Below are 288,358 nucleotides of genomic sequence, written 5' to 3' on the forward strand. Positions count from 1 at the left end.
TGGTACTTCAGGAAGCCAGTCAGCCTCAGCTTCATCACCCACAGAGCTTGAGGATGGATGTTGCCTGACTTCTTTACCTATCGGCTTGTCTATGGAGGCGAGAACAGCAGCCAAGGGATCTGGGGAGGCAGTGGATGTGGCCCCCACTCGGGGTGCAGAAAGCACTGCCTCCCTCCACTGGGGGTTGCATCCAGGGTCTTGAGGATGTTACGCAAGTGCTCGACCACTTAGCTACACCCCAGCCCTTCCTGCCCCTTAAAGAAGAAGCACTCTGAGCATCTTCGTGACTCAGATCCACTTGCTCCCTTTCCTGTGGTTGGAGACATGCTTCCAACTCCATTTTTTCTGCCCAGTTCTGCTAAGGAGTCTCTACTCTTTCCTTTTGCTCTTTGGTGGTCAGAGGCAGGAGATTCCAAGACATCTATCCAGGAGCAGACTCACAGTAGAGCATGTAGACTCCTCTGCCCCCAACACACACATACAGGTGTGCAAACACACCCATGCAGACGCACTCACAAGACATACACACGAACACACAATACAAACACACACTAATTGAGTTCAAACACACTAATTGAGTTTTTCCTTAAAGGGCTTCAAGGAGACCGGGGGGAGTGGGGGTGTTGGTATTTGGTTGTTCTTAAATGTCTCCATGAGCATTAGCCAGCAGCAACCAGCCCTGCCCTCCTGCTACTACAACCTTTCAACCACAGAAACTTTTCTTTTGCGCTGAATTGTGTTTTGCTGTTTCATATAGAATTTTGTTTGAAAAAATAGAAAGGGTTCTGCTATTTCAAAAACAGCAACAAGAATAAGGTTGAGAGTCAGCTCTGTCATCAGTGGAGCTGGGGACCTCAACGTGGTTACAGTTACCCATCTACTGAGTTCAATTCCTGTGGTGAGGAGGCTCCTGCTCTGGGTACGGAGGCTGCCGGTGGGCAATGGACAGACTAAATTTGGACTCCACAGTCAAGGTCCCTCATGCAAAGAGATCCAGCTGGCTAGCTTGTTTGGGTTAACAACATGGTTTGCAGATTCCCTTCTTTTGCCCCTGAACAGACTCCTTGCCTAAACTGAAGTCTAAGGATGGAACGTTCCAGAAAAGTTGCTCCCAAAGAAGAACTTTGACCTTGCCTTGAGAAACACTGAGCTAAACATCATCAGAACTGCATTCCGTTCTGTTCTTAGCCACCTTCAATTGTGTGGCTTTGGGCAAACTCCCAAACTCTTCCGAGCCCTCATACGCCATCCACAAGGTGGGAAGGCTCTCTGCCTTATCCTTTTTATGCGTCCTTGATGAGGCTTACATGATATCACTTGTGCTTTCCTTTTGAAAGCTAGGAAACACCATCCAGATGTGTGAACAACTGGGTGAGCGCTCGCCTCCTTTGTTCGTCCTTGGGTGAGTCTTGTTCTAGCTGCTGGATGGAATATCAGGACAGGTAGGAGGAACATTTGTGTTGCACTATTTTTCTACTAATAGCTCTCTGATTTTGCAGTCTGCTTCCATTAGGCCAAAGTCAAGCAAGGGACTGAATACACACACACACACACACACACACATACAGATCCTCTGGCTCATAAAACTTACCCCCTTTTCTTATATACAGCTATGTAAATGTTTAATCACCAGGTCTCTGAAAAAAATTCATGTTTATACATACATTACAAATTTTATTGTCATAAAGTATGTACAGCATACGACTTGCAAATAGTTATAAAATAAGCAACACTTTATTGTTTATTCCCGGATAGCTAATGATTCTCACAAAATCATTTTGCTGATTCTTATTTTGCAGTAGAAAAAAAGTATAGTTCCAATGTGAAAGCTGATATTTTCATTTTTGTTAGGAAATAAAGAAAATGAAGATGTTGAAACTTCACTCCTTAGCCAATGAAATTGCCTAATTTCTCCTCTCAATCAGGGCATAACCTGTTTTATGTTTATTAACTGGTTTTTCTTTATTGTGCTACTCACATTATAAAAACCCTAGATATGAAATACTGGTGCTTAATCTGCAGGGCTATTTTATTCATCCCAAGTGTAGATGATTATAAAACCATAAATCAAACCATGATGTGCCACATAGCTTTTCTCTGGTTTCAAGGTGTTCCCAGCAATGCACGTTTTAAGCTAAAATGTGACAACCTTGAACTCAGAGTGGGAAAGAGATATAAAGTAGCTACCATTGCAAGGTATAGAAGCTCTATAGATGTAGATAACCTCAAGAGCATAATAGTAAAACACTACAAAGTCAAGACAGTGGTGAGCTTATTATCTTTTCTTCAACATAATTTATTTAATTGCAAGTTTGCAGACTTTAACTTTTGATAGTGGCTGTGTTTTAACAATTGGCTTGCAAACCTCTGGTAAATTTCCCAGCCAGCTCCTGTGAGTGGGTAGAGCCTTCTCCAGCACACCCCTGCCTGTCCTAAACTCTTCCTTAGGATCTGGACTGTTTCAACATTCAATGAGAGTTTTCAAGTATTTATATGTGCTAGATGCTAAGGATTCAGTGGGCTCATCCCTGCCTCATAGAGCTTACAGCCTTCTCAAACAACACATAAGGTACGCAGTGACTTGGTGGCTTTCTAGTATTTTCTATTTGTGGGGTGGCAGAAGTCCTGTTGGGCAATAAAGTGCACATGTGTCCTGTTCTGGTTTCCCAGCCACCTTCGAGGCCTGGCTCCTGGTTTCCTGAGTGAGAGTTCTCCCCTTCATGAAGAGCTTTGGCTTAGGACCATAGGCTGAAGATGACACAAGGTGTCGTCATGAAGTTTGCTTTTGAAGTCTGAGTGTGTTAATGGACATGGCACCTGCTTCATGTAGGAGAGCTGTTCCCAGACACCTTCCACGTTGTGGAGGTTCCAGTAACCTCCTCTTCTTTACCATCAGAACTTACTCTGAGACTTACATGGGCACATGCCAATTCTCAATCCCAGGCAAAAAACAAAAAACAAAAAAAAAAAAAAACAAAAACCAAAAAACAAACAAACAAAAAACCAAAAAAAAAAACCAAAACAAAACAAAAAAACCAAAACAACAACAACAAGAAAAACGAACAAAAAACACAGAGAGAGAATACAAATAAAATTTAGACGTGCTCTTCTTTGTAAATAAATAGAGTTCATATGGAGAGAGCTTCCTCATTTTGTAGGTTCCCACCACATCCAAGCCATGATTTCACCTCTGCTTAAGTCCCAAGTGCCAGCACTCTGAGATGATGGATCATTTTATCTAGAAGTGGATGCATGTGTGTGCAGGGGCGCAAACTGGGCACACGGGCACCCATGCGCAAAGAGAAGTCTCTCTACACGTGGTCGCAGAGATTGCTCATCAGAAGGGCTAAGCAATAGGTTCCCTGTCATCGTGTGTAATATCTCCTGAAATGACTTGGAAAACTTTAATTACATTTCTGCCTTATTTTCAACTCCTGTTATCTTTTGAACTCCGGGAGGATGGGGGGAGGGGTCACCTGAAGCCCGAGCTTTTTCTAAAGAGCCTTTGTCTTTCTGCCCAGGTATTAAGTTGGTGGCGCAACAATCATAGGTACATTTGGTTCACTTTTCTCCACCCCCCCGCCTCCCCCAGCGCCATCCTGGGTCTGAATGTGAGCCTGTGTTCTCCTGGTCCACCATCCTGCACGGGGGACCCAGAAAGAATGGGCCACAGGAATGCTCACAGAACAGAGCCAAATTGTTCAAGCTGCGTGAAGAAGAAAGGAAAAGCGGGCGGGGGGCGGGGAGGGAGAAGAAGAAAAGCTTCCCTTGTTGGGTCAATTTCTCCGGAGATATTTGGAGGATAACAGAGTAATTTTTTAGGAGGGGGAGCACAAAACGCCAGAGTCGAGCCTTATCCACACAGTGGCCCATACAGAAAGGTGACATTTGAGAGAACAATTGCTAGGTTGTTTGGCCTCATTTGTGGCTATGAATGAGGCTTAAGAAAAGGTGTCTTTGGATTGCTACTAATAGTCATCTTCATCATTCCGACTCTCTCTCTCTCTCTTTCTCGGTTCCCTTATGAAATAAGGGCACCCAGGTAATAAACAAAGCACTATAAAAGATCCGATTGAGGTGTTCCGCGCGCTCATTCAATGTCGGAGCAGACATTCCGCGCTCCACGGCTGCCGCTTTCGGCCTCGAAAGCTGCTTCAAGACTGAGGGACTAGTGGTGGGATTAGACTAGACCCCCTCCTCCCTTTCTGCGACCTTGCTGAATTGAAAAGGATCCCACCTCTGTTCAGCCAAACCATCCCCGACAGCGAAGGGACAGAGGCAAGGAGGGCAGGATAGAGACCCTTGGATTTGTTCACGTGGATTGTGGATCTTTACCTGACTTTCTGGGTCAAGCCTCATGCCAGATCCAGGTGAGTAGCGGCCTGGGTTCAGAGGCTGCCTGTCAGCTCAGAGGCTGACTTTCCTCCGCTCTGACAGGGGATTCTTTGGTGATCCTCACTTCTCTTCTTGGCTCAGGCACTGGAGGCTCCGTGCAATCTCCCAGCAGAGAACCTTCCAATCAGCTGCCTGACGCTCCAGAGAGGCAGGCGGATCTCTGCAAAGGATCTGTGTTAATGCATAGGAATTGGGGGAACAGGGGAGGGCTGGGGGCTCATTTGAGATTGGAGAATGGAGGGAAGTCTGAATAATTCTTCTCCCAAAAGGCAACTTTCTTGCCACGAGTGTTCTTGTTCCTGGCCAGACCTGGGAAGGGTGCTTACACCCTCCTCTGTAATTCTTCTTCGCTTTCAGTCTGCATGATTCCCCAGAAGCAAACAAGGCAGCTATTGGAGAGTGCGAAGTGCCCTGACTGGTTGCAAAGACAGGAAAGGCAAGCGAGGAAGCAGCAGGCACCTGCTGTGGATCTGGTTTCCTACCCTGGGTTGGCAGCCAGGGCCCTTATCTGGAGAGTTCATCCATGTGCAGGGGACTGATGCACTGGGCTGCCATAGGCTGGCCTCTGAAGATGAAAAGGGGGACCCTAGGGTTTGGGGCTCTTCATCAGAGCCTGGCTATTCTCTGCTCTGCTGTTCTCCTTCTCCTGCATCACATCCACCGCTCCTGGAAATATAATCTAGGAACAGGCCTGGATGAAATAACCCTCATTTGCAGAGAGGACTTGAGGGTTTCAGTGGGATTGTCCCTGTACTTGTATTAGGAGGGGGATGTCCAGCTGAATGTCATGTACATACTTCAAACTTTGCTCGGGAAAAATTGTCCTAGCAGTTAGGTACTGGCGTCTGTCTTTCCACCAGTGAATAAGACTAGCGAGTTCCTCAATATATACATTCTGCGAGACTAAATTCTCTTACCTTTGCACAATACATTTAGCCTCAGGGATTTTTAGTACTTTCCAAATGACCTGTTTATGAACCTCCGTTTTGTGAGTAGAGAAACAGTCATCAGGGGCTTTGTATATCTTCCAGTTGTTACAAAAAAGCTTTTCTGGGGTTTAACTAAAACCTTGGACTTCCCAGATGTGAAACAGACATGTATATGTGTGTGTGTGTGTGTGTGTGTGTGTATTCATTAGAATATACACAATGGTGTGCACACCTGTGGGTGTATCGCTTGCTCTGTTCAGGTGTGTGTTTGAGGGTAAAATACTAATTCTGGAGAAGATTGAAGCATTGTAATTTGGTGACTTAGACTCAGGTACTGAGTCTTTCAACAGAGACATTTCCAACGCCCAGCGGTGAAAGGTGTCTGAACGCCGGGAAGACGCTGTGCTAATTCGTAGGAACGGGGTTGTGTGTGATACTTCCTCAGTGAACTTCATAGACACACGTGCAAAATTGAACGTATCCAGATCTTCTTAGTAAAGAGAAAAAGATGCTTGAAAGGCTCTCAATTTGTCATCAAATAGGAGATTACCTCTTTATTTGTTCAACTTTGAGGATTTTTTTTCTCTACCTATAAGAAGCACTGATTATTAATTTCTGTAGGAATAGCAGGGCTTTTCGTATGGCTAAGAGAAACCTATCAAATATCTGGTTTTGCCTGCACCAGGAAGATAGTAGGGATTCAGCAATTGCTTGAATATTGAACAGACGATTAGCAGTCCCTGAACTTTCGGCACTGATTTACATAGTGTGTTCCTTTACAGTTATTTACACACATCTGTTCCATGAGTAGCAAATTCAGTTTTTTTCAACTCAACTGATAAATTCTTTTCTTATTGACACATTTAATTTATCGGTGACTTACATTTGGTCAGTCAATTGATTGGTTTGGTATTATGTAAATATTTCAAAACCTTGGTGTCCCTCAACTCTTTGTGTGACCCTCACCCAATCATCATCTGCAGTTGATCAATATACAGTGAGTAGTCTGATTAATATGAGACTATTTCTCTGACATTGAGGTTTGAAATATGCACACAGTATCAGAACCCATGTGCCAAATCCTGGAACAGAATTCAATTTCTTTTCCCTTATCTCACCACTGGAGGCTTAGAATAGCCAGCAGAATTAGTGGTAGCCTTGAGGTCAAAAGATGATTATTTTTGTAAGGTGACAGGGGCAGAAAGCAGATCCTCACCCGAGAGTTTCACAATGAACACTAACCACAAGTCACGAGCTACGGCTGTGTCCTAGTGAGCTGTTTGCCCAAACAATGCTGGATGAAGCAGTTGCCCAGGATGACTGACCTCGAACATCTCCCTTTTATAGACTTAGTGGGGTATAGGGACCCCATTCTCAGCCACACACACCATTCATTTCTTCTTTCTCTGCTTATTAGCCTTGTGGGTAAGGGTGGTATTAACCACTGGCCCAGCAACCTTCGAGAGAGAACAACATGGCAAAATTCAGAACACACAGTCTTGTGTTTGGGGCTTTAAGAGACTCAGGCGCATTGGTGCTCGGGAGGATTTGAGAGCAGATTGGCTTATAGCCATCACTGTTGGCTAATAATTGCACTAATCTTTTTGAGGGAGGTTTTGTGTGTGCATGTTCCCCCTTCCCTCAATCCCTATGTCAGAGAACAATCGGGCATTGTGTTTCTGCACTATTCCCTGAGATAGGTCAGGGATGGTGACCGGGAGGATAGGGTCTTTGGTGGAGGAGCCAGCAGCCCCAACCCATCCTTTAGGAACCCGAGACCTCAGCATTACAGCATCGTCCAAAAGACAGGAAAAGCCACACTAGCTGGGCCATTTGAAGAGCAGCTTCCTGGGTTATCAGAGGCAGTGACTTTGGGGGACCTCAGAAGCAGGTGTGATGCGTGCTGGAAGAGAATGGAGTGTGTGCGTGAGAGCGTGCACACCTGTACCCGTGAGCTCTGCATTCTGTGCGTTTTCCTCGTATCTACAATCCACCCAGGGAAACCTTTCTGCTTTTGGTAAAGGAAGGATGCGAAACTAATGTCTGGGTTAGAAATGCCCCATGGAGATGTCCCTGCAGAGTAAGCCACAGCCACGTGTGTGTGTGTGAAAACATATTTCCCTTTAATATTGAAGTCAAGTTGTCAGCTGTGCTCTAAGGAGTTAACATTATCTGTGAGGTTACTCTATGATGAGGGTACACTTGTATCCATAGGTTCATCATCTGATCATTCAGTGAACCCTGGATCAAAAACATTTTAAAAAATAATTGCATCTGAAATGGACAAGGGCAGACTTCTTTCTTGTCATTTTTCCTTAAACAATAAAGTTAGAACAGCTATTTACATAGCCTTTGCATTATAGGAGGTCTTATAAGTAAACTAGAGATGATTTAAAATATGGGGGAGGAGGCCCTGAGTAGCTTATATGCAACTCCGATGCCATTTTATATAAGGGACTTGAGTGTCTGAGATTTTAGTATTTACTGTGGGTCCTGGAACCAATCTCCCTCAGACACTGAGAGACACCTGTTCCCTCTGATGCACAAAGTGTTACTTGTTTATTTGGCAGTGCTGGGGATTAAAGTCAGGATCTCATGTACCAAGTGCTATTTAGATGTTAATGAGAACGTACCGGACAATTTAGAAAGTAAACGATCGTAAATACTTACGCCCCGGTTATACCAAGAAGCTCAGGGTCCTAAGCTCTCAGGGCAGGTCAGCTGCACAGTAGGTCTGTCATAGTTATTGGTGCTAATTTCTATGCCTCCCCTGGGGCACACGATCGTTTTAAACACCCCGAGCCTACCACTTCTTTTTAGTGAATTTCCATGGGCTGGTTGCTCAAATGTTAGTCATTGAAACAGCCGGGTGGATGCCAACACCGGGGTAGTGCACAGTGTTGCCATTCCCCTCCGCCTCTCTGCCGCAGGTTTCCCTTGTGCCCCGAGTTCTAGGTCTTTTTCTATCTGCTCCCTGCTAAGTGTCTGCTGGGTTCAGCAGTGAGGAGGCTGGTGTGGACGGAGCACACTAGTAGTATAATTTGGCAGGAGCTTGCACGCTGGCATGGAGACTCGGGAGTGGGGTGAGGATATTTCTGTGGGTGTGGGTGGAGAAACACCGAGGGTGGGCAATCAGGCCCCGGGTGACTGAAGCCCTTGGGGAACTGCTGATCTGAGTTAGACTGGAGATCCTGGCAAAGACCTGGTTTCTCTCTCTCTCAGACCCCAGGGCTCCTCCAGCCTGCATTTTCCAACTCCTCATGAACATTTCCAAATTTGAAAAAAATAAAATAAAAATACGTGTGGAAAAATACAGTAGAGGCGACAGCACCTTCCCAGTTTCCGACAGTTCTGTTTTGACTTCACCATCAGCCAAACTGGAGCCCTGAGTAGCTGGCTTCATCTGTCACCTTGAGTTATTAACTGTTTCCCTGCCTGTCTCGGTGGGTGTCCTCCTGGCTCCAGGCCCTCTGCTGGCTCGGTGACCTATTAACCCTGTGTCCTTCTCTGGGTCTTAGGGCTTCGTCTGAAGGCCCCGTTTCCCTCCGGGAGACAAATCTGAGCTTACTTCACAGTCACCTCCCAGGCTGGCTTTTGCCAAGGAGTGGCTGAGGCCGAGGGTGGCGGGTAGGGGCAGGAAGGCCGACTCCCTCGCCAGTTCTCGCAGGGTGCAGGGTGTCCTTTAGAAGTCCAACAGTGTAGTCTGTTTCTCTTGGTTAAGGGCCAAAAAGCAAAGGGAGGTTCATTCTAGAAACGTGATGAGATAGAAGACAGTATCGAGAAGCAGAAGGAGCGCTAATCCCAGTATATATGACACCAGCAAAGTTAGTCTTTGTGGCATGGAGTCACCCCCTTTTGGGAATTTGATCTCTCCTTTTCCCATCATCCCTCAGGTACCATGCACCTGAACTTTGTGTTTGGGTGTCTGGGTCTTCTTGGGCAACCCCACATATTCAGAATCCTCTTTCCCCTCAAACCCACACATTCCGGATACCATTCTCCTTGGAACCTGGTGCTTTTAGATCATCCAACTTATTCATATGAGTAAATAATCCAAGTTAATGTATTCTCTGGGGGAGGCACTGCATCCATGTGTTACCCAAGAAGAGTGCCTTTCTAAACGAGGTATCTTTTAGAAACAAACTTATCTGGGATTAAATTTTTTTGTCTTATATCTGTTACATGCAGATTGTCATGTTGAAAGAGGTATATATTTGCATGGTTTGTTGTACAAAAATATAAAAGTACGCTGAGCAAAAATTTCTCCTCCAGCAATTTAATCTGTCTGGAGGCAATGGAAATGACTAGGTTATTTCTCTTCTTCCGGAGACATTTGATGCATGTTTCAGCAATCAGATAGTCTCAACCTCTTTCTAATTTTTAGTGTATTTATTTTAAAATACAGTAGTTTTACATTTGAAGAAAATTTGCCAAGATAGTACAGAGTCCCTATAAACCCCATCAACCAGATTTTCCTTATGTTAGCATCTTACATTTTTAGGGTAATTTGTCACATTTAGGGAACCAATTAATGTTAGTTGTTTCATTACAACAAACACCTATAATGACAATTGATCATATGTTACAACTAGTCGAATTTCACAGTTTTGTAGATTTCGCTAGTTTTACCCTTCTGTCCCTTCTCTGTCCTAGGATTCCGCCCAGCTAAAGTATGTTGTCACGTATCCTTAGCTGCTTCTCTGCAATGGTTTCTCTGACTTTGATGACCTGGGTAACTGAGGAGAGCTGGTCAAGTATTTTGTACCAGGTTCCCCAATTTGAGTCTGACCAACTTTCTTCTCGTGTCTAGACAGGGGTTATGAGTTCTTGAGAGGGTGACCTCAGAGATGAAGTGCTCGTCTCATTATGACATCAAGATAACATGACTTGTCACTCATGGTGCGGACTGTGAGCACCTGACCCAGGCATGTTCTTCAGGCCCCTTCCTGCAATGTGACTTCTCCCTTCCATATTGTAATCTGTGGAGGAAGGTCATTAAATTCATTTATATTCAACCAGTCAGATTATGTTCTGTCTCCTCAAGGCCTTTTTACTTTCTCGCGGTTTTGCCTTTTTCTAAACAACATATTTTAGAGATCGTTCCATGTCAGTAATTCAAGATCTTTCACATTCTTTATTAATTTGCATTTATTTTATGACTATATTAATATCATAACAGAACTTACTAGTCTCTTTGTGATGGTCACTTAGCTTGCTTCAATGTTTCAGTTTTGTCCACGATATTTATTTCAATGCTGAAATAACCTGGTACATGTTCAAGTATATCTACAGGATAAATTCCTGCAGGTCGACTGCTTACTTAAAGAGAAAGTGACTTGTAATTTCATGAGCTGTTGCCACGGTGCTTTCCTTAGACAGTGAGCCAATTTATGCTTCCCCAGTAATGTATAATGAGAACGGATCTGTGAATGGAATTTCAGGTTGGTGGAGGAAATGTTTTAAACTGGTGGACCAGTCAATACTTTTGCAAATCTCCTTAAATCACAGTACAATAGGAACAACTGTAGAAAACCCAATTATTCAGGTGTACCCTGGCCTGTGAATTCACTTAATGAAGTCTAGAGCCCAGCTTACTATTTAAAACCTCTCTTTTTCCCACCTGGTTCCTTAACTGGGCTCCTGCCTACATCTTTCCTAGCATGCTCTGGAAACCTTCCTATTTTTGCGTGGAACATATGTTATTAAGACTCTCATCTTCCACCCCAACTACCCACATACCTGTTGACTGTTCACTCTTGGTCAGGCCTACATGGCTCATTCTTTCTCATTTTAGAACAAATCCTTCCTACTTACCTGGTATTGATTCATACCTGTACATGGCTACACTCAGCATCTGAAGTCATTGCTTTATTGAAGAAGGAATGTCTGCCGTGCCTTTTGTGAATATACCAGGTTAAGGGATAACTCCTCTTTACTGCATCACCCCGAAGTCTCCTGAGCCCCTGGAAGTACACATTGTTATAAGAGCTCCCTCTACTTCTCTCCTCCCTTCCCTCTGTCACCTGCTATGGTGGGAGGAAGCATATCTGCTAACCCCTGGCTTCTTGGTGCCCACGTTCTTTCCACAGAATAACACGCTAGGAACGAATGTTTTCTTTGTGGCTGTGTGATACTTTCTTAGGGGGCAGTGAGAAATAGCTATAAAGATCACTACAGAGATTTGAACTCAGCTGGAACCATTGCAAATCACAGCAGCATAACCGGGTCACAAAAGATGTGGATGGTGGGGACCGTGGCTTCTCTGATTTTATTTACTGCATTTGAGTTGACTGCCAATGGGAAAGCTCTCCTGCGACATTCTAGTATTGCACTAGGTTTTATGGTCTGTTTGGGCTGTTGTAACAAAATACCATAAACTAGGTGGCTTACAAACAATAGGAATCAATTGCCTGAGGTTCAAGAGACTGGGAGTCCAAGGCCAAGTCACTGGTAAGCTTGGTGTCTGGCAAAGGCCTGTTTTCTGGTTTATAGATGACGTCTTGTTTCTGTGTCCTCACATGGTGGGTGGAAGGAGTCCCTCATGAGCTTCCACTGTGAGGCCATGAGTCCTGCTGGTCGGGAATTCAGCTCCAGGGACTGACCACAGAAACTCCACCTCCTAACACCATAGCCTCCATGGTTAGAATTTCAGCCTAATGGGTTTAGGGAGGACAGACATTTAGGCATTGCACCTTTTAGAGCAAATCCAAGTTGAGGCAGAAATAACTCTTTCTGCTGCAGAATAGCAGACTTTTGTCCAAAACTCTAAAACCTAGCCTTCCCCAGCTCAGGGCACTGAGAAGTTCAGGCCAGGTATCTTGCAAGTGGGGGCAGCTTTTTATCCTTCATCCAGAGAGACATCCCCTGTTGCATGTTTCCTTTCTAATCCTCTCAGCCATGGCAGGTTTCTATTGATTGGCATGTTTTATTCCACTTGGTGCTTACCCATTCCATCTATTTAAATTATGGGACATTAGGATGGGAGGGAATCTTGGATCCCCAAAGAAAAGTCTCTCTGTGGGTCCCAAAGCTGGCTGAAGAAGCCCAGCATGGATTCAGACAAGTGTTTCAATACTCAAGAGTTAGTTTCCCTCTTTTACTCCCCTTATTGATCAAGTAAATAATAAGAGCAATGGGAATGAATAATACTAGCTAACCTTATTTGAGTACTTCCCAGGAGCCTACCATACAGTAAATGACTTATATGTATCTGTTTCCTTAAAGTAATTCTCTAGGCTGGGCAACTGTTATACTCCATTTAGTAGATGAGACTGTCTAGGAATCAATGGTTGAATTACCTGCTCAAGAGCACACAGCTAAGAACAGGTGAAGCCCAGATAGTCAGACTGCAGAACCAGCTCACTCACAATGGCAATTACTTCTCTCTAAGCTACATTACGATGCAAAGTGGCCCGAGACGTGCAGAGGAGACAGGGGGAACCAGTCTCAGCTTTTGAGTCTTCATTCTAGAGAACGGGGCAAGCTATGGGGCTAGGGTTGCCAATAAAATGCAGAACACCCAGTTACATTTAGTGATAAACATAGAATAAATTGTTTTAGGAGGTCTCAAATATTACATGAGAAGAACTCACGCTAAAACTCCTTTCTTTTTTGTGTATCCCAAACTTAAATTCAACCGAATGTTAGATTTCTGATTAAATAAACACTTTTTTTTTTTAAGTGTAAATATGTCCAAATATTGCATGGAACTTGTTTACCCTAAAAAGCCATTACACTGCCTGGGACAGACTTATCCTAAAAAATGTATTTTGGTGTTGATCTGAAATTCAGATTTTTCTGGGGATCTTATATGTTTGTTTGCTAAGCCAGGCAACTTGCGTGGGGAATATTTTTAGAGTACGCTGCAAAACGTCTATACAGTGTGTTCTTGCTTTACCTCACCCCGGCCAGTCTATGCCTTCTCCTTCCCCTCTCCTGCCTCTTTCACCACTGCCTCACTGCATCCAGGATGAACTGCCTATAACACAGACGTAGAAGCTTCTAGAGCTGCACCCCAGGCTGCCCAGAAGTTGGCACCGGCACATCTCCCTTTCTGTCGGTGCTCAGCGCGGGGCACCTGTTCCTCCTGTGGCCTCCGCTGTACTCCTGGCTCTCTCCGTTTGCTCTGCCCGTCCCTACCCCGAACCCCAAGACACTGATGTCTGTGTCTCCACCCACCCTGTGGTGGCGCTTGCTGGTGGTCACTGGGTGTTCACTAGAATTCACCTAAGTCACAGGGTGAAGGCAGCAGGACCGTAGAGAACCTGGCTCCCTGTTTGTCCCCTCTCTGGGTTGGGCTTTCATGGGCTGGGGGTGACCGTTGGGGTGGGGTGGGCAGGGCGCTGGACACCCTGCCTGTGGCTGCAGCCTGTGTACTCCCCTGGCTATTTTAAGGCCAGACTGGTGAACGTTGGGTTCCCCTTTGTTTACCTAGGCTTTCCGATATTTTCCCTGGCACACGCCAAGGTGGTCACAGAAGGTGGGAAACCAGGCAAGGGAAAAAGCTCATGCTCTCTGGTGACGCCCCTGGTAGCTGCTGTAAGTTCCATGGAAAAGACGGGGGCTTGCTATCTGTGCCTGCGGTGGCTCCCAGAGCTCTTAGCCGTATTGGCACTTGCTCAGCAGCAGAGACGGTGGAAAAAGAAAACTGTCTGCAAACTCAGGCCTCCAGCCTGCCCGGAAGGCCCGGCTCCACCCATTCCCGCCGAGTGGCTTTGCGCACCGTGAATGCCCCTTTATCTATCCTCGGTGAGCGATACTGGCTTTTCAAAAATACTGTGGAGGCCTTGTGTCCCACATGCCTGTGGCATGAAGGCTCTGCTTCCCTCTCAAGGGTGTTGCCTTAAAAACTTACCCAGAAACCTAGGGAAAATATCTTGGCAGCTCCCAACCTGGCAGCTTGGGCAGCTAACTCCAATGGTCTTCTGTTCCTCAGCCCACTGGCCACAAGTTACCTAGAGGGCGGCATCAGGAGGGAAGGAGGTGACTTCAAAACTGGAACCGTGTGGCAGGTAAATCCACAGGGAATGTTCCCACGTCACTTAGACCGGCCTGGTGAAGTCGTAATTCGTCACCTTGCACGATCGATTGGCATTGCAGGAGAGGACACCCTCTGGGTTAGCACTATTTCGTTAGCAGCTTCAGTGGTACCAGGCCTTATGTGGGCTGGAATTGGGTGTGACTGGTGCTCTTCCCCATGCTTCAGGCGTTGGCTAAATGCTTGCTGTGTACCAGGCGCTTGGACAATCACTGTGCATGCACCTTCACACCAGGACCATGTGATAGGGGTCCCTCCACCTGCCCTCCAGATACCAGGCTAGGAGCCTCACTGTGTACCAGACGAGTTCAGCCTGGAAGAACTCCTGTACTGTGTCTTCCTTTACACCAAGTCTCCAGAACAGAACTCTGCCCTTGAGAATTTTTTACCCATGAAATTGTAGCTTCATTTATTCTGGAAAAATAAGTCAGAGTCAGAGTCGAGAGATCCGCCATTTAACACACATTTATACCCAAGTTCTGTTCAGATACAGGTGATGTGTTCTCACGACTCTTCAGCCACATCTAGTGACAGTGTTCTCCAATTCCATCCACGTGGTCACAAATGACGAAACTTTCTTTTTAAGGGTGAAGAGCAATCCTGTTCAGTGTAGGTATACCGCAGGTTCTTTATCCGTTCATCTGTTGATAGACCCTTAGGTTGATTCTGTAGTTTGGCGATAAAAAATGAAGAGGTGATGGTCTAAATGTACACAGCTTCAATTAATTTTTAGACAGCTTTGAGATGCACTGCCCAGTCTGGTGAATATAGTAAATAATAATGCATGTTTCAAAGTTGCTAAGAAAATAAATTTCGAATGTGCTTGTCACAAAAATATGAAAAGGACTTGAAGTTCTGAAATATGTTAATTAGTTTGATTTTGTTCATTTTGACACAGTCATGCGAGCAGGGGATATAATTTGCTCCACTTCGGTCTGCACTACGCCCCTTTCCCTCCCTCCCTCCCTCCGCCCATTCCCTTTCCTCTACCCTTCAGCCATCCTTCTTTGTGTTCACAGGGTTTTGAAATGACTGCTCTGTAGATACACACAAAGGTGAGGTTCACTGTGGGATGTTCACATGTGCACCTAGGGTAGTGGGGTCAGTTCATTCCACCTCACCTCCCTTTCCCCAGCTCTTCTCCCTGCCCTCTCCCCCTTCCTCCCCCTCCCCCTTCCTCCCCTCTCCCCCTTCCTCCCCTCTCCCCCTTCCTCCCCTCTCCCCCTTCCTCCCCTCTCCCCCTTCCTCCCCTCCAGGGATCTTTCTTCTATTGCCATGGGAGAGGTGAGTTTTAATGAGCTTTAACACACAGGGCGTGAAGACAGGGGAGGAGAGGGCAGGAGAGAGCATCAGAAGTTTTTTGGGGATAAATTATGGGTTTGCAAATTTGCATTTAATGGAAGGAGAGCTGTTAGCACCAGCGGCTCTTCTTTGCTTTAAAGATTTTTACATTTGTTCTAATTAGTTGCACATGACAGTAGAATGCATTTGTGCATTTTGATAAATCATATATAAATGGAGTATAATTTCTCATTTTTTATGATCGTACTTATTGTAGGATCATATTGGTCATGCAGTCACTTATGTACATGAGGTAATAGTGTCTGTTTCACTCTACTATCATTCCTTCCCCCACATCCCTTTCCCTCCCTTCACTTCTCTCTATCTAAAGTAACTCTATTCTTCCCCATCCCCTGGCCCCTTTATTGTGAATTAACATCGGCATATCAGAGAAAACATTTGGCTTTTGACTTTTTGGGTTTGACTTTTTTACCTAGCATGATATTCTCTAACCCCATCCATTTACCAGCAAATGCCAGAATTTCACTCTTCTTTAAAGCTGAGTAATACTCCATTGTGTATATATACCTCATTTTCGTTATCCATTCATTTGTTGAAGGACATCCAGGTTTGTTCCACAATTGAGCTGTGGTGAGTTGAGCTGCTATAAACATTGATATGGCTGCGTCCCTGTAGTGTGCTGGTGATTTCCATGTAGGTGAAGCCTTCGTAGGATACGCAGATCAGAGACTATAAGGGATATTGTGAAAAGTCAGTCCCCTCTCCGGCCTGGGTTCTAGTCCTGTTTCCTACTGTACAGGCACCAGCAGACAATGCTGCTGAATATCTTTCCAGAGTGCATCATTTACAATCTAGAGGGAAATGTAGAGAGAGGAAGGGATGGCTAGAGAGATGACTGTATATGCTCTTAAGTACTTGGATAGTTTTTACTCAAAATATACGTTGGGGTGCTTTTATATCAATATGCACAGTACTTATACATCAATCCAAGGTCCCTTTCGTACCAAGTTGCAGAGAGTTATCATTCTTCAGCTTCTTCATATTCTGTCATGGAACCAATCTGTGAAGTTCTTCTCCCAAGGGGGACACTTAGGGTTTTCTTTTCCCCACCATCTTCCCCTATTGAAAACCAACGCTGGCACATAAAGATTTCTGTATATCTGGAAATATACTTGCAAGACAGATTCCCAGAAGTGGAATTGTGTCAAGGAGGGTGTGCATTCGAATTCTGAGAGACACTCAGGCTGATATTAAATTAGCCACCATCAATATCGTTCAGATACTGGTCTCTGCTCCAGAAGTCTGGGACTGTGTTCCAACTTGGGAGGCAACAGATGCAGATGGCTCAACTCCAGCCTTCCCGACCTGCATAGTTGTAGGACATACCTGGGGGCTTGTAACTCCCCATTAACTCCCCTGCCCCTTGCTTCACACCACCAGATGGGCATCTTCAGAAGAGGCCTGAGAAACACCTCAAACACCCTTGAGAAACTGGAGGCATGAAGAGGCCACATCCCAGATTTTGGTACAGGTTCAGCGTAGACGTGATTCAGAGTTGGGACAGCCATAGGAAATCCTTCCAAGATAGGTGCTTGAAAGGCCTAATGAGCTGGGGTGGATTCTGCTTTGGAAATATTTCCCAAGACCTGGCTGCTTCCTTCTGGCATGGTGGACAGAGGGTGGGGAGGTGGGGATAGATGAACGCATTTCAGTTTTATTTCCCATTCATGAAATATACGACCCTAAACACTTTGCCTCAAAAGAACTCCTCCTTATAGAAATCCCATGACCTGCCGATCGTGCTTCTGCTGATCCCTATGCTCGCTGCTCTGCTGTAGTCTACGCAGATGACCTTTACTTCTCACACAAGTGCCCTCTGGCCAATCATTTTCTATTTCCTCATTTCAGATGTGCAAACTGAGGCTTCCTGTGACATACTCAAGTTCACCCTTCCCAGGGGGGGTAAAGCCAGGACTGGAATTCAGGTTCATTATACTCTAAGATCAAGATCTCTGTCAATGCACTGTACATACATTACAAAGGAGTGTAGGAAACGCCCCAAGGATAAACAGGGCCCAATGTGGACAGACCACCTACACTTTCTTACCTTGGAACAAATGAAACATCACTTTAGCATGGAGAGTAAAATTTGCCCTAATTCTAAAGATAAAAATAGGAGCTCTAAAGACAAGTCTTACTGTCAGCAGATGATTCCTAAACTGCCTGAAATCTCATGTCTCTTCTCTTAAGAGAGCATTTTCTTGGTTAAAAACTTTGAGGAATACTGCATTCTATTCAGTCACCGACATTCACCTCTCGGTTTGTACACCTAACGCAAGACATGCCACTGAAAACATTGGTACCTTCAAAACAGCATGGTATCAAAACACCGAAAGCAAACACTGTTAGAATATGCAAGGATAGTTTGGGCAAAAAACACACTTGTAAACCCAAATAAGCACAAAACCACAAATGCAGCCGAGGGAGTAACTTCTGTTGAGAATGGCTCCTTCCCGAATCTCTCTTTCCTTCCTTCCTTCCTCAGGTCTGTGTGGTGGAGCCCCTGGAGAAATCTCCAAGAGTGCTCTCCAGAGAGCACCATACCAGAGATCCCCACAGCTGGAGAATTTACACCAATGGAAAGAGGTGCTGCATCTCACAGACTGAGGCCCAGAGTGCGTTTGGTTTCTGTGGTAGAACAAAATGCAGGTTCTTTTTCCTTCCACGAAAGGAGACTTCACTGAGCAGTAGGTGTGCTATTAGATTGTTAGCAAATCAATGGTCTTGACTCTTCTGACTTTCAAAAAGGATGTATAAACACAGCAACTATTTTAAGGACTTTGTGAGACAGAGAAGCTGACCCCATAGCAGACTGGTAATAATTGTGGTAATAATTGTCACCTCTGACACGTCTGAGACAGTTACTATATGCACAGAACTGTTGTTCTCAACCAGGGCTGATTTTTGCCCTTCACCGCCACCTGGCCAAGGGCACTAATAGAAATTTCTGCGGGATGCTGTTTTTCATGACAATGAAGAGGGTGATGGTTGGTAGGTGAGGGGCTGGTACAATCTAGTGGGTCAAAGCCAGGGCTGCTGCTGAATACCCCATGGTACATAGGACAGAGCCACGGCCCACCCCCAACAAAGAGATTATCCCTCCACTAAAATGTCAATAGTATTGATGTTCAGAAAACTTGCAATAGACCAAGGCTTCTGCACATAATTAAGTTTTAAAAGAACCATATGAGATACATATTCTTATTGTCCCCACTTTATAGATGAGAATATTTAAAGCTCAAAATAACTAGCTCCAATCGTTTGGACCTTTGAACACACCCAGATTTCTTTCTTGAGATGTCTTTGGTCCAATGGATCATGGAAGAAAATTTTGATTTGTGCGGTGACAGGGAATTGTTTCCCTGAAATGTCAGCATGTTAAGTTCTTCAGCTTGAGCTGACTCAACCCTCGTTCCATTCTGGGATGATTCTGGTTAACATCTGGTGGCTGGAGCAGGGGACAGAAGATATTATATAATGTCTACGAAAGCAGTGAAACATTGACTAAACTGCTAAGATAAGCAACCGGTAAGATAGAGAGCGAGGACACACAGTGATTTAAAAATATGTTGTCTGAGCACAGTACCTCAACTGTGTTCCCACATCCTCTGTTCTTTACTCCTAACCTCTGATAGTGGCATGGCATGTGCTGCGGCGGAAACAGGGGTCCCCGAAGCCACGAGAAGCAGACAGGGGAGGCAATCTCTGCACTGCACCCTTCTACAGAATTAGGTCATTGAATTCCAAGAGTGTTGGGTCTTTGGAAGACAACTTTTGTTTTTCTTTTTCCCTTTTTGATAAATGCCAAGCTCCTTGTCAAAATATTTATGACCAGAGACAGGAAAGTCAGACTTTGTCTTTTGAATCATTCCTCCGTGTCTGGTTTGGATGTTCGATTTCTTTTCTTTCCTCAACTATTTTTTCTATGCCACCCTCCCCCTTCTCCCTATTTACATCTTTTCTTATATTTTACACTTTACAGTGTAAAATGTGGATGAAGGGAAACGAGGAGAATTGTCTAAAATAATTAGGTTGGTCACCCGCTGGGCCAGTCCCTGCAGTTGGGCCTATGAGGGTAAAGACCTTTCTCCTGTAATCAGGAGGCACTGGCTTTGAAGTCTTCTGGAAATGAATGGAAACCCCCTGAAAGTCTTTGAAACACAATCTGGGTACCATGGGGTACAAAACCAGATTTTTTTTTCCCTCATAATTTTCAAAATCATTCTGCCCTAACCAGTCAACCTCTTTGTCCTGCTATCATGTACAATAACCACATCACTGAAACACAAAGCAGAGGTTAATTTAAGGGGTATTTGTTAGTCAGGGATTATGGCCATGGGAGGCATCAGGATGAGTATATTTTCTCCTCTGCCTGGATGAACTTAATATTTTGGTGGGGAAAGGAGTTCAATAGACATCCAGTTGTCATTATAGGGAGATGTGTTAGTTATCCATTGCTGTGTAACAAATGACCCCCAAGCTTAGTGACTTAAGATATCACGTATTTATCATCTTATGGTTTCTGTAAGTCAAGAATTCAGCCGTGGCTTTTCTAGGTCCTCTGCCTCATGGTTTTTCACGAGTGTGAAGGCAAGGGGTTGGTCCTGGGTCTATTGTTCCACCTGCAGTCTCCACCAAGGAAAGAATCTCTTCTGAGCTCACCCATGGAGTTGCCAACAGGATTTGATTCTCAGATGGATGTAGCTCTGTAGGTTCTGGTCCCTCACTGGCTGTTGACTGGAGCCCACCCTTGGTTCCTTGCCACATGGGCCTCTTTGGCCTGAAACTTTCCTCATTGAGCATGTGCACTGAGGAGGTAATTGGGAGAGACTGTGAACAGAGTTTGCAACTTCGTATAACCTGATTTTGCCCACTACTGGTGTGTCCTCAATTGCTTAGAAGCCCATGACCAAGAACAGTTCATTGCCCTAAGTTGTGGGCACCATAAGAGGAGATTATGGGGAGCTGGAGCTTGGGTTGCCTATCATATAAGGTTTAGGGGGTGACTGTGTATGCTCAAAGAAGCTGTAACGCTCTGTACACAGGGTGTAGTAAAGAAATCTCATCTTTGAAAGGAGGTACTCCCTGACTGGACTGAGCCTGGATTAGCTCTAGAAGGTTTGGCACCTACCCAGTGATTAATGGAATAACTGTAGTCTTACAGAATTTGTGACTGTGACCTTGGTAGTTAGAACTTTAGGTATTATGTCCCTAATCACAATGAAAGATGGGGTCTCCCTGGTGCCCCCCAAGTCATGTTAATGGTGGTTCTATTCCCTCTCTGTCTCAAGACATTTTTGTAGACAAAAGGTCATTAAGTTGTTTGTGTATTCACTCATGTTTTGGGTAGTGTTAGGTAGTGAACCTCAAAAACAAATACCTTTGAGAAACTGGAAGATGAAACTTGGTGATGGATAGGATTTGTCGTTGGGGGCGTCTCCTCAGTCTCGACCAGGAGTAGAAGTGACCGGGAGAGTGGGCCAGGGTGGCTAACTCTGCCCCTACCCACCTGTTTTTGTGTAGCTTGACAGACAAGAATGGTTTTTACATTTTTCTTAATGTTTCAAAAACAAAGAAGAGCTGTATTTTGTGATCCATGAAAACAAGGTGTGTGTAGAACATTTTTGCCAGGTAGCTACACCCATTTGTTTACATATTTTCTGCTGCAAATTGAATATTTGTGTTCTTCTGGAATTCAGATGTTGAAACCTAATCCTCATCATGGCATTTGGGGTTGGGGCCTTTGGGAGGTGACTGGGTTATATGGGTGGGGTCCTCATGAGTGTTAGTAGTGCCCTCATAAAAAGACTCGAATGCGTTTCCTTCTGCCACATAAGCACAGAGTGAGAAGGTGCTACCTACAAACCAGAAAGTGGGCCTTCATCAGAAATGGAATCTGTTGGTTTCTTGCTCCTGGACCTCCCAGACGTGAGAAGTGTGAGAAATAAACTTCTGTGGTTTATAAGCCACCCTGACTATAGTATTCTCTTACAGCATCCCAGATTCACTATGCCATTGTCTATAACTACCCTTGCTAAAATAGCAGAGTTGAGTAATTGCTACTCACACAGAGCCTGAAATATTTACTCTCTGGACCTTTCAGAGAAAGTTTGGGTACCTTTGGTCTAAAGGAAGATAGACAAGCAAATAAGTAGTCACTGCACTGCAGGCGATATACTAGACTTACAGCCAAGGGGCGTCAGGGGCACATGGTGGGAGTTTGCAGGCTTTATGGTTGTCTTCTTGAGGATCAGCAGAAGTTTTCTTGAAATGGGAGGAGAAATGAGAGAAAGGACAGTGTGTGTCAAGGGCCTTTGAATTAGAGAGTGAAGTGCTCCCTGAAATGGAGGCAAAAGCCTGTGTTCATGTGTATCTGTGTGTGTTCTCCACCAGCGAGAGAGAGACAGAGAGAGAGAGAGAGAGAGAGAGAGAGAGAGAGAGAGAGAGAGAGAGAGACCACCTTTTCAACATATTTTCCAACAGTTTAAGAACCTCAGTTGTGGGACATGGCAGTCCCTGTAAAGTCGCAGAGGTGTGATAGAGATAACACTTGGGAGAGTCAATGGTGACATCAGTGAGAACACAGAATAGATTGCTGTGGGGTCTGGAGGGAAATGAGGCTGAACATGAGTGGGATAACCCGAATGGGGCACAGTTCTGGGACTAACTCAGTACAGACTAAAGCACTAACTGGCACAAGGATACCGAACAAAACCAAGCGAAACAGATTTGATCTTTGCTTTCAAGTGGCTCCTCATCGAAGGAAGCTGACAGATAGGCAGGAACTCAGCAGCCTGCAGAGAGGTGGTGGACTGGCAGCTCTTGTGTTAAAGCTGGAAGGGGTGGCCAGATGAGCAACTGTGCAATCCCATCTCACCCCTCTCCCAACTAAAACAGCATTGGCTGAATCCGCCTTTGCCCTAAGCAAGTCTGAGCAGTGAGCAATCAGCACAAGACCCAGCTCCCAGTTCCCAAGTTGAGTCTTTATGCTTGATGGTGCGGTGGTCACACAGACCAACACGGAACTCCCTGGGACTGGGAGGGAGAGCGCCCGGGACCAGGAAGAGGAAGCTCTGGACATGAGGTGTGCGGGGAGGTGGGCTGGAGGTAACGGTTTTCACCGGATTCCTTTTTATATTTTATTTAGATTAAGTTCTGCTCAGCAGGGTGATTTCTTAATTAGAGCCGCCCAGTCAGGCAGACCAGTCTGGACCCCTGTGCTGCCTTCTAAGGTTTCATGAGAGACTTGTCCTGCCTTATTTCCTGAGTTCTAATATTTGAATAGTATGCAGTGGATTTCAATGGGAGGAAAAGACATGTAATTTAATCATCTTTATTAGATTTTGCCTGTGGATGGGGAGAGAAGGAGGAAGGAGGAGGGACGTGGGTCCTCTCTTTGCTAATTTTATTTTTCTTTTTCTCTACCTTTCTTCCAGTGGTCAAGGAAGAAGGAGAATCAGTGTCCTTTTATCCCCCCTCTTCTTTTTCTAAACAAAGAAGCGAAATGAGAACATTAAGCCCGAAGGAGAATTGTGTTCGTGACAGGACTTTTGGAGGTCTGGTGGAGCCACCCTCCTTGGGTGACCTGGATCCTGAGAGCGAGGGTGGTGGCCCTACAGCTTTGTGTCCTCTCCATCACTACAGAAGCGGCAGATGGTGCTCAGCAAGCCTGCACGTAATGGAGGACTATGAAGTCAGGAAAGGTCCACGTGCGTTCTCCTGTCCCTTCCCGAAGTGTTCGGGCAACCAGCCGGGGCAGAAAACCCAGCCTGCAGGAGCAGAGATAGATTGAGAGTCAGCTCGGAGCTCGAAGGGAAGTCTGTCCCATTGCCATCTGGGCAAGGTCCCTGATGGGATGGGACAAATAACAGCTAGCAGTCAAAGGGGCGTTTTAGAGGAAATAAATCCACTGGAGTTTTTCAAGAAAGTAAGGCAGAATTCAGCACAGCTTATCAAAAAGGTGAAGAACCGTGTTCAGAAGTCTCCTGTTGTCCTGCCAGATGCAAACACGCATGCGTCTGCACACTTGACCCCTCCGAACCCCCTCCACCTTGGGCCCCTATCCTCTTGATCTTTCCTCACTTAAAACTCATCTGGCAAAGGGGTTATTCGTTTAGGAGGATCCCAGCATTGTCTTGATGTTCACTTCCAAGGAAATGGGACCCAGGCTTTTCAAACCGTCTGTTTTCACAGATAAAATGCAAAGGCAGAACTTCATTTTGGGGGACATTGTCTTTGTCCCCTCCTGCCTTCTCCTTCTAAGCAATGGCAAGCTTGTTTGGAATGTCCCTTGCCAGAACATTTCTCACGGCATCGATTTCAGAAGGACTTTTTAGTTACGAATCATAAAGTCTGTCTGTAATGAGATGAGGATTCTGCTAAAGTCAGAGAAGATGCTTACACTAGGACATCCTTACGACGGATCCGAGGCCTCTCACTGTTAGAAACGCTTAGTCTGAGAGTCTTATTTAAGTGCCAGATATCTTTATTAAATCATTATATTAACAGAAAAAAATTCCAATTACTATGAGTGGTCCACAGTCCTGCTGATGGCCTGTGTATTTTGAAATTTAAAGAGGTGAAATTCCAGGGAAGTCTAACATCTGGCCAAGTTTTTTCAAAACTAATTGCACTATGGCTGGAGGGGTGGTTATGTCCTAGCCAGGAATAGGTCCACATCTTTTCAAGGCAGTTGTCTCTAGACCGAAAGAAATGAAAAATAGGCCTCCCCTCCACCCATGGAAATTTAATTCTCGGCAGCATTCTAACATGATTTCACCTGTGGAAACCCAAAGGGTCTGTGATGTCCCCTTTGATTTGAAAACCCAAGTGGCAAATTAACGAGCTGTAACTGTACCAGTGAATCCAGGGCTGCAGGGTGTGTAACAGCAAAGTTAGGAGAAGCAGAGGTCTGTGTGTTTGTACGCTGGATGTTGAAATGAACTACACGATTAATCCGTGTCTGTCATAGAGAGGACCCGCCCGGCACGCACTCATAACCCTACTACTGGGAAAGCACATTGGCTGTGAACTCTGGGCTTGGTTTCTCCCTTTTCATGGAAGAGAGCTCTAAGGTCTGAGTTAGGAAATAGGGTAGAAGTCAGGGGCCTGAGGGACATGAGGAGAATTTAAAAAGAGAAGAGACATAATTCATTGGGTCCAAGAGCTGAATTAAGGGAGAAATGAGGCCTGGTGTATCCAAAGCACAATCAGCAGAGGGGTCTGCGTGCCACCTCAGCGGCAGAGGTCCCTGCAGGAGGGGAACCTTGAGCAGCTTCAGTCTGTCTCAGGGACGAAGGGTGGACGTGGCCACGTCAGGCAGAGAAAGTGGAACATGCAGAGGACTGAGCCCCCCCAGATAAGGCCCCAATCCTTCAGTTTTTCAAAGACTATTAATCCGAATTGCCTTTCTTGCTCATTCCAGGTGGCTCGTTATCTGACTCGATCATGAAGTACCTGCCATGCTAAAAATACACTTCCGGGAACCCGGGTGCCTTTTCTCTTTTCTCTTTCATTGTGATGGCCATGTACTCCCGGCCTGACATGACTTGAGGTCTGGCTTAGATTAGCCCCTGGCTGAGAGACCCAGGCTAATTTAGTGACCGCAATTATGCCTGCCTCTGATGCCATTCTCTCCTTTGAGTTGTTTTTGTCCAGTAGAAGCCACGGTTGTGCTGGGCCACCGATACCTTCTTGCCCCAGGCCTCTTATGACACACATGGATGAGACAACTGGCCAGGATTAGGGTTATGATCTGTGACCCTGAAACAGGGTGAAATTAATTGGCAATGAGGGGGCTGAGCCCATGAAAAGCTTAAGGGCCCTAAGTCCTCTAAGATCTGACCCCAGCTGCCTCAGACCCGCACCTGCCGCCCAGCCATGAAGACTGTCCATAAAAGAATCAAAAAGGAAAACAAACTTTTTCTAAGTGCCATTGCTTTTGCTTGGGGTCTTTTCCAGGTAGTCTTTGGACTGGGGATGTACCTGTCAAGTCAGCACTGAGATGATCTTTGATCTCAGCCTGCAGAGTCTGGTAGAGGGGGAAATAAACTGCATAACTTCATGCCAGCAAAATAAATCACTGTGCAATTATAAGTGAGAGTGGGTGGGTGGGTGCATGGGTGAGTGGGTGGGTTTCCCCCTTGTCTGGATAAAACAGCACAAGTAACAAGTTTAGGGTTTCCCTTGCAGTTTGATCCCAGAGGAAGACAGAAGAGACTGTACATTCGAAATCAATCAATTCTAAACTCCTTTTAAAGTGTGCATGAAAAGTGCTTCCCTTCTAGCACACCTGAATATTATTTATTAACAGAAAGACGCAGATGCCGCATTCCATCTTGGAAACCACCCCCACGTTTCTAGATTCACAAAGGATACCAGGAAGGCTTGCGCATGCGCACTTGGGGGCGGGTTGGGGAGGGTAGAGGAAAGGCCAACTGCTCTCCAAGCCATTACCCAGCTCAGTTTCATTCTTCCTGGGGAGGAGGGCTTGGCTGAGAAGCCACAGGAGGCTGGAGAGGCTTAGAGGCTGAGGGCAGGAAGGGGAGGAAGTGAGCTAGGGGCTGGTGCCCGGGAGGCCTCCGGCAGAGTAACCAATTCCTTCACTGGGGGCAGGTGGGAGTCTCCAGGGTCATTCTGGGGCAACCTGTGAAGGGAGGAGAGGAAAGAGGTTTCCGGAAGTCTCCTGCTCTCCCTCCCGTCTGCCTCCCTCCTTCCCCTAGCGGCTGGTTGCAAGGAGCAGCGGAAGGAAGGATGTATCAAACTGAAAGAAGAAAGAACCCCTGCCAGCCAGCCCGTGACCCTGGACTCCCAACAGCAGCAGCGTGGGGCAGCACGGGCTGCAGATCAGCAGCAGCCAGCCTGGGAGGCCAATCCCACTCTGCAAAAGCTGTTTTCTTTAGCAGAAAAGAAGGGAGGCGCAGGTTTCATATCAAAGGAAAGGGGAGCTAGTCTGTGGCAATATGACATCAGGGCCCGGGCTGTGGGGACGATGTCAGTCAAACACCAGCTGCGTTTCTCCACCTCATTTCTGTGCTCCGTCTAGAAAATATGCAGGTAAAAATCCGGTCAGGCTCCATCTCCTGCAGTTAGTGCAGGAGAGGGTTGAGTAAGTGCGAGGACCAGTGGTTATCTAGTGGGCCTGGCGCTTAACTTCTGTTTTGCATGGAACCTCCCTATGGGGAGAGGGGACACATTTATTTTTCTTTATTAGTGCATTATAGTTGTACATCATATTGGGCATTTTGTACATAATATTGTCATTTTGACACAGTCATTCGAGCAGGGATATAATTTGCTCCACTTCCGTCTGCACTACGCCCCTTTCCCTCCCTCCCTCCCTCCGCCCATTCCCTTTCCTCTACCCTTCAGCCATCCTTCTTTGTGTGCACAGGGTTTTGAAATGACTGCTCTGTAGATACACACAAAGGTGAGGTTCACTGTGGGATGTTCACATGTGCACCTAGGGTAGTGGGGTCAGTTCATTCCACCTCACCTCCCTTTCCCCAGCTCTTCTCCCTGCCCTCTCCCCCTTCCTCCCCTCTCCCCCTTCCTCCCCTCCAGGGATCTTTCTTCTATTGCCATGGGAGAGGTGAGTTTTAATGAGCTTTAACACACAGGGTGTGAAGACAGGGGAGGAAAGGGCAGGAGAGAGCATCAGAAGCTTTTTGGGGATAAATGATGGGTTTGCAAATTTGTATTTAATGGAAGGAGAGCTGTTAGCACCAGCGGCTCTTCTTTGCTTTAAAGATTTTTACATTTGTTCTAATTAGTTGCACATGACAGTAGAATGCATTTGTGCATTTTGATAAATCATATATAAATGGAGTATAATTTCTCATTTTTTATGATTGTACATATTGTAGGATCACGATGGTCATGCAGTCATACATGTACATTTTAAAGTGTGCACTATCATTCCTTCCCCCATACCCCTTCTCTTCCCTTCACTCCCCTCTACCTAATCTTAAGTAACTCTTTTCTTCCCTAGTGTCCTACCCCCTTATTGTGAATTAGCATCTGCATATCAGAGAAAACAATTAGCTTTGGGTTTTTTTGGTTTGGCTTAATTTGCCTAGCATAGTATTCTCCAACTCCATCCATTTACCAGCAAATGCCATAATTTCATTCTTCTTTAAAGCTGAGTAATATTCCATCATATATATAAATATGATATGAGATATATATATATATATCTATATATATCTGTATATATATATCTCTCACGTTTTCTTTATCCATTCATCTGTTGAAGGGCACCTAGGTTGGTTCCATAGTTTAGCTATTTTGAGTTGAGCTGCTATAAACATTGATGTGACTGAGTCACTGTAGTAGGCTAATTTTAAGTTCTTTGAGTATAAACCAAGGAATGAGATAGCTGGGTCAAATGGTGGTTCCATTCCAAGTTTTCTGGGGAATTTCCATACAGCTTTCCATAGTGGTTGCACCAATTTGCAGTCCCACCAGCAATGTATGAGAGTACCTTTTCCCCACATCCTCACCAACATTTATTGTTGCTTGTATTCTTGATAATTGTCATTCTGATTGGAGCGAGATGAAATCTTAGAGTAGTTTTGATTGGCATTTCTCTAATTGCTAGAGATGTTAAACATTTTTTCATATATTTGTTGATTGATTGTATATCTTCTTCTGTGAAGTGTCTGTTCAGTTCCTTAGCCCATTTATTGATTTTTTTTTTTTTTTTTTTTTTTTTTTTGGTGTTAAGTTTTTTCATCCACCTGATCAAAACTTAGAGGACAGACGATCCTCTTCCTCCTGAATTACCAGGTAGAAGCTGGCTGGGGTTGGGGAAACAATGCTCTTGATTACACAGGATGAAAAGAAACCAATTTGTGGTAGTAATGCCTATTTCTGCATGTTCTCCAGGTTCGCCTAGGAGAGGCCTGGCAAAATGTGTCAGAATTGGTCCTTGTTGATGTCCATCCTATTCCCTGATTGTCAGTGTTTTCTCCAATCCCCAGAGCTCACCGGGAGGAAATAAGATTTGTTATTTGTTACTGGACATCCGAGCACTCCTGTATTCTTCTCGGTGATTCTGTGTCTGCCATCTCCCATGAAGCTGATGCTACTTTGGTTGTTTCCCCTCTTAAAGCAAAGAAGCCTTTAGTTTGCTTTCTTTGGAATGCATCATTGCCAGATGGTTTCTCTTCTGTCCTTCAAAACCCTAATAATCTTTTTTGTTTTGTGGGGGAGGGGTTGGAATTGGAGGGACGGCTGCTGAAATGGAGGGAATTTGACCCCATGTTGGTGCTGCAGTTTAGATCTTGAATGTTCCTGCAGAGGCCCATGTGTGGAAGTCTTGGTTGCATGTCCATGGCATTCCTGGGAAGTGGTGGACCCTTGAAGAGGTGGGGTCTAGTGGAAGGAGCTAGGTCCTAAGGGGACCCTTGAGGAGATCCTGGTAGCCCCCTCCTTCTTGTCTCTGTCTTTGCCCCACCCAGTATCCTACACCGTGAGGTTTTGTCTCACCACAGGCTTAAAGATAATGGAAGCAAGACTATGGATTGAAACATCTGCAACTGTGAACCGAACTAAGTCTTCCTCCTTTGTTGATTCATCTCAGGTATTTTGTCACAGTGATGGAAATCTAACATGGGTGCTGACCTGGTATGGTGGTGTGCACCTGTAAACCCAGCCCCTCCACAGGCTGAGACAGGAAGAATTGTTAAGTTCAAGGCCAACTTGGGCAACTTAGTGAGACCCTGTCTCAAAATAAAAAAAATAAAATAAAAAGTCTGGGCATGTGGCTCAGTGGTAGAGCACTCTTGGGTTCTATCCCCAGTAACTGAAAAAAAAAAAAAAAAAGACAGAATAATGATATGATGATTTAGCCATCAAACCTGGTGTCAGGAGTTTTGGTTGTCTCTGTTTCTCTGGGTGTTTTCTTGGACCCAGAATCAGCATTCAAAACAAAACAAAAACATTCTCCTGGTTTCCAATTCCTGCCCCTTGTGTCATTTATCATCAGAAGTCATGGATTCGTAATTATAGGACTCAGAACGGAGTTAATCTTTGAGGGACAAATTGTGGCACATTCTATTTTCGAGGGCCATTTCACATCTAAATATCTTTGTCAGTGATTTATGATCTTCTGTGATTGTTTATTTAGTTTCATTTGTCTTTAAAAAAAAAAAAAAAAAAGATGGCCTTTAGTGTCAGCCTTTAGTGAGCAGCAGCAGGACATCTCTAGGGCCTCAGCTGAGACCCAAGCATAATGACCAGGAATGTGACACATCCCCAGCCAGCTGGTCACAGTCTGGAAATACTACCCTCTAGGACAGCTAGCATTCCAGGGGCGGTGGGGGGGTGTAGGGGATGGGCACACTGGGCTGATCCAGATGGATTCCTCCTCCACATTCAAGCGTTTTGGGGTTTGAGAAAACCCCAACCACTTTGAGCCTTGGGCACTTTTTCCATTAATTTTTAAAAACTGATGTGCATGTCCAGGGAAATTTGATACATAGGTTTGTGATTCATTTACACTTAACTCATCAAAATATTGTTCTGTAAGTAGAGATTTGTGTCCAAGAAATCTTAAGAGCCTTTTTATAAGCTTTTAAACTTCTTTGAAACGTTAAGAAACAGAAGTAGCAGTCTCCCCAATGTAAACAGGAGTGAATCCCTGGTTGGGGGGAGGGAGGACACAAGGAGAAGGAGCCAAGACACACTGTCCTTGGTCCCCAGGGACAGAACGTGAAGCTCAGTTCTTTCCAGTGCCCCCTAGTTATGCATGTCTCCCCCACAGTCTAGGGCCCACTGCTGGTTGCCTCTTTGTGATTCTGAAGACCAAGGTAAGGATTTTGGGGGGTCCTGGGTTGGCAGAGAAAACTCCCAAGTGTTCTGTAGAGAAGAATGATAGAGACTCCAAAATTTTACTTTCAGGCAAAACCTACCTCCTCTTTTTTTTTTTTTCCCCCTTCAAAGCAAGTGTTCATAATGTGTCTTTTCATTTATAATTTTATGAAGGTCTCAATTGAACATGTAAAGAAAGTGGAAAAATTCTAAGTTGCTATGGATATTTGGCATTCTCCCCACTAGACTAAAATCTACTTTCTCTCCCCAAGCAAAATGGTTACAGAGATTCCAATAAAAGGGGGTGGAGGCCCGCAGTCTGGGATCAGAGTCTTGGTGAAATTTATTTATATTTTAATCCTTCGAATATGATCTACTTAGGTGCTCACTGTTGCCTTTGGCTTCCGACGTTGGAGGAGAATTCCTTTGCATTTCATAATGCTTGAAACTTCTGTAGATGAGCACTCACATGTTCTATCTTGTTATACCCGTGGATCTGCAAGATGGTGCCTATCACAGAAACCAGCATCTCTTTTCTAGGTTGGTTGGTTTGTCCTGAGTTGTTCTTATGTTTCCCATTTTCCAAAAAGAGGGAAAGTGTGAGAATAAAAGAAATCATCAATGATAAAAATTTTCTTCAGTGCTTGGATTTTTTAAAAAAATCCTTATCATTTGCATTAAACATTTGTGTTCAAAAAAAGAGCAAAGGGAAAATGTGAGACAACATTTCAGATTTATCAAACATAATGTTTGTTGAGCGGAGGTTTCTTTTTTCCTGAGTTAATTTTTAAGTTATTGGCATTAGCAAGATCTGCTTTTCTCCCTGCTTTTAAATAGATTCATGTTCCTCCAGTGGCTGATGTTTTACTCAGCTTGAGATACATTCTTTGCTACTCTCTTACATAATTTTGGGTGCATGGAGCAAGACCTTTTATACACTGGAAAATTTGAATGTATTAAAGTCACGTAAGATTCAGAGGCAAAGTCGGGCGATCCCCTGGTGAATTCTGTAGGGCCAACATTTTTTGCATGCAACACTTCCTGTGAGCCCAAGGACAATGCAGGACCTGTATGTGCATCCTTTGCGAGGACCTTTCCAACTGGACACTCCTGAGGCTCATGTTCTGGAACCCTGGGCAAGCACATGCTGCTGTCCCGCCAGCCTCTGGGGTAAGGAATGCCTGATGCCTCTAGGTCACCAGACTCAGAGGTGGAGACTTTGGAAAAAGTTGGATGTAGAAATTCTTCCAGGAGTTCTGAAAGAAATATAAAAAACATCCTTGTGAAAAACAGAGCGGGCTTCTGGGTACTTTAAGATCCTCATCCACAACTCTTCTTAAATTGTTTCTTCTTTTAAGTTAGACTTCAGAGTATCGGTCTTATATTCTCTCCGAACTATGCTATTGTTTATTTCACTATAAAATCTTTGTATTCTTTTATTTTTCTCTCAAGAAATAGCTGATATAACATGTGTTTTTAAAAATGCCATCACTTTTGGTTTTAAAATTTTTTCAAATGACTTAAGTTTACCACCTCCCCAAAACCTTAGGTATGGAGTATGTTTCTTATACTCTCATAAAATATCAGACCAGTCTCCAAGGCTGCGTTGGGGCTACTTGAAATGATTATTTGGCAAAGGAAAGTCTTGCCGATAGAGAATGAGGGGGTGCATATTTTCATAAGTGTTTTCGACTTTTTTCTCTTAAGTCAAATTTCCTATAAAAAGAAAAGCAACTGATGTTAAAATGACTGACTTATCAAATAAGTTACTGTTGGCTACCTTTCTGGTTGTTCCACTTAATTTTCATAATCATAATTTCATAGTCAAGAAAACTGTGCAGATATTGATTAGATCATGGCACTGCTCCTGTGGTGCCTTAGTACTTAAGGATGTCAGCTGGAAAGTGCTTTGTTACGTACCATGCTCATGTTAATTCAGCATTAGAACCAGTCCTTCTGGGCTGAAAAACAGCTGTTTATGTTTCATTGACATATCTTTTTTATAAAGCTCATAGTGGCATATTTGCTCATTATATTTCTATATGTATATTGGTGGTTATTTGTATATGGATTCACTTCTTTAATGAATGCTGATCCTGGCTGGATGAAGCTAGGTTGGTTGGTTTGTCCTGCGTTGTTCTTATGTTTCCCATTTTCCAAAAAGAGGGAAAGTGTGAGAATAAAAGAAATCATCAATGATAAAAATTTTCTTCAGTGCTTGGATTTAAAAAAAATGTCCATCCTACAAGGTATATGGCTGCGAGTACATAATCTACTAGGAAAAATTGTAAAGAAATGTCACAAAATCATGTAAGAAGGGCAAATACATGTATTTTTCGAAGCACTTAACGTTATCAGGTAACTGTCAAATTGGATGCGATCGATTTTCTCTTTAGCAATTCATTGCCCTGTTTTACTAAGAATGCAAGAAGCTAAGCACCTTCAGAATATGTGCAAGCACCTCAAAGTCCTCTTTATTTCAGCCCCATCAGCTTCAGCTCTGGTGAGTTTTTGGTTTTGCCACAAAACATCAGATCAGCTCATTTGGGACAGTGATTCCTAATTGTGATGAATCTGCAAATGATGCCAAAAAAAAAAAAATAATAAATAAAAATGACTTTGTTTTCACTTCCCTTGTGGCTGCTAGGTACCAGAACAGGGGAGAGTCAATTTCCAATTCATTAGACCTATAATCCTACATTTCAACAGACAGCAGGGGGAGAAACCCCTTCCTCCAGTAACGTTCTTTTCTATGGACTGTGAAACCAGCAAAAAAAGCACTCATTAACTGATCCTGAACTTGAGGATGAACGCGTGTGCTCAGATTTACATGTTGCCTTTTATGTTCAAACAACTGCTTAGGCATCAGATAATGAACCTGCAAGTGAAGAACACTCACAGCATTACTCTATAATTAGACAATCTCAGGAGGCAACAGGATTGACAAGCAGGAGTCGGGTGGGTTTGTAGGCTTCTACGTCATTGATTTTTTTTTTCTCTCTTTTTGAGTCCCATTGCCAACCCATTACTCTTATTTACAAACAAATTTCCTTTTTTAAAAAGACCAGAGTTGTCTAACAGATGAGGAGATGGAAATAAAAACAAATGAATAACCAAGAGTATTGCCTTTCCTCTCAGCCTTTTGGGTCATCTTTTAATTTCCCATAAACAGCAAACTTAAGCTGTTCTTGACATACAGTAGGTGGCTCTTTCTTCCTCTCTCTCTCTTTTTTACCAATACAGTCTTGTCTATAAGTCATGGCTGTCTGTGTGTGGGGGAGGATAGAGAATTAATACTTCTTTCAGGCTGTGGTTTGATGGGTGGTATGGATTTGAGATGGGACAGATTCTACTAAATAAGAAGTGAAAAACAAAAAATAGAAATATTTTTTGGGAGGCAAATGTGTGTGATCACATAAGTTATCCACTCATTCATTGATTCATTGAATAATGGGGATCCCTAATGGATACAATAAATAGAATGTATCTTTATAAATTCATGGCAAAGTTATAGAGCAGCAGGAACTGAGAGTATTAATAGAAGACCCTTCTTGCACTCAGCCATCTCTCCTGGATCCATTTGTTGATGGCCGTGTGATAGTAAAGGGTCCTAAATGAAATAGTAGTTTATTAAACTTTCCCTGAATCATAATCAGTCTTCTCGACTTCAAGAAATGGAGGGATGCAGCAATAAGTTAATTCAATTTGAGTTTCTGTTTAGGGTTAGTTTCCAATGAGCTTTTGTCAAATGGTAAACTTTCTCTAATTCAGAAACTAGCTTGTATGTGAAAATTAAGTGTTTGCAGGGAAACTGCCCCCCATATCCATTTGGTTGAAAATCCACAGCTCAGCACTGATTTGTATTAACTTTCCTTTCTCCCTTCACTTAATCATGGTAAATTAAAGTGATTACCTGTTTTTAAATTAGGATTTGGTAAGTGGGTGTCTTTGAGAGTAGTAACTTAATTTTCTCACTGTGAGTATGCAGTTTCTAACCTGTCAAGACAAGTATAGATTTACCACACCACACAGGCATTGTGATAGGAAATTTGGAAAGTTGGGACTGTTAGGAGAGCTAGAAAACACAGATTGCACTCAGTTGGACACAGATAAACAGAAAACATACTTTTTCATGAAATCAGAGATTAAATGAGTTGATGGAATCAAGCCTAGACATCCGCAAAAGCCAGAGTGGAAAATTATAGACTAAAATACATCTGATATTGACGAGCACGGTTCTCTCCAAGAGCCCTCTCTTTTTATTTGAATCAAGGATTCTTTATAAGCTCAGCAAACTGTATAGGACTTAAAAAAAAAAAAAGAAAACAAAAATCTTCAAAACAGCATGGCTTTCATTCAAAGCTTTTGTGATTTTTTTTTTTTTTCAAAAGAACGGATTTAAACTTTTAATCATCTCACACCTAGGGATTTTTTTGGTTTTAATTTGTGAGGCAGGCCCACAAACAAAACAACTCACAAGATCCAGAATCAGCCTCATCTCCAGTTGGCCCTATTCCTCTACCAAATTGAGAGAGTCCATTTTGCCTTGGGATTTTAGAGTGTCCCCAAGAAACCCATAAACGGACTCAGTGTTCTTCTTATTGTATTCATTGGTTCCTTCTGCAGTACGCTTAAATGTTTGTTTAAGTAAATCCATTTGCAGACAATTATTTGAGAGATTGGAGGATCTTTTCCCACAGGGAGCTACTCTTCCAGGGCCTCCTTCCAAGGAGACCTGGGCTCTTCAGTTCCCGGCTCCACATACCTGACACCCTGAGTCTGTTCTGCAGAGTCAGTTAGTAGGGACACATAGCTGTGAACTGTATTTGGAAAGTATACAGGAACTAAGAAAATGCCCTTTCAGGAGTTACCGGTGCTTTTGAAATTATAATTCATAGAAAGTCTCTGCTCACTAAGATTTCTTTCTAGAAGGAAACAGAAAAGCCATACCCAGGTTGAGTTATCTAAGATGCTTAGGGCCAGAAATGTTTCAGATTTAGGAGTTTCTCAGATTTTGAAATATTTGCATAGACCCTACTGGTTGAGTGCCAAATACACTCACAAAGTTTTGGATTTTCAAACTAGGAATGTTCCACTTATAGCTGAATTTAAGAAATTATGTCTCGGTTCTCTCCTGGGTTGCTAATGCTAACAGCATTGTTCCTTTTCCCCCAAAGACAGAGTGGCACTGCTTAGAAAACAAGTTGGTTAATTAGCCTTTCAGAATATGCCTCAGATCCCTGGGAGAATAAGACAATAGAACAGAAACAAACAGACAAAAAACAAGCCAACAGTCAACCAACCAACCAACCAAAAAACCTAGCATCCACACAGAGTAAGCCCGTTCAGATGAGTATTAAATGCAATAAAAGAAGAAACGACTAATTTCACTCATTAGCCAATGTCAGTAACTTTCTCCCGTAGGGAGAACCTCTGCATTGCCAGTTAGCATTATATGAAGGATTGAAAGCATAGGTATTAGAATGTCCAGCTAGTGGGGCCAGCTGTGTGACCTTGATTCCTGGGGCTTTGGTTCCTTTATCTGTGGATGGGTAAAAGGTGACCAGCTCGCCCAGTGACCAGGACTCTCCTGGTTTCAGCACTGAAAGCTTGGGGATCCAGGTGACTCCCTCAATCCTGAGACCACTGCTCCAGTTAGTTGGTCACCCTGTTTACGAGAAACACGTGGGAAGTGTGTGACACACACATGACATGGTGCTCGACACCAGAGGAAAACTGCTCTTATGTTAGCCATTATTAAATAGATTGGAAGTGATCAACTCCATCTTTTTTTCTCTCTCACTCTTTTATTCCCCTTCCCACTTTTTTGGATGTGTCTTTGAAAAACAAGATGGAAATCCAACCTTCCGGGGCCAGCTGTAATATTGGGTCTCGACCTTTCTGATGACCCTGGGGGCTCAGAGCACGGTGTCTTCCGTCTCTGTGAGAACATTCCAGGGCAGCCAGCGTGGAGTGTAGATGGGATGGGAATTGAATCCCAGGAGTGCGGGTATTGGGTGGCTCTCGCAGTCTCTCTGGTGTGCTGATGAATTTCATCTCAGCTCAATTCTTTATCCCATGGGAAGTTCATGGGCCCCAAATCTTCCATTCTCTACTTTTCCTCATAATTGTGACAGGTGACACCTACCTTGTGACAGGTGTCTCAGATGACCTTCTGGCACTCTCACATGTCTGCACACGTGAGCTCATGCGGCCCGGTGGCAACCATCATGTGGCCACCATCATTCTGCCTACTTTACAGATGAGGAAACTGAGCCACAGAAAGGGAGAGACTTGCCCCGGGATGAAGCCTTAGTTGGCAGTGTTGGGAGGCAAATGAAGGTGGGCTGACCTCTTTTGGTCTTCCTTTCTTCACCTGTAAAATGGGCCAATGGTATATGTCCACCTCATTCATAGAGTTACCGCAAGAATCAGAGGATATGGTGTATGTGAAAATTCGTCGTTTGTTCTCAGGTATCAGGCAAACGTACCACCTTTACCCTTTCACCGCAGTTTCATCGGGTCACTCTTGCCAATTGGTTGGAAACTACAAACATTTCAAGAGATGACTGACTTCCCAGAGTAAGTAGGTTCCCTCTGTAATCAAGGACACAAAGACTAGGAGTGCCCCCCACACCCACCAAGGATAAAATTTAGAGCAGAGAATTGTCCCAAACTTCTCAGGTCAGTGATGACCCCACCTTTTCCTCCCTTTCAGATGAGGTCCCCAAACATCATTACTGTGCACTGGGAAAGTGAACACAGCCGTTTTGAAGACAGGACACGAGAGAGAGGTCAGGCTAGAATTGAGGTAGCGTTATGCAGTTTCAAGCTGCAAACTAATTGCAATTCAGGCCTGTTTCCCAGATGCCAAGCAAACAATGAGGTCCTCAGAACACAAAATAAAATAAGCTGAGCATCTGAGCTTGGGTGTGCTTTGGCTTAGAGAGCCCAGCAGAGGCGGAGTGTGCCCTTGGTGAAAATTTCTCACTACTCTCGATTTGCACCACACTCACTCTGACTAATGGAGACTGTGTGTGCACATTGACACCGGCATGGGAGAGCCAGCGCCTTAGGAATTTCGCCAGGTGTGGCGAGTTTATTTTCAGGTGTGGACAGTATGGTCATTCAAAACGGACTCTGATTTGGTCTCCTACCTAAACTCAACACCTCCCCTTCCCCGCCCCTGGCAGCAGACCCTGCCTTTTTCCTTGTTGGGCATGAAAACCTTTCACTCATCAGAGGCCCAGAGTAGTTTGGAAGGCTCCGATGTGTCAGTATCAGTAAGCTAATGGAAGCCATGTGTTCCCAGAATGGAAAAAACCTGGCCTCTTAAGGATCCAGACATGTCTTGTCTTAAATGAGTCTAAAGCGCAGACTCTTGTTTGGAGTCCTTTCCTCTTCTTAGTTGGTCCTTTGCCATGCTGATGATTAACTATTGATAATGTTATTCCACTCCTAAATGTGAAGGGCTCGTTCTCTAAGGGTAAGGTAAGTAGCTAAGTTTTATTGAAGGTATATTAGGTGTTATGCAATTTAACAGTATAATGATGATCAAAATGATCGCATCAACTTCTACGGACTTAGTGAGATATCTGCTAAGAATCCTGGGTTGACTGGTTTATTTAACCCTAGTTGGGAGGTAGCTATCGTCATTCCCAATTTATGTAAAGAAACCCTGAAGGGTTGAGAAATAGGAATGATAGTGGACAGACGTGGGGTGGGGAATCACTCTATATTTTTTCCCCACGGCACAATAACTTGGAAAGAGGAGTTACGATGCTAACTTTATAGCTAACTTTATAGAGATGTAGAGAGTTTGAGTAAATTTTCCAAGGACATGAGGCTGTTAAATGACAGCAGAGGGGTATTAATAGAGTATTTAAAAGTCCATGTAGGCTGCTGTGTTTTACCACAGGGTGGAGTTTCTAGGGTGAGCGGGATTAGATTTCCCAACAGACTGTCAAGCTCTGTCCTTAATGGACCACATACAACATCAGCAGAGAGAGAGAGAGAGGGAGAACTGAAAGAATTTTTTTTTTTTCATGGAAATGCCAAATGATCAAAGTAGTCATTAAGGAAACAACAGAAACCTTTTGGACTCCTTTGTTGTTTCGTATTTTTGTATCTTCAGTTAAAAGAACCCAACATCAATGTCTCAGTGACTGGAAATTACAAGGGTGCATTATTTGTACTATACATTCATGGTGGGGCGGTGAGCAGGACGGGGCAAGGATGCTGGGTGGGGTGGGAAGGAAAACTCTGCACCAGTTTGACCTGGTGAGGGCAAGGAAGATGGCGGACTTCCTGCCAGCAAGAGCATTCCTGGCTTGCGTGGATGGAACTCTGGCAGCCTGGGCTCTTAAGAGCGGCCTGGAACTGTCTCATTTCTTGCATGTTCATATTGCATTGGCTACAGCAAATCTAATAGCATCAAAAGGGTAGGGCCTGGCCTTACCACCAGGTGAATGGAAGGAGAGAAACTGGTACATTGGGAACAGGTTGGCAATTGCCATTTTGCAAACAGACAGACCGGTGTGGGTGCAAGGACAGTAAACCTTTCAGTGTTCAAGACCCTCAGATGTCTTCATATTTCCCAGCGTGGGGGAGGAAAGGCTGTCAACTGCTCCTCAGACCTGTATAAATGCAGGCGATGATCTGATGCCACCATCTCGTGGTCCCTGTGCCTCCCCTTCCGCCTCCCTCCTCTAACTCATCAGGATCTGTTTGCCCATTGCTCCGGAAGCTGGGCCCGGGGCCTCTTTTGACCCATAGGCTCGGCGCTACTTTCTCTGGGAATTTTGTCAGCAGCCTTGCTATGTGAAAGGTCTTCATTTCAGAGCAGAGCTGAGGGGCCTCTCTGCCTCTGCCAGAGGCTGGCCCGAGCTCTTAGTGTCCCTTTTTGTCACCACTTCTTAGGTTTTTACTGTGGAGCATCTCTCTCCATGTTAGCATCTGAATCCTGGGTTTTAAATAGAGGGAGGGTGTCTACCTCGGGGGCCGGGAGCTCCAGAGGCCCCCAGTGAAAAGATCAAGTGAAATGGAGGCATCTGTGGGCCTTGTCCTTTTTTCACGAATCTGGGGGACAACCCCCTTCCCTTCAAATGCCCAGCTATAAAAACAAACTGCTTTCCTGAGGAGCAGTTTGCTCTCAGGCCTGTCCCAGTTGCCCACAGGGCAGGCTGGCATGGGTTCCCGGGTCCCTCCCCAGCCCTGTAGCACAGGCTTTTACCAGCTTCCTCCTTGGAGATGAAAGGCTGAGTCTGAAAGGCCAGCTTGGAAGATTCTAGGCCCTTTAATTAAAGTCACCTGAATTGCTCATGTCTTTATTGCAGTCATCTCAAAGACTGGTTTGGCTCTAACCTGACTCCCAAAGGGAAAAAGTTGGCATTTCTTCAAAAATTGACTGCAAACTGAGCTGTTTTCAAAAGTAAAGACTGATTTAAAAATTAAAAAAAAAAAAGAGTACTTCCTTCTTTTCCTTTTGTGGTTCATTATCATCTTCTAAAAAAATTTTTTTTTTTTCTCTTTTCTTTTTCTCTTTCTACTGAAACTAGAAGTATTTCTCCCTGGCTTGCCAAATGATTTTTATCTCAATAGAAAAAGAACTTGCTATTTCCTGAAAATCTACTGCTTCTCCCACTGCCCCCTCTCTAAAATACATTTTGTGCTGGGAATCAAAGTCAGGTAACTTGATAAGGAGCTAATGAAAACAAATTAATTCTGTCTGCATTTATAAAAGGGACAGCTTGGCCTCACAGCTATCTCCTTGGCTTCCCTGGAGGGCACCTTCTTGGGGCAACAGAATTGGAAAGTCAGGTATTTGGAGGAAATAAACAGAGGCATGCTGTTTTCCCTCTGGAGTAAGGTGATTATGTACGTTTAAATTACTCAGGTAATTTTGGGAGGCTGGGGCGGGGGAGAGATTTCATTCCAACATATGTGGCTAATTGCATGTGAATTGTCATTTTGAGGCACTGTAATGTAGGACAATCTGCATTCATCCTGGGATTGGGGGTGGGAATTTTAAGTAGCATTTGTGTAACAGCTGCGCAAACAGTATTTTCATCATCCTGAGTCTCTCCTTCTGGAAGGGCCTGGGACAGCAGGAGGAGACAAAACTTGACCTTCACTCCTGCCTGCCCTAAACCTCTGTGCTTCCAAGGACAGAACCTGCAACCTGCATCATCTAGCTTGATTTGGAGGAAGACGTCCCTGTTTGAAGGAATCTGTGTCTTTCTCAGCTGATAGTTGTCTATGTTCTTACAGAACCACCGACTAACTTGCTGCAGAGGTGACATAAGAAGCAGTATGGGGGACAAGAGACTGCCCTTTTGTGTCCAGTCCTGCCAGCTCGTGTGGCTTTGTGTCTCCGGGACAGGAAGAATCCCAGCAGTGCTCTGCAGATGGAATGGTGTGTGGTGGGGAGCTAGGGTTGAAGGTCTAGGCTACCATGTCTTTGCTGGGGGTTTGTTCCCAATATTGGTTTCCAAAGAATATCAAATGGCAACCTAGCCAGACCCTGAGGTTAATAAGTGGGTATTATCCCAGGAGGCTCTTGGGACTTTGGCCAAAAATAACTAAATGAATAAGATATTCTTCTTTTCTAGTTCATCCTTAGCAGCTCTTTCTAAATGATAGAGAAAGAATGATGTTTTGGGGATTGGAAGGTGCAGGGAGAAGTTGGAGATGTGTCTGAAGCCACTCCGTCTCTTTGACCAGGAACTTTCTCTCTTCCTTGTGTATCCTCCTTGGAAGAGTCTAGGCCTTTTCATCTTCAGCTGTGGGGCTCACGTCTCTTCTTACCTACTTGCCAGGTTCGTGCTTCTTTCCCATCTGCTATTCATGAAAGGACACTTCTCAAGCAAGGGGAGCATCTTGCCAATTTTCCAGAGGGGACATGGAAAAGCATCATTTTGTCCACGAAAAAAAAAAAAATCAAGGTTTGAGGAAGTTGAGTGACTTTCTTCTGGGGCAAATGAAAAATGCTCTCAGAATCAAGGCCAGGTCTTGAGTCTCCTAATATGTTTCTATAGGAGTCAACCACGTTTTATGGTACGGCATCTGCCTGCGTGTAAGATCGGTTCACTCCAGGAGACTTACCCCCAGAGATCACTTTAGGACTTTAGGAAAGAGTCACAGAAATCAACCAGGCAGAGATCAGGAAAGAGAGAACACAAGACCAATTCTCAGGACTGAAGGCCAGAGTTTAGCTGTCCTCAGGAGGTGCTGAAACCAAGTCCTATGGTTGGAACTGTGCCCCCATGCACTGGTGGCCCCTCTTCTATTGATGCAGCCCTGCTCCTTGGGGCTCAGCCTTGAGATAAGCACAGATTAAATACTCAAGAAACGATGCTAGATTTGGTTCCAAGGTTCGCATTATACATTTTAGTTTTATCTTACGCTCCTTTTAAAATTTCAACAGTAAACCCAAAGGGATGGTGAAGTTTCTTTTTATAAATATTCTCTTCCCCAAAGGTGAATGGTTTATCAGTTTTTTCTTCCATCTTGCATTCTTTCTGATCTTTGACTTTTTAAAACTTGTGATAATTAACTTCAACTATTTCTACTCATTTGTTTTATTAGTGGTTGGGAAATGGATCCACGTCTGTGTGTGTAGGGGTCGCTATTCTCCTTCAAGGATTTATCTTAAGTTCGGTTACAGATGTAAGGCACTTAGAGACTGATATGCAATTCTTTTTTATCCAAAGCCTAAATACGAACAGAAATTCTTAAAGTGGGCATTTTGCGTCCAGTGCATTTTGAGGATGTCTTCCAGATCATTTGGCTTCTTTATGGATTTGATTCCAGAAAGCAGAGGAAGTGCATTCCATTTCTTTTATAATCTCAGCCAAGAGGTCGTATAAATATCCCAGCTCTTTTTTCAGGTTCTCGTCCCAGCTGTCTGTAAGCTGCTCCAGTAACAACTGCCTGAGTCTTCTCCAGCTCTGGATGCTCCGACGAGGTGACTTGGAGAAGGGAAGGCTCTGCCCTCTGGTCCTGCAACCCAGCAGACTGCAACAGTGATTGGTCTCAGGATTCTGGGGTTTGAGTTGTTTGGCTCTTGGTTGAGAATGACAGAGAGGGGGAAACTCAGAAGACCAAGGCGAGGATGCTGGCAATGCCCATGGAATTCAGCGGGGTGGGGAGCGGGGAGGACTCTGACATCCTTCAAGTAACTGGATATGGCCTGTCTTGAGTTCCTGGATTCCATTCTCAACCTGTGTGCTGAGTCACTCCGATTTCTTCCTAGGGCTTTTCAATTTGCCTTTCAGGATTCTGAATTGATTTTATCTGCTGAGGCGGACTCAGGCTTGTTGGTACCAGGGTTCCTGAATGTTGACAAGTGGCCACGAGATGCAATGAGAATTACTGAAGCTTCTATTTAGGTAATCTAAACCAAACTCCTCCTTGGCCCACGGATCTGGATATCTCTGGTGATGTCTGCTCTCTCTGAGTCGTCAATGAGTCAGAGTACCAACGTTGCCTGTCGATGACATGACTTGGTCTATGCGTGATCCAGGTAAATGTCGGTATTCGTTTTACATTCTCTTTGAGTTCTAGGAAGTTGTTTGTGATGTGGGGATGATAGGCAGGGGGATGGAGAGGGGAGGATAAGACGTTAGCGGACTTGCACTCAGGTTTCTGTTTTACTGCTCATCAACTATATGACCTTCACAAAGCTGTCCAACTCCTCTGAAGGTCAGAGATGTTCCATGGGGGTCTGACTAAGCTGTCGTGACTGAACATGTAGGAAAACCAATGGGAGGTGCCTCCAGTTTCTGCAACTTCTTCATCATCCTTGCATAGTTCTTCTTTTCAAGAACATTAATTATAAAAGCGTTAACTACATGTTAACCATGATGTGAAAGCAAGGAGACATATATATATATATATATATATATATATATATTTTTTTTTTTTTTTTTTTTTGTGGTTCTAGGGCTTGAACCCAGGGACATTTAACGACTGAGCCACATTCCCAGTCCATTTTATTTTTTATTATGAGACCAGGTCTCACTGAGTTGTCTAGGGCCTCGCTAAATTGTTGAAGTTGGCTTTGAACTTGTGATCCTCCTGCCTCAGCCTCCCCTCTTCAAGTCACTGGGATTACAGACATGCACCACCACACCCAGCTCAGGAGCTGTAAGTTCTTGCAGGCAATGGTAAATGCAAGCAGACTGGAGACGGGATTTAAGGAGTCCCATCACAGCTATCTGGCTCTCTGCCTGCACTCATTCCTTCCCTGGGTATCTGGGTGTCCCTTGAGATGTATCCATTTGGATTAATAAAGCTTTTTCCTCGGGAACTTTTGTTGCCTGTGTTAGTTTTCTGATGCTGCTGTGGTGATTGCCACGCACCTAATAGTTTGGAAAAACACACATTATTTTTTTATAGTTGTCTTTAGGTTAAAAGTTCAACTTTTTACCTAGGTCTCCCTGGGCTAAGACCAAGGTGCTTTTTACTGGAAGCTCTGGGGAAGAATCAGTTTTCAAGTTCCTCTGGGTTATTGTCAGATTCAGTTCCTTGTGGCTGTAGGATGGGGCCCTGCTCCTATGCTAGCCCCTAGCCAGGTCGCTGTCCTTCCTTGGTTCCTGACTCCTTTCCCCCTTCTTCAAGGCTGGCAAGGACAGATATACCTCCCATTTCCACCTGACCTTTGGTTTCCTCTCTCTTCTTACTTCTTCCTCTTCCTTGAAGGGTTGACATGATTGTGTGGGTTTCCTCCAGATGACCCAGTCAAGTTTCCCTCTTTTAAGGTCAGCTGATTAGTAACCTTAATCACATCTGTAAAGTCTCTTCGCAGCAGTACCTAGGTTAGTGTTTGATAGAATAACAACAAAGGGATAGAAGACTTGAGGGTAGGGGAAAAACTCTGTACAGTATTTTGTACTGCCTGATCCTCAAGAGTACCATGTTAGGTTATCATGAGTCATGAATGCCTTTGTGGAATTGGCCTAACGGGTGGATTTCTGGCATCACTGACCATGGAAGGGTGTAGGATGACTTTCTATTTTAATGCACTTAGAACATTACATGGGAAATTATTGTCATGTTTAGGATTAGGGATTAGGACTTTGGGCAGAGAGTGTGTGAGGGCTATGGGAATCTAGGTGAGGTGGTACAGAGGAAGAACAAGTCCCTATTGAAAAAGAAAAGAAGAGAAAAGAAAACCACATGAGAAAGTTTTCCCAAGGGGGAAAACATCACTTAATTACATTAACACTACCCTGATATGTTTGAGGTTGAGAAGGGCCTCCTGGTGTTTAATAATATAATGCCTCGGAAATACAGATTGTCCTAATTTCAAATATAGCTCTCAAAAGGAAGGAAAATAATTTAAATATTTGAAAAAGCATTTGAAGAGATTTGAATGAACTGAGTATGGAAGCAATCTTTCCCTTCCCTTTTCCCCCTCCTTAGTTTTAAAAATTGAGTCCTATTGCCACTTACACCTAGCAAGGTGAAATGAAGTCATTGCAGCACTAGGAAAGTAGTTCCGTAGATATAGATATTTAATGTTTATGTATAATATAAGCTTTTTCAAAATATCTTCAGGGAATGCATCTACTGACTTCTATGGTGACTTCATACATACATATTATATATTTGTATACATAGATGTATAAGTACATGTATTTCTACTTGTCTCTCTCTCTCTCATGTATATATATATATACACACATCTGAGTGAAAACAAGAGAACTTTCTTTTCTTATGCAATACTAAAATGGCATAAGAAATACTTTGGTCCAAGAATACAAATTCTTGTGTTTATGCCAATATATAGCAAAGATGATGTTAAGGATACATTTGACCTGGTCTAACTACCTACATCTTTATCATCTATATCTACATCATCTGTAATCATCTACACAGTTGGCCCATCATATCCATGTGTTCCACATCCATAGATTCAATCAACTGAGGATCAAAAATATTCAGGAAAAAATTGCATTTTTACTGAACATGTACAGATTTTTCCTATCAATATTCCTTAATCATCTGTGGATGATGATATCTTTGGGGGGATTCTGGAACCAGTCCCTCATGGATACTGAGGAATAACTACATCTCTCTCTCTCTCTCTCTCTCTCTCTCTCTCCCTCTATATATATATATATATATATATATATATATATATATATATGCATATGTATACATGTATGTATATATATGACGGGCCAGCTGTGTAGATGATTATAGATGATGTAGATATAGATGATAAAGATGTAGGTAGTTAGACCAGGTCAAATGTAGTCCTTAACATCATCTTTGCTATATATTGGCATAAACACAAGAATTTGTATTCTTGGACCAAAGTATTTCTTATGCCATTTTGGTATTGCATAAGAAAAGAAAGTTCTCTTGTTTTCACCCAGATTCTATTACTACAGGATTCTTCTTTTTCTCCTTCTCCTTCCTTTTTTTTTTTTTTTGAATCCCTCTTGGGTTGGACATCCTCCCTTCCAAATATTCATGTGGAATCACTTCCTATTTGTGAGTCCTCTCCAGGGCAATGGGAAACATATTCTTCGCCTGTTCATTTTGTGGTCATCAAGGTTTCCGGTGCACGGTCTTTCTGTGAGTTCCCTTGGGGCTTAATTTGGCCTGCGTTTGCCGGAATGAGTGGGAGACAGCTTGACTCTTGATAATGTCCTATCATTTCATCGGGTCCAAATGTGTTATGGAGTCCCAGCCACCCTCTGTACCTGGGGCCTTTCAAATCACACAATGGTCTGTGTCAAGTTGACCATTGTCTGATGTTTGGGACCTTGACTGGAAGGAACAAGGCTCAGGGAGAAAAGAAATCATATCCTGTCAATAAGCGCTGAAAATATTTAGTGTGGCAAGCTCTGTGTTTTCTTTCTTATGAAAAGCTGATTAATATTCAGTGGTTGAAGGTTAATACCCCATTCATTTTATTCACTTTACATCCTGCACACAGCGGTGACTGTTCCAATTTCAACTCCTAATTCATACAAACCTGGTTCCAATCAGGAGATTAGTAACTTACTGCCTAAGCAGAAACAAATCGCACAATTGCTAAGCTTATCTTCCCACCCATGCTCAGACACGAACCCATGCTTGAAGCGGACTCATTCGTGGACAGATGTGGATGCAAACAGACCGGCAAACATTCATCCATGTGGGTATATCTAGGAAATTTCCTTTGTTGATGCAGGTCTGTGAGAGGAATGGACAGATGAAACTGACGTGAAGACAGTGGCCTAGACCTATTCAGATGTGCCGGGTCTTCAGCCTTCACTCAGGAGTCAGGTCTCAGCAAAGCTTTCTACATTACCAGTATTCTTCTGCTGAGTTGAATTTTGAACATAGTACAATGGGTCATGATGAAGAGATGCCTGGGCTTTGTCTTTCTGCAGAGCATATAATGTTATTTTGCAAGTGGACCATCACCTCTCCATCTATTTGACTACAGATTTGTTCTTACATTCTAGGGGTGCTCAACCAAAGGACACACCACTTGTTTTTCAATGGAGGTGAAATTATAACAGGATGAACTTGACATGAAGGATAATGAAAGATTTTCTAATCATGTATGTGAAGCTCGAAAACAAGTCACTAAAGTAGGGAAGGAATTCTCTCCTCTTCCTCCTCCTCCTCCTTTCCTTCCTTCCTTCCTTCCTTCCTTCCTTCCTTCCTTCCTTCCCTCCTTCCTTCCTTCCTCCCTCCCTCCCTCCCTCCCTCCCTCTCCCCCCCCCCCTCTCTTTCTTTCTTTCTTGGTACTGGGGATTGAACCCAGGGACACTTAATCACTGAGTCACATCCCCAGTCCTTTTTAATATTTTATTAGAGACAGGGTCTTGCTGAGTTGCTTAGGATCTGGCTAAGCTGCTGCAAGGCTGGCTTTGAACTTGTGATCCTCCTGCCTCAGCCTCCTGAGCCACTGGGATTATGAGCATGCACCACCACACCCCACTGGATTCTTACTTCTTGAAGATCTTTTGAAATTGTATTTCACCTCTCTGGAAAGGTTTAAGAAGAGATCGGCAGGCCGCCCTGCTTAGTTGATCTGTGGTTTAGGGATATCTGTCTGCGGTGATGCTGGCAAAGATAAGCTCAGGTATGCATCTGCAAAGATAGGAGGGAGGCATGTCCAGAAGTTTGCATTTGCCCGTAATGGCATACAAAAGCATTTCTCATCGTGGTGACTGGTCATCAGATGGTGAGAATAATTGGTGCCAGGTATTTTATTGTGTGTTTTTAAATTGTGTTTGTTTCTATTCACCATGCACGTTACGCTGCTAAAAAACAGACACAATGGGACTAAGAGGAAAATCTTAGTATTTAACACCATGAATGTTTTACTGGGGGACTTGATTTTGAGTTGGAACTGAATGAAATATAACTCCAGTTTACGGGACCTAAAACCAACCTATGGCCTAGATACCTCTAAGATCTCATCCTTCTTTCCTCTTTGACTTTTGTATTATAGGAAAAGGCAAAGAATGGGATTTACAGAGCTACAACAAAACACAATAACAACAAAACAAAAACCAACCATCGCGAACAAAGAGCCCTGCCTTAGAATCACATCTCCTCCACTTATTGGCTAAATGGCCTCCGTTTCTCTAAGCCTCTCGGTCTCAGTTGAAGATGCAGTAATGCAGTGAATAATGCGCTCATGGTTGACACAGCCTGGGCCCCCGGGGTGGTGATGCATCAGGTGGGTCATGAAGACTTACATGTATAAAAAGGCTTAGAAATCTGCATGCTTCACTAAACAGGTCACACTGGCTGTTGCTTTCTCATGAGGTTTCTGGCTGTCTGTCCACCTACTCCCCAACCGATTTCTAGCACTAACACCGGCTGTATTCTCTTTGAATCGAGGAAACACAAGTGCTTTCGCTTTTCAGCTGAGGCTTAAACATCTTCTAGCCTGCCACTAACGGCCTGGATCCGCCAAAGCCTGAGGAACTGGGGAAATTTCTATCAGCAAGAATCACGCTTCTAATAAAATTCATAATAGCCCTGTTGAAACATGCTTGGGAGTCTGTGGGCCTCAACCTCGGTTTCCTACCCCTGGAAGCTGCGATTCATTTGGAGATGCTGATCATACTCACGTGGGTATGGGCAGGGAGCCTTGACTGGGAATTTCCTAACCACTGAAGGGCCTGCATCATCCTCTGTATTTTTTTTTTTCTTTTTTAAATCGTGGTAAAATTAACATATCGCGAATTTACCATCCTGATTGTTTCCAAGTGTCGGGTCCAGTGGCGCTAAGCACATTCATGCTGTTGCTCAACCATCACCTGCCCGCTGTCTCCAGAACCCTTTCCATTTTGCAAAACTGAAACTCTGTCCCCATTCAACACCCTGCTCCAAGCCCCTGGCCCCCACCATCCTACTTTTTGCCATATGAATCTGTCTTCTCCAGGGACCTCACCTAAGGGGGATGCACATATTTCCTAGTGGCTGCCTTGTGTCACTTAATATCACATCCCCAAGGTTCATCCCTGGGGTTTGCGCGGTCCTCTGCGTGTGAGGAGGGCGCAGTGGCTATGCTTCCCAGAGGCACTGTGGTAGGCTGTTGAGGAACGAACCTGCCTGGAGTCTCTCCGTAGAGTCACGGGGTACTGACACCAATCCAAGGTGTGACAGCGACTTGTAACTGGTAATGAGAAACCACAACCAGAAGCTGCAGACTTTCTGGGGCTTCTGAAAAGGATTCTAGGGGTCCAGGACGCCCTCAGCCCCTTCCCTCAGCTCAGCTGGCAGGAGGAGCCCATCCCTTCGTGGCTTCGCGGTGATGGGATTTCTCACTGCAGAGCCAGGCGGACCATTGGGCGCTCTCTTTTTTCATTTCATGGGGACCAACAGGAGGGATGCTTGGGCTTGTGGAAATGCTATTTTCTCTTCCTGCCTTTGGAGAGAAAAAAAAAAGAGAGAAAGAAAGAAATCCTGAGCCGCTGCCGTGCAGCTCCACACAGGGTGTCTAGCCAAAATGCAAAGTTCCACCGCAGCGCACAAGCGGACTCTGTTTTTCAAGAGTGCCGGGCCTTTCACCACCTTTTTCGGCACTTCTTTAAAAAATGATTTAAATTGGAGGCAATGGGACCGAATGCTGAACATCTGACCCTCAGACAAGACTTAATGAATCATACGCCCCGGCAACATTGCTCTTCCCTAGCCACTGCTCTTGGCATCCCTGGTGGGTTTTTTTTCCCTCCAAAAAAACATTTGTCCCGCAGACCCTTTGCTTGTTAGCAGTGTCCAGGCAACTCTTCACGTTCATGGCAGGGACAACCTGCCCAGGGAAGCCTGAAGACCTGGGATCCTTTTTGCCTTGTCTCTCTCCGGGTCTTAATTTCTGAGGGAAAGGATGACAGTGCTCCTTAGAGACCAGAATGACACCATCTTGGGTCCTTCCCCAACCCAAGCTTTTGCAGAATATTTGAACGAGACAAGCAAATGTTGTTCCTGAGCCAAAGCCATCCAGCATTGCACGACTGATCTGAGTCAAAAGCGCAAAAAAAAAAAAAAAAAAAAAAAAAAGTGAATGATTTTTGTGGGTAGGCAAATACTAGTGCGGGGAAAAAACACCAATTCTTCGTGTTGAGTTGGAGGTAATGGCTGTCCCTGGTGTCATAAATTAGAGCTCTGTGGGTGAGACATGGCAGGATGGATCACAGCCTGCCTGGCATTGCTAAGGGCATGGACAGAGTGGACCGTGCGTCAAGGTCTTACCCACCTTGCTGGGGTGTCGCTGTCTGATAGTATTCTGCTGGAGCCCAGTGCCAAGGGCAGGGAGAGTGGCAGAGCTGTTTCCTCTGTGGCTGCGACGTATGCAAACAATTTAATCTTCCAGTCCAGTTCTTAGTGTAAATGTTTAATATGAACCTGATGTTAACATGATGTACATGCATTTACTGGTAGGCCAAGCTGGGATTTACATTATGCTGGAAATCAGATGTTTTTTACAGCCCCTGCTTTAAAGATGACAAGGTTTTCCTTCCCCGTGGCAGGTGCATCCTGGAGAGCATGTGCCAGGCCATCAGAGGGAACAGCACTCACAGACGCTAATCCTGGTCTGCCCGTCAAAGACCCGTGGTTAGCAGTTACCAGTTAGCGGATGTCAAAAGAGTAAGGGACAGAAAGTGTCCAGTCTCAGCTGTGATGGGACACTCCACTGCAGACTGCTCCAGGAAAGACAAGTTCAGCTCCAGATCACCAGCAGGCAAACCAAGGTTTGGGGGCCAATTCAGGCCTCTTGCCTGCTTTCATATGACCACTAACTCAGAATAGCTTTTTACATTTTTAAGAGATTGGGGAGGAAAGACGATTGGAAGTCATGTGAAAATGACACGAACTTCAGATTTCAGTCTCCAAGAACAAAGTTTCATTGGAACGTAGCTACGTTAGAGCATTTTATGCACTATTTGTAGCTCTAGTGGCCAGACAGAGCTGGGCAGGGTACACTGTGACCACAGGCCCAGAAGGACTCAAATACCGACTCTTCCCTTTTTTACAGAAAAGTTTGCCAACCTCTGATCTAGAGAGCCTGTAATCCATGATGGTACCGGAGATGAAGATGTTCATTGCAGAAGCCACGGAATGATGATTGCTTTTTTTTTTGATATCAGGTGTATGTCTATCAACTCTCCACCTGTGGGTGGCATGTGATGTGTTAATTTTTACTTTATAAAAATGAAGTTATGTGCTCATTGTTGATGGTATTGTCACTCACATTTTCTGCTTTAGGTTATCTAGCCAGAAACTTTTAAAATTCCTTACCTCATTCCCAAATGTCTGATGCCTGATAAATTAGGTAAGTATTTCACAAAGCCAGCCAATCATCAGTATTACCAAGGGCAGTGAAGTGGCCTAAGAACTCAATGAAGCAGAGTCTGAAAATGGAGTCCAGAGCTTTAAGTCTTTAAAGTTCCACTAACGAGGCTAAGAATCCACCTGATTTGGGAACAACGAACCAAGATAACTATTCTATTTTACACTTTTCAGAGAAATGTGCCCTGTGTTGTAGATGCCACCTGACTTAGAACTCCAGAGTGAAGCTGATTTCCTTCATTTTTTTAAATCTTAATTTCTAACCTTCCCAACCCCTCAAACTCCCCACTGCCTTGAGCAGGGCAGCGAGACAGCACTTTGTACATAGAAGTTGTCCAAACCTAGTTAACTGACCAACTAGATAGTGTGGTTCTGGAAGCTTGTGCTGACTTCCTTATGAAGAATGTCCCTAGCAGAATAAAACTGCATCCACAGCACATCGAATTCTTAACTGAAAATATTTAGAGCAGTCTAAGACTGACAGTAGTCCTTAGGTTTCCCTTTCCCACCACATTTTTACAAAAGAGTGAGATGATGCCAATAGAGAATGAAAATTCCTACTTGGCCTTCCTGTAAACTCCCTGGAAAGCAAGGAGACGTTATCAGCAGATTCAATGTCTGTACTTTAATGATGGGATGCTCCTAGCTTCCCTCCACGCTTTAATTTCCCCTTGTTTACAGACTGTACGACATGTCCGAGGTCCCTTTGGCCCCACTGGATGAAACAGCTGCACACGAGGTCCAACACTCTTCTACACTGTGGCCCTCTTTAGTTTTCAATCTCAGTTTAATTTCCAGGAGAAGTAGTTCAGGGTTTCCTGAGACGTAGTGATCCAATCTGACCACTGCAGGGGTCACATATTGAGACTTCTTCCACCCACTCTCACCACCTCCCCCCATCGGATCTCTGTAAGATGCAATTCTGTGGCCTCTGCATTGGCCAATCGGACCAGGCAGAAATTGTTTCCTAAAAATGCTTCTGTCGGTTTTCTTCCTAATAGCTTGTGGGTTTTGATTTTGCAACCAGTAGCTTCTGAGATAAATTTTCTTAAGCCTATGCCTGGGAAATTGAAGTGACCCCAGAATCAAGGATCTGAACTGTTAATCCAGAATACCATGCTAAGTTGTGCCATTTATTGATTTAATGATAACCCAGCAAATGTTAATCTGTCCCCATTGCAATGTGTTTAAGGGTCTCATCCCTCCAAACCTGAAGCACATAGTTAGTTATTTTGGGGTTTCAACCTTCCCAGATCTTCCCAGGCCACTCTGAGATCCATTTTCCTTATCACACCAATTTAAGTAGTAGATCTTAAAGAAGATGAAACCGAAGATAACGCTCTGTTATTGGGAGGGGTATCAGATTTTAAAGGCAACCTTGGCAAATTCAGATACTATTCTTTTAGTAAATATAGCACTATGGAAAGGAATATCCTATATACTTTACTACTCTGGCATAAGTTCTTGTAGTGTATGTGTGTGTGTGTGTGTGTGTGTGTGTGTGTATGTATGTGTGGGTGGTTAAGTAGCTTATTCTTCCTCTGGACTTACCTAAGAAAGCAAATAGAGTGGAAATGCTGAGATGGCGGAAGCCACGAGAAAGAAATAGTGCTCAAAGAAGATGGGACATAAAGAGGTCTACTCTAAAAAAAGCATGGATTTTAGTGTCAGAGAGTGATAAGTCAACTCTGTTGCCTATTAGACAAGGGTCTCACCTGGGTGAATCTCACTTCTCTCATGGCTATATTTTTTTCTGTTTTTTCTTGAGAAATAATGAGTTAATGGGTGTGCCAATTCAGCACATTCTGGGTACTCCGTAAACATTAGTTTCATATCAAGAGTCAGTTCAGTATTTCAAAATGCAGTTGATTTTATTTTATTTTTTTTTAGTTTCTCCTCCTATCCTTCCCTGGATATATCAATATCAACATTTTATCTATTTGTTTTTGCTTCTGCTGTGTGGCATTACTTGGATCACATCACCTACTTGAGATTATTCTCTTACCCAAGTCAGTGTCCACTATTGGTAGTCATCAATTCATTTGCAACCTAGTTCTGAACCTAAATCCTCCAAAAAGTTTTCCCTGACCAATCACATTTTCTGACCCATCTCTCTTCTCTTTTCACACTTCTGTACCTAGTGTGAGCGAAAAATAATGCACCTGCTTTCTTTCCAGCTGTAATTATTTGACCCACATTGATTATCTTTTCTCTTCCAGAAAATAATTTGAAAGGCAGGGATTATGGCCTAATGCCACATCAGTGAAAGAAATGATAGATAGGGCCTAGAATCACACTCACCACATAATAGGCCACTTCATAATACTGTTGCAGCGAATTTCCTTGGTTTTCTATTAAAGATGTTTACAAAGTGACTTAATGGTCTCACTGTTTTGTTGCTTGGTGCACGACTAAATTCATTGCTTTCTTTAGACTGTGAGAATACAGAAATCTTGATTACAAGTTGCTGTTATATACGAGAGCCAACAAAGCAATTAATTCTCAAATATCAGGTGTATTTTTGAAGTGGAATTTGGCTTCTTGAAACTAAAAAAGATGAAAGTAGAATCTGGTCCCCTTTCTAGCTCTAAGCTCCCAGTCCACTCTCCTGCAATGAAGTGGCTCTAGGGAAACACTCCTGGTCCCGATTCTTGCCTAGTGGCCCATGACATGTCTTGTGAATCAGGGGATGCTACTTGGTGGATTCTCCCCAAGAGAACAAAATATTTCGTTTGGCCCTGTTGACTCACCTATTTTTCTTTCCACATATCTCCCCATTGAAGCTCTTCATCTTTGCTCCTCTGCCATCCTAAATCAGAGTAATCACCCTCGAAATGTCCCCAAAGATAGACTTGTATCAGGAGCCCCTAGGCTCAGGAAACAGAAAATCATGACACAAGTGTCTGGATAAGGAAGATTTATTCAGTCATATCATAAAATGTCCTGAGATAGGGAATGCAGGTTTGATCATTTCCCAACCCCCAGAGATGGTGTTCAAAGAGTTGGGTTCCTTCCGACCACTTTGCTGTTCTTATCATCCGATCTTTGCCTTTATCTACTAATCTTAGCATGGCAAGAGGATGGCTGCAGTTTTGAGGGTCTCAGACACATCACCATGTGACTTAAAGGGACTTTCACTTTCTGGCTCTTTTTAGTAAAGAAAACATTTGCCTGAAACTCTTCTCCCTCAGATTTCCCTTACCTCTCATTGTTAAGAATGAGGTACCTGTCCTTTTAAAATTTCAATCTCTTGCAAGGTGACTGCCATGATTCAGCTAAACCAATCCCCGTTATCCTTCACCCTTGGGTCACGTGTGAGAGTGCATGAACAAGAGAAGAACAGCACAGTCAGGTTGGGGAGGGTGGTTGATGTGGTCAATGAAAGACAGTACCTGCTATGCAGGACAGGGTGCCATGGAAGGGCATTATGGGATGTTGTCACCGAGATGAGGTATAAAACCATTCTGCTGGAAGACCACAAAACTCACCAATCAAAAGTCAGCTCAGAAACTTTTCCCAAAATGCCCAGGACTGTGTGTTCATATAAGTGGATTCCAAATTCCATATCGTTTGATTGCAACCTTCTCTCCTTCTAAGACTGTGATGCTGGCTCCCTAGGTAGCATTACAGGAAGTGATACTGAATTGTTGGAATGTAGTCATGGCCAAGGTCGGAGCATTGTGAGTCGGTGCTCTTTCAAGTTTCTGTAGGAGACCACTCTCTAACAAGAGCAGTCGAAACAACACTGTCAGATCTGTATCAGTACTCGAATTTGGTTTAATGCCAGATCCTCAAAAAGAGAAAAAAATAGAATTGAGGAAATGGAGATATTCAGAAGTTTAGACCTCATTTTGAGTTGTTTTTATTGGATGGAATAATAGATGGATTATTTTCCTCTTCAGGGAATAAAACATAATTCCACATTTCTTTACAATTAAATTAAGACTAAAGAATGACAAAAACATTATCGTTCATGTGATGCATTTGAAAGATATCGTTTGTGCTCTACTGTAAAGAGTAAAGAATGCCTTGATTTGGTTGCTTTATGAAATGCCAAGTTTTCAGGGCAAATCCTATTAAGGGGTCTTAGTTCCTGTCTGATAGTTGCTTTCTTCTCTGCTAACTGGCACTGCATGGAGACGTCTCAGGATTGTTTAGGCTGAGGTTGAACTGAATTTAGAAACTACTGAGTTGGGGATATTTGTCCATTCATTATCTTGCTCATCAATTTGGCTGTTGAATATCTCTTATATCTATAATAATTTTACTAAACTTACCTGCTCCTTTGTTATGTCTCTCCGCTAGTCTATAAACTTCCAGCGAAACTTGTTCCCAGTTATAACTTCAATGCCTGACCTATTTCCTGAGTAATGAGCACTAAGTATATATTTATTTAGTGTTTGAGCCCTCAGTGAGCCTTTAGTTCAGGAAGAAGATCAGGCACATAAACAACAACAAAATGCTTGATGAAGGGAGGGCTTTTATAAAAGATGAACACAGATTTATTAGAATTTTAAAGGAAGGAAGAGATCACACATAACATACTTGTTCATTCTTTGAAAAAAATTTATTATCTATCTGTCTATCATACTAAGACATCAGCGTGTAGTTCCCCATTTATAATCCATAAATAAACCAAACAAATCAATTGTTAAATAAATGTACATGGAGTATGAATGTTGAATGTATCATCATTGTTAACTTGCCCTGTTTTTATTTAAGATATAGTCTATCTAGGTGAGTTTCTTGTAGACAGATTATTGTCTGTTGCTACTCCATCCAATCCAATGACCTTTCCAATGACAAGATTTAGTCCACTTACATTTAATGTCATTCTTGATTTGGTTTTGTGTAAGTCAACCATTTTGCTGTTTGTCTCCTATTTGTCCCATATGTTTCTTTCTGGGTCTTCTAATGGTAATTAGTTGAATATTTGTATTCATCAGTTTTACTTCATCTGTTGGCTTTTTAGTGAGACCTCTCCCTTATTCTGCTTTAGCGGTTATTCAGAAATTACAGTATTCCTCCTTTACTCTATGATGGTCTACTTAGAAGTAATACATATTATACCTTCATTTCTCACACATCACAAAAATATGAACCATAAAACAGAATAATTTCATTTACTCATATCCTTATCACATAATTACTTGCACATATATTATAAACTTGAGATTGGATATAAATTTGCTTTGAATAGCTATTTGTCCTTTGATGAAATGAAGGGAAGATTAAAAACTCAATATTTGGTTATATACCCCTACATTTCCCACTTTGGTGTAGATGTCTGTTTCCATTTTCATTATTTCTTTTTAGGATGAAAATATTTGTTAGTCTTTCTTCTAATGTTGTTGTCTCAATCACATCTTAATTTAACCCTCTTTTTTTTGTTTTGCTTTTTTGTTTTTTGTTTTCTTCACATATTTTGGTGCATTATAGTTCTACATAATGGTGGAATTCATTATTACATATGTGTACATGCCCACAATATAACAATATAATTCTGCCAATGTTGTTCCCCATTATTTTCCCTTTCCTCTTCTTCTCCCTTCCCAGGTCCCTTTCCTTTAATCTACTGATCTTCTTTCAATTTTCATGAGACCCTAATCCTTCTTTCTTTCCATTTTTCTCTAGATTCCACATTTGAGAGAATATCTATGGCCTTTGACTTTCTGAGTTTGGCTTATTTTGCTTAACATAAGTGTTCTCAAGTTCCATAATTTTCCTGCAAATGACAGGAAACTTCACTCTTTATGACTAAATAAAACTGCAAAGAAACAATATTGGCCAAATAATACTGTTATATTGTGGATATGTACAAATATGTAACAATGAATTCCACCATTATGTATAACTATAATGTACCAATAAAAATATGTAAAGAAAAGAAAAGAAAGCACACATACACACACACACACACACACACACACAGACACACACACATACATATCATATCACATTTTCGTTATCCATTATCTGTTGAGGGACTCCAGGCTGGTTCCATAGTTTGACTATGGTGAATTGTGCTGCTATAAACATGGCTCTGCATGTTCAGTGTAGTATGGTGACTTTAATTCTTTAGAATAAATACGGAGGAGTAGTATAACTGATCATATGGTGGTTCCATGTCTAGTCCTCTAGGGAAACTCCCTACTGATTTCCATAGTGTTAACCCTCATTTTTAAAGAATATTTGCACATGGAAAGAATTATGGGATTTAAAAAAAATTTTTTTTTTCATCACATTAAAGATGTCATTCTTCTGACCTCCACTGTTTTGTTGAAAAATTAGCAAACTTCTGTGCCATTAGTGTCCTCTCTGTGGTCTGCCATTTTTCTCTGGTTGCTCTCAGGATTTGTCTTTATTTTTTAGCAGTTTACTGATAATACGCCTGATGTGATTTTCTTTTTATTTATCTTGCATGAGGTTTTCTCAGTTTCCTCAATATGAAGATTGATGGATGCTTTTCCACATTGAGGAAATATTTGAATCTTTCTTCTTCATTTTCTCCCTACTGCATCTACTCTGCTTTTCTGAAGTGCCACTTACACGTGTGTTAGTCTCCCCATCCTCCCATGAGTCCCTGAGTCTCTGCTGACTTTCCTTAATCTTTCTGTTTTCCTGTCTGTTCCTTTAGTTTGGATCATTATTTTTCTTCACGTTCACTTGCTCTTGCTTCTCCTAATGTCTCTCCATGATTTTTTTCACTTCTAGAATTCTAATTGATTCTTTTCTTTGTGACTTTCATCTTTCTGCCTATACTCATTAAACCATAGTTTCCTTAAAGTTCTTGAAAATATATTAATATCTCCTTTAAAGTTTTTGTCTGCAATTTCTAACATGCAGGATAGTTGAAATCTGTTTATCCTGTGATTCTCCCCTTATTATGGGTCACATTTCCCTGCTTGGTATGTCTGATATTTTTAATCATCTGATAAATGATGTGAACAACGCATTGTAAGGGATCCAGAGTAAGGGATCTTCCCTTAGTAGATGTTATATTCTTCTAGGCAAAGAATATACCAGACGTTCTCCTTGGTTTCAAGTTTGGTAATGACCAGGTACAGTAGTCCTCACCTGAGTTCAGAGGGCAGAAAACTGTCCTTAAAGGGCTTGATGGTGAATATTTTAGGCACGTGGGTGTATGTATTGCCTCTGTCGCAACCTTTCAACTCTACCATCATAACATGAAACCAGCCATAAAAATATGTAAGCAAATAGGCATGCCTGTGTTCCAATAAAATTTTATTTACAAAAACAGATGGTTAGATTAGGGGCCACAGGCTGGGTGTGGTGATTCTGTCCTATAATCCCAGGTATTTGGGAGGTTGAGGCAAAAGAGTGGCAAATTCAAAGCCAGACTCAGCACCTTAGTGAGACCCTGTCTCAAAATAAAAATATAAAAGCATTGAGGGTGTAGCTCAGTGGTTAAATCCCATGTACCACAAACAGAAACAAATAATGATTAAGGGCCACAGTTAGTTGATCCCTGTCCCAGCTCAGGGATCTTATTCTTCTGGAAAGGCCTCCCTGGTGTTCAGTCACAGGCCTGGGATGTTAACACTGCCTCTTGATTGTGGATGAAAGAGAGATTCAGTTTCTACTAGTACTGTGTGGCCACTGTGATCTCCAGTCCACTGTCATCCCTAGAGCGGTATCTCCTCCACAAGGCCACAGGGTACTTGACTGCACATTTACATCCCAGTCCTTGGCTGAGGTCTTACAGAACCCTTCACTGACCTGTTTAACCACCCCTCACTTCCCTCAACCCCTGCACTCTGTCCTACCCTGAAATATCCATTAAGCTTTTGTTCCTGCTCCCAAGACTCCAGGGCTCTTTAAAATCGACTGCCCTCTGCCCTAGTTGAAGTCTCTCCAGCGAGAGCCCTGTGAACATGGGGTTTACCTCATGTATTTATTTCCCTTATCTCAAAATCTCAGTCCAGGTCTTCCTAGGATGCTTGAGAGCATGATACGTTTTGTCCAATTCTACCATCTTTTACAGAGGAGAGCAACTTCAATACCAGTTATCCATCAGGGCTTGAAGGAGAAATCTCTCATTGTTGAAAAGTGAAAAGCAACTGGCTATGCAGCTTTGAGAAGGCTAAGCACAGTGAAAGGGTATTTTAAATGGTTCAAGTGAGGAGGGCTCCAAGCCAGCTGGGCTTGGGTGTGGCCCCCTCTATCACATTCTGCAGTGATTACTGGGGCCCTTCACACTTGCCCAGCCTAAAACAGATGCTCTTATGGGAGTTGTAATCTTTTTGGCATTTGAATGACAAGCTCCCAGTCAGAAGCTGATGTGTCAACAAGAAATTCCAGGGGATTATACTTGATTAAAATTCACCACAAAGATTATCTGTCCTGTATTTAGTGATATATCTCTACTTATTAATTAGATAGGAACAAAAATTTCAAAGCACCTTCTAGGTGATAGCTCCTATGCGAGATGCTGAAAGAAGAGGGTAAGGGAGACACAGTCCTCTCAAGACCTCATAGTCTAAGAGGACAAAACAGACATGCCCAATAAGAACTGTGATAATGTGAAAAAGTTCTCTAATGGAGGTGAGATTGAATGAGGGGCAACTAGATGCACATAAAGAAGTCGGAAAACACTTAGGCCAAGCTCCCACCAGCTAGTAGCAATTTATTGCCCAGCAGGTCCATGCAGGTGGGATGGACACTTGAGGTGGAATAAAACACCTGAGCAGAGCTAACTGAGTAGTGGAGGGAGAAGATGTGCTGTGTGCCGGGAAAGAAGCTGGACTGGTTAATAGGACTGAGCTAGGGAAAGACCTTTCAGGATATAACAGGGAATTCACATGTGATCCATAGACAGCGAGAAGCCTTTGAAGGATTGTTGAGAGGGGCAGTGATATGATCAGATTTTGGTTTTAGAAAGATCTGGATGGTAAACTGGAAAGATTCCATTAGAGATGTGTGCATGGGTGGGGGGTGGCTTAAATCAGGGAGGGTATTGTGGCATGCAAAGAGAGATCCTTCACTAGGGCCATGACCCAACACAGTGAGAGAAAGGGTTAGACTCAAGAAATTTTTCAGAAGGTGATTTGGGGGGGGTAAGTTTATGTGGGTTCAAGTAAAAGAAAAGTAAGTAGGATGAACCCCAGCATTTTAGGGGTGAGTAATGGAGTCAATAGCAGTGACAACTGCCAAGGAAGAGAACAGATGGGAAGGTTGGTTCTGTGAGGGATGGTGATGGATGAATCCATTCAGCCATTCATTTAGTCATTCATTTATTCAGAAAACATTTAGTGAATGCCTACTACGTGCCAAACGTTTCTCCAGGAAGGTAGAGATTAAGACAGGCAAAGTTGATGCTCTTACAGAGGGAGAAAATGTTTTTAAGTAAATAAGAATTTTAGATGTGGAAGATGACAGAGCAAGATACAGTGAGTGACAGAGAATGATAGTGAGGCAAGGAGGAGCCCTTCAGGACAGGAAAATCCTCTTGGAAGAACGTATATCTGAGCCAAGACAAGTGTGATCTCCAGAATCTGGATATGCAAAGGATTATAGAAGCATCTAGAAAAAGGGAACTGCCAGCACCACCCATGTGACTGGAACCAGCTGGCTTTATTAGAATAATGACAGTCCCAGGGAAGAATGAGCATGAGGGAGGGTGGGGGAGGTGGGGTGGATTCTGTAGGGTTCAATTGGAGAGCATATGGGTTGGAGAGGTACTTCAGCTGCAGACTCTTCCCCAGGAGGTCAAAGGGCTCCCACCCTCTGTTTTATGAAGCAGTCCTCATTTTGGCTTTGGAGATAATGTAGTATGAGATGCTCGTCAGGAACCTGAGTGGAGATGCTTACCAGAGGGTCAGATGCAATTCAGGAGTTCTGCAGAGAAACAAGGACCGAAAAGAAGAGACTCCAGGGCCATCAACCAACAGAATCCAGCTGAGGCTGCTGAGTGGAGGGTGTGGGTGCATTTTCCTAGCATGAGTTACAGAAGCAGAGTGTCAAACTAGCTGTCTCATGTTCATGTGATAGCGGGTTGTCTTTACAGAACACAAGATGGCATGTCATCCTTAGTTGAAAACCTAAGAAGCCAGACACCTCCTGGCTTGTTCTAGGCATTAAAAAAGTCTATATCCTCTGCAGGAATCTGAGTTTGGTGATACATAAGGAAGAGAAGCAGATCAAGAATGGAATCTTGGAGGACCCATTTCAGACTGGCCTTGCTATGCCTGATCATCAGAGGTTAAAAGTAGTAGTTCAGGGGCTGGGGTGGAGCTCAGTGGTAGAAGCTTGCTTAACATGCACAAGGCTCTGGGTTCAATTCTCAGCTCCACAGAGAAAAAAAGGTAAGTAGTTCATGTATTCTAAATTCTATTTTACCTTATTATTTCCTTAAGATACTGGACATTTTACTCTTCTTCCTCTGCCTTACCTTGTCAAATGTAGCATCAGATGGTAAGAAAGAAGCTGTTTCATGTGTGCTATAAGCTTGCACAGGGTATATGCTTCAGAAGAGGCGTTTTCCTTTATTCTTCATTAATGAAAGTTTAGAGTTTGATTCTAAGCATCTCTCTTGTCTTAAAACTTGAGCCAAGTTGGTAAGTTTATTAAAGTCTTCTAATTTATCCTTGGTGTCTCATCTCTTTGGAGTACAAATGAGCTGCTTGTATCAGTTCAGCTCTTCTTCCATGCACAAATTATCAAAATCCTCTCAAATTGGATAATTTGCATTTTGACATTACAAAAATAATTGTAAATAATTAAAGGAAAAGCTCTCTTTAGAGTTACTTTGTCCATATTCCTGCTGATGTAGTGGGAAGTTCCTGTAAGATAAACAAGGAAGCCACATTGTGGTTCCACTAACTTGGAAAGACCTGGAAGGCAATCTGGTTTCTCCATCCATTCTCTGATTGATTTCTTTCTGCAACTCATTCAAACTAAGGAACAAGCATCTCATCCATTAAGTTGATGTAACACAGCAATTAAAGCAAACTTTCCTGTCTGCAGCTTGCCTAGATGTTGGTGATGGTAATATTTTGGGTTCCCATGGACCTTCCTGAATACTGAACACTAAACAAAAGCAAATGACCAAAGTAAGATATCAAAAAATAAGCACCTTTAACAAAGGAGGATATACATTAAAAGCAACTACTTCAAAGAGTGTTATGGGCTAGAAGGGTGGATTTTCCCATCATGAAAATAAAAATCTAATATAAGCACATTGCCATTGGGGGTGAGAGATTCTAACTGGTGGAGGTGGAACATTTCCCTTGATTGACATGCTCAGCTCCTTTTCAAGAAGCACATGGTATAGCAGGTTGTGGGGAGTGTGGGGCACTCTTGAGTTTTCTACTGGAACTCTCTTATTGATTCTGGCATTTAGACAAATTCCAGCGGCATTGCAGGTCTCCCAGTTTGAGAACAGGATTCCTGCAGGAACTCTTAACTGCCTGTGGCCATGACACACCCTTTGGCAGATGCTCTCCACAGTTGTCAATTTCAGTTTCAGTTGTGGAAACAAGTGATTTATTGTACCTTGAAATTCATCCTGTGGAAAGACCAAATTGGATCCGTGGAGGTTGGTTGGGATTTTTAAAGGAGGTCTATGAATTATAGAAATCAATGTCAGGAAGTTAGCCCTAGATAAATACTACCACTAAGGAGGGATGAAGATCTTTTTACTTTGAGCCATACCATTGGAAGGTCAGTGGGAAATGCCACATGACTAATTGCTAGTTGTGGACTAGTGCAGATAATATAAATATCATTCAAATCTAAGGCATGGAATTTTAGTACTTGAAGATGAATTATAGTCCAATCATTACTATCATATTGCTTCTTGCAAGCATGATGGGAAAAACTAGAAATTGAAGATTGTGAGGAGAAGCAGAAGTAGTAGTAGATACTCTTTAAGCCACTTCTCCACATGTCTCCGGATTTTCTTGTGAGGTTGATGGTGCAGAGTTCCAAGAATAGAAGCCAGGTTTAGCTACATCTTATTAGACATCCCTCAATTAATGTGACATTAATTTATCTTCTTCAAGTGGAGGAAAAATATAACTAAGAAACTGAAGGAGCATCAGTAACACACAAGACAAGTAAGTCTTCCTCTTTTTCTTCTTGAGCTCCTCAGTCTACTGTCCTGTTGGAACTGGGCTTGTGAGCTGGGGAGTTCCTTGTCTGGAAGCTTACTGGTCTTATCTGATGAGCTTTCCGAACTCGGGGGAAAAAAAAAATCACCATTTTCTCTTGACAAAGGAGATGGAAGTGAATGGACAGAGATCTACAAGAACCAAAATGTAGATGTAGGGTCGGAGAGGGGACAAGGCCTTTGTGTTATCTTCCAACATGAATATTTATAGAATTAGGATGAAGGTACCACTTGTTCTATTTTTGCAGAGGGTCCAAAATGTTGCACTCTTTAAATAAGATTGAAAATGATTCTACCTGATGTCCAACCATTCCAGTTTTGACTCTACCATTTTGAGAGACCCATGAGAACAGAACTTGTGCTCTCTCTCTCTCTCTCTCTTGCTCTCTCTAATTGACTTGATCCTTCAGGAGGGACTTTCATGGATATTGATTCAGAGTGGATTGTTGGTAACCCAACTTGGATCTGTGAAAATGACAGATTTCAATGTTTTTCTGGGGAAATAGATGCTTGTCTGGGAAAGTTGTTTTTCTGCAATATTATCCACACCAGAACAGGACCTTGGGTTCTGAGATTGAGTATACCTCACTAGCTTCAGAGGACTTCCTGGGACATTGGTGACTCCACTGTGTGTGATTGTACTTAGAATAAATCTGAACAGCAATATAGAAAAGTCAGTTCTCTTGGTGTGATGGGGTCCCTATAGCCCCAGGGCTCGGCCTTCCCTAGTCTTGTATGGGGCTGTTATCTTGTGGCCCTTTGCCACCACATTTGGACTGTGGTGGTATTCAAAGTCACTTAAGAAGCTCACCTGGGCTGGTGGGGGCAGAGATACTTGAATAGGAGACTTTCAAGGAACTGTTTAGAGAAAGCTGGTTTTATTAAGATCAGATTGTTCTTTGCAGACACACCCAACACTCTATTAGGAGGGCAATGGAGGACATTAAATATATACTCTGAGTCCTGCTGCCCTACACTCCTCTTCATGAGAGCTTGGGTCACGTGAGGCTTGGCTAGAAGACACCTCATGGGTGGGGTGATACTTACCTAACCACAGCTGTGGTATGCTGAGACACCCCAAGGAGAATGTGTGTGTGGAGATGGCTGGCAGAGCCACACCCTGAGCCTGCTTCCCTCCCTGCTGTGAGAAAATGAGGAAGCGCTTCCAGCCATCAGTCTTGCTTTCCCAGAGTCTGCCGTCACCATCTTGAGACATAGGAGGGAAGGAAGGGTTGTGAGGGAATGTCGTCTTGGGAGTTGGAACCCAGGTTCTCTTCAGATATTTATCTGAAAACAACATCTACTGACTGGAGTACTTCAAACCTCCTGGGACCTTAAAAATGTTGGCCTAGGTGACTTGGGCTGTAGAGCGTTGGTTGTTTGAATGAGGATCCAGTTAATTGCTCTGTACCCAAGATATGCTTCCAAAGCACTTCCCGTCTCCTCTTTCCTTCATCAATTCCTTTTCTCCTCCTCCTCTTTTTCTCCCTTCGCCTTTCTCTCCCTCTTGCTCTCATCTTTTTGAACTTAAGTTGAGATCATTTGGCAGAGAGACTCTCATTTTGCTTTCTCTCTCCTGAATCACCCAGTATGAGTCAGTTAGTAAAAGATTGCATTTGTAAGAATACGCTAGGTTATGCCGTGGAGATTGGAACCTCCAATAACCCGCAAAGTCTATGACTTAAAGCAACAAAAGTACCTTTCCTTTTGTTTACCCGGGAATGTGGCCCTCCGGAGAGTGCAGCAGAGTCGCTCCCACTTGGAGTTACATTCTCAAATGACAATTTTCACTTCTGTTCCCAGCTTATTGGTCCCAACTGGCCACCTAATGGCAAGCTGGGGAACTGGGACTCCTCTCTCTGTGTCTTAACAAAGAGGTGAGCCCAAATGGCTGGCTAGCAGAAGTCACTGCATGACAGGCAGGCCTTGATCTCATCACCACGGCGACACCCCCTTCAGAAGAGTGCTGGAAAGCCGGTTAAGAGATCCCAAAGGGCTGAGTGGAGTTTCATGATTTACTGTCCCCATCCATCTTAATGCTACCACACCTTAATGCTGCCACCCTCTGGAACCAAAGAGGCTCTCAGGGGCCATTTTGGCCTCTCCCTACTGCCTGTGGATTCAAGACCAACACTCAGTGCCCTGGTGGCCCACGTCTAACCTTTGAGATTCTTGCGATCAGCACCCACACAGCTGGGAATCACTGAGTCACAGGCTGAGTTGCTGCTTGCATCTTTCGTGGCTGGAAATGAGATTTGTAGGGCAGAGTGTCTCTGCCTCCCACACTTCTGGCAGGTTCCCGGGACTCCGGGCCCTCCTGCGGCAGATCCTTAGGCAGCAGACGTTTCCCATCTCAGAGAAGCCGTTGCATCTCAAACATCACCATGCACAGAGGACAGGATCTGGCAGTCTTAGAACTGGAAGCCTCAGGTAGGAATCGACCCCTTGCAGGATCTCCATCATGCTCCTGGAGAAGGGGATTGGGGACTGTGTTCTTTAATCTGCCCATTTACTTTTTTCAATTTCCCCTCCAGGTAAGATGCATAAGTGAACAGCAAGAGAAGGAAGCAGAATCCAAATGCAGGAACTGTTTGCAAATGCTGCTTTGGGTTGATCTCTCTTAAAGAAAGAAAGAAGAGAGGAAAAAAAACAACTTGATGCCTGCAGGAAAAAAAAAAATCTGAAAAATATCTTGAAAAATAAAAGCATGCCCCTGAAAATCATTTCCTAGAGGAAGTAGCATGATTAAACACAAACAAAAGCAACTCTTTTTTCTTCTGTCTTCGTATTTTAGCTTGCTCTCTCTGTTTGATTTTTCTCTTTGTTTCATATAATCCAAGTCATTCCTGTATCCTGAGATGGGAGGGAGAGAGAACATCTGCAAAGGAAAAGCACGTATCATAGGAGAGATAACCTCTATGGTGGGGATGCTAAAGGAAGGTCAGAGAACATAAGGGAAGATCACGCATTTGCTTTGACACTCTCAATTTAAATAGGAAATTAAATTTTTAAAAATTTTATTTATTTTATTTTTGATACTGGGTATTGAATCCAGGAGTGCTTTACCACTGGGTTACATCCCATCCCTTTTTATTTTTATATTTTGAAACAGGTCTCGTTAGGTTGCTTAGGGCCTCAATAAGTTACTGGGACTGGCCTCTAAGTTGTAATTTTCCTGCCTCAGACTCCCTGGTCACTGGGATTACAGGTGCACCCCACCACACCCAGCTAAAAATGTTTTTGAGACCAATTACGATATAGGACATTTTGTAGATTATATGATATGCGATATTTTTTTCACAAAAAATATGAAGCCAGATGTACATATATACTTATGGGTCTGAAAATCAGATATTATAAAGATACACATTCTTTCTCTACTATGTTACTATCTAAATACTTCAAATAAAAATTCTATTAATACAGGCTAAAGGGACCCTTGAAGATGTGAAACTAACATTTGTTGGGAGGCAAAAGTGGTTAAAAGTAGCCAGGAAATATTTTAGGAACTCTAATGATGGATCTGAATCAAAACGACGTGGTGGTAGTAAGAAAACTGATAGGCAACACACAGAGAAGATGTCCCGGCATTATTTAATGACTCTTTCTCCTCTAATTTTGAATGCCAAATTTAATCATAAACTCATTCTTCTGTATATACTAAAGTTTATTTTTGGAAGGCGCGGTTAACTATTTGAAATAAAGTTGGCATCTTGTCTCAAAGCATCCACCACAATATAAAGACCAAAAAGACCGAATCGTCCAATACACAAAGAGAAACCAAAATAACACAGGAGGATAGGGCTCCGATTTCAAATTTGATTAGTTTGCCGATGTATAATGAGGTGGGGAAAATTTTATTCCTCATTCCACTTTCACTTGTGAATGGAACTCATCTGTTAGAGAAAGTTCCTGAAGCAGAACGGGAGGGAAGAGAGGGAGCCAAGTGGTAATCACGTCCCAGCTGGAGAGAAAGAGATGAAGTGGCCTGGTAAGTTCTACAAGGATGGGAGAGAGAAGACAGCAAGAGAAGCAGAAGGAAGTCGAGCAGAGGAATTTGAAGAGGTTTTGAAGAGTGTTGGGGAAAAGGAAGCCAGATCCCCAGCACAGCACCGAACCTTCACCATTGGACTTTGGCTGGATTTCACCAGACTCTGTAGGGCCCAAGGTGCTCACCAAATGTCTGTGTTATTAAACCAGTGGAGACAAATCTTAAAGAGGAGCCATTAATGGATTTCCAAACAGAAAGACTGGAAATATTTTACATCGAGGTCTGCAAATGACAAATGGGCCAAATCCGGGTGCCCATTAGCTTACGTACGAAGTGTACCTACTTCCAGACTCTAATGGCAGTGCCGGGAGTTGCAATAGAGAACATACAGGCCACAAAGTCAGAAATATTTACTATCTGGCTCTTTATACCCAAACATTGTTAACCCCAGCTTTCCATAAAAAAAAATCCTCAGATAATTAAAAGGTAAATAGTACACACAAAATAAAACAAAACACTTAACACAAATATACCAAAGCAAAGAATAATGTCCTCAGTATACAAAGGCCCTTCCAAATGTATTGAAAACCTCCCTGTTGGCAGTGGGCAGAGGATAGGAAAAAAACAGTTCACTGAAGAAAAGCACAAAGATAATATCAACATAGGAACAAACTGAAGTTTAGCTGAGCTGGTTAGCTACCAAAGAACAGCCAAAGAAGCTTATGTGTCGGTGTTTGGCGTAAGGAGATCTTGACTTGGAAGGATTCGTGTACAGTTCACTGGGGGCGACGCTCCAAGACTGTTCAGCAAAGCATGTGAGAATCTAAAAATGAGAAAAAAAAAAAAAAAAAAAGGCTATGCCTTTTGATCCAGCAATTCACTTCCAAGAGGCTGTCTTGAGAAAATATTTGCAGATAGAAATAGGTAAAGGTGAGATAATTGTATCCTTGACTTTGTGCAAGGGACCCTGCCTCATTCTTCCTCATAATTCTCTGTAAGATGAGAATTTTAAAAAGTCCCCAGTTGCAGGGCTGTAATGAAATTCACTCAGATGACACCTGCAGATTTCTGTGAAGAGGACCTGGTACATTGTGCTACCGTTTGGATGTGGTTTGTCTCCCAAGGGTTCCTGTGTTGGAGACTCGGTTCTCAGTGTGGTAGTGCTGAGGAGGGGGGACCTTCAAGAGGTGGAGCCTAGTGGGAATTGGTTGGGCCATCGGGGGTACTGCCCTTGAAAGGGATTAAGGATATTCTCATGGGACCTGACGTGATTTTTGCAAGAGCAAGTTATTATAAAAGGGCGGGCCTGACCCCTGAATCACTGTGTTGCTATGTGATAACTCCCTCCCACCTGGGCTCCATCATGTGATGCTCTGTACCACCAGGCCTTGAGCAGAGCTGAGCTGATGTACTTGATCTTCAAGAAATGTGAGCTCTACAATCCTCTCCTATTTATAAAGCACCCAGCCTCAGCCATCAAGTATTAAGTACTACCATTTTTTTTTAAAAGTGAAATAATAGGTAAATGAATGATTCTGGTATGTTAGTTATCAATTTAATGTGTTCAAAGCATATCTGCAAATTCATGCAACCACTCTGGAAAATGGTATGTAGATTCCTTAGAAAACTTGGAATGGAACCACCATTTGACCCAACTATCTCACTCCTCGGTCTATACCCAAAAGATTTAAAATCTGCATACTACAGTGACACAGCCACAATAATGTTCATAGCAGCTCAATTCATAATAACTAAGCTAAGGAACCAACCTAGATGCTCTTCAATAGATGAATGGATCAACCGTGGTATATATATATATATATATATATATATACACAATGGAATATTACTCAGTCTTAAAGGAGAATAAAATGACGATATTTGCAGGCAAATGGATGGAGTTGGAGAATATCATGCCAAGCAAAATAAGTCAATCCCATAAAACCAAAGGCCAAATGTTTTCTCTGATATGTGGATGCTGATCCATAATGGGGAGGGGGAAGGTATGAATGGAGGAACTTTGGATTGGGTGGAGGAGAGTGAGGGGAGGGAAGGGGGCAGGGGCATGGGAAAGATGGTGGAATGAGATTGACATTAACCTAAGTACTTGTATGATCACATGAATCATATGGAGTCGACATGATGTACAACCTGAGAAATGAATAGTTGTGCTCCATTCGTGTACAATGAATCAAAATGCATTCTGTTGTCATGTATAAATAATTAGAACAAATAAAAATTAAAATTAAAAAAATAAAGCATACCAGTGATATAGAAAAATTCAATAGTGGAAATGAACCTGAGTACGTAATCAAATATGAAATATTATTCCAGTGATGAAAAGAAAATTTGTAAATGAATCTAACAAGAATGGAAATAAATATATCAAGATATTACAATTTGTTTTTAGCAAGAATAATGTTGACTTTATTATTTGTGTTCTTATTCTAAACATTATTTTTTATGATCAACAACAACAACAAGAAAAACCTACACATTTTCTGATACCAATTAGAATAGGTAAGAAATAACTACCAAATTACATATAGTGAGACAAGAAAAAAATATTTTGAACAAGTGGGTGGGAGAAGCAAACTCAGGTGCCTTGGAGGAATTTGTCTCTAGTCCTATTTCAGGCCAGTCTCCTGTGGGTAAGGTCTGCCGGAGGAGGGGAAAAGATGGGGTGGGGTGGAGGAGCCCTGGGTATTATAATCATCACGTTACAAATTTCTGTCCTCTATTTTGGAAGCTGGAAATCCCCAGCCTTCTTCCCACCTTCCCTGGAGCAGGGTCTTAACCTTCCTGCAGGTTCTCCAGGTAAATGCACCCACTTCCTCCTGTGTTCCTTTACCTGCTCCTTCTCTCAGCACACCTTGGGCGAGGTGCATTTTCTACCGTGACTCACCAACCTCCTTCTCACCCATCATTAAGGCATCTTGTTGGATCTCAGCCCTTCCAAGCAGCCTTGTCCAATTAATTGGGAATGAGGCTGCTGTCTACGAAACTGTGCTCTCTCCATGAATTCCTGCTGTGCGTGATGATAGATTCTCTTGCTTCACCTGTGCTAAGGATTGCATAGACTCTTCTAGACCTAACAGCTCAGTACACATTACTGAGGTCTGGTCATAAAGATTCTTCAAATGAAAATGAGTCTCCTAAGCATGATGTAAGGGGCCTTGGCCGTCTGGCCTGGTTTCCTTTCCTGCATTTCTCTTTTGACCTGCAAACACGTCATGCCTGTGGCTTTGATGCCTTCTGCTTGGAACCCTTATTCTCTTAGGAGACTTTCCTTTGTCCCCTCCACCCCAGCCACAGTACCTCTGCATTCACCTGCTGCCACATCATCCAACATCCTCTTCCCCAGAGCACCCACGAGGATTTTGTTTACAAGTTATTTCCTGTGTCCTCCCAACAGAAGGCCAAGTCCTTGAGGGAGAGGCTCCGTCTTCTCCAGCCCAGCACACCACTTAATATAGATCCATCGACACTGTCGAGTAGTCAGTTTCTATTCACCTGTTCTCCAGGAGCGTTCCACACAGCTAGGGTAAGAGCGAACCCTGGAAGATGACCTGTATTTAACAACACACCGAAGACACTTTCCCAGGAACATCTGCAGCGCCATCCTGACCTCAGATAAGACCACATCACTTGCAGCCACGTCAATGTTTATAGCAGCCCAATTCACAGTAGCTAAACTATGGAACCCACCTAGTTGCCCTTCAACAGATGAATGGATAAAAAGTATGATATATATATCTATATATCACACAAATATATGTGATATGCACACACACACACACACACACACACACACATATATGATGGAATATTATTCAGCCTTAAAGAAGAATGAAATTATGGCATTTTCCAGTAAATGGATGGAGCTGGAGAATATCATGCTAAGCAAAATAAGTCAATCCCCCAATACCAAAAACCAAATGTTTTCCCTGATATGCAGATGCTAATTCATAATGGGAGAGGGTTAGGGAAGAATAAAGTTACTTTAGATTAGGAGCAGGAATGGAAGGGAGGGGAGGGGGTATGGGGATATGAAGGATAATAGAATGAATCAGACATTATTACCCTTTGTACATACAGAACTATACCACCTGTGGGATTCTACATTATATGTAACCAGAAGAATGAAAAATTATACTCCATTATATATGATATATCAAAATGCATTCTACTGTCATGTATATAACGAACTAAAGCAAATAAAAAATAATAAAAAGCCAAAATTACCTAAAGACAAAATTGAAGAATAATGTGGGGAGATGTGCCCTGCCCACAAGTTTTATAATAAAGCAATAGTGTAGTGCTGGCATAGCAATAGGCAACAGGACAAGGGGACAGAACGCAGAGTTCAGAAAAAGACACTTCATATGGCACAGACACATCATGAACTGAGCACCGTGGCACATGCCTGGAATCCCAGTAACTCAGGAGGCTAAAACAGGGCGATCGTCAGGTTCAAGGTCAGCCTCGGCCACTTAGCAAAGCCCTAAGCAAATTACTAAGAACCTGTATCAAAAAATAAAAAGGACTGGGGACAAGGCTCACTGGTAAGGCGCCCCTGGGTTCAATCCCCCTCACGACCCTCTCAAACCTGCAATCCTGCTGCCTCAGCCTCTGGAGTTGCTGGGGTTACAGGTGTCTTGTCACTGTACCCAGCACATTTAAAAAAAGACAGATATCTCAACTTTTAAAAGATGCAATATAATGGGAGTGTAGCAGAAAAATAAGTTCGAATAAAATTGAATGATGAGTTACAAAAAAAAACTCACTGGGAAATAATCTCAAGAGTGTGCCTAAACCACTGACTCATTCGATCCTGCCCATGTCACTTCACAGGGGAGAAACCAAGGCCCAGAGAAGGCACCAGAGAAGGATGAGCACAGCCAGACCCTGGGGCAGCTCATGGTGGTGACCTCAAAAGCCCACACAGTTTCGAGAGTCTTCAGGGAATCTTCTCCGTCCTCCCACCTTTTCCTGCCCCTGTGTTGTTGGACGGGTGCAGAAAATGCATTGTTAAAGAGGATTTGAGGCAGGCACAGTAATCCCAGTGGCTCCTAAGGCTGAGACTGGAGGATAACAAGTTCAAAGTCAGCCTCAGCCATTTAACAAGGCCCCAGGCAATTTAGTGAGACCTTGTCTCAAAATCAAAAATGAAATGGGGCTGGGGTTGTGGCTCAGTGGTCGAGCACTTGCCTGGCACGTGTGAGCACTGGGTTCCATCCTCAGCACCACATAAAAGTAAATAAATAAAATAAAGATATTGTTCTATCTACAGCTAAAAGAACCTTTTAAAACATGGGCTGGAGAAGTGGCTCAGTGGTTAAGTGCACCTGGGTTCAATCCCTAGTCCCCTCACTTCCTGCAAAAAAAAAAAAAAAAAAAGTATTTAGTTCCTGTTCTGAGGACAGAGGACCCAACTACAGTCATCTCTACCCTCGGTGACCAGGTTTAGAGGACAAGTCAACACAAGAGTGGGGAAGGCCTGCAGAGGGCCCGGCCCAGGCATTTGGGTTTCTGTCTCCCGAGTCAACAAACCAGTTATTAGGTGGGAATGGCATTATGTCATCCCGACCTGGGGTCAGACTTGAGAACCAGGAGCCTAGAGGTGAACGTGTTCGGGACATACTTCCCTGATTCAACCACCGTGGCATCCTTCTTGCTGGTAAGTAGGGAGAGAAGGCATGTGTCACAGGAACTCAGTGAATGAAACTTTTTAATGCGTGATGTTGAGCTTGAGGATTTGACTGACTGAGCACTAACGGCATTGCTTATCACACAGATATCTTCAATGAAGAGTCTCCGAAATGCCATCCATGTGGCATGGAGGGCGTGGTCCCAAGGTGCTGCAAAGAGCGGTATGATTTCCGAGCTGTATGATTTCTGCTGGGGACAGAACAAAAGCCAGTGGGCTTGTGAGGGTTAGAAGGAAAGAGGGTTGAGGGCAATCGGAGAATCTCTATGACGATCCATCGTGGAGTTCAACACCGTGTCAATCTCTGCCATCTGGGGAGTTATTTAATTATGGTCATTATTGAAACCAGAGGGCTAGATCCCAGTTAGGGGATCAGGACCACTGTGGGCAGCATACCTCCTGATCACAGTCACTTACCAGTTGTTTATGTGGCAGTCATTTTTGAGTCATTGGCTTGTTTTACCTTCTGGACGACACTGTGCTTGCGCTGTTATTCTCCCCGCCAATCGTGGGAGAAGATGTGAGTCTGGGAGGCCGAGGAGGCCCACAACCGGGCAGCGGGGAAAAGAGACGTGCACTCAGGGCTTTGGATGCGCTCATGTGATGCTGAGAACAGGAGCCGCCACTACCCTCAAATGCCAATCAATGCCATGATGTCACGGATCAAATCTTTCCATAGAGGGTAAAAATAAATGAGAGACATGTTCTGGTTTATAGTTACCTGCCAAACACCAGAGCCTTCCCCGGGTTCTGACTCACAGGGGCTTCCATGTCTTCCAGAACAAGAGCTGGAGTTTTCTGCATCCACATGCCTTCCTCTGCTTCGCATTACTTTGTGAGTTTCACAGACGTGGCCACCAGCACCTGGACAGTCAAAATCAGCATCCCAACAGGACAAAGGTCCACAGGGAGGGGAAGAAGGCATCCTGGCATGAGGAGTCTGTGCTGATTCAACCACACTTCCCTGTGGTCCTGACCCCCTTGTGCAGTCCTGGGCTCTGTGGGCAGGAAGTTACTTTCACTGCATGATAGTCAGGCTATGGCCAGGGACCACCTTGTAAATGACCCAGGGCATTTGCTACGCAAAGATATTCTCAAAGCCTGCCCTAAGCTATTTTCTTACTTGATTTATGTATCCAAAGTACTCGGGGTGACCAGTGGCACCTCAGCCAGGGTTATTGAAGCTGAAGGTTATTCGTCTGTATTAGTTTGCTATGGATGCTGTAACAGATTATCACATATTTAATGACTTGAAATGACACAAGCTTATCTTATGGTTCTGGAAATCTGGAATCTGTGAGGGTTCCCACTGGGTGAAGCTGAAGTATCTCAGAGTCTGTGCTCCTTTTGGGAAGCTTAGGGAAGAACCTGCTTCCTTACCTTTTCTACTTTTAAACCCTGCCTAAATTCATGGGCTCATAGTCACTTATGCATCTTCAAAGTCCTCAACAGCGAGCCCAGGTCTGCTCATGTTACCACCCCTCTGTCTTTTAGGCAGGTAATGTTAAGATGGGGACCACCTAGAATCCACCCAAGGAGCTACTTAAGAAGACAGGAAGACAAATAGCATTCTGGGAGGCACTACACGGACCTGGTCTTGTGTAGCTGCTGGAGTCCTCTGACAGTAAGTGGAGTGAAGTTCTTTTTCAGCTGATAACTGCATATTTGACCTTAGAAAAGCACATTGCTTAATGGCAGGCCACAGTTTATTCATCCTTACAATGGGCACAATTCCCCTCTTCCTGTCTTTCAGGACTATTTTGATGGAAAATGAGATAATGCAAAAGTGCTTTAGAAAGGATGTTGTTATTTAAGCAAGCAGTTTCTGTGACGTCAGCAAGACAGGCAGAAGAGGGGGCCCACATCCATTCCATCCATGACACAGCACCCACGACTCACCCCACTTATTCCTCTGCCAAGCTTGTGGGTTGGCCTGTTTTGACAGAAGTTTTGTGTTTTCTTTTCTGCTTGGCACATATGATCTACAAATCTGATATATAGTAATGCTTCCTAATAAGGAGGACATCAATGGTCCCTCCAAGAAGACTTGGTAAATAAACAACAATGAAAAGAAAAGAAGGGAGGGATTAGAGGGTGGGCTTCCTAGACTCCCTCCCTGGAGTCCCTGAGTGGAGGAAGCACCATGGCTTAGTCTCCTCTGTGGCTAAAACCAAATGCCTGAGCCTGGGTGATTTATGAAGAATGGAGGTTTGTTTGGACTCACAGTTCTGAAGGCTGAGAAGTCTAAGAGTGTGACAGTGACATCGGTTGGGTTTCTGATCAGGGCCTCAGGCTGCTTCAACTCAAGTGACCAAGTGGAAGGGCAAGTAGGCCTAGTCAGCAGGGGCAAGTGTCGAGGGGCAGCTCTGCTGTGTCATGACACTCCTGTGATGGCGAAGCCAGTCCTGACCATTCAATTCACCCACAGTCCTGAAAATGAGCCTAACCCAGGGAGAGTGGCCTTAATCCCTCTTAATGACCCTAATACCTCCTAAAGGCCCCACCTCCCAACACTGCCTCTGTGCAGATTTCAACTTGAATTTCAGAGTGGGGACACCCTTTCCATTCTCTTGAGCAGATTCCTGGAAGTGTATCTCAATTCAGATCCTTCCTAACAGAGAACAGAGGCCAATCCTGGGGGAACCATGTGCACCCCTAAACATAGGTCCCGGAGTCAGAGGGCCGCCCTGATGCCTAGTCTCCTGTGGTACCTCTCCCTATCACCTTTGATTTCATGACAACATTACTAAGAGAGTCCTGGTCTCTGGGGAATTTGCTAATCAGTAAAGCAGCATGTTATTTCAGACTCATTCATCAAATGTCTTCCTGTCACACAGTAGGTTCTACCTAGCACACAGTAGGCATCCTGAAAATAATTTAATAATTTAATGAGTGAATGGGTTCAGCAATATTGTACTGCTGCACGGAACAAAGAGAAACTGAGAAAACACCACGGCTAGTTTAAATTGTGCAGCATGATCATTTTTCAGGGTGATGGATGTTTTAGGGCTTGAGGTCATTCAGCAATTACCCAGGGTTCTTGTTCTGACCCTGCTCTCCTGGTCTTGCTACCACAGCTCGTGGGCACCAATCTGGTCCATCTCAGAAGGAAGGAGCTGAGCACACAGATTAGACCCATGTGAGACCAGCGACCTGTGGCTAGCTCTCCACTAGCCCGCTCTGCACTGGCCTTTGGCCTTCTATTCCTCTTCCAGGCCTCTCCCTGGAACTGGCCAGCACTGCTCCTGGCCTGGAAGAAGAAACCTCCTCTGAGTCAGGGCTGAGTGAGTAGCAGTTGCTTCACCCCCAGACCCTGAGGGCTTGGAGAGAGACCTGTTTTGTGCACAGGTCTGAAGGGCTGAAGCCTATGCAATGGAGTAGCTCAATGTGTATAAGAGAAACGAAAAAAAAAAAAAATAGTTTCTTTGGATTAGATTGAAAATAACTATCCACTCCCAGACGCTTTCTTCTGGGGCAACTTTACAGGCCAGGGGTCCAAGTCAGAGGAGGGAGCCAGGCCAGATTTGGGAGACAGGCCCCCAAATCCAGAAGTGGGAGGCTGGAAACCAGAGGCTCAGGCCTGCAGGCTGTACGGAGATGTGGGCCTCCACGCAACCGCCTACTCTGCCTCTTGTATCCCACTGATTGGAAAGGAAGCAGAGCTGGCCAAGCCAGTGTGGGGGAGCCAGGAAGCCAAGCAGGGGGGCAGGAGCAGCTCTCCAGCCCCAGCAGACACCAGCAGGGGCTGAGCGAGGCACTTCCCTTCCAAATATTGCAAAAAGCCTCCAAGGAGGAAAGGCTCCTGCAGAGCAGCCAGGGAGGCAGGGCTGGAGCTGCGGCTGGCACGGCGGAGCTGGGCTGGGGCTGTCTGCTCGCCCATCCTCTGGCTTAGTGGGAATCCCATCGCCTCTGACATCATCAGCCCTGGCTTCCAAAGGTTGGGGCTGCTCCGCCCAGCTCAGCCCAGCCAGCTGGACCCTCCCAAAACGGGTTCTCTTTTGTCAGCTGCCTTTTATAGAACTATAAAACCAAAAGTTCAAGTACGAAGCCTTAGACCCGTCATCAAAAAAGGCAGTCTTCGCCTCCCGGACTCCTCCTGCCTTTCTCTGCTTAGCGGCCTCCTCTCTCCGCCTGAGCTGTGAAGCTGCTGGCTTCCATCTCTCAGGCTCATAAAGATCCTGCAACCCCAACAGGCACATTAACGTCCCAGGAGGGGTTCTGGGCTGGTGCTTTGGAATTAGGGGAAAGAGAAGGGAAGGGGAGGCAATGGCAAAACTGCTTGTGGGGAAGAGGAGATACCTCTGCAGTGAGCTGAAACAGAACGCAGGGTTGGGAAACGAGAAAGAGGCAACACAGACCACAGTCAACAAGGCCCGGAGAGACTTGGGCCAAATGACTGTGACCTTTGCTACTTCAAACTGCCTCCCAGGCCATTCAAATCCTTTGGCAGAGGAGTAAGTGAATCGGGTGGTAGAACATCAGATGACCTTATGCTCTGCAGAGTTTAGAAGGGAGAGAACGTTAGACACATTGGAGCTGGAGAAAGAATCCCAATGCCCACTTTGGGAACTCAGGACTACTGTAGGCACCGAAGGCACTCAATGAATTAATAATGACTGCCAGCAGAAGGGATGGGATGAACTCTGTTATTTTCAAATACCTTAATAAAAACTGGACTAAGTCCCATTAATGAAAGTCTTTGTGATTCTTAGAATGAGATGAGTACATTTCAGGAAGCCCCACGTATACGCATGAGAAGAAAAATCAAAACCAAATGGAACTCACCTGAAGGTCCAAAATGGCGGCTGGGTCAGCACAACTGTTCCTTGGGGCCATCCTGTTTCCGGGCCTTGCCTTTTAAACACACAGTCTGGCCAAAGTTTAAAGGATTAATGAGAAAGGGAAGGAAAGGTGTGTAACTTTACCATTCTTTGCTCAAATTAGATAAGTTACCTAGACCTGATAAAAAGACTTCCCCCACCCCCTGCCCAGGTATGATGCCTGGGACCTTTCTTCTCTTGGCCTTGAGGTATTACTCTGTATGCTGAGCACGTGGGTCTCTCAGATTATATCAGGTCATTATATAACTGGTATTATAAGATTGGAAAGAATATTAAAGATAAGACATAGACCCAAGTCTTTAAATATGAATGAAGTTGAATGAGTTATAAATGACTTATATGCTTTGTATATGCCTATGCTTATTCATCCAATCAAAGAGTATTATTACTATTGCTCTTTTGTGATTGTGGTGATTATTATTTGGCACCAGGTATTGGTGTGTGCACTGAAGAATCAGCAGTGAACCAAGGGGGAAGGGCAATATTCTGGTTTTGTGATTTTACATTCCAGTTGGGGAAACTAACATTAGGCCTGTGAACTAGTGTGATAGTGTGATAGTTCTATCACTTCTATAGAAGTGATAGAAGTGGTGGGACTCCAGACACAATAGCCAGGGAAGGCCTTGCTAAGCTGGCGGCCTCTGAGATGGACTCTCTGTAATGAGAGGGAGCCCGCCGTGAGAAGCTTTGAGAGAGTTCTCCAGGCAAAAGAACAGCAAGTGCAGAGGCTCTGAGGCTAGAGATGCAAGGGTATTTTTTGAGGCAAAGATGGAGCAGTGTAGCTGAAGTATAGTGAGGAGAGTGAACAAGGAGTAAAAAAGGGTGAGACCCATTGCCTATTACCACCTCATGCTTAGAGGTCTGGATCAGGCCTGCAGACCCTTGTATGTTCTTGAAACTATTATATTTTTGAGACCACAGTTCCCTGACTATAATCCTATCCCTCTCACCCCATAATCTTTTTCAGGGAGCAATCTGTAGAAGAAGGTTGGTTACCCATCCAAGAAACCATCCAGACTTCCTCCATCTTGTATTCCTTTGCAATTTACCACCAAAAGTCCAGCCCTCAGAGATAAACCCTGACACTCAGGTCTTCTTATGAGTTGAGCTCTGTTCCCCCTAAAAAATATGTTAAAGACCTGATCCCTAGAACTTCAGCACGTGAACACAGGGTGTTTTCAGATTGCTATGTTCTGCATGTTTGTGTTCCCCCAAATTATTATGTTGAAACCCGACCCCCAATGCAATAATATTAGGAGTGGAACCTTTGCGGAACCTTATGAATGAGACTAGTGGTTTTATTAAACAAAGAAACCCTAAAGAACTTGTTTTCCTCTTCTACCGTGTGGGTAAACTGTTAGAAGTTGCCATATATGAGGAAGCGGGTCCTCACCAGACCATACCCATTGGCGCCTTGATCTTCAACTTCCCAACCTCTAGAACTGTAAGAAATAAATTTCTGTTGCTTATAAACCACCCAGTTTATAGTATTTTTATTATGGCAGCCCAAATGGACTAACAGAGATTTAATCAAGTTAAGATGAGGTCAGCAGGGTGGGCCTGCATCCAATATGAGTGGTGCCCTTATAAAACAGAGAAATTTGGACACAGAGGCAGACATGCACAGAGAGATGACTGTGCAAAGAGGTGCAGGTAAAACACCCCATGAAGACTGCTGTGAAAATGTGGCAGCCAAGTAACATCTGGGGTTGCCAGAAGCTGGAAGGGGTGAAGAAGGCCCCTTCCCTTCAGGGTTCAGAGAAAAACAGTACTGCTGACGCCTGCTTGCAATCAGCTGGCCTCCAGAACTGTGGGACAGTACATTTTGGTGGTTCTGAGCCACACAGTTCTTGGTACTTTGTTAGGAGCACCCAACGGAGTACTTTGTCATCTACCGGTTTTCTCTAATAAAAGTCCTCCAATGCCCTGATCTCTCAAGATACTTTCAGTATGCCTATAACTCAGTGTGTCTCATCATCGAAATGGCCCATACCTTCGTCCCTTTCTGAGAATGATCTGTTCAGATGTCTGCTACAACAGGGTCATTCTTCAAGGCCACGACTTCCCTTTAAGCCGTCTTTAGTAGCAGTTCTTCTTTTCTCCCCATGGATATTGCCAGGGGTCATGAAGGTGGTTGTGTGTTCTGTGTCTTGCCTGCCCAACACCCCAACCTCCAGACCATTACTCCCTCTTTTACCTTCTCCAACCCCAGCTGCTCTGATGCCTGTAGCATGAGACCCCAGCCATTAGCTGCTCTCCTCTTTGGAGATGACCCCTGCCAACTTCTCATCTCCCTCTTGTCCCAAAGGACCTTGGCCGCCAACACTACACCTGCCATAATTCCTAGGTGTTTCAGTGACCACGGAGGCCTTTCCCTACCCAGATCCCCAGGCTTCTTGTCCTGTTCTCTACCAAGGATCTGGTTCTCTCCACTTCTGCAGACTCTTCTGTCCTATGCTGTCGCTCAGTGACTGCTCTGCCTTCCACATCTCACATTTAAGGATTCCACTCTGATCACCACCTCTTACCTTACAGATGAATTCGTCTCCTGTCCTGGCCTGACCTAAGCAATTCTTTGTTCCTACCAAGACCTTGAACCTAATGACTCTTTCCATTTGAATCTGTTCCTCTTGAACCTAATGACCCTTCCATTTGACTCTGCTCCCTCAGGACTTCCATGTCTTCGTTTTCTTCTTTCTCTGGTTTATAATCACTGCACAAACCCTTGGCTTCCATTTCCCCTATATTCTACTGATCTGAAAATCTCCAGCTCTGCTCTAGTTAACTCTCCACCTGCCTGGGGCCTGTAGCAGAGGGTCTGGATGCAGGTGGAGGAAATCCCAGAACAGAGCTGCCTGGTGACGTGCTGGTTTTTGTTCATAAGCCTCAAAAGGTCCTGCAGCACTGCCTGGTGATCCTTCTGCATTTTTCTGGTCAATTCACAGTCCCACTCTCCAAGGCCACCATGTCACAGCTCCTCTCTCCTGACATCCACCCCCTCACTCTCAGTTGATGACCTCACCTTTTATTCACTGAGAAAACAGAAGCAGGCAGAAGAGAACTTCCTCATCCACCTCCAAGTGAGTCACTGGCCACCTCCTTGGGTCCCCTTAGATCCTGCTCTCCCTGCATACAGCACCCTGCTCCCACCTAGGGCTTATTCCATTCAACCCCACCCTGAATCACCTTCCTAAGGACTTTGTCCCAGAAAGGATCTCTCCTGCTTGCAGGACATTCATTTCATCTGTCAGCAGGCTGGAATCTCTTCTATTCCAGACAATCCAGCCCCTGCCTCAGAGTTTCTAGCTGCGATGTTACTCTCCTCCTGCACATAACAGAACTACATGGAATTCATCTACACCCCTGCCTCCCCTCGGTCACCTTGAGAGCTTGTCTCCACCCTGCCCCACATGGCTTTTGCCCCCATGATTCTGCCTTTGTCTCAGCCCTTGGACAGGTGTAAAGACCCATTCTTAATCCTCACCTGGAACTTACTGCAGCATTTGAAATGACAATCTTTTGGAGTTTTGGATGTTATATTCCTTTAGTTTCTCTATCATCTTAATATATCCTCTTTCTCAATTTCCTTTGTTTTGACCCCCATTTTCCTCTTTCCTGTAAATATGTGCTTGCCTCAGGGCTTAGTTGCTGGCCTTCTTCTCTTCTGTGTCTGCATTCCCCAGCAGATCCTGTCCAGGATCATGGTTTCAAGTTTTATCTCTATATTGATGATTCATATGTTTTTATCTTCAATCTCTCCCTTGAATTCCAGACTTACATATCCAATTACCTACCAGACACCTCCACCCTGACATCTGATAGATATGTTAAATAGAACATGTTCAAAATGGAAATCTTGACTTTCCTTCCCCTCTCCTCCAAAAATATGCTCCTCCCACAGGTCTCCTCATCTTGGTGGGTGGTGTCCAGTCCCCAAGCCTAGGAATCATCCTTGATGCCTCTTTATGACCCCTATTGCACAGAAGGGTCCATCATCAAGTTTTCAGCAATCCATGTTAATGAAAAGAGCTGATCAATGAATGAATAAATCAGGGTATGGAGACAGAAAGCACCAGAAGACAGTGAAGGACAGAGGTATCATTAGTTAATCATGACCAAAGATGGATGCTGAGAAAGTATCCATCTTTGATTAGGGATCCATCTTTGAAAGGAAAGTCCTTTCTGAACTAGGCAGGCACAGTTCCAGCAGGATCAAATGGCAGAGTACTCCAGAGGGCGGACCAGCCATCATGAAGCTGGGAGACAGTCAGGAGCAGGTCACATCTGAGTAACAACAGGAGCAGAGTGCAGGGGCAGACTGAGGGCAGCTTGGGCTGCCATAACAAAATATGGCCGGCGGTTAAACAACAACTTATTTTCCCACCGTTCTGGAGACTGAGAAATCCAAGATCAAGATTCTGGCCAATCTGGTTTCTGGCAGGGGCTCTGTTCCCAGTTACAGCAGCCTTGCTGCCATGCCCTTTCCTGCGGCAGGCTCTTTCCTGGAGAGATACTGTGATCTCTTTCTTCCTCTTCTTATTAGGCCACCAGTCCTACTGGATTAGGGCTTCACCCTTAGGACTTTGTTTAATCTTTATTGGCTCCCACAGACCCTATTTCCACATACAGTCACTTTGAGTGCTTGGACTTCAACATACCAATTTTTGGGGGCACAATTCAGTCCATACAAAGAGTTATAAAGGTAGACAAAGACCAGATTGTGAAAGTTATTTTTGGTTTAGTGTTTTAGAGACTAATAGACAACTTTGAACAGGGGAGTATCATGATATGACCTTCATGTGATGGTAATGCTGACTTCCCTGGTGGATAGCATACTGTAAGAGATCAAGAAAGGAAGCAACAAATCCACCCAGGGGTGTGTTGCAGTATTCTAGAGCAGTGGTAGCAAAACTTTCCTATAATGGTCCAGATGGTGGATATTGGTAGCTTTGTGGGCCCCGTGGTTCTGTCACAACTACTGGATTCTGCTGTTGAAGTGTTAAATCACTCACAGACAACCCATAGGTTAATGGGCTTCTTCCAACAATAACGTTATTTCAGCCACTGCCACTGGATTTGGTCCGTGAATAGTAGTTTGCAGGCCTCTGTTCTAAACCAGAAGTGGTCATGGCATGGCCTAGGTCCACAGAGCAGGGTATGGAGAGACGTGGAAGGATTTGGGGCCATGTCAGAGGGAGCCCTGGGCTCATTGGTAATGGAGTACCCATGGGAACTAGGAGCAGGAATGGAGGATGCCCTCTTGAGATGCCTTAACTGTTTCATTTTACTACGTGGCTTCTGGAGGGGTTTCTGATTCATCATTTCTCAGACACTGCTAACATTTATATTCCCATTAGGTTGAATAGGCAAAATACAGTTGCTATCAATGAAAAAAATAAATGTTGAGTCCACTTAGTGGGAAACAGGATGAAGTCTGCCCAGGGGGCCCCGACTTACTGCTGAAGTAAACAATTCTCCCCAAAGTCAGCCTTCTACCTCCATCTACTTAGTGGCTCCCAGGTCAGTGGGGACAAGAGTGGAGGTGATTTTCTCAGATGAGAGGAATCTGAATGCCAATACAAGGTGGCCATCAAAAGCAGATCCACCATTCATTATTTCCTTAATTGCTTTTCAATTCTCTACCTCCAGTTCACCTTTTCACAGCCTGTGCCCAGGGCAGATGCACCACTGTCCCCCGCTGCCTCCCTCCATCATTGTCCTGCACCTCCAAGGAAACAATGAGACCTTTGACGAACACCTTTGCATGGAAATGGCAGGATGCAGACACTCAGTCCTGAATCCCCCATTCATTTAAAGTGTGCTGAGAAAAAGTTCCCAGTGGGAGAAAAGATAAAGGAGAACAAGGTGGGGATAGAGCCATAGTCCTCATTCAAGGAATTAACTAGGTGTCTTTAAATATCTGAGTGTCCAGAATTTTTCCAAGGGCAGCAACTGAAGGATGCAGAGTTTTAAGTCACAGCCCCTGGGGTGCTTTATAGGTTGCTGCCATGAACTGCATGCCCCTGGGAGTGACCAGGAGGGTAGGCTCTGTCCCAGCAGCTTTCCACTCGCCCTCGCCTGCGCCCGACCAGGTTGCCTTCACCTCGCTGGGAACACACTGTGCTGGGTCGGGCTGCAGAGCATTCTCCGTGTAGTAATAAAGTGCACACTTGTAATGTTGGGCCGAGTGACAAGAACAACATGAAATAACACCCTACCCACCCACTGAGAAAGCCGAGTGTGTCACACTCCTCTGTGTCATGGTCTTAAAAATATCTCCGCTGACGGTCCAAGTCTCAGGTCGGGTTTGAGGGGTGTTTAATGCCTGACTGTGCCAGGTGGAAAATGTTTTCATCAGAATCCCAAGGACCCTGGTGACGGACGTCTGCTGGCCTTGCGTGTGTGCGCGTGCGCGTGCGCGTGCGGGCTCACGGGCACAGGCGTGCGGGCAGCAACATGTGTTTAAGAACAGTGGGGGTAGGTGGCTATGCCTTTGCTCCCCCTTCTTGTTTTTTAATTGCATGTTCCTGACAAAGAGGTGTGGTCCCTGGCACTGCTGCCCAGACTCTCCACCACCTCTAACCACACAGGGGACCCAGGGCTGCCCAGCACTCTGCATGGTTTTCAGCACAGATGGAAACATCACCCCGGAGCCAGCGCAGAGCTCAGGCTTCTTCAGAAGGAGGCTTTGGAAGCTGGAGGAAAGCTCTTCCAAAGGGCATTTCTCTCTGCGTCCCCTACTTTGTCCCTTGTTTAAGGGTGGCACAGCCAATCCCGTCAAAGGAGACTCTGTCACCCAGTAGGGAGTTTCAACTCCCAGAGAGAGCCATTTAACCCTCTTGTGGTGGCTTCTTATTTGCTTTGGAATCTCCAACGCTTCATGGCAGGGTGACATGGCAAGTCGTTTAACCTTGAAGCCTAAGCTTCCTGACTTGGAAAAGCGGATGATAATAGCCTGCTTCTTAAGGTTCTAGGGAAGAGCAAGTGAAGTGATTCTGGGCAGAACCTGTCACCTCACAAGTCCTCAAGAAGTCTGAGCGGTTTTGCAACCCCAGAGCTGTGCCAGGAACAGACACAAGAAAATACGTCTTCCACTTCAAAATCACAAAGGGAAAATACACATGGGACCCTGTGTGCTCTGGTCCCACCTCCATCCTGACCCTGGGGACTCCGCTCTATCAGCTCCACTGACCTCCTGGAATTTCCTCATCCACGCGAAGCATTAGGGCCTCTGCATGTGTGGATTCCTCTGCCTGGAATCTTCTACTCCCAGATATTGCCATGGCTCATTCCTTCACACTCTTCTGATACTTGTTTCAAACGGGTTTATTGGAATTACGTCTTGCCACCCAAGTCAACCAAGATGGCAACTCCACCACCCCAATCATACACGCACACTCACTATCCTGTGCTTGGACTTATTCATTTTTTTAACCTATCTGCATATGATGAATTACTTATTAATATATCTATTTTCTAACTCTATACTAAAATGCAAGTTCCATGAAAGTAGGGATTGGGTCTTTTGTTATTCACTATGGCATTTCTAAATATTACCCAAACTATGATGAGCATTCTTCAAATATCAATTAAATGAATGAAAGCTGATATATAGTTCATTCAAATTTTATAGACAAATATTCAGGGACACTCAAAGTTTGTAATTCTCATTTAACAGACCCTCAGGAGCTCAAAGACTTGATCTGCACAGCTACACACCAAACCCACTGTCAGGTCAAAACCGTGACCAAGATCTGTAGATAGCTTTCCAATTGGTCCCAACAATGAACAATAATGTAGACAACTGGGCAATCAGAATATTCTGAGCCTTGACTTTACCTTTATAACTCTCAACCTGAGGAAACTTTCAACTTAAGTCCATGAAATTCATCTCCGAGTCACTGTGATCATTCCTGGTCCTGAGCTTTCTCAGTCCATGTCATATATTTGATTGAAGCCAGTACACAGATGTACAGGGAAAGCTTTTTAAGATTTTTCTTTGTCTCCAGTCCAGATTTGTCTTCTTATCTGTATACTTCTGAAGGGTCTCATGACTTTTATGGAGTTCCCAGTGTTAGGAAGCTCTGACCCTGCACCCTTGGACTTGCTCAAGTTCACCTTGTCTGGAGTGTGAGGAGGTCTCCTGTCTATAGCGAGCATGTGAAATGAGCTTGGTGCTGTAGGAGATTTTCCGCCTCCGGGCAATGTAGTATCTCATCCCCTAAACTGCAGGTAGAGTTATGCCTCCTGGTCTTTTAGGATTTCTCTATGGTTGATAAAATCATGTCCTTTAAAAAATTTTTTTTTATTTTAACAGACTACATTTTGATTCACTGTACACAAATGGGGTACAACTTTTCACTTCTATGATTGTGCACAATGTAGATTCACACCATTCGCGTAATCATCCATGTTCATAGTGTAATGATGTCTGTCTCATTCCACCATTTTTTATAGCTCTGCCCCCTCCTCCCGCTCATTTCCCTCTATGTAATCCAAAGTTCCTCCATTCTTCTCTCACCCACCACCGTACCACCCCCACTATGTATCATCATCCACTTATCAGGGAAAACATTCAGTTTTTTGGGATTGGCTTATTTCACTTAGCATCATATTCTCCAATTCCATCCATTTATCTAAAAATACAAAGAACCCAATCAATAAATGGGCCAAGGAACCTGACAGACACAGAAGAAGACATGCAGGCAATAAATATAGGAAAAAGTGGTCAACATCTCTAGTAATCAAAGAAATACAAATTAAAACAACTCTAAGATTTCCTTACTCTAACTAGAATGGCTATTATCAAGAACACAAACAATAATAGGTGCTGGTGTGGATGTGGGGGAAAAGGCACACTCATACATTGCTGGTAGAGTTGCAAATTGGTGCAGCCACTCTGGAAAGCAGTGTGGAGATTCCTCAGGAAACGGAATGGACCCACCTTTTGACCCAGTTATCCCACTCCTGGGTTTATACCAAAAGGACTTAAAATCAGCAAACTACAGTGATGCAGCCACATCAATGTTTATAGCAGCTCAATTCACAATAGCTAGATTGTGGAAGCAACATAGATGCCTTTCAATAGACGAATGGATAAAGAAACTGTGGTATATGTACACAATGGAATATTATTCAATCATGTCCTTTCTTAAGTCTTAGAACCTGCATCAGAGCGAACTTGAGCCCATGAAACTGTTCAGCAAGACATGGCAGGTGAGATGGGCAAATGGGAGCATCTGCTCGCAGCTCTGAACACCCGTGAAGAGTCACCACACTGCTCTTTTGTTTCTGTTCTGCTGGGGATGGCTCAGTTGGCGGAGTCTTATTCCCGTGACCACTAACTACTGAAGAGTGAGCTCTGAGGCCATTGCTGGAAAAAGCCAACAGGAAATTGGCTAAATATTCACATGCCCACAAATCATTCCATGATTTGACTGGGTATAGCAGAGTTCTGGGCTGGTCCTTACCTGCGACCAGCAGGGCTCTGAACGCACATCAGGTGTGCCGTTCTCAGAGGTCCTTGCTCAAGACGGAGGTCTGTTATTTCAATTTAATTTAATTTTAATTTCTTAGTTCTGGGGAGGTGTTTGCCTCACTCTGCCCAGGGCCTATGTGTCAGGACTTTCAAGACCCTGGGATGGGAAGACACGATTTTGCTGGCGGTTGCGTTGCACTTTGGACACAGTAAGTGATTTTTCTCTTTATATCTGAAACAGAAGCCTGATTGTTTTACATCCGGGCAATAGAACTCGTGATCCTTCAGCAGCCTGGCTCTTTATAGTGACCTATGGGCATTTTCCTCTGCCATTTGACTCATGTCGTAGGAAACAAGTCTAAAATTTCACTCCTTAGTTCATATCTCTTCCCACTGCTGAAAGAGTTCAAAGTGTGTTGAGTTCAGAAAGAATAAATAGCAATTTGCAGCTCCCGGGCCCAAAGACTCCATTCAGAAACTCCCCCGGGGCCAGTGTCTCGCCTGCCTTCTCCTCTCCTTCGTCCACTCTCCAGAGTCCTCCAGACCATTTGCACAAGGGCATCTTTGCTAAGACCCACACAGAGTCCTCCCTTCAGCGATGATAGTAGCCCACCAGGCTGCCATCTGGTGACATCAGACCTGTTGGCAGTAACCACTGTGGTACTTCTGACAATAAGCCAGAAGTTCTGGGAGCCAGACATGAGGTGGGTAGTCCAAATAACCATTCTTGCCCAAGCTGCCCTCTGCTGGGACAACCCACCACTAATTAAAGGCCATCTGTTTAGAGCATACAGCCCATTCTGCCAGAAGCAGCCAGATGTCAGCTCGGTACCCGCGTCCATGACCTCTCCTAGGATATTAACATGGATTACTTAGGGTGGGCTGAGGAGGTTGCCCTGTGCGAGCCTCTTTGCTGGTGCATGTTATGCGTATTACCCACACACACCCCTTGCATATTATAACGACGCCATTAATTTTGGGTTTTGCCAAGTTCCAGACCTATACACTCTGCAATGAGGTTCTGGGTCTGGTTCAACAATAATAACTTTTAAAAACACTCTGAAGTCTCATTTCTCTGTTTTTTCCATGGACTCGACCTAAGAATAGATGTGAATACTCTCTTCATGGGGAGTCTCTGCAAGTTTGCTTTTGCTAACTGTCTCTGAGCTATTCTTTCGGCTGGGGACGAGAAGGGAGGGTTTCTTTTTATAAGATTTGGCTGACAACTGGGCACCATTGCTCTCTGATGTGCTCTCTTTGTTCTTCTACCTTGCAGGTTGGAAGGCCTGACCATGCTGAGCAGGTGCGGGACCACTTAATTCACCTCCACAGAAAGGAGGCTCGGGGTGAGCGCAGACCTAAGCAGCGTAAAAACTGAACTGCTGTCCCCCTTCTGTCACCTACCTGCCGTGGGAACTTGGGATAATAGCCTGCTCTTTCTAGATCTCAGAGTGTTCTTTCCTCTATCCCCAAACTTTGTGGCTTACAAATAATGAGCGTTAATAATTAACTCTGAGAGGAATACACATCAAAGCCATGTACAGAGATGGAATAATACCTACTTGTGTTCCTTGGGGGGGAAAATGCTGAAAAACGTCACCTCTGCATTGACCATATTACAACGCACAACCTTTCCCAATGGAGTGGTGTAAAGGGAAGGTGAGAGAATCTATGTGATTTTGATTTGATGCATTTTACCAAGGGATGTGCCAAGCAAGGTACCACGATTTCCATCTTGGATTTTTCCCTCTCATGCTCTCTCCATGGCAACCAAAACCAAGGACCCCAATCTCCCATTCTACGTAGATCTCAGCCTCATCACCTAAGACCTAGTTATTGTCAGACCTTCTGGACTAATGGTTCTCAACTCAGGTAGAATCCCCTCCCACTGGGGGACTTGGAAATGACTGTGGGCATCACTGGGAGTTACCCTTTGAGGGACATAGGCAGCACGGGGCCAGGAATGCTGTTTATACTGAGTGTGAGCTCCACACAGCCCTGCAAAGGTTTTACCAAACACTCATAGAAAAACCTGCTAATGATCCTCTAAGCCTAGACGCTAAACCTGTCTCACACCAGAGTGTGCTTCTTCATGCTTAGTAATCCATGAGCATTCTAGAAATACAACTTGCGGGTAGAGAAGATTTAGCATGATCTAAAAATTCCCCAAGAGTCGTTTTTCACTGTGGAAAACCGTATCGAGAATGGAAAGGCCACCATGATGTTGAGCTGCTGGTAAAACATGGCACCAGGGTTTCTCCAGGCTGCGCAGGGTGCATGGCCACATTCGTGTGAGTCTGTGGTGCAGCGTTCACACACACGCACCAGACCGGCTCACCATGTGTGGAGCGGAGTTACACCTGAGAACCTCAATCCTGGAACCTCCTGGGTGTGGGTTCTTTCCTTGGCTAATGACTTTATTGTCCTTGTCTTGAAATTCTTCATCATGTTCCAAAAAGGAGCCCTCATTTACTCTTTGCACTGGGTTCCACAAATTATGTAGCTGTTCCTGACAAGGGTTAGCCATCACTTTCTGTAAAGGATGGGCCAGCAAATACTGTAGGCTTTGCAAGTCAGAATGTTTCATAAATACCTGTTTAAAAATAAAAGAAAACTCATTCTTCTCTCAGGGACTACATAGAAACAGGCAGAGGGCTATATTGCATCAAATTTGTTTTATCATAAAATGATTCTTTTCTTCTTTCTGGGAGAGCAAGAGATTTATACTCATCCTTCTGAAATAATTTTTACAGACAAGGTACAGTGTCTGCAGATTTTAAGAGAGTGAAGCAGCTGTTCTTATACCCAGGCTTCCAAAATGTGAACCCAACGGTGTTGTCTTAGACCATTCCGTGGCGGGTCTCCTCACTCGGGTTCACATGTTGCTCAGACTGACTTTTCTCGAAAGGCAGCTTCAATCTGGTCACCGCACTGCTCAAAAGTCTCCTTACCACATTTTCCACTGGATAACTTGTGCCCATTTCAGATTTGGATTAATTTTTTTTTTTTTTTGTATAAAGATCAGACCTAAAATGTTTTTCTAGTCTTGACTTCCTACTGTCCCCTGCCCTGTCCACTGTCCTGCAGTGGGTGTTTCCAAAGCCAGCTCTTCCAAAAGAGCCTGGTCCCGGAGTCCGTGGCTCTGTGGGTCCTTCTCCCGGTGCCCCAATAGCCTGTTCTTATTGCATTCCGCCATTCCATCAGACACACCCGAAGGTCAGAGAATCAATGACCCTCCAGAATCAACAGTGTCTTGTCCATAAAGAGTATTAGATTATTACTTATATGATGGGGGATTGGATTGGATGGGAATTCTTCACTAATCTGGGGACGACTCATTCTGGAATTTTCTGTTCCAAATTCTTAAACACTGTGCCTTTTTGGCATTCAGCTCACCTTTTTCCTTTCCGAAGTCGAGACAGGTCTGAAACCTGATTTGTTCCTGGGTCCTCTGTACCTCTTTCTAGGGGGAATTAAGGATCGATCTGTATCACTTGGAACTAGAATTGCCAGATAAAATGCAGCACACCCATCTAAATTTGAATTAAAAAAAAAACAATTAGTATTTTTTTATTCTAAGCATGCCCCTAATATTTCATGACTTGCCTTAACTCATGCAGATGAAAAGGAACTGCTTATGCTCCATGCTTTGGAAAGATGTTTTTCTCTCCTGTGACAGTGGAGTGAGGGAATATGCAGCCACTGGCAGCCCTCTTGTGACCACTTGTCTTAGGCAGTAACCGATATTGAATGTGGAAATGCAAAATTAAAAAAAAAAAACAAAAAACAAATCTGGGTTCTTTTTTTTTTTTTTTTTTTGCTTGTTTGTTTTTTGTTTTTGTACTAAAGATCGAACCCAGAAGCACTTTATCACTGAACCACATCCCGGCCCTTGTTATTTTTATTTTGAGACGGGGTCTTGCTAAGTTGCTTAGGGCCTCACCAAATTTCTGAGGCTGGCCACACACTTGTGATCCTCCTGCCTCAGACTCCTGAGTCACTGGAATCATAGGTAAATCAACAAGGTTTAACAGGAATTTCTTTAGGCATGAAGGACTTCACAGTATCAATGTTCCCAAGAGTGACAAGAGGAAATCAGACAGTATCTTCAGTCAAGGAAATCTTTATATCACTTAAAGATGGGCATCTTATAATCTCACCCTTGAGAGTTTGAAATCATCTCAAAGAGGAAAGAAATCAGGGGCTATATGTAAACAGAGGCAACACTCTCCTGGCCTAGATGTTCCCAGATGTTTTAGATATTCCTTTATAGTTTTGTGTGCACACTTTCTCTGATGTTGGTGCTCCAACCCCACCAGTAGGCAAGCAGAGAAGGAGCAAGGAGAGAAGCCATAACTTTCTCCTACCTCAGTGTTTTTTGTTATTTGTCGTTGGGATCAAGCATTACAACAACATGTCTAAAATCTAACATTCATTGAATTTTCTTCCCCACGAGCACAGAGAAGAACGTGGTCCTTCTCACCACCCAAAATCACGCACGTGACTTCTGCTCATGTCTTAGTAGCTTGCACACATCACATGGCCCTTCATCATTTAAGGGGACACTAGCAAAGTGTCATTTTTTTGTATACCCTAAAGTGCAGACGAAGGTATTGGTGAATACTAGTGATGTCTGCTATCTGCCAACTTAAAAGGGACCTGGAAGGGTAAAAGATGTATCCCTTTGATTTTAGAGAAACAGGGTGTCTAGAGAATCATGTACAGTCCAAGAGCTAACAGAGAAGAGGTTTCAAAACCTCCCTTCACAGTCATTTAATTTTTTTTTAGAAAAGTATGGCATATGAATTAAATGATTAAATGCACAAAGACAATTAACCATTTCAAAATAAACAATGCAAAAGTGTTTATTACATTCATAACTTGGCACGCCTCTAACTCATAAATATTTTTTCACTCCAAAGTAAAACTTATTCTCCATTTCTTACGCCCCTGACATGCATCAGTCTGTAGTCTGTCTCTGTGGATTTATCTTTTCTCCATGCTTTACTATCTTTTCTGGATTTTATTGTCATCATACAATAGTGCCCTTCTTTGGATAACTTCTTTCGCTTAGCACGTTTTGGAGGTTTCTCGGTGTTGTAGCATTTATCAGTACCTCATCCTTTGTAATGACTGAGTAATATTCCATTACATGGAATTTGTTAATTCATTCATCTGATGTGCATGTGGGCTATTTCCACCTTTTGGCTGCTGTGACTCATGCTGCTATGAACATATGTATACATGTCCAGATTTGAGTTCCTGTTTCCAGGACTTTCGGGTAAAATACCTAGGGTAGATTTTTGAAGTGACATGTCAATGCTGTGTTTAGTATTTAAGGAACCACTTAACTGTTTTCCACAGTAGCTGAATCATTTGATGTTCTTACCAGCAATGTATGAGAGGGCTGATGGTCTCACACCTTCACTAACACTTAATTTTTTTGTTTTCAAGAGTTACCTTATCAGGTGTGAAATGAGATCTTACTGTAGTTTTCATTTGCATTTCCTCAATGGCAAATTAATTGAGCAAGTTTTTGTGTGCTTGTTAGTCAGTTGTTTATCCATTATTCAAGTCCTTTGCCCATTTGGGTAGTTTGTCTTTGTTGTTACTGGGTTGGAAGAGGTATTGATGTATTCTGAGTGCCTGACCCTTTTTCAGATATACAATTCACAAATACTTTCCCCATTCTTTAGGTTTGCTTTTTGCTTTCTCAATAATGTCTTTTGATGAACGAAAGTTTTAAATGTTGATGAAGTCTGGTTTATCTATTCTTTCTCTTGTTGCTTGCGTTTCTGGTGTCAGATCTAAGCATCTATCACCAAATTCAGGGCAATGACAATTAATTGTTTCCTTCTTAGAGTTTTGTGTTTTTATCTCTTAGATTGTGGGCACTAATCCATTTTGAGTTATGTTTATATATGGCATGAGGTAGGGGTCCAACCTCATTTCTTTTGCATGAGCAGCTTCTTCTCCCAGCACTATTTATTAAAGGGACTTATTCTTTCTCCATTGAATGGCTTGGAATTCTGGTCAAAGATTAATTGGCCACAGATGCATGGGTGTTAGTTACCATTTTTAGTATGTAATAAATCACAATTATACAAGCTTTTTAATATGATACTTTAGTATTATACATAATATTACACTTAAATCTCTCATGCTTCAGTATTTTCTCTATTTTGTAGTCTATGGAGAAAATGGAGGAAAATTGACTTTATATGTATATGCATCTTATAACAACTACAAGAATCCTAACCGGTTTTCAGTTAATATTTGTAGATGGCTTACTAAGTGGTAGGTTGATTCTAGGGATGAATTTAAGTAATAAACATAAGTAATAAATAGTCCCTGTCTTAGAGGAGTATCACAATCCAGTGGGGAAGAGAAACAAGCAAAAATATGTGTCAGACTTTTTACAGAAGGGTCTAGGAAGGAATGACTCATTTTTACTCTTGGTGCTGAGAACGCATTCATGAAGGGAGAACATGAAAGTTTTATAACATGAAATATCTTGGGGGAATATTAATGAAAACTTCTTATGATTATATTGCTCTAAATTCTAAAACAAGTCATGTTAACTCTGACTTTAGATCCCACTAAACTGGCTAAGATAATAAACATTCCACTGGGTGCATGCAAATCAGTTATTTCAATGACATAATAGGAGTTAAGCTTTGCAAAGTCTTCTCCTAGATTGAATATTTTCAAACAAAATGCTTCTTGTTTTCAGTTTATTGGAATATAAATTTTCAAAACAGCACTAATGATCCTCTGGATTTCAGCAGTATCTGTGTTGATATCTCCTGTTTCATCTCTAATTTTTTTGATTTGGGTCTTGTCTCTCTTTCTTTTGGTTAGTTTGGCTATGTGTTTATGAATCTTGTTTATATTTTCAAAGAACCAACTTTTTACTGCATTGATCCCTTATATTTTTTATTCTCAGTTTTATTAATTTCTGCTCTTATCTTAATTATTTCCTGTCTTCTACTGATTTTGGAATTGGTTTGTTCTTCCCTTTCTGGGAAGAGAAATAATGTAATAACATTAGATTATTTATTTGAGATCTTTCTTTTTTTATTATTATTATTAACATAGGCACTCAATCTTCTAAAGTTTCCTCTTACAACTGCCTTCCTACTGTCCCAGAGATTTTGACAGGTTGTTTATCTGCCCTCATTTGTTTCTAAAATTTTTTGAATTTCTTCACTGATTTCTTCTATGATCTATTACTCTTTCAAAAGTGTATTATTTGATCTGCATGAGTTAGAATGGTTTCTGTTTTTCATCTTGTTATTGATTTCTAATTTAATTCCAACATGAACTAATAGGATGTAAGAAATTATCATAGTTGTTTTCTTTGTATTTGATAAGACTTGCTTTGTGTCTTAAAAGATTGTTGAGTTTAGAGAAAATTCCATGTGCTGCTGAGCAGAAAGTGAATTTGATTTTTGGTGGATAAAATATTCTATAGATGTCTGTTAGGTTCATTTGATTAATAGATTTTTTTTTTTTTTTTTTTTTTTTTTTTAGTTCTGGAGAGTCATTACTTATTTTGTGTCTAAATTACCTACATTTTGGTGAGAGAGATGTGTTGAAATCACCCAGTGTGGTTGTATTGGGGTTCATATGATTGTTTTAAGAAGTGTTTGTTTTATGCATGTAGGTGCACCAATGTTTATTTACAATCATTATATTTTATTATTGAATGATTCCCTTAAGCATTATTAAGTGATCTTCTTTGTTCCTTCTAACTTTGACTTGAAGTCTATTTTGTCAGATATGAGAGTAGGGACTCCTGCTTGCTTTTGGTCTCTATTTGCATGGTATATCTTTTTCCATATTTTCACCTTCAGGCTGTGGATGTTTTTGACCATAAGGGGACTCTCTTGTAAACAACATATGGTTGAGTCTTGTTTTTTTAACCCATTTTTCCAACCTATGTCTTTTGATTGGAGAGTTTAAACCAATTACATTTGGTGTTATTAGAGATAATTTTTATTTTGTCTGATTTGATAATACTTAATTCAGACCTGATTCCCCTTCAATTGATATTATTTTAGTGAGATTCATGCACTCACTATCTTGATGTTTATTTTTCATTTCTTCTGCATGAAACATTTCATTCAGTGTGTTTTGTAGTGGTGGTTTAGTGGTTATGAATTATTTTAGCTCCTGCTTATCATGGTAGGTTTTCATTTCATCTTTCCATGGTTTATAGTAATCTTGGTTGGCACCTGTTATCCTTCATTGCTGGGTTATTATTCAAAACCCTTCTAACTTTTAGGGTCCAGGCTGAGAAATCAGTAGAAATTCTGATTGGCTTACCTCTAAATGTGACCTGTCATTTTCTCTTGTGACTTTTCTTTTGTATATTAATAATTTTAATTATAGTTAATTTAGGATTTTTTAATCTTTCTTATTTGGGATTCTAAATGTACCCTGTATTTGGACTTCCAAATCATTCGTAAGGTTTGGAAGTTTTGCTCATATTATTTTTTTGAAAGGATTGTGCATTTCTTTAGTTTGACAAATTTCTAGACACATATAACCCACCCAATTGAACCATGAGGATATAGAAAACATAAACAGACCTATATCAAGCAATGAGATTGAAGCAACAATTAAAAACCTTCCAATGAAAGAAATCCAAGAACAAGACTGATTCTCAGCTGAATTTTACCAAACCTTTAAAGAAGAACTACCACTAAAATGCTCCAAATTATTCCATGCAATAGAAAAGGAGGAAACACTCCAAAATACATTCTATGGAGCCCAAAGAGAGACAAAGATACATCAGGGAAAGCAAATACAGACCACTATTCCTGATGAACATAGATGGAAAAATTCTCAATAAAATATTGTCAAATAACATTAAAAAACACAGTGAGACATTAATACACCATGTTCAAGTGGATGTCATCTCAGAGATGCAAATTTGTTTCAACATAGACAAATCAATAAATGTCATTCACCACATTTTTAGAATTAAGGCCATAATCACACAATCATTTCAATAGATGCAGAAAAAGCCTTCAACAAAATTCAGCACCCATTCATGTGAAAAATGCTGGAAAAACTAGGGATAGAAGGAACTTATCTCAACATTATAAAAGCTCTAGGTGACAAACCCAGGGACAACATCTTACTGAATGGAGAAAAACTGAAAGGGGAAAAAAAAGAAAAAAAAAAAAAAAGACTCCCAGAGCTGATGAAAATGTTTAGCAAAATAGTAGGATTCAAAATCAACAAACATAAATCAATAACCTTCCTGGCCAGGCACAACAGTGAAGGCCTGAAATCCCAGTGGATCAGAAGGCTGAGGCATGAGGATTGCAAGTTCAAAGCTAGCCTTAGCAGTTTAGTGAGGCCCTCATCAACTTAGTGAGACCCTGACTCAATAAATAAATAAATAAATAAATAAATAAATACAAAAAGGTCTGGGGCTGTGGCTCAGTGATTGAGCGCTCTTGGGTTTGATATGCTGTGCCAAAAAACAAAGGAAAAACAAAACCAACCAACAAACAAAAACCTATCATGGTATTAGCATCAAAATAGACATGAAGACCAATGGAATAGAATAGGAAGTACAGAGACAAATCCAGGCATAGATCCAGGCATCTGATACTTGACAAAGGTACCAAAAAATACTTGCTGGGGAAAAGATAGCTCTTTTAACAAATGCTGTTGGAATAACTAAGTATCTGTATGTAGAAAAGTGAAACTAGATCCTATCTTTCACCTTGCACAAAAGTCAACTCAAAGTGGATCAAAGAGCAAGGAATTAGAGCAGAAACTTTTCAATTGCTAGGAAAAAACCTAGGCTCAACACTAAATTCTATTCACCCAGGCATCCACATCCTTAACAAGACCCCTAAAATTCAAGGAATAAAACCAAGACTCAATTAGCAGAATGGGGTCAAATTAAAAAGTTTCTGCACAGCAAAGAAAAGCAAAGCATGAAAGGAGAGTCACAGAGTGGGAAGGAGTCATTGCCACCATCCACAGGGGTTATACAGAGAATATATAAAGAATTCAAAAAACTTAACACCATACAAATAACCAAATCTACGAATAGACAAAAGAACTGAACAGACGTTTCTCAAAAGAAGAAATGCAAATGGCCAACAAATAGAAGAAAACCGTTCCACAACCTTAGCAATCAGGAAAACGCAAATCAAAACTTCATGGCAATCATCAACAATACAAATAATAATAATGAACGCTGGTGAGGAAGTAGGGAAAAAGGTACGCTCAGACATTCTTGTGGGACTGGAAGTTGGCGAAACTACTTTGGAAAGCAACATGGAGATCCCTGAAAAGACTAGGAATGAAGCCACCATATGACCCAGGTATCCCACTTCTCAGCATTATTTATCCAAAAGAATAAAATCAGGGTACTGCAGTGATAAAACCACATCAATGTTTATTGCAGCACAATTCACAATAGCCAGTTAATGAAACCAGTGCAGTTGCCCCTTAGCAGATGAATAGATGAAGAAAATATGACACACACTCTCTCTCTCTCTTTCTCTCTCTCATGGAGTTTTACTGTCATAAAGAAGAATGGAATCACAGTATTTGCTGGCAAATGGATGGGACTAGAGAACACTATGCTAAGGGAAGTAAGTCAGACTCCGAAAGTCAAGGGTTAAATGTTTTATCTCATATGCAGAAGCTAGAGCAAAATAAGAAAATAAAAGTGGGGGATCCCACAAAACTAAAAGGGAGATCAGAGGAGTCCTGGCAGGGGACAGAGAGGACGGGAGGAGGGACGAGAAAAGGGAGAAACTGGAATGAAACGGAGCCAATTATGCTCTGTACAAGTAAGATATACCGCAGCGAACTTCACCGTTATGTACATCTATAAAGAATCAATTTAAAAACCAATAAATAGATAGAAGGAAGACCATCAGAGGAGAGAAAAAGAAACAGGGAAGGAAGGAGGGGAGGAAAAGAGGATGCACTAGGAACCGAAAGGGAGCAAGTTATATTCCATGCAGAATAAACCCCAACACTATGGTATAATTATAAGGCACTAATAAAAATATTTAAAAAACCCCAAGTGCTTCAGTATAAAAACGAACAAACAAAACCCCCAAATTTAAAAATACATTTGTCCTGATGTTGTGAAATGGGCATAAGGAGACCAAACTTTTACTTGGACATTGGAGCTGGGGCATTTTCGGGTGATTGAGATGAACATCTGCTTAGTCTGAGCTATTGGGGAAGGTGCGCAAAGGCACTCCTACAGCTAGTTGCTTCCAAAACTGGTATCGGAATCTAATTGCCAATGTGACAGTATTGAGAAGTGGTGGCCTGTAAGAGGCCATTAACCGGGAGAGCTCTGCCCTCGTGCGTGAATTAATTCCATGATCCTCTTGTCTCTCACGTGCCCATTGGCCTTTCCATCATGCTATAGAGCAGTACAAAAAAAGGCCCTCACTCCATGCTGGCACCATGCTCTGGACTACCCAGCTTCCAGAACCATGATTCTAATGAACTTTTTTTCTTTATAAATTACTCCATCGCGGTATTTTGTTATTGCTGCAGAAAACACACAAGCACAGGCGTCATCTGTGAATGGGTGAGAAAAGTGGAATTGGATGAGAAAAGTTGAACTGGGCAAAGGGAGAGATTGAAGTGCCGTGTAGTTACAGCAGAGACACAGTTGATTCCAGCTGGGGAGCTCTGGGGCTGGGATGGCTGCTCAGACAAGTCCCCAACAGAAGTTAGGAGGCTGGATCTTTGCATTCTACATCCCTGGTCTTTGGATGTGGGGTATTTCTGGAAAGAGTACATACCCTTGAGCAAGGTGATTCTCTTAGGTTGAGGGCAGTTCCAATTCACAGCCTGGCTGTGAGCTGTCAGCAGGTAACATTCCTGCACCTGGGGAAATAGCTGCCTTGGTCTTGAAGAGAGGCTCTGGGCCATTGGCAACAGCACCCACTACAGTAGATAAAGCCAGTACTGCCAAGATTGCCATTTTTAGAAGAGGCAAGTGGGACTCAAGTATTTGTCTGTCAGCAATGCAGGGCTGATTTAATGCCCTGATCCAGGGGTTCCGATTCCAAGCTAGGTTGACTCTAAGCCACATTACTGTCCTTCAGAATGTATGGTAGCATTCATCTCAAAAAGTATTCTGAGCCATTTGAACTTTAGTCCATCAGATTTCACAACTCTCATATGGGATTCCCCCTTTTCTTTCGAAAACATAAAATTCAGTTCTCAACTTGCCCGTGTCAAGGAATCCTTCTGGACTTCCAATCCAAAATCAAGACAGTTTTTCTTTCATACCCATACGCATGCACTTACACAAACTTTAAAAGACCCACATAGGACATATGAATGGGATTAATATTAAATTCAGGCAACAGTGTAGCATCCAGCATCTATGCTATTTTCAGATTCCAACATAGGAAAATAGGTGCATGTGCGTTCACAGCAGAGAGTATGCTTGAAGTTTAGGAGAGGGAGAAGCATGCTGGTCAGGGTTCTGAAAGCAAGAAACGACTAACTCAAGAGCCGGAGGGGAGGAGGCAGGTCTGAGCGATGCTCCCTTGTTTCTGACGTGTGCCCCGGGAAGCAAGGGTTAGGGAGAGGTGCCTCTGCCTCCAAGAGCCTGCCAGCCTGGCACTTAGGGGTGGGTTCCGTCCTTGGGGGTTGTCCTGTTGGAACCTAGAAGGTCATGAAGACACACTTGCCACTAACATCCCAGCACAGAACAAGAAAGCTGGGATCTGTACCCAGGGGTGAGGAGTACACAGGTCATAACTCCACCACTGCCTACCTGTATGACTAGCACAAGGATCTTATCACTTGAAGAAGCTAATAGTCTGTATTGATAGCTGATTCTGCAAAAGAAATGTCATAAAGCCGTGATCACGCCATTAAGTGAATTTGTATGTATAAACATCCAAGTCCTGAGCTCTTAGGGTACAACTGAATTAGTACTCTGTTAGCGCTCATGTATATTCTGTGTGTGTGTGTGTGTGTGTGTGTGTGTGTGTGTGCGTGTGCGTGCACACACACTGATCCTAACAAGATTGAAATATTCTACGATAGTCTTACAGAACAGCATGGTGCCAGGGAACCTCTTGTGTTGGCAGAATATTCTTGACCTGTGCTGTCCAGTAAAACAGCCTCCCAGCCGCATGTGACCACTGAGCACTTGAAACGTGGCCAGTGCAGCCAAGGAACTGACATCTTAAAACTGAATTTAATCAACTTAACTCTAAGCTTAAATAGTCACATGTCATGGTAGTTATCATAATGCACTATCGAGTATTCAAGATGGAAGATATTGTAGTATCTAAAGGGATCATATATGTAGGGATATATATGTATTTCAGAGTGATGTGAAATAACATGCTTAGAGTTTTGCAGACTCTAAAGGGACAGAGCCAGCATTTTGATCAAGCTCCAGTACTCTAAATTCGAGACATCATATTGCCACACGGCATAACAAAGTTAATGACTTAAAGGCACAGGCAGGTTAACAACAGATGCAAGGCTAGGCCTTCCAAACTCCAAAAGTTATAATTATCATCAGTATGCGGTAATCACATGAACTCCCAGTTTCTGAGCACCTCCTCTTTGCTGGTTAGAGAACACCCAACATCTGTTTTCTTGGCCTCTATGCTGAAATGCCTCCCTGGGGGACCCTAAAGGCTTTGCTGACCCGGCAGGCCCCTACATTTTGGTAGGACTGACCCTCCGTGCCCTGGGTATGCACACCTCACCAAGGCCTCCAGTGTCCAGGCTGTTTCTGGCTCATCTGGTCTGATCAGCACAAGGCCTCAACCTGCTGACCACGCTACTGCTCTGTGGAGAGTCTATGAGGTCTAGATTCCTTCAGACTAGGTTATGGCAGCGGGTGGGGAGTTGACACAGGTCCAGGGTAAAACTGTTCATCTATTTTGTTTGTTTCAAGACAAGCAAACTGTCTGTAGTTCTCTTTTCTCGCAGGGTGAGAGCAGAACAGTTTCTTGGAACAATGATCACCTACCTGCTGCGGGACCCATGTTAACCTGTTCTCACAAGCCACCGCAAATGTCACAGGAGTCGCAGATTCAGTCACTGCCTGTTGAGTTTGCGGTAGGTCAAATGTTGGCCTCCGGAATCTGCTTTTCACAGAAGCCACACTGGGCATTAAATGGAGGTAAGACGGGAACCATTCTTTAATGCAGAGCTTGGAAGATGTTTTCTGTAAAATTCTAGTAGTAAATATTTCAGCCCTTGTGAACCAGAAGATAAAATCGGTTGTTACAGAGTTACTTACTTAACCATGTAAAATGTCACCATTTGAAAATGCAAATTCATTCTTGTCTTACAAACTGCTCACAGGTGTGTCAGACTGGAATGGTCTGTAGTTTGAGATCTGATTTAATTCTTTAAAACTTTAAGGCTGTTACTGGCGTCTGCTGGACTCTTAGAAGAAAACATTTGTTTTGATTTACCATGTGAACGAGAGGGGCGTGTTCAGATCTTCCACTTGACCTTCTTCTCCTTGATAGCCTTAATTCTGAAGGTCAAGGGCCCATAATAACAATTTGGTCAAATACCAGGTGTATCTATTCCATTTGTAATTCAGGGACTGGGGAAATAACCGCCCAGTGATGCTGGAGACTTGGTGGGCTCTGCTGGCTGAGGTTGAGCTAAGACCCTGCTGATGCCCTGGTTCCCATCTGCTCCTGTTCTAGCAGTGGGGACCCTGACCAGGGAGGCTCAGGATGTTGGGGTGTTCCCTTTCCTCCTGTTTACTGTTCCCAGAGTCAATGGCAAGAGGCTTCTTTGAGGAAGGACTGAGAGAATCATTCCTACGTCTGTTTGTTAGGGTGTCGCCACATCCTTCCTCCTGAGGATTCTCTCTCTCCCTCCATCTATAGGTTCAGGACCCAAACCAGGCTCCAGTCCAGGTAAGGGGACTGTGAAATTTTACCAGGGCAACTGCCCTTACATAAGCATCCTTCTTTGATTTCTTTTGATTCACTTTTTACTCTCTCACCGTGTTCTACTGACGATGTTCTCAGTCTCTGTGGTCCAGGACCTCTTAGTGACCCTGTCCTTATGATAATTATATCCACTGGAACTTTTGCAGTCAAGTCTCACCACCTGGCTCCTGCTGTTTGTGGTCTTAGGTCCCACTGCCACTGGTGAGTCCAGTTTTGTGCAAGTAGCTTCTCTAGTTGACACAATCCTACAGAAGAGAGAGGCCTCTGAAGTTTTTAGAGGCTGGTGCCCTGCTCAGTAGTCTTTAATGCCTTGAAAAGGATGGCTCTTCTGGGTTGTTCCATGAAACTTATTCCCTATTGAGATTCTTGGCTACTCTGGGATGCCTCCTTCTGAGTTTTATCCCATTTTTCAGCACCTGCCATGGAGATTCTGTTGGTTCAACATCACACAGCAAGGTCTTCACTTCTCCCATGTACCTGGGAGTCATCCTAACCGTGCATTATCTAGAATGCACCCATATCAAAAAACTGTATTGCACAACATAATTTTTGCAGATTTGATGCCTCTTTTGTTTGTTTTGCAGAAAAGTGAGGGCCATTACCTGAAACTTCTCTTTTTTTCAATTGTGCCTGTATTACTAACCTTTTGTGCAAGAATAGGATGCATGAAATACTCACTAATATACGTTAACGTGATGATGACAATTATGCAATGAGATTTGCAAATTCTCTTTTTTCCCCCAAATTTCTTCCTTTTTAGTTTAGTTTCCTCATAATCCAGTCCCATGAGCCCTCTCCCATCTCCCTCCTGGGCATGCTCACCAGGCCCTGCAACTCCTTTGGGGTATAGTCCTATTCCTCCCTTAGGAGACCCAGTTCATCAGTGATTGGGTGGTGGGGTGACGTAAACACCTGGTGATTAGCCAGGTGGTCAGGTCAGGAGGTGGGGGCAGATCTTGAGGGCAACAGGTATTGCCTTGCAGGGAAGAGGTTTGGGAACTGTTAAGCAAGAGGCAAGCGCTAGCCCCCTGGGGAAAGCGAACAACTTCTGCAGGCTCAAAGGACTCAGGGGAATTGGAGGACCCTAGATTTGTGGGTATCGGCGGTGCTGGTGTCCCTGGCTTATGCATTGAGGCCCATGCTTTCCGACCAAGTCCCTGGCCTGGCATGGCCACCCTGGCTTGTTCAGGAACTGGACTTGGTCGTGTGACCTGGTCCTCTGCTTTCTCTGCCTCCCTCTGGAGGTGACTGGACCTCTCTCTGTGCTACTGAGGAAGTCCTCTGGGTTTCGCCCTTAATTCTTAATTGCTGGTTCATCAGTTTTTCTTTTTGCTAGGTTGTCAGCCAGGCTTAGCCATGGCCACTCCCCTCCACCGCCCGACGGCCGCTCTTTCTGTCGAACTTCTACAAGTCCAACACTCTGCACCAGGGAGTGTGTTCCCTTCCGTAGGTACACCACCCTTAGCTATGGGCGGTAAAGGTTCACTGCTCCACGTCACCAGGGAAGGGGCCTCATGACCAGGTGGGCAACTGTAGAATCAAGTTTTCAATCTTATCTGCTGTGTCCAGGCTACAGTTTGAGTGTTTCTCCCAAAGGTTCATGTTCTAGAAGCTTGGTCTCCAGTATGGCTTAAGTCACTAGGTGGGGGTGGGGCACCACCTTGGAAAGCATTAATGCTGGTTTCAGGGAGTGAGTGAGTTCTCCCCAGGGTGGGTTATTATAAAGCAGGTCACTCCATGTGCTTGGTCTCTTCTATATTTGGCTATTATCCTCTCTGTGTCTTTGCTGCAATGTGCTGCTGCCTGTCATGGGGCCTTCACGGAGCCCAGAAGATGCTGGTGACATGCTCTTGAATCTCCAGAACCGTGAGCAACATCCTTCTTTTTAAATAAAATTCCCAGCCTCGAGTATTTTGTTACAGCAGTACAAAATAAGTTAATATGCTGTCTTAGCAACTCCTTTCTTGGCACTATCATAGGCTGAGTTCCCTTTCTTGGCACTATCACTATCTGAGAAGCAGACGCCAAGACAGAGATGAGTATGCAGGTCAGCTATTACAGTGGGCTCCTGAGAGCGACATGTCTTGATGGAGAGGGGAAGGGAGACTATTGGGCTGGAGGAAAAGCCGGGCACTGCTGCCTACCATTGGAAACTCGGAACCAAGGTCACTTCCTGAATTGCTGTGTTCCAATGTGGAGTTGGGCCTTTACGTCTCCTGTGGACCAGGCCCTGGTGTGAGTTGCCTTGGGAAGATGCTCAGCATGGCTGTGGCAGCCGTCTTCCCCAGGGGCAGCTCTACAGGAGGCGGACAGCAGAGGTCTGTCTCAGTCCAACCAGCTGCCGGAGAAATCAGCCCTCATTCCTGGTGGGAGGACTGGGTGGCTCATCATGGCATTTACCCAGATGGTTTTGAGGAACTCCTGGCACGATTTCATCCTCTAATGAAAGTGTCAATTTGGAGCCTTGATGAGCCTATAATTTGAACTGTGACAAGGTTCATCAGCAGTGAGCGTTGCCTGTGAGAGAAAAGAAGCATTTGAAGCAAAATCTCTGTTGACAGAAGCAGCACAGGACATGGAAAACCTTCTGAAAACTAAACAAAGGGAAGGGAGGTGTGGAGGAGAGGCGGGAGTGGGGGATCCAGCCTCGCAAACCACTAAAAAGAAATCTTTTTTACAGCAGCCCCAGGAAACTTATTGAGACCTCATAAAATAAAGAGAACCAAGGAAACTGCCCCATGCTAAGTGTCTCCTTCACTGTTTTACAGACTGGAGTAAGATTTTATGAGCTATTTGGCGTTCCCTTTGGATACTTCTTTAGGAGAAGTTCCTGATTCTTCAGCCAGTTATTTTAACTTTTGGCCAGGGAGTGAAAAGATTCCAAAATAGGATAATATCCACTTAGGCTTTCTGGAACCTTCTCCAGATGTTGACCAGAGCAGGCACTTAAGTAACTCACTCACTGGGAAAATGTGATATTTGCCAACATGAGACATCTTCTCCTGGGTCCCATTGGATAGGAAGATGAAGTCCACTGTCTGTTGGAAGATGACATTGAAGGGGTCCCCCAATTCCTTCAGTGAGACCCAGCACCAAAGAGCATGGTTCAGAAACAAATCAGGAAACATGTGTAAGTTTCCCACAGGCAGAGCCAGCCTGAAGATGGGAAATGCAGTTGTAAGTTCTAAATACTTAATCCCTCCCCTTTCAACACGATTTCACCATCAAAATGGGCTCATTCTGATTGGCGAGGCAAGAAGGGGAAAAAGAAGCTGACCTTCTTTCTTGATTTATGCAGACAAAGGAGGCGGTGGTCCCCACGAGTGGTTCTTTGGTTTGCTCCTAGGCTGTGCGTGGTCAGAGGAGCACAGAAGATTAGTTTCTATGAAACAGAAACTTGTTCTGATCCTCGGTGCTCTTCTTCATGCCCTTGAGGATCCCAAGCAACTACATCATTGGAACGTTGAGGACAGTTTTACTGTGGAAAGCATCAGGTCAGAGTGGTGCAGAAGAACCCCAAGGGGCACATGAGTCTCAGATCTAACCTAAGACTCTCGGGACAAGCCAGTTCCCACACTTAGGTTGGATTCCCTGTTCAAGGTCACAGGTGAAGGAGTCCACGTAACCCTCAGCCCTCGGTCGTCAGGATACCACATAACCCTGCAGATGGAAGAGGAACGGGTGGTGTCAACACCAACCTCAACTCTCTCCTCAGTCAGAAGCATTTGGTGTTTATTTCTGGGTCCTGGAACCTGATGCGTCAGTGACTTGGGGCACACAGGACTTGGCAGCAGCAAGAATGGCTGGAACATGTTCCATATCAGTCAAAGGGCTCACTTACCACCTGCCAAAAGGCCTATGGGAGCATCTATTCTCATCACCTGGCTCGCTAAGCCTCACTTCTCTTTCTTACATTTTACTTGGACCAACGCTCTTCATTATCAACATCATAAGATTTTTTTGGTGCAAATCAAGTAAGTTTTTTTAGGTGACATGTTAATGTAAGCACTCATGATTATTATTATTGGAATTATTTGAATAATTCCTGGATCTTGAAATATAAAGCATTACTTGGTGTCAGACAGAGAAGAACTGGGATAAATCTCAGTGGTAGATTGCTTACCCAGCATGCATGAGGCCCTGGTTCAATTCCCAGCATATGAAACAAAATAAATAAATAAATAAATAAAAATGATTTAATTCATTTAAAAATCTTTTATAAAAAAATGTGAATGAGCCAGGCACGGTGGCACATGCCTGTAATCCCAGCAACTCAGGAGGCGGAGACAGGAGGATCATGAGTTCAAAGTCAGCCTCAGCAACCTCAGCAACAGTGAGGTGCTAAGCAACTCAGTGAGACCTTGTCTCGAAATAAAATACAAAATAGGGCTGGGGGAATGTGGCTCAGAGGGCGAGTGCCCCTGAGTTTTACCCCCAGCCCCTTCCAAAAAATTGGAAGAAGACTGAGTGCAATTTTACTGTATCTTCGCTGACCTCGCATTCATCACGCATGACACCTGCTGTGGTCTCAGGTCTATGCTCTGCTCTGATCTGCCCGACACCCCTTTGCTCAGCACGGAAAGGGTAACCTTCTCTGTATATAAGATCATTGACAAACTGAATTTTGGAAGGATATATTTGTTTGAGAAAGACATTTGCTTATTGAATATCTTTTATGTTTGTTTCAAAACCTACCCTATGTGATTTGGGTTCAACCCTTGAGAGTAAGAAGAGCCACACCAGACAGCCCAGGCTTAGTAAGTGAGAAATGCCGTTCTACTCCACAGGGGGCATTTGGCAATGTCTGGAGTCAGTTTTGGGTTGTTAAAATGAGAAGTGTTACTGGCATCCAGAGTCCAGGAATGCTACTAAACATCCCACATGGCATCAAAAGACCCCCAGAGCAAGGGACATGTGGCCTCAGACGTCTAAGTACAAAGCTGAAAAACCTTGTCACATAGAAAACAAAAACTTCACCCTGGACATAAAACCTAACTCTTGGGGTGTAAGGGGCCGGCTGTGCATTGTCAAGGGGTGACAGCATCACCAAGTGGAAAATTGGTTCTTTGTGGGCAAAGGTAAAAAGAAATCTTACTTTTTTTCTGTATAAAATGCAGATACACATGCAGTACATGAATGCATATATCCATCCAAATAATGATTGTATATAGTATATGTGATACTGTATATATGACATATATATGCTGTATATATATATATGATATATATGTGGTGTTGCCGGATATCTGCGGAAAATACTGAAATAGTAATATTGCAAGGTTGGGTTCTCCTCCCCACCTTCTGCATGGGTCTCTGGCATTTGAAAAGTGTCGTGCATGTTCAACACTAGTTCCTGTCTGCTGTCACAGGGCATTGCCCCCTGGTATCTGGGAGTGCTCTAGTCCCGACTGTAAAAAGTCATAGTATTTGCACAGAACCCCTCCACATCCTCCTGTATACTTTAAATCATCTTTAGATGACTTATAACATCTAATGCAATGTAAATGTGCACATAGTTGTTACAGTATTGCATTGCTTAGGAAATAATGACAAGAAACAAAGTCTGCTCATGTTCAGTAGAGATGCAAATCTTTTCTGAATATTTTCAATCCATAGTTGATTGAATTTATGGATGCAAAAACCATGGATATGGAGGGCCTGCTGAATTTTCTTCTTTGCATTCAGAGGTTAGGAAACACTGCCTGGGGTCACTCTCTGACCACTTGTCCTTTTTTCTCATCTGATGTATGGGATCGCATGGTTTCTGGGCCTTCATGAATACTTCAGTAGGTAGGTCTAAGACTTACCTCAAGCCCTTCACTCATAGCTATCTGAGAAGCCCAGACTGGGTGCCCAAGACTTTGTTCTTATAGAGACAAAACTGTGATAATTATTTCAAACAAGACAAGTGCGAGGTTAAACCACCCATCTAAGGAAATCAAAGTATATTCATTAAATTCCAATTGGAAATTGAAACTTCCAAGTAGCATTTGCACAACTACCTACTAAAATATTCAAGTTTCTAGAAACGAGTGTGGCACAAGTTCATCTAGGCACGCCGAAGAGGGAACGTGGAAGGGGTGTTCTTTTTCTGACATTCCCTCTCCCAACATGGAACCTACGATAAGCTTATACCTAGCAGCTCCTATTAAGCCCTAAAACCTCAAGAAACAGGGCAGTAAAAAATAATGAAATGCAATATTCAGAATACATGGAAAAGCAATGATTTACTTTAATCCCAGCGACCAGGAATAATACACCTGCCTTGGAACAGGAGATGGCATGGTGCTGGCATAACACTGGAGGTTAATAATTTTTGACCACATTTTATAGACCCTTTCCTGTAATTAATGCTAAATAAAGTCAACATCTTCTCCACCTGCTGCTGTGTTTGGGGCTTTCATCGAGTGTACCTCACTCTCCTTTATGACCCAAGGCTGTCAGAGTTCTTGTTGGGCTTGGTGTTTTGCATTTCTTCTCCCTTGACAATCCCCGGGACTATCACGTGCACTCTGTGTGGTGTGGATGGTTTTGCATTCTTTTCTTCAAAGGCTGTGCTAACTGAATTCAGTGCCACCACCAGTCTCCTTGCTGTGACCTTAAGGTCACCTCTGTCAAGTGGGTGCACCAGTGCCTTTTACCCATAGGATCAGGTATCATTTCTCTCTTTCTATTTTTCATGAAAATAAATGACCATGATGGGGTGGGGGACAGGGTGGGAACATGGAGATGTGGGTTGAAGGGTACAAAGTTTCAGTCGTGGGAATGATTTCTGGAGATCGATGGTATAGCCTGGAGACTATAGTTGATAATATCCTATACCTGGAAAATGGCTAAGTGTATAGATCTAAGATCTTTTCACATGAGCACAAAAATGATATGCAAGGTGACGGATATGCTAATTAGCTTGACTTAATTATGCCACAATGTATACATAAATCACATCTCATTGTACACTGTGAATGGATACAATTTTTATTTGTTAATTATAACCTAAACTTGGGAAAGGAGACTTAAAAAAATAAAAAAGATAACATGATAGTAGCACTTACTGTTATTTTATTCTGTCTTTTCACTTTCTTGTGTGAAGTCTTGAGGAGTATTTAGAATTTATGTTGCTGACCTCTCATCTGTTAGTCTAGATTAGGTCCTAGATGTAGTTAAGGTAGGTCTGAGATTCCTTGACTATCCTCACATAAATTGCAATCATTTTGTCACATTGATATCTTGTTTCACGCAGTACCAGACAAAATCCTGAGGGCTCTGATCTGAGATCTCATGATCAAATGGACACTTGGCGGGGCAGAAAACTTAGATGCCTTCAGTTTTGAAAAATGAGTTTCACCCTCATTTTAGTCTTGGTGTCTTCTGTGCCACGTTGGGATGCTTTGGTGCAGGAGATAAAACAAACACACACACAACTTGTTTTGCAAGATCTGGACTGTGCTACCCAGACCCTTCCATTGCCCTGAGTTGTGTGTGTGTGTGTGTGTGTGTGTGTGTGTGTGTGTGCACATGAGGGTATTTGCTTTGGAGGGAGAGAGCTGAAAGTATTAGCCATAAAAACCATTAGCAATTCCTAGTCCATTCAATTCAGTCTGAACATTTTTCAAAATCTCACCTAGATTCTTGCAGGATTGTAGCCTGCCCCGAGGCAATTAATTCACTCAGGGGGTTGGGTATTTAATTGTCGTAACAGTATATAAAGCCGAGACACTGTCTAATCTCCTATTCTTGAGTTTTAAAATCCCAAATGGTGGATGGCAAGTAAGACTGCTAGTTTTATAGCTTCATGAATTAGTTCAGCTGAAAAATATTTTGCGGGGTTTTGCTGGGGAGCTGCTGGGGGGCAGGGAGAGGGGGAGGGACAGGGCAGGGTTTGTTAGCCAGCACTAATCGGTTCTTGGCCTCTAGCAATTCTCTGTGCCAGAATAAAGGGAAGAGATAATTATTCTCCTTAATCACTGCATCAATGAGTGCATTTAGAACCCTCTCCTTAAAGGCGGACCACATTTCCCAGAGAACATTCTCAACCTTTCACTGATCTGATTTTGAAGGGAATGAATGTTCTGAACATATCCAGTAGCAGGGTCTTTCTTGTGTGCCAGGGATCCAAACAGACAAGGACACTCACGCCCGTGGCTGCAGAGTGACCTTTCTCCTATCTGTCACCGGGCTGGTAACAAGAGTCAGTTTCTGCATCTCTGAGATTTGGCTTCATGGAAGAGATCACCAAAGAACAGGCGCCAATGCCTGGTGGCCTTCACATGCCCTCCCTGCCTTACCCCCCAGCCTCCTGCCTTCATCGCTGCGTCCTTCTGTTCTTCTCGTCTGAAGCTGTGGGTTGTGAGTGGAGGAACGGATGAGGAAGAAGAAAACAAAGGGGTAGAAGACAGCAGCAGGCAGGCCGCCGTGGGTACCACACTCAGGAAAGGAGCTCCCGACTTTGCGTCCATACAGAAGTGGATGTAACACACTGTGTCTCTGTGGCTTTGATTTTCACTCTTTGATCGATGGGTCCAAGAAGGACAATGCCATTGGGCTGTGAGGAAGGGGAGCTGAATTTGCAAGCAGCTGTGTCTCAGGACCTCCATGTTTCCAAGAGATCTTGATAAGTCCACTCACCTACCCACACCCCCTCTTCCTGAGAGGCTGCCCCCAGTCTTTGCTTCCCCATCCTGCCTGGGCTCATGACCAGCCTCCTTCAGGAAGCCCTCCTGACTCGATCCCAGTTGACCTCCCCTCCCACCTTGTGTATCGAGTTACCAATAGAGTTTGCCAAACAGACCCAAAGTTTATCCTGCCTTATTTACTTTACTAAAAAAACAATTATTTTTTTCTGATTATAAATATGTAATTACATATTTGCTTTTAGAGAGACTCAAGGACTTATGAAAATATAGGGAATCTAAAAAAAGGCAAAAACCCTCTCCTTTTGTTCTACCACCCAAAAGTAGTATGAGAAGGGTTTTGGGACTCTTTTATGAAAAAGGGAGTCTACGGCCTTGGAAAACCGCTTAGAGTTGAATTCTAGCTCTAAAGTTTTCTAGTTTGGCCCCCCTGGGTAAGTTTCTTGACCACTCTGTGCCTGTTTCTCCCTTGGTAGTTTGGGGATGATAATGGAACATCCTTCACAACTGTGAGGTTAAATGAGTTAATGTCGATGTAAAGTTCTTAGAACCCCGCCTCCCCTATCACATGACCCTGTGAAAGCACGAACTGTTGTCATTATGATCCTAGTAATCGTAATTAATAAATAGTAACGAGTAATTAATAAATATGTGTATGTCCGTCTCACCTTGTCCGGCCCTCCCTCTTTTTTTGGTCGCCAGAATGCTTAATGCACAGTATCTTACCAAACGAATTTGGCATACCATCATTTCTGTCTGAGACTTGTACTTGAATCTATCATTTTATCAGCCTTGCTCTTCTTATTTCGTACATTGTGTTCTATATAATTTTCTAAACTACCACATCTAAATTGATTGGAAACAAAGAATGACATCAATTCATAAATAACCAACCTTTTGCTTCCCAGAGAACTTTCTAGGGGCCTGGTCTTTTCCCTCTCACCACAGGGTAGCAATTCCGAAGCAAGAAACCATATCCTGGCTTTCTTACCTCTCCTGCTAACTCTTTGAAATTTTTCCCTTGTACTGTAAGATTCATTAATTTGTTGGCCAGACGCTTCTGAGCTCTTTCTGCATTTGTGGATTTCTATCGTTTGCGTGTTCTATAATAGGAGGCAACAGCACTTACCCAGAGTTTAGTGTGGGGATAATGGGAAGGAGTTATCTTTCCATCTTATTTCATCTCACCTCATGAGAACAGGTTGCAAAGACCTGAAGCCTTACCAGAGCCTTTAGCATGCGTCTGTTATTTTCTGGGGTGTAGGCTAGTGCGTGGTGTCCGCGGTGAGGTGAGACTTCCTGTTGAGCAATATGCTGAGAGTGAAGTCTGCAGTCCTTTGGAGAGATCTCCTAGTTCATCTCACTCCATCTTTTACACAAGAGAAAACTGAGACCTCAAGAGATGACTATGTCTTTGGGGTTTTTGTTGATTGACAGCAAAGGTAGGTCTCCTCGCCTTAGGTCTGCTCTCCTTGCCAGAAGAGTGTTGATTTGATAGTGTTTGCTTTAGGTCCTACAATAGCACATATTCTTAGAGATTACTTAAGTCAACTTATTACTAAGGTTAAAATAACTATTGCCACGGGAGGAGACCCTAAGGTTGTTTCTTATTTTCAGAAAATATTTTGTTCCATTCTTTTATCAATAGCAAAACTGCAAACGTTTCATATGTGGAATTTGCATTATAGATGTGTTGGTGAGATCGATAAATTAAAATGATCTAAATGTCCATCAAAAAGGACCTAGATTAAATTGTGGTGCATCCCAAAAATGCAATGACACATTCTGTTGTCATTGAAAAGAAAGACACAAGTCTGTATTAATGGAGCTAAGAACATTTATTGAACACTTACTCTGTTTAGGAACTGAAAGACTTATATAAAGTATTTTGTTTAAGCTTCAGAACTACCCCCATAGATGCTTGTATTTTCTCTTTTTACTGGGGCTTAGAATGTTGAAAGTTTTCTCAATTGAATCCAAAGATTTTCCCCCCAGAAACCATGCATTTCATCCCTATGGCATCCCAATTTACATGGAAATAATTTAATGATGTTTTGAAATAAGTTTATGATTTGTTGTTGTGAAAGTCACATAGAGCCAGAAGTATAACAATTTTTAATACAATCCTGTGCTTTTTTTTTAAATGTGCAGTATACTCTGTGTATCAATATACAAATACTTAACAAAGTTTTGAAAAGATACACACTAAAACCATTAACCTATTATCAAGACTCAGGGATGATTTCATTTTCTTTACATTTCACTTCATCCGTGTAATTGTTTTATTGTTATTATGGCTATATGCCTACATATGTATACATAACTTTGAAAGTGAAAAGATCAAAATTAAATAACAGAACAATGCTAAAGCCAGATAAGAATGAAAAACCCCACCAAACGAATTAAGACCATCCCCTTAAAAAACACCCTGGAAACTTGACTTCCTGCATTCAACTCATATTTTCTCTTCTGCTTTTCAAAGTAGCTCTGAGGGCAAACACAGGTTGTGGTCACCTTCCAGGTACCTCCTCTTCCTTGGAATGTGGTGTGGAGACAGATGAAGGGGCAGGGGGTGCTGGACCCCAATAGAAGACCGGCTCCTGGGGTTCTTTTTATGACCCTGCTTCAACCTGCCCTGATTTTCCACAGGGAAGCTGAAGTGGAAATTACTCTTTTGGAAAGGGATTTTCAAAGTAGACTTCATTGAAACTCGGCAAATAATTAACTTTTCATCCTCTCATAAAATTGAGTCTGTGGCTGGTTCAAAGCCCAGGACCCCAGGCCTTAATTGAATTAACTCGGTTTTCCATCCTCGTGGAGGGATCATTCCAAACCATAACATTTAGCAAGGGCTACCCTTCCTGGCTAGAACATAAGCGTCCATTGAAGGTGGACGGCCGAGTCAGGGCTGTGGCACGCAAATTGGGCCCAAGTGGAAAATGGAACATCCTCCGACCGGGGACAAAACGCTTTCTGTTTCCTACCCTTGAAAGTTCAGCGTGAATGCATCTCCGCACCACTAAGCAAAGAGGGCTGTGGCCCTCTCGCTGCCCAGCCGTGACAGGGCCTGGCTCGGCCCCTCTCTGCCGTGGCTTCTCTGCGCTGCCTGCTCCACCCCGCACTGCAGACCTGGGGCCTCCCATCAGACCCGGCTTGCTAGGGCCCGGCCACCCTCCTCTCCTTAGAGAGTCTCTCTCCTGGATTCCCACTTCACTAGGCCCCTCGCCTTAGGAAATAAACATACTTCAGCAACTGGGTCTAAAACCATGATCAGCTTTCAAAACTGAGACGAGTTGATTCTGGATGGTCTTCTGTTATTTGGTAGTATGTCAATCAAGTCGGTGTCCTAGGCAGCTAAAATCTAGTGACACATAGAAACAGAAGACCTGAGAGGAAGGGCTTGCAATTAAATTGTAAGTGTCCTGAGAACAGGGAGGCCTCTCCTCTGTATTCTAGTTTCCGATTGCCTTGGACATGGCTAGGGATGACTCAAGGGCTCCATAAATAACAGCCCATGACACTTTCTTTGAAAGGCACGGATGGGACATCTCTTCTGCCAGAAAGCTGGTGCGATTTTGATACCAAAATGTGGCTTAAAGTAATTTTCAATTCTCGAAAGCGAAATTATGAAGCTGTAGGAAGTTTTACTTTTCTTTCGAAATATTTCTGGTCTTGTATTGAGAGGTTTTGCATTTGAGGTAATCTCTTAAAGACCACTAAAATCCACCCGACCACAGAACATTTAGACACGCTGAACCTTGGAATCAGTGATCCGGGGAAGGAAATGTAGAATTAAATTCCAATATTGAAGTTGACTCTTCGACTTCATCTCTGGGGCTATTCAGGCAAAAGTCTCAGTGTGTGGGATCGAAAATATAATTTGCAATTCAGGGTCAGTGGAGGAAACCCCCTGGGTTTATTTTATTTGGATTCCGCTTCTATAACATTGCTGATCTGAATTTTTATTGGCGGCGGCTTATGTTGTCCATCTCTGAGAACCCTATTTTGAAAGACACTGTTTTGGTCTGTGACCTCCTTGGAGATGATTTTCCAGTTTGTACAAATACAATTAGAAGGCTGTGCTTGGGAATTTATAATAATGTGATTAAGTTCCATATCAAAGTGGAGGGCTTTCCTTGAGCAGAATGGCTTAGCTTCTAGAAACTCACACGGGCTCAGGAAATTCGATTCTTCTTCTTTAGTCCCTCCTAGTAGCCTTTTCCCCCAGCTCTGACCCCCTCTGCTTCAGTATCCGTCTCTCACTGTCATTCCAAGTTAAACGTCTTTACTTCTGTCTCTGGTTCTGAAGGACTGCGTTTTGACAGCCTCTACCCCACCCCCACCCCCACCCAGTCTTTTCAACAATTTGGTCAATTGGTTTTAAGGAAAAGCACATGAAGACAGTTCTGGGGGTGCTGAAGATGACAGCCTCACGTTCTGTATGGATAAAAAAGAAAAATCTTCGAAGGAGGTGACACCTTTGCCCAGACATCAGACGGCCAAATGTGGACGGCTCGCGTGCTAAGTTAGCAGCTGCTCGTTGTTTCTATGAAGACAAGACATTGGAACAGAGAACAGCTCTGTTCTTCTTTCGGCCAAGGGCATGAGGAAAATAAGGCTGTGTTTAAACTCAAGCAAGGTTGGTAAAATATTTGGAAAGCAAGCAGGAAAATGGATTCTCTCCTCTTCACCTGTCTCCTACCTGGCCTGGCCTGTGGCTCTTTATTCTGAAGCGGGGGTGAGACTTTGAGGATGGAGCAGGAGAAGCTGAGTCTGCACCATGCACCAAGAGCGCCAAGGGGGTATGGTTGCTGATTATGCCCATCCCAAGGGCGTGTGAAGCTCTTTCAACATGCCTCAGGTCATTAACTCCAGAAAAGGATACTGTGCAATAGGTTCTAGTCTTTCCCTACTTTTCTAGAGAAAAAGGGAAGCTCATTTATCTGAGTTACAATCAGGAGTCACCCTCAAGTCAAGCTAGCTCGAGGACTTAGGTTGTTATTTGGAGTGAAACTGGGGGATTCCCCCCACCGACTACCGCAACTGTTTTTCTCAATTTGGCTTCGAGTTCCTCCCATGCTTTTTCTCTTTTGCATATGTTTCCACATGAACCAGATTCTTTTCTTCATGAGTAAATACGTTTAGACCTAAATTGCGAAGTGTTGGGAGCATACAGACCTGTGAATGTGGGGAGGAAGGCAAATCCTGCAAACTTTGCTGCCCAGAGGAGAGCTGGCCCTGGTCATGTGTGTTCTCTACCTAAGCTTTCTGTCCCCTGGAGAGCCGGCCGAGGATTGTAATTTTTTTCCCTTGCCCCTTTCTTGGGAGAGACGCTGCCTTGGAAATATTTCTCCCCATCCTGGCTAGCTAATGTCCTATACATCTGTGATGGGCTATTTGTTAAGTAAGCTGTTGACCATGTTTCTGGAAGGGCAACGGACTGTACTGGGATAAACACCCAGTCTTGCCTCATTTCCTAGCAGTGTGGTACGGCATTAAGAACGGCTGGGTTTGAAGTCAGAGAGGCTTGGGTTGAATTCTTGGTTTCTACAATTTACTAGTGACTTATCTTCCCTGAGCCTTGGTTTATGAGTGAGTCCATTAACTAGCAGTTATAATGATTCTGTCAAAGGGGTCACAGGAGGACTAAATGAGATTTTTAATTTGAAATATGGCTGCGAGGTTTCCTGGCATATCTTAAGCACTCAAGGAATGTTATGCGTCCTTACTGTTATTACTATTGATGTTATGCATCTTGCTTTTCAGTCAAGGTCGGGGGTACTATGTGGAAGTAGGGGAGGGTACAGCGGTCCCCCAACCAAGCTCATCAGCTTGGAGCTTTAGTTTGTCCACGAATAGGAATAGCCACCACTGTCAAGTGGGTCATTTCCCATCCACGAGACAGCTCAGTATAACCTGCCTGGCTGCTGTGTAGACTGCAGCTCCTGCCTTTATATGACAAATGAATATTTTAAACCAGTGGTAAATGACCATGTCTTATACCCAAGCACCGATTCCAAGTCAATAAAATAACGGCAGTTGTGCGCTTAACCTCTTGTTAATCCTTGGCGTGTACCTAATTTTAACTTTCCCCTGGACTTTTATTTTCTGAGATTGATTATTTTCAGCAGATGGATAGGGTGTCTGTGGCAAGGCATCGCTCATTGGACCCACAGCTCATATTTCATTAGATAAATACACCGCATGCTGTAATCCAGGATTCTGGTGGGCGTCCGATTCTGGAAGAAGCTTTGAGACTGGACGTCAATCAACTCTGAGGGAGGGAGAGTTACAGAAACTGGATCCAGTGTGGTGAATGAGTGCATTGCTGGGAGCCTTCTTTGTTTATTTATTCAGATAGTGGACATGCAGAGAGACCGGTGGTCCACCCAGTTACACGTCTACTCTGAGCTATCATTGGATCTCTATGGGAATAGTCTTCGGAGAGGAAGAAGCCTGCTGTTCAGTTTTTAAATCCTCAAGATGGCTAGTGGAAAGAGTAAATTATAAGAGCGATTATTATGATCATTGTTTTATTTAAAAGAGTTTCTTCACGTTGGCACACACTTTTCCAATACTCTAGTCTGGATGCTTTTGCAGGTCGCACGGTTGGATGTTCTTGTAAAGGGAAACGATGTTGTCTAGATGCTGTCCGTGAAGTGACTGAGGCATTGCAGGGTTTGAAAGGGTGCTCTGATAATGTTTTGCCTGATTTGGTTGCCGTATTTTCCGTCTTGCCATCGCGGAGAGAGAAAGAACGAGAATGTAGACAAGCCAGGGGGTGCATGCGTGTGCCGTGCTCACGAGTGTGCATCGAGGCTCCAGGTAGCTGTGAGTGGGGAGGGTGCGTGCAGGTGTGTCAACAAGTTAGCATGAGAGCAACGGATCGTTGGCAACACATGCTAGCTAAAATGAATGGTTGTGACACATAAAGATTTCAAACATACCCATGAACAAATCACTCCAAGTATTAGAACTCCCGGCAAAGGAGATGAACAGAAAATTCATGAAAAAGTAAAGTATAAATGTCCAGTAAATGTATGAAAAATGTGCAGTCTTACTAGCAATTAATGAAAATCCATTTGACATTCTGTTTCCCCCTATGATTGGTGATTTTTCAATGACTTTCATTTTTTTTTTTTTTTATGAACCCAAGGCCTTGCACATGCTAGGCAAGCACTCTACACTTAGTTATAACCCCACACATTTTTATTTCATTCTGAGACAATATCTTTCTAAGTTGCCCAAGCTAACCTGCAAATTGTATCCTCCTGCTTCAGTCTCCTGACTAGCTGGGATTACAGGTGTGTGCCCCTGGGCTGGCAGATTTTTAAATGATTTTTGTAACACTGACTTCAAATTCAGCCTGGCTGTTGTGAGCGAGATGACCAGTTGTCTATTCTTGCCCTCCAACCTGTTTTTGAAATTATTATGACTTTGAGATGCATTTTATTATTTGGTAGGTTGGCATAGCTAGTGGGTTGGTCCTCAAATTATTCATATCTGTTTTCCAGAAATTTATTGGTTACATTCGCACATTTCCCCCCCCCCCCAGAAAAACTTTAGAGTTACTCTTTCAAGTTTCAAAGTGAACCTTTGTTGATTTGATTGGATAAACATTAATCATATAGATTAACGACTCGGCTGATGGTTTAGAAAGAAATGACATATTTACAACATCTTCCAGGTTACATTGCTTTTTTAAAAAAATTGTTTTTAAATTTTATGTGTTCTAATTAGTTGTACATGACAGTAGGACGCATTTATACATTTTGATTACATCTCACATAAATGGAGTTAATCTCTCATTTTTCTGATTGTACCTATCGCAGGATCACAGAGGTCATTCAGTCGTACATGGACATGAGGTAATCATGTCTCTTTCACTCCACTGTCCTTCCTACCTCCATTCCCCTTCCCCTCCCTTCACTCCCTTCTACTTAGTATAAAGTAACTCTATGCTTTTCCTGTCCCCTTGCCCCTTATTGTGAATTAGCTTCTGCATATCAGGGAAAACATCCGGCCTTTGATTTTGTGTGTGTGTGTGTGTGTGTGTACGCTTAGCCCTCCAATTCATCCCACATGGGGACAGGATGCTGTGGGTGGATCTCCCGTGGAGTGACCAGCACATCACTGTGTGAATGGCTATTGAATCATCAATCGATTCATAAGTGAGGGAACAATCCAAACGGCAACAGCAAAACGTGAGCTCATCTTTCTTGCGCCACATCCAGCTTCTGCTTGATTCTGGCTCTGGGGGATCCAGGCACCCCGCGTCCCCTCATTTTTGCACGCATCGGGTCGTCGTAATCCTTGGGCCTGGGTGCCTGTCATCTGCTTAGGCCAACCACTTCCCTCTACTCCATCCACCTGCAGCCAACTCCTCATCCGTCTCTTGTGTGACCATCAGTTCTCGGCTTTGGGTTTCTACCTCCAAGAAACCTTGACAGATCCCACCCCTAAACTAAATTTGGCATCTGTCCCAAAGCATTGGTTCTTCCCCTACGAGCTAGCAAGCACCTGCACACCCTGCTTCTGGGGAAAACTGAGCGTAAGGGCCAAGAGAAGCCACTCCGAAGCCAGTCTGCCTGCGTGAGCAGTCGGCACCATGGTGTGATAAACGGGTGTCCTTGGAGATGACACCTCAGTCTTCTCTTCAGAGGGTACCTTTGTTACAAGGGTGATAAGTGTGTCTTCCGCATAGTGTCGTTTGTTGTGAGGACCAAGTATGTAAAGATGCATCAGAAGTTTGGAACAATACCTGGTACACAGCCCTGGGGAAGTGTTTGTGGTCATTATTTCTGCTTCTTATACAAGCTATTCTTGGACAAGCTGGTCCCTTACAAGCAACCAGAACTGGCTCCATTTTATTCATTGCTTTATTCCTAAGACCTAGAGCAGGGCTAGGTACATAATAAGTGCTCAATAATAGTTGTTAAACTAATGACTTGGCATACTGACTCTATAGTGGTTTGCTCCCTTTTGTAGCAATGTTTTATTTAGTTAATGGATGGTTTTTTTTATTTGACTATCCTGGTAAAATGCTATATTGTGTTCTTGGTAACTTGTTTCTTCTTTACTTGAAAGTTGTATTGGTGATTATTATTATTATTATTATTATTTGGTCTTTCTTTCTTGGCACTTTTCTGGATCATAGCTTTTAAAATTAAAAACTGTCTAGTGGGCTATTTAAATGGGCGGTAATGAGACCTTGCTCTGATAAGTACCTGATAAGGGGTTGAACTGGATGACCCAAGACTGCAATTCTGGGTCTTGTGAGTACTCAGTAAGGGCAGTTTCATAAAATATTTGGTCCAACCAGTTTTCTCCTTCCAGCCTGTATTAGGTTAAGTGTATTTTCATATGTTTAAGAGGACTTTCAAAATGGTAAATCAAACTTTACTACGTTCCTGAGGCTCAGGGGGAATTCTGTGACATCAGATACCAGTAATACACTTAAATTGAATGGCAATTGTTTGATGCAATAACCACTGATTTTACTAGTCATTTAACTTGGTCAGTTTTTAATAATGCAAATATATTGTATAAAGTGATGCTGCGATTTAAACAAAACACTTAATATTTTACAAACTTCAACTCTGGAGAAGAAAAAGTGCATTTCCTCCTCGGCCACCCCCACAGATATAGAAATAAAGACTTTGGGAAGCATTTTGGGCAAGGAATCAGGAAGCTTGACTTCTAGTCTTGGTTCCTCTATAGATAAGATGGACTGAGAGTTTCACTTTTTTTGTTGTTTTTGCATGTGGAAATACAAGTGCCCAGTAGTAGTAGTATAATTTAGCACACATCAGGAGCTGGGCCCCTCTTATATAATGTCATTCGTAAGTCACCTATGATGCACTCAAGGGGTTCCAAAATAGGACCCAACCTAACAAAGAGACCCAGGGCCAAAGGGAACATTCCGACTTGGTCTGGCTATGAGGATGAGTTCAGAGCCTTCGAGAAAACAGGACGTGGGCTCTTGAAAGTTGTCACGAAGACTGAAAGCATGTGCCTCCAGCTTCTGGGCTACCAGGTGAGGTTCTGCCTCTGCCACCTGATGTCCCTTCGCCATGACTTGAGCAGGAACATTCTTCCCACCCAATGGTAGACAGTCTCTGACAGTCACTGACGGCTTGATGGTAGATGCCCTTTTGACTCCCAGTTCTGGAAACTTTGTTTTGCTTATCCTTGCAGCTTCTTTCTTCTTAAAATAATCTTACATCCCATTTACCTGGAGAGAAACAAAAGTTCTTTCATAGCAGGACAAAAATTAAAAGTCCAATGAGAATCAATCGACCTTCCATTGTCTCTGCTCACTCAGATTGTCTTTTATGCCCTCTGGGAGTCTTTGTGCATGAATGGGAAGTAAGATTTTGCAACATCACGGTGAGCCCTTTACTGAATATGCTCTGCTTTGTCTAAAGGAGGGCTCCCTGCTCTGTGCTCTTATGACACCGAGCACTTTCCTTTCATAGGACTTGCCAGAATATGGGTGAATATTTGCTGATTGACCCCTTTACCTTCTCAATGTAAAAATCTGTAAAAACAATGAGCACTTCTGTTTGGCTGACCAGCGCTGCCCACGCTGCCGCCAGCAGGTGCTCGGCACAACGGGCACTCATGAAATAGTGTGGTCAGAGGTGTTTTCTGGTTTCTGCTTTCTGTCAACCCACAGCAGTGCTGGCTTAGGCCATGTGGCCGCGTCCATCAGATAATGTGGTCGCTGCGAGTTTTGATCAAGCTGAGATGTTACGCTTCCCAACTCTTTGGGAATTCCTGTTTCGTAATCTTTCTGCTGATATGAAGAAGGGTGCAGAAAAGTTTCATAACTTTGTACCATGAAATGCACTGAAGAAAAATCATGTCCAGTGATACCCGACCTGCACATTCTTTCCATGCGTGACAGGTCTCAGCGTACGACTGTCTGGTCCATTCTTCAGAATCTCCTAAGAAGGAGGAAAGGTCCTGGGGTTGTCTGAATCAAGCCAAGGACAGCTTAGAGAGGGCTCTTGCAGCGCCCCTAGGTTTGCCTCAGTGAGCTACTTGTGGCCTGGTGTGGTCTGGGACGGGAACACCCTTAGGGAATGGCTGGCCATGGCTGGAGCTGAGTCTGGCTTCTTGCCCTGTGCTTGAAGGCATCAGGAAGCCAGTTTGGATGAGCTTTGGTAGAAACCCATCATCTCTTTCTCGTATCATAATGCACCTTCTTTTCTTTGTTGTTCCACCTTCACCTCCTCCTCGTTCTTCTCTGCCATTTCCACTTACCCCGTTGTCAGGCTCCATGACTGAGCAGGTGACATCCAAATGCTTTCCTGAAATACTTTACAATTCAGAGACTTAGCTAAACCGATTTTGGTCATTTTTGATCAGAATAGCGACATCAATTTCCAAAAGCAGAGAGCGTTAGCAGGGCCAACCTCTGTGGCGCCCTTTCCATTCCTTAGTTAATAGCCAAGAACCAGTTAGATTGTTTTCTTCCTTTCCATTTTTTTTTTTTTTCATTCAAGTGACTGCATCCACCATGCTAAACTAATTATATTGTTTCCTAATTTATTTGGAATGTGTATTTGTAGAGCTGTGCATGAAAACATGTCTATCTATACTTTTAAGGAAAATGAAGTCAACAGTCACCAGCTTTTTAAAGTCAAATCATTCCAAATGCAGCAGAACTTTTCGAAAGCAAAGAACCCAAGACGGGTGGGTGTGCGGGCTCGGCGGATCTGAGGCTATAGCTCGCTTACTTCACTCGTTTCGCCTCTCACTTGGGGCTTGGATCACACCTGCTTAGGCACTTTTTAAACTAGTTCTACTTTCAGCGTAAGTCTTGGAGTCCTACTCTTTTTATTTAAATTTTTTTTTTTTTTTTTTTTTTGGTTTATATGTTAGTCTGTGTGCAAAAGCTCGTTTTCGAGATGAGAATTTTATTTTCCATCTGGTTGGCTGTCTTTCCTTCTCTGTGTTGTACAACTTAAAATGACAGAGCCATCCTGAAGTGGGAAGTGTGTCCCACTGGGAAACACATGGTAAAAACTAAGTGAGAATTGCCATGAATTCCTTGATCACAGAATCTTTCTGTGTTTTATTGATGCAAATTAGTTATACGAGACAGTAGGTTTCATGATATATATATATATATATTTGCAAATAGTAGCGGGTTCATATCAATTCCACTCCCCTGTACCCCTTTTCCATTTTCCCTCTCTCCCCCTATCCTGGGCTCTAATGGTCTCCCTTCTTCCATGAGATTCCTTTTATTTCTTCTTTTTGTTTCCTTCTAGTCTCCACATCGGAGAGGAAACACCCGTTGCTTGTCTTTCTCTGTCTGGTTTATTCTGCTTAGTGTGATGTCCTCCAGTTCCATCCATTTTCTTGCAAATGACATGATTTCATTCTTCTTCACGGCTGAATAAAACTCAGTTGTGTATATGAATCGCATTTTCTTTATCGTCCGTGTCTATTATCATTCAGACACCAAGGTTGGCTCCATAACTTGGCTCTCATGAATTGTACTGTGATAAACTTGGGTGTGCTTGAATCACTTTAGGATACTGACTTTTATTCTTTTGTATAAACACCAAGGGATGGGATAGCTGTGATCAGAGACTTTTTTTTTTTTGCACGAGGGATTGAACGACTGAGCCACACATTCCCGGCTCTTCTTATTTTTTTTATTTTGAGGCAAGGTCTTGCTAAGTTGCTGAGACTGGCTTTGAACTTGTGATCCTCCTGCTTCAGCCTCCCAAGTCCCTGGGAATACAGGTACCGGGCCCAGCTGTTCTCTTTCCCCTTCTCTTTCTCTCTCTCTCTCCCTGTCTCTCCTGTCTCTTTTCCTTCTGGTCTCTACCAAAATGAGGAAGAAGGACAAAAAAGTCATTTGGCTGGAACAGGTTGAAATTGAATTAAGTTGAACAAACACAGGTCTTTCACAATGAAATGTAAATTTGTCTAGGCTACGATGCCAAATGTGTTTTTCCTTTCCTTCTCATTGGTAGCAACAACCAAGCAGCACATTGGCTCTATGATCAGGGGGAACTTGCCCAACTCCTGGTCTTAATGAAATGGAGCCTCAGAAAATAGCAGTGAGCTTCCCCTGGGCTGGCAGAGGTTCATGGTCATGGCAGAGCTGGACTTTGTGACCCTCCCATGTGCTTGCCTCTCATTTTTCTCCTTCATCCTCTGCCCTCTTCCACATCAGTGTTTTCTGGATGGATATTTCTTAAAGAGGTAATCAATGTGACTTGAGAGTACAACACATCAAAAACAAAAAGAGGGGACTGGAGATGTAGTTCAGTGGGTAGAGTGCTTGCCTAGTATGCACAAGGCCCTGGGTTCAATCCCCAGTACCACCAAAAAAAAAAAAAAAAAAAAAAAAAAAAGAAAGGTCAAATCTACTTTGCTAAGGTTACCAAAGAGTTTCTTTACCATGAGGGAGTAAATTAGGGCACAGAGATTTTGTATGCCCATCATTTGAGTTTCGTCTGTGTGTTCCCCCTGAGGAAACAGGCTGCTGGGAGTCTTATTTTGAGTACAGTGAAGTTTTGCAGCCTGATGAGGTGGCTGACTGTGCAGCTGGCCTACGAATCACACCGTTCCCCACCTTTGGTTTCCTTGTGGCCACTGGCCTGGCTGTGAGAGGACCCTGTGGGCCCAGGTGATGGTGGGAAAAGAGGGCAGCACTTCTCTTGATTCTGACAGAGGCTAAAAAGTCATGACCGATACAGATTTGAGGCCTGCTCTGGAAAAACCTGGCCCCAGTGTATGAGAATTAGCCCTAAGTTGCCGTGAGGCTGAACAAAGAGGCAGATGGACCCAGGATTTCACAACTTACTGTGGACTTATGGACAAAAGCATGACCTCAGGAAGCAAGAGCAATGGATGCCTGTGATTTGGTTCAGAAAGAGGGACTTATATAATTGTCAGGATGAAAGTGACTTCGTCCAAGCTGGGATGTTCCTAGTCCATCGCAAGCTAATACCAAAAGTAACAGGCACAGTCCTGGCTTGGGTGGGTACCAAGACCCTGGAGGTACAGATCGCTCTCATGTTTGTGTCTATTTGCAGCCTACTGGGAAGCTATGTGGGAAAAACAGAGCAGGATTACTCAGGTACAATCATGGTGGTGATGATTCAAGATGGCGCAGCCAGATCAAGCCTCAAGTAATTTGATTGAATATTGGGCATGAATAGCGAAAGGCAGTGCGAGTGATTTTCTATGCTTTTAAAGTAATAAATACCTGAGTTGTATTCCCTAAGCTTAACAACACCAAAACCTAGTGGGCTATCATTGGTAGAGGTGGGTAAATGATGGAACAGAAACGATCAGATTACTATAAATTGAACTGAAAGTTCTTTGATATGAAGTAAATGTAAACATGAGGCATCTTTCTGGCCATCCCTCCTACCTACTGAAAATTTCACCCACATAGTTAAAGTAGTTTTCTTTAAGAGTAATTGTGAAAAATACTGTCCTTAGAGATATACTGTAACAATCTTATTTGGACCTGTCTCTTAATGTTAAGTTATTAACCTTTTGTAATCTTTATTCCTTATTTTTTTAACTGAACAATCTTATGCTTTAACACATAATTTCTCCCTTAAAATTGACTGGTTGCAGCTGACAAATTGAATGCCTTCCCAAATGCGAGCTCAACCTTACCCCATTCCTTCCAGCCATCAATCAAGCTGCATTAGATTTTTCCCAGTTGATAATTTCCAGTTCCAGGTCTGTGAATCAGGTCTTCTCAACTTGTCATCACCTAAAATATTAGTTTTAAATTGGATAATAAAGATGCATTGCATCTCTATCAAATGTAGATAAAATAGCATGACATCTAATACTTTTATACTTCTCTACTTGAAATGACTTTAAGGAATTTTCCAAAAATATTCTTTTTGCCCAAAACATAGATGGTATGAGTCACTTGAGATCACCTGAGTCATCTTTAATAAAGTGAATTATGTCCAGTTTCATGGGTCTCTGTTTACTTATTGGACATGAGTCTCCAGTCTGTGAGAAATCTGTACCATGATCTCCACCCTCCCCACCCAACAAGCAGAAGTTTCAAAAAAAGAAACCTTTTTATACTGTATGAATTGTTCCTACTTTTTTGCCCAGTCCTCTTTTCTGGAATAAGAGGTGGAGGGAGGATTCACTTAAGCTCTTAAATTTGGAGCTTAACTTCCACTGGGAGTTTCTTGTCTATGTTGCTGTCACCATTTTGGAAAGTCATTCACCATGTTGGCTAAGAGTCATATGAGGGAGGAGCCTGACAAGATCTATACAGGAAGAAGAGGGTGGGGTAAAGGTCATCAGAAGGAGGTCACTTACTTCCTGAAGCAACAGCTGTGGAGTCAGTATAGTTGGATACACCCTATGGTCCTTTTTGAGAGACTGTATACCTCCATGGTCATAAGAGTAGCTTTGGAGTTAAGTTGTCTGACTTCAGATTCCAGCACCAGTTAACAGCTGTGTAATCTTGGGCAAATTACTTGACTTCTCTGTGTTTTACTTGTCTTATCTGTGAAACAGGGTTGAACGCATATTTTATAGGGCTTTGTGAGAATTCAGTAATAACATAAATATGTGTTGGCCTCCAGAGAGCCTTCAGTATATGTTAGCTATCCATGATCGAATGGAATGCCTCAATACCCCTTCCAGGAGAAAACTTCACCCCAATTCACATGTGAACCTGCCAAACATAAAAACTAACACTATATTAAATGTTCTTATTGGAATTCAAGTAATGGAATAGTCTCATTGACATTTAGTCCTTTAATTCATTTCAAATTAAATGTTTTAGGCAAAATTTGTGTCTTAGAAGAATTAAAGATTTGGATTATATTAATAATCTATCTATCCATTCAACCAGTGAATAAGATGATCTGTCCTGTTCTCAGCTCTGGATTAGACCTGGTAAGGAATAAAGATCAAACAGAGAGAGGGTGCTCATGAGGCACTTAAGGCATAGGTGACAAGTGTCAATGACAGAGATGCCAAACAAAACCCAGGAAACTAAATTCAAATTAAGTTTGAATTTCAGAAAGCAATGAGTCCTTCTTTGATACAAGTCTGCCCCAAACATTGTGTGTTCTCTTGGACGGTGGTGCTGAGTTCTACTGCCCTCTCCACGGTCATTTCCAATGCTATGTGGGCATGGACAGGACCAGGAACACCAGATGAACTTAACTTCGTTTGACTCTCAGCTACACTGTTTCTCATGACAGGAGATGATGAATGAGTCAAGAACCCCTCAAAGAAGTTCTCCAAATGCTAGGCCAAACGTTTTTGTCTGTCTACAAAATCTCCTGCGTGTTTCTGCCTTCATGCTGTCAATGTTAAGTCCGTGGCCCTTCTGGTCATGAGGACAACACTCCTCAGCTGCCCATAGGTTCTCTGTGGAAAGCCCTGGTGGGGGATCTTTCTCCATGGGGAGGAGAAGAGCAGACCCTCAGAGCCGCCTCTCAAATGTTTACAGAACACCTCCGTGCATACATGATGCATAAACATGTATACACACACGTAGGTATAAAAATACGCTAAATGGCGTTCCTCCCTTGGAGAAACAATGACTGCTTGTTCCCTCCAGAAGCAGTGTGATTAACTGGAACATCCGCTGCTGCCATGAAGGTCTTGCACCTGAGCGTGCATGCTCTTTTGGGATCTAACTGAATCCTCCCAGACTGGGTGGTTTCCTGTCTGGGCTGAACTCGCAAAACAAGGGAGCTGTTGGAGCCGAAAATAGCACTTGGCCTGATGTCTCAGTCATGGACTGAACCTGGAAAAGTTCTGGATTTGGGGGGGAAGAGAACACCCCCACATCAACAAAGCATTTAATAGAACAACTAATGATGTCACAAACCTGGGGAGTGGGAACCAGAGTTTCTTCTTTCTGCTCCTTCTCGTATTCAACACAGATTCTATGGTTTCCTTGTAATCACACCTCCCATGCCCAACTCTGTTGCCACCCGCTTCCAGTGACTACTGCAAGAAAAAGTTGCCTGAATTGACTATTCTAGCAAATGTGATGCCTGACGTATAGTTGATGTCCAATCAATGTGCATTGTATGAATTGCAAACTAAAGGATCTCTGCTGTTCCTATGTGTTGATCAAAGCTGGACATTACAAGAAAGAGAAGAACACCATTCAATGTTCTAAAACCAAGGCGGAGCGTCTCACTTAACCTGTGCGTCCCACAGAGGGATGAGTTTTGGCAACCAATGGCAAACCCATTAGATTTATTCTGTTCCATTTCCCCGTGACTGCTCAAAAGAGGAGGTGTTCCCTACCCCACATTCCACAGGTGCCCTTTATCAGCTGTAAAGGTTCTTGGGAAATTCCCATGTTCCAATACTGTCCTCCAAATGTTACCTCCAAAGAAATAACCGGGTTCAGTGAGGTTTCTCTACATGGCAGAGGACTGCCTTAGGTATGTGTTGTGGGTCCTAATTAATTGTCACTTGTAAAATAATTTGTGGTCTGGACAAGAGATTCCATAATATATTATTTTTTCCTTCAACAAAATTTTCCACTGAGTAATGACTAACCTTTTCATTTCATTGGAGCCACTGGTAACTGATGAAATGAGAAGGAAGCCAAGGCCCACAGCCTAGGTTTGCTGCCATGGTCTTGAGCTGTTTCCATTTCCTTTTTAGAAACATCAGGCTACATACTTTTTGGTGAGTCTGTTGAAAAACTCTGGTTCGTCATTTCTTCTTTCACCACTTCTGTGTTATTTTTTCTTGTCTCCAGTTGAAACTTTTCATACCAGGCTACAGCAGAGACCATCAAAGAGTTAAGAGGCAGAGAGAAGAACAATAGCTTAAAAAAAAAAAATGGCAAAGCAAGTGGCAGGTTGTAATTTGCAAACTTTTGATACAATAGAGAAAATGGTTATTGAATATCAAAAGGTTTTAATTCAGCATGCACTTAGAGTAGTTTATCAATAGCATTTTTTTCTGAATGCCTTTATTCACAAGAAGAATAGCCATGTTGGAATGCAGCCAAAGATAAGCTGAGTTTCAGGATTCTTGCCAGTGTAATAAAATGTCAGATAGTAATAAGTGTTGTTAAGAATATGGAGAAATTTGAAGACTCCTACATTGTTGAGGGGACTGTGAAATGGCCCAGCCATTTATAAAATAATGTGAAGTTTCTTAAAAAATAAGGATTAATTTACCATAAGACCCCATAATTCCACTTTGGGGTATTTATACCCAAGAGAAATGAAAACATAACAGCACTATACAAATGGGCCAATGATCCAATGACCAATGACAATCCAAATGACCACCCACAGGTAACTGGATAAACCAAATGTGGAGCATCCCATACAATAGGATTCTATTAGGTAGCCAAAAAGAACCAAGTACTGAAGAGTGACACACCACCAATGAATTTAGAAATCTTATGCTAAATGAAAGAAGTCTTATGCAAAAGACGTGTACATAATTGTAAGTATTGTATCTGTCCACATGAGGTTTCTGGGAAAGATCAATGTATAAAGGTGGAAATTGGATTATTGGTTGTCTTAAGCTATGCATGATCACGACTCTCATTCCATAGCCCAGGGGATCATCTGTCGAGGTTTACCAGGCAACGGGATTCGATTCACAGATCTCCAACATCATGAGATTCTTTGGGCTTGTTTTTGAAAGCTTTGGTTGGGCTGCTGTCACCAACCCATTAAGTTTGTGTTCCTAGTGCTTCATGAGCTTACCCAGGAGAAATGGCAAGAAGGAAAGAGCCCGCTCCTGTACGATCACCTTAACAAACAGAAGTCCTTATGATCTGACCAGCTTTGGACATGTTGCTTGGGGGATATGGTCTTCTGCCAACAGACAGAGGGTCTTCAGGTACTGAGAAATGGCAGCAGCAGGTTTCTCTAGGAAGCACGAGGCCACGCCTCCCCAGCAGCTCCTGGCAGGGACTGTGGAGGTCCTCAGGGGATTTCCTCCTTCGAATAGACTCATTAAGAAATATTAAATTAAAAGAACGGGGTCTTTTTAGTGGTTGGATACTTAAGCAATGTAGAACCGATGCTCTGTTTTTATAGGGACCAAGAAAAGATAGTTAATTTCCTTCTTTATATCATGTTCTCTGTGAACTGGACCCAGGGCTTCAACACATCCTCTGGGCTGTTCTCTTTTCCATGTTACTTCTTACGAGATGACTGGGGGTGACCGAGTGTGACCTCAGCAGACACAGTTGCTTTAATGGCATGGTTTTGCCAGCAGCGGGTCCTGTGGGTGTCGTCTGCACTGGTCTTGCTGAGTGGACTGAGCATCTTCACTTCAGCAGGTGGGAAACACGTCTGTAGTGATGGTTCTTCTTGGAAGGGGACTTTCTCCTAGTCATTGCACGGCGCCATTTACCCTGCCTTTTGTTCTCGGTCCCATCGAAGTGTACCTTGAAATAGTCAACTGGGAATTCCAGGAGCCGATGGAATATTTTGAAACAGAATCCAGACATATGGCTTTCCTCAGAGAATTCTCAGGATCTCGATTTTGGGGGTGATTGCAAGTACAGTGGTAACTTCTGGCCATTTTACACTGATCTCAACAAAAGACCTAGGGCGTCCAGCATCATCACAGTTATTATAAGGCTTGACGCACACAATCATCAATCATAGTGCTATATGTTTATACATTTCACTTTTTTCTCTATTTTTTTATTAATAAAGTTCATCCCTTCATGTGGACATTGTTAATATACCTGAGTACTAGTACCTATTTTATTATGTATAGTAGCCTGTGAAGCATTGTGTCATGCTTGCATTTTTTAAAAATTTTCTACTTATTTCACGTAAATCATCTTCAAAAGCATAAATAAATGTATTTAAAAAATGTACAGAGAAGTTCACATTCTTCAGAGGTGACGATCAGCCCTGCTTCGCGCATGGTTAGATATTTCATCTACCTTTTCCTTTTATAGAGGTGGATATCAAGTCCAAAAGTGAAACGCCATTATTCCAATTCACTGGTAGAAAAAGGGCCTGAAGTTTAACTTCCTGACTTACCTCAGTTCTCTTTTCTTGAAAACAGCATCTCCTGATCTTAAAAATAACTGCAGTGATTTTTTTTTTTTTGTCTAATTTTGGAGATTTGGATATTTTTGTTTCTCCAAAATAGCAGCTGGATGACATTGTTTCTTAAGCATAAACTTCTCACTGGTCTGTTTTTTCACTAATATGTCACTTCAGTGCCTCGGTCTTCCTGAGGGACTCTGGGTTTGACTCTGTAACAGCAGGGTTCCTGGTCTTGTTTATCAGTGCTGACTGAGGAACACAGTGATGCTGAACTTCTAAGATCTGCCATTCCTGCCGTAAACATCAGCATCTTCCAGAAAGCCAAGACTCCTCCGCGTTTCCAAGCTCACAACCTCCTTCTTACAAATCTCATGCAGGTTTCTTGAGTTCTTTCAACGAGTGGTTTCTCAGTTGGGATCCTGTATTAGCTAGTGGCATTTCACATCTCGACAGAAATACACAATACCAGTGGTTTGGAAAAAGCCTCAGGAATCCTGCAGCTAAAGTGGAGTTGTCAAGGACACCATGTGCTTCCAAGTCAACAAGAACTGAAAACAGAACACACAAGCGCTAACTCTTCTTAGGGTGATCAGTTGTAACCTTGTTAGGTAGAAACCTTACCTAGGTTCAACCATACCCCATTTACTACAAGGTAGGCCGACTCCTACAAGCTCTGTCTTCTCTGGAAGCTACAGGGCCCTCGGTTGTTGCCAATGGCAATAAAGGCTTAATTTATTCTCATTTGCAAGAAGCAATTGAAGAAGCAAATATTTCCTCTGCTTGGAAAGGATCTTTAGGGGGACACACTTGGGGCAAAGGAAAATGGGAGAGGAACTAGGTTGTGACCGCAGGGAGGTCTTGTTGCTCTGATGCGTGGGGCCTCCGGCAGGAAGCAAGGGATCCAGACAATCCGCATCAGATTTTCTGGTTCCTGGGAGACTGTGCTGGGAAGCAGGGTTCATTCTACAGTTTAGGGGAGGCAGTTAGGTCTGAAACTGTGCTGAATTGCTTGGGAGTTATGCAAATGGATAACAGCAAGTGTCCATTGTAGAGAAACTTATGGGTCCTGGAGCAGAGCATCAGGTTCCTCCAGAGAGTGAGAGGCTAGGCACCTCTCTGAATTCAGCCCCAACCTCTAGTACCCCAGTAGGTGACCTTACTGAAAGTTCTGTGGTTGAGGCTGGATGGTGCTCCTCACGCCATGCTAAGCTTCACAGACAAATACAGAAGCCAAACAGCCATGGCGCAGTGTAAATGTAGGAGATGCGCTAGAGGCATAAATCACACGCTGAGTTGAGAGGCAGGAAAGGTGCCTCCTTGCTAGAAACCCAGGAGGGGCTTCACAGAGAAGAAAGGCATCTGAACTTGAAGGGCTTGAAATGAGAGCATTTGGAGAGTGAGACTTCTAAGCACAAGACACAGGAGAATGTCAGCTTATCCAGTTACGAAAGTTATTTGGGACAACTGAGAACCATCCAGATCAGCTAGAACGTGTGTTTATTAAAGAAGGAAACCAAAAAGGGAGACAGGGAAGATGATACTGAAAAGGCATATTTGACTAGACTGTGAATAGCCTTGGATTCCTGGCCGAGAAACTTGGAGCTTATGCTGTCGATGTCATAGACATCCTCAGGTTTATTTTTAATTAATTACTTAATTTAATAAATATCTGTTAGAGGTCTACTTTGTGCCAGGCACTGTCCTAAATAAGTTTAAGGTATTTGAATAAGCAAAACAGGCAGACATTTCTGCCTTGTGGAACAAAGACAGGGAATAGATCCTACACGTGATAGTGTAATGTTTATCATTCCAGGGTAATACATGCCTTCAGTCTTCATTATACTAAGCATAATAGGTGCTGTGGTATGTCAGAAGAAGTTCTATGCAAAAATGTGTTACAGTGCACAGAGTATCAGAAATGCTGGGTTTGGAAGGGAGTTGTACTTTAAGTAGAAAATTCAGAACAGAATGTGAGAATGAGATCTAGAAGATGGCATTTGAAAAAGTCTTCAAGGAGGTGAGGAAGCTAGCCACGGTTCTGGAGGGCAAAGGAACATTCTAGGCAGGAGGAGCACACAGTCCCAAGACAGAAGAGCATCTGCCATCTGATGGGATGGAGTGTGACTGTGGGGGATTATGGGACAGCTGTCCATTGAGGGCATCAATGAGTGCTGTTATAGGTTTGCACCTGGAATGTCCCCCAAAGGTTCATGTATGCAAAGGTTGGGTCCCCAGTGTGACTATGTCAGAAGTGAGGATTTTAGGAAGTGATAGGATCATGGGGTCTCTAACCATACTAACCATACTAGTGGATAAATCCATTTGCTAAATTGATCATTTGAATGAGTCATTGGGAGGTGGGACTCTGTTGGAAGAAATGGGTCACTAGGTGCAAGTCCTAAAAGAATTCATCTTGCCCCAGACCCTTCCTCTTTCTCTGATTCCTGCAGCCATGAACTAGCTGCTTTCCTGGGCCACACCCTTCCACCATGATATCTGCTTCACCTCAGGCCCAAAGCAATGGCGTTGGCCAACTGCAGACTCAAACCTCCCAAACCATGAGCCAAAATAAATCTCGCCTCCACTGAGTTGTTCTCAGGTATTTGTCACAGCAATGAAAAATTTATTAATACAGATGTTGATACTGTTATCAGAATAACATCTGACGGTAATATTATTTTAATGCCTAAACTACATTCTTTTAAACTTCTGAATGCTCTCACATTGATGATCTCAACATTTTTCTCTTAAAAAAAAAAACCCTAGGAGGTTGGGAGGAGCAGGTAGAATATTTTCAGTTTTATAGATGGTGAAACGGAGCCTCAGGACTTCGAGTGATTTGCCTATGGTCACAAGGCAGGGACAGGGAGTTGATGAACTCAGCCTAGAACAACACCTCTCTGTTGGTCTTCTGGGGCCTCTCCGGCAGGGGAAATAGCAATGTTCTTAGACAAAGAGTGGGAGGACTCTCATAAAAAATAGTCCTGCGGCAGAAGGACTCCAGGAGAGGCCACCTCGCCCCATTCCATGTCCCCCACATGAGTTTCATGAAACTACTGACTCTCCTCTTAGGAACCTCAAATTTACTGCTGGTCTCCAAAGTGAGAGCAGTCATTCCTCACACAGAACGTTCTAGTTTCCTAGTGTGGATGAATGGTGGCAGGCGCGAATATGATTTTCTGATCCTTGATTCTTGGCATTTTCTCTAATGAGGGGTGAAAAATAATTCAGATGCCAGCGGTGCTGAATCCTGTGTTTATTTGAACAGGGAACTTGCTTTGTCTCTTAACTCTTCTGCAGTACCTCAGGAGCAGATAGGGAGACTGTGAGATCATGCAAGGCAAACGAAAACCATGTGAACACACAGAGTCAACACAGGTGGACCCAGGATCCCCTGGAGCAAATGTTTCTGTGGGTTATCCGCTCTGGGTTTCCCCAGGAAGTTCCCCACCATCCAATCATCCTCCGTAATGGAGTGTCCCCAAACTACCAAACCAGTTGCCATCTCTATTGGCCTTTCAGAGAGAGATCAGTGTGAGTTATTTCTTCAACTCCAAAAGCTATTAGGAGAATGAGTTCATATGGATTTCAAAACGTATCACTGAAGATACATTTGTGTTTCATCTAAAACTGTGTCTATTACCCTTTCGCCATAACTGAATGACTGCATATAAGGAATCTTTGGTTAAATGAAATAAGATAATTGCATTTTCTTTAACCCCTATAGCCAAGTTGACTAGGGGCATAGGCAAAGGCAAAAACAAAACAAAACACATTGTATACACACTAATAACTTGGTGAGAGAGGACATCTGATTGCTTCCTTTGTTACCTGTGCCTAACCTGGTTACGGGAACTGAGTGCACAGTCAAGCACTGATAGTATGATTTTCTTGTGAGAGATGCAGAAAAGGGGAGAGAGTCAATTCATCCCGGTTTTTAAAATTTTTCTTCCCAAAAACATGCTCAAATCTCTTAATTCTACCATCAACTTCAGGACAAGTCTGTAGATGCCCCAAGTAACTGTGTCAGATCAGATTAAAATTTGAATTCCACCCTGGAAGTTGAGTAGGAATCTTCGTATTCCTTCTCGATGTACTCTGGAGACAGTTTTGCAGGGAACCAATTGATCCTTGCCTGGATTAGACATGGAAAACATTGCCAAGGTATCCATGGGGTCCTGAGGGTGGTGACGGGTGCTGGTCAAGGAGCACAGGCTTGTGCTTGGAGAAAACATACCCAAAGGGGTCAGTTCTTCGGTGTTGTAATTGAACTGCACCTAGAAGAATGGGTTTCTGGGTCACCATCCTTCTGTAGGGGAGCCTTGCTGGCACATGGTAAGAGTGACTTTCCATGGTCCAGGGCTACACTTCTTGATCTCACAGCAACCCAGTCATTGAGCCGTACCAGCAGGCTGTTGACACACTACGACAATTCCCTCTTTCTACCTACTCTCCCACTGAACCTCCAAATTCTCAGGGTTGCTTGTCCAGACACCCACTCTCCTCTGACCTGCCCTCAGGATGTCTGGGAGTGGCCCAGAGACAGAGTGGGATGTTCATAAGGAGTGAGGTCAGAGGGTGGAAGAGGGCTTACAGAGGGCACAGGAAGAGACAGGTGGGCTAAAAAGAGCCGCTGTGTGCTCACCAGGACTTCTCAGGCTTTCTGAAAGCATCTGAAGTCTGTCAAACTGCAGGCACTGTGAGGGAAACAGGGGTGCTCTGAGGTCCTGTCAGGTATGGAAGCTTGGGCTGCTGACTGAATAAATAGCATCCAGTTAATTTAGAATTTCAGATAAGCAACTTAAAAAATATGCAAGTATGTCTCAGTCAATGCTTGGGACATATATATATATATAAAAAAATCATTGTTTATTTGAAATTCAGATTCAACTGAGTATCCCATGTTCCATCTGGTGACCCTGTTCCAAATGCTGTACTAAAAGGGAAATCGAAACAAAATAAAAACCCTGTTTTAGGTCTTTAAAAAGTAGGCATAAAGAGACAAAATTGTGTACGATTAATTTCAAAACTGACTCAGAACGTTCAGCGGTGCTTTTAAGGTGTTTTCCTCTGTTCCTCCTCAGCTCTGATCTCTCCAGCGGGGGCTCCCATTTTGGCCTGTGCTACACTTCACAGATGGCTTGGTTCTTCTGGAGTCCCTTCTCCTCCTCACGGTGGCTGGGGTGGCGTCAAAGATGAACCAGTTCAGATGTCACTTCTTTGTTCCTGTTTTAGTCGGTTTTTTTTTTTTTTTTTTTTCTGCTGTGACCAAGAGACCTGACAGGAACAATCCTAGAGAAGGAACAGTTTCAGAAATGTGAGTCCATGGAAGGCTGGTTCCATTGCTCTGGACCTGAGGTGAGGCAGAACATCATGGCAGAAGGGAAGGGCGTGGTAGAAGAAAGCAGCTTAGGCCATGGCACCAGGAAACAGAGAGAGAGGAGGAGAGAGACAGAGGGAGAGAGAGAGAGGGAGAAAGACACTGCACACCAGGGGTAAAACATATGCCCCCAAAGCATGTACCCAGTGACCCACCTCCCCAGCCACACCCTACATGCCTACTGTTGCTGCCCGGTTGATCCGCTGCAGTGGATTAATGCACTGTAGGTTAAGGCTCTCATGATCCAGTCATTTCACCTCTGAAGCTTCCTGCATTGTCTCATGCATGAGCTTTTGGGGGACACCCCTGTCTAAACCATGACAGTTCCCTCAGAGGAAGCTCTGTCCCCAGGAAAGGTCACTCGCATAGAGTAAGCTTGAGTAGGAAGGGCAAGGTCCTTGGCAGTCTGAGGAGCCCACACCTCCCGCAGTGTGAACCTATTTAATACGCATTGTCCTGGTCACACGAGAGCCTGGATCCCCCTGACTCTGGGGTGTTCAGTCTCTACAGTCACCATGGTCCACATTTCAAGGCAATCCCATACTTATTTTTATTTTAATATTGGCCAGACTTGATCATAAATCTTAACTGGCCTGTTTCCCCATTTTGCCATAAAGTGCTGGGCACAGGGACCCTGCCTAAGGTGTCTTTGTATCCTGAGGATGTCCTTTCCTGATACCTAGTAGGTGGATGGTTGTCTGATGACTAGACGAGGCTGTACTTTAAAAAAAAAATCTTTTTTCTTTTTTGCAGTGTTGGGATTCAACTCAGGACCTCACACACGGCAGGCAGGCGTTCTTACCGCTGAGCAACACCCCCAGCCCCAGACACCCTTCTCTGTGCTCACTGGCATGGCCGCTTCTACGGTGCAACTGGAGAAGGTACGAAGGACCACCTATGGTCTCCCTACTTAACACATCTGGGTCTTCCTGCATGTGTGTGAACACATGGAAGCTTCTTTACATTGAACAAAAAAAAAAAAAAAAAAAGAATAAGAAAATCTCCTGTTGTAATATCTCCTTCTCTTGGGGATAAGGAGCTAGGTAAGAATGAGCATGGGCACCCAAATTCTGCCCCTCCTTACTCATCCCTCGCCACCTGTTCATCCTCTTGACATTAGCTGTCAATCTAAGACCTTCAAATGCTTCATCCACGTTGCAGTAACTGCTGCACTATCAACCTCTCCCTGATGTTCCGTTTCATACAAAATGATGGAAAAATACTCATCACTCTTTTTTTTGTCTAACGTTGAATTTGTTTTCTTTTTTTCCATAGCCTTAGCAAGCAGTACACACCATTATCCTGAAAGGTGGAAATGTGTCTAAATTGTTCTTATTAATAATAGTTCTCTTCATATTCAATAATGCATCCCTGCACCCATTTCTTTCCCCCTTTCTGCGGTGGGATCTTGGACCATCTTTTGGTGCTAACGAGGACACAGACATGGGTTCAATCTTTGTTTGGACCATTTGGATTTTGTGGGCACACTTTTATCATCTGGGGCCACTGAGTGGCATCTGAATCCTGATCACTCCTCCGGGAAATGCCACGGAGGGAAGCATGCATTATTTAGGTCTGAAGGCAGCAGAAAATGCTGTACTTACGTTATTGGTGGTGGTGGAAGGGAGCAGGCACGGTCCAAGACAACACCCTCTAGACACAGCTTGCTTGACTCCAACGCAGGACACACAATGTGCCGTCCTCCGCCTTGGCCCCAAGGAGGCTGGAGACATCTTCAAGCTTGGTCCTTTTCTAGTGGTCTGCTTCTCCTTATCAATGCATTCCTACGTTCTGTGACCTGATGTCTGGAATGTTCCCTCCATCCTTAAGTCAGGGAAGAGTGCACCGGCTGTTCATCCAGTCTCACAATGATCTACCCCAGTGGTGGTTTACTTGGCCTGGCTTGCGTCTAGAGCCAGAGGATGCCTCAACCAATGAATGGACTCAGCTCACACCCCAGGAGCCTCCTTCCCACAGGAAGAGACGAAGGGCAGACAAGAGAGAGCGGGGTTGCTCATCAGGTGGGAGGAGCTGACCCAGAGCCAGGGGAATGGGCAGGGAGGACGGGGGCTGTTGGGAAGGGCACAGTGCCAGGGTCGTGTCTGGGCTCTGATGCAGACTGCCCCACGAGATCCCATCTCGACATCCATAAATGGGGGGCTTTAGGGAGCCCCTGAAGCCGCCTGCACCTCTGGGCTCCATCCGTAAAATGGGGCCATCATTGATATTCCTCTCTGGTTTCTTGCGGGATTTGAATGACTAACTATGTCAAAAGCTTAGTCTGAAGGCTGGATGCCAGCATTCCCCTCTCCTGGTGTTCTTTGCCCTGAGCCTGCTCCATTGTCCACTGTGGCCATGGAGTCCCCAGACCCCCTTCCGAAATCATTTCAACTCTTCCAGCAAGGGTCGGCTCTTTCTTGAAAGGAAGTTTATGTTAGATGCCTAGGGAGGAAGCCGTTATTTCTAAGATCTCACCCCATGCCAACGGTGAGGGAAGATAAAATTGAACTTTGAAGATTCTCTTTCACAGATGAATGGGGAAGGAAGGGGAGATATTTGAAATTTTCAGTGTAGTCATTGTTTTAAAACCTGTGATGCTTCTTGTAACCCCCGTCTGCACTCTGCTTCTGTGAGATCGACTATTTTGGACCCCGCGTTTAAGTGAGATCCTACGTCTTTCTGTGCCTGGCTTATTTCTCGTTGGCGAGGCACCAGGTACTGCAGTTCCACTGTGTTCTCACAAATGACAGAATTTCCTCCTTTTTTCAGGATGTATAGTGCTCCCTTTTGTATATATAACCACCTCAAAATTCATTCACAAGTTGGCGGAGAGGCTGGGGGGAGGTGGAGGGAAGGGAGAAGGCACGATATTGATTAAGGGGTACAAAGTCTCAGTCTGGAGGAATTAGATTTAGGGGTGGATTGCAACACATGAGGAGCACAGTTCTCAATAATGGATCGTGTATTTCTACTTTGTTAAAATAGATTTTTAATGTTCTTATTAGATACAGAAAAGAAGGTGTGTGGCGATAAGTATACTCGTTACCTTGATTGAATCTATTATATATATATAAAACATCATCAAAACATCACATCATGCCCCATAAATATACATGATATACATAAGCTTTTTTCTGATACTGGGGATTAACCCAGGGGCACTTGAGAATGAGTCACATCCTCAGTTATTCTTTTTATCTTTTCTGTATTGAGACAGGGTCTCACTAAGTTCCTGAGGGCCTTGCTAAGCAGCTATGGCTGGCTTCAAATGTGCAATCCTCCTGTCTCAGCCTCCTAAGTCCCTGGGATTACAAGAGTGCCCCATCATGCTCAGCAAATATACATGACTATCATCAATTAGAAGTAAATATTAAAAAAACCCAAACAAACACGATACTATCGAGCTAAACCAGTGGTTACTATTTATTGTTGCTCTATGATCTCAGTGAGTTCACATGGCTAAACTTACTAATATGTTACCCAACCTTTCATTTCATAGCCCAGATCTTATTTATTTACTCACTTTTGATGAATTAGTACCCACTGACTCTTCTCAGTGCTTTATGGCATGACTCACAAGGGAAGTTAGGTTGGGCTGTTTTTGTGAAATCACCTCTTAAAAATGCTCCAAGCCTACAAGATGCATTTTTCCTAATACAGTTATTTTTCATCTTTAACTTTCACTAGTCTTTCATCAGGGAGTCAGAAATTTATTTCCAAGTACAGGTGAACTTGCCAGAACAAAATATTACAAATGTCATTGCCTAGAAGAAGACATTTGTACAAGTTGAGCATCTCCGATCCAAAAATGCAAAATCTGAAATGCTTCAAAGTCCGAAACTCTTTGAACACTGACATAATGCCATGAATGGAAAATCCCACATGCTGAGACTTTGCTTCACGCACAAAAGTATTTAAAATTTACATGAAATTACTTTTTGGCTACATGTGTAGGTATATTTGACATATTCGTGAATTTTGTATTTAGACTGGGTCCCCTTTCCATGAGATCTCATCATGTGTATGCCAAGACCCCCCCCAATCCTAAAAATATCGGAAATGGGAAATACCTCTGGTTCCAAGCCTTTTGGATAAGGGGTGCTTAATCTGTATACCTTTTTTTTTTTTTTTCTTTCTGTCTGACTTCTGTATCTGTACATTGAAAGAGAGTTTTGTTGACATTTAGCTTCTGTTCCCCGTCGTATTATCCTAATGCTTAATTCTTCTTTTATGTTTATAATCTTTTTAATATTCTCAATAAAGGTAAGGTTAACTAGCCTGGAATCAATGATTTGAGTAAGGGGTCCAAGAAAGCGTGATGCCCGCTGTCTGGGCATGTTTGATACACCTAGGTATGTCCTTGCTCAGGGACAGTTTACTCTGTTTCCGGTATGAGAGAGGCTGAAAACTTCCATCCCAGATCAGCTGTCCCCAGCTCTGGTCTTTGGCTCTCTCTCTCGCTCTGCAGCTATTTCTGTGCTTCCCGTTCTTCTCCGCCCTCCTCAAAATTCATGACCAGTGAGCCCAAAAGGTTAGAGACCTGTGCATGGGCCTTTGGCACGGGACCATCTTGGAGTCGGAGTGGCAGGGGGTGTGACCGAGCACTTCATTAACCATGTGCTTTGCATCTCAGGGGTCAGATGGGTTGCCTGACAGCCCTAATTAGCCGGTGCGGAACATCTTTGTTACCCCAGGCTACTGACTTCAAGTCAAGACTTCATTCCTGCTCTTGATTGATAGGGAAAAAAGGCTCCCCAGGAACAGCAGAGCTTGGGGACAGGAGGAAGCTCCTTTGGAACACCCCTGTGAAGGTCACACAAACATTTCTGCATCTGAAAACAGTGAGTGCATTTCAGCGAAATAAAGCCAGATCTGTGACTGCCAACGCGCTGGATGACCCTCTATTTCAACCAAATCCACGCCCTTATGGGCAAACCATTTAAAAGGGAATGAATCTTATTTTACAATAAGTTGAGATGGAACTTTAGTTTCTTTGGGAAGGAATTTTTTACCTGTTGGGCTTTTGAGGTATTTATTAAAAAAAAAATGATGGAACTTTTCAAGAAGGCTGGTCTTTTTGTATCCTAAATAATTGATTAAAAAAAAAAATTACTCAGTGGTTACTTTTTGAGCTCTGATTGTGGACTGAGTGCCAGAACTGGTATTGAAAAGGTCCCCAACCTTCCAGATGGTAGAATGACTTTTGTTGTTGTCATTTAATTTAAATCTGTGCAGTTGCATCTCATTTTCAATGACAAATATGTTTCTTAAGAATTTGTAGGTGAATTGAATTTTTAGAGAGTCCTTTTAAAGTGATAATGAGTAATCTCTTCAAATTTGCTTTATGTGGATTGTCAGTGACTAAGTTAGTGAACTCTCCAAAGAATAGTGAAGTCTCTGTAAAGTGTCTTGACTTGGCACTATTGATATTTTGAACTGAATGATTTCCTATTCTGGGACTTTCCTGTGCACCACCGAGCAGTGAGAACACCCCAGCCTCCAGCATCGAGGGACCAGAGCAATCTCCATCCAGAAGTCAAAAACAGAAGGGTAACCCACACATTGCCAAATGTCCCCTGGAAGGCAAGGGCATGGCCAGAGGAGAATCACAACTGTAGAATGAATGAAGTCTATGAAGTGAAAAAGTGAGATCGAACAGGAGGAAAACTCTTTTAATGTCTCCACTGGTAAATGACTCTCCATTGGTTAAAGTAAGTCTTCATTGTATTTAAATACATCTCTATGCCTCTTTCCTCAGCAACGTCCAGAACAAAATGGTTTTTGTTATGATTAGACAGCATTACCCTTCCATTTCAAAATAATTTAGTAGTCGCTCTAACAAATTATAACAAGCCAGACCATTTGATTGTCCAATAAAAATGAAAAGTCCTGACATATGTCATCAATTTTATCACTCACAGAATTACAGCCCAACTCCAAGAAATAATGAATTTTGCAATTCTCTTCCCTGCAAATGTCTGAGCTCCTTGGAAAGTGCCTTTATCCAGAATTCAAGCTGGTGAAGGCACGGTGCATAGTTTTACTGCATCTTCCAGCACTTGACCTTTTATAATCAGAACTTCCTGATCCCTAACTCCTAAGAAAATGGCCTTCCTTCTTAGGATTCAGTGGAAATTCATTTAATGAGTCACTAAAATATGCTTTTGACTATCAATATCCCAGAAGAAGGTGCCAGGTAGTTTCCTACAACCTTGTAACTGCTTGAACTCTAAACTATCTTTGATTTTTGGAGAACCATGACAGATTTTTCTCTGATCCCCAAGACTACTCCACTCTTGAAAATGGGAGTTCTATGTTTAGCAAGCCAGTCCACTGTTCACAGGCCAACTCAGTAGTAACCAGCTTGGTGAGGCCAATGGCAGAAGACCAGTTAATAACCCAACACATTCCAATTATTTGATATAAGGTTGTTGGGAGTGTGACTTTTTAAAAAAGCCATTTAATTACATACCCTGATGTCCACACCCAGCCATTCTCTAAAATATATTTTCCCAATTTCAGCATATACCCCTTCTCTACTCTCAATTAGCTCTTGCGCTGGGCCTTTGCTTCCAAGCCCCATAAGTAATAGTAACTTAATTTTTCAAACCATAAATCAAGTAAATGCATGCTCCGTAGCACATGTTCCATTTGTTTTTAATCAAGGGCAGCCCAGGACTCAGGGTCGGAAGCTTTAATTCAGAGGGCTCCTATGACTTTTTTTGGAGGGAGAAACCTTTTGGCTTCTGAGAATTCCCTTTGTGAATGTTTTAAGTATCCTTTTGGCAAAAGTTTGAATATATAAAACATCTCGTATCGACTCCTTCAATTCACTGACCTACACACACATCCCCTTCCACCTCAGCTGTAAGATTAAAAGAAACATTTAACAGCATTCTCACATTTATGTATTCTCCTGTTTTTTTTTTTTTTAATATATAGTTTTCCTTAAAAAAAAAAAAAGTGTAGCTGCTGGGAAAAGGGACAGGAGAGAAGTGAATTCAGAGATGTTTGATTTCTAAAAATTTAATGAAATAACACTCATCAGTAGCAGTAGCACAGAGATAGTTTAGCTTCCATATTTTCTGGAAATAGAAGAAAGAACTACACAGGAAAAAAAAAAAAACCTCAGAGTTTCTAAGGATGCAATTCCTAGCACACTCACTATTGTGTGACTGGAAAGGATTTTGCAGGTACTTCCTGTGGCAATTGAATTTCATACATGAGGACAGCAACCCAGAGAGACTTTAAACCCAGGCCGTGGCCACAAACCTATTTTTGCAGGGCAAAAATCATTATTCTACGCCCTTCCAAGTTGTATCTAAAACAAGATCTCATAAGTACTTAGTCATTTGGATGGTTTATCCACTTAATATGAAACATCTAAATATTTAGAAGTTCGTTTTTTATCACCATGTAGTACTTCATCCAGATATATTGCAATAGTAAAAGTTCAGAAATTCCAGAATCAAGAGAAAAATCCTAAAAGCTATCGAAGCAGGGGAAAGAAAATGAAGATTACCTACAAAAGAAGGAAAATTATGTTGATATAAGGGTTGTCATCAACACTGAACATAAGAATACAGTGAACCTTTTCAAGGCTGAAGGAAACTTACATTTTCAAGTGCTAGAAGAAAATTCATTTTCGCTTATAATTGTATACTTGTTGTTATCATTCAAACATGGATTTGGAAGAATGGTTTCTGTTTGTGCTACAAGACAGTTAACATTCTGAAAACATTCTGAAAGGATTACAAGATGATGCATACCATTAACAAAAAAACAGAAATCCAGGAGGACACATGAAGGGAAAGAGTCAGAGTGAGCAACCATGGCAGGCAAGTTTAGCGTGAAGTTTAATGAGCATTCATGGGGAAGTGTATCTGGAATTAAATTTCTAGGGGAATTCAGCTGCCTCTTTCCAATCAATGAGAGTGGACAGGAAGAAAAGAATGTAAAAAGTAAGAACATCATTCCAAGTGTCTAGGGTTCAGGCATAGGAAGTATCTGCATCTGCAAACCAATTCATGGGGTAGATTAGTAGGATTTATTAATATTTAAAATGTGCATTTCTGTGACCTGGTAATTCTTTTTCCTGGGTGTTACCTTTAATAAAAACACGCCTAAGTGCATAACAATGCAGAATGCCCAAGGATTTCTTGGCACCCATTTTTATTAATTATGGGAAAAGAATGGAGAAAGAGGCTTCCTTTAGTTGGAGAGGACAGCTAACCACATGGAGGATACCAGTCAGGTGTATGGAATCCAAAGTAGTGATCAGAAAAGCAAAAAGAAAATTGGAAACCAAAGCAAACAAACCCAGATAGGCTTGACTCAGAAAGACCTTCAAGGCATATTTTTCAATAAAAAATTCAAGTTGCATGTATGTGCCCAAAGAAAAATATAAATTATTCCGTGTGTATTTATTTGCATTCTAACTTTTTAAAAAAGAATTATGCCATTCTGCACCTGCATGTGAATCCATGCATTTAAGTTTTGCATTATCCATTCCAAGCATGCTCTCTATTGGTGTCCATAAATGAGTCATTTCTTCATTCAGTTGTTTATTTTCCTCTGACAGCTGTCGTACATTTGTTGAACGACTTCCACATGCTGTGCCTTACTTACACTAGGACCTAAAATGGGATCTATGTTCTCCTTTGGCCAACTTCATTTTATAGGGACCAAAGGATTATAAGAGAGAGAAGCATTGATTACAGAGGATGAGCCAGAGGAACAGCAGCTCTATTGGAAGGCTTTTGGATGATGTTACAGAGACCCGGTGGAGTGGTCTCTTAAGCGGTAATACCTTGTCAGTACAGAATGTGGAAGAACATTCTGAAAGGAGCAACAGAGTGTGGTGGAATATGGGCTTGAATGTGCACAACCTGGGTGGGGATATAAATATCTCAATGTGTGTGTGCAGCATGTGTTTAAAACTTTGCGGTTTATCTTTGGAGAACAGGAAGGCATCAAAAACAAGAAAAAGAGTTAGGTGTTTGTTTTCGGAAATATTATTTCATAATGTAGGAGATGTATTTGAGAAAACTCGAACACTGGAGAAGATTTCAGTGAGAATCCTAGTGAAAGATACTAAAGAAGATGAACTTGAAAAAAGGTTGCCCTGCAGTTTGAGGGCAGTATTCAAGTTATTTCTCAATTGCATTTTTTTGTTTCTGTTCTTTTTGTCCCAGTTTCCCCAGAGGATGAAAGAAATGTCACTGGGAGGATAATGGGCAGCAAAGGAGCCTGAAAGATGCAGGTCGTAGAAGGAGGGAGGCAGCACACACCATGGGAGGAGACACCCCTGATTTCCTGGGGAGTCCAGGGGTCCCTCACCAGGCTCCAATGGCATCCGGGTCACACAGTCCCACACACGGATGCCTTCAGCCACAGGACGGGGATGCCTGTAATTGGTTACATGTGGCATCCAAAGTCTCACCACAAGTTGGCCGAGGTCATGTGACATACAGAGAAAGACAGGTCTGTGGGCATGAGCTTCTCCCAGCATGGTCTCCCAGTGGGGTTGGTGGTGGTGACTCAGGGTGGGGATGATGGACTCTGGACTCACCAGGACCAAGCCTTGAAAGGGGCTGAGGTTTGGTCTGTGTTCACGCCCTCAGTGCTGGCTACTTTGCTAAACCTCAGGAGATGAATTAGAAGATGGGCAACGTTACAAGATCAGACCTCCCTGGGACACAGTATCCTCCTGTTCCCACCTGGACACCCCTTCCCCCATCTTGACCTTCTGAATCTTCTCTGTCATTCCAATTTCCAGTCTACGGAATGGTGGGATTGAGAGGGGAAATATGAAAGTGAAGCAATTCTTCATGAAGGTGCAGAGAATCCGTTAAAACCCTTATAACCTCTTATGTGTGAAGAGAAAAATCACTTCTAAAAGAAAGATCCCTTATGGCTGTTGTGGGTGCCTCTGGTTTTGTGTCCCTGGAACCTCCCTTCTGTACCGCTGCCACTCTCTGCAGCTCTTGACCCACGTGTGTTCCTGTGAGGTCTCTGCAAGGACCTGCTTTGCCCATGCTCATGTCAGCTATTACCTCCACACTGGGAGGATGCAGGGCCCAGGTGCAGAGCAGGGGACAGAGCTAGCAGGGGTTAGTGCCGCCCCTTTGGGGCTCACCTTGCAGTGCTTCCTGGGTCCTCTGCAATCAGGCACATCACACGCTACTTCCTTTTCACTTCCACTTGCCATTTACCCTCTTGGACTTCCTTCTTTTTCCTTGTTTTCTGATTTCTTTTGCCTCTCAGCCTCGATACTGAAACAGTAAGGATCGACTGAATAACGCCTTTATTTCTGTTGTTCACCAGTGTGTGGGTTTTTAAAGGAATAGGAAGAATGCATGTGTGTTCGTGTGCAAGAGAGAGTGAGCATTAGCGTGTAAGAGCTTGTGAGAGAGAGATGAGGCAGCGAAGGAAACACACTATCAGCAAAAACAAAGCCACAGCCAAAGCTCAGGGACCTGACTGTTGACACTCCTGCTTTTCAATGAGCTCCTGGATGCATCTTGTGGGGACAGCATTTCATCGTCCTCCTCTTTGCTTGCAAAGGCTGGCGGGGAAGTTGGGATGCCGAAGCATTTGTGGTGCACGTAAAATCATCGTTGTTTCCTGCACAGCCTGAGTTTTAGGACCGCTTAGGAAGGCCAGATGCTTTTGAACGAGGGAGCAGAGAGCAGAATCCTCTTGCCTAAGGAGACAATAGCCGGCCAGGGCAGGAGGAAGCTGGAGGGCCATGAAAGGAGGAAGTGAAAAACGGGCCCGCTGGGGCTGAGGCTCAGGACCGGCAGCCCATGAGAAGCCTCATGCAGTGGACTTTGAATGCTGGGGTGAGTTCCGCTGGTTCCTGGGCTAACCTGTCATGAGATGACTTTGTTTTACTGTTTAAATTCAAACTTCCTTAAGCACTGATTATACAGAACTATCTCAGGATGGTGGTATTCAGGGACATTCAAAGCAATGGGGATGTTTTTAGAGGTTTGTATCAGGCAGGGGCAAGGGAACACCCACCTGAGACACAGGAGTAATTGTTCTGTAAGAGCAGGGACTTCGAGAAAGACTGAGTATTGATAGGGGTCGGAGGTCCAGTTGGTGCCCAGGTTCTTGGCATCCTGAACAAAGAACTGAGCAAGACACACAGAAGTCACAGGCAGAGCATAGGTTTATTTGAAGTGTGAGGCACAGACTATAAAGTACGACTGAAGCTTCTTTGGAAGGCCCACATATTTTAGGAGAGAGATCTTTTCCCCTCTCATTAGATAGGGGATCAAGATCATTGATGTTGATATTCATGGAAAAGTTGTCCTTACAAAACTGGAAGCTTTTGGGAGACTTGGTATATGTCTCTGTCTCTTAAACACACACACACACACACATACACACACACACACACACTCACTAGCAAACCTAGTTGATATTGCTGGGAAGTTTTATTAACTGTTAATTAATTCCTGCTACTACTCAACCAGACATGCTGGTCTACATGGAATTATAGATTTGAGAGAGAGTTCCATTGAATATTAAAGACCAGTAGTAGAGACCAGGAGAGGTGATATAGGCTTGTACTCTAGCAACTTGGGAGGCTGAGGCGGGAGGATCTCAAATTTGAAAATAGCCTCTGCAACTTGGTGAGGCTCTCAGGAACTTAGTGAGACACTGCTTCAAAATAAAATAAAAAAGTTAAATAAAATAAAATACAAAAGACTGGGGATCTAGTTCAGTGGTAAAGCGCCCCTAGGCTCAATCACCAGTACCTCCCCTCAATCCCCAGCAGTCGAGGCTGCACCTGGGGCTTCAGATCCAGGGATGTGTGTGACTATCTGAGTGCACTGATTGTTCACTCTCCCTGGAAATGTAGCAAAGTGTCTCTTTTGATTGGATTCCTGGTGCAGTTCTTGCTCTGGGGTCCACATCTTGATGTAGGCCTCAGAGGCTCCAAGGTAAGTTTGGTTAAGTCTAGCCATTTTTGGTGTTGGACAAATAAGAGGCAAGAAGTTAAAGTATCTAGGACTCCTTGCATCACTTCCCTTTATCATAGAAACAAAGGGAATGAGAACTGAGTAAAGATAAGCCACTTCCAGGTCCTTCTGCCCTTTCCCAGACCTCTGACTCTCACCAGCCTGGATTTAGGGGTGGGTGAGGTTTTGTGCTTGTGGGTTGACCTGACATGGGGAATGACCACTGAGGTCTTCATCTTTACCCCGTCTCCCTCTCAACTCCATTGCTCTTTTGCTTCTTCCAACAAAGGACCAATATTTTCACAACCATCAAAATGGAAAAGCAGAGAGAAAGCAACAAGATTTTCCTGTTTATCACTACTTGCTGGTATGTGTGTGTTGGGGGCCGGGGGGGCAGGACTGAGCTTCCCAGAATGTCCTGAATGGAAGAGAAGAGCCCAAAACATATGGAGAATATGGAGAACAAGGTCTAAGTAATAAAAATAAAAATAAAATAAATAAAATAAATTGGGAATGCCAGTTTCTGGTAATGATTTGTTTTCACAGTAACTGAGAACGCCCATAAACTTGCGATTAATCACACATTTATGGTGAGGGTAAGCTGGGAGAATTAGGGGGCTCGCTTGGACTCGGGTTATTAGCGCAGCTGCTTTTCATTGATGAGATCTGAGTTCAAATCTCAACCAATGTTACAAATGAAAATGTCATTTTGAAAGTTAATTAGCTCCATGCAATAAATACTGACTACTTGATTGATGTGACTAAAAAATCAGTACCCAGGAAAAAAATGTGTGTGTGTGTGTGTGTGTGTGTGTGTGTGTGTATATATATATATATATATATATATATATATATATATAGAGAGAGAGAGAGAGAGAGAGAGAGAGAGAGAGAGAGAGAGAGAGCAAGCCAGTCAGGAGTCAAGTCAGTCAAAAAGTCAGACATTATTTAAACAATTTGCTTTTCTTAATAGTCTAACCACCTGCAGGTAAATAGAATTTATTAAAAGAAGGTGGAGCTTCTAGTCGTCAGAGTCTGTGAAAGAATGTCTGAGCATAAATTAAGGACTATAGAATTCTAGAACTAGAAAAAAAAATCTTTAAAAACCATCAAATCAAAACCTTATTTTTATAAAAGAGGGAATAAAATCTTGGGAGGTTAAGTGACTTGCTTAAGTCACACAATTAAGTTGTGGGAGCAGGGCTGGATTCCAGGTGTCCTGGCTCTGGCTCCTGGTCTCTGGATCATTCCTGAACTCTCCTAGTTTGCTTCTCTCCTCTTGCTCTGATGCCTGGTCTTTCCCCACAGTGCATGCACATGACCTTCTGTTGGCGTGCTGTGTGCTTCTGCCTGCTCTCGTTAATAAACACTCCCACTTAATATTTACCACTTTTTCATGAGGATATCTGCATCACTGTCCACACCCTCACAGGTAGAGGAACATCCGCCCTGCACAGCACGGGGCCCCTTCTGCACCAGACACCCTAAATGGCATTCAGTTAGAGGGCTAGTTTGTGAATGAGACCAAAGCTGGGGCAGCTATTGCAAGCTATGGCACCTAAACCGACGATTTTTGTCTGAACTGCTCAGAGACAAGTCAGCCAGGGAGAAGTTCTAAGTCATTCTGTTTCCATGTTTACAATTTAAGCTGCTCTTGACCTTGAAAGAATGCTATGTATTGTGGGCATTTCATTTGGTGGCAATATAGCTTTCCTAGGACCACTGAAGTTGGTGTGTCAGAAAGAGGAGCAGCGAGCTATGGAGCCTCTGTTATTTCAGTACGTGCGGATCAGGTATGGACTGTTGGGAGAAATACTGGTGTTTGTGGCCATTCTGAAGTCTCGTAAGGGAATGAGGAACCTGTTATTAGGAACTGAAGGAAAGGGGATCCTTGTTGTAAGTGGCCACAAGCTTTGCTGAAGTGTGTTCTAGAGTGTTGTGAACTTGCCAGGGTCAGATTGGATATTTAGCTGAGGATGTTTTTAAGCAAAGCACTGAAGGAGGGGCTTGGTTTCTCTTTCCTACTTCAAGTAAAATGTGAGAGGAGAGAGACAAATTGAAGGAATTACTAGGCAAAAAGGAGCCTGAACCTGAAATTTTGGAAAACTCTCCACTTCTCCATATTGCCAAGAAAGACAGTGAGATCTGAAGAGGATGCTGAGGGTGTGGGTGAGCAACCATTTGGTAAGGTTGGCAGCATGGGTGTTCCGGGACAGTCATTCCAGAGGAAGCCAGGAAGAGGATGGGATGGAGCCAGCAAGACACGCAGCTTGAAGGAAGGGTCAGACAGCAGGACCGCTTGGGGAGAGGCTGTTGGGTTTCTGACATCCTTCAGGGAAAGGGAGGATGACTCTGGAGGCAGGTCAGAGAATTTCAGGGCTACCACTGCCACCACAGGCCCTTGGCATCCATAGGCTGATGCCGCCTTGGTTTTGGAGTGTGGGACTTCCTGTTTGGTTTTAGGTGGTCAGGCAGCCCCTGCAGAGTGCTGCAGGGTTAGAACTCTCTACCTGGTCAGAGGGGTGGCTCTCCCATGGCAAGGATCAAGCTGCACAGACTACCTCTCCTGTGTCTCCATTCCTGCCATTTGTCTCCCTTTTTCTACTCACACCTTGGGTTGCTTGTAAGAACCCAGAAACCACTCTGCACACAGGAACTCACATAAGAGGGTTTATTAAGCACATAGAGTGTCTCCCTGCAGGGTAAGAGAGAAAATGAGAGGAAAAGAGAAAGGGCACATGCTAGAGAGAGTGTGAAAAGCGAGGAGAAGAGAGAAAGAAAGGAAGAGAGAGAAAGCATGAGAAAAGATGGCGGGGAAGCTATCCTTAAGCAGTGGAATTTCGTGCCGGTTAACGGGACCAATAACGGAGAAGGATACTTGCAAGCTGACTGATGAACCAATAGCAAGCTAGGATGTTCACAGACTGACAGGAAGTTGGGAGGCGGGGCAATGACTGCAATGGAAAGGGCAGGGGGAGCAGCTTTGTATTATATTATAGTGCTTCTCAATGTTGCCAGGACACAGTCCCTAAGTGCCACAGGAACCTGCCCTTCCCTGCCACCTGGACCTTCTCCTTGCCTCTCTGTGGTTCTCAGGTCAGTCCCTCTCACTTGCTAAACTCAACTCTACCTGCCTTTGAGTCTTCTAAAGTCGTCTTCCTCTTCTCTGCCTTGAATTTTCCTTATGAATTTTCTTTTATCCTCTTTAGGGATTTAAATAACCCCTAGGCATCCTTTGCATCAAGTGACCCTACCCTTCAAGAGCATTTGGCACCTTCTCACATCCTCTGAGAATACCCTGTCCTTCCATGATGGCAGGGAGTGCCCTGGTCCCTCCAGTGCCCACCAGGATGCCCCAACAACAACAGAAATGCCCAGCCAGGCTTGATGAATAAATCAATGAAGATTTTGACTAAATTAATGAATGCCTTCTAACAGACACAGGATCTACCGTTGGTATGTTGGCATGTCAATTCAGAAAGAGAAAGTGAATAAAACACAGATTTCCAATCGCATCACTTCCCCCCCAATTGATATTGATCTTTTCTAAAAACACTATTGTAATACAAATACAATAACTATTCATTTTGTATAGTTGTTTAAAACTCCAATTTCCCCCAAATCTTTAGTCATTTCAATTTTTTTAATTGAATCATTTTGTGTCGAAAATAATAACATCCCTGACTACTTTAAGTTCTTTTAAATATTTGTACCTTATTATTTGATTTTTCTAGAACATTCAGTATGAAACATAACAGAAGCACTCATTTCTTGTGTCCAGATTTCATGTTCCTTCTTCCAGCCAATATCACACATGTTATATATTGGTTTGGGATAGATCCTCTTCAAGTTAGGTAAGTGTCTATACATTTTAAAATTACCAATAAATACATAAGTAGGAATCAAAATATAATGTTGAATTTCATCAAATGTCTTTTAAGGCATTTTTCAAGACTACTTTAGCAAATAACCCAGTTTTACACCATCTTTGTAGCTTTGGAATAAACCCTTGTTGCTACATATACCTTTTAAATTAGAGTCATGTTCAACTGAATGCATTTTTATAGCTTAAAATTTTCTTTTGGGGAGTGATTCTTTGACCCCACACAAAATTTGGGGGAGTGATTCTTTGTCTCCACTGAAAGTCTTGGAAGGAAAGTATTAGCTTTCCATAAAGGTGAAACCTTGACTATTGTCTCTTTTAAAATCACTGTCTGTTCACAAAAGCCCATTCTCAGCCCTCCTTCTTCACCCGACTTATTTCTCTCTCTCTCTCTCTCTAGGCCAAATTCTATTACGGGGAACTTAAGAGATTTCTCACATTTGGTATTTGTATTCAAATGAATTCTTTCAAAGGAAATTTTTTAAAAACACTTTTTAAAAGGGGTTTCAGATTCATCACATACTTAGTGAGAATGAATTCTCTTTCAGCATTCATGCTAGACAATCTAATTTAAAGTCTGCGTGACATGCTTAGCTGGGAAGAGCCGGGGAAGATCACCTCCCCCAGCCGCCGTGTGCTGGGAACTCAGGCTGACAGTGAGATGTGTTTTTCTATCCCATGGTGTTGCACAGGGTTGTTTCCAGGGTAGCTCTGGACCATCACAGGAGCTGGGAGAAATAAAACTATGTTTAAAAGAAGTCAACTGTGGATTTGAGTGGAAACTTGAAAGAAATTCACAGTGCTTGAAACTGCATCTCCATGCTATAGATGCTCTCAAAAGCAGGCAAAGGTCTAGCCTACTCATCTCGTGGGTTCAAATTCTCCATCAAGACATTTCCTGAGTAATTGCTCTCTACCCAGTTTCCTCCCAGCAGCTGGTGTCATTGGGTTCCTTTGGCCCAGTTTTCTGTACATCTCGAATGGATCCCATCCTTGGCATCCCCAGTGCAGGCTGCATCCGTTCAGGCCCGTGTGGTTTTTTCCCTTGGATTATTGTAATTGCCTCTACTCTGCCTTAACTGTCTGAGGTCTTGTCCCTTTTCCTGCACCCCTTACCATTTATTTTCTACATTGCTTGAATAATCTTTCTTAAATGCATGCCTGAGCTTGTCATTCCCTGCTTAAAATCCTCCAATGACACTCAATTGCATTTATAATACAAGCCAAGCCCCGTAGCAATGGCCACTTTAAATCCTTCCTAGGATAAGGTGGGGCTGTGCCCTACACAAATCTGGATGTCTGCGTACATGAGCTGCTGGGCATGCAGGGTAAGGAAGACCCTTGGTAAGCAGGCTCTAGCTCTCTGGCCTCATTCTTTACCCCTTTGCTTCTTGCCCCTCACAGACTCCCAGCACCCTGGACTGCCCGGATCCCTGGGAGCTGGTCACGCTGCTGCCCCCTCCTCCACCTCTGTCTAGCTCTTCCTGTCCCACACCGTAGCTCAGATGTATCTTGCCTCACAGAACCTTCCCCAGGAGTGGGTTCCATCTCCTCCAGATTCACACGGAGTTCTGAGTCTTTCTCTATACCATTTGCTGCTGGGGGTCATTGCTCTTGATGTTTTGCTTGCCATTTGCTAAACTGAGCTGTCACAAACTAGCAAAGCACTTGACTTTGTTATGCGCCCAATTCAAATGTAAAACGGTGTTATTTGTTTTGAAATGCTGTATCTGTTTTTGTTTGCTTGTTTGTTTCAGTCTGTGGTTTGGGGGCAATAAATCATATTCTGCTTCTCAGTCTCCTGACTGGCTCAACCCAGACTTGCAGTCCAGGGATACTTTCGCTAACTCTTGAGCTAGTGGCTACCCAGGGTCTGCCTCATGGCATGACCTAAAGCTATGCATTTTGCCATTCCTGGAGGGACGGGTGACTTTTCATTGGTTTTACTCATATCTGTGCTGGAAATAGTGATTGAAGGTCTGACCATGGCTGTTTCCCTATCAGGACATTTATAAAACTGTTATACAGCTAAAATAGGACTTGGGTAATTACTAATTTGTCCTTTTAGTTTTCTTGATTTGCTTTTCCTCCTCCCAGGGTTCCTAATGCCCTGAGCTGTTCTGATTTCTTGATTCTCACCTGAATTTTTTTCTACTTGGTTGACGTATAGGGTTTAAATTTTTTCACCTTCTCATATAAAAATTGTCTGGACCTTTGTTCCCTTGGGAACAATAAGGAAAAAAGATAATTGTATCCTCTTAGCTGATGTCTAATGATGATTTAATTATCTGTTCATATACTCTTTTCATGATTATGTATTTTTCTACTTTAATCCCCCACCCACCCAAAATAACGACTTACGACTATGGAATTTCAGACACAGGAAATGGACTGGTGGGGAATTTACGGTTGTTGGGGCCTGGTGAGGTGGTTCTTCTTGGCATCCTTATTTTTATCTATGCTACCTGAGTTTCCATCTGTTCTCCTTAGGCACTAGCTGGTTGCTCAGCATTGATTAGTTACACAGCAGAAACAATTTACGCTGGAGCTTCCCACAGAGCAGGCTCAGGCCTGATCTAAACTGCATGCCACATGGGAGGGATGCAATCTGGAGGCATGGAAGAGATGTGTTTGGGGAGTAGGAACACTTGGGAATTGGGTAGATGCCTCCTGGTTGTTAGGGCCTCCTCCTCCCAGGATCCAGCGTTAGCAGCCACCAGTGACAAAGACTCATTAAGGGATGAAGAGTCCGTGTCATCGGGAAGCTTCTAAAGATCTTTGAGGAGTTTCTGCATGTGAGTGACCAGTTGGTTTACATGGGATCATGATTTGAATGTATCCCCTCCATCATGTATCAGTAGTTTAATCCTCAAATTCATAAGCCAGTGGTATTGGGAGGTGGGGCCTTTGGAAGGTGTTTAGGGTCAAATGAGGTCATGACAAAGGGGCCCACCTGGTGGCATTAGTGGCTCTGGAGGAAGGTGATACTGGCTCTATCCTGCCATGTGCTGCCCTCTGATATCTCATGTCACGTCAGCGTCAGCACGGGGAACCTCACTAGAGACCAGTGACATGCTGTTAAACTTCCTCGTCCCCAGTTCCATGAGCTCAGTAAACCTTTAATCTTTATAAATGGCTCAGCCTATGAGATTGTTATAGCAACATAAGATGGACCAATCCAGACGTTCGAACATCCTCAAGGACATTGTGCTTTCTCGAATGTCCTACAGTCCGTTCCTCTATTCTCAAGATTGCCTCACTATGCTTAGCTGCTGCCATGTGATCTTCCACACCGATAGGAGTTCTGGCAGAGCTGCCTCTCCTAGTCTTGGGTTGCCAAGACCCTGAGGGCTCAGCTATATCCTATTGTCTCTTGTTCCTGGAATGATGGAGGGAGAGGCACCATGGAACCCTCTGACTGGCTTGGAACAGCAAACTTCATTCCGGGGCCTTTGTTTCAGCTTGAAATATACCACAAATTAATTGGGCTGATGCAGGTAATTAAGACAGTCACTTGGATCATGGGCTTTTCCTCTGAACAGATTCTTTAAGTTGCCAGATCTAAGCTTGGCGTATTAAAATGTCAATGATTCATGACTTTAAAAAGATTTTTTTTTCTTTGAATGGAATTCAATACTAAAGAAAATGTTTAGACTGATTAGCACAAATGCTGTGGCCTCACATACAGCTGCCCATGGTAGCACATCATTTAACATAACGCATGAATCAAGGAATTCCGTGGAAACTCTCCTAGACACCTACTGCTAGCATGACAAAGATTTCTGGTCTCTACTCTCAGATGGTCTTGTAGCAGAAAGAGAAATGTTCTGAGATAGTTGCTCCAGAATACTTCAATATTTTTGTCCCAGTTGTTAAAATTGCTTCTGGTGGGTGGGAAGGTAAATGTGATCCTTTTTATTGCTTCTTGACCTGAAGTGAAATTCATACATGTAAAGCTTTCTACAATTGAAATGATAGAAAACGCCAGTTACGCAGTCATCGCTCATAAACTCTGGACTTCTCTCGCATAGAGTTGCAGCTGTGTTGACCAAACCTCCATGGTTTTCCTGGAACAGAAACAACTTGAGTCTCTTCTGATAAGTGTGACTACGTAAGAGTTTTATTTTACTGATAGGTTGCTGCTTCTCAAAGAATGATCACTTTAAGTTGATCCTAAGATATGGAGGATAACAGAGACAGGGCCATTACTCAGATGTCTACCTGGATGCTTTTCAGGTGAGGCACCATTTTCTGTGATTTGAATATGTCCCCTCCAAAACTCAAGTGTGGCCAGTGGGGTAGTCTTAAGAGGCAGGGCCTTTAAGGCGGAAGAGCATGTAAACGTGCCTCCCCCTGAATGGGAGTAAGACCTTATATGAGAAGCTTTGGACTTCTTGGTTTTCTTCTTCTGCATGCAAGATGTGGTGTTACTCTTGGAAGGATGCGTCTCTCATCAGGTGACTGAACCTGCTGGTATCTGGAACTCGGACTACCTGGCCTCCAGAACTGTGGGTAAGGAAATTACTTTCTTTACAAATTTCCCTGTCTCAAGATTTCCCTTACAGCAACACAAAATGTACTGAGACAGAAATTGGTACCAGAGAAGTGGGTAGGTAGATTGCTGCAATACCTACCTAAAATGGTAGAAGTGACTTTGGAACTGGGGAGGAGGAGAGGCAAGAATGGTTTGATTTGCGTACCAGAAAAACCTGAGTTGCTGTGAATAGAATGGTAAGAGCATTTCTGGTAAGAGTGGGAACAAGAGGGCAGTTACAGGGAAAGCCTCATTCTCTTTGGAGGTTACTCAAATGGTTGTGAAGAGGAAGTTGGTAGAAGTGTTCACTGAGGAAGACTATTTTCACGTGGTCCCAGATGGAAAGGCAGAAGGAGGTACTCACTGCTGCCTGGTGAAAAGGTTCCAGAGAACTTGACAAGCCATGTCCACTTCCTGTGCTTTGTGGAAAGTGGACTTGGTAGTGACTTGAAGATATGGTAGAAGACATCTCTAAACAGCACTGGGTGCTGTTTGGCTTCTTGTGATTGCTCTGGGTAAAATGCAAGAAAGGTGGGATTTAGAATTAAAAGGAAAGAAGAATGGAAAGGTATGGAAAATCCTTAGCCTGACTGTATAAAGAATAAAAGAGCATATTTAGGAGAGAAACTGGGGGTGTGTGCAAGTGGCCCTAAGATCAGGAGTTAGGTAGGACCAGAAAGAAGCCAGGAGAAATCCATCAAGACTGCAGGAGAATGATCCCAAAGGCACACCAGAGATATTTGAGGCTGCTGTGCCCATCACAGGGCCAGAGCATTGGGGATGGGATGGGAGGGAGGCCCATGGGACAGGAGGGCTTGCTTCCCAGGGCTGCTTTGAACCTCTGCTCCCTACATTCTGGTGCAGTTCTCCTTGGTCACAGCACCTGTGGCACAGGTGGGTTCACACACAACTCAGGTCACTGCTCTGGAAGTGCAGGCTCTGAGTGAGCCTTGGCAGAGGTCTCATGGTGCTAATTCTGCAAATATGTGGCGTGTGTGTGTTGTGAGCACAGGACTGCCTTCACTGAGATTCCTTTTCTTTTTATGTGGTACTAGAGAGTGAACCCAAGGGTAACCTACCACTGAGTGACATGCCCCAGTCCTTTTTGAAATTTTTATTTTGACATAGTTTCCCTGGCCTCAACTTGCAATCCTCCTGTCTTAGCCTCCTGAGTAGCTGGGATTACAGGAGTGTACCACTATGACTTGCTCCATTAAGATTTCAAAGGATGGTGCAGATAGCCTTGGGACCCAGGTGGAGACTTGATTCAGCACTCTGACAGAGAGCTCCTACAAAGGACGTGTAGTGGAATTGTGAAGGCCAGGCCACCCCAAAGACCTCCGGTCTAGAGCCATCAGCAAGCAAACCCATTCTGGGAGTCATAGGTACTCTGCTCCAACCTGTGGGAGCTGCAGAAAGGGCTTTGCCCAGCAAAGTTATCAGAGTAGAGTCTGTTGGGGCTGAAAGGACCCTACCCCCACTCTACTATGCAGGATATGGACACAGAGTCAAAGAAAATTATTCACAAACTTCCAGATGTAATGCGATTTGCCTGATTGGGTTTTGGACTAACGTTGGATCCATTATTCCTTTCTTCTTCTTCTTCTTCTTCCTCTTCTTCTTCTTCTTCCCCTCCTCCTCCTCCTCCTCCTCCTCCTCCTCCTCCTCCTCCTCCTCCTCCTCCTCCTTCTTCTTCTTCTTTTTCTCCTACATCTCCATTTTGGAATGAAATGTGGATCTGGTGCCTGAACCATCACTGTATTTAGGAAGGTTATAACTTGTTTGATTTCATGAGCTAGCAGCTGGAATAGAGTTCTTCAATAACTGGAAAACTCAGGACCAATTGTACTTGGAGTCTTACCCATGTCTGATTTGGAGGAGATTGTGGGTTTTAGACTTGGGGCTGGCATGAGTTGAGACTTTTCAGGCTCCTGGACTGGAGTACAAGCATTTTGTGTGTGAGAAGGACATGAATGTGTGGGGGCGGAGGGGGCGTGGGGACGGGGGTGGAATGCCATGGCTTGACAGTGTTCCTTCCAAAATTCAGCTGTAGCAAATATGATGCCATTAGAAGGCAGAGCCTTTAAGAGGTGATTAGGCCATGGGGGCTCCTCCTGCCTGATCGAAATTAGGGTCCTTATTAAAAGAGACTTCACACAGCACTGGAATCTCTTGCCCTTCCTCCTTCCACCATGTAAGGACATGGTGTTCCTCCCCTCCGGAGGATGCAGCCCTCACCAGGCACTGATCGTGGACTTCCCAGCATCCAGAACCATGAGAAGATAAATTCTAGTTCTTTATAAATTACCCAGCCTCAAGTATTCTGTTATAGTAGGGTAAAATGAGTCAAGATGACATTTAACCTCGCTGATCCTTAGTTTCTTGCTCTGTCGGATAAAGTTGATAGTATCGATTTTGCTTTTACTGTGAAGTTTAATAAAGATAGCTATGAGAAAATGAGCACAGAACCCAATTCATGACAATTTCCAGAAAGCATTCGTGAATTTATTCCTAAACATTTCAACAAAGGCAATAGAGTGCTGTCCCAGTATGGAAACGTACTGGTCCTTGATGCCGTTGACGTGTCTTAAATGATTTTCTAGTGAACACAGCTGGTACCTAAAGTACATTATATTTCAGTGCTCAGTTTCCCACAAGTAACCAGGGGCCACAGCTTGGCATGCAGCGAGAGCAGCCCTGCAGTGGGCTGACTAGCCAGCACGGCGAGGCCTGGGGCCTGGCCTATCTGCGTCTCAGCATCAGGCTGGAAGAGAGGGAGTGAACAGCTCTTTGTGGTGTCTCTCAAGCTGGGGGCCAGCAGTTGGAGACACATCCATGGCAGATGATCAGCTGCTTTAGCAGCTAATTAGTGCGAGGAGTTATGCATGACATTTGCAAAGTTCCTAAGTGAGCAGTGCTTAGTGAGAAGCTGAATAACATCCTTACGCTATCTGTCACATCGTTTATGTTCACGTCTCTTGGCCTGGTCTCAGCACACTGCATAAATCTACAGCTCCAGAAACCAAACTCTCATATAAAATTGAAGGATTTATTTTGAGGTATTGAAAGGTTTATAGCTGAAAAAGTTAAAATTTGCCGAATCGGCATTTGGAGGACTCTCCTCCCTGCCTTAACCCTCTTGGCTCTCCAGGCCTGTTCTCTGAATTCCTGTCTCCACAGGGAGACCAGGTTGCCAGGGGAAAACAGTGACATGGATGGAAATGGACAGTCTTTACCTACTCTTTGCCTTTGTGGCTTCACATTTCAACCTGAGTAGCCCCTGAAAGCTGTCATTATGATGCTGAGACACGAACACAAGAAAAAGCAAACTATCATTCAATTTTTCTCTGGTGCCCAATTGCATCTGGGACGCCAGGAACCTCCATCGATGTTTCAGGACATATTTTAGAGCACAGTGATAAGTTTTTCGGAGCTTACATCCTGCATCTTTACTGCTTTGGTGGGAATCGGTGGGAAACTGGTTTAAGTTATTAGTTCTTGCATAAAATAAAAATCAGACTGATCACTCCTGTGTTGGATCCATTGCTCAGTATTTCCTCCTCTGGATTTTGGAGACTTTCCCTAGTGGTCTCCTGGTTTTCCAGCTTGTGGTTTGGTTCATTTGTTAAGTTAAGTAGGTGAGCTCTCACAATCTTAGAATGCATGTCCATGGATGGTGGCTCTAAGTTTAGAAAACAAAAACTAAATACCTATGGAATTCACCATTGAGATAGAGGGTTGGGAGGCAGTGTGCCATGTTGGAAAGCTAGTGGGGAGAAACCAGAAGTCTTCAGTTCTGAGATGGTATTTTTGACTTGTTGTACCAGCATGAGGGAGAAATACCGGCCTCCATCATTTCATCTGTAAGGGATAAAATATCAAATCTATAGATTACTAATTACACATGGCTTACTTATCTTCCAGGGGTTTTGTGGGAAATGAGTGAGGCTGTATGCACAGTCTTAAAAGCTGTAAAGATCTCTAAAGACGTCGTGCATAATGACGGACTCACCGTAGAGACACTTCCATGGGTTGGCTACTGATGCTCTTTTTATTCTTGGTCCCCTTCCTCAAATCAGGAACTCTCCCTTCTTTCTTTTGTCAGATCATGCGCTGTGAGGGTATCCTTGCAAGAGGGTTATTGGAGCTCCTTTGGCCAGGACTATCTTCCTTATATGTTTCTGCCACAATTACAGTACTTCTTGGGAGCCTATTTTCACAGAAATAATTCCAGAGGTGTGTTTGTGTTGGATCAGCCCTGACCCCAGAGTACAGTAGTAGCTGGTTCTGACAAATGAAAAAGGCCTTTAATCTGCAAATGAAAGTCTAAAACTGGTCCCTGGCTGCCCCCCTACTCCGGTGGTCTCTTCTGGGAATGGGCCCACTTTTTAGTTGAAATACAACATTTTGGGCTCCTCTACAGAATAAGCAATAGCTGAACTGTGCAGTTGCTAAGGAATTGGAGGATTGCTCCTACTGTTTTGAAGGCTCACATGTCTGAACTCTGCAAGGGACTTGGTACTCTCTGAAATCTCCCTTATCCTGGGAGAAGAGGACCCCTTTCTACCTCTCTCTGGCCAATGCCAGTTCCAACAGCTGTAACCATTTCATTTTTAATTTTCTCCTTGCGGCCTTGTCTCTGCTTAATCCATTAAGACAACGTTGAATGTTCCCGGCTCATATATTTATAAAGGGGAGGGGGAGGGAAAGGCTTTGAAAAATGGTATCTAAATTGTAGCCAAATGTACTCAGAACTCTCCTAGGGTAAATTGCAAAATAATTTTCTTTCAAACATCACAAACACTCTCTCTAACTGAACTCAACAAATTGGACTAAGGAGGGGTTTCTTTGCACTCAGAAACACGATTCGTTTCTGTTTTTTTTTTTTTTTTCCCCTCTCTGTTCAGTTCTCATCCCCGCAACCCCTAACACACACAAACACACACACACACACACACACACACACACACACACACACACACATTTCTTTCCAGAAATGTTCTTCTGGCTGATTTTTAGTCATACTGCATTGTCTGTCTCCAGGTTTCCTTCCTGAAGCTTCCATGAATAATTTGTCTGTCTGTTAAGCGAACCATCTTGGGGACCAGCTCCAGCCTCCCTGTGCTGGGAGACGGAGGAGGGCAGGAGGAGGGACGGCTGCTTTAAATCAATCAGTTGACACTAATCTAATGTCTAATTAGCTCTGGGTGGGTGTGTGCTTTGATTATAGGAAGTGCCTCAGGCAGGGGCTGGCGTTTGAAGGGCTGCTCCTCGCCTATCAATCATCCTTTGACAAGATCTGGAAGGGAAAAAAAACCAGGAGAGGGGTATGTTTTTCTGTATGGTCTGTTGATGATCTGTTTCCAGTGGGCCAAACCAACGCTTTCAAACTCACCCATTTGCTCCCAGCAATAAGCGCCTGACCACAGGGCTAGGCAAACTCTCTGAAGTCAGCTGAAACTGTCCTTGTATCAAATAATTACTTCCTGTGTCACAAAATACCTAATCCTCTCCAGTAACAGTTATGTGTTTCCTCATTCATTTTAATTCTAAAATAAATGTGGAAGCTCTACTTTTCAATATTCAGCTGAACCTAATAAAAGACCAAATCAATATTATGGAATTGTTCCCGAGCACATTTTATGTTAAATGGCAGGTGATTGAACAGAAGAAGTAAAAATCTTTAAGTAAAATGTGACTCTTATTGAAGAGGGCATACATGTGAGTCTTTTCTGATTGTCTGCTTTTTCTTTTTTTCTTTTTTTCTTTCTGTACTTAAATTCACTGTACCCCTTTGGGGGGGTGGGGGACAGGTGGTTTAGAAATTTTCCTAGAAGTACCCTTGGCAAATTTAAGCACTATCATGACTGTTTATTTCTAGAAGGGAGGTAGGAGGCTACTCTTGCTCACTTGCTCATTTGCTTTTCTAAAATCTGCTTTTCCGTAGCCTGGACCCCAGATTAAGGAATGATATTTAGGTCAGCATTAGTAAGGCATTTGGGGTGTACTTCAGTTTTCACAATGAAGAAACACAAATTTAACTGAGGGGTTCATTTTCTTCTCATGCTTATTGATCCTAAGATTGAAAGCAGGGTTGTAGATGGTATAAAATTGCATTTTTATTTCAGATGCATTCGACTTGATTTTCTGTGTCTTTATTTTTCTAATGATTCCAAGCTGTTGAATATGTTGGACACAGGAAAGTGGGTAATAGTAAAAGCTGTACTTAAAGAGGTTTTTGTGCGAAACCAGGTATAGGATACGATCCCAGACTGTGCAGAAGACCTATTGAGACTCAAATTCTGGCCACACTCCTCACCAGCTGTGTGACCTTGGGCAAGGTACTTAACCTTGGTGAGTCTCACCTGGAAAACAGAAAGCATGACAGTGCCGACTTCACAGGTGATTATGAAAATCAAATCATATGATGCATGTGAAGTGTTTAGCACATGGCAGGCACTCAATAAAATGCTCATTGTTGCTGTTGGTGTAAATAAGTGAGTAATTCCCCAGCAGCCCTGACTGAGTTTAACAATCCACAGAAGGCAAGTCTCTGATTGGAGGCAGAGACTGAAACAGGAGGGACTCATACATGCATGTTCACAAGGTTCAAGCATGGGTGATTATACCACCACTTCAAACATACGCCTAGTGAGCTCAGGGGGCATTGCGGTATCAGATGGAAAATGAAATACTTAAGATCATTGACCTATTATGAGTTAAGGTATTTCTCTGGAATTTTCAGAAGACTAAACTTTTTTATTTTATGTGAAAAAAGAAAATTCTCATTTGACAACTGTAGAAGGAAATTCACATTTGGAATGACCAGTGGTATACTCCGGTCCCCAGTGTCACCAAGAAAATGGCCACCCTTTAATGCAAGACAGAAAAAAGGAAAACAAAGATGTACATATTGTACAATGCTCTAGCTCTCTCTTGGACCCTGATTGAATGGTTTCATATTTTGTCGAAAATTTTTGATAAACGTGAAATGTAAATGACTAAACCAGATAATGTTCTTTAATAGTGTTTCATTCTTATCCATGAGCTACCTTTCAGAGATTTTGGCGTTAGTAAGAAGACATATTCCTTTTAGTATAAATTATTCACATGAACTTTTTTTTTTCAAATGCTGGGAAAATAAGAATATCATGAAAGCCATCAATCCTGATTTCTTCCCTCAAAAGTACGATGTTTTGTCAGCCATCAGTGATCAGCTCAGTGAGGAAGTTGTCACGAGCGTGAACTTTTAGCTTTGCGTATCCAGGTTCCTTACCCAAAACCTGTCGAGGGCCCCTGATCCAGAACACATTTTGAAAAGTTAGAGGTAGTAAAAATAAAACCGAATTGGTGAGTCATTTGCTTTCGATGACTTACGACGATTTAAAGGAGAACAGCAGGGGACTCTGGATAAGAGGTCATGCCCTCTCTACTTCAAATACTAAAAGAACAGATAATAATCATGCCTGATCAGCATATTATGTGATGAATATTTTAAGATCTGAATGCCAGGTTTTTTTTAAAAAAATATGTATTCCATTGATTTAGTATATCTCTTCACGATTTTTCCAAGCTAATGAAAATGAAATAAAGAAGTGAGTATTTAAACAGAGCCTCAGGTCAATCTGTGTCACATGGACATGGAAATCTGAATTAGCTCTCTCAGGAGAGTGCTGTTCGACTTTCGGCCTTATCTTTACAAGTAACTGAAATCCCCACAACTACTCATAAATAGCGAAGAGGAAAAGAACAGCCCCAACCTTCCAAAAGCCCACGTCACCTTTTGTTTTGATAAACTCTGATAGCAAAATCCAAGAAGCAGGATAGAGGAAGCAAAATTATACTGAGTTCCTCTTTTCAGGTGCTCAAGATGCATTGAACGTGATAAATAGTTCCCGCTACTGTGGGAACCGATTTTAAGCTGTGGTGGGAGGGGTTTTGTCTAGACCATAGAAAACACTCTGTAGCCATGAGAGTTAAGTGTCATGGGGAAGCAGGGCTGCCGAACTTCCTGCTACGGGGATTTTATAATAAGAGCCAGGCTGGTGTCATTTCACACAAGACCTGCCCGGAGGTAGGGGAATGGATAAAATGACCTTTCCTGCCTCCTCCAAGGGCTATAACTGGTCCTTAATGAAAACCTGGTACCAAGAACTAGTTTGGTATGGAACAATGCTTTTAAGGCCAAAGTTTAATTTCATAACAGAAATCGGATACTATAGATAGACGGATTGCACTCTTCAGAGATGGATAGAATGACTTGGTCTTTGGAGTTCATCCCAAGGGACGCTTTAAGGAATATTCTCTGGGAACGGCATCCTGTGCTGGCAAAGGCATTACTTGATGATTTAATGGATCCGTTCCATTTCCAGGTCTTATGATGTATTATTACCACTAGTGAATGCGTTTAACGTTTTAGTATGCTCTCAGTAACGGACACCAACCAAGAGTCCGGCTGTCACACTTAACATTGGGTTTTACTTCATTTTTGCACAGTTGCTTAAGAGGGTAGCTGCTCTACTTCTATCCCCCTCTCCTTGACTTGAGTGAGTTCTTCACTGTTCTCATTCCCATCTGTATGTAGAGTTATTCAGTTTCAGTCTACATTCCAAGGAGGTTGCCGTGAAGGTTTATTGGTATTAGAGCCTATTCTCTTGGAGGCTAAAAGTCCCTGATGCCTTTGATCTTGACTCCATTTACTTTCACAAAAGCAACAGATATGGTCTGCTTGGGGATACTGAATATGAGTAGTTTTGTTTTAGGTTGTATGTGTGCCCAGGTTGTGTGTGTGTGTGTGTGTGTGTGTGTGTGTGCACGCTCATACCCAAGCGAGAGTACATGGTGATGCTCAGATGCTATTGAAATAAATGGCTATACTGTTGCCTTTACTAATTGCTACATGCTGTAGCTCTTGAGAGATAGAGTTGCTACACTTATCATTGCAATAGGCCACTGGGTAGAATTTGCAAGGGAAAGAGGTAGGAGGTCGCTCTCTGGCCTCCTTTCTGCTGGTTGTGCTCCTGTTGAATGCCGGCTACTTGGACTTTTTTTCTGTTGTGACTGAAACAGAATAACGTGGCACACAATAGGAATGGCGGGAAGGGAGGGCCCACGGGCAGCTGCCCGCAACAGGTGCAGGCAACATGGCCGCCCCTTTCCCACACGTATCAGCCAGTCTCAAGTGGCCTTGCACGATCTGCAAATGAAATAGCTGTGCGGATCAGGTGACGGCCAGTTAGAACTTGGAAGCAAAAGAGCAACAGTAACAAGAGGATGGATGCTGGTGTGAGGCAGGGTGCGGTGCATTGAGAGGGCTGGTTTGTGTCCCTGCATCTTTGTTATTACCGTATCCAGGGCTCGGATGTGAAATCCTATCTATGTTATTTTGCTCCCAATAATTGTGCTCCACTGAGATTCCGAGATGGTATCTGGGTGATGAACACAGAGAAACTCTCCATTGTTCCTCCTTCCATTTGTGAAGAGGAGCTGCTGCTAAGTGTCCTCAGGTGGGACTGGACAGTTCCCAGGAAGCAGATGCCACAGGACCTGGAATGGGGCGCCCACTGCAGCCTCTCCTGAGCCGACCCCTCTGCCCTCTACCTCATAGATCATTCGTATTTAATGGACTGATAGTGCCTGTCATACCCTCAAACCTGACCTGAAATTGTGATCCTCACTTGGGGCAATTTCAGATCAGACAAGTAGAGGACATGTTTGTGGTTAAGGAGTTATTTTCAGGGGTCTCTCAAAGCGTTTCCATATGAGGCGAATGCCATTTTTGTGAGGAGCACATGCAAGAAACACAATAAATATTATTTTGTTTCCTTTGGTACATAAAAAAAAAAAAAAAAGAGAGAGAGAGATTCTGATTGTGGAAAGACAGCATTCAGAGGGAGATTTTTTTTCCAAGAGCAATTAAAGTGTACACTTACTCAATAAGAATTTCGTTCTGTTTGTTTGTTGGGGGGAGTCGTATCATTTTGGGGGGTCTTTTTTCAGACTTGAGGATTGTGTTTTAATTCACTAAAGCATCCGCTTTAATTCATTTTCACTTGCTGCAGGCTGGGGAGAGGGGATGCATTATGGAGATTCTCCAAATGTACCCATTTGACCCCTATGACCTACCTCTTACTTAAGCAGCATCTAACTTTATGTGCTCCTTGTATGTCAAGAGCGTTCGTAATGTCAACCTCGTGGTATCTGCTACTCTGCCTGTGGAGCCCCTTTCTTCCTTCCTGTTTGGCAGATTGCTCAGCCTCCAAGACTGGGACCGAATGGGTCCTGGTGTCAAGCCTGCTCCAACCCCCTCAGGCCTAGTGCAAGTGTCCTGCTGCTCTGTGCCCATGCAGTTCGTGAATGCATGGTAATTATTTGTGCATATGGCTGTCTCCTCTCTGGGCGATGAGTGTCTGGAGCAGGGACTTCTCGGCTTCTTTAATTCTCTCGCTGTCTGATGTGGTGCTCCATAAACAATGATTGATGATTGCGGGGATGAATGGGGCTTTCAGAAGCTAGGGCCAGCCTGACTGAAAGTTGGGAGTCTCAGCTCCCCTTTAATGATTTGACACGCCTGAGCATCGGAGTCGGGGAGGCGGTCCTCAGAGAGTCCTTTCTGAATAATGAGCGGTTCAGGTGCAGAAGACGGTGGATGCCAGCTTTATGGTCAGACTTCTTCGTGCACGTTTGGTTGCATGTAACTGGTGACAGCAATGAATCTACAACATTAGCAGTGGACTGTGGAGTGCTCCGCATGTGCCAGAGGTGGCTTTTCCTGTGCAGTGTGGTTTCCTGCTCACGAGAGCACCAGGAGGTGAGCATCATTGTGCTAAGCCATGGTTGGGGAAACTGACACAAAGAGTGGGTAAGGCACTTAGAGTCCCAGGACCAGTAAGTGGTGGAGTCGGTATCTGAACACAGGGAGGCTGGTTCCAGAATGTTCACCTGACATGTCAGCATAAAACAAGGGCCCTGGGGACTCCTCTGACTGCCTGAAGCAGGTGCAGAGGTCTGACTCAGCTGTGTTCTCTTGCCCAGCTAGAATTCCCAAGGTATTGAGCACTTCCTGTTTTCATATTATCTATAAATGCCCTTCAGTCTTCCAGAGTTCATAAAAACCCAGTCTCTCATCTGATGGAAGCCCGTCAGCTGGGATTCTGGTTGTGTCTTTAGACTCAGAAGAAACTTGTGGGATTAAGTGGTTTTCTGGAAAATGTTGGCCAAAAACCACATTCACCCCAAATTGCTGTATGAATGAAACATGGGTTTCCTTTGTGTTCTGAATAATTCCAATGGTGGCCTTGAGCTTCTATTTCCCTATATTTGTGTAGAGTCAACCAAAATAGCTTCCTAAAAACAACAAAAGTGTTGAAAAAATATGCACCTTGTTGTTTGTTTGCCCATTGGAAATACTTTTAGGACCCATGAACAATAACCAAAGAATGGTAGTTTGGGGATTGACCAGCTTTAAAAAATGTGAATGAGAGCTTATTTTAGGGGCGTCTCTTATATCTGGTCACTTTCAGGTTTTGTATTTGCATATTTTTAAGTATTGTATTTTCTATTCTCCAGTAGACAATACTCTATTATATTCTTTAAAGATAATTTTTAATTATATCTGATGCTTAAATGTGCCAAATTCTAACAAGGAGAAGAAATGCAATTGGCTTTAAGTGGTAATATATTTTTGTACTTGACGGGACATTTCTAATTTATTTCTTCATCTTTTAATTTTAAAAGATTAGAGTTTTGTTAATGGTCTAGAGAAATGTGAAATATAAAGTTAATCTCCTTCCTTGAAACCTCAGAACTCATTACGAAATGAAAAACAATGGTCTACATCTGTATGCCAATTATTATCATGTCAAGTTTTCTACGATGCAGTTCATGTGAATTATGACAATATTTTTGCCTTTTATTTACCAGCTTTTCCTTTACAGGTGAAAGTGACTGAGATAAGAATTACCAACTTGCCCTACCATGTTGTTTTTTGAGACAGGGTCTTGCTAAGTCACTTAGGGCCTCACTAAGTTGCTGAGACTGGCTTTGAACCTGCAGTCCTCCTGTCTCAGCCTCTTGGGTGACAGGATTACAGAGGCATGTGCCACTGTGCCCAGCCAAGTAATTCTCTTTTTAACCATTTAACTCAACCTGGATATAGAAAAGCTATTAATTATGAGGCAGAACTTGAATATGATGGATGGAGAATAATTGCAGCATCATTGGGAAACAATTGCTTGGGAAAGCATCCTCAACACTTTCACTTGCTGGGAGAAAAGTACTTCTGATTGCGTAAATGGAAGCATCCTTATCTGATGTAGCTAGAGATTTGTCCCTGCCTAATCTTTTAAAAGCACTTGCAGATGCCACTGCCTCTTTCCTCCTATTTAGCTATTTAGAATAGTCAAGGTATTTCTTAAAAAATATAACATAAGACTTGAGTGAGTTCCGGGAGTCTGATATTACACAGGAATGTTGATATTTCAGTGCACTTAAAATGATAGATCCACAGAACTTAATATTGGAAGATACTTCAGATAAGATTTCTTAGTCCCTTTGAATTGCTCTTATAAAATACCATGAACCAAGTACTTTATACTAATAACATTTATTTCTCACACTTCTGATGGCTGGCAAGTCCAAGACCAAGATAGAGACAGATCTGGTGTCTGATAGGAGAGGGCCATCTTCCTGGTTTGTTGATGTCATCTTCTTATTATGTCCTCCTCACATATTGGAGAGGAGGGGATGGAGAGAGAGAGAGAGAGAGAGAGAGAGAGAGAGGGGCCTTATCTTCCCTCTTTTTAAGTGGCATTGCCATTTATGAAAACTCTAAAAAAAAGCCTCCAATGCCTCCATCTCCAACTACAGACATATTTGAGTTTTAAGCCTTAGCATATGCATATTGGGGAAGAACACATTCAGCCCATAGGACTGACCATCTCCCAGCTGGTCCACCACTGTATCCACATGAGCAAATTCACCCAAAAGCAGTCACACCTGCCTAGTTGACCTAGACCTAGGTCCTTAAGTAATAATAAATAGTTATCGTTTGAAGCCACTGAGTTTGGGGTCACTTATTAGCACAATTGTGGTGATAGATTAGTGATACTCAAACATTGACTTTAGGTCTGAAGCAATGGCAAGTGTCAGACACTCCCCAAACCACCTAGAGTATCCAACTTTATTTAGATGTGGTCAAAGCAGTTCTGATTTTAGTTATTTGGTTCATGTTCCATTGATTTGGATGTGCATGTAATAATCCTTTTCTATGATTTCTACAGAAGATTAATTGAAATTGGGTTTGGAAATTATTAAGTCAAATCCCTTCACTTTTTAGGAAAGGTGTCCAGGCCAGCTGTAGTGACTGCCAAGTCTATAGCTGCTCTGCCAGCTGTTTATGAAGACTAGAGCTGAAGAGTTTTGCTACCTACCTTTGGATGTCTTGATTCTACTCTTAGTGATAAATCCTAAAAAGAAAAGAATGCTACACTTGTTTTATTTTATGTGGAGGTTATAACTAGTGCCAAAAAAAACCAAAAACAAAAACAAAAGCAAAAATCAGCCAGGAGCGGTGGTGCACCCCTGTAATCCCTGTGGCTTGGGAGGCTGAGGCAGGAGGATTGCAAGTTCAAAGCCAGCCTCAGCGGCTTAGCAAGACCCAAATAAAACATAAAAAGGGCTGAGGATGTGGCTCAGTGGAAAACACTCCTGGGTTCAATCCACAATACCAAAAAAACAAAAACAAAAACAAAAACAAATTAAAATGCAATGGTGTCTATTCCTTTGAACACATTCAACTACCACCAAGAGCAAAATACCTTCAGTCCTGGTGTGGCAACTTCACAAAACGCCATCAACACGGCGTGTCTACTTGAATGAGCTTCTCAAGTCATAAGCGTAGGCGTAAATGGTGATCACTGAATAAATGCAGATTCAGGATTTGGGTGGAGAAGCAGAGCTTTTTCCTTTTTGATCAAGGCCCTATTTGCCTTGCCACTCAGACGTCTTACCTGGTGACATCCTTTGTTAGTCTGCAATTTCTTGCATCCTTCAGTGACGGCGAACATGCCTTGCAGTCTCCAGCGCACCGTCAAACATGGCTCTGGGCTGTTTCCTACGGGGAGTAAACTGTCATTTTTCACCACATTAAATTTTATAAGTTTCAAGCGAATGGAAAATGGATTTTATTATTTTCTCCCTCTCTTTCTCTCTCTCTCTTTTTGCCATGAATGTTTTATGGCTGCAAAAACAGAATTTGTGGTTTCAACTGTTCAAGTTTGATGCAGAAAGCTATGGAACCTCTTATGTAACCTGATGGCCTGAATAATTATCAAAATATTTTGCTTTCCACCCTTTCTAAGCTTTAGCAGCGGCAAAAAAAAAAAAAAAAAAAAAATAGTGTATGCAACCTTTTGACCACAAAATCATAATAATGAGAAAGGCCCTTTTACAAGGTCTGCTCTACACCTACACCAAGGATGCTATAATTGGGGAGATGCTAGAGCTCAGAGGGCCCGGCCCGTGTCCCAAATCTTATCAGGGAGTGCTTGTACAAGGGAGGAAGAGAGTCTGTGAGAGGGAAAACCAGGGTTGGGTAGAGGGAAAGAGAATACAGACCTCTTAGAGGTTCAGAACCACGGGGTTTTTGTCCCTTCTGAAACCAGAAGCCACATTATATTGATCTAAAAAAAATTACAGGATGAGAAAAAAAAAAAATTGTGTGTGTGTGTGTGTGTGTGTGTGAGAGAGAGAGAGAGAGAGAGATTCTTTTGGTTTGCACACATTATTTCTCAATTTCTACTGAGAACAGAATGTCCTCTAAAAATGGTGTTACCATAGACATCTCTTAAATACAGGTGAACTTCAATTTATGAAATCTGGATTCTGAGCATAGTTATGCTGGCAAGTCGGATTCTTATAATGAATTCTATAATCTATTTATCTATTATCTATAAAATATATACTACATTTAACTATATATGATATGTAAAATGTAACCATACATTTGCGATTTTATTTTTCTAACTTCAGAAATGATTAAGCTCCACTTTATATTGGTTTTGAGCTACCTATACTTGTCAATTTAGGTTTTTCATGTTTCTTTGACAGGACATTCCTTCATGAGGTTCAAGATCCATGTACATCAACATGTATGTAAAGTATAGAAAGCTCTGCTGTAATGTTAATATCTCTACCCCTGCCCCACCTCCCAAAAAATAAAAGAGACATTATCTATTTATTCAATTTCAATGTAGATGCTTTTTCTCTTGGTCACATTTAGATATTCAAAAATGCCTTTATTATCATGGTATTCTTCTTAGGGAAACAAAAAGAATCTAGCATATTTTACTTGTACCCAGTAAACACTTACTTATTTGCCATTAAATCCAATTTCCAACTATATTACACAATGTATCCAGTGTGAGAGAAATGTAAACACCATTTGTAAATGCCTATGCACATTTATTAGTAGACTACCAGGTCTCTGAGGATAGGGACATTTTCTATCCTGTTCTGAGACTCTTAATAGCGGCCAGCTACAACCACCAAGATGGTATACAGTGGAGATTCAATAAATGTTTTATGAATTATTAAACTAACCCAACAAGGCTTACTGCTAATCAATAGTAAATAATAGCTCTTTATTTTTCTGATTCAGATACTGAGAGGCAATAATAAAGTACTATCTTTAAATCTGTCATATATCAAGGGCTTATTGGGTTCCAGTAGTATAAATTGAATCAAATCAAAGATCTTATTGCAAATTTTTAAAATCCTTTTTTCAATATTATAAAAAAACCTTTATTAAAGACACTTCAATGCCATTCGCTAGACACTTCAATATTTTACATGTTTTTCAATGTACATTGTACCAAAATTTCTATGAATAAATAACTTTGTACATAAGAGTAATACTTCCTCTTTCACATTTCCTCTCAGGAGCAGCAAATTCACATATTTTGTGGAAGTGACATTAATCAGTTAACTATTAAGGACAAAACCCTAAATGTGCTTATGTTCTGGAACAGTGATGACCTCTGACAGGAACATCTGACACAGGCAGCCATTTGGGGACCACTACTGTTGTCACAGAAAAGCTAGGCTATGTCCACCTCAGTTCTTGTCACACCAGTGTCCACAGGAAGGAGATGGGAAAGGCAGTGTCAGGCTTGGGGTCCAGTGTCACTGAGCTGTGAATAGTTTTCACTTCCGTGTGGAGCGCCAGTCGATCTGAGGACTTGCACCTGAAGCACAGAAACACAAAAAATTTTTATTTGTTCTAATTAGTCATACATGACAGTAGAATGCATTTATGCATTTGATAAATCATACATAAATGGAGTATTGTTTCTGATTATCCATATTGCAGGATCACATCGATCATGCAGTCATACATGTACCTGAGGTAATAATGTCTGTTTGACTCTACTGTGCTTCCTTCCCCCATGCCCTTCCCCTCCCTTCTTTCCCCTCTACCTGTGCTAAAGTAACTCTGTTATTCCCTAGCACCCACCCCATCATGAATTAGCATCCTCACATCAGAGAAAACTTTCGGCCTTTGATTTTTTGGGTTTGGCTTATTTTGCTTTGCATGATATTCTCCAATTCTATCCATTTACCAGAAAATGCCATAATTTCATACTTCTTAAAAGCTGAGTAATATTCTATAGCATATGTATATACCACATTTTCTTTATCCATTCATCTGTTGAAGGGCATCTAGGTTGGTTCCATGGTTTAGCTATTGTGAGTTGAGCTGCTATAAACATTGATGTGGCTGCATCACTGTAGTATGCTGATTTTAAGTCCTTTGGGTATAAAGTGAGGAGTGAGAAAACTGAGTCAAACGGTAGTTTCATTCCAAGCAAATTATCCAAATTCTTGACGTCTATTTCCTGACAGAGCATGCACCTACTTCATGAAGTGAAGTTTTCAGATAGTGTCAGGAAATAACTGTATAGGATTTGGAACACTGTACTCATTTGCAAACTATTATAGGAGCCATAAATCTACTCAGTTTTGACCTAGTTACACTTCTACAGAGAGCCAGTAGAACATAAATGATATCAGAATTGAAATCACTATCAGTGATTTTAACTGTCACCCAAGTCACCCAGCAGCAGGTCTCTGTGGAGCCGTGGGAGGGTTTTAATGACTATATTTAGGCTGTTGAGTCCATCAGACCTTGCTTGGAATTGCAAGTTCATTACTTTATGAGACATTAAACTTAAACAAGTTGCCTAATATCTCCAGGCTTCCAGTTCCCCACTTACAAAGTGACGAGAGAGTCACCTCTTTAGAATTTCTAAACATATGGAGTGAGAACTGGTCAGATAGCAGAGTGAGTTTCAATTGTAGGCGCTGGATTCAGCTCATCTGGGTTCATACTGACTTACTTAACACATGAACCAATGGGATAAACCTAAGATAGTTATCCAACTTCTCAGTGCCTTGGTTAATGAGTGCATGCTATGTAGCATTGAAACATGGTACATGTATAAATTTTCACACAACTATTAGCATTTTTCTTCTTTTAATAAGCTATTTTAACACTTCTACTAAGCCACCCAGAAGAAGCGTTACATTGAAAGAAAAATGCTGTTTGTTTGTCTTTTATTTCCAAAGAGTTGCTTTGTCTAGTTAGATAATTATTCTAAAGAGGGAGATAGCCTACTTTCTTTTTACTTTCCCCAAGGAAAAGGGCTTTAGCAATGGGTCATGCGCCATAGGTCCAGGGCAGTTTCTCCAAGGGAATCAATCCTATTGCTCTGGAAGATTCCTCTTCTTTTTATTGGGTCACTCCCATGCCCATCAAATGTAAATTCAAGCCATTAGCGGTCCACACTGCTTTGTTAGAAGTCTTGTATTCAGCACGTCCTGAGTTTGAGGGCCTATGGAGTTTCCTTTTCAAATCAACTCTTTTGGAAATCCTTCCTAAGGGAACTTTGTTCCTTTGGCCAGGGAACAATGCACACAGATAAGCTACCAGCTGGAGTGGGAGAGATGGCCGAGCTAAGACGCATATCTCATTCTGCAGAAAATTAGCCTCCCAATTTTGCCCAGTAATTGATTCCATCTGACTGAGGAGTTTCAGTCTCGATTGTGACTGTCATTTGGATAGCTGGGAAGCAAAAGCCTGTAATTACAGCCATGCAAGCCTGTTATCAGAGCCCAGAAAGGGCCTTCCTCTCCTCCGACCCTGGGTGATCACAGGTGAGGCTGACAGGGGAGGAAGGGAGGAGAGAGGCGAAAGTAGGCTGGCGGATCTTCCTCCATGGGAAAGAGGCCCTGGGGCCACCTGGACCATGAAGAAAAGGTCAGGGGTCATTGGAGGTCCTCTTGAGTTTTCATGATATGAACACGAATGGATCAGAGCTTCCTGCTTGCTGCAAATTCTTCTCTCCAGGGAGAGACTTTGCCTGGATATAGCTAATAAAGCCTGGGGAATGTCACCACTAACAGAAAGGAATTGCTGCCATGTCATCTGAAGCTGCGTAAATAACAGTGTGATATCCAGCTAGGACCTGCAAATTGATTGAGTGAGCACTGACTTGTGCAGAACACTTTAGATAAATTAAAACTTGGACAGTGCTCATCTTCGTGTGGACAAAGTCGACGCTGTTGAAACTTGCAAGTATGGGATCACTGTCACGATGAGACTGAATGCAATAGCCCTGCTTTCTTGTCAGTCTAAATAAGGACTTCCTTGAAGTTTGAAGTAAGGCTCTCGGAAGCAGGATCCTGTTCAAACAATGTATCTCGTGTGAGAAAGCAGCACCCTATTTTTCAAAGATAGCCCAATACATGTTGGTAATGCAACCAGGGTCTTGGAATGGTAGTTGCAATGAAAAGATTCAAGTACAAGAACACATAAACCTGTGTGCTTTCTTTTACATCCACCACTCTGTTGAGGAAAGGTCTTTGGAAGTGTGTTGACACTATTTTTATATATCCGCAAGTGATTCCAGAAAAATTGAAAGGATGAACAATGGTATAATCATTAGGCCATGAGAAATATTATCCATGGGACTTTGTCTATTATCGGGAAGAAATTGGCTACTTTGACAGAGGAGAGCTGGTGGCTTAACAGCTAAATCCCATTTGATGCTATTAATTTAATTGCAAATACAGATAAAGAGATGTCACTATATGACTGGGGAGATAGCTCAGTTGGTAGAGTGCTTGCCTTACATGCACAAGGCCCTGGGTTCAATCACTAGTACTATAAAAAAAAAAAAGTTATGAAGAGATGTCACTATTATTAATAATATCAATAGATGATATTTGCATAATATTTTACAGTTCATAAAACAAAGCACTGCCATCATTTAAAGATAGTTATTGGTTTGAAATTGGAGCGGGTTGAAATTGGAGCACGGTCATGCAATTAAACTAAAACTTCTTAATTACCTACCTAGGTGACAAGGATGTTTTTGGGAAACCAAAGTTTTCACAAATGACCGAGTCTTAAGAAGGTACAAATTTAAAATTCGAGTATAATCACAAAAAAAAGAAGGTGTGATAAAGATGAATGTTGTTGAAGGTCAATTTCATGGAGGAAAGAGAACTGAATTTTAAGTTTTATCTTAAGGGGATCTTAAACTTTGGCTGGTCTTGTCACTATCCAAAATACAAGGGATGATCATCCACTTAAATACACACTACTGCATAACTTCAATAATAGGATTCTAATTAGAACAAGTTATACTCCATGTATGTATGATGCCAAAATATAATCTATAGTCAGGTATATCTGAAAAGAAAAAATAAAATAAATTTTTTTAAAAAAGAATGATTAACTGTTGATAAAAAATGAGATAATAAAACAGGCTTTTATCTTGTTTCTTTACAGAAATAAATTTTAAAAAGTTGCTATTCACCTCATATTTCAGAATAATAAACAAAATGCCTGTATAATATATCAAAATGAATTATAAAGGTAGTGTGTGTGCGTGTATTAGCTACTAAGAGTCAATCCCAATATTTCCAGGATTAACTTAATTTCTTCTTTCGATGTTCAACATATTCATTTGTTAAAAAAGAAAGATAAAGACACTCATCCTAGTGGGGTTGTTATAAGTATTTTTTCTTAAATTTTTCTTGAGACCAACTCTTGCTAAATTGCCCAGACTGTCTCTAACTGTGAAGCTCCTGCTTCTGCCTCCCTGAGTAGCAGGGATTAGAGATGCGGCCACCACGCCTGGCTTTGCTCTGAGTCTTAAATGAGTATTAGGGTTAGGGTTGAGTTGATCAGCAGCACAGTAAGCATTAGTTTTCCTTTCTCAAAAATATTTAAATTCAACGTTAACTTGGTTATTCATGCACGTATATATGCATGTATGTACATCAGAATTTTCAACAATAAACTGAGTATTGTTAGATGATTTCAAAGACATACATATGCATTTCTGTTTTCGGACAAGAAAAATACGCACAATTAAAAAGATGCACAAACAAGATATCATAAAAGTTTTCTCTTCTGCTCTCCTCTGGACTCTCAGATTACTTTTCCCAAGGCAGCTGACTTTAGGAGCTTTCTACCAGCAATGAATAAACCACATACAAACTTAAGTATATCTATGTAATTCTATGACTATACATGCATATATGTGTATATATTTATGTGCATATTACACACCTATGTGTTTAACTACAAATGACATTCTTCTTATTTAATGCAAATACATGTATTTCATGTCCTTTTTATAATTTGCTTTTTTTCCACTTAATGAATATATCTTGGAGAACATTCCATAGCAGTACACATAACATTTACTTGTTTCTTTTAAAGCGAAATTGCTGCATCTTGTGTGAGTATGCCACACTTGATTTAACCCATCCAATACTGCCATTGGGCTGTCACCAATTTTGCTCTATTATCAATCATTTCAGTAGGTTTTTGTGGGCCCCTCAACTGCTACTTCCTCATGAGTGCTTCTGAAGTCTCTCAATCATTGTAGGTAAGAAGCCTATATGGCTGCTTTCCATTTCACCAGAGGGAGCTGGAAGGGAGACCAGGGAGACGGCCATGGAGTGGACACCGGGAAAATCTAATTATTAAGGTCAGGCAGCACATTGTTGGGACTGCTGGAAGGCTGAGCGTCTGGAGTATGGAAAAATCCCAATTAGATGATTAATTTAGGTTCTGGGTGTACTTTTAGCCTATGGCCACGGAGTCGGGAAAAGAAACAATTACCTCTCCAAATTGCCATGCTGGACTGATTAATTTTTAATTGAGTCTTGTTAAAGGCATGGAAAACTGTGACATGTATAACCTGGAGAAAGAGGACTGAGCCAGGGAGCCCTCTCCTCTCCACAGGCAGCCACAGAATTAACTGCAGAGAAGAGTGACTCAGATAGGGCCTGGAGGCAGGGGGTGACAGTGATGTACAGAGGACTCAGCTGTCCTGGAGAGAAAGCCAGACTTCAAAGCAAAGGGTGCGGGGACAGTCCTTTTGAATTTTGGCCTCGATAGCCAGGCTGCCCCTGGGGCCTTGCTGCACAGTGAGCTTGGCCGGGTCTCACATCATGGTGGACTAAGAAGATGACCTGCACTACATTCATGGAGTGTCTTCAATTGCATTGCTGCCTAGAAAATTTAGGCTACACTGGAGCCCTAACCTTTGGCCCTGCATAAAATGAGACGGGGGTGTGTCTCATTCTCAATGGCTTTTCGGACTGAGTAGTGGACAAGGGGATAGAGAGAGTGCGGAGTGACTTTAAGAGGAGTGGATTTATACCAGGAGGCTTCAAGGCAGAAGAACCCTCAAGTGTGGCACCTTCCTGGAGTTTTTGAACTTTCTGAAGCTTTGTGGAGCTACAACGATTGGGTAATAGCATGTCATAAGCAGTGACACCAGATTCCACAGTCTTTTGAGTGTGTCAAGCTTTCCTGGTTCCTTGGAATCCTCAAGGACTAGAGAATAGACCCAGAGGTGAAAGATGCTTCTATGAAAGCACCAGACGTAATTTCATCTAAATTATGTCCTTATTAGGATATGCCCTGTTTCAGGGCTGTGATTAGGTATTTTAATTATCAAAGAAATGCTAATAAGAGGGGGATAGAAGTTCAATAGATTAGACAAAGGAGAATGAAGGTGATGGGATGGGGGGATAGGAAAAGGAAAGACAGTGGAATGAATCTGACATAATTTTCCTATATGCATATATGAAAACACCACAGTGAATTCCACCATAATGTACATCCACAAGAATGGGATCCTCATCAGAATAAGATACATTCTGTGCTTGTATAATTATATCATGTTTCTACTGTCATGTTTAAGTAGAAAGAACCAATTTAAAAAAAAAAGAAAAGATATCTAGAACAAAGTCAGACAGTAAAATACAAGAAACCCACGGAGAATTGTTTCTCAACAATGATTTACTCTTATGCTTTCTTCAAGTCTCTATTCAAATATCCTCTTGTCAATGCAATTTGCCCTGAGCATCTTACATCAAATAGTTACTTATGGTCACTAGTATCGAATAATTCCATATTATCATTGGAAAAAAGAAAAGGTAATGCTAACAAGTAACCAGAAGTAAGTGTTATCTCATTTAAATTTCACGAATCAAATGAAGATGTGATTGTCCTCATGATAGAGATGGGAAAGCAGAAGCTCAGTGGACTTAAGTCGTCTGTGCAAGCTCACCTAGAAAGCCAGCTGCAGGCCTGTGTACACAGACTGGCCCCGGTATGTACCCCACCCTGCCGCCATCCTCTGCACTTAAAGTCATGGTTTGACTCTCCTGGTGTCACTTCATAGTGCTTCAGTCTTAGTTCTCATCTCAAGGTACTGTGGTGGTGCTGAGTCTGAAATTTGGGAGCCAAATACACTAGGACTAATAGACTAGTAGCTAGGTACTAATTTTTGTGTAACTGTGGACAAATAATTTCTTTAATCATCATTTTTTTTTCATCTCTAAAATGAGGATTATACTGTTCCTATCCCATCATGAAGATTAAAGGAAGTCAAGGCAGATAACATCTGTCAAGTGTTCAGTCCATGTCTGGCACACAGTAAGCATTCAATAAACAATCACCTACATTTATTATAGTATTCTTGCACAGGTCTTATATAGGTCTGGTTTCTGGTCTCAAAAGGGAGATCAGCTAAAAGATTGACACATGAAATGAAGGAGAGACTTGAGTAATGCAGTAATTAACTAATAGCTGTGAATAACACATTAATACCCAAAGTTTACCTTTGAAGCTATGAACAAATCAATGGTTGAGTGGAAGTTACAGAAGCATGTGAATGCCTGTAATCCCAGCAACTTGGGAGGCTGAGGAAAGAGGATTGTAAATTCAAGGCCAGCTTCAGCAGCTTAGTAAGATCCTGTCTCAAAATAAAAATGGTGGAGGTACTGGAGATGTAAGCTCAGTGGTAGAGACAGTGTTCCTGCCTGGGTTCAATCTTCAGTACCAAAAAAAAAAAAAAGAAACAGATTAGCACATACAAAAATATCTGAAATAATAACAATGATAAACTTATGATTATGATAAATTAGATTAGTATTTAAAATTACTTCCTTCTCTTACTTCAAAGGGGAGTGTGTATAATCCCAAGGCAACTGAGAGGCAAGGAACATAGACATGTGAATTTTTGTCTTCCTAGTGGATAGAACAGAGCAGACTTCTCTGCCTCTTCAGTTGGACTTAGTCATTGTCTTGCGTTAGCTATTAAGGTTAGTACAAGCGACAAGACTCCCTTGCATGGCGGGGGTTTGCTCTCTGGCCCCTCTGCCGTTGCTCTGGTTAGAACCTTGCTCTGTGAAGACTGAAAGGTCACAGAGCAGATCTAGACTGTAAGCCCGACTTCGTCAACTCCCAGCCTGTGTGCAGATGCTTGAACAAGAATAAGCACTTGCTGCCATTTGTCACTAAGATTCCATAGTAGTTTGTTTGCAGGAATAGACAACCGATACAGTGCGGCAAACAGCGCTAGATCTGTGTGACAGGTGGACAGTGCCCATCTTGCGCTTTGTAGGTAAACATTACAGATGTTGGTCATTTATCTCCCGTTTTCTTCTTTGGTCTGTAGGAAGTGAGAGCTGACCTTGTGTCTTCAGACGAGTTCCTCAGCCCTTTCTATGTCTGCTTCTGCATCGAAGAAGAAAGATATTCCTCGCCACCTACCTTTCCCCAGGAGTCATAAATTAACAGTTGAAAAACTCTTTGAGATCTCCCATGAAAGGTGCAATTTAAGCAGAAGCATGCCTATTATTTATTTTTATTATCCATTTTAAAATTGAATACTTAGAGCAAATAGATTTTCCAGCCACCAAAAAGGAAGTTTCTTCTATGCCACAACATATTATGTATTGGGCACTCTCCAACTCTAGACTCTATTTCCCATTTATAGCACTAATTTAGATGTTTATGGGTCTGTAAATGTATTCCATTTCTCCTGGGGCTTCTGAATACCTATAATAGTCTAATATTTTGGAACACTAAATGAGGCCTTGGGCAAAGTATAAAATGGGGAAATAAGAGAAGCAGGGAATGAATTGAGTAATGATAGAGACACTTTAAAAAAATAATACTTTTAGACTCCCAGAATTACCCTGCAAAGTAGTCCAATTTGTGATTATTGTCTGTCCTTCATGTTTCAAATTATCACTTTTGTTTTGTATAGTTTTTGGAGCTGATGAGACCAACATAGAAAAAGCATAGATGTTGTATTATAATACAAGTCAATGTGGTGTCTTAGATGACTATAGGGAGAGAACCAGTGTAGAAGGTGTGGATCAAGGTCTGGGGTGGCCTCTTCAGTTTACCTGTGGCCAGTGTTTATTTATGCAATCTCTGTTCCAACACCGATGTAGATAATCAAGATTTTACCCTAGAAAGTAACAATAATAATTCTTTTTGGATGAGCTCTGTGGAATTTTCTATGTGGTAATGCACCCTAGGATGATTACTTAATTATTATTCTCAGTCATAAAGGTTTGCCACTTGTGATTGGAAAGAGAACAGGCATTAAGGTGACTGTTAGGTGCGCAAGCAACCCCTAACAATGTTGAGAATCACAGATGAGGGGTTTATTCTTACTTGGATTCATGCTGTGTGTGGGGGGGGCCCTGGTCTGTATCAAGTTGTAAAAGCCAGTCTCTTTTCAGGAACTGGAAAATTCAAGTGACATTTTCAAACACGTCTCCATGTTTTTGAAATCCCCAATGGGAGGACAAATATCTGCATCACACTCATCTCTCTTTGGCGTGTCAGACTGAAAAGACAGAAGGCTGCTCCTAGGCCCAGGATTCTGACATTCTCAGGAGTCATTCTGAACTTGTGTCCTTACCCACCCGTGATGGGACCTCACGCCAGTATCAGCCCCTCCAGTGTTCTGGGAGGGTGTGGAAGCCAGCTGGTGAAGGCCTCCTCCGGGGTTGTCAGTTCATTAGGGTGGCATAGGCCACCTCGTGTTAAAAAAGGAAAAGCCTTTGAAGAGACATTTTTAACTCTCCATCAGCCATCTATTACCATCATCTCTAAACAATGCTGCATAAAGAAACAGGGATCTCTACGTCTCTCCGAAGTTAGGGTTAGTATTCCTCTAAAGGAGGGTAAGCTGTGTCCCAGTATACTTAGGAGGCAGCATGAAGAGTGGATGGACCTGGGTGTCTGTTCTTTCTGGGCCTTCACCCTCTTTCTGCCACTTTTTAGCAGTGTAACTGTACGCAAATTATTCAACTTCACTGAAACATGATTTCTTCAATTATATAACCCGGGTATAAGATCAGACTGTGCTGACTGTGTTGGAGATATGGTGAGCCTACATGAAGGGGATACTTTCTATCTATCTATCTATCTATCTATCTACCCATCCATCCAAACACATCAGATGCTCACCAACCTTTCACTAAGATAAGTGCTTGCATAAGGAGTTATCAGAGAGATAAACGTAACACTGAAGAAACTGGTCAACACGTCACAAAGTATCTTCATTTTTACCAGTTCTTCCAAACATTAAGTAGCACATGTTATATTAACAGAATGCTGGAGGAGAAAACATTTCTTGAGAGTCTCTAGAGTACTTTGTTGTTGTTGTTTTGTTTTGTTAGTGGTTCCCCAGGGAAGCGGGGCGGGGAACATGGGACAACGTGCTGGAAAGAGAACTTCTTGGTCCTCTTCTGAGAATTGATTTGAGCTTGAGAAAAGGATTTGTGGACCATCGAAATGACCCACCTAATGCAAAAACCTTCCCTGTCTAATGCAAAAATCTTCCCTGTCTATCCCCGGTAGGTTGTGATCTAGCCTTTTATTGACACCCCAAATAGCCATCTCACTTGAGACCCATTCTCTTTAGGATCAGTTTCAAGTATCAGACATTCTTTGACATGCTGAGCCCAAGTGTCTCCAAGAACGTTTTCCTGTTCCTCGTCTCAGCCCTGTATTCTGTAGCCACACAGAGCTCGTTACTTCCTTTAAGAAAACCCTAACATCTCATAACTAATGGCAAATGTAGCTTGGAGGAAAGAGGACTTATTTATGTTTCTGTAGAAAATAAAAATGGTACTTATCCAGAGCTCTTTTGCAGACACCTTGGGAAGCTACCTTCCAAGGGCAGATAGCTAAATCTTTAGGTGGGTGCCAGGTGGCACTGGTACCACCTTGGAAAGCACATGCTCCACTCAAGGGACTGATCTAATGAGTTTGTTTCTCTGCCCTGTTCCAGCGACAGGGCCATCGAGTGACTTCATTGCAACCAGTATTGCTGACTAATGCCTGTATCAACACCTACCGCCGCCACCGGGCCCTCGTTGATTCTGCGTTCAGTTTGTTTTCTCCAGAGAGAACTTTTCCACATCATTGGATCTAATTGAGGTAATGGAGAAATGCTTCTGGTGCCAGAACCCTCTTACTTTCTTTCACTCTCTTCCCCTTTGGTATTGAAAGACGACCATGCTCAGTCTCTCGGTGAGTGTTTCTTACAGTCAGAAGGGGAGAGGTGGATGGAGTCGCCATCGCACCTCAGTGGCTCTTGCACAGTCCAGGCTGGACGCTGTCTCTCCCCACATCTCTAGTGGCTTGTCCAAGATGCCCATGTCACACTCCGCAGGGTACTTCTCAGCGGGGACCTGGGAATCCCTCCTGCTTATTCCCAAGACTGACCACAAGAAATCTCCTAATGTTCTCTAAAACAGCTAGCAGATGGAAACAAACATTTTATGAGAACATATTCCACCTTAATTATATGCATTGTCTGCCAATGTTTATAGCATCTCAGAGGGAGTTTGGAGGTAAGGCTGAGTCGGCCAAGTATGGTTTTGATTACAGGGATTTGTATCAAAAGTGGAATGGTGCCTCTTACTGACTTCCAATCTCCCCACCTAGTCCACGCTGCATGTTCCCCACTGAGGAAGGTGGAGAGGACCATTCCCTAGAGAGCATAGCCTATTGGAAAGTCCCCGGTTTTGTCCCTTGTCAATAGTTTGTGTCTTAGCAAGTCTTGGAGATTAATATGGGTACTTAATCATGAGGCTGCAGAACCCTGTAGTGCTTGGATTTAAGGGCTACTCTGCATCATGGAAGGGTGGGACATCCTGTCAACAATCCTGGGAGTCTCTGATTAGCAGATGCAGTGTTGGTTCATCTACTGGGGCAGGGTGAGTAATGAACATGCATGTGTATTTGAGCTTGGAAGGAAGAATCTATGAATTCTAAATAGTAATGACTTTTATGATATTCAGCTTGGGTATTGCATTGGTATCCTTTTCCCCAAAATTTCCTGCTCCCTCCAATTGTTAGTCTGCATCTTTTCCTTTATTGATCTGTCCATCCAAGGTGGGTAGCAGAAATGATGCCCTTCTGAGCAACAGAATACATCTGGGTCACCGACGGCGAGCAGCTCTGGTCAGCATTGGGAGCAGTGGCCGTTAGGGCTCAGAGCTGAAATGGGTGTTTTGCATTACTTGTGGGTTTTATTTCTCCCCGTCACCTCTGACCCCTTTTGCAAAGTTAATTGAGAGTTGGCCTTTTTCAAACCGACTTCAGGAAATTGACCTTTGTGTTCACGCTATGTTAAGAAAGGCCTGGATGAAGAGAAAATCAGGAGGTGAACTGGGAATTATCTGGCCCTACAGCCATGCCATGCCACTATGTGAAATAACCATGGAATTCTTGATACAGTCACATGGGCAATACCAGTTGCAGAATTCTTTCCCTATAGAATCCAACTGCAAATCAGAATTTGTAAAGCACACTGCTAGTTCAAAATTTTAGCAATCTGAAAGTACCTTTCCAAGTAATGAACTGTTGATTATTTCTGTTTCAGTTGAAGCCTGTGTACTCTGTTCCCCTCCCCCGCCCCCCAGTACTGGGGTTAAACCCAAGGGTTTAATCTACCCCTGAGCTACATTCCCAGCCCCACCGTTTTTATTTTTTACTTTCAGACAGAGTATTGCTAAGTGCTCAGGCTGGCCTTCAACTTGTGATCCTCCTGCCTCAGCCTCCCGAATGGCTGGGATTATAAGCGAGGACCATTGTGCCAGGGCTATTTCCTCATCTTCAATTACTGGTAGTAAGAGCTGCTTGGGGCCACTTACATGGAAACCCGACTGGCAAGCTAGTGTGTCTGTTGCGCTGGACAGATAGAAGGACAGTTAGAAAAAATGCATTTATCCAGTCGCGGCGGCTCACGCCTGTAATCCCAGAGGCTGAGGTACAAGGATCGTGAATTCAAAACCGGCCTCAGCAAAAGTGAGGCGCTAAACAATTCAGTGAGATCCTGTCTCTAAATAAAATGCACAACAGGGCTGGGGATGCGGCTCAGTGATCGAGTGCCCCTGAGTTCAATCTCTGGTACCCCCAGGCCCCCAACAAAAAGAAAAAGTGCACTTATTTGTCCTCGACAATCCTGGGTTCAAGACTAGGCTCCGCCTCTTAGTGTTTGCATCTTAATGCTTCTTTTGCATCTTAATGCTCCATCTGCAATATGAGAGCACTGGTAAGAAATGAGGTTCTGCAAAAATTCAATGAGCACTTTAAAAGATTTAGCACCTAGGTGCTTAATATCCTCATTTGCCTGTTTCATGTTATGCTCCTCTTGTGTGCTAGCATCCACTGGCGAGGATATTTGAGGGTCTTGCCCTTGTGAAGGTTACACTCTTTAGGGGGCTGACAGTTTCTTTACTCTTTCTGGGGACAAGGAAGAATCCTGGTTAAACCAGCAGTGTTTGAAATGCAATAGGAAGTAAATTGTTATTTTTAACTAGAAAGCCAGGATGTGAAATGGCTTCTTAAGACTCACAGCTGGATTAAATAATTCTGGGTCAGGATCTAGATTTCATGGTCTGGTGGTGAGGTCAGGCTGCGCTTGCAGGCAGGGTGCCTGAGTCACTGCTCAATCCCAGACATGTATCCTACTGCTCTCTCAGTCTTGATTTCTGTTTTCTTTGTTTTACCTGTTAGACTGGTATAAAATCACCACCGACCCTCCATATCTGTGGGTTCCACGTCTATGGATTCAAACAACTGTGCATAGAAAATATTCAGAAAAAAAATTAATTGCATCAGAAGAGACTGTTTTCTTGTCATATTTCCCTAAACAATACCGTATGATAACACTTCCAGAGCATTGACATGGTATTAGGTACTAAAAGTCAGCTGGAGATGATTTAAGATACGCTGGAGGAGCTGTGCAGGTTAGATGCAAACACTCCACCATTTTGCACGAGGAACTTGAACTTCTCGTGTTTGCTATCTGTTTGGGGTACTGGAACCAATCCTCCATACATACCAAGGGATGTATGTATGTACTATACTCTTCCAACCCTATAGATTTATAAATACAAAACCAAATAAAGTAGGTGAAGGTGACAGACAATAAAATACATGCTCATCTTCATTCTAACTTCATTTGTGAACCAGAGAAACTTCATTATATTGACAAGTTATCCAAAAACAGAACAACAGCAGACAGTCCCGGAGGAGTCTGCCAATTTAAATACAGCGATCCACATAGGATCTTGATGGTGGTAGAATGAAAACCAGGTACAACTTATTAAAAGCACTCAGGGAGGGGAGACAGGGAAGGAGAATTCCTTTGCTAGCCTGCGATCACTAACTACATAATGTAAACAGAGGAAGTTAGCTTGGACCTGAGCTGGGCTCTCCTCTTCTACTTCCTGTTGTATCAGATAGCTGCTGGTGTATAATAAAATGCCCTGCCCTAAGTGACTTCCAACAACCACCAGTATCACTGGGTCAGTTGTGTAGTTCTGCTGATTTGGGCCAGTTTGACTGATCTTTGCTAGGCTTGCTCAAGAGTCCATGGTCAACTTGAAGGTTAGCCAGAGTCAGACTGGTCTTGGATGGCCTCACTCCCATGATGAGCCAGTTGGCTAGCTTTGACCCCTGTGATAAATGTGACTGGACCACTGTGGCTCATTGCCAGCCTGGCTTTGTTGACATGTTAGCAGAATGCACTGCTTCATGGAATGGAAGCGTGGAGAGGGCCTCAAATCCTGATCTCTGAACTGTCACCACATTCTTTTGGCTAAAGAAAGTCACCCAAGACTAGTTCACATTCAAATGATGAGGAAGGAGACTCTACATCCTGATGAGATTATTAGAAGATAAATTTTGACATGTTAAAATATTTAAAAAGTTCATTTGAGCAGACAGCGATAGATGAATCGGGCATCTCAGACTGAGAATGTTTTGGGGGCTCCGCCAAAAGGGCGAGAGCAGAGGTCTTCTAGGAGTGTAAGTGCAGAAGCAAGGCCACGAAGTCATTTGACTGGGCAAAGTGAAGCAATAGCCTTATTTGGATCATCACAGAAGAAAGTCCCTAGATAGCAGTTTTTGATTGATGAAGCTCAAGTTTTGTTTTACTTTTTACAGGGAGTTGGGTTTCTTTTGCTTCCAAAAACAAAAGTACAGGGTGCTGGAACTCCCTCAAATTAAATGACTTACCAATTAATTATTTCAACAGAGGGACTGCAAAGTCACATTGGAAAGGATGTAGATGTAGGGAAGGATGTAGAATTGAGTTGTTTGTAACTGCTGCACTCGTCTATGTACTTGGACGGCATCTTTAATTTCTCTCGGGGTGACCAGTACCTCATGGGACTGTTAAAAGGATTAGAGATGCATCCCAAACTCTGAACAGAAGATACAGCCTATAGGTGGGCACTAAAATTGGTAGTCTTCATTGTTTTTCTCTTTATTTTTAATCATACAAAATTTACAGTTTAGGTAATAAACATCAATGGGAATGATTAAAAATGCATATAAATAATGACATTATGAAGGAAAAATTAAAATCACTGAAATCTCACCACCCAACTCTAAGCACTGTTGACATGTTGACACTTCAGATTTTTCTTATTATTAGCTATCATTATTCTTATGAACTCGAATATATTCGTATTCATGGGATACTAGGTTAGCACATTAGGTTAGGTCGTCTTCTCTGTAGTTTGCAGGTTACAAAGTCTGAAATCACATTTTTTTTTTCAGTGCTATGGATGGAAGTCAGGGCCTCACACCTGCTAGACAAGAACTCTACCACTGAGCCCTAAAGATCCATTTCTTATCTACCCACTTACCTTTCTCCTAAGCCTCATCTGCGCATTCACCCATCTTCTACAAGTCTCTTTTGTTTATTTAGTCTTTCATTTGTTTGTCTGTTTGTTGATGGACCCACCTTTACCTGTAGCTCAGGTGTGTTTGATGCCCAGACTCAGATCACCTTCCCATCTTATCCAATAAGATTTCATGCTTCCAGAGTAAACCGAACCGCCTTTGCTCAGATCTCTGAGTTGTTGCAGGTCACCTTCAGGGAAATCTGGACTCCTGAGAATAAAGAGTCAGGCTCCTCATTATCTTCTGTACCTGCTCTTCCTCCGCTTTTGGTTTTCTTCATTCTTTGACTCTACCACTCTACTTTCTTCCCTCTCCAAATAGCGTGCACGACACCATGATTCTGGCATGCTCTGTACCTGAAGTCTGGAAGCTCCTTGCTAGCCCTCTCTTTAGAATCAATTCTTCTCATCCTTAAGCTTGAGTATTATTGATATTACCTGCCATGCCTAAGCCTCAGTGGTATGAACCACACGCCTTTCTCTGGCATGTACACAAATCTACAGTAACCCTTCTCTCATGGGTTGTTTGTAGATTTCTAAGACTAGACTCTCCGTGTATGAAGAAGGGGACAGAATCAAGGTCATTCAGCCACTAAACATGTATATATCAAGTCCTTCCTATGTACACACATGGCATCCAAGATTAAAATGAATGAGTGACAGCATAATCTGCAGACCTTCCTATGCAGCTTCTCTGAAGTGCTTAGCAGCGGGACACGTGGTGAGTACTAACGTTCCTGTTGAACCTACAGAACAAAATGAAGTTGATTGTCCCACATGGAGGGATGATACCTTTTCCTCATGATAAGTTTCCACCTCTGAGAATTTAAAGAGACCACACAGTGGTCTCAGCAAGGACTCATCAAATCAATAATCAGATCCCAGGAATGGAAAATACTTGGCGAAACCATCACATGTATGAGAAGTTAAGCAATACCCTATGTATTCTGCCTTCATTCTGCCTGTCCAAAATAGGAGCAATGATCCTAGCTACAAATTGTAAATAAATGTAGGGAAAAGCTTTCGTAAGGAAACAGAAGCTAGAATATTCATCTCCTTTGAAAATAAATGAGATTAGAAAAATAGATAACACTCATGTTGGCAAGGTTACTGTACGACCAATGATTTCATATACCATTTTAATGTAAATTGGTGTACTTTGGCAGTAGTTACTAGAAAAAAAATTTTTTTTTTTTCATTGCTCGGGATCAGACCCAGGGTCTTGTGAGTGTTCTTCTACTGAGCTACGTCCACAGGCCACTAGTATTCTTAAATATTTTTTAACTATAAATTGGGCAAGCTATATCTAGAAACCTAAATAAAAAATAAGAAGTCCATAAGAGATGTAGATAGTTTTGTTTGTTCAAATTGCTCATTTATGAGATCATACAATTTTTTTATGTTAGTTCAGAAAATAGAAATGAAACCATGATATTTTAAGAAGAAAACAGGACACAAACACATATGTAAGTGTGTTAAAGAGAGAAAAGAAGCAAGTATACTGATTTCTTAGCAATGCTTATAGAAAACTTGACTAATTACATTTATTTGCATTAATGTTAGGAAATAGTTAGTAATCAGAGTAAAAGGTAATTGAAGAAAATGACATTAGTAGAAAAAAACTGGTCCATTCCTTTATTTACCCTGACATAGAAACTAGAGGACTATGGCTCAATTTATGCATAATAAGTTGCTAAATTGCCCTTTGGATGTTTTTGCTTTAAGGAAAATAATATTGCTACTGCCGCTTTCCATGTAGAAAATTCCAGACAGGCATTAAAAAAAAAAAAAAAAAAAAAAAAGGTAAGCATTAAAAACAAACTTTTAGGAACAAAACCTGTGTTTAGGATCCAAAAGTAATGCAACCGCTCTGGAAACTATTATCATAAGTCATTCCATGTCCCTTAGTTCATGCTTCTTTGTCTCTAGGACATGGTGAAGTCTAGCAGAAACAAAGGCTTAGATAGGGGTGAAAATAATCTGAGATTCTCAGCTCTGTCCATGTCTCTGGGTAAGTCACAACCTAACAACCATAGAAAATTCTTCTTATCCCCAGACTTTTCTAGAGTTTCAACTTTTTGTACCACCTCTGGGTTTACTTATTTGAGTTTCTAATTCTTCTTCTTTGGGAATATCCTACATTTGGATGGGTTGCCCTTTGGTCAGAATTCAGTTTTACTCTGCCTCCCATTTTTTAAATAATGCATCTTGGTCCTGGAGCACTTTCGAATCCCTTGGTTTCCATGAGGCCTGTTGAAAGGTTTAAGGCAACCTGGGGTGGGTGTCAGGAAGAGAGTGAAGTTTAAGCTCTCTGTGTACCAGCTCCTTCTGAGGGGCGTTCTGGCCATGTGGATCCTCCAGGCAGAGCCTTCTGGGGTCCCTCCACTGCTCTGGACTGAGATGGAGGGAGGAGGATGAGAGAGTGATGCTCTGCAGTGGCTTCCTGGGCTGGTCAGTAGGGTGTACCTTCATGTCTCTGCGACCTACATACATGTTGTAACAGTCAGAACATTCAGTATGTTGCCCGGGATACTTTAGCTTCTCCAATTCCATTTATTTTACAGTTAGTCACCACCATTGGCTTTGGTGGAGCTGGATGCAGTGGAGCCTGCTGAAGTCAGTATGGGATTTGAAGCCTAAGAGAACTTCATGGATTCTTATCTCTGCCACTTAGTAGCGGCCATGGGACGCTGAGCACGAAGTGACAGGGAAAAAGATCTGTATCCTGTGATATTTCTGTTTTTTCAAGTCAGCTTAGTCCATTTACGCCCAAAGTTCCAGAGCTGACCTCCAAAAGGCTCAGCTACTGGAGGAGGTGCTGAGTTGTCTGAACCCCTTCTCTCCTAAAGTGTTAACTTTATCTCACTGTGACAAATACCTGAGGGAAATAACTTAGAGGCGGAAAGAATTGTTTGGGCTCATGGTTTCAGAGACTGCAGTTCACAGCAGGCGGACTCCATTGCTCTGGACCTGAGGCGAGGCAGAACATCGTGGTGGAAGGTGCAGCAGAGGAAAGCTGCTCAGCTCATAGCAGCTGGAAAGCAGAGAGAGAGAGGAAGGTGGGAAAAGATTCAGGACAAGACATAGTCCCCAAGGATCTACTTCTTTAACTAGGTCCCGTCTCCCACAGCCTCCACCACCTCCCAGTGGCCTATTCAGCTGTCAGTGGAATAATCTGCTGGCAAGGTTAGAGTCCTCATGAGCCAATCACTTCTTAAAGGGCCCACTTCTGAACATTGCCATGCTGGGGATCAAGTTTGCAGTATATAAGCATTGGAGGACATTCCAGATCCACAACAGAACAGTAAAACCGAGTCCTTCATGGAACTCATTTTACCTTTCTGATTCTTTCTTTCTTTATTTACTTTTGATATCAAGGATTGAATCCAGGGGTCCTTCACCACTGAGCCACATCCTCAATGCCCACCCCTCTTTTTAATTTTTCATTTACAGACAGGGTCTTGCTGAGTTGCTTAGGGCCTCATTAAGTTGCTGAACCTGGTTTTGAACTTGCAATCCTCCTGCCTCAGCCTCCTGAGCTGCTGGGATTAGAGGTGTGTCCCACCTTTTGATTTTAATCTTGACTTCTTATCCAAAGCTTGGTGGCGACTTCCAGACACTGGATTACTGGAGGTGGAGCAGCTAGGGAATTTGTCTTAATGCTGGTGAGGACATATACATGTTGCACATAAATTAAAATATAACCAAACTTTCTCGCTTGTGCTTTGGGTAATGCTTTTATTGTTTTTATATGGGGGGGATGCTAGCAAGGAATGGGCCAGTGTTTGAATCTTTCCTTCTTTTCCTGCAGACTTCAGGATTTCTGTATCCATATGGAAGTCCTGAGCATTTGCAGTTCTGATCTAGTGCGGGCTGTTCCTTGGAGAAGAATGTTCCATCCAGCTTCTACTTCCCTGTCCCTTACATCTGCCGAAGCTGTCTGACCTGGTGAAATGATGAGGATGGACAAGAGTAGATTAAATCATCTAACTTGCCAAAATACAGGAGAAAGAGTGGGTGCATACTAGTTGTTGGTTTTCTTTTCTCTAACCTTCATACCTCACACCTCCCTCCTCAATTCAGGTGGCATGCTGAGAACTGTATTTCATGAGGGAAACAAATAATGAACAATTGCCTACTGTTCAAAGCCTTTTGCTATGGTGCCCTATTTTTCTTAGTAACTTGTGCTGGTGTTTATAGGGCACTGGGCTGAGGTCGGATCTATAGGCAGATGGCTTTCTTTATTTGTTCCCTAGTCACTTCATAGTCAAATCTTCTGAGGAGGGTACAGGAAGAGGAAGTTCTTGGAGAATTCTTTTGTCCACTTAGAGAAATGGGTGTTTTAGGGAGTGAATAAACACTGTCACCTACTCCAAAGTCTTCTACTGTGACCAGGTTTTGAACACCAAAGAACACGTCAAGTTCAAAGAGCTAGAAGAAGCACTAATTTGCTTCTAATCTGTTTAGTTTGTTTGTTTCTAGGTGTTCTGGGGTCCCCTCCTGCAGTTATTTCTAGACCTCAGTTATGTAGTCCTGTCTCTGATTCCCATCTGATGCCATTCTGCGTCTTGTGGCCATAGTTAACCATTCCAACATGCACATCTGACCCGATCATCTGTTGGGTCTCCCTTCTGGTCCAGATCACTTGTCAAGACCCTTCATGCTCTGCTTCTAGACCACTCTTCCTCCATCCTCTGACCACTTCACTCCAGAGGGGCAGAGATACCCAGGGTTCCCCCCAATCAGCAGGTCACTCTCTGTGCTGAAAACACCAAGGCCAATTTCTATTCCTCTCCAAACACACCTCAAATGTCCCCTGTCGGTCCTGCCTCCCCTCGGACCCTCTAGAGTTAGGTATTCTACTTCTTGATATCCTCATCAGAATATCGTACTCTCCCACAACCTATCCACAGAACCATCTTCCCCCAAGGACTTGTATTCCTTGGTTAAGCAGAAAATTCTGAAGTATCGAGTTGAGTTTTTCACTCATGTCATATTCTAGATTCATGATGATATTAGATATCATCCAAACTTTTCAGGGCTTCTTTGTCTTGAGGTCAGTGTGTATATCACCTAAATGACTTCCAGCCTAGGTGTATGGGGACCTCACTTGGAGTTGAAGGTAGGGTGACCTGAGGAAGCAAAGGGGCAGAGTGAAGTTTCCCCCTTCTTCTTTATTTCACTTTCAGTAGAACTTATAGCACATTGTGACATCTAATTACAACCCTCTGTACTTCATGTAGGTCACCAATTAGTATTTTGAGCATTTTCCTCCTCCTATCCAAGAGGGTGATCAGCATCCATGGGGCAAACCTTCCTATTGCTTGTGAGTTGGGAGCTATTTTTACATTTGAAATAGTTAAACAGAAATCAAACAATAATATCTTTAAACAGGTGAAAATCACATGAGATTCCAAGTGCAGTGTCCATAAACAAAGTCTTGTTGGAACACGGTTGCATCTGTTGATTTACATATGTTCTGTGACTGCTTTCCCACCACAATGGCAGAGCCCAGAAGCTGTGACACAGACCTTTGGTCCTCAAACCCCAAAATAGTTACTCTCTGGTCCTTCTCAGAAGAAATTGCCTAATCCCTGTTGTATTCCTCGAGGGCAAGTTTGTACAGTGCTAATTTGACACTCCTGGAGCATGGTTCATGCTTGGCTATACTAGGTGCTCATCAAACATTGGAGGAATGAATGAATACACAGAGTTGAGGTACTTGGACTATTTTATAGCCTCATATCCATTCCAGTCATAACATCCCAAGACTCTGAAGCATGTTGGGATATCACTGGCACCTCGTCACTTTTTCTTGCTTATAGCACTTTTAGGCAATGTCGCCTTTGTGCAAGCATCAGAGAGTGTACATAAACCTGGAGGACGTAGGTCGGCCGGTTGATGTGGTCTTTTGGGCTAATCCAGAAATTTGGTAAACATGCAATGTAGGACATGGTGACAAACTGCCTAACAGTAAAATTTCTTTCTTTTTTTTTCTTTTTAAAGTAGAAGGAGTACTCTCTAAAATACCAATAAAAAGCAGAGTAAATATACAAATGAGGAATATATTTATTTATTATCTCCATCAAGTATTATGCACGACACATAGTTTTATGAGATTATGATGGCTGAAATATCTCTAGGTGATAGATTTTTCCGAGCCACTGACACTTCACCCTTGGTTCACTGAAATGTCGTTATGTAGTACGTGACTGGTCTCCATAAGCATTATTTTGGAAGAGGTGAGTTAAAAGATATGATGACTTCCTCCTTAATAATTTGTCTTTTCTCTGCTTGTTATTTTTTCGAACTCACCTATTTACTCTTTGTTGGATAAGCAGGCTACATGAGTCAGAATAATTCAACCTGAATGTACTGACCAGTGAAAGAAGCTAAGCTTTTCAAGATGGTAGGAAATGGGGTGGGAGGGGGGATGGATGTTGGGGCTGGAGTAGCAGACATTTTCGGAGTCTGTCACTGTTTTAATAGCTCTGCTGTTATCACTTCAGAAACGTCCACATTTGGGACCATTTACAGCTAATGGACATGTGTTGAGAGGTGTATGGAGGAAGATACGTCATGCAGAAGTGAAAGCTAAATGTTTGATTTCGCCCGACCAGAACGTGGACCAAAAGGGAGAAACCAGTCAGTTACTTTAAGTGCCTCTACTCATAGCTAACAGGTGTCCCACGCCTGCTGCCCGGACATTTGGGGTGTTTCCATCTATGCTGAAATTTTGCCTTTGAAAAAGGGTTCGCCCAGAATAGGTCAAGGCAATATTGCAAATCACTCAGAGTCTGAGGGGCCTCAGCCTTGGCCTGAAACAAAGTCTCGGTCCTTCCAGCTTAGATGTTTAGACAGCCTCCTCCAAATCCATCTCAGGATCCGATGCTCCCAGTTCTTATGAGATCTTGTGTCTCTGATAATGGCTTAAGAGCTTAAGATCTTCGTCTTCTTGTAGTCATCACTTTCTGGGGTAATTGTTCCTCAGGACATGCCTGAGACTTGGCCACTTTTGGTGAGAGAAACAGTGTTGTATTTGGAACTTAGACCACCAGTTGAGAAGAGATACACACATTTTCACAACTTGCTTCTCCTCACACCCAGCTTTTTTGTTGTTGTTGTTTTTAAAATTTTTTAAAATTTTTACAGACTGCCTTTTGATTCATTGTACACAAATGGGGTACATCTTTTCATTTCTATGGTTGTGCACGATGTAGATTCATACCATTCGTGCAAGCACACATGTTGCCTGTCTCATTCCACCATTTTTCATACCCCCCCTCATCTCCCTCTGTGTAATCTAAAGTCCCTCCATTCTTCTCTCACTCCCCTCTCCCCCTCCCCCATTATATATCATCATCCACTGATCAGGGAAAACATTCGGCCTTTGTTTTTTTTGGGATTGGCTTATTTCACTTAGCATCACATGCAGCTTTGATAACCAAGACAGTTGATGATGTTTGCACAGATTTTGGGCATTGTTCACGTACTCACCCCTTCATCCCTCTGAGCAACCTGCAAGATGCAGAAACTGAAATACAGAGGTCAATTTGCTAGTTGTTCATTTAACAGGTCTTTCACCTGCCCACCTGGCACCTACCTGGTATGGTGTACTGGTCCGTGGAAACTTCATAAGCAGTCAGTACATTCCCTGGACTCGTGGAGGGTAAATTCTCAAGTCTAATGTCACATAAAGTGGCAGAGTCAGGGTTTGAACCAGTCTTCTGTCACTAAAGAGAGCATTTAAAAGCACTGCCGGGTAATGCTGCTCAAAGTTAATTCATACCTGCCCTTTGACCCCGTGTCACGGTGTGGCAGAATTCAGCATGATACTGTGCAGGACTTCAGCATGGTCCCTTCTTACAGCTCCAGTTCCCCAGTCCTGTGAGGTCCTGGCTAGATGCCAAACGATTAATTTGAGCTCTTAGAAGGCGCAGTTGCAAAAGTTATTTTTTTTCTATCCAATGATTTATCTCCTTTTTCTCTTTACCACCAATATTTCTTTTCTTTTCTAATTACTATCCTCATCAGAGGTAGAAAATGAGAGCAAAAAATTAAAAATGACTGCAGGTAAGGGGAGGGCTGGTGACTGCATTCAGGGTCATTTATTCACCCTCTGGGCTGCTGCACAATATTGACACCTTATGTGGCTCTTAAACAGGATCAGGGTGCATGTCAGACAGGAGCTGTGTTTGCAAGGGTGTCCTGAATTCTGTTCCTCTGTCCCTAATTGCCTCCCTATAGTTCTCTGCTGGTCACCTGGTTGCTTTTGATTCTACCTCTGCCTTTTGCTTGGGTAATTTGCATTCATTTTCACTCACACCTTTTCTGGTGCTGTGGTTTTAGAAGGATACGGTGATCCTAGGTCTTAGTTTGGAGGTTTTACTCTTGTTGTTCCAACGTTGCTGTAAATAGCATCCTTTTACAAGTATCCCATTTTGATCAGGACAAATGATATGGTAACCCTCAGGAATACCTTTCCCTGTCTTAGGGGGTCCCTGAATAATACAGCTCAACCTGGAAGTCTCTAGGTCCTCAACCCCAGACCTACCAAGTTGGAACCCATCCTAAGAGGGAACTGGAAACATGGCCCCTTAATCAATGCCATCTTGCATTTTTCTATCCAGGGAATAGAATCAAAAGCACATTGTCTCTCTCTTTTGTACATATTCTGATGTCTTGAAGCTGGTACACTTTCAAGAGCTCATATGTGTATCCTTCCTCTGTCTTTTTTGATGAAAATTCCATCATTCATAGGCACCTCTATGAAAGATGATAAATGCAAAATAGGAACCAGGAAGAATAAACTCTGCATCTAGTCACTTAGAAGATTTTATAAAAATTAAAAGGAAAAATTGTTGACATCATTGTGTAAAAGGAGGGTTTTGTAGAAAATGAGGTTGGAAATTTTCAGTTCTGTGAATAATTTATTCCAGAAATTGATAGTTACTCATGGTTTTCAGTGAAAGGACTTTAAGACAATTGGAGTATAAATAGGAAGTTTATATTCCAACATTTGTAAATAAGTTATATTCTAATTTTTGTGAGTAATCTTTAGAGATTTATTGGGTCTTATCCACTTCCAAGGAGGTACTTCTTAGAGGAAGTTGGTCTGAATTTGCCTCTGATTTTCTACCAAGAAGCAGTTCAACCACATGCATGAGGCTAAAAAGATGGGGACTTTAACTCTCACCCATTCTCTGGTCAGTTGGCACACATTTCCTAAGAGATTTTTTTAGTGGACTTTAAAATCTCTCAGCATAGATTTTCATGTCCTGTGTGGGTTAGATAATCTTATGTCATTAGCACAATGTTCTAATCAGAGGTCCACACTGAAGCGGGTGGTCATCTGGGATTATATCAGAAAACCCAAATTTCAGATGTGTATCCCATAAGCATGTCTGTGACACAAACATCTGCTTAGTGTTGGATTTTTGGTAATTACCAGTTTGTAAATTAGTAGTTTGTTAATGAGTTCGAGCATTCCAGAGATGTGAATTGGCTAAAACACTTTAAAGACTCTCCACCCTTGTGGGTACAAGAATCCAGCAAAGGACACTGTCTCTATAGTAGGATTGCAAATCAAGAACTAGCATCTAAAATGTCTCTGTCTGGTCATTGCTTTGAGCTGAGTTTCTTGACCTGGTAACTGTTGACAATTTGGAAAAGTTGATTCCTTATTGTCGGGGCTTACGGTATGCATGGTAAACTGCTCAGTAGCATTCTTTGTCATTGCTGACCAGATGGCAAAAACATTCCCATCTTTCTTTTCCTGTTTTGTCAATCAAACCTGTCTCCAGATATTGCTAAATATTCTCTGGGGGACAAAGTTGTCCAGTTGAGAATAGCTGGTTGAAAGTTTTCTGGTTACTTGGGATCAACTATAAATATAATTGAGCTGTTATATCTTCCTTGAATAAACTTTTAAAGAAGGTGGTGGATGATTCCCTCCAAAGGCAGAGCGCAGAAGAGTTTTGAGCCAAAAAGAACCCGAAAAGAGTTGTCTAAGCGCTTTTCTGAGCTCACTTGCTAATGTTTACATTGAAGGCTCTGTGGAAGACAGAGTTGGTCTGACTCTTGGCTTGTTGATGAGTTTTGGAGAAATGATTAAACGTCTCCCACCTTGAATTTCTTGGTGACCATCATTATCTACCACGAAAAGAAAAAGGATGGTGACCACATTCCCTCTGGTTATTTCTCAACAGGGCAAATCACTGATTTAGTAGGTATGTGGAGCTGGTCAGAGCTGTCTACCATGGAAGTCTTGTGAGAGAGAAGAACCAGGAGGTGCACACTCTTCTCTACTCCTTAAGCCCAACGTGGGTATAACTTTATCATTTAATTTTTTTGAGATGTGCTGAATCATCTTGCAATGGTTTTTCCTGTGTAAGTCACTTTTTAACATCTGAGGCCCAGGAGAAGGAACAGAACGATTCTAGAAGCAGTTTATCTAGCTAACAAGTCTTTATTTCTTTCTCATTGTTGGGTTGCAAAAAAACACAAAGATGAGACTTTGCTGACCTCCCTGGAGTTTCCTTGGGGGCAATTTGAAGTCTTCTCATGTATTACCTAATGGATCCGAATTCACATCCATCATAAAATGTCCAAAGTTTAGGAAAAGTCAAGAAATCCTCCGACTTGGGACCTACCTGCAGTTCTGCAATGCCTCAGGGAGATCCGTCAGTCCCTAAACTCAATCTGGATTGCAGAGTACTACCTTTGCACCCCCGGCACCCGCCGTGGAAGCCTCCAGCAAGCTGCTTCTGCAGCTGTCACTCACTCTCAGAGCAGAGCCCCCGGCCAGGGCCTCCCGGCAAACCACTCCAATCCCCTTCGCATCAGCTCCACCAGGCGGCTCTCGGCCCAGGGGAACAGGACGGTGCCCACAGTCCCTGGAGGCTTTGCTGCTCCCTTCAAGGGAAAGTTAAGGATTTAATTGTGTCTGTGTGGGATACATAATGAATGAGTCTGAATAATTCAAGACAGGATGTTGGGGCAGAAGATGCGGCCAACACCAGGGCTGCACAAAGGTTTCTTTGGCTATTTCAGGGGGTGGGATACTGTCTTCATTTTACCCTATTGTGCTCCCAGCTGTGGACAGTCTCAACTACAGGGACCAGCCCTCCCCCCTTTGTGAAGACAACTGTGGCTGGCTGATCGTGTGTGTGTGAGTGGGTGGGTGAGTGTGTGTATGCACACACGTAGATGTGTGTGCGCCTAGGTATATGTGTGCCTCTTGTGTGTGTGTGTGAGTGTTTCCTAGCCAAGGACAAATCTGGAGACAAAACTGGCACCTTTACAAAGAGGCTCATCTCGTATCCCATTATTCAATCTCAGGAAAATATCAAGCAAACTGAGTTTTTCTCTAAGGTTTTATAATAATGATAATAAAATGGTCCCCTACCAAGTTCAAAGAGGCTTTTCATGTGGACACTGAGCAGGACTTTTGCTGAAGGGAGAGTGGGGATCTGTTGGAATTTTGCTACATTGGGAGAAGAGGGAAGCTACAAGGTCAAACCCCTGATTTGCCTGGAATAACCCCAGAACTGAAATTATTTGGTGACTGAGTCCTGGCGTTTTGTAATCAAAGTATTACATTTTTTGTAAGGGATTGTAGATTTTATGGCTTCATGAATTCTGTCATATTGTTCTTCTGTCATGGCTCAGAAAGTTGGAGGATGAATTGACATCAGTTCTGTAGATAATTACCAAGAATTTATAGGAACTTCTTGAGAGGTGTCGCGGCATTTATTATAAAAGAAGAGATAACCACCCCTATAGATCTAGTCTGTGTCTATATTCACACTCCACAGTTCTCCCACCCCAGTTGTTATTCATAATTCCCATTTTAAATTTTATGACAAATCCCGACCAGCTTTGTCAGCCCAATGAAAGTCCAAGGTATCTCCCCAATAATATGAATGCCTCACATATTTAGCACGTACACTCTAAGGGGACTTGCAGGCTTCCAGAAAAACCACATTCTCAACTCTCTGCCAGATGCTCCCTATGTAAGTGGTTCTGGTTTTTATAAATCTGAAGTTGATCCTGGAGGGAAAGATGGTGCCCTAATTTTACATGATCATCAACTCAATTTGATGGTAGAGATAAGGATGCTGGAGTCACACAGATTATGATTTCTAGAATAGACTCAGACCACTCAGAAATATTTCTTGTCCCTAGGAGATTCTGTGCCTAGGTGAAGGTACTAGTGACAGAAACTCACACAGGAAATTAGGAAGCAGGGTGGAGCTAAGGCTGCTCCCAACACGGAATCACAGGCAAAGTATAAAAGGAACGACGGAGGGTGGGGTGAGAACTAGTGTGTTAGATAAGGGCAGAGAAGCATCCAGAATCTCTTCCAATGGCCCACATGATAACCTCCCAGGCTCCTGCAAGTCTCTGCAGTGGTCTTGTACACAAGACAACCCTGATTCCCAGCAGGATTGAGGCCAGGGTGCAGAGCTGCCTCCCTCTCAGAATTCCATGGACCTCGGAAAGTAAAGAACATTCTCCTGAATGGTACTCTGCTCTTGGTTCTGTGAATCGGCCGCCCACCTCTCAGGAGAGGCTGAGAACACAGATAGATGTGCGGGGATCAGTGCACCGAGTCTTCTGAGTTGTCGTTAGCAGTCTGCTTACTGGGGAAGAGCACCCGGCATCCTGAAGAGATGGAACATGGCAACTTGTGCTTTGGATCCATTTTCTGACCTTTCAGAGTGGATGGCCCATTTTGATGGGTCAAATACTGTTGGCATAGGTGGGACCTCGGAGATCATTGTGTTTCCTTCTCTCCTTGGACAGATGAGCAGATTGAGATACAGGCAGGGGAGGAAAGGACAATGATTTGCCTTTCACTTACGGAGTTGGTGGCAAAATCAAACAACATCCATGGCCAGACTCAATTGGCCCTTCCTCAGACTGTCTCCATTTTGGCCATTACCCTGTCAACTTAAATGATTCAATTGCTCCAACTTTAAATAAGCTCTTGTAATTTTAAAAAAAGAAAGGGAAAAAAAAAAAGTACAAAATCAGACTAACTTTCCATGACTCATTTTTCCAAAATGTTTTGCATCAACGTATAACGTCGGAGGCATATATACGAATTGGAGCCGGACCCAGCCAAGATTCTTAAAGAGGGGCGTAGGTTTGGGAAACCCCAATACAAAAATATTGGTTGCAGTCTCTTTTAGTAAATTGTTGTTTGTAAGTTCTATGTGAAGACGAAAGAAAAAAAAAATAAAACTTCATGTAAACCACAGAACAAAAGTCGGGATTTCCAGTGAAGCAAGAAAGCAGGGAATTTAAAATAAAACAAAACAGGAGTGGGGGTGGGAGGAAGGAAAGGGATTCTTAATGCTATATTGTTTTCTGAGCTCTACCAATTAGCAAACATTTCTCGGAAAGAAAGAGGGAAGGAATTTCATGCACTGAAGTAGCCCCAGTCAGCTGCACAGCTCCAGGCTGCTGCAGGCTGGCTTTCATCCCCTCCACTGGCCATTACATCAGTCCAAGTGCATCCTGGGGGGCATTGTCATGCTGATGAGCCAACCCTGAGACTGGATTCTCCCACTGCCCAGAAAGACATTCCCACCACCAACTGGCTCTGGGGCTCATTCAAGCTGCTGAATTGCCCTAGAGAATAAAAGATCCAGCCTTAATTAAGCACCCGCTCAGCTCCCAATCAGCCCGATTGTTGCCTTGGCCGCTCTCCCTGCGAAAGAGGAAATGCCAGGGCATCCGATGCAGCCCGGCGCTGGGAAGTAGGGCTCCTGAGGGAGCTGCAGTTGGGTCTGTCTTGTTTAGAAAATAAAATATCTCGCAGGGTATTATGTCTCTGTATCACTGAGGTCCTGCTTTGGGGAAAGAAACAAACCTCAGGGTCCGTCTTGATTTCCTTGCCCTGGCCCTGGGGTCCACCCACTGCACGTCCTTCTCAGGGAGGGTCTCCCAGGTCTTGGGGCAGAGGGCCCAACTTTATCCTCAGCACTGTCTCTATTGCATGTAATAGTTCTGGTGCTCTTGATACTAGGGGAAATACGTGTGTGTGTGCGTGTGTGTGTGTGTGTGTGTGTGTGTGTGGAGGTACCAAGAGATTGGGAAAGACATCAATGACAGTCCCCGTTTTTTGTCGTGTGGCAGTCCACCTTTCATCCCCCCTATAATCACAGTCACTGGAGCCTGGCTTGACTGCTTATGGCTGAGCTTTCTTCTCTAATTCCTGTAGCACAAGGGAGGATGGAACCCAGGTCCTTGGTCAGGCATTCCAGCACTGGGCTCCATCTCCAGATGAAGAGCTGGGAAATTTTTTTAAAAAGCTGCAGAGATGCAATTTGCAGTCTCTGAGATCCAGGGACGATGGTGACCGAGGGGACCAGCGGGGCTGCGGGGTGGGGGGCGTTCTCCCTGGAGCCACGGCGGGTGGGCTGGCCTGGGCGGGTCGGTGGTGCGGGAGAGCGGGCCAGCCTTGGAGCGTGTGACTCCCAGGTCTCCCCCTTCCGCTCCTGGCAGCCTCTCCAGAGCCGCCTGTCGAGTCTTCCCCGCTGCTCCCCTCTCCATTACGCGCTTTGCAGGTAACATTACAGAAAGCCTTTGAAGTCTGGGAATAGGAGATGGTTTCTTCTGGATGAATTCTTCTTTGCATGATTTTCGGTATCAGGTGCAGTGTGTGGGGGAGCAGAGATGGCGGTGTACTCGTGCCCTTGACGGTCATTCCAGAGAAATTGGTTTGCAAGGCTGGCCAGTGTCAAAGGGCCATTTGTTCCTTTCTGAACACAGTGGGATATGCTGGTATCGGATATGTGGCTCTGGCTTCTCCTACAGCCTGCAAGACTGCCCATGGTGACGGCAGATGGGAGAAATCCTAGTGTATTCCAACTCCCCATCTAGTCTTTATTTTAAATAAAACAACAAAGTACTTAATAAACAACTCAGCATAAATTAATTCTCAGTATAATGAATCAGTACGTATTTTAAAATGATATGATTGGACCAAGCCTTCGGAAGTCCTGAGTTCAAAAAGTACCTTGGTGGCTAACCCTCACCTTAATAAGCTTGATTCTCTGTCGCTTGAGTAAAGTGTGCCATTTTCCTCATCAAAAGTTGTTATAATTCGCCTGACATCATGGCTTGTGCCCATAATCACAACAACTTGGGAGGCCGAGGCAGGAGGATCACAAATATTGAGGCCAGCCTCAGTAACTAAGTGAGATCCTATTCTCAAAATTTAAAAATAATAATAAAAAGGGCTGCGGGTATGGCTCAGTGGTTCAGTGCTCCTGGTCCAAAAACAGATAACAACAACAAAAGAGTATTAGAACCCCAGTCAAAAGAATTTTTCTGAGCTTAAATACTTGAGCACTTTTACCAGTTATTAACAGGTGTGGAATTTCTATTTATATTTCTAATGACAGAGACTTATTCACCTGCTCACATTTAGTAATAAATAAATTAATAAATAACACAGTGTGTCCAGCCAAATGCTTTGAAATCCCGGGAGCCTCTCTGCTGGGTGGAACTCAGTCTTGATGGGCTGGGTGGTATTGCCTTGAGACTCTGAGGGTTCTCTCTCTAAACTGGGATAAGATCATCTACCTCGGGAGATTGTTCTGAGAATTGAATGGGTTCAAAAGGGAAAAGTGCCCTTCTGAGAGTGGTACTCCAGAAGTCCATCTGCAAACTCTAGATTTCTTCTCTCTTCTCCCGTTCCCTCCCACAGTTTGGATTTTTGACAACTCCGATTTCTTTTGCTTTTCTCTCCACTCACTTTGGAGACAAGAGGAACAAAGTGATTCATAGAGCACATTTTTATTTTTCCCAAAATGTTCTCATGACTACCTCATTGTCACCTCAAAAAGAAACTGAGGCTTAGAGCCCAAGCTTTGATCTCAGCATTTCAGGACTGAAGTGGAATTTACGGAAATAATCTAAGTCTTTTCATTTCGTTGTCTTGCTTAGAGAAAAAGAAGAAGAAAACAAAACAAAGAGATAAAACAAAAAAACAAAAACAAAACAGAACAAAAAAACGATGCAAGGTCAATTCTTCTCTCAGCCCAGGGCTTGGGTGGCAACCCCAATTTACCTTAACACTTTAAAAATCAGTTCCTCTGTTTTCTTTTCTTTTTTTTTTTTTTTCTTTTTTACAAACTTTGCAAGGAGTGTTTCTTTGCAATGGGAACACTAAAAACTGGAATTAAATTGTATCGAAGTGCAAAAAAGTCAAGCCCTTCGGAGATAAACCCGAAAAGTACACCAACTAAAATAGAACTAACCGACTTAAAGTACCATCCTGTGATTTCACCACCAGGAAAAGTTGAATTGAAAGATAGCCCTGCTCTCAGAAGAAAGCCACGACGACATGGCTAGGATGATGGGTTCGGAACTGTCGTTTTTGGTCAGCAGAATCTTTAAAAGTGGAATGTGTAGATTCATGAATGAGACTTCTATAGTAAAAGACTAACGAACAACACGTGTAATATGCATTTTATGTGATGGGGGGGTCTTTGAAAAAGAAGACCCAAAGACACAGGGACACCTGTGTATTTTTGTGCCAGATTTAATGAAGAAGTGGACAGCTGTCTGGAAATAGGAGAGGACAAGAGGGTTTGGTAACAGGCTGGGGACTGACTGAGACATCCTGTTGTTCATAATCTGCTCAGCGTCTCTTTGTCTTCAAGAACAAAGATGTTCCTTTCCTCTGAGATTAGGGAGGAAACTTCTGGAATGAGGGTCTATGATACACTGTGCTGCAGAGTCCACTAGGTGTTATGACCTGTTTCTGGGGAGAAGGTGAGAGTCACCTTTTTGCCTTGGCTGTTTTCTCAAAAGTCAAGGTAACATATTTTGGGGCCGAGTGTCCTGAATCTCATCAAGTGTCTATAGGACCCCAGCGTTGGGAAGCAGGTGGGAGGAAGCTCCTCTGGTAGAAGCAGAGGTCAGTGGTTCGGCATCCTGATTTATCTGCTGTGGTCTCCCTCCCACACTTTCTAGCTCTGAGTCCTGGGGTACTTCTGCAGGAGTGCTGAGCTTGCTGTAAAAAAAGTCATGGTGTCTTTCCAACCATGATGCAGAAGTTTGCTTCCTTGCTGCCTACCAGGAGGTTTGAGAACACCTTGAAACAAAGCTGTGGTCCATATGGCCTTACTAAGAATGAATTATTCCCTAACTAAGCCGTGTATATAACTAGTGATACTTAATGTTGATAGTTCAGGTATAGAGTCAATGCAAAATTCAGTAAATGAGCAGCCACACTTTACTTGATGTATTTAAAGATGGCAAACAGATGTGGAAAGGTCATTTGAGCTATTGATCAGATAGACACCAGGAAAGAACAGATCAGCCATATTCAGTATACTCATTGAATTAATTAAATAGAAACCCCAGCTCACGTGTAGAGAAGGGCATCCTCCCAAATTAGGGGAAGAACAGTTTGAACGATCACATAGATTCTATTTAATTAATGAGTGACTCTCATTATGACAAGGTTTCCTTTCCAGCTGGCTAGGTCACCTGGGTGTACCTAAGTTTAGACCTAAGCCTGCATCACATTCTAGCTCCAGCTCAGCTATCCCCTACCTTTGCCCTGGGCACAGTTTTTGGAAGGGAGCAAAATTGGTTTCTCATGGTCCTCTACCTCGAATTCCATTCCAACTTTTCACTTTCATTTAAAAAAAAATAATCAATTAATTTATCCAGCTTTGTATTTATTGCCCTTCACTTTTATTGATCCTTTGAGATTCAGTTCCACTGCTTCTTCCAGGAGACCTCCCCAAATCCACAGGTCAAATGAAGAACTTTACTATGTTGTATTTTGATCCCTGCACTTAAGATGTTTGTAGCCTGGGTAGAATGACAATGACCTCCTCCTGAATGTTCCCTTAAGTGGTTCCTGAAATGCCACAGGTATCCAATAGTGCCTTCATGGAAAAGTTCAATTTTGTGAGAAGAGCCCAATTCATACATAACACAAATTTCTGTTATACATCTATATTTTTTCTGAATATTCCATTTGCCTGCCAGAACATTACACAGGGCGATTTGGTTAAACACAAAATTGTAACTTCTTATAAATTGTGAAACAAACTCTTAGCAACTCTAGGCCCTCCCCAGGGGAACATGAGTTGCTCTCTCTGAATTCCCAGGACAATCTCTGGCTATCCAGAATGTGTGGTCCTCTTACTAAAGACATTTAAAATGAGCCAGGTATGGTGGTGCATGTCTGTACTCCCACCTGACTGGGAGGTTGAGGCAGGAGGATTCCAAGTTGAAGGCCTGCCTAGGCAAGGTAGTGAGACCTTGTCTCAAAATTTAAAAAAAAAATTAAAAAGGGCTGTGTACATGAATCAAAATGCAGTCTATAAAAATTAAAAAAAAAAAAAAAAAAAAAAAAGCTGGGAGTGTAACCCTCTGGTAGAGCACTTGGCTAAGAATGCGTGAGCCCATGGGTTTCATCCCTAATACTGGGGGTGGGGGGAGAAATAGGTATTCGGAGGATTTTTTTTCTCCCCTGACTGTGTGTTTGTTGGGTGTGCAGAATTACTTTTATGCTCAGTAACATGCCTTTCACAGGCTAGAATTTTGTTTCATGTGTGTTAAACCCTTGAACTTTCCTATAGTCATTTCCATGATGTCTTTTTCTCCACTAAGGTACACACTCCAGGTGTCTGACTCTGTGTCCTCCATGGCTTGGCTTATAATAAATAAATAGCATGGCAGAATCTGAGGAATAGAAAAATTGTTGATGAACACATGCCCAACACCCCTGAGGCCCCAAAATGTAACCAGGGGAGATAAGTCTGCAGGAGACTGCACTGGCATTATGACTGGGACTGAGTCCCGTGAACCCAGACAAACATGGGCCTGGGCATGTAACTCAGGGGTGGAGAACTTTCCTTACATGCTCAAGACCCTGGGCTCCATCCCCAGTTAAGAGACAGACGTGATCGCATTGAATTCCTTTTTAGTCTATAAGGACTGGCCCCATTGTGTGCCACTCTGGTTAGATACACTGCAGATAAAGTCTTGGTTATTTGGTCCTTTGAGGAGTCTGGATGTGCATGCGCTTGCAGGAGTAGTCGGGGCCGGTCCTTTTGGGTAGGAAGGGGCCACAGGGAGTGTTTTCAGGCTGCTGCAGGGTTGAGGAAGCCAATGCCCCACTGAGACTTCCTCTGTCCATATTCCAAGAACCAAATAAAGTCCGTGATTTTTAGAGAACAAAACAGCATTCCTAACATCACACTAAATCAGTCAGTGCAGTTGAATGCTTCTTAAGAAGTAAAGATTCTTGCAGTGTTTGGTTTCTGGTGACTCAGAGGTTTTTAACCAAGGAAATAAAAGAGACATCCACTAGGGGAGATAGCCGAGTGGTCCGAGTCTCCAGTTGGAAATGGGGATACTCCCTAGGGCCTGGAAGTTCACGTTGGAGACACATTGATCTGCCCTCTCACCTGTTTTGGATAAAATGAGTTGCACTTGGTCTTTTGTGGGAATGACTTTGGGTAAGAGTCTAAACACTCAAGGTTTGTTTGCTCTGTTTAGGACATTATAGAGCTCTTGAGGCATTTTCTTTTTCTCTTTCTACTAGAAAGTGGTTTGCTATAATTTGTTTGGCCCCAAATTCTGGTACTCAGCTGAAATGTTGGGAAAACAGAGAACTGGCTTCCCTTATAGTGTATTAGACACTTAATAAAACACAGATGACTGAGAGACCTCTTTCCCAGATGAGTCCTTGAGACTGGTAGGGAAAGGCAGTAATGGATGGAGTGAGACATTTCAAGACAATTCCTTAAAAGTAGGATTTAGCTATATGACTAGAAAAATCACTCTTGAATTTTCTAACCTGTAAGTACTGATAATGAGAGACATAGAGTGTTGATTTCCCGTGTATTTTCAGGGAAAACAAAACAATAGCTACAATGCTTTGTACCTAGGCAAAGGAAGCAAACAATGGACATACCAGGGATTCTTTGATATTAAAAAAGATTCCTGCTTTTAAAAGAGAAATTCAAATCTGTAAAGGATGAGACCATTAAATATTCAAGTTGAAGTAATTTGAAAAGCAAACTAAAGAGTGGGGCTCACACATAAATGTACCCTGACAAAATTAAAAAAATTCTCTAAATCTTCAAGCAGAAAATTTAGATGAGGTACAAAAGATCAAAGTAAGTCCTTTCTCCTAAGCAATACTTAGCACTAAGAGATGATCTTGGAATTCTTTGAGAATGTGGAGTGGTAGCAGGCAATCTTCAAATACTCCATCATGTAGGGTCTCTCATGAACCCAAGTGACAGATCTTCTCAGATGTAAAAATATGGAGAATATGAACTATTTGATGAAACTTTTGATAAAACTACTTAACTTACTCTGAGGATATCTGAGGAAAGTGAAATTGATGGAAAACATAGTATCAAAGTTGATAATGGGAATTGAAACCAGGTGTTTTTATCATCAAACACTGATGAGTGGGTACTTAGCAAATTCTTTGTATTTCAGCATACATGTGTGTGTGTATCTGTGTGTGTGTGTGTGTGTTTATACACACACACACACACACACACACACACACATATATATATATATATGCAAAATACACACACACACACACACATATATATATATATAGGTGCAAAAGCCAAACTGAATACTTTTTAAACATGTCTTTTAAAATGTTTGGAAGTTCACAGGCATGTGCATCTGTCTGTCTTTGGGGTTCACCAGGGCATTCATCTGAAGCCCCAAGCAGCTCCCAGCCAAGAGGGTGCAGTAATGGAGTAGAGGTGGCCATTTCTGTCCAGCTCAGGTCTCTTGGCTCTGGGGTCCTATTTGACTGGCTAGGTGCTCCCAAAGCTGCATTGTAGTCTGGGGTTCTTTCTATCCAGTCCTTCCTCACCCCTTTCCTTTCCTAGTGTTAGGTCTTCTCCTGCTTCATCTCCCCTGTCTTTTTTCCAACTGGTCTTGCCCTTCACCTCCATCTTGGGGAGTGCTTCTTAGAGGACCTGAACTGATACAGCATGCTTGTGTTTGCTTGTGGATACCCAAAGTACAGGTATGCTGAATTATCATTTTTTGGAGGGTGGATTCAGAGGTTAAAGAAAACATAAAACCATTAAAAGGGGGTTAGTGTAGGAAATATGAGACTAATTCACAAAGATGATCAAACCTATTGTGAACATAATGGATTCCAATACAAAATCCAGATACTCCTTCCTTCTACGAGGCTCCCAAGAGTGTTTGGAGAAGGAACAATAAAAACACAGGTTAGATGCTTTAATAAGCACACACAAAAGAGAACAGGACAGTTAATATTTCAGAATATGATGTCAAATTATAATTTTATAAGAAATGGAGAAGTTTAAAAAGACTTTTGGAAAAATTTTCAGAAGCTAATATATAAAGGAAATGAAACCTTCTCAAATTCCAGAGTATAATCCCTGATGGTTTAGAAATTTTTGAAACTGGAGTCTTACAGTAAGACTTGGATTAGTTGGTGGGGCCCAGTATAATTGTACGTATGGATTCACTATTGGGGAAAATCTGTGTTAGTAAATAATATCTGGTGACAATGGCTCCTAATGGCCCCTTTCCTGCCACCATCCTGCCGGTGCCTCCTTTCCAGAATCTTCGTATTACCACAATCTAGAAACCAAAGATGCTCATTGCAGAATCCTGTTCCAGGTCAGCTTGCATTCTGACTGGCCAATGCTTGTGCTTCCCAGCTGTTTAATGTCTTCAATATCACCCCAAGTGTGTCTCGCTTCCCCTGCAATACGTAAGCACTTCCAGGGGATACAGAAAGTCAGGATCAGCTTGCTAAAATCCGCCAGGAATGCTGTGGAAGCACCTTTGATTCTCAAGGATGATGATGAAAACCCGTCACTCAAGTTAGAGTGGCCACTTAGTAAAGCCGCGTCTACCCACTCATCCTAGGTGCTCGAAGAGTGGTGGGAGACATTTAAAGAGAGATCGCTTTACCATTTCTTAGAAATGCAATTATTCCTTTCTCTGCAGATGACGTATACTAACTGCTCACCAACCAGTCAGTCTTCGGCAGTCGTAGTTTGAACCATCCACTTACCTAATTCTTCACCCTTTGAGAAGAGTCCACGTGATTTGTAAAGACAGAGCCATTAAGGAACAGATTGTTTGTAAATAAAATAGTAAAACCAGCAAGGTGCGGAGGTTAGGGCCCCAGCCAGTCAGGTGACATTTAAACCAACTTAACTGCCTGCCACATTCTTCCACGTAGTACTAAATGACCTTCCTCCCCTCTGCTCACTCCTTGCCTCTCTTTCTTTCCACCATTGATGCTTCCAGCAGCACAGGAGCTCAAGATGGCAGGACGGCAGGGCAGAGGTGTCCAGAGGTATCCAGGCCCCTGGTTCACTGGAAGGAGAACTGCCCCATTAACAGCACATATTGCAAGGGGAGAAGAAAACCTTTGTTGGGCTGAGCCACTGGTATTTGGAGGTTATTTTTTCTACTTTCATTGGTTACCCTAGTGCAGTCTGTTGATAGTCATGAAGAAATAAAACTTATAAGTATTTCTCTCTCTCTCACACACACACATCTTCAAATACTCCGTCATGTGGGGTCTCTCATGAACCCCAGTGATCTCTCACTATTGCTGGGGATTGGATTTGGGGCCTGTTTACGCTAGACAAGTGTACTACAGCTGAGTAACACCCCCAGTCCCTCATTTTAATTTAAATTGTACTGTCTTTCTATAGGAACTTGGCAGAATTTCATCACCCCCACCTTCATTTTGAGAAATAAAGGAATACCTTGGGTTCTTTTGGTTGAAATAACTCTAATTTGACACAAATTTCTGTTAGATACAATTCTCATGGGAATAATGCCATCCATCAGATATTTGAGAATTCAGGCAAGTTTGTTCTAAAACAAAATGTTAGCAAATGAAGACAAATTCAAATTCTTTTGAATTTCTCTTTTTTGAAGACAAATACGAATTTTCTTTTTCCTGGTATATATTTTTATGTGAATATATTTAATAGACAGTTTTAGGCCACTTATCACTAAATATTCAAAGAGAGAGAGAAATTTAGTTAAAGGCATAGGGAGATTTTTCCAAGTTGATTAGTTCAGGGGAAAGAATACACATAACATTCCCTAGATTTTTACTCTCTGTAATTTTTTTTTTTTAAATGAAATAGACAATGCTTTCACTGGTCTCTTAGGTAAGGGCCAGGAAAATTAGGCCATGGAAATAATTTTGTTTTTCCCTCTTTCTGAGAAAACCCTGAGTGTATGAAACACACACATTCAGCATTATCGTTGTATCATTCCTCAACCTCTCCAGGACTTGGCCCAGAACTGGATAACCCTGTAGAAAGATAAAAAAAATGAGACTGTTAGTTCTGAAGACTTACAAAGAATTCCCCTCTCTTCTTGTCCATGGGAACTCATGGGGTCCCCAACCCAGCTCTCCTCAAGCGAGGTTGCGTCTCCTGGGTGACTTCGGTAGGTTGCCCCTCTTCTAGGTTTTACTTAGGAACAGTTCGGCTGCTTCACCCTCTTCATCCTGGTGCACACAGCTGGATTAATACCTCCCTGCTGGGTTAAGATCAGCACCCTTGCCTCTCTCTGTCTACGGTTCCATGCTGACCGGGCTGTTCAAGATGCTCTGGCGGAACTTGGTAGGAAGCAAATATTATTTTAGTGAATTAAGGAATGAATGATTACGTTGATACGTTCAGGCTCAGTAAGCGCTGTTTAATTGGGAGGGGAAACCAAAGCTCTGGGATACCCAGAGTTCTTGGTGACCAAACAGAAGTGCTGCTATTTGAAGCTTGCTGATTGTGTAACAGCTACTAACTAAATCTAAAGGTCATCTCCCCTTTTGCCCTAACATTATGATCAAAACATGCACCCATGCTTTTAAAAAATAACTCCTTTGGCATCAGGAGGGACAGAAGAGAGAAAAAAGAAAAGAAATTAGAGTCATAAGTTTCTCTACCCTTCCTGCCAATATATACAAACTCACATCCAAAACACATCTCATTTACATGCCTGTTTATTTTGTTTTCGGTGGCTGTCTAGAAGCTGGGACTTCTTTTTTTCTTTTTTCTTTCTTTTCTTTTCTTTTTCTTTCTTTCTTTGTTTTTTTTTTTTTTTTTGCTAAATTGAGACAAAGAGATATTAGGATAAAATAAACTCCAGCTCTATTCAGTTGTGTCTGTCCCCACAGTGACTTGGTCTTTCTGTCACCATCTAACAGATGTTCAGATCATCACGAGACTCAGTGCAATGGTGGGTGAATCACTGGAAATTTGGAAGGAATATTGCAAATTTTTTTTTCCATTTTCAAGTATTGAATTTGGGAGTTTTGCTCTAGGAATTGCTAATTTTACTTGGTTTTAAGATTTAAAGTAGATAAAGGGGACACAGCAGGAGGCTCAGTCTTTTCACAGAAATGATGGAAATGAAACTTGGAATTTACATAGATTTTAGAGTAATTACATCACACCTGAGCAGTAATTCCTGACAGATTTTTTTTTTTTTTTTTATGATTGTTGTTAGCAAGCACTTACTCTGGGTCAGGCATTGCTCTAACTGCTTTATAAATATATACACATTTAACACTAATAACAACCCTATAAGATATTATTATTTTTCCCATTTTACAGATGAGGAAACAGAAGTTCAGAGAATTTAAGATACTTATCTAAGCACACAGCATGTAAGTTGAAGATTCTGATTCAAACCCAGAGCCTATACTATTCTATAATTACTCTCCATAGCCCTTTCCCCATGAAACTCCCTCTTTGTAAATTGGGTGCCATTTGACTCTCTGGATGCATAGTACATCCTTGATTGGAATTTCCACTTCCTTTTCTCCTTCCATCCTTTATTCTTTCCTTTCGTTCTTTGCCATACTGGAGATTGAAGGCAGGAGAATTCTACCATTGAGCTACGTCCCTTGCCCTTAATATTTTGAGACAGGGTCTCACTAAGTTGCTGTGGTTGACCTTGAACTTGCTATCCTCCTGCCTCAGCCTCCTGAGAGGCTTAGGTTACAGGCATGTGTCACCTGTGTCCAATAAATTTTAATTAAGGAGTCTTTTCTTGTCAGCATTGAGTCCTGTTGGCAGCTATTCATCCCCCAAGCCTGACAGTACATCAGGTTGGGTTTTAGAAGTAGAGGATTTTGAGAAACTGAATCCTTCAAGAATCAGTATAGTACCAAGTTTCGCCTCATGGAGTTTCCTGATCTCTCACTTTCTGATTTTAAAGTTCTGATCCAAGTCCCATTCCATCCCTGAGAACACCTCAGGGCTAACTTCTCTGTTCTCTTTTACTCCCTGTCTTCTTAAACAAAAATGATAGATTTGAGTAGAACTTACAGGAGGTGATGACTGGGAGGCTCAGCACGGCCTCACTGAGAGAATGATATATTCTGGGAAAAGACTTCATATTTTTCAAAGAGAACAGGAAATCTCTGCAGAAAACTCTGCGAGCAAGCTCTCCCTAGAACATGGCGTCTTTGGAGATGCGCTGTAACCTGGGCCTCACCAACCCCTGGGCTTGCCTGCTTTCATTCTGGAATTGTTCTGCTGTCATGTAGACCACAGACGCCATGTGGACACTGCTCTGGGGTTCTTGGCCAATTAGTTTGCTGTATAATTAACTGTTCCCCAAGGGCTTCCAGATAAAAGAAGCCCTTGATCGTCTGGGTCCAAGGCTCCTGGTGTCTTTGGAGCACAAATTCTGCCATTGTGTGCTCTCACTCAGCGCAACACTCCCCTCGGCCTCTACTGCCCTTAAACTAGACTGATCCAAATTGTCCGAACCTCAAGATCCGGCCACTTCTGATCTATCTAATGCCATCTTTTGCAATATTCTCCTTTGAACTGTAGGATCCAACTTTGATTTTAATTTCTTGGGTTGCCCCAGCCCCCCTCTGCTTTTCTTCTGACTCATGAAGTCCCCCTTTGGAATGAACGTCTCTCTCTCTGCTTCTTCCTCATTCTCAACACAGCTACTCCCATCCAGCTCCTTTGGGGAGCTGCTGGCCCTGCCTCCCCATGTGGATCAGGAGCCCTTGAGGATGTTTTCCCTCCTGACAGGTTGATCCCACTGCGGTAACCATTAGCGCGAGCATTTAATTGCTCAAACCAGGACACTGTTCAGAAAGAGGGAAACTATCAATAATTACTCTGGGACAACACCCATAAATCAAGGCTGTCCAGGGAAAACTGGTCTGTCTTGTCAATGTTTCTAGAATTTCCTGTTGAATTGCATTCCTACCTCACTGTCTATAGCTTATAGGAAAAGGAGAACCCAATTGTATCTTGTTTTCTGCTTATTTTCTAATTTGCTTTATCTTGCTGCCTAATGCATGATTGGGCTCAAAAATAGTAACTAGTGTATAAAATAGCAATTGTCCATAGAAATCTATAAATGTATGTACATAAAAGCATATTTTGATTAACAGTTTTAACAGCAAAATACAAGACAGTATGCATATGTGCCTACCCTCTGTCCTGCAGGGAGCTAGCTACCCATGTCACAGTGGAGGACGCGAGGTTCATATAGACTGGCAGATGCCAAACCAGGAGTGCGATGGTCGGTTTCCTGTGACATCTTGACTGGACCCTGGGGTGCCCAGATAGTGGTGTAAACAGCATTTTTTGCATGCATCTGTGAGAAGGTCTGGGAGAGATTAGCATCTGAATTGGTGGACTGAAGCGGATCACCCTCACCAATGTGGGTGGTCCTCTTCCAGACCCAACGATACCGTAGAACACACGGGTGGAAGAAGGCAGGGTGTGCTCATTGCCTGGCTCTGTGGGGACACCCATCTTCCCCTGCCTTTAGGCTTCTGGTTCTCAGCCTTCAGACAAGAGCTGGAGTCTCTAACAGCAATCCCCTGGCTCTCAGGTCTTGAACTTCAACACCGGCTCTCCTGACTTTCAACTTGGGACTTCTCAGCCTCTGTAACTGCATGAGCCAGTTCCTTACAATGAATGTCATTACGTAGAAATGTCAGAGAGAGAGACAGAGAGGTAGATAGATGGATAGATAGATGACAGACAGGAGATAACCTCTGTGGGCTCATGGCTCTCATTTCCACCAGACTTCTTTCTCCCAGCTTCCAGGACTTGTCTGTCTTCACATTCTGCTCCTTGTGATTTGTCTCTTGAACTCTCCAGAGGGCTCAGTAGCCCATAGAGCTCATTATCTTTATGTGAGTTATAATTATGCCAAGTAAGAATAATACTCGAACACAAACAAATTCCTCTTTTGGGTAGTGTTGCAGGAGATGCCCAGGAAAGGAAAAAAGGAGTCTCTCTGGGCAGGAATGGGAAATGAGGATTAACATTTTTCGTAGTTAGAAAACACACATCCTCACACCACACACACATGTGACTTTGGACACAAAGGTTGTCACCCTGACCTCAACTTCTGTTTCCAGCTGGGAGAGTCCTTGCGGTGAGCAGGGGAGCTGTTGCACACATGGGCTGATGTTTCTCTGCCTTCTTCTGACCTCCGAGGCCAGCTAGGTGCACAGGGAACTTGAAGAACTATGAGCAGCACCCATTATGGAACTTCTCTTTCACCTTGGTGGCTTGTACTCCAGGCTGCTTTCCACGTACACGGATGTCATTCTGCTGTATCTCTTCTCAGAGAGTTGAGTGGTCTATGAGCTTTGATCTTAAGACAGAATGTGTATTTAAAACTTCTCCCACTGCCTTTATCGAGCACTCCCTATGCGTTAGAACATATTTTTGGTTTTCGACTCCTTTAATACATCATTTCTTCCCGTTGTAGCACGTCATAACCTGATTGGTAGAAACTCTGATTGTCTGCTGCCAAGAACAACCAAACAGGGCTTAAAGCATGAGCCTGATAGCATGCTGGGGCCAGCCAAGTCTGAAACCGAATACAGCGGAAATCACAACGCTTTCCACCCACAGAGGACATGGGAGGGCCGGAGGGAGGGGCAGTGGCCTGAATCCCCACCACATCCCACAAGGAAGAATTTGCCATGTGAGGCAGCCCATAGAGGGCCATTTTGGTCATTACACATGAGTGCTTCACAGCTTCTTATGTGAATGCTCATCCATTTCTGCTAATGAACTGAATGTAGTACAAAATATTAAAGAAGAAATGGCAGAGTTGCAAAGTCCCATGATATTTCCCAAGGATGGGAATATAGCTTAGAGTTCAGAATTCTTTTTAAAGAATTCTACTCTGAGAGCTGTTGGGGGTATTTTAATTATACTTGGAGGCTTAATCACTATTTTTAAAATTAAAGACCCAATTTTAAGTCATTAGGGGTTTAGTGCTTTCCAAAACAGATTTGATTTTGCTATGATTTAATTTCTCTTTTTTTGTTATGCAAACACTGAATCATGTATCCTAAATGTTATTTTTTATTTTGTTGGCCAAAGGAGAAAATTCTGGAATTGTTAAGAGGGAAAAATTAAGAATCAACATAGTTATAGTCCATATAAGTGCATTATTATTCATTGGATACAACTGATAGGAAAGTTATCTGCAAAAAACAAAACAAAACAAAACAAAACCACAAAACAAATAAACAGCAATGAAATGAGTTTCTAAGGTGCACCATGAATCAGAGCTGTGGGTACAAGGATGAGTAAAATATTATTCTTATCCTCGAAAAGTTCATGGTCTGGTGGAGAGAACGAAGATAAACAATGGCTGTAATTCAGTGTAATAATGTGTAGTCTAAATGAGACCCATGGAGTTCTATCTGAGTGCAGGAGAAGCGATGGATGTTGCTGAGGGATCTGTGCAGAAGAGGAGATCAGGGGAACTTGGAGTCAGATGTTGGAAGATGAGAGAATTCCCCAGATAGAAGTTGAGACAGGGTATTCCTGTGGGTGGAGAAGTTCCCCTGAACGTGTAAGGAGGTGTGAAAGTGGTCCATGGACAGTATCCTAAGCAGCATATGGAGAAGCAGAAGTTCTTGGCAGGAGCTCATTGGCCAAGGGCCTTTCTTCTGATGCAGAGGGGACTAAACTTTGAGTGTCTCTTCTGAGTTAGATATCATCAGCTCATGAAAAGACAAGTGGCCTAAGGACCAGGACATCTGGGTGCAAATCATGACCCCATGTTAGCAAGAAGGTACTCTTTCAGGCAAGTTCTTTCCCCTTCTTGTCTCTAAAAGGAGGCAATTACTGTAGCACTTAAATGCCAATTTATAGGTTGAGGGTAATGTTTCATGCAAAGAGATACTGAGTAAGAAAAACCAGTTTGGTGTGTCTCCAAAACTAGAAATGTATTTGATTCCTGTTCTAGAAGTAGTCGATTCAGCTTACAAATAGGACCGAATTTATGTGGTGTAATCAAGCAGGAGACTTGACATATAGGCTGATGATCTACGATACCCTCAGTGAAATGATATAAATGAAGAATGGGAAATTGCATCCTCCAAAATAAGAGAAGAAATAATGGCCTGAGACAAAGGATGGTGCTCTTTTTTTTTTTTTAGACAAGACTTAAAAGCCTTCCTAATCTCAGAAGCATCTGGCATGTGTTGCAGACTCCCTAGAGGGTCAGGGAAGGGAGGGCTGTCCTAAGATGTTCAAGGGCAGCAAAGTGAGCTATGGAGTCCTGGAAGAGGAAGAAATAGTTCAAGCAGGCTGTGATCTGGAGTTGGAAGCGAAGGAACAATGGTCTTTGAGAAAGCTGGAAACTCCAACTCAGAGAGAGCTGTCCTTCCAGGCTCCTGCTCCCCTGGACTGTGATTGGCGGTCAGCATCAACCCAGCCACTCCCAGGAGCACAGGGCCTAGAATTCCTCCCTTCCTTGCAGAAAAGTGAGCACCTCTTTTGTTGGGTGCCATTTTACTCTCATATTTACTCAGAATAATTCCGAGGAGAAAGGAAACCCACAGAAATGGCATATATTGAATGCTTAGTAAGTCTCTTAGGGGGTACCAAATGGGGTCTTGTTTACAAATCAGAGCAGCCCTCCAGGGCTCCCTGCCCCTGCTGCCTGTAAGAGGCACCTGAGGCTTGGAAGGGGTCCACAAATCTGCCCAATGTAAGGCTTTGAACCCAGAATTCTTCCACTCCTAAGCCTGCACCTTGGTGAAGCATCCTAGAAGGGTTTTGCCAACCGATTCTCCATAGAACTGGTTTCTCGCTGGGGCATTGCTTATAGCCTTCTGGAGATTTACCTTAATAAAAATGCTCCGTTTGCATCTGTTCCTGCAGGTGGTAGAGACTGCCTGCAAGGGCTGACCACATGACCACTGGAAGGGCATCCATTTTTCTTTCTTTCTTCAGTTAAGTTTCTGAATTGGATCCAGCTGTTCTTTGATGCAGAGGCCAAAAGACCCCAATATCCTGCTCTTTGTTTTCCTCAAAGTTATTGACCATTGTTAACCATGAAGGCTAGGTTGGGACCCCTTAAGGGACGAAGTGTTTGGTCAGTGGGTGCTGGGAGCAAGGTCATGGTGCAGCACAGGTGATAGCATTTCAAGATGAAGCCTCTATTCCAGGCCTGGCAAATGGCCTGTGTTGACCTTGATGGGAAATACCCTACAAGTAGACGCAACAATGAAACCGGCTGGTTCTCCTCACCTTTGACTTGAAACGGCTAAGAACACATAATCATAATCATAATTCTCATCAATTATCATGCCAAGTTAACTACTGCATGACTCTCCTTATAAACGTGTTTGTGGCCATCATTTTCTCTCTAACAGAACCCTTGTCTGCACCAGACTCTTGTTCTAGACCCATCAGCCTTCTTGATCCTGTCTTTTAAATGCTAACACGGTGCCCATTTTTGAGGCAAAGAACTGGAACCCTCAGTTAATGAACTTTTCCAGTGTACTCCACCTAGTTAAGGACAGACATGGGGAACTAAAAAAAGGACGTGTACTGAGGACCAGAAATCAGTTGTCACAGGAGAGAAAATAAAGGGACAGGGAGAAAAGCAGGGTTATTGGGAGAAATTTGCCAACCTCTTCCACCAGGCCAGCATTACCCCCACTGTAGCATGTGATGTTTTCCCTCCATTCTTATCTTTTGGTTTTGCAGCCAAGAGGGGGCAGACCAATTTGGGTTGGCACCATCCTCCTCTTGTCTAGAATTGGGGTTACCAAATTTCCTACCCAAGAGCCACTGCAGTCCTTACCCTTATGGATCAGCTTGTTCAGAATAAGAAACCCGCCCACAAAATTAAACTTGGAACTCGAAAGGGGTTTTCATCTTACCAATGTCAGATGTGCTCCAGGGCTGCTGGTGACTCACTCCCCCTTTCAAGGAACAGAGGTTTGATTCCCGGCGGAATAATGAACTTCAGCTCACTGGCGCCCAAGGAACTAGCACAATGGGCAGATGTCCGAACTCTACTGGCCATGTCCCAGATGCAAACAATAGAACGCTGGCCAATTTCGACTGAAGAGAGTTTCTGAAGCCATGGTATTGCTCTGGCGGGCCAAAAATGCATTAGGAGACTGCAGTTATCCACAATAGTCTCACTTCATAAAGGAGAGGACTGGGACGGACGTAACGTGAGCTTACATTCTCTGATGGACTTGGAGGGAAAGAGCTCAGATATTTTGCCTCTTTACCCTCTTGGATGATGGATTGCTTCAGTTTTATGAAACACTGGAGCTCAATCCCTTCAGGGTTGGGACCACATGAATATTAATTGGTCCCGAATAAGAAGAGCAAGTTTTTCTCATTGCCAGTCTGGGAGAGTCCTCATCCTCCGTCTTTTCGACAGTCTCTATTTTAAAGGTGCTCTATTTGGTGGGGGGAGAAATCCAGCGTCAGACTTGGGAAGGAGATTTTTCTGAAGCTTTCTACGCTCATCAGTTGTTTTGTTCTTTAAATGTTGCATCATGTTATATAGGTCTGTAAAGACACGGGATTATCCAAACAGATCCTGTTTCATGCACTCTAAAATGGAGGCAGATCACAAAATCAGTATAAGCACTTTTTACAGTTCCTAGAAGTTTGTCTGTTTGTGTATTTACTTTATGTAGTACTTTTCACATATATGATCTTCCCTCAAGATAAATAAAGCAGGTATTGTCTTTCCTCGTTTCCAGGCAAAATCGGCGATTAATGATCTTGCCAGGGGTAGATCACAGTGAGAGAGTGGCAGAACTGGGCCTTTACCCAGGGTCTCCCAATTCCAGCTCTTCCATCTCCCCACTTTTCATGTAAGTCCTATCCAGTGCATATAGGCCTTTCCCTGCTCTCTGCTGCCCAAGCTGTTCATATGGTTGGGCCCACCTAGGACATCTTCTCCATAAACAGGAGGCCGGTGGAGCCTGGACAAGATTGCATTTGCACAATTAATTCACCTGGGACCAAGCAATGACTTTGTCTTTCTTGGATGTAGGAAACTTTGGTCACCAACCATTTGTTTTAGAGGAGAGACACCCCTAACTTTAAAGGGGAGTAGAAGCCAGCTTCAGCTACTTAGTGAAGCAACTTAGCAAGACTCTGTCTCAAAATTAAAAAAAAACAAAAAAAAACTTTAAAAAGGGAGCTGGGGAATGTGACTCAGTGTTTAAGGGCCCCGGATTCCCTGGTACAAAAAAAAAAAAAAGAGAGAGAGAGAGGGAGAGGTGGAGAGATTAGAAATGATCTTCCAAAACATATGTGGAGAGGTGAGTTTTCTCTGGTGAACGTATCTCTGTCTGTCAATCACACTGGACCAATGAAAAGCATTAAAAGCGGATTCCTTTGCCTGGGTAGGACCAAAAACATAAAAAAAAATTTTTTTAAATCACAGTAAGTCATTTATAGGGGTTTTTCTCAGAGCCACTGAAAATCAATGCACAGTTAATTCACTTGGGACATAATTTTAAAAACCAAAAAGACTTTTGCTAAATTAGGGGAAAATAAAACAGAACTCCCCCCACCCCTCAACTTCCAGAAGATTCAAGCCAAGCTCAAGTTCTAACCCTCTTAGATTTGGAATGGGTTCTAAACTTGGCAAAAAGGCACTCGCCCATCCCTACTGGAAATCTCTCAAGAGACTCTGTTCCAGCTTTCCAAAATCTTGCGGCCCAAATATGTTTGGCTTCACATCTGAACCTTTGTAATATTTGACATCTATTAGAAATTACCAAGTAAACTTCAGAAACTTAAAATCAAGCCGAACTCCAATGGGTATATGAAGTCGAGCTGATAAGGTTACCGCGTAACTTAAGCAAACACTGAAACCTGCCTGGAAGCCCGTGTGAAGTCTCTCTCACATTTTTGGCAAGGACTCAGAGATCTGTGGAGATATTAATGAGGAGGAAGTGGAGGGGGATCTCACTTTTTTCTACTAATCCATCGCAGCCACGTAGCTACTGGGATCTCCAACCTCAGAGCTCAGAGGTTCTGAAACCAGCAGAACAATGGCCCCTGTGAAATCAGAGTTCGCTAAGAACAAGGTGATAATTTTTGTTAATCTGCATTAACCCAGTGAGTTAGTAACAGAATAAGAAAATTATGACCTTGACTTCATCAAGAGATTGGCAGTCTCTAAGCTGGAAACTGGAAGAAACCCGGATAGGCTTGCTCGCAAAGACGGAAAAAACGCTTACAGATCCGATAAGATATTAATCCAATTTGGAACCCTCTAGTGAACAGAGGGGAAGTGGCCAATTAGGAAGGTCTGATCTGGCCTAAAAGCCAAGAGGACCCTCAAAGTGGCTGATTGACTTTTGGGTTGGATGGTTGCTTGGTTTTCTTGTGTCTTTAAAGGATACTGTAATGCAGATAAAGCTGCCTGCTTTATTTTGTCTCTGTCAACATTGAGGGTTTGGTAGGCTCTGTTTGTGAATATCTGAGGCTCATGGGAAAGCAGCCTATGCAGTTACATGTGCTATATCCATTTGAGGCCACAGGAAGTAGCAGGAAAGGGCTTTCGCCATCTGCCCAAACATTCTGCCGCTTAAACAGCAGCGTGACCTTGGGATAAACAGCTTTCTTTCTGAGTCTCATTTCTTCCATAGGAAAGGATTATTATAATACCTTTCCGAGTGTCATTGTGAAAGTTGAATGATATAATATATAGGCAATCACCTAGCACAGACTCTACCATTGACTTACGTTTAAGGAAAGTCATTTAAGTCCATGAAGAAATGCAGATCCCATCTCTCCTTCTATGTTCATTTTTTTTCTATCTTGTCATATGATTGTTTATGTAAGATGGAGGATGAAACCTGCTCTCAGGAATGTTATTTCAGGATATCATGCTAAGTACTAGACTCTTTTATAAATAGAACAGGCTTATACCTCAAAATCAAGGGAAAGACGGAGTTCATGTGTACAAATATATATTGGTTATCATTTTTCTTCCTTCCTTTCCCTTCTACTGATTTCATTAGGCACCTTGTCTGCTGCCCTTAAATTCATTGTCCTTAATTTTTCTTAAAAGACAAAGTAGCCAGTATATAGTACCATGATTAGAATAAATTACTGGAGTTCTGAATTGAACTGAAATGATGTGAAGTCTCAACAGGAGGGTTTTTTTGTTTTGTTTTGTTTTGGACCTGAAGATTGAACCCAGGGGTACATGACCATTAAGCCACATTCCCAGCTCCTTTTATTTTGAAACAGGATCCTGATAAGTTGTTTAGGGTCTTTGCTAAATTGCTGAGACTGGCCTCGAACTTGCAAACGATCCTCCTGCCTCAGCCTCCTGAGTTGCTGGGATTTCAGGGGTGTGCCCCTGTACCTGGCTCAACAGCAGTTTTTGACTAATGACATCAGATCCCCTGAGATGCAGATATGCTTTTGTGGCCCAGGAAGCTTTCATGAGAATGATGGAAAAAGCTGTCTCAATTCCGTGTCTCCTACCCCAATAGAACTGTGCCCTGTACTATAAGATCTGCTGTCAACAGGATCACACGTTCCTTACATTTTATTATGTTTGTGTCAGTAAGCTGAGTGATAAATAGGACTACCACAATTTTAAAGTACTAACAAACTGTCATTTTAATGTGTGTTTTAAAACAATAGAAGGAAGAGTATTCCTTATAATAGTACTGCATTTTTTAACTCAATATTAACCATGACATGCAGTACATCAGTACGCCCATGACTATCTCAGAAAAGTAGGGGTTTTCTTTCTGTTGCTGTGGGACTCAGCCTTTGAGAAACAGCCTTGGGTATGGTTCCCGGAAGGGTGGAAGGAGAGGCAGGGGAGATGTGATCGGACGGACGATGTGGAATTGTAACCCCAGCCACTTTTTTTTCTTGATTGACCCTTATATATTAGATGTGTGAAACTGGAGGAGCCCCTTAACCTAAATATCTTCTAGTACCTGTAAAAATGGGATTATGACACCTACTTCTTACAGTTGTCCCCAAGAAGTGAAATCATAATATGTAAGGTATTTTGTTAATAACTTAAAGATGTGTGTTCAATGACTGGTAGGTATCAGATGAAGCTGGGAATTCCTGTTACAGAGGACAGTGATGGACAAGTCATTGAGGACTGTAGCGTGTGGGGGGCTACAGAAAATGACTTTCAGTGTGACATTAATGTCCTGCTATGATTTGTCTGTTCTTCCCAAATTGGAGACCGATGCCTGTGAACCATTGTGGAATTTTTGACTTTTGTCCTTAGTTTCCAGAATTTTTAAAGTGAAAGACCAGGTAGCCCAGACATCTAAACGGGTCCTGGCTGGGACCAGGGGAGGCTGGGCTCTGTGGCTAGGTGAGATTCTTTTAACGGAGCTGGTCCACAAATAAGGAACAACCCTTTCCTGCTTTTTTTCTCTGTCACTCTGACACTCTGACCTCTTTTCTGTTTTTTTACATGTTCAACAACTCACTTGAATACTAGTTAGGATCTAGTCCTTGTTAAGCTCCACAGGTGCCCTACTGTCAGGGTGGGCATCACAGTGCTGCTGCTGGCGGTGAGTGGGACAGAAAGCAGAGACATAGACTCAAGAGCATCACATGCATAGAGGTGGCAGTAAGTACTCGGGGGAAATATGGCTCTGGACAAGGGGACAGAGGTGAAGGGGATCAGCAAGGGAGCACTGTTCTGCGGAAGGAGCAGTGACCAGCAGGACAGAAGGGAGATCATCATGGGGTAGAGCCTTTGGTGGGGGGAAGATCCAGGGCAAAGGCCTGCTGGAGGCTCAGTAAAGAAACCATATGGCTGGAGCAGAGGGAGACTGGAGGCAGAGGGGCCCGAGGATGGAGAATCTGCGAGGATCACAAGGGCTTGGAGTTCACTCTGAACTGGATGCGATGCCACCAGAGCAGAGAGAACCGGGGACAAGAGAAGGATGGAGCTTGTTAGAAAGACACCCGTAACCCGTGTGGAACACGATGGTAAATGCTGAGTCCGGAAAGAACAGTCCTGGGGAAGGTGAGATGAGGACTCAGAAGCTAAAGCCTATTCTCTTGATGGAAATTCTGTAGTAACGTTCGGTTTAAAACAACACAGAGAAATGAAGTGTTAATATGTCTCCGTAAGACGCAGCTTTCATTTCCTCGTTCTCTCCATTCCCTGTCCTCATTGGTTTATGAATGATTATTTTTCATGCCAGTGAACTCAGTTGGAGTCACGCACATCCATTGACTTCAGCGTACCTACGTAAGAAAAGTCCTTCCATGGGCTCTTAGTGCCCCGCAGTTGAGGTTTTCAGGATGCAGTTTTCCCATCAAACTCCTGAGAACTTCCAAGGAAGCCTCAAGGAGAGGTGTGCTTCACCATGGTCGGTGTGCCCCATGTCATGTCCCCTGCTGACCGTTCCTTGGTTTGGAGAAAAAAAGTACCAATTGGAGAAATGCAGATAGATAGAAAATATTACCTCTGACGCTGCTGATCAATTTACAGGTCGCCACCTACGGCGCTTGACCTCCATATCCCTGGGTTCCACGCCCGCACACCCAAGGAGCAAAGATATCAAGGAAAAATTGTGTTTATACTGAACAGGTATGGATTTTTTCCTTGTTCCTTTTTTCCTAAACTAGGCACTCTAACAACTATTTATACAGCGTTTCCATTGCGTCAGGTATGATAAGTACTCTAGACACGATTTAAAGTGAAAGGGAGGATGTGTGTAGGTTAAAGGCAAATACTGCAGCATTTTACATAAGGGACTTGAGTATCCATGGATTTGATCCTCATGGGGGTCCTGAAACCCACCCCCCATACGCAAATACTGAAAGGCAACTGCAATCGGTGCAAATAGTTATGGGAGACTTACTGGGGCTGGGCGTGTTGCTAAGTGCATTGGTCTGATGCATCCACTTCAGCATCCGATCCCCAGTGTCATGATACCATTTTGATATGGTAACACTGATTCATACGTAAGAGAGTTGAAAAACAAAAAAAAAAAAACTGACATATTTTTCCAGAAGAATAGTCTCCTGAGTTTACAAGTAAGCTTGAATCTGAATATCAGACTTTAAATGGTTTGTGGCGCCTTAGCCTCTACCTGAATATCCTGACCTTCTATTTAAGAGTTGGACGCAGACATTTACAAACATGGAAATGGAAGTCACCACGGGAGCCGCGCATCCATTTTAATACGCCCTGAATGTCAATCGATATCCTGGTAGGTTTCTGATTCATTGCATACCATGAAGTGACCCAGGGGCCTTTCAGCACTCGAGTGGCATCCAGCTTGCTTGCCTTGGCCAGGATAAGAAAACCACAGCTCACTGCCGTCCTCAGACACACTCAGCAAGAAGACGGAAGGAGCCCGGGTGAGAGGAAAGGTCCCCGCGGCAGCGACTCCATTTAGAAAGCCTTGGGACGACCAGGGGATAGTGTGTCTTGACTTCTGACACTGTTAACGACCACCCTGACATTTTTCTTTCCATTTCTCACCTTCCTCAAAGAGGAGGGAGAGGAGGGGAGGAGGGAAGCCTGGCCGGAACTCTGCCTTGGTGAAGGAAAATCGTATTCGAACAAAGGCACCCCTTGGCGGGGCCCTCCCTGCGTTTGTCCTGGTGACTGGTTAACTCTATTAATTCGCACACATTGAAAAACTCTCTAAGCCTGGATGGGAGGAGGGAAGAGCAATGCTTAGTTTGATAAACCAAGTTCTAAGATAAACCTGAGAGGGGAATCCAGAATGAAATGGGCAGATGTCTGTATCTAAAAGGTGGAAGAGCGTGGAGTGGAATGGTCCTAGCTGAGGAGTCTAGGGTCCCAAGGACTGTTCAGGGTGGCACCTGGGGCCAGAAGTCCACAGCAGCCTCCTGAAGTCCTCTTGAGGCCCACTGCATCCCGAAGTACTTTGGGTTTGCAGCAGACTTAATTAAACCTCCTGCATCTTCTCTTGTTCTCTTGCCTGGGACAGGCAGGAGCACGGGCCCCATGGGGGCCAATGCTAGGCTTAGTAGGAGTGAGCTAAAATGATGGACTCTTTATCCATCTAGATATCCTGTCAGGCCAAGGAAGCCAGCATAAGATGGGCCGAGTAATCCTGGAGCTTTTCTGTACTGAACTAAACTATCAGAAGTGATCAGCACCCACCCATAAGAGTTTGTTCGGTCTCTCTCTTAATACTATGACCCATGCAGATTTCTCTTATTAGGAAACTCATCACAGGGTACGAGACTGGCTTTCTGTTGTAAGGCATTGCCATGAAGTCAACTCTGCCCGGGAGAAGAGTTGTATTCTCTTCCTTCTGAGGAAACTGAGGATGTGTTAAACACCGGAGGAAACCTCTATCTTAAGGTCGAAATATGGCAGTTCTTGATCTCTTGAAAGAGTAGCAACCTGTGAGTGTGTGTGTGTGAGGCGGTGTAGGCGGAATATCCAGAAAGATCCTCCTGGGATGCGAGTCTCCATGAAGACACACAGAAGCAGTCCTAGTTAGGGCCGGCAGGGAGAAAGCCCACCTTGAGATGTAGGTTACTCATAAATAAGTCCATTCAGAAAGCCATCTGTACATACTTCCATGAAGAGGGGACAGGAAGGGGACACACTGGGTAGGGGGCCTGGAGAGGTGTGGGTGGGGAGATGCGGTGGCATCAGAAGGGATCCTGGGTGGGGAGCGGGAAATGCAGCTGCCGGTTTGGGGTACTGTCATCCCACACTTCAGGGAGAAGGGCAGGGTCCACCAATAATATTAGATGTCCTTGGGGGAGTTTGAGAAAAACAGGATTTAAGCCACATTTTAAGCATTTTTCACACTCTTAGGGTTTTCTGCTTTAGAATACCTGAGACTAGAGTGACGTTGGATGTCTGGTCTGGGTTTTGTCCCAGTATCCACATCTGTGATACCTTCCTTTAACCCTTGCAGATGGAGGGACTGGCTGGCAGCTCCTTTCCTTGTTCAGCCCTGGAGATGAGTGTATCTGTCTTTAACTGTGCCAGCCTTATGTTTTTAAATTTGTGCTCTGTCAAACTGGTACTTCACTTCCAGAGAAATTTCTTCTTCTAAATGTCTTCATCAGCAGCAGCAGCAACAGCAGTCAAATGATTCTGGAGCAGTAACATCTGCTGCCTTTTATTGAGTGTTAATTATGTGCCAGGAACAGCAAGAGGGGATTTGGAACTTGGCGATCAACTACCTGGACTCCACCCTCAGACTGCTGGATTCCAGTCTTGCCTCCATACTTCTCTAGATCTGGGTCCCTGGACACATACCTATACCTCGTTCTCGTTGCCAGTAAAACGGGGATGCTAATGTTACCTCCTGGTCTTACCAGGATGGAATAAATAACTCAAAAAAGAACTGTACTTTGTGCCTCCTTGTAGTGAGCATTTCATACATTTCAACTATTATTATTTTTCCTTACTCTCAGTGTTTTATTTAATCCTCCCAATAACCCTGAGGGATATTACTATCCCCGTTTTACAGATTACAAAGCAGAGGCTTGGAGACGTTGGGTAATGTATCCCAAGTGCATGCATCTTGTCAGCAATGGAATTGGGGTTTGAATTTGCATCCCACTACAATTGCTTTTTTGCTACTGGGTTACAACACCTGAAGGCCTGTTCTCCAAAGATCTGACTTCAATACAGCACCCATAAATCAGCACTGTGGCAAGAAGTACATTGTTCACTTGCTCACCAAACATTTTTTCATGCATTATTTTAACTATTTTGCAAGAATTCTATTCTATGAAATTTATGTTTTGTTTTGTTTTGTTTTGCTGCTTCAAAATACAAGAAGAAATAAAGCTCTTACTACTATGAAATCTGTAACTACAGGCTACTGAAGAATGCCTGTCAAGCTCTTGTCTCAGGAACATACCCGATGCTTGGAATGCTTTCTCTACAGATATTCATGTGGCTGACACTCAGCTCCCTCAAGTTAGCGAGGTCCTTCTTATCTGAGTTAGATTTCCATTGCTCTAACAAATACCTGAGACAATGAGTTTATAAAGAAAAAAGGTTTAGTTTGGCGTCTGGTTGCAGAGGTTTGAGTACATGATCCATGGACCCTGTTGTTTTGGGCCTGCGGTGAGGCAGCATATCATGATGGGAGTGACTGGTGGAGCCAAACTATGCACCTTATGACCAGGAAGTGAAAGAGAGAAAAAGAAAGGGACTGGAGTTCCATTATTCCCTTCAAAATCATGCCCCCAGCGACCTAAAGACCTCCCACCAGGTCCATCCTCTTAAAGTCTTCCCCTTCTCCCAATATAGCCATGCTGGGGCCCAGCCTTTAACATATGGGCTTTTAGGGAATATTCTGGATCCAATCTGCAACACTGTCCTACTTAAATTGTGGGCACTCTGTTGCTTTACTTGCTTCTCACACTGTTAACTCTCCCAACTACAGGACTGCTTTGTACATGTCATTAATAGATGGGCTCTCTCCCCTCCAGAAAGTTAGGTCCAGGAACAAACACATGCTGTCTCTGTTGTTCCCTGGTGTCATGGCATTATGTGGAAGATAGCTGGGCAGATGCAGAACATTCGGTTTTCCAGCAATTGTGAACTCTAGGACCTGAGTCTGGGCTCCCCCCACTTTTCCTATTAAATGATGCTTGGAGTCCATTCAGAATCCTCCCACCATGCATTTGTGGTCCTCAATAGAATGGTGGTGTTGAGGGTGCATGACAAACTGAGGGGTAATTCAAAAGGGATTGCTAAAAATGTGCAACCCACCAAAATCTGGGCTGCCCCTGTTCTGTTTCCACCCAGGACCACATTCAAATAAACACCAGTCCAAGACTGACAGACACCAAAGACTTCCTTATCTTTATATCTATCCAAAATGGTGTATTTTTATTCCACATGCAACACAGTCCATGACTTTCTAAAGTTGTCTGATCTCACTCCATGCAGACACGCTGCCCATCAACCAAACCCCCTCTCAGATTTCCTGAAAACTTCTCCCTAAGCTTTCTTGTTTCTTTCTTTCTTTTTCCCTCCTTTGCTTCCCTCTGATGGTGCAGTCGGAAACTCTTCTCCGGATGTGAATTCACCCAGCAGGACCGGGTTCCTCTCAATAATCTCCTTATGCATTACCTGCATTCTCTCCAACCAGGTCAGGGGTGAAGATCCCTGGGAGACCCTGAATTTGTGAGAGGAGACAGTTGTGACAGTGGTGGTTATCAGCATAGACATATTTTGTCATTTATCATATACACTGAAATCCATGAGAATGTCCCGAGCACTTCCTCTCTTCATGTAGAAGAATTCAGCAAATTGTTAGCTCTCATCCATGGCTTGCACCCATGGGTGTAGGGATAACTCTGGGAGTGATGCAAATGGTTTGTGGACACAGTTCCAAAGAAGACTTGGAGGACAAATAGGAAGAAGGGTTGGAAATGGGAAGATGGAAAGAAGATTATTAGTTTGTTTGATAATGTTCTCCTGTCCTAGAAAACTTAAAATGGTTTATGTGAGCACAGCCTAACCTAAACATTTTAGCCTGTCAATCATAGCATGTTTGTTGATCTAAGATGAACAGATAGTAAGAGAAGTAGTAGAGGGAAAAGTCCTACCCCCAGCTCTGTTATCTTGGCATTAATTTCAGGGTTTTGTTTTCCAACCTGGCTAAATAACACTGAGAAAATAAATGCATGAAAGGGCATACGTGTGTTTAATGTTCCCTAATTTGTTTATGGCAGGGAATCATGGCTCCTCTTACTTGTCCCCTTAAACAACCTCTTTCCCTATCCTATCTTACTGCTTGGTTTTTATGTCTATGTTTTCTATTTAGCAATCCTTCCTCTGAAGTTATCTTCATGTGTCTACTGAATTGTAAAGAAAAGGAAGGGATAGCAGTTGGTAGAGAAAGTCAAAGGCCCAACTTCTACACAGGTCTTGATTCTTGGCATGATCTGGGATGAACTGCGCCCTGTGATGGGAACTCTGATTGCATCTGCCAGGTCAGAGGTCCAATGTTGGTGTTCCTCATGGAGATTCCATACCTTCCATTCTTCAACCAAATCGTGACCAAGTCCTAATGCTCAAAGGGCTTAGCCATCCTCAGTAAGATGCTGACAAACTCTGAAGCTTGAATTAGAAAAGATGGGTCCTATTCCCAATCTGCCACCCTTTTATGAATCATTCCATTTTCTGGACACTGAAGCAGTAGGACTAGATGACCAGTGATTTGATTTATGACTCACACTGTAAAATGCGAATGACAGAATTTTTCCCTGTCACACTGGGGAGGACATGCTTTCTTAGGACAATATCACATCCAAGGAGAGAAAGCTGGCTGCACTACGGATTCAGGTTTTGATCTAACATTTGCTCTGACTGACGCTTCAAGGAGGACCTAGCCAGGGCTCACTGGAGAAGCTCTTTTGCTTGGGAGTAAAGAAAAGTCATCTGGGCTCTGTTCTGGCTCCTTCCCAGATGGCCATGGAGTAAAGAGTCAGTACTTATTTTTTCTGTGTGTATCTTTTTCCTCAGACATACATCTCATAAAAATATTTTGAAAATTAAGTTAGTAACAGAGAAATCACAACAAAGCCTGGCTTGTCATAAACACTCAATAAATATTGGCTGTTATTTTATGATTTCTGAAAACCTTAATGAATACTGACAAAGGCTAAAAGAAGAAGCAGGAATGGAATTCACATGCCGTTTGATTCACTCAGTGTACTTTCCATGGGTTGGGTGACATCGCAGGGTGTAAGAGATGCAGGGAAGAGCAACAGGTGGCTTCCAGCTTCAAAGAGACATGCAGGCACAGACAGTAGTGGCAAAGAGCTACAGTATGTAGAGATGCAGGTGATGGTAGAGATATTCCCAGAGTGCAAATGGTGTGGGGCCCACACAGAGCCACCCCTGCACAGTATGGTGACATCGACACAAAACTCCAACGTTAGCCATCCTCAGTGAGATGCCAGTAAAATGTGACAAACTCTGGAGCCCGATGCACAGGTGCGCAGGGGGGGGGCGGGGGTAGCATTCAAACTCGGTGACACTGAAGTTTAGTAGTCTAAGGTTTTTTTTCTGTGGAGCTTAGGAAAGATGTGTAAGGTGGTGAGAAGCATGAGACATTACAGAGCCCCTACTCAGTGACTATGGTGGTGTCTCTAAGTCTACGCTTCTTAATTTAAGAGTAGACACCTAGGCAACCCACTGTGGCTTTGAGAAAAATTACAGATTATATGCTCAACCTGAGGATTCTTTTCCAGTTGGTGTTGCAGTCAGACCAAGAGTTGTACTTTTGAAAAGGCTCCATAGGTCATTGTGTGACTTTTCTGAGTCAAGATGTGTCTTCAAGGGTCAATCTTCCTGGACCATGGGGACTTTCCCTGGGCACATGACTTGTGTCATGAACTTGAACTTGAACTCAGGTCTTCAGTGAAGGGAGGTTTCCTTACCAATGACGCCTTCTAAAGAGGCAGCCCTGGAAGGATATCGTTGACTGTATTCCATCTGCTGCTCTGGCAGAGCCACATGACCCAGAACTGAGGGTACCTGTGGTCAATGAGTCTCATCCATGCTCTGAGGGGTTTTCATATGTCAGCCTGACTGAACTCTATTACAGTCCCAGAATTCCCCTTCTTTTAGGGGAATCAGATTTGGCAAATAATAATCTAGAACGCTCAGTTAAATTTGAATTTTATATGAACAATGGATTCATTTTTGATATAAGTATGTCCCATGCAACATCAGGGACATATTAATGTTAAAATGATTGTTGTTAATCTGAAATTCAAATTTAACTGGGTGTCTTGCATTTCATGGGACAAGCCTACTTTGCTGAACGACTCTGGCCAGAGTGTATTGCAAGGGAGAGTTTGGGGTGACTCGGAAGGGAAGTAGCAAGTGTTCCGTACTTCATGGGTTGCCGCTCATCTGCTAACTTTCCTGTTGGAACGAAGCGACAGCTGGACTGGCAACTTCTCTGCTTTCCCTGGATTCTCCTTCAGTTTCCCAATTTGTAGGCCAGGCTTGGGGTTTAGGAGGGTAAGGAAGGGATCTGACCGCTTCCGGCTAAGTTTATCACCAAGGCTATAGGAACTGACATAGGTTTTTTCTGTCTTTTGAATTTCCAGTTCATGTTCGTAGGTTTTCCATGACCTTGATCTTCCTCAGTTTATATCCCCATCCTCTTTCTAACCACCTGCCAAATTTCAGACTCCAGCACCAGATCTGGAGACAATGCTCATCGGGGCTACTTAACCAACTCTGACAAGTTCCCTCCGACAAGGTAACTCTCCTCGACCTGAGGAAGAAGTCCAGACTAGGATTTTGCTAAGCGTCCCTAGCTAAAGCCTACTACCCTGGTCCGTAACTGGCTTCAGCAGCCAGGACAGTTTCTTTTTCACCAAGGGCCACCGTGCTGAAGGCTAAGACCCTGAGGACTAGTGCCCATCTCTCTGAGGGTGAGAAAATGTTTGTTAAGGAAATGGAGCTACAGTAGCCTGAGCCCAAAGAAACTCAGCCTTCTCTTGAGGAATCCCGCGGTGCGCTCGCCAGCCTACCTGCCAAGTCCACCTTCTCTTGTGCTCATCACTAGAGAAACAAGGAGGCCGTTCTCTTGTTTCCCACTTGTGTCCTCAAAATGTCATAGAGATAGGCTATAAGAAAGTGAGAAACAAACACATGGACTTCCATTTTCCCTTCACAACCATGGAATGGACAAGGGTGGGTCCTCAAGGTGATTTCTTTAATACACCCACACGTGGTCCCGTTCCATTTCAGATCCTATGTGGCATGCTGAATCCCAGGTGTTTTGTACATGACTAGTGACATTTATGGGTTCACCTAGGTACACCCTATGAATTGTATTGAGGGAAATGTATAATTTCAAACTGGAGGCAAAGATCCGATGTATGAAGAAGACACCAGCTTTTTCAAGCACGTGCCCCCTGTGCTGGTAGCTCTCTGTCCCCAGGGCTGGGCTGGCCTCTTGCCCTGCAGAGGGCTTCTCCGTTCTTCTCTCTAACTTGCATTGGCTACTGTCTTCTTTCATGTGATATTGTAAACGTCTCCTACAATCTGGACCAAATCCATGCACATTTCAGAAAAGGAAGAGATATACAAAAGGAGGAAAATAAAACCCACCGAGCTACCTTAAACTCCCAAGAAAGCAGAAAGTGTCCACTGTCTATGGCTCCAGCGATCACAATCTCCCTGCAGATCCCGTAGGTCATTCACTGGACTACAACACTTTTCTTTCTTATGGAACCTTCTTTCCTAAAGGTACCTTTTTCTGCTGATGAGGACGTGAGTTGTTCATCCTGAGTCTTTCCAGAAAACCATTTTATTTTCAGGAGTTAGGGAAAATCCTGAGTGAGTCTACCATACATATCTTTAAAAAAAATTACTTTTCTCCTCCACTCCTCACCAAAGATGGTGTTGATTCACATTCAACTCTGTTGAATTCTGGAATCATGCTAACCCTACTGGGGGCAGATAATGGCTCCCACATGAAAAGACAGAGGGTCCCAGAAGTGAGGTTGCACATCTTCAGCCTTTTCCCCTAAGCTATCCAGTTTCCAGTTGGCTTCACTTCCAGCATTATCTCTGGTTCTGATCTTAGAACACTCAACCTTGTTTTTTTTTTTTTTTTTGGTACCAGGGATTGAACTCAGGGGTACTTAACCACTGAGTCACACCTCCAGTCCTCTTTAAAAATTTCTTTAATTTTGAGACAAGGTCTTTCTAAGTTGCTTGGGCCTTGCTAAGTTGCAGAAGCTGGCCTCGAAATTGTGATCCTCCTGCCTCAGTTTTCCAAGTCGCTGAGATTATAGGCAAGCACCACCACCTCCTGCTCAATCTTACCTTGGAAAAGAATCTCAGTTTAAACCCCCAGAGTCAAACAGCGCAAATACATCTTCTTGACAAGATTGGGTTTCTTGACCTTAAGTCTATCATCTTTTGCATCTTTTAATTGAGAAGAGGTTTCTAAAAAGCTAATGTAGGCAATTAAAAGCATTATATTTCATTTAAGTTAATGCAAGGAGGAAGCTTTCAAGTAACTCTGAAAAGTGAATTTGATTGTTTTAATAAGACAGAACATTTTACCATCTGTCAGAGTTGCATTTCCCCCTATCTGATTGCCTGTCAGAGCAGGAGAAGGAAGCAAAACAAAACCACACCCTGAAACTGACAGCCATAAATGAAGAGGAAAGAACCTGCAAGAAACCAGCAGAAACCACTTTTGAAGTCTGGTGTCTTGGTCGACTTTCTGTTGCAATCGCTGCACACTGGGAAGTGACAATGATACAGAGTTCTTCAGCTCGTGGTCTGGGGACTGAGTGGTGGAGGAGTATGGTGCTGGCACCTGGGGGTGTCCCATGCTGCCTTCTGCTCCGGAGGACGTCCCCTGGAGGGACGGAGAAGGCATGCATCAGCTCAGGTGTCTCTGCCTCATCCTGTAAAATAGGGTGTCGCTTTCATGGCCTCCCACCCCGATGACATCATCTAATTCCCCAAGGCCCCCCACCCTCAAATACCATCAGTGTCTGAATTTGGGAATCAAGTTTCACAGGACTTTTGGAGGGGACATCAACTCATGGCATCTGGCAGGAGCTCATTGCAAGTTTCCATGAGGTGTCTTCCAGTGTTCAGGCCTCTTTGCACTCACTGTGACACGAGGCAGCACTGACCCAGGGCCTTTATTCAGTGAGGAACCCAAGAAAATGAGGATGAGGAGAGGTTCTGTTAAACTGCAACTTCCTCTAGGACTTTTAGAGAGGAATCAAAGGAAACCACAGACAGTGGGAGTAGAGGTGGAAAGAAACCAGAAGGAAGGACTCCCATCCCTGTTGGCCCTCCATGCAGTGTCTGTCACTGCCCCCAGACGGGCAGAGGGCCACCTTCACTACCAATAGCACATGTGCCCCTTTCTCTTTTTACTGGAGTGGGAAATGACCAGCACCTATGTGGAGGTACCTGGTCCAATCCCTGTTCACATTATAAATGGTAAACATCAACTTCCTGTCTAGTTTCTAATCCGACTTGTTTGTCTACGTCTTCCAAAGCAACCTGGATCATCACTGCTTTCAGGAACTCTTTGACCCCAAGAACTCCTCATGCAGGATACTTTTAAAAATTTTTTAAATTTGTTTTGATGAGTTATACATGACAGTAGAATGCCCTCTGATACATCATATATAATGGAGTATAATTTCTCATTCTTCTGATTATACATGACGCAGAAACCCACTTGTCCTATAGTTATATATATACACAGGGTATTTATGTCTGATTCATTCTACTATCCTTTCTATCCTCATACCTACTTCCCTCCCTTCAATTCCCTCTACCTGATCTAAACTAAACTCTATTCTTCCCTAGCCCACCCCCACCATTGTGATTTAGCATCCACATATCAGAAAAAACATTTAACTTTTCTGTTTTGGGACTGGCTTATTTCACTTAGCATGATATTCTCCAGCTCCATCCATTTACTGGCAAATGCTGTAATTCCATTCTTCTTTAAGGCTGAGTAATACTCCATCACACACACACACACACACCCACACACACACACACACACATGGCACATTTTAAAAAATCCATTCATCTTTTGAAGGGCACCTAGGTTGGTTGCATAGTTTATTTATTGTGAATTGAGCTGCTGTAAACATTGATGTGACTATATCACTGTAATGTGCTGATTTTAAGTCCTTTGGGTATAAACTGAGGAGTGGGATAACTATGTCAAATGGTGGTTCCATTCCAAGTTTTCTGAGGAATTTCCATTCTGCTTTCCATAATGGTTACACCAATTCGCATTCCCACTAGCAATATATGAGTGTACCTTTTCCCCCACATCTCCCCAACATTTATTGTTCTTTGTATTCTTGATAATTACCATTCTCACTGAGGCAAGATGAAAGATGCTCTAAGAAGAGCACTTTTGATTTTTATTTCTCTAATTGCTAAAGATGTTGAACATTTTTTTAATATTGTAAATCAATTGTACATCTTCTTCTGTGAAGTGTCTGTTCAGTTCCTTAGCCCATTTATTGATTGAGTTATTTGTTTTTTTAGTGTTAAGTTTTTTGAGTTCTTTGTATATTCTGGAGATAAAGCTCTATCTGAGGTGCACAGGAGGATACTTGATGCCTTCAACCTGAGCCTTATGTCCTCATTCTTCCAAAGAAGATTGATGATGTGATCTTCTCATTCAAAGAACTGGTTTATTCCAGGAGCGAACAGATGTACCCTACTGGACAGGTGACACATTTGTTTCTTACTAAATATGTCAACAGAATCTCAATCTACTCTCCATAAAACGGTCATGCACGCTTGCCACATGTTAGTGGGTAACATAGCCTTTGGGGAATGCTCACAGATAAACCCAAACTCCATCCTGAACCACAGCTGCCAATCACTGCCACTTTTTTAATACACGGATACACATCAAGGACACTAACTCCTGGGAAGACACTACTCTGCTATTGAGCAAGCTTATCTGAACTCCAGCTCACAGTACTTTGCTAAGTGGGTTGTACAATATGATCCCCGGGAAATGTTCTACTTGCGGAGCTCAACTTGGGACGGGATGGGACAGAAAAGAACATAGGCTACACCAGTCTCAAGTGGACAGACATGGCACGCAGGTAGCCAGCCATTCCACAGCAGTGGGGTCAGAGACAGAACAGAGCCTTGGAGGTGGAATTCCATCCAGATGTGTGGCCATTTGCACAGCAGCGGCTAGATAACTGGAAGTGCTGGCTTAATTGATGTCTTGGAATCTAAGTTGTAGTGAATTATTTTGCCTGGGAGGAAATAGAAGGTAAGAACTTGAGTTTCATGCCCCAGTAGACTATCCAATGGTACCTTAGAGATGATGCTGGGTGTGGTCTTTCAGCAGTACTGTCTGCTTAGTCAGTATGTATTTATTCATCATCTACAGTATGCTCAGCTCTGTGGGTAATATTTAAATACATGAAAAATGATACCTACCTACCGGGTGTTGATAGTTTATCACAAGAGAAAAGCATGAAGAATAGATGTAAAAAGTCAAATAAAATGTTTTAAATTGCTCACAAGCTAAACCTTAATTCTGGAAATTCAATCTTAATTTTCTCCTTCTTTCCAAGCCTTATCAGCCACCCTGGATCTTTAAAGACTTTCTATATTATGATTTAGACCAGTGGTTCTCAACAGAGGGAATTTTTGCTCTTCAGGGAACATTTAACAATGTCTGTGACATTTTTGGGTGCTCACAGTTAAGAAGGGGAGGTGACTGAGATTGGCATTAGCGGATGGAGAGCAGAGTTCCTGCTAAACACCCCAAATGCACAGGGCAGTCCCTGCAGCTGAGTGATTTATCCCCAGGTGTCAATAGTGCCAAGGTTAAAAAACCTTGCTTTCTAGCCACTTAAATCGTCTTTCCATGGCATGGCCGCCCTCACAGATAAGTCTCGGGATGTTCTCTTTATTCATGACATATGCCCATTATGCATGGGCATAATGTAAATAAATATATACATATATGTAAATACACATAGATATGTAAATGTATGTGTGTATGTGCATGTGTGTATATTTGACTTTAATTTATCTAGGTTAGTGCAGTGAGGTGGATTTATTTTTCTTTCCAGAGAGGTACACTAAATTTAAACTTGGAGAAAGGGGCATAGGAAAAATCCATTATTTCAAGGATAAATGTGAACACTGGAAGCCTGTATCCTCTCCTCATAGATGGCACGGCTTCTCTGGGTTTTCTTCTAGTCATTGTGCCTCCTGTTTTTGTTGTTTTAATTTATGCTCCTGAGCCTTCTGCCCATATATGTGAAAACTGGCATTATTTGTTCTCTGGCAAAGTAAATTTTTGTCCTGCCACGTTTACCTCCAGTGAAAAGATGGTGGAAACAGACTTGGCCGGAGCCGTGACGCAAGTCCTGGTTGACCACAACGTCCATTTGCACTTTGAGCTACGAAATTGGTTGTCCTGTAAGCTAGAGGTGGGCAGTGTTCTCCAATTTTTCTTTCTTCCTCCATCCCTCCCTCCCTCTCCCCGCCTCTCTTTCTTTCTTTCTCTCTTTCTCTCTTTCTCTTTCTTTCTTTTTTTTCTTTCTTTCTTTCTTTCTTTCTTTCTTTCTTTCTTTCTTTCTTTCTTTCTTTCTCTTTCTTTCTTTCTTCTTTCTCCTTTCCTTCCTTCCTTACTTCCTTTTTTTTGACATTTTCATTTGCTTAACTTGTTTTCATCTTCTTAAGCTTTATTTACAAAAAATATTATTGGTATAAGCAATTATTGTGCTATTTTCTACAAATGTGACTGTGTATTCACTACAAAAATTCCAAACAAAAGAAGAAGTCAAAATAGGCAAAATCTGCTTCTCCAAGTTCTGAGTCATGACTTCACACGTGTTCCTGACGACTCTCCCTGCTGATGTCCAATGACACGGATGGATGGGTGGATGGGCAGATGGATGGGTGATGACGCTGTACAGATGCACAGAGGGGATCTTACATGACCTTCTGTTTTCCTTGAATTTAAATAGAAGAAAAACTGAAAGAAAAGATGAATTCACCTCTGAGCTACAGATAAACATTTCATCACTAGTAGGATCAGTTCTTAGGATGTTCTTTAAAGGCAGAAGTTTCCAACCTTGATTGCACTTTGAGATCAGCTGAGAAGCCTTTAAAAATCCCAAGACTGCTTCTGAGAGCAGTGAAATCTGGATCTGCAGAGGTGGGACTCACACACCAGTGTTTCTTAAAGCTCTCAGGGAGTCCAGTGGGCGGCCGAGGTGTGAACCTCTGCTCTAAGACTAAGAAAAAAATGGCCATGAAAATAGTCCAGATTTAAGAACTGTATGATCTTTTGAATTCCATCGATTGACTTATTCTTCCATAATCTGAAAAAATTAACAGTCTTACCCTTCCACTGCCTCCCCATCATCATGGTTTGTAGTTCTTTACATTGTTAAGATTTGTAAAATTTAATCTGCACACCACCAAAATTCTTCCAGTCAGGGGAGCCATCCTAGAGGTGACCAGGATGGAAAACATGTTCCAGAACAACGCATCAGGCATCTGGGCTTGGAAGAGGGGAGTGATAGGAGCGAGGAACAGCGGTGGGCTCTCCACACAGGGTGACATCTCAAGTCAGAAGACACTTGGGTGACTTTTACTCTAGTGTGGATGAGTTAAGATGCTCATTTTGGGAATTAGCAATATCAGTTCTCTTTTGTAGCTTAGATATCTTTATTTAACCAAGTTTTGGTGATCAACTGCAGATGATGGGAATTCTCCAGAAAAGTACAATGGCACCAGCGCTCAGCATCCCAAGTCCATGTGAACTGGTTCTCAGGCGCCATGAGAAGGGGTCCTGGTATGGCTAGCTCTCTCTCCTTCACTTGTTCACTGACCAAACTGCATCAGCGTCAACGAGGCCAACGAGGCCTTCCCACATTGGAATAGGTTTCTGTTCTGGGGAGGGGAGCAATATAGGAATGTATTGTATGCCACTTGAGAATGTATATCTTTTTTAAAAAAATTAATTGTTTGAGGGCTGCTCACTCGTGCCCTTTCACAAATGATTAAAACATTTGCAAAACACGTAGCTCAGGGGGTCAGTGCTGCAAGAGATGTATGGGAAGAACTGCCGGCAAAGAACACAATTGAAAAATACAACTCGGGATACCAAGTCCTTATGTCCATTGAGATGAAGAAGGGCCCCTTGAGGGCTGCATTGGTCCAGGGGATTTTCAGAGCGGTGCAGGACTTTCCCACACACTCACTTCTGAGATACAAGCTACCCGACTCGTTCCCCTGGGGCAGAGTGGGCACACGGTCTTTGGTGTCAGCATATTGAAATTCTTCTGAAATGAAGGCTACTGCTGCCTCTGATTCTTCCCTCTGCTGTCACCCTTCCGTCCCACCTCGAGTTCACTGGGTCAGACTAGGAACCAAGGTCCTTGGGCTCCATGGGAGGTTTTTGTCAGTTGTGCCTTTCTCTTCTTCAAAGTCCTGCCATGGATGACACCAGCTCCTCCAACTTGGAGGACAGAGTCTTATCTCGGGTTATCACTTTAGAATAGCTCCATCTTTCTCTCCATCCTCACCACTAAGCACTTCCTTGGGGCCTGCACAGCATGCTGGGCTCACTATTACTTTATTTTCTCAGGTCCCACCATCTCAGTTTCCTCGCTCTCTCTGTGGACCATTCCCAAGGTGGCCACGTCTTAGACCTCATCATTTCCGAGTCTGTTCCACTTACCAGTTCTCAGAATTCCAGATCCCCTCTCAGCGCTGGAGCCCGGCCTCCTTCCCCTTCCCCTTTTCCACTCCATGCCATGTGCTCAGTGTTCTATTTATCCTCAGAGTAACCAGGTCTCAGTGGCTCAACACAACAGGAGCTCATTCCGATCACACAAACCCAATGCAGGTTGGCAGAGTCTCCAATCTGGGATCCAGGTTCCTGCTGCCGCATGACATTGCCATCTCAACCAATATGTGGCTTCCAAGTTTGCCTTCACAGGGGAAGAATCAGGTGGAGGGGGCTCAACAACTTTTCCAATGCTTCTCCTCTAAGAGATGCACTTCGTTTCTGTTCGTAGTCCTTGGCCTTGACCTCACCACCGGGCCTCTAGAAACTGGTGGAGTCTGAGAAGTCCAGGTAACCTGGGGATATTTGGTGGACACTGACTGACTCTCTCTGCCACTCCCATTATGCCTCTAGTCTCATGGGGTCTTCTCTGAATGTCATATTCTAGCTCCGCAGACTCACTCTGTCAATCAGAACCCATGTCACACAAGGGCCAGTTCTTCTCAGTCTCCATCAGACTTTGCTTTGGAAATCTCCCTCTTCTCACCTTATCAATCCCACATTCTAGGCGCACCTCCAGGGACCTCTGCTGTGCAGAAGCTCCTTTTGATTTTGGTGGATGCCAACTCTGGATAATGTCATGAAATCACATGAATTCCATCTGAGGAAGACTAATTCCATGCCAGTCCCTGTAGGTCATAGCCGTTCTTTATCTCTAGCCGACTTCTTATTCTATGAACACTTGGACATTTCCCATATCTTAAAACCTGCTTTCTCATCCGCATCTCCTTGATTTCCACATATGGACTAATATTCAATGTCAGTAGGAGGCGAAAAGGGCTGTGAATAATTTGGGGAGGACTTCCTTAACTTTTCTACTCTCAAACTTTTCTGTGTCTTTGTCCTTCTCTTTGTCTTTGTTCCTTTCTTTTAAGAAATCTTCTTCTTTCCTTGCTCAGACAGCTCCTTTGGGTTTTGGATTAAGTTCCATAGCTTTACAATTGACATGCCGCTTTTGGTTCGCCTGACAGTCACGGTCTCCCTCATATTTAAACACTTTCTTTCCGGAGACTTCTCTAGCTGTAAGCAGAATATTTGCTGGTTCTAGTCTCTTTCCTTTCACTCTGAGAGTACTTTAATACACTGCCTCTCACCTGTTTTTTAGTATCACACTTTCTAAGAGAGAAGCTTATATTTGACACAAAACTGTTTTCTTATTTTTAACCTTCACCACCTGCCTGGGTGAAAACCCCACAATTAGATGATTATGAGTGACTTCCTAATCACCAGATCCAAGCATATTTCTTCATTCTTGATATAATTTTGAATTTCAGCAAAATTTGCCATTTTCGATCATCCCATGATTCCCTGTTTCTCTAGCGTTTTGCCCCACATTGTATGAGCAAATTTCTTCAGCTTTAGTGTTGGGTTCTATTTATAACTTTGAATGATTTAATTGTCTCCTTTCTCTCTCCTACCATTCCAATGCAAATGACTCTGAACTGTTCCTTTCAGATAGAAGAAAACTTCACCCAGTATTTATCCATGCTGGGCTTTATTTCAAACTATAGTTCTTGTAGAGGATACTTTTTAAAGCACCCAGTGCCACATGGCCTGAAGCAAAATAGAAATTCCTGCCCTTTCTGGTTTTTATTTCCCTGAAACATGTGGTCTCCAGCTAATTAGTAACAGTCTGAGGAAAATCCCACTGTTGCATCCTGGACCTCGTGACCTATGACCCACAAAGGAAACTTTGGATCCATGATGTTTTGATGTATGAAAACCAAATCCAAATAAAATAAAACCAAAGTGAAGAGCTATTATCTGGAGTTTAACCATCAGCCAGTCTCACCCTTTATCAGCTCAAAATTGGAGAGAGATTTGTCATGGACCCAAAGTCAAGTCTATACAGTTGAAAGGAAATGAAGAATTGGCTGTTGTGTTGAAATACGGTAACTAATCTGTATAATCCAAGGAGAACAGGGGAAATGTTGGTCCTTTGTGATACTTGACAGCTCCTAATCAGAGTGGCTTGGCCACATATCTTCTGGACAATTTTGCTTCTTTCCAGGAAACTTATCTGAGATTCTGGTGGTTCTCAGTGGAATCCTCTGTGGAATGACCTTCTTATAATCCACGATGTGGTCAAGGTTTATCTATCTGTGGATTAATTTCCATCAATGTTATTCAAAACAGGTTGCTGCTTTAATCTCTATCTTAAGGGTTTGAATTCCAGAAAGGTATTTTTTAATTATGGATTTTATTATTGCTGTTCTTGCTAGGATTTCATGTGCTCATTATTTTTCATGCTTGGAAATAGTTTAATTCCTAGATCCTATATCTCTCCTTTGTCCTGACACCAGTTTGTCCCTGCCCCCCTTAATTGTAGAAGAGCTTATCAAATTTGTTTTGAAATCCCTGGTTCAGAATTTTTGCACGCCGTCTCTGCTGTAAAAATACACAGTGAGGGTTCTGACTTTGCCACTGGTAACTCAAGCTACTGTGGGATCCTTCCCTGTCTCTCTCCGGTGACTCTGTGTGTTTGTTTGTCAGGCTCTGTGTTGTTTGATTTCATATTGTTTCTTTTGTTCTTGTCTATTTCACCTTCTCCTTCAATTATCAGCTTCTTGGAGCACTGGTGGATTTTATTTGGCTTCATAGAAGTCAGTTTTGTGTGCCATGGAGGATTATCCTCTGGCTTCTAGACTGTCTTTTTCAGAAGTTATATTCCTCTCCTGAGTTTTGATGAGTTAGTTTAGTTTTTATTTTGAAAGACCCCCCTCCCCGCATTCTTAGACTTCCTCTTGTTGGTTTTCCTTTTTATTCCTACTTATCCTTAAAAGAAGAGAAATCCATCTCCACTTGCGGACAGTGTATGTGATAATGCCCTTGGTTCTACTCAGCGATGGAAGAGCAAGCTTCGAGGTGAGGACCCCATGCAGGGTGAACTTTCATTGGGTACAGCTAAGCTTTGTGGCCTGCTCCTGTGGTTTGAGCCTGTGGAACACATTATCTGAATCTGATGTTTCTAAAGTGGATACTTTTTCTATAAATACCTACAATGCTTTAATTATAAATATACTTCGTAGAATACTGGAATCCATGGATCACTGCCCCATATACTGTGTACACCCACCCGCGTGCTAGGCTCATCTCCTGGGACATACAGTTCCCGTGAATGAAGTCCTGTACGAGTTGGGAAGAGGGAGAAGTGGGAAAAAGACAAATGAATTTCTTATGATTTCAGACAAAGCAGTGCCCTGTCATGAAATGATGGCTGCCCAATTTAAAAATGGTTTGTCTCTCGCCTTTCTCAGTGAGCATCCAAAATGGTGGGACTACAAAGCACATCTGTCTTCCTTTTAGGGCAATTCTCCTCTCCCTCATATGTAAGCAGCCATTTCCCCCTCAATTCAGTTCCATTCCTCTTGTGTCTAATAAAACTCCTTTTCAATTTGAGCAAAATTTTGCTTAGCAATTTGGAGTCTTTATGTTATTATGAGTTTGTTACTTTTTTGAAAGGCGGGAAAGGGTCTTTGTACATATATTTACTGAGATGTCTGTAGATGTCGTGCCAAACAGCATAGATGCCATTTAGGAACAAAAGACCAATATGTTTTCCACCAGATGATATGATTCTCATAAAAATAAATAAATAAACAAGTAAATTATAGTTTCCATTATGGGAACTACTCATTAGAATTACCAGAATGCTAGCCGAATGGTTGCTCTAGAGATTGTCAAGTCCATCTCCCACGTTCCGGAGGCAGCTGCTTCTGAATGGCCTCACATCTATCTGTAGAGAAACGAGAACTCCAAAGTACTGACTCCTTCTCAGGCAGCTGCTCCACCTCCCGAGCTCCAGTTTTTTCCAGGGCTTGGCTCTATGTGTGAAATACCTGGTCAGATGGAGGCACCAATCTGTGAGTCCTGTCCCACCAAGTTTGGAGCCAGGCGAGGCCTCTAACCTTCATGCCCCACTTCCAGCAGACTGTCAGCCTGGAGGTCTCCTGGTGTCTCCGTGGTGTGGTTTCCAGATCGGCTGTCATGATGGCTGGGCTTTCATGTGTGGTTCCCCTGAGAAAGGCAGACACATTTACCCACAGGAAGTCAGGCCTCATCCCAGACTAACCAAAGGTCTGGGAATTAGTTCCTGCCCTGGAACCATATACAAGTATTTAGATATCTCCCAAAGAAGAATTGTAGTACTTTAATAACTGTGCCTTTCTAATTTTTTTCTCTTTACTTTAAAGTGAAACTTCAATGATCTGCCAGGTACAGTGGCACATGCTTGTAATCCCAGCTACTTGGGAGGCTGAGGCAGGAGGATTGCAAGTTTGAGGCTAACCTGGGTTCAATCCCCAGTGCTTGGGAAAAAAAAAAAATTTAAAAAAGAAACTTCTGTTTTTCTTTGGGAAGTTTTTTGAGAGTTGTGGTCATAAATTGCATCCAAGAAATATCCTGGGAAAACTCTACCTGGGCAATATGGAACTGTGTGAGGGTATGTAAATCATGTTATGTACCTGGGTTGTTTGGACTGGTATTTAATTTGTACTCCACATTAACTATTTGGTGTGGAATTATTTACTGATGTTTCTGAATTGTTTCCTTTGTTTAAATTTTGCATGCTTCTAATGAAAAGGACAGAATGGAGTCAGAATGAACACGCATACTTACTTAAAAATCATTCTGTATTATGATAAGAACATGGTGGGAACAAGAAATGAGAACTTCATTAATGAGAAAGTGAAAATTAATAGAAATAAATGGGGTTTTGTTTTGAGCCAAGTTTTTTCTGTTTGGCTGAAAATTGTGCAGTGAGCTATCCTCCACTTTAAGAAAACTGTTTAAATTGTATATACCCAAGAGACACTGCAGGCTGAAACCTAAATTATCACAGTCGCTGACACTTGAAGGAGCTTCAGAGTTTCTGCTGTGCAACAATCATGTGACAGATATGTCTGTCATTCTATACAGACAAGCAGTGAGTGTGAAATCAGAAAGTCAAACCTTGTTCTTTGGCTAAATGTGCAAAATATTTTCACTTTCCCTTCAGAGGCAATTACATTCCTTGCAAAAACTCCCTATACTTTTTAAAAAAGATACATTTATTGTGGAGTTTCTTGAAATATGCAGGCTTCTTCTATGGCTTCTGAAATAAGTGAAGAGTGGTGAATTTACCATCATTTTTGAGGACTGAGACTACTGCTTTAAAAACAACAACAACAACAACAACACAGAAGTTGTATTATCTCTTAAAAGGCCCCAGACACCAAAGGAAATGCATTTCAAACTTTTGCTTTGATAGCAACTAGCTGAAATATAGAATAGGAGTCAACGTATTTGAGAAGTCCTTAATATTCAATAAACTATGAGTCTGAATTTGAATCTACAAAAACCAGGATGTAGATAGGCATGGTGGTGCACACACCTGAAATCCCAGCGACTCAGGAAGCTGAGACAGGAGGATCTCGAGTTCAAATCCAGCCTCAGCAACTTAGTAAGGCACTTATGAACTCAGCAAAACCCATCTCTAAAAAAAAAAAATATATATATATATATATATGTATATATATATGTGTGTGTGTGCGTGTGTATGTGTATATATATATATGTACACACGCACACACACACATGCATAAAAGGGCTGGGGATGTGGCTCAATGGTTCAATCCCTGGCACCAAAAACAACAACAAAAACAACAAAAAACCAGAATGTAGAAAAGGGACCATTTATTTCCCTTGTCCTATCATTGACTCAGGGCCTCTGGAAGCTAACTGCCACCACTAAAAAGGAATGCAAAGGAACTCTCTATGTGTCTGCATTTTCTATTTACTTGGGTTATATGCTTCATACTCATAAGAAGTAAGTAGCTGGGTGAATTGTCATTCTTCTTCAAAATTCTTTATGTAAAAGTGGATTTGTCTGGATAAAGACCAACACGGTGGCAGGAAGATAACTTTGAATGAAGAGCCACCAGAGCATACGGCATAATTCATATTTCATGTGGGAGGGATGGTAGAATTGTTTGTGTCAAACTTCAACCAGAACCACAAGAAACACAGCGTCAAGGTAGAGAGGGGTAGTGAGTAAGGTTACGCATTTTTCCATCATTTTGACTTGGCCATGGGTCATGCGGAGATGCCCAAGTTCCAGTGAAATTAAATTCATGAGGTGCAACTTAGGGTTCGAAGCTGGCAACTATGTGTCGGGATGCCTTGGCTTGAGCCTCAGGTCCATAGCTTAAAACAAACTCCAGCAAGGAATGTAAAGCTCTCCAAGCCTCAGTTTACACATGTGATAAATGGGAATTGCCTCTGAGGAATAAACGCGGTCATGCTTGTTAAATATTGGAACAGCAAATAACAGCCGTTGCTTTTGTGTGCTGTTAACGTTATCTAGGCACTGGGGTTTCAGATAGGACATATTACATTTCCTGGACGGAAGATTAACATAGGTATAGGAAGTGACTATTACCCTTTTAACAATTCCGCACTTTGTACTTTCATTTCACCCTAAACAAGAAACCGCCTTCTGCCCTTTCAGTTCAATGTAAACGTAATCTATATTAAGGATCCCATGATAAGCAAGTTTGAGAGCAATCACTACAATTTACCAGGTAGTGAAACCACAGCCTAGTTTCGGTGGTGGTGGTGGTGGTGGGGGGATCATTTGTCTAATAATTGGCCTTCAAAACCATTTGTAATTTAATCTTGAATTCGACCAGATGTTCCATGTGATGGCATAACATGTTTTTTTTCCTTTAAAATTAGGTATAGCCCATGTTCTGCCTGCCCTAATCACAAGGAGCCTATGGGATATGCAATCAAAGCATGATTGGGGTTGCCCAGATGTTCCGAAATCTGTGATTCAGCGTTTTCTGTGGAAAAAGAAAGAATGCTACCAACTTCAAAAAAAAAAAAAAAAAAAAAAAAAAAAAAGGAAACGCCTTTCCAAGAGCTAAGCAAAGAGCAGAGAGGAACAAACCATTTACTACTTAAAGGAGAAGCAGCAAAACATGACTCCCCCAGACTAGGGCGCAGAGTCACCAGAAGAAACCTGCCATGTCCAGACGCATGTGTGTTCTCATCTAGAGCCTTGCACTGAGACTGTTTTGCACAGATTGCCTCGGAAGTTGTGATTCAAAATGGGTTTTGTTCTTGCTCTCAGTTCTTCTTCTCTGGCCTTGACTGTGGGGTGGCTGCTTCACGTGTCCTTATCACCTTGAGGAGATCTTGCCAGGATTCATCTACCCTCGTGCCTGATATTGCCAACACCGCATTCAGCACAATCGGGTTCAAACTTGAATGATACCATGGAGCCCATGTGTTCCAGCCTTCAAGACTCCCTGTGCCTGGTCCCCTGTCCCCAGCTCTTCCCTTACCGTTTCCTGGACCTGACGGGCACCTTCATGGTCTTTGTCCCTGCCCTCTCTCCTTGGAACTCCCTTCTTCAGAATGCCTGCTTTGCTCAGTCCTCCTGTCCCTGCATCTTCTCAGAGAGGACATCTCCCCACAGCAAACACAGTCCCTTCTCCTGGGACTCCCTCATCCTGTAAGCTGTTAGATATTTCCACGTAGCAGTTATCACCCTCTAACATACTGCCAATTTTATGTTTTATTATTTGTCTGTGTCTCTCCCCGTGGGGTAGAAGTACCAAGATGGTTGGTATTTCTGTTTGTTTTGCTACCCTCTGTATCCTAAACATCTAAAATAATAGCTCATAATAGGTGCTCAACAGATATTTGCATACTTCATTGATTGAATATCATTTGCTCAGTCAAGAAGTTCCATGGAAGATTTTTCTCTTGAATTGCCTATGAATACAAAGTAGATGATAGAAGCCTCCCTTGTGGCTTGCAGTAGGTGGTTCTGTGTTCGTGGGCCTTTCTCTCCTCTAACCTGAAACACTTTGATGTGGACAATATGCATCCGTGACCTTCCAGCTGTGTGAGGCTCTTTGCTGCTAAGAAAGTAAATACAATGCACTTCACTGGTTTATGATACGGTGTTTTCCGTTGAAGCTTCCTTCCTTCTCTACCACGTTATTCTCACTTTACTTTGCACCGTAAGTTTATGCTAATTACTCTTGGCGTGGTACAGGTCAGTTAGAGATACTTCTAGAATGCACTTTTCTGGTCTCACACTTAACATTCACTCTACTATTTTGAAGAGGAGATGCGGAGGTCAACGTCCGAGGAACCAGCAGAAAGTGAGTGGGAATAATGCTCCAAGTCTCAGAATCCAGGCGCTGTCAGTTCCACGTCAAGAGGGAGGGAGAGGAAGGGGGTGTCACTCATGGCCCAGGGTGGAAGCCGTCAGGCAGCCCTGATGCGCGGGACGCTGCTCTGCAGCCGCTGCGTCTGATCCCCGGGCCCCGCTGCCGAGCTGGGCCGCATCTGTGACTGATGGGAAGCAGATGTTTCACTTTGCAGGGCGAAAAAAAAAAAACCTTTCTGAAACACAGAACCGGGGACTCTGACACCCTTCCCTTTTTGTTCTCCCCTCGAAAACAAATCGAGGAGGGAAAATTACACCCAAGTAATGATCGGCGAGAGAACTTAACTACAACAGGTTGAAACCAAGCCCATGTTTTAAGGATTTGTGTAATTTTAAAGGAAAAAAAAAAACAAAAAAACATAATACACTTTCAAGTTAAATTCAGCCAATTGGACAGTTTCAGGAACTTTTTCCCCGTCAAGTTCTATTACTGCTGCTTCCATAGCTCTTTGTCTCTGTCTCCTGTTAATTCCTGTTGTCACTCGGATTCCCTTGACCTCCTTTCCCCCCATATTTTTGCAATAGGTTTCTCACTTGCCTCCCCACCTCTTTCTCCCACTGAAACCCACCTCGTGCTCTGCCGCTAACAAATCCCCACGCTCTCTCCCCCAAAAGCTCCCACTGGCTCCCCATTGTCCAGTGCATAAAGTCCATGTACTTCGGCCTTGAATTTCAGTTGTTGGTCATTTGGACCCAAATGACATCAGCGTAACCCACTTCCCAGTCTTCTGGGTAAGTGGGAATATATTGAGCACTCTGCTTTGAGATGTTTTGTTTTTGTTCAAGCTCCCCTTGGTCTCTTTTCGATGCGCTTTTGATCTTGACCGTCACTCCATCGGATGCACCACCTTTATCAGTTTGCTAGTGCTGTGGGTATGGTCTGACCGTGTCTCACAAAGTTCATGTGTTAGAAACCTGATTCCCAAAGGAACCGTGCTGAAAGATGGGGCCTAGTGAGCAGCCATTCAGTCTTGAGGGCCAATTAATGTGGCTCCCCTGGGCAGTTACAGCCCGGATGCGTTTGCTCTAAAAGCGAGTTGGCCCCTCTCGCCCTCATTCACCCTCTCTTGTCCTTCCTCCTTCTGTCTTGGGCCGACAGAGCGCGAAGGCCCTCCGCAGATGCTGGCGCCTTGCTCTTGGACTTCCCGGCGTCCAGAGCCCTGAGCCAAACGCATTTCTGCTCACTATAAATTACACAGTCTGTGGTATCCTGTTATAGCAACACAAAGTGGACCGAGACCTGTTGCCATAACAAACTACCGCAGACCGTGTGGCTTAAACAACAGAAATTTATTTTCCCGCAGTCCTGGAGGCTGGAGGTCCAGGCCCGAGGTGCCAGCAGGTTTGGTTTCTTGCGAAGCCTTCCCTTGGCTTGCAGAGAGAGGGCTGCCTTTCCCTGTGTCCTCACACGCTCTCTGTCTCTTCCTTCCCTCACAGGGACACCGGTCATGCTAGATTAGGTCCCCCTTCTGATGACCTTCTTTGAACTCAATGACCTCTTACAGAGCTTATCCGCCACTCTGGTTGCTTTGAGTTCAGATTTCAACCTGTGAATTTTGGGGGGACTCAGTTCGCCCCGTCACACCTACCCACTCTCTGCACTTCCGGCTCTCTTCTGTCAAGAGCCAGTGGAATTTCCTCCTCTGGGCCTCCCCTACTTGCCTTAGCCACAGGTTGGGTCTCTCTTACCCCACATGCTTACACTGTCCATGTTTCAGGTTTGGGGTTTTTTTTTTTTTTGTTTTGTTTTTTTTTGTTTTTTTGGTTGTTGTTGTTTGTTTTATTTTGTTGTTGTTAATATTTGCATATACTTCACCCATGGAATACCCCTTGTTCAAAAGTTCCAAATCCAAAATGTTCAGCATTTCAAAATGTGGGTTTTACGAATGGGGATTTCCATGGGGATGCTCATCCTGTACCAGGTAGTGATTTTTGCTTCTCTTTCTATCTTATTCCAAACTCTTCCGCAGGCTCAGGCATCCTAATATGTCCTAGGCAGCGTACCTCTTGTCCTTAAGTGGGGCGATATGTGGACAAACCTGCATCCTAACTCTATTTGAGTGTGAACAGACCTGAGTCCATAATGGCATATAGAAGCTATTTCATTAGAAACTTAAATGAGGAATAATTATTACACATTTTCCACTAAATGTTTGTCTTACATAATTTTGGTCACCTGCTCTTGTCTGTACTTTTGTAGTACAAAATAGTTAAAAAAAAATGTACTTCTCAACAGGTGAGAGTCTAGCAGTTGTAATTCTTGTTCATTATTGTTCCTGGTTGCTTGGCCTTGCTTTGATTTTCCCAGGACTGATCTGAGAGGGAGAAGAAGTTTCAGCACCAAGAGAAGTCATTCAGATATATAATTTATTTGAAAAAAAAATCCACAATATAACTGGAACGAATGGGTCTTCAAAATTGCTTTCTCTCCCGGGTGAGCATCAGCAAGTTCAGCCAGTCTTGCTGTGCCTTAATCTGCTCACTTCTATTCTAGGTAGTCATTCATGTGCACCTGCTCGGTGCACCTACTAGGTGCATATTCTTTGCCAGGGTTCGGAAATATGGAATGGAGGGAAATTGGCTTTCTGCCTCTGACAAGCCTGACTTTGTGGAATGGAGAGGTCTCTGAGCCCCGGAGCCCAGGCAGGGACCAGGTGTCTTGGGAGCAGAGAGCAAAAGCAGATAGCAGCATCCTCCAAGGACAGGGAACAAAACCCAGCTGCCAGAATCTGAAACTCAGTGCCTCATGAGCTCAGCTGGCCAGCTGGCCTCTCACGTGGCTCCCAAAGCTGACTTGTGTTCCAATCACCATATTGATGCTAATCTAGCAAAGATTTTTCTTTCCATTGAATCTCTCTGTCTTGATAGACTGCATTTTAGTCTAATGACCTTGCAGGTCCTTCCCAAGACAGAGTGAAGAGCCTGAAATCAGATGAATCTGTGTTAAAAAATATGAGCTCTGTCACTTGATGCATCTTAACATGGCAAGCTCTCTATGCCCCTTGAGCCATCAAAGTCAAGGGTTGCTAAAATACTGTCCTACTTACTTGGTTATGAAGAGAAAATGGAAATATACTTCCTGAGTATACAGTCAACACTGGATGAATAATGGGAATGAATGTTGCTATCATTACTATTATTTCCATGTATCAAGAACCCCTGGGCTGAGATTGGTGGGGAACACCTGTAATCCCAGCAGCTGGAGAGACTGAGGCAGGAGGATTGAAAGTTCAATGCCAACCTCAGCAACTTAGGGAGACCTTGTCTCAAAACAAACTAACAAAAGGGTTGGGGATGGTGGCTCAGTGGTTAAATGCCTCTGGGTTCAATCCCCGGTTTTAAAAAAAAATGAATAAAGATTGAAATTTATTATTTATAGCTTACATTTAAAATTTAATACAATTTTTTCAAAAAGAAATTGAAGATTTATAGTTACGTGAACAACGTTAAATGATCTGTGACCCAGTGGTGAAGTTGACTACAGGATATTGGAGGGGGACTTACTTATAACGGGCTTGGCATGATACACAGCCGGAGAAGACAGTGTAGCCGCAAAGTCAACTTGGGACTGAATGACTGAAGAATAACTATTTAATTCAAAAAAATATGTGTTATTATACATTAACAAATATTTGGTTGTTTGTATTTCTTAACAACATGGTAATTGATGTTACTGACACTGTTTTAGTCAACTTTTTTCCTGCTATGACCAAAAGGACACAACCAGAGCAACTGTAGAGGAGCAAAGTCTATTTGAGGACTCGCAGTTTCAGAGATCTTAGTCCACAGGAGGCCAGCTCCCATCCTCAGGGCTCCAGGTGAGGCAGAACATCATGGCGGAAGAGTGTGGCAGAGGGAAGCAGCTCACATGATGAACAAGAAGCAGAGAGAGACTCTCCTTGCCAGATACAAGTATGTACCCCATCACCACGCCCCCCGTGAATCACTTCCTCTAGCCACACCCCACCTGTCTCCAGTTACCACTCAGATAATCCTATCAGGGATTATTCTGCTGATTAGGTAGAATACAAGACTGTATCCCAATCATTTCTCCTCCAAATCTTGCGTTATCTCACAGATGAGGTTTTGGGGGACATTATATCTAAACCATAACAGACACTGACATTTATATCACTGTATGATATTTCATTTAGGTCTCAAAGTACCTAGCAGTATTTTGCACACTTATATGCATATGAAACTCAAGGCTCAGAGAACTTACCTACATAATCATTGGCTGCAGAGTGATAAAATTAACAGAGAATCCAACTCTAGACTCTTATTAATTAATCTTCAGTCGATATGTGCTTAGCTTCTGATCCAGGGCCCTACCTGGCCGGTTGCCAAATGCTGTCTCTGTTGGAGACACCTGAAGCTCCTCTGTCCTGTGACGTACCCTGCTTGACCTTTTCATCGAACATGAAGGATGAGTTCTACACGCTCACACTTTGTTCTGTCTTTATTATTTTGCTTTTGTGGAATTAAAAAAAAAGAAAAATTTCCTTTCATTACTACACAGGGGCTAGTGGGATATTGAATCTGAGTTTTCCTTCCCGTTTGATGATCAGTGGTCGGTGATCCACAAGTTGGATGTTACCTCTTCTCACCACTGGTCTCTATTTTTCCTACCAGTTATCTCATGGGACAAAATCTTCTATTTCAGAGTCAAAACCACCATGTACTCACTCTTGGGTCAAAGGAGGCACAGGACAACTCGGAAGCTTCTCCCAGGGGAGTTCCCATTGCACTGTGGTGTGGGTTTTAGGAGAGAGTCCTCTCCCACCGGATGGCCATGCAGTTCTGAAGACTCCTGTCACATAGCTCCTGTCTTCCTGCCAAAGACAAGGGGCAGAAAACAAAGTAGTTCTTCAGAAAATGGATAGCACAGACTTTAAGGAGAGGGATGGAGTCTCAGTGCCACTTCAAAATAACTCTGAAGCCAAATCTGCTAAAGGAAAATTGCTCCATTGTGTTTACTAATTACAAAATGTGTTCTTGGCTTATGCAAAAACAAATTCAAGCAATAAAGAAAAAAGAAAAGTTTAAAAGAATCTTTCCACCCTTTGGTAAATGTGCTTACGTGTTGGTGTCTGTACTTAAGCATCATGTAGAGCATACCTGGCCTTTCCACGAATATCTGTATTTAATGGAATTTCAAATGAAAATGTGATTATATGATTCCAGTTGTTATAAAATTTGCTCATGCGCTTAATATATTTTGGGAATGTTTCCATTTCAGTAACTTTAGATTATTATTTAGGAACCCATAGAATAAATGTACCACATTTTTTTCAACTAATCCCTTTTCAGTTTATTTTTCTATTGGATTAATGCTACGCTGAACATCTTTGCACATGTAACTTTGTATATATGTCTAACCAACTGCTTGTGAGTGAAACCTCTGGATCTCTGAATACGCACATTGTCATGCTTTTGATAGATAATACAATCTGTCCTACAGAAAGGTCTATTCTGGGCTTCCTAGACTTCAGCACTACTGGCATTTGGGGACAGGTCATTCTTTGCTGGGAAGGAGGGACAAACTGTGCATCCTGGGGTGATGATCAGCAACCCGATTTTCCACCCTGCAGATGACCGTAGTGTCCACTTCCAGTTGTGATAGCCCAAATGTCCCCAGGTGCTGCCAAGTGTCCTCTGGAGAGCCCCAATCTCACTTCCCCATGGAGTCTCACTGGCAGTTCCTGTTCCCATTAGCAATGTATGAATCTGTACTTTTTCCACCCTTGAAAATGTAGGAGTTTATCCTTTTTTTCATAGTTGGAAAATGAAGAATTTAAAAAATGGATATATACACTTTCGTTTACATCTGAACAACCTTGGCTCTTTACACTTCCTAGAAGGAGCCGCCAGACTGTTTTGATGATTCGGTGTGATTTTACCAAGCTGTCTGCTATCTGTTCCTGTGGTTCTGCTCTTCTGTTGTAGACTGGGGAAGGAAAGGGAAGGTATTGTGTTCCCCCTGCTAAAAGAGAAAGTTTGTGAAAGGGTAGATCAGTTTTGATCCACTACACAGTGGTGGGACAGTGATGCTTGAGTTTTTTTACAAATGGTTATTATGTTTGGATTCTAGGGATTGAACCTAAGGCCTTCTGCATACAAAACACCTTCCGCCATTGATCTATACACCCAGCCCATGCGTGGGTCTTTTAATTAGACAGCCCTGGATCGAAACTGTGGAGTTTGCACTTGTTCTTCTCTAATCTTTCCTAAGCCCACCACCCCAGAAGTCAATGAGAAAATCCTGAGCACATGAGTTTCTATATGGCAGATACGTGCTCGGCAGTATGCTGAGCCCTCCGCCCTGTTACTTGGTACACCAAATAAGCACACCTACATCACCTAGCAATCCAGTACCCCATCAATATACATCCACAGAATAAATGAGTGGTGGCTGGCCCTGAAGAATTCACGATTCTGAAGGCAAGAACTTGCAGGTATTGCCAGCTATCCTGCTGTCGAAGACAAGAATTTGATGAGGAGGAAACATGGGCTGCTGGACCAGAGCAACTGGAAGATAGAGGTTGGTTTTCGTCCACTGTCAGCTTAGCAGGCGGGATGAAGTGGGCGTCTAGAGTTCCTCTTATTGAACGTTAGGGACCCAAGTCAGAGTTCAGATCCACCCTTATTTCTTTGGAAAGCAAAAGCCAATGAAAGCAACCACTGATAATCCACTCAACCAAGATAGCCACCGCTCACTGTAGGAGGAGGAGGAGAAGGAAGAAGAGGAGGAGGAGTCTGTCAGGGTCCTGGAGAACAACCCACAGGAAGAGTTGAAGCTGTCACCCACCAGGTGCCACAGGCGTGACAAGCATTTTATAAGGAAACTTTTAAAATAATGCCTTCCTTTAAACTTTTTAAAGATAAAGACATCTCAAGAAGTAGACACCATTTCCCATTTGACAGGCGATGAAACCACAGGACTCGATGGTAAAGTGAAACGCTGCCTTAAATTTACACAGATAAGTCACTTAGCCAGGGTCAGAGGTCACTCTGCCTGCATTCAGATTGTGCCTCCACTTCTTATTCTGCCTCGTAGACTAAAATCCATTAGCCGCCCTGGGCTCAATGAGTGGGTCTGCTTAATGCTGGCAATTAAGCGGGAGGCATAGGAAATCCAGCTTCCTGAAAATACCTGGCTGCCTGCATTTTTTTCCCCTGAGAACATACTTCAGGAGTCCTTTCCAGGAAGACACTGACAGATGCTCTTCTCAAGCATAAGTGTTCCTCCTTATTAGTGTGTTATTAGTATCTCATTTTCAACCCCCTTTTCAAAAAATCATCTATGGTACACAATTCATCAAGTCTCTAAATTTCTTTTAACATAGGAATTGTGTATTTGATGACGTCTTTTCCATCCCCATTGGAAAATGACTGTTTCACACCACAAAAATTTGTCTTTTAATGCAGTATTCTTGCTACTGTCTTTGGCTTAAAACTATCTACAGGGTGCATTGATAAGAATGTTTCCAGAAAGGGAGTTGAGCATAAGTTCTTACCCAGGAAACCTTCTTGCTTTCTAGATGGTTTCCTACGAGGTAGCTAGATTTACAAAACAGACGACTTTTCATTTTCGTCTATTTGATGGTGACATGTATATCCAGAATTTTCCCGATTTTATATTTCAGCCAAATCTAAGAAGTTATGAAATATTTGTTATATATTGAACACTGTAGAAAGGCCAAATGATATTAGAATAAGTAAGATAGAATCACTGTTCTCTCAGTCTCAAAATCTTGACTTTTGATAAATACATATATATTCTAAAATCTTAAAAAGTACATATATGTGCATATGTATTTATGTGTGTGTGTGTATATATGTATATGTATATATATGCACATGTATTTGTATATATATGTGTGTGAGTTTGTCTATATATATATATATATATATAAAAACCTGTTTTTATACCAGGCTACAATTATATATAATATATTATAAACATATATATACTTATATATTTATATATATATATATATTTATATAAGATTTCTTGCTTAAGATGTGCATCAAGCATAGAATAAACCTAAGAAGAAAGATCTGGAAACAACCTTTCATCTTGTTGAGTTGACAGTTCACAGTCTAACTGGCCCTGACAGAAGATGGGCCTTGAAAACCAAAGTTTCTCTGGAGCAAAAGCCTCAGAGGATAATAAAGTCTTGAGCCAGCATCGCCAAACACATGAGATTTTCTAGGCATACTAAGATTGGCCAAGCGTACGGGCTTCCATGGCCTTGGTGTTTATATTGCGAGGCAAAGAGCTGCCTTAGTTCTACATGACTTAGAATCCTAAAACTGTTATGGGGGAAAAGACATTTTCAACATTCTTTTTCCAAATCCCACACATTCAAACAAGCACAAATCTGAGACACAGACACCCTGCTGGGAATCTGTACCGTACGTGTGGGCACTGACTACTCCCTCTGGAATTTGCTTGTGCGTAGGAGGCATGAAATATATTAGTTTTTGGAAACTTGATATCAGAAATGGACAGGTAAGGAGACAGCAGCAAAGCTGGCAGTTTAAAGAAGTTACTTTGCAGATATTTGGGAAAGATGAAGCATTTTTTCAAAACTGAATTTCAAGTACTTAAAATTAGAGTAAACCTTGTCCTGTTTGGTTTCTCTTACCTTCATGCTTCTAGAGGCCCCTAAGCGTGGTCATAAATTTTGGAATGGAATAAGCACAGAGAGTTCTCATCTCTCTTATGAAAGCCAAGAAAGAAGTGTGTGTGTGTGTGTGTGTGTGTGTGTGAGAGTGTGTGTGTGCTTTAAACCTTGATGTTAAAAGAGCTGAGGTAAGATCAGAGTATTTGCTTTCTAATTTCTGATTTTCTTGTGCAATCTGAGGGATGTTCTTTGTGTTATACAGACCTGTGCTGTTTCTCTATCTATAAAACAGGAGCAAATCGTAGCCAGTGTTACAGAGAGTGGAACGTAGATGTCAAAATGGTCGATTTGGGCCAATAGTATAGGACTTTTTATAGAAATTTTATGAACTAATTAAAAGTATATTCATGGAAAAGAAATGGAAAGAACCACAGGGGGAAAATGTCAATTTTTTCAGTGGTTGAATTTGGATGATTTTTTGCTTCTTTTAAAAATCTTCATTGTAGATTTTTTATTCTGTTTGGGAGATATAAATAATACTGCGGTTCTCCTTCCGGCAAGGCTTGGTAGCTCCTGCCCCCGGACAGTCCTCTGGTAGGTTATAACCATGGATTCTAGATTACACCAACTGCAAATACAGGAGGGCACTAAGTGACCAAAGGCAGGCAAGTGGCAGAAGGAAGAAGCTGATGTTTGAGGAAGGATAAGAACATTGGGTGAGTTTACCATTTTTTGGGACTTTTAGCCCGAGGGCAGGCCCCCATCACGGGAGCAGCTCAATTTTAGACCCCAAACTCTCATTCATATTGGCCAGAGCGTCTGTGGGAAGAGTCAGGGGTGTCCATAACATTTAAAAAGCAAGAAAGAAGAAATCCAGAAAGGGGAGGTCTTAGATTCTGTATTTAAACTCTTCCCTAATCCCTCCTGACTCCTGAACCATGGTCAGGGATTACTCCAAGTTGCTCAGTCAATGCTTAAAATATGAACTTGGACTTCAGAGAATGAATTTCGAATCAACCAAGTACTGCTTAAAAGTATAAAACTACCCTAACTTTGCCTGTTTCTTGTCCCCAAAGGAGCTGAATATATGTTATAACCAGATGAAGGGAGAAGGGAAAAAATACATTCTTCCCTACTAAAATAATAAAGATTGCTTAACTGGGTGTGGTGGCTCACACTTGTAATCCTAGTGACTCTGGAGGCTGAGGTAGGAGGATTGCAAGTTCGAGGCCAGCCTCAGCAACTGAGCAAGACCATAAGAAACTGAGTTAGATCCTGTCTCAAAATTTAAAAATGAAACAAAACACAAAAGACCAGGGATGTGGCTTAGTGATAAAGTACCTCTGAGCTCAATCCCTGGTACCAAAAAACAGACAAAACAAACAAAACAAGATTGCTCACACATATTTGTAAAGTCAATATGCTTCAGAGAAAAATGAACTTCATCTCTGTACCATATCATTTTAAGTGACCAGTACACAAACTAAAACTACTTTACATATGAAGAAACAAGAAATGTAAGCTATCCCCTAGTGTGTGTGTGTGTGTGGGGGGGGCAATTTATAGAGAGCCTAATGTCAAGATGATCCAGAAATTGGAATAGTCTCAAAAGAATTTTAAGCAGCTGTCATACTTATGATCAACAAATTAAAGAAAAACATGCTCATAATGAAGGAGCAAATAGAAAATTTAGAAGACTAATTATCACAAAGGAAAAGTCTAGATAAAGAAATACTATGTGTAATGCAGAAAACCTAGAAACAGCATCCATGTTTCTTCAACAAGAAGCTGTTTTAGAAATTAAAATATTTTAACATGTATTCAGGAATGTTTAAAGTTTAGCTGGTGTGTAAACATCTATTGTCAAAACTACGTAGCAATAGAGGAAACTGATAGAACAGAGTTAGAGAAAGTAGTAGTACTATAATAGTGTAAACATTCTTTTTTGTTTTTTCATGTTTGCTGCATTCTGTGCCCAATGCTAATAGTTCTTGTATCCTATTATCCCATTTAGTCTCCAAGGGTACTAATTATTGTCTCAGAAAACACATTAGAAAACTGAGGCTTAAGTTTTTTTTTTTTTTGTTTGTTTGTTTGTTTTTTTGGTACTAGGGATTGAACCCAGGGTTGCTTAATCAATGAGCCACATCCCCAGCTCTTTTTAAGTTTTGTTTTGAGACAGGGTCTTGTTAACTCCTTAGGGCCTTGTTAAGTTTCTGAGGTTGGTCTTGAACTTGCAATTCTCCTGCCTCAGCCTTCCAAGATGCTGGGATTACAGAAATTTCATACCTTACTCATGGTCTCCAGCCAGGAGGAATTTGATTCCTACGATCTCCAGACTTGGTCAAAACTGAAACCAGGACCCTGAAGGAGCAGGGGCCAAGTTCTCTTGTTTATACAACTGTTGCCACACGCTGTGTGCAAAGCTGAAGGAGGCAGTTGCTGGGGAAGTAACAATGGCCAAGCCTTGAATGGGTCCTGTATGGGAAAAAAAAAAGTAAAGGACCGAGGCAGGAAGGGAGGGAAAAAAGAAAGGGGAAAGGAGCTTCCTTCTAAATTTTTTACTGCAAGTTTCTCCAAGGTCTTAGTTACATGTTCTCACAGAAAGTAATAATCATGCATAAGAGAGCAGATGGAGAGCCTTGTACATAGACTGGTGATAGTTTTACAGGTGCACTTGCTTACTTTCCTTCTCATCAAACTGGATGTGTTAATTATGTACAGAATTTTGTGGGCCACAAATATACATAGATAAAAAAGAATGTTGATTTTGGGAGAATTAAACAATGCCATGATTTGAAATATTCAACAGAATAGGGCATTTAATAAAACAAAGATAAATGGTTTTGAGAACACACTCAGAAAGTAAAAGGAGAAGAAAGCAGGGAATCTGCTGAAGTTTCAGGAAAATGTACGCATAGACATGGAAAAGGAATTCAAATTGGACTTCGAAGAGTAAAGTAGAAAAAGAATTAGCAGCCACATATCAGAGAAAGCATTAGGCCTTTGGTTTTGGGATTGGCTTATTTCACTTAGCATGATAGTCTTCAGCTCCATCCATTTATCAGAAAATGCCATTGTTTCATTTTTCTTTAAAGCTAAGTAATATTCCATTGTATATATATCACAATTTCTTTACCTGTTCATTTGTTGAAGGGCATCTAGGTTGGTTCCATAGTTTAACTATTGTGAATTGAGCTGCTATAAACATTGATGTGGCTGTGTCACTGTAGTGTGTTGATTTTAACTCCTTTGGGTATAAACCAAGGAGCAACAGAGCTGGGTCAAATGGCGGTTCTGTTCCAAGTTTTCTGAGGAATCTCCATACCACTTTCCATAATGGTTGCACCAATTTGCAGTCCCACCAACAATGTATGAGTGTACCTCTTCCCCCACGTCCTCACCAACATTTATTGTTCTTTGTACTCTTGGTAATTGCCATTCTGACTGGAATGAGATAGAATGCTAATTCACAATGAAGGGCTGACTAGGGAAGAGTAGAGGTACTTTGGATTAGGCAGAGGGGAGTGAAGGGAGGGGAGGGGGCATGGCCGTAGGAAGGATAGTAGAATGGATCGGACATTATTACCCTCTGTGCATATGTGACTACACAACCTGTGTGATCTTACAACATGTACAACCAGAATAATGGGAAGTAATACTCCACTTACGTATGATGTGTCAAAGTACATTCTACTGTCATGTATAACTAATCAGAACAAATAAAAAAAAAACCTAACTTGTGAAATCTGAATCAAACAATTGCAAGTAATTCCAATGAAAAAGGAAGACTGTGACTTTAAAAAAAAGTCAACTGTAAAGATGGCACACTAATAAATTCAATTTTTTGAAAGCACAAATAAAATGATTTTTTGTAAAAAAGAAAAACAAAAAGAGTAAAAGTAAGAAAGGAAAACGCTGTCCTCTTGCTTCTTCCTCTCTCTGTTTTGCATTCCACTTGGTCTGCTCTGGACAAATGCCCATTTTCTTTCCACCCCATAACATAGTGTTAAAGTGTGTTTTGAAATGATAGGCAGATGATATATTTTCCCCAGTAACAGAAAGGAGAGAATAAGTTTATCAAAGCTGACGTAGTTGGAGAAGAAAGAAGATTTAAAAGCAAAATCCACTGACACAAGGGGAAGATGGATCATCGGTCCTTTGAGCAGATGAGTTCACTTGCGAGTTTTATAAAGAACTTTCTGGTCTTTTAAGAAGTTCTTGGCTGAGAAGTATATTCGAGTTTATGAAAAAGGGCATGTTGGTTTGTAGAGGGGAAGGATAAACACTCTAAGCAATACTGACCACCAAATATGAAATATTTGTGGGCATGTTATTATAAAGTCCAGCAGCGGTGGGTGGCAGAGGGATGCATGGGGCCCCCGCGGCGAGGGAAGCAAGATGGCGTGCCACTTGCTCACCTCAAGAGAGATGGCAGGATAGCTGCACGGAGGAGGATGGCCAGATCACCCAGGGAGCATGGACCAGGACCAGACCAAGTCTCCGGAAGACAAGGAAGCTTGTGTGAGGGAGTCAGGGAGCTGGGTGGGCAGGAATATGCACTTTTTCCATGTTTCCAAAGAGTATAGAGAGACCATTAGAAGAATAAGCCTCGATGGCCTGGAATCACAGACTTGGTGTGTTTTCATTCGTAGAATGCGTCCAGCTTCATCCTGGGAGCCTGGGGAAGTCTTGGTGAACAGTTATTTCTCTTTCATTACTAGCCATCATCTTCATCCAGCCACTAATAAGTCCTATCCACTTTGATTCTTTAAAATACTTCAAATCTACCCAACATTCTTACTGGTTGAGATCCAGGCCTTATAACAGACCACCCACATTGCTGGGATACAATATAGAATAATCTTTTTAGACAAGGTGAATCAAATTAGATCTTGCTGGCTTTCTACTTAAGTTTCTCCAACAATTTCCCCCACCGTGACTGCATCTATGTCTTTTATGATCTAACCTGGTTGCATTCCCATCAAGCACCAAAACTTGTCAAATCCATTTACATGTGTGCTCAGACGTGGATGCACACGTATGCACACATAGCCTCTATGTTAAGGGATTACTGAGTGACCTGCAGTTCCCTAAATAGGATACGGTCAACCTTATTTTAGCACGTGATGCTTTGGCCAAGAGGTTTGTTGCTACTCTTCTCTATTTGAAATCTCAACTTCAGTGCAATCTCTTGCACTGAAGAGGTGTCGTTGGTGCAGAGTACCCAGTGACCATCTCTATTGCAGTGCTAATAACAGTCTACTACGATTATATTTTAACTCATGCTTGCTCCATCTTGTGGCTTGGGCATATGCAGAGCAAAGATTGTCTTCTCAACTCTCTCTGCAGGTTTTCAGCAACTCTAGATGAGTCGATGCGGCTCCTCATTTCTTGAAAGAAATTTGAAGCAATTCGGAAAAGTGATACCACTTGACAGTGCTGTTCAGGGACGGCCAGTTGGTGTTTCCCAGACAAAGCATCATGATTATCTGAGTGTCTTTAACATTTCATAATAAAGTATCATCTCAAAAAACAAGGGGGGAGGGTGGTTAAAGTGGAGAGTCAGGATGTCTCAACGCCTTAGAGGTTAAAATATCAGGGAGAGAAACTTAAACCACGAGTGAGAGGGAAAGCAGGCTAGGCACAGCACACAAGTGCTTTTGAAAATTGGCTTGAGCGTCATGAACATGGGATGAAGGGTTTGCATCTGGCACTGTGAAGGTGGCTGGCATTGCTGTTAAGAGAGGACAGAGGGGCATCTTTCTAGCCCATGCTGTCTGAATGCAGCCCTGGGCTTTGGAGTGTAGATCAAATACCGCCCCCACCCCATGCTTCTTTGCTTAGGTTTTATACAAAGATGCAGTTGATTGGAAATATGGGATTTCTTTTCTCTCTCTCTCTCTCTCTTTAGGGAATGGGAGCAAAAGTCTCTCTGTGGCCATTGTTTCTGACAGTTCATTTATGTAGATGAAACAATCCATTCATTCGGTGAATCCATGGAATCGATGGTTTCCACTTTGTACTTCTTGAAAAATATACAGTATTTCAGGCCCCTGGATTTACATTCCACAGACTTTCTGGTTTAATGGAATAGTTTTGGGTCCCCTGAGGGCAGGCATATGGCTCTCCAAGAGGGTTGATGGTTTTTCTAAATGTTCTCACTTGGAGCAGTGTGTGAAAGGCTCTTTGACATGTAGCGTAGGAGAAACGCTTCCCAGGGGACATTTCTGAGAAAAGGTGCTTACCGGCTTGAGTCCTAAGGCTAACACCGGCCCGGTTCATCTCCTTTAGGTAGGGTGCTTATAAACCCAGGGTGTTACTTTTAGTAGCCACTTGAAGAAGAACCTTTCTTTGAATCAGAAATCCTTAAAACTCTCATTTTTCCTAATTTGTCTAATTTGGTATTTGTGGAATTGGATCTTTAGCACACCGAGAATTAACAAAATCATCATATGTGGGGAGGGAATTTATCAGTTAACCATTGCCTCACAAAAATAGGATAATTTTCTATGATATTTTATAATGATGTTACGATTGGGTCATTCGTATGAAACTCTATCAGGGGTAATTGCGACCACCAAATGCCTTCCAGATCTCTACTGTTGGATAGCTGTGAGCAGTCTGGCTACTTTGGGAACAGATGCACCATGAGTGAAATTGTTAATGACAAATCTATGGCATTTTTAGATAAAAATTCAATGCCAAGTTCAGAGATTCATGACAATTTATGGAAAGTGAAATGAATAAAAATACCTAAGAGGGTAACAAAGTTACAATGAAGGACATCCATTCCTTTTTACAGGGAACTATCTCATTGAGTTTTAACAGACTTCTGTACACAATTAGTAATGGGCCTATTACTTTTCCTTTACATAATTATTATTTTACTGAGTGTTTTTGTCTATCATATTTTTCAGAGTGTTATTCTCTCCTTCATTAAATGTCTACAACATAGACAGTGAATGCCTTAACATTTATGTGGGCATATAGAGTTGTCTACATATGTAAATGGTTTATTGGTCCCTCCTGAAATGTACACTTCCTTCAAAATGACTTAACAGTCTAAATCACTTGTCAGATACTACTTTAATTTGGAAATATGAAGAATTAATCTTAAAAGTATTTGTAGGTATCATGGTTTGAATATGAGGTATCCCCCAAATCTCAGGAGACAATGTAATGATGTTCAGGGGTAAAACAATTAGATTATGAGAACCATAATCTAATCAGTGGATTAATCCATTTGATGAGTTAATACTTTGAAAGGATTACTGTACTGTGAGGTAACTGTAGGTAGGTGGGGCATGGTTTTAGAAGTAAGTCACTGGGGGCTTTTCTAGGGGATTATATTTTGTTCCTGGCTCTCTCTCTCTCTCTCTCTCTCTCTCTATGCTCACCAGCTGCCATGAACTGAGCTTTCCTGTGCCACACACTTCCACCATGATGCTCTGCCTTACCTTGGGTGCACAGCAATGGAGTTTGCCATTAAATAAGTACTGAATGATAAATTTACAGACATCAATGATCTGATGTAGGAATCTATTTTGTGGGCTTGGGAAACATTCAGAGAAATCCTGTAAGATTTTCCATGAGAGGAGTTACAATTTCAGAATTTCAACGGCTGTTGGGATTGGGAAGTCTATGAAACTCATGGAGCAAGAAAAAGAAAAGCTGAACAAGATTCCTGAACCACAACTTGGCCACAGCCCCTTCCCTTCGGCTCCCATCATGGATTGCCTGATCCGTGGCTGGATGGCTGTTGGAACCTGCCAAGGACCTTGGCGAAGCTGCTTTCTCCCGCAGCCCTCACGCCATCCCGCCTTTCCGTGACTTCCTGACATAACTGTCAGAACCAGAGCACCAGGTAGAGCCCAACTAATGCCCCCAGCGGAGGAGGCATTCAAGCGAATGACCAGAGTTTCCCTTGTGTCACCTCCAGCCCCTCCAGAATGCTAACCACATGGTGGAAAGAGAAGCAGCAGACCCAGTGGCTCAAGACCACCCCGTGCCAATGGCAGCAGGAACCCCAGTGAGAGGCCCCACAGATCTTGAGGAGCTCAAGGTGCAAAAAGGACCTGCCCTGTCTGACTAATGAAGTGTCACAGGATGGGTCTTCCCTCCTGGACATGCCATTTGTCAGGTGGGTAAGTTCTCAAGAGGGGGCAGTTTATAACTCGACCTGGGGGTTCCAGGGAGCATTTGACTATGAATTTCAAGATACTTCCTAGGCATTTTTCTGGTGAGTGCCACGCGGTCTGGGGAAGCCTCGGAGCCCGTTGCGTGGACTCCCCCCGACTCAGGCTGGCGGCTGACAAGCGAGAGTCTAAACTTCTGGGCTGTCGTGACGGGAAGGTTGGTTGAAAGGGGCGATGCAGGTGCTCCTCTCACCCTTGCCTCAAGTGCGCCAAGACTCTGGCGCCTCCAAGATTGGTTTGGGACTCTTACAAGACCAGCCATTCTTGGGGAGGTTTCCAAGAACTTCCTGTTACTAGTCAGGCAAAAAAAAAAGGGAGATGGAGAAAAAGTAAAAACAACTTCATTTCTTTTGGGGAATTCAGCATAATTTTTGTGGTCCAAGACAGAGTCAGAAAATGCCAAGCTTGCAATAAATGTCACCTTTTTGGTGGTGCTGTGGGTGGACAGATGGTGAGCGGTGCTGTTGGTGGTGGTGACGGGGGTGGTATGGAGAAAATCTTTCATCAGATTTTTGCAGAATAATTTCAATAAGCAATTCCTTGACATTAGAAAATGACTATCCAATCCAGATTTAAATAGTGGCTTCTCTTTATGGCCTTGAGCTTAGCTGCATGATCACGTACTTAACTATTTTCTGTAATATTTAAACAACATACTAACGTAGGGAATTTGTCTAATACATGCTCAAGGAATGCTTCTGGCACTTTCTTGGGGATCTTTAAAGAAAAGAAAAAAAGATAAGGTAAAGGAAGGCTTTTTCGTTATTTCGAAGTCTCCGGAAAGCCTTTTCGTTGCTACTGTTTTTCAGGAAGGGAAAGAATATCGCAGAGTCCTAGTTACTGCTTGGAGCTGAAGGTCAGGAGGGGCTCATCTCTCCTTTTGGAGCAAGTTTCTTGAATTCAGAAGCGCGTGTTCTGCCTCCTTTCCTGACCACGGTGCTCTATTTCAAAACTCACAGGAGGACTTGATGTACAGCAGCCTCACTGTATTTTAATGTAAAAATAACAGAGGAGAAAAACCAATTCTAAGAAGCTGTTCAAGACAACATTGTATAATGCAGTTTTAAACAAGGTTCTTCTGGTAGCTTGGCTCTCTATTGGGAAGAAAGAAAATAAATGTTGTTGATCTTGGTAGCCAGAAGTTTACCAACACCCTTCTGGCTATTTCACAGCCTCCTCCCTTTGCCCCCTGCATACACACACCCCCCAACACACACACACACACACACACTCACACTCACACACACCCGCCCCCACACACATACACTCACATATCTTTTCTAATTGTAAAGGAGTGAGCTGTTTATTTGCAGGTTTACTATATGGTCAAACCATATGCAGAGAAAATAGAGAAATTCAGAAAAGAGATTGATCCTCCAACGGGCATGTTATTCTAGCCTCCCAGGGACCCTCGCCATGACTGTGGCTGACATGTATGCAGACCTTTCATTTCCACTCAATTAAGAAAACTCCCTAGCAAATTTAAAAGTCTGAATCATTTAGAATGTTAAAAGTCACTCCAGTCCTAGCTAATATTTATTTATTCACTTTATATATTCATTCACCTATTCTTATTCTAAAAATATATTGAATTTAAAATGTCCGTCAGTTACTAAAAGCCAACTGTGCCATGATGAATGTTTCAGCTTTCTGATCTCAAGTCTCCTGGTTTCTTTCTAAAGGATGGAGGTATAGAGATATGGACTCTCAATTACAAAAAAGAGAGTCAGTGCAGTGATAAAAATAGCCAAAGGGTGCTCTGTGCCTAGAAGAGGGTGCATGATCAGCACAGTCTACAGGGGATCAAACATGAATTTCTGCAGAAAATACTCTCCTACCTGTATTTCAACCTATGAGTGAAGAGTCAGTCATGCAAAGGGGCTAATGTAAGAAGAGAGACTCCAAGTTTTCCGGAACAGTTTATACAAAATTGAGGCATAAAGACTAGACACGGAGACCGCGGCAACTCAGTGTTTCCAAGGAAGGAGGACGCTAAGGGAAGGGGGATATTAGCAGAGAAGTCTGCAGAAGGAGCAGAAGCAGATCTCCCCAGTCCTTCCCATGAGACTTGAAAGAGAGGTGGGTAAGTAGGGGTCACAAAATGGTCTAAACAAGCATGGAGCATGGTTAAGTTTCTTTTTCAATATTTTTTTCTGTAGAGGATAGGCCTGAGCAGTAACATACTGGTAAGTGTTTAACTACTGCCTGTCTGTGAAAAAGGTCCTGATTATAGCAGTGGCCAATTTCCCTGGTGTAAATATTCCCATCAGGGCAAGTTTGAAATGGAAGAATTGTTGAACCCAGAGTTGGGAAGAGAGGACACAACTGGCCTTTGTGAGTCAGTACAGGCTGGCCCCAGTCCACCACCAGTTGAAGAAATGATTGGAAGAACTGAAGTATGCTAGGAGGTTCATCTAGTTAGGACAGAAGATAAGATGGGCCTAGTAGACAAAGACAGCTAATAGAAAAGAGAAGCTGTGCCCTAGCTATCCTAGGTGATTGGAATTAAAGGAAGAGAAACAAAGATGACTCCCATGTTTTCCTATTGAGACATGAGCTGACTTGCAACCCAAGGGAGAGAAAAGTGGTGAAATAAATACTTTAAATACAGGAGGTGGTCAGATGTGGAATACCTGGGTGGCATGTTTATGCAAATGGTGGTGGTTGTGGTTTGGATATGAAGGATCTCCCAGCGGGTCCTGTTAATGCAGAAATGTTAGGAGGTAAAATGATTGGATTGTGAGAACTGTAACCTAATCAGTCCACTGGTTTGAATTGACTGAATGGTAACTGTAAGCAGGCAGGGTGTGGCTGGAGGAGGGAGGTCACTGGGGGTGGGGCATGATCTTCTTGCCACCCTTCCCCTCTCCTTCACTCTCTTTCTCTGCTTCCTGACTCTTCCATGAGTTGAGCAGCTTTCCTCTGCCGGGCCCTTCCGCCATGTTGTGCTGCCTCATCTTGGGCCCAGAGCAATGGAGTTAGCCATCTGTGGACTGAAATTGTGAGCCCCAAATAAACTTTCCCTCTTCTAAGTTGTCCTTGTTGAGTATTTTGATCACAAAAGATAGTGAAACTGTGGTGCATCTTATTTGGAATCTTGGGAGGGGAGCTTAGAGAAGGGTCAGCATTGCAGAAGAGGTGTAGGTAGGGTGGGGTTTGCTGATGCAAAGCACAATGGGTGGGATTCATCAGAAACAGTAGAAGTGGGGGAGTCAGTGGAGCTTCCTTGCTAATGTGTCACAGTGTCCTGTGTAGTTAGAACTCAGACACATTGGTTTCTTTAACTTTGGGGCTGCCACTGGGTGTTCTGGAATAACAAGGTAGGTTTTGGACCAGCAGAAGTCCAGAAGTAGCTATCTCAGGCCCTAAGCAACTTTACATCCCCGGCTGGGTCACGTGTGCTGTGAATGTTTTCATCCTCTAAGTTTCTCTTAATACAAACCAATTTGAAATATCAGCATATTTCACTATGGTGGAATGAGACAGACATCATGACCCCATGTACATGTATGATCACATGAATGGTATGAATCTACATCATGCACAACCATAGAAATGAAAAAATGTAATCCATTTGTGTACAATGAATCAAAATGCAATCTGTAAAAATAAAAAAAAAATTAAAAAAAAGAAAATAATCTTTAGAAGAAAATCAAGAAGGAAAGATTAAAAAGGGTTAAGGAAAGTCTACCGGAAGAGTCAAATCAAGGAAACTACCGAAATCTGCAGAATGAACTTCTTGTTAGGAATCAGTTACCACAGAACACCAGTTTGCTCAGCAATTCAGATAATCGCGCTTATGGATCAAGTCCTGTGAGGTGCAAGTTGCGGGCTGTCCGGACATCAGTTATTCATTTGGTTCTGGTTGGTAGCACAGAACCGACTCATACTGCAGCAAAGGAGAATGCATGCCATTCCTCATTATCTTGAAGACTGGTAGTCAGGTTGGCATTTCTACCCTTTTGAACAAGCTGCAGATCCACGGTGGAGATGAGACACCAAGATCAAGGAGATTCTTGCTTACGTTTTGGTGACAATTCCCTCACAAATGTCTTTATGCATTCTGGGAAACTTCTTGAGTCCATACTGTCATCCAGGAAAACACAAAGTGACAGAATCCTTGCCTTTCTGTGGCCTTTATTGTATCAGTGGAGACAGCCAAGAAGCAAAAAAATAATTTCAACAGATAGTACGTCAGATGCCAATGAGTGCGATAGAGAAAAATAAACTGGGAAAGCAGGTAAGAGAGGCTGGGAGAAACTGCAGTTTTAAATAAGGTGGTTGGGGAAACCTCCACACATACTAAAAGTGATCAGTGAGGTCTCCTGAGTCTTAATAACTAAACTCAACCAGGAACCCACAGGAAAATCTAATGCCTTGCTACTTTCTCTAGGAACTGAGTCTCATTTAAGAAGACTCTAGGGCTTGATTTTATATCCCAATTTTGGCCCATGTGTCTAGCTTATTTTGTATTTCTCTTAGTTAATGGCTAAACCTTTCTTTGCTCAATGTTCCAGAATGAATAGCTATCATCGCGCTGCCGTGTGTTAAATAAATGAAGCATTGAAAGTATCCCTATCGCAATTTCTGATCTCCTGTAGTATTGAAAGGGAAATATTTGAATATTTAAAAATTTTAATCTCACACTATCTCATCTATCTTCTAACCTTTCGTTGTAGGGACAGAAAATAAAAGGGCTCAGAGGAATTTTATTTTCTTCTGCAAATCATTTCCCCCCAGAGCCTGGTGTTTCTTGGCTGAGAACCGGTTAAAGTTAAATCCTGATTTGCTAACTTCACTCTGTCCTTGTGCCCTGGGACCTGGTTGGAAAGGTGCTCATGGGAGTCTAGGTTGTGGAGTATCTGGGGTAGAAGCAGGTTATAATGAGGTCCCTCTGGTCCTTTGAAAAATAATCTCCCTTGGATAGGGTCCAGGACAGATTTGTACAGACTGAATTTGGCAAAACTGATTTTACCAAATATGTTCATAAGAGAGCAAATGAAACCAAGTTTGATAACTGAAATCCCGTTTTAAATGCTCGAATGAAAATCACCGGGGATGCGGTCGGATAGTGAATCCTTTTGGAAAGTGAATGATTCATGCCACACAAAGTACACACAAAGATTTGCGTATTGGGGGCACGTCTATAAGTGCTATACCACTTATTATTAAAGCTTTGGAGGCACCCAGCTTACACACTGAGACATGGGATAGTCTTCATTGCATGAACTATTTCCCTGAATGGGGATCGTGTTACCTAGAGCAGGGGTCAACAACCTTCTTCCGTAAAGCACTAAGCAGCAGGATCTCCAGCCTTTCCAGGGCACGCTGTTCCGTTGCAATGACTAACTCTTCCCAGGCTATGCAAACGCAGCCATAGACGGTGTGTGACAGAATGGGTGTGGCTGGGATCCGGTGAAATTTAGGGCCTAAAATCCGAATTCTGTATGATTTTCATTTTCATGAAATATTATTCTTTTTAATTTCTCTTTCCACCATTTAACCTTGTAAAAGATACTCTTTTTTTTAGAGCTTAATTATTTACTATTTCTGTGCTTTCTTTTTTTTTTTGATTTTTTTTATTGTAAACAAATGGGATACATGTTGTTTCTCTGTACATGGAGTCAAGGCATACCATTTATGTAATCATAAATTTACACAGGGTAATGTTGTTTGATTCATTCTGTTATTTTTTTTCCTTCCCCCCCCCCTCCCACCCCTCTTTTCCCTCTATACAGTCCTTCCTTCCTCCATTCTTGCCACCCTCCTTAACCCTAACCCTAAACCTAACCCTAACCCTAACGTTAACCCCTCCCACCCCCCATTATATGTCATCATCCGCTTATCAGAGAGATCATTGGTCCTTTGGTTTTTTGAGATTGGCTTATCTCACTTAGCATGATATTCTCCAATTTCATCCATTTGCCTTAATTTGCAGGTCATACAAGACTTGAGTTAGAAAGTCATTCCTCGGGTCCTGCTCCAACAGTATTTTCCCCCAGACTTATATGATTATGGCTTGGCTTTGTTTGTACCTCTGTGTATTTAATGGATGACGGTTCCAACCAGAGTTCCAACATTTCCTCTGGGCTCCGGGACCAGCCGTTAACCTTTCTGACTCGGTTTCTTTACCTATAAAATGAGAAGGGTGGTACTTGTCTTAGGTGGGTGATATGAGAATTTAATTCTATGATGTCTGTGGAACAGGCAACCCGGGGCATGCACACAGCAGTCACGGGGTTAGCTGACATGTTGATTTATTGTTAAAAGTGTACGTTAGTAGGTGCTTATGCTAGCACTTGTTCATTTGCGCTTCTCAGTGGAAAAATATCTTGCTCTTGGAGATGAACCTCTTGAGGACAGATCTGCAGCTCATGAACCTGAGAACTGGTGTTGCACACTATCTGCACCTGGCTGCTGTCAGTTGTCTTTCCCTGAAGCAATTGCCCCAGTTGCAGAGAGAATTTATCCCTGTTGGGGCTTCCTGGCTCTCAGTGGCTTGGCCATGGAGCTGGCAGTACGAGCTGTTCTATGGTCATTTCAACCCACCATGGATGGTTAAGGTCCACCATGCTGACTTTAGCAACTACCCACTAGGAAGTCAATGAGTCTCCACTGGGAATTCTCTGAGTTCCCTCCTACCAAACACAAGAACTTCTAAGCGTTTGGTTGCTGTTGGGCATCTGAAAATCATAAAGAGTATACTTAGAAGGGCTCACTTCTTCTGATACTTTACTTTCCATCTTTTGTGTTCTTAGATGTGTTCCTTAGGTGAGTGTAGATATGTTTCTAGACAGGTCAGAGAACTTCTCAAAAATGAACAGAAGATGGGTGCCCCAGGTCACCATCACAGCAAGGTGACTGGATCAGCTGTCCAAAATAGACCCCAGAGAGAGAGAGAGTGAGGAGACTTCAGAGACACAGGGACATTGGCGTGTGGGGCAAAGTGCACATAGCTTAATATCAACCACTTTGCAAGCAGGGGACTTTATAGGAACTGTGGTCCTCTTGGACTCTCTCCATGTGTATACGTATGTACATGAGGCTTGTTAAAGAACAAGGAAAGAGAACACTAAACTTTATCTATTGAATGGATATATATTTATACATGTATATGTGTGTGTTAGGATATGTATTACATAGAAGAGCCAGTCAGGCCAATACTTGGAGCTAAAATAAATAGATTGGCATTGAGAAAAGCTCTCAAGCATAATAAATGATGAGGTAGGCATTAGGGTGTAGCTCAGAGGCAGAGTCTGTGCCTAGCATGCACAAGGCCCTGGGAGGATCCCTAGCAATGCAAACCACCACCACAAAAACCAAGCAGAAGATGAAGATGTCGAAGGGCCTGGCAACAGAGCCATGGTCTTTCGGTGTGTGCTGGGGATTGAACCCAGGGTGCCTTATCCCTGAGCACATCCCCAGCCCTTTTCTTATTTTGAGACAGGGCCTTGCTACGTTGCCAAGGTTGGCCTCAAATTTGCAATCCTCCTGCCTCAGCTTCCCACAGGGATTACACCACCGGGCCCCACCAGAGTAATATTCTGATAAAAGAAAACTGTTCTAAAAATAACAACCCCTGGTCACAGCACAGAGAAATAGGAAAACCTACTCATCGCTGGTGAGATCTTAAAATGGTGCAGCTACTACGGAAAATGGAATGGTTATTCCTCAACAAAATCGAATGTAGAATTACCGTTTGATCCTGCAATATTCTTAGAAGAACTGAAAACGGGAACTCAAAAAGATCAGAGCAGTGTTGTAAGTGCAGCCCAAAGGTGGCCGCCACAGCAAGGCCATCTACGGATGAGCAGATAAACAAATTGAGGTGTGTGCACACACTGGAGTATTAGCTAGCCTTGAGAAGGAAGGAAATTCCAACTCGGGCCTCAGTGGGTTAACCTTTCTTTGATTTAATTTTTAAATGTTTAAAATATTTTTACAGACTGCATTTTGATTTGTTGTACACAAACAGGGTACACATTTTCATTTCTAGTTTTGTACATCATGTAGATTCACACCATTTGTATAATCAGACATGTACATGGGGTAAGTCTGTCTCTAATAATTAGAGAAATGCAAATCAAAACCACCCTAAGACTTCATCTCACCCCAATTAGAATGGCTATTATCAAGAACACAAGAAATAATAGGTATTGGTGAGGATGTGGGGTAAAAGGTACTCTCATACACTGCTGGTGGAGTTGCGAATTGGTGCAGCCACTCTGGAAAACAGTGTGGAAATTCCTCAGAAAACTTGGAATGGAACCACCATTTGACCCAGCTATCCCACTCCTCAGTTTACACCCAAAGGACTTCAAATCAGCATACTACAGTGACACAGTCACATCAATGTTTATAGCAGCTCAATTTATAATAGCTAAACTATGGAAGCAGCCTAGGTGCCCTTCAACAGATGAATGGACAGAGAAACTATGGGTTAGCCTTTAAGGTACTAGGCTAGGAGCAATTAGCCAGTGACAAAAGGGTACATTTCATAAGACTCCACGTATAGGAGGCCCTTGAGACAGTCAAATTCAGAGACAGAAGGAGGCATGCAGGTCGCCAAGGGGTAGGAAGCAGAACTTGAGTGTGCTGTTGAATGGGCGTGGACTTGCAGTGTGGGAAGAGTGGACGAGTTCTGGAGACGTTGGGGGAGTGTTTGCACAATGTGAATGGACTTAATGGGACTGCAGTGTATGATTGAAAACAAGGTGAACATGGTAAATTTTATGCCGTATATGTTTTTGACAATTTTTTTTTTTAAAAGACAAACCAATGAAAGGGTGAAGTAGAGACTGAGGGAGAAAGAGACATAGTCCAACCCAGCAGATGTTAAGCCACAGCGACAATGAGTTCCAGAACGGGATTTGCCAGATTCCCCACTGGGAATTCTTTTTTGATTAGTGTTTCTGCAAGTTGTGGATGAAATACTTCATCCCTGCCTCTTTTCTCTGGGCAGAGGACTGGGTGTTGGGAATTAAAAAAACACGATTATGCACCAATTTACCATTACCAGTATATCCTTCAGGACACAGATACATGCAATGGCTGACTCGAAGGGAATACTCAGTGCCACAGTGTGTGGCAGGGAGGAATCAGGAACTTCTGTTCTTGAATGGTGCTGTTTGCCAGATGATCGAGGACTTTCCAGGAGGAAAGGGACTTGCCTCACGCAAGCAAGCTTCCTGTCCGGTGGCATCAGCCTCTCTCTCTGTTGCAGACTTGAGCCTTTTGTTCTGCCTTGGAGCTGATGTGAAACGTTTGCTGAGAAGTCTTGAGGTAATTTGCAGTGAGAAGACACTATCTTCACAATCAGAAAGTCTTTGATCATCTCCAGGCAACCGCCAGTTGACATCTTTATCCAGGGCACCCTCTCTACCAGTCCTGAAAGTAAATGCCGGCTGATCTGGACCAGAGTGATGTGGATTTACTTCCTTCATTGCTTTCTTCTCTCTTCCTCCTTCTTTTCTGACTTTTTAAGGATAAATTCATTTAAAGGAAGAAATGGTGGTGAAGAGCAGGGTGAAGTGGAGGAAAACACCAGGGTGTTTCTACTTTATTTTTTTCTATATGGCACTCTGGGAAGTTTTGAAGGGGGAAAAAAAAAAAGAGAGATTTAAGAAGTGATACTTTTGAACTTCGGCCAAAAGCAAGCCATCAAAATGGGACACTGTCTCTTTAAGTGCAAGCCTGCACCAACGAAAGGAAATTAATTAAGTATCCAACCGACGCTGGTGTGGCGCCACGGGAAGAATACACAATCTGGGCCCTGCAAGCCAAATCTGAAATGAAAATGAAGGTGATCCGTCATATTGGGCTGTTTTTTTAAGACAGAATATATATTTTTGAAAGTTGACTAAGCAATTACCCAAATTAAAGAAAAGGGAAAAGTAAACAGGGGGAAGAAATGCCTTAATTTTTTTAGAGGGTAAATTAGTTTAAAAATGTGTGCCTTTTATTATCTTAATACCAAAGAGAATGAAAGAAAAAATTTAAAAGAAAACAGGGGGTCCCTTAACTCCTAAAAGCCAGCATCTAGGAGAATTCATTTCTTGCCTCTGCCGATGATCAAGTTTGCAAACTGAAAACTCCAGCTCCGTCAAGCCGGGAGGAAGACATGCTCAGCCCGGGTCTCTGCGCCTGGGCTTCCTCCGGGGTCTCCCTCCTTTCTTACACCGTTAGTTCCACGTGCTGCAAGCAACCCGCTGGCTTCTGTCCCGTCACCATGTCCAGCCTTCTTCACTGTGGACCTGGGCCCTGCCATTAGGCAGGCGACAGCACCCTTGGGTGGCCTTGCTTCTGTGTGGCTCTCCTGCAAAGGCGGAGGGGCTGCACGCAGCAAGTTTCCCGCTCTTAACATGCCGCCACATGCAGCACGCAGACTGGTCGGTCGTCACTCCTCCCACTCTGGACGACAGCATCAGCCGCAGAGCTCCTGGGAATCCCGGCGCCTTCCCGAAGCCCTGGAGCTTGGGCCTTGTGTGGAAGCAGCTGTCGCGGGGAGGTTCCCTCCGGAATACTCACAGCGCCTCTGGAGGTGGTTGACGAAGGGGCAAGATTCCATTCCACTCTCTTGCGGGCAACAGACAGAAAAACATCCACGGCGAGTGGTCTTGAGAGGAAAGGTAGCTTCCTGCCTTACAGGTTGGGTAGGTCTTGAATGTAGGTCTGCCTTCAGGCGGGACTGAATTCAGGGCTTGGGTGAAGGTGGGGTTGACGGACAGCCTTGACTTCCTGCCCTTGTGGGTACTTCCTTCTGGAACCTTATCTTCTTTCATGTAAGTTTACTGAGTAAAAGGAAGCTTACAAAAAAAAAAAAAAAAAAAAAAATTAAAAACCTTTGGAAATTCTGTTGCCCTTGATGGGCTTACTTTGGGCATTCTGACTATTTATTCATTGACTTTTATTTCATATGTTCTTTTTAGTTATACATGACAGCAGAATATATTTTGGCATATTGATACAACCATGAAGTGTCTTACTCTGATTAGGATCCTACTCTCATGGCTGTACATGTTGTGGAGGTCCACTGTGGCGTGTTCACACAGGTACCTAGGAAAGTCATGTTAGATTCATTCCACTGTCTTTCCAATTCCGTTTCCCCTCCCATCCCTTCGTTCCCCTTTGTCTAATCCTCTGAACTTCTATTCTCTCCCTCTCCACTCCTTGTTGTGTGCTGTGTGTTCAGAGAGAACATTTGGACTTTGATTTTTTGGGGGATTGGCTTATTTCACTTAGTACAATGTTCCCAGATCCATCCATTTACCAGTAAATGTCATAAAGCCATTCTTTTTTATGAGTGAGTAATATTCCATTGTGTCTGTATACCACATTTTCTTTATTCATTCACCTGTTGAAGGGCACCAAGGTTGGTTCTGCAGTTTAGCTACTGTGAATTGAGCTGCTATAAACAATCATGTGGCTGTGTCACTGTAGTGTGTTGATTTTAACTCCCTTGGATAAATGCCTAGGAATGGTATGGTCAAATGGTCCATTTATATATTCACCACTGTATATGAGAACACAAAGGATCACCCTGGTCGTGTGTTCCAGAATCAAGAAGCCGAATGGTTGCATGAGCAGCACCTGGGCAAAGAGAGTGATTGCAATAGACTGAGAGGCAAAAACACATTTGCTGCTAAGTGAACGTAGCCATCGTTCAAGTTCTAAGTGACCGTAGTTGTTTCACAACTTTGTTCAGAGAAGGAGGCCAAGCGCACCCAGAAGCCACACAGGAAGATGGAGTTGGAGGGAAATGGTTGGCAGCTGCCTCCTCCGTGTGCTCACCAAGGCCTCATTTAGAGCCGGACAGGTCTGCCTCTGTGTGCGTGCTGGAGTGCTCTCCACGTCCAGTGTTGGCCAAGCTGCTCGCCTCTTCAATCCTCAGTTACTTCAGTTACAAGGTAGCAAAGGCCACCGTGGAGTAAGTGTGACCTCCTCCTAACTCAACTGTCTCCATTCAGGTCACTCTCACCAGCACCGGGGGTTAGAACGCCAACGTGGGTTTTGAGGGGACACAACGCAGAACATCCAGTGACAGGGATCATTGTCGGAGGGGGTACATTTAGCCACTGGCATTGGTGACGCTCCCAGTCAGCCAGGTGTGGCCTACAGTACTAGGAAAGGATTTAAAGATGCTTCAGGACGTCTAGAAACTTGCTCAGAGGTTAAGAATAGCTTCAGTGGATTTTCAAGCTGAGCTTAGCCGTGTGCACAGCAGTCAGGTCAAGACCCAGAATGCCGCTGGTAAGCAGTGATGGTCTCACATTCCGCGTATGCGTAGCCATGGTGGGTAAGATTAAGTACCGTTCCCAAGCAGTTCTGCCATGGACGTGCCCACAACACGGTGCAAGATTTCCAGCTGCAGAACATGTAGGAGAAGGAACTTGAAAGTATTTATTCTCTTTGTGTCAATGTCTGAAACTTATATTAAGATCTGGGAAAAGATACCAATAAAATAATCAGTTAATACATCTCTGCTGGGTTTCAGCAAACTTGGATCTCACCCCACCCCACATCATGGCTTATCTGGCTTCCAGGGATTTGAAATTCTTGGAAGCTTGGTAGGCTGTGATGACTTTTTCCCTTCTCCTTTGTGACCTCTAATTTGAATAGAGATTTGTTGTTATTTGGATTTAGGAAGAAAAGATATAGAATATATTCATGTGTTCATGATGGGTAACAAGAGTCAGTGGTCCAGAGAAGCTAAATGGGTTGCAAAAGGTTAACCAATATGTGTCAGTGCCTGAGTGGGACTTGAGTGTAGCCAGATGATTTGTACACTTAAATATGTAGGTATTACTACCGACTTGATTATTCTCATTCATGAGCCAAGGGGGTTGCACTTCATAACTCAGGAAGGGCTCTTTCTTTGTTTCATTTGCCAGAATAATGCATTCTGATAGTTCAAAATATCAGACGCTCTCAGCACCACGTCCAACACTTCTCTGCAGCCCCTCTGTTCAGCATTCTGCTCATCTCTTCTTGGTTTTCTTCCAGAGTGTGAGTGTGTTAATCCTGTCTCTAGGACTCCAGAAACCTTGTGAGGAACAGAATTATGTTTTCCAACTGCAGGGTCTCAGAAGAGAGTCAAGGTCAACAAATGGACTTTTAACTGTTTTGAAGCATAGGATGAATCATACACGGAAGGACAGAATAGAGAGCATTCACAGTCGCGAGCTTCTGAGGGGCTACCTCTTGCAGACACCATGTGGGAAGCCCCTACGATTATTGGAAAGAGCAATGACTTTGAAATCAATATAGCAGAGTTCAAATCTAGGCTTGGTACTTTGGATATTTCCTTTCCACAGACTAATTTGTATCATGTTTATAATGATGATAAGGTTACAAGATTTAGAGATACAGATGCAAAGCTCCCAGTTCTGAGTCACCCTGGGTGGAACTGGAAGAGTCATAGACATCATCAGTGGTACTATCTGTACTGCTGCTTCTTCCTGAAGAGAAGTATATTCTTAACTTGTTGATACTTTAATACTGCCAGGATCATATGCTTATTAAGAAGTGCAGAAACTTGTACCAATTAAAGAAAAAGCAAGAACAGTCTTTTCCCCCAAATGCTTGAACCTTAATGCAATGTTAGCACAGATGTGAGAAGAACCACAGTTGTTTGCAAGTATACTTTCCAGCAGGAAACTGGCAGACCAGTGGGTGTCAGACCCAGATGAACATGAGCATCTTCTAAGGCTGGTTAAAACATTCAGTCTGGGCACCTTCCCTGAAATATTATTGAATATGTTAGTGTGGTGCCCAGTTCTGCAACCAGACTATGAGGCTTCCAGCTTTCCCCTTGCTAGCAGGTCACTTATGGACGCGTTTAATTCTCCCGATTGAATTTAGTGTGCACATGCAATTTACTTTATACATATGAATTACGATGTAGTGTGGAGTCAGTGCTTGTACCTGCCTGGTACATAGAAAGTAGTGACTGCTGGCTGTCATGAGTAGGTAGAAGTCTGTACTGAAAATCCCTGACAAATCTGTGCCTCCGACTTAAGAACCGCTGACCCAGAGACAGAATGTGAAACGGTATTTTAAAGAGAAAAGTTACATCCCACAGTATAAAACTTGTTAATTTCTTCACTTTTCCTGAGATCTAAAGAAAACTGTCATGTTGTATTGAAAGAATCTGAGAGATCCCTTTGTCTTGAGAAAAACTGAAGTAAATATGCAATAAATATGCAATTTGGAATATAAAATATGAATTTCTGTTTGCAAATATGATTTTTTGGGGGTAGGAAGTTCTCTTTTTTATTTAGTTGCACTGAAATGCCCTCCTTAAAGAAAGAGGAATGAGGGAGAAGCCATGGTAAATTTCAGGTTACAAGGTCATACTGTGCAGTATCCAAAAGATGATTTTTCTTTTTTCCCTAACGGAAGAAGCTACTAAAGTCAAATGTCCACTGCACATGTTTTTAGGACAGACAGGTCCTGATTTTTGCGTTGGGATTAGAGAGTCAAGCTTAAGATTTAAAAAGTGTTAATGTCGTGGCCACTTGGTGGCTTATCTGGTTTGGAACTTGTGATTCACTTCTGATTATTAGATTCTGCCTGTGCTGTGAAATGCCATTCTTTGGTGTCAGATCTGACAGAAGAATTCCTGCGTTGGTTTCCACGTTGGAATTCCAGTCATTTCCTACGGAGTCTCCACAAGCTGGTCTTCACTTTGCCAATGATCTTCCCTGCACGTTAGCCCATGGCGAGGGTCTCCCACCGATTCACAGATTTCCCTGTCTGCCTAGATATTTCAACATTATCTGCTCCCTTCCACAGAACTTGTGTTCTGTTCACATTTTCTTATTTTAAATTTGAGTCTTTCTTTCTGTTTTCCTTGATCAGATCAGCTAATATTTTGACCATCTTGTGGCTCTTTTCAAAGAACCAGCTTCTGGCTTCATTGATTTTCTTCACTGTTTTTCTACTCCTGATTTCATTTATAGCTACTCTCATCTTTATTATTTCCTTTTTTTCTGATTGCCTTGGATTTAGTTTGTTCTTCTTTTTCCAGTTACTTAACGTAGAAGATTAGGTTATAAATATGAGCATCTTCTTTTTTTAAATATAGGAACATACAGCTATACATCTTCCTCTAAGCACTGCTTTAACTGCATCCTGTGAGTTATAGAATGTTATTTATTTATTCATCTCAAAGGATTTTCTGATTTTCCCAGTGACTTCTTGGACCTATTGGTCATTTGTGAGTGAGTTTCTGCATACTTGTGAATTTCTCAAATCTTTAACTTATGAGGAAAACACATTTTGTATGATTTTAATACTTTTAAATAATCAAGAGTTGTTTCCTAGTTGTTTCATCTGTGGAGTTGGTAGACAGTGTGATTTCCTCGTACTTTTGAATGGACACCGGGCGGGTGTGTTATCCCCTGGTCTCCTTGGCTCACCCTCCTGGTGTGTAAGTTCTGCGCTCTGATCAAACCCTGGCGGGGACAACCAGAGCCCACTGTGTTCAGCTGGCCAAGTCTACAGCACAGCTTTCATCCATGGACTCCAGTTCTTTTGACCCTGTCTGCCTGGAATAATTGACCCTGCCTGACATGTGCACGTCCCTTCTGGGATAAGACTTGAGCCTTAAACTGGGAGTTAATGAGAAAAAGAAATCCTAATTTTGAGAAGGCCGTGGTCTGGAATAGGCTTCTATCACATGGACATGGGGCGGGGGGAATTCTGGCATAAAGGCCACAACTTTTCACTGTTTTTTTTTTTTTTTTTAATAAAGTATCGAATGACTGACTGATTGCTCTTAGAGACTATACGTTGTAAGAAACGCCTCCACCAGTTAAGACAGTTGTTTCTCTGGAAAGATCTGCAGCTCTTCATATTGCGGCTGCAGGAGTTCTGCCCAGGTCTGTCTTCTTTTTCGGGCATCAGAGTGCGTTCTTCTTCCTCCTGATGTCATTGATTGCCCCCGGCTTGTTGGCCCTTTCTTTGGCTTTGGAACAGTGGAGCATGTGGTGTGGAATCAGGATCATAGCCATGCACATCAGCCTTGAAGTTCTGGCTCCCTACCTGTCTGACGGGTGAGGCTCTTCCACTCAAGGCCTGGCATGAGCCCAAGCAGGTGGTGTCCACCACCATGCAGAGACACAGATGTCCAGCTTCATCCCTACGACTTGGCTCTTGTGACGGGATCTTCCCAGCAAATGACTTCACTGGTTTCTCCAGGCTTCTGTCCATGGGCTAACTGTATGGTTGCATGTTTTTGACTGTACTCAGAGATGGAAGGGACCGTGTAGGGGTCTTTCTCTAAACTGGGAGGTGGTTTAGGAAGGAACTGAAGTAGGAGTTGCATGAAGAGGGAATTCACCGAGCAATGCACTAAAGCCACTGGTCCAGGGTGCCCACAGCTGGTCCAGATCTGGCCTTTCTCCTCTCTCAGAAGAAAGAAATGTAGCAAAATATTATTATTTTTATTGCTCCCATTTTCTCCGATAACTAAAATGCACACTATTTATAGAAATGGAAATTAAGCCGATGGCCTATGAAGAATATTTATGCACATAAACCCTCAGGACTGTGTAACATGACAGAGAGGGTGGGGACGTAGGGGGACCATGAAACCTGGTATGGAGAATGTGCTGGAAAAAACAGTGTCTGGAACAGATTCCCGACTGTTGCTTGGAATTAAAAGTTGTGAGGAACAGGATCAGCTTAGGAGGAAACTGAGAGATGGAGATCCAGGTGAAGGAAGGAAGTGGCAGAATTCTGGGGAAAGATGGTGTTTTGTTGAAAGTGCCCCAAAGTGTGATTTACTGTTGAGAAAGAAGCTCTGAAAGAAGAGGGGTGAAGAGGACCCTTGCACCCCACAAATGGAAACCACATGGAAATCACTGGCAATTCCAGTAGATGTTATCTAGGTGAGGGATGGCGCAGAGTTGGGTTGGAAATTGCAGAAATGAGTAGGAGATGGAGAGGTGAAGATGGGCATATGGAAGCAAGAGATGGCTGGGGGAAAGCCCTTAATGCAGGGGGGACAGAGAGAAGGAAGTCACCCAAGGAAAAAGGGGAGAAATCTCACTGCAGAAAGGAAGTTCATGGCAAACAGGGATAAAGGTACCAACCTTCATTCACTACAAGGGGATGAAGAAGGAATAAAAAAAGATTGTAAACAGACAGACATCCTGGCACTGTGTCACCCTGTGTAAGTAAGCCATTTATCCTCTTGGAACCTCAGTTTCCTCATCTGCAAAATCAGAGTATTTAATTCTGCTAATTCTGCTCTGAGAGATTCCCATGGCAAGTGAAAAAGATCACTCAAAAATCCTGTGTTTCAATCATCAGGTGCACAAGAAGTGTTAAGAGTGTCTCTTTCCTTTCTTTCTCTGCTCAATTTCACCTACTTCTTTGCTGTCCAATGCATGTGACACTTTGCTCTGGGCACCGCCAACTCTGCAGGACCCCTGGGAATTCAATCAAAGTCATTTGGATGGTGTATAGTATCAGCGAGGACGGGTCCGAGCAAAGGGAAAAACTTTGAAGGGCTCAACTGCTACATAATCAGCCTCCGTTTAGATACGATTCCTCCATCTCCATCATGGGAACATAAAGCTTCATGAGAGAGGATGCAGCAGGATAGGTAGGAAGCCAGACTGCAGAGGGTGATGTCCCAGGGACGGCAAAGGCTGTGAAATGCGTCAAGGTGAGAAATTTTAGGTGGAATGCAAGTCAGAATTGACGTGATCTGATAGGTGAATGGGAAGAGAAAAGCAAAGGTAATACTGAAAGTTTTGGTTTGGGCACCTGCAAAGATGGGTATTATCTTCGCTGGAAGTTTTGATTCATTGATGCATTGATGACTGACTGAATGACTGCTTTCCTGTAAAGCAATATCCTGAGTAACCCAAAAGATCAGAAGCACACTCCATACCAGTTTGGAGGGTTTTTTATTATGGGGGAGAATTAAGCAAACTCTCCATGTGATCTAGGCAGGAGAATGTGACATACATGGAAAGATCTGGAGGAGCTTTAGACAGCAGCACTTTCAATTAATCCAGAACTAATTATTGCCAATTCCGTCTCACAGCAAGTTTTCCTACATGAACACTGCCAATCATGCCAAAACTCCCCGCGTCTTGACACGTATCACTTAGAGAGAAAGTTATCACAGGAAGTCAGCAGCCTTCCCCGGTTCTCTCCAGACAGGGGAAACATGGCAGTGGCTACTGTGGGCACAGAGTGGAATAGCATCGGATTCTATCCAGTGGGTTTTTCCCTCCTGTCTGTGTTTTGATTGCCATCCTTACAGCTTGTCACAAAAGGAATGGGTTTCCTGTGGCTAGATGGACCTGGGAGGCTTGAAAAGCAAATCATTGAAGGGTTTCGGGATGAGATTGAAATATATATTATTGATATGCTGAACACCGCATGGGTCTTAAAGGAAAGCAAAGTAAACAGAGAGTGTCTCCCCACTGACCCAGCTCAGGAATTGCCAGATGCTGGCACAGCAGGTTCCAGGGATGGAACTTTGGCTGCTTCCAGAAGGTCAAACTTTTGACCTTGCCTGGACACCCACTGAACCCGTGCATGCACACACACATGCACACACACATTCACTCTCTTTTAAACTTGGGATCAGAAGCTTCTGACAGCATCTGCTGCTTTCCTGCCTTGATTAGACTTGTGGACACTTAAACTAAGCTTCAGGTTTATATATGTGATTTGAAAAGACCGAATTTCCTCTCTACCAGAAGAAGAATTGCACATTAAAATCAGGATAGCTAGCACTGAGCTTCTCTTTTCCTGATTCACAGGGCTAAAGATTTGCAAGGATGTCAGCCTCGGAAGGAAATCTGAGTCCGAGCTCGATTCTACAGATGTAAAGTAATCAAAGGCATAAGTGACTTACACACCCAAACTAAGCAATTGGTGGCAGAGCAAACGAGAAAAAGTCTCCTGCTTCCTCTCTAAGCTGATTTTAGCAAAACATGTTGTCTTCTTTTCAGTTTTTCTCAGCGATGGTCTGAAAGACAGTATGAATCATCCCAGGTGGAAAATAATCTCCAAATCAATGATTTTTTCCCCTTTGTTTTCTTCATAAATGTTTTGTCAGGTTATGTTTCTGGGTAGCCCATCATGCCTGGACCCATGTTCTATAAGCGTACCTTGAGGCAGAGGAAAACCAATCCATGATTGGAAAAAGTAAATATAGATTCCAGTTGTTTCTTATTTGCTAGAATATGCAAGCTTTAATGCATAGTCTCAGGAGGGTCACTGTACCAAAGAATTCTATGTTCTTTCTATGAAACAATTTTCTTTGTGTTTTTATTTTCTGAAGACTACCTTGTGGCAAAGTATATACTCTGTACCCAAAAATGAATGCACAGGAGACAGTCGAAAGAGCGTGGATGCTGAGGTAAAGATAATCCCAATTTCAAGTCTCAGGTTCTCCACTTCTTAACTCTAAGAAACTGAGCGAAGAAATTTATGTTTCTGTTGCAAAGATAAAGCAAAATCATACACATCCAGGCCTCACAGGTTGTAGGCAGTTGGAAAGAAGCAAAACAAAATAATTTAAGCATTTCATTCCAACTTGCTTGCTTTTGTGTTCTGCCATGATTCTATGAGCTGCATCTGGGCTGTGTCAGTTGTCGATTATGAGAAATTGATGACACCAGGGATTTGAAAGGGAAAATACTATCCAGTGTGCCCAAAGGAAAGCAAAAATTAAAGGGGATCCTTGAGGTCGTGCTTTGGGCACCCACAAAATGACGCAGTCATTTTTCCAGCACCATTTCAGTCTCAAGAGAATGTGAATGCAACAGGAACTTCTTCAGAAAGCATGGAGCACCTTCTTTTTTAACCTTCAGTGGACACTTCAGTCCTTGGACCTCATGCTGTTAAAGTGGACTGGTCCGACGATGGAGTTCCCTTCCTCCCTCTGCCGTGTTGCTACGTGAGCCACCTTGCAGAGCTCATGAGCTCATGACCAACACTTATGCCAACGGTCAGGGGACAACTGCACACTCGAGGGCTGGATGGCCCTCCCAGTCATCTTGTCCCAAACTCTGTATGACAGACAGGGACCCAGAGGATGCCAGCTGTACTTTTCCAATCACCAAATAGATAATAGTTGTTCTATGAATATTTGCCTAATTAAACAAAGGGGATGTCTTTTAGAAAGAAGTAGAGTTCGAGGTGAACCAATGAAAACCTGTAAGATGAGAGTGTTTTTAGATTTAAAAAAAATTGCTATCGTTAACTTCAATTTCTCTGGATATGCACTTTCACTTTCCTTGACTTTCGTTGTCTATCACCGTGTAGATGATAGATTGACAATTAATTCCAACATAATAGTTGAAATTGCTACATGAAAGCTGACTTTTCTGAGTTCCTCACCGAGACAGCTGCTGCAGACAAACGTCTCCCTGTTTCTTTTTCTTTCTTTCCTTTTTTTTTTTTTTCTTTTGCTCAGGGATGAGTGATTGTTTCCTTCCACAAATTAAAATGAATCTCAATGTCAGAGCCTGCGTTTCGGCTTTTAGTTTCCATTCATTTCGTCCCTTTTTTTTCCTTTTCCCTCAGATGATCCACTTCAATGCTATTGGCAGTTTTGGTGACTTTTCTTCAATTATGGATTCATGCCATTTGGGATCTTGGTTTTGGGTCCTTTTATTCAGCAGCTTTTTAGAGTGGACAAAATAGGAACAAAAAAGGGTTATTTGAGAAGTATTTTAATCTTAGCCCAACGCATCTGGAAACTTCTGAGTGAATGTGTTCCCACAAGTATCATAATTTTTCTGTAAGAATTTAAATTTTTAACTCCTTGTGATGTGACACTTGCACCCCTAAACCTAGTCTGCCTAGGAAAGGAAACAAGGGGTTTTTCTACCCTTGCTTTACCCAGCCGCATCATCGTTAATGGGAAGAATAACGCCTACCATCAGCAAGGACACCATGGCCTGATCCAAGGTCCAACTTCAAATTCTGAGACACAGCCACGCATGTTGTAAGGCCCAAGATCCGGGATTTTGCCCTCATTTTCTTTGTGCAATATGCTATCCCCAGAGAACGCCTTCCTTTGCTGAGATTGTGAACCAAATTCAGTTCATGTCTTTGGATTTTTATGGTTCCCTAAGAGCAGGGTTCAACTTGTAAGACAGAAATCTTTGGAATTTTTTTCTCTCCCCCTCGATAGTTCCAAGGTTACTCTAAACAATGCAGATAAACCTTTGAAATGATTCTCTTTGTGACTATTTCCAAATACTACTACGTGGGAATGAGATGACTAAAAATATCTAAATACATAAATGACTCTGTTTATGTATGTCCTTACTTTAAAAAAAAATTCTGGATATTAGGAATCACAGAATTATAACCAGCCTACATTGGCAAAGATTTATTTGTACCAAGGGTAAATAAACAAAACAAAATAAAATACAAAGCCCTAAGCAGATTAATGGACACTATATTCCTCTCTCTTTCTCGTTCCTTTATTTCACTGTAAACAGTATATTCTAGGAGGAAGCAGAGCAGCAGTGAGAAGTCCAAAGCAAATAATTACCTTTTCTCTCTGTTTACAACGAGGTTCAGAAAACGCTTTTTTTTTTTTTGGTTTTGTTTTTTGTTCAAAACAATTTAAAAATAAAAATAAAAACCCTCTTCACTCTCCAGAAAATTAATGGTAAAAAAGAACCCTCTCACCCCATCTCACTACCATCATTAATAAGGACAGAAAGCCCTGAGTATCAGCCTGGCCCAGTGCCCTCTTTCCCTCCGGAGCGAGGAATGTTAACTGCATTGTGCTGTAATGAGCCATGCCCAAACTACTGTTTTCTGGTCCACTGTTTATTTGATTTCTTTATTGTAATGAAACTCAGATGGTCGGTGTTTACACTAGCTGTGTGCTGGGAGACCATGCTGGGAACCATTCTAATTAGCTGCAAGTGGATCCCAGCATTAGAATGGAGGAAAGAACAAATTTTTAGTAACGACTTTAAATTGAAGCCCTCATTTATTTTCATTATGGCCAGACCAGAAGCAAGCTAATGTTTCCTCGGTCTTTCCATGCAGGGTTGGTGCTTCAGCTCCGTGGAGCAGGCTTTGACTCTTTCAGATGCTCTTCAGTCAGCTTTGCTCCAGAAACTGAAATCTGCAGTCGAGACTGGAAAGGGGCACCCAGCTGGAATCGTCACAGCAGAAGATGAAGTGGCTACGAGCAAGAA

Source organism: Sciurus carolinensis, chromosome 3 (assembly GCF_902686445.1).
Source record: "Sciurus carolinensis chromosome 3, mSciCar1.2, whole genome shotgun sequence".
Lineage (NCBI taxonomy): Eukaryota > Metazoa > Chordata > Mammalia > Rodentia > Sciuridae > Sciurus > Sciurus carolinensis.